This window comes from Thamnophis elegans, chromosome 7 (genome assembly GCF_009769535.1).
Source record: "Thamnophis elegans isolate rThaEle1 chromosome 7, rThaEle1.pri, whole genome shotgun sequence".
Taxonomy (NCBI): Eukaryota; Metazoa; Chordata; class Lepidosauria; order Squamata; family Colubridae; genus Thamnophis; species Thamnophis elegans.
Genome location: NC_045547.1, coordinates 58,966,808 through 59,173,046, shown reverse-complemented (window position 1 = coordinate 59,173,046; position 206,239 = coordinate 58,966,808). Strand labels below are relative to the sequence as shown.

General features: G+C 38.9%; 2 protein-coding genes across 2 annotated transcripts; one reads left to right on the top strand and one right to left on the bottom strand.

Moving 5' to 3' along the window:
- Window positions 1-75,717: 75,717 nt before the first annotated feature.
- LOC116511063 (ankyrin repeat domain-containing protein 26-like) lies at window positions 75,718-170,581 on the top strand. Its single transcript, XM_032220836.1, is given in 40 exon segments — window positions 75,718-76,113; window positions 78,774-78,888; window positions 79,103-79,276; window positions 81,943-82,049; window positions 83,905-84,042; window positions 84,272-84,381; window positions 89,605-89,638; window positions 89,725-89,794; window positions 93,142-93,202; window positions 93,303-93,496; window positions 96,176-96,239; window positions 96,981-97,048; window positions 100,816-100,918; window positions 101,726-101,742; window positions 101,836-101,917; window positions 101,996-102,040; window positions 102,456-102,635; window positions 105,772-105,824; window positions 108,632-109,534; window positions 110,209-110,387; window positions 112,511-112,639; window positions 113,074-113,107; window positions 114,772-114,913; window positions 118,169-118,385; window positions 118,794-118,977; window positions 129,903-130,049; window positions 132,777-133,733; window positions 134,210-134,362; window positions 135,038-135,213; window positions 135,376-135,469; window positions 135,741-135,818; window positions 141,587-141,724; window positions 142,879-142,991; window positions 144,296-144,437; window positions 145,987-146,277; window positions 146,686-146,921; window positions 150,771-150,987; window positions 150,989-151,018; window positions 168,454-168,499; window positions 169,683-170,581. Coding segments are annotated over 40 exon segments (6,606 nt in total). The 5' UTR covers window positions 75,718-75,877; the 3' UTR covers window positions 169,832-170,581.
- An 865-nt stretch (window positions 170,582-171,446) lies between these two features.
- LSM8 (LSM8 homolog, U6 small nuclear RNA associated) lies at window positions 171,447-175,681 on the bottom strand. The gene is made up of 4 exons (XM_032222170.1): window positions 175,544-175,681; window positions 174,493-174,533; window positions 173,598-173,725; window positions 171,447-171,769 (listed from the first exon to the last, which is right to left on the bottom strand). The coding sequence occupies exons 1-4, from the start codon at window positions 175,572-175,574 to the stop codon at window positions 171,679-171,681; spliced, it is 291 nt and encodes a 96-aa protein (XP_032078061.1). The 5' UTR covers window positions 175,575-175,681; the 3' UTR covers window positions 171,447-171,678.
- Window positions 175,682-206,239: the final 30,558 nt, after the last annotated feature.

Genomic DNA, 206,239 nt, shown 5'->3' with positions numbered 1-206,239 from the left:
GACACGGGCTTTTGTAATTAGAGCTGCAAAAAGTGCAGGTTTCTGAGAAATAGTGGATTTTGGGGTGTGAGACAAGTGTACCCATTCAATAATTAATAATTTTGAAGTTTTTTGCACCACAGCTCCTGTTGGGAGCCCAAGAGTGTTACATATAATAAAAGCTAAGGGGGTGTTTTCCTGAAGACGATCCACCCAAATTTGAGCAAGGGCCTCATTTACCTCTTTTAAAACTTGCTGATGTGTTTCATCTAATTTAATAACATCTGCAGGGTTTTTGCCCATTGTTAATGCAGAAAACAACGGAGCCAATTGAGGGGTTGTGAGCCCCATATATGGGCGTGCCCAGTTAATGGAGCCCAAATATTGCTGTAAACAGGTTTGGAATTGTTAAATTCTGGGACAGTAAAAGCAAACAGTTTGCGATCTTTTTCATGGAGTGGTATAGAAAAAAAGGCATCTTTTAAATCAATGATCATGAGATCCCACTCTTGGGGAATCAAATTTGGATTGGGGAGGCCGCATTGCAGCGCTCCCATGGGCTGGTGAATTTTATTAACAGCCCGCAAATCATGCAAAAAACGCCATTTACCAGGTTTCTTTTTTATAACAAACATAGGAGTATAGTAAGGGCTGTGGGATATCTCTTCCTCTCTTCTCTCTCTGTCTCTCTTTTTCTTTCTTCCTCTCTCCCACTCTTTTATCACTTTCTCTTTACTCTCTACTGCCCAACTTGTCCCCATAATTTTCTACTTTCCTAAGTAGGCACAATTCCCTTACTGGAGCCTTCGCTCACTCAAACACATACACACACACACACACACACACACACATGCACGCACAAAAGCATTTTTGTCCATTCCAATTCAGATCCTATAAATCAATTGCTCTGTGAAACATCTGTGAAAAAGATTCAGGCATGAAAATGTCATCAAAGCAACAGAAGAGAAATCAAAAGAGTCAGTAAGAAAGGGAGTAGCAAGAACTCCTTGAGACATGAAATCACGATGAGGAAAGACTAAGAGAGGCATCGTAGGGGGTAATGAAATAGAGGTAGCCGGGATGACCGGAAGAAAGTAAGAAGAGCCAGGCATTGGAGCATCTATAGATTCACTTGCCAAGAGATTGAAATAAGAAGGAAGATAAGAAGCAGTCTTTTGTGTGGGGCTGGCTGAATGCCCCAGGATTAGTTTCCCGACAGTGAGTCATGTTGGAAAGCAGGCAGAAGCATCCTCTAAAGAGATGTAATGCTGAGGAGCTTCAAGGGCTGAGGGTGACAGAGGCATGCATACAAGGGAGGAAGAAGCCTTGGATTCAAAGTGTGAATTTAGTGAAGAGGTTTCCAAATATGGCAGGGGGGGGGTCCGGTCCCCCCATCATGGCCTTTTCATGAACTTTTAAGCATTCCATGACGATCTGCCAAGTGGAAAGTATTTTCGCTGGTGCCCTTGGGGGCTAGAGAAAATACTTCCCTAATTTTGCCCAAATGGCTGTTCGAATTGAGCCCTTCTCAGGATATGTGGGACAATTTTGATAAATGTACCTGAGAAGGTTAGTAAGATCTTTTTTTGAAGGGATGGGGAGAAAGTTCCCATTGTTTTTTAAGATTAATATTGAGGATTTGGCCAATTCTCTAAGGTCGAAAAGGTGTGCAACCCGGGGCTTAGAGAATTCTGCCCCCATAACTCACGATTCTGGGAGGATGCTCCGTCTGCGACGGCCGGTCCTGTTATGCAAGAGGCGTTCCTTCGCCGGTAAGCAATGGGGGTGCCAAATGAGACGGATGAGGCGACGTGGTTGATCAGCAAGATCACGTCAGGGTCACCAGTTACGGCTTTTACACGCTTCTGATGGGCCGCTCATGTAGCCGAATGAGAAGAAAGACACTGGACACTCTCTTGGGATGAGCTTCACTGGCTGGCCCCGAGCAATGCCCGGGGGGCTCTTTTATTCGTTCCAAACAAAGAGAAGGTGTGTACAAATTACATCAAAAGGCACATGACTAAATAATCCAATAATAATAATGCAGCGTGGCAAAAGGCTTCGTCTCTGGGCAAAAGAGGATAAGAAAAAAGGGGGCTGCTTGTCCTTGGACAGGAGAAGATATATAGATGAGAAGGGAGGGAAGTAAACAGATAGGGAGAGTGGGGGAAAGCTAGCCGCCCTATACACAGAACTGGTAATGGATCTCAACATCTCATTTTTCTTTTAAAATGAGAAGGAGGAAAGCAAACATATCAAAGAAGATATATAGATGAGAAGGGAGGGAAGTAAACAGATAGGGAGAGTGGGGGAAAGCTAGCAGCTCGCATTCCTGCATTCCTTTGAGGTGTTAACTGCTAAATAAACTAGTACAGAGTGGTATACTAATTAGCAGGAAAACTTTTTATTGCTAACAAGAATGTTTTTGTTAGTATCCATCTCTGGGCCTGTGTTTTCCAGACAGCCATATAGCCGCCCTATACACAGAACCGGTAATGGATCTCAACACATATACATGGCATTTCTACTTCTGTTAATCACTTTTACATAGGTTCAGCATTAGGCATCCTATACTGATATGCCATTTCAGCAGCAGTGCCAAGAGAAATCTGATCTGTATTTTTAAGTAGTGCTAAAATGCATTGATGATTTGATTATAACAAAATTTCAAGCATTTTCTGTATCTTGAACTAATGGTTCAGGCTATTGTTTATTTTTTAGTTTTTGAAGGTGGTGCCCTGGTGCTGTAAGGTATCAGGTGCCATTGATATAGCATATACTCTAGTGATACAGTGTGTCCTAAGTTTACAATTTCTGGAAATTCTATTAATTTTGAACATTAGCACATAGGAAGTTTACACACACCCCAAGATGTATCACAACTTTTAGCAGCTCCATTCATTAGAACAGTGATGGCGAACCTATGGCACGCGTGCCACAGATGTATGCTGGCCAGCGCACATGCCCGCGCTGGCTCGCTGAGTTCACCCTTTTTTAAAGCCCTCCCCAGGCTCCAGAGGCTTTATAGGAGCCTGGGGAGGATGAAAAGAGCCTCTCCCCCCACACCCCAAGGCCCTCCAGAGGCTTCAGGAGCTTCCCTGAAGCCTCCGGAGCACAAAAAAATGGCCCTATGGGCAAACCAACAGTTCAGGAACAGATTCCGGTTTGCTCAGAGGGTTGTTTTGACTGCTCTGAAGGCTTCAGGGAAGCCTCCTGAAGGTCCCTGAAGCCTCCGGATGGCTTCCAGGGGGTGGGGGGAGGCTGTTTTCGCCCTCCCCAGGCTCCTATAAAGCCTCGAGCCTGAGGAGGGCGAAAAAAGCATGCAAAAGATGGGGGAGATCGCCTGTAGTGCATGCATGTGCACTGAGGGGGGGGGGGTGTCGCACATTGCATTATGGGTGCGGCACACCTGCATACAACTCCCTCATTTATGGCACGCAAGCCAAAAAGGTTCGCCATCGCTGCATTAGAAGAATGATAGCTGGTAGTGGAATTCTGTCTCATAATTGCAGCTTAGATGGAAGATTAGAAGGATCTTGTGTACACTGAAGTGTAGGTTTGGGTTGGAAAGGGAAATTTCATTCATAATGTTGTAAATCATCCTAACATGAATACATTCAATTGTTTAAAATGACATAATAAATTACAATGGCACAAACCGCCGTCATTTTTTAAGAAATTAAAAATATTTTTATTATAGTACACTTGTATTTAATGTGATTTATTTAATAAAATTTTAAAATCATTTAAAATCATGCTTTTTCTGAATGTTGTTCCCAGCAAAATATTCCTTTTGTGTTAGCAGTTTAGAATTTTCATTTCCTTACGTTCTAAGATATAATACTCTAGATAACAGTTTTTAAAGTTGCCTTTTCTGATTGCCATGTTGGCGTTCTAAATATATGAGTGAGTAGTAAAATGTATACTTTAATTTACATAAAGCTGTAACAATAAAAAAATAAGTATAAATGATCCAAATTATGCAAATTTTAAAAAGGAGTCATGCCATTGTATAAATAATTATGTAAAGCAGTCCTTATTCTTTTGTCTTTTAATGTACAACTGAGTTCAAAGGTTCTGCTCGAATATTTCCCAAGTCAAGGGCTGAATCTGTTTCTTCATCTATTTCTCCAATTACAGCTCTGAAAAAGAAATTTTGATTGCTCTAGTTATATGTATTTTAAATTAAATATCAACAGAACCTGCATTCTGCATTCTATTACAAAAATAGTTATTTCTACTTAATATTAAGTAGAAATAATAATATTATTTCTACTTAATATTCTTTTCATACTTTGCAGCAAACTGAAAAGTATAAATGAAATTCTACAAGAGGATAGAATATCTAGCCCATGTGGATTGTACTGAAATAATTATCACATAAATATACCCCTTGGAGATAATAACTTGCGCCAAGAATACAGAAAAGTATTTTGTGCAAAAATGACTTTAAAAAAGAAAATAAGCAATTATTTTTTTATCTTAGCAGTGATGTGCGATGAGGTTTATGGCTGGTGAGGCAAAAAGAAAGCGGCCTTTGCCCGCTGTCAAGAAAGCAGCTTTTGGCCGCTCCAGCGCTTTGTCCTGCCTCTATGTCGGACATAGCGCCGGAACGGCCAAAAGCAGCTTTCTTGACGGGGGGCAAAAGCCGCTTTCAAGAAAAAGGCTTTTGGCCGCTCTGGCGCTATGTCCGACCCGCCTCTGTCGAACATAGCGCCGGCGTGGCCAAAAGCCTCTTTCTTGACAGCGGCCAAAAGCGCCGGAGCGGCCAAAAGCCGCTTTCAAGAAAGAAAGTGCCAGCCCACCAGCAGAGGTAGGTAAAAGACCCGCCTCTGCGGCCGGGCTTCCCCGACACAGAGAAATAAAGCTGGCGGGCTGCCCTCCCTGCCTCTCCTTCCCTCTGAGTGAAGAAAAGCACACACACACACATACACAAATTACTTACAAATTACATTAATTTTGAATTCCTCCCCCTCCTTCCGACCCACATACCTTTTCCAGCTGTTTCACAGAGGATTTCAACTCTGCTCTTGTCTGTCATGATGAAAATGTAAAAGGAAAAAGGCAAGAGCTGCTGAGGTCAGGCTGGGTTAGCTGCTGCCAGAGTCCCCAATGGACGACTCTACTTAACTGTTTAAAAAAGCCTCTTAAAAAAATGCCCTCTACAGGAGGGGGCAAGAGAACCACGTGCCTCATCTACATAAGGAATTTTTCGACTATTAACCCTTGCTTAACTTTGCTCGAGTGATCATAAATTCAGACTAAATGAGGCACGTGGTTCTCCCACCTCCTCCTGTAGAAGGCAATTTTAGAAGCTTTTTTAAACAGTTAAGCACTAAGCAGAGTCATCCACTGTGACTCTGGCAGCAACTACCTCAGCACTGTATCTTAGATATACATGTACACAAAAGTGAGTTCAAGAAAACATTCAGAAGGTTCAGAGGGAATATCAAACTTTGGCATGACTTAGCTGCTTAAGAAATAACGTCTGGTTATGAATATTAGACAAGAGATATTAATGAACGTAGGAATAAAGAAAGCATACGGGTTGGATTATAAAGAAATTCTATATAAATATTAGTATCCAAGTGGTTGAAAGGGGCAAAGGAAAATGAATTTTCATCTATGAGGAGTAGTATGAAAAACCTTAAAGCAGGCTTTCCAAACTGTGAGGTACCACTCTTGGAGAGGTGTAGAGAGAGTTCAGGGAAGTTGTGAAAGCCTTTTAAGTACATTGCTACAATACATCCATCTTTCCCAAACTATCATTTTACTGATTTTAATTGTTCATTTGATTTGGATTTTAAGGGAGGTGTATACTTTATACTAAAGGGAGGTGTAATGGGGGAAAACTTTTGGGAACCACAGCTTAGAGGGATACCATAACCTTGTTTCCAGATAGGCTCTCAAATAACAAGTGATTTCATATCTAACTGCAGCTTGGATTACATTAACTTCAAAATGATAAAACTTACACATTATCTCCTCTCACAATGTATAATCTTAATACTACTTGTTCCACTCCTTGTGAAGAACTGAATACTCTTTCATGGCTCTCATCCAAAATCAAATTGATTGTCTGACAAAGCCCTTGAGAGTGCCCTGAAATAAATACATAAATGCAATCTATCACATTATCATTTATAAAGCATATTTGTTACAATTCTTTATTTTTTAATCTTTAAAAATCTGAACAGCAATTCATATTTAAATGAGATAGATAACAATAAATTACATATTGACATCAAACTAGGTCTGGACTGTTGGGATTTTTTTTGCGTACCAGTGAGTAATCAATTACACCAATCAATTAAAAAGGTAAAGATTTCTCCTTTCCAGTCAAGTGTGATCTGGGGGGCAGTACTCATCTGGTTTCCTAGCTGATGGAGCCAGCATTCTCTGAAGACGCTTCTGTGATCATGTGGCCAGCATGAATATACAGTGAGGCGCATGGAACGCTGTTACCTTCCCTCTGAAGTACCTATTTACTTACCTGCATTTACATGCTTTCATACTGCTGGATTGACGACCCAGAGCAAGAACAGAAGCTCACAGGTCACCCAGGACTTGGATCTCAAGCTGACAACATTGAGTGTCTTAACCACTAGGCCACCATGACCAATCAGTTATATCCACTTATTTCATTGCACACTTTTTTCTTCCAAAATTGGGTTAGGGTTAATTAATGGTTGACAGTTAATTCTGCAAATCAAGATATCCATGCTGTAATCACAAGGCCGTCGCTACAATTATTTCCACAATGGGCAAAAATGAGATTTTAACACTGGTGGCATGTAAATAGCACAACAGCCCACATTCAATACAAATCGAACATTTTAGAAAATAATGAGTTTAAGAGGAAATCTCACCACAATCATCCGACCATCTGAAGTAATCACAGCAACAGTACCTAAAATTCATGTCAAGGAATGACCTTAAGGTATGTGTGTGCGCACGTGCGCTCTTCCCAAATAAAAAGGGTAAGCTCATGCTAATGCTACATAAAGGTTCCCCTCACACATATGTGCTAGTCGTCCCAGACTCTAGGGGGCGGTGCTCATCTCCATTTCAAAGCCAAAGAGCCAGCGCTGTCTCCGAGGTCATGTGGCCGACATAACTAAACACTGAAAGTGCCCGGAACAGTGTTACCTTCCCACCAAAGACGTTCCCTATTTTTCTATTTCCATTTTTTACATGCTTTCAAACTGCTAGGTGGGCAGAAGCTGGGACAAGTAACGGGAGCTCACTCCATTACGCAGCGCTAGGGATTTGAACTGCCGACTTTTCTGATTGACAAGCTCAGCATCTCAGCCACTACCAGTGGTCTCCAACCTTGGCAACGTTCCTCTGGGAGTTGAAGTCCACAAGTCTTAAAGTTGCCAAGGTTGGAGACCACTGGTAGCAGGAGCTGTTTCGCCACTATTCAGTGCTTGACTGGATTTCTGCAGCTGGGATCCTTTATTGCAGGGCTCGGTGGTCTGTTTGAATGGGGTATCGGTGTCGCTGAAGGATTATGCGCCGAATCAGCCCACCGTAAATTTATTTGCAATTGCATTTCAGAATCAGAAATGAAAAATCTTCACAGTCTGGCTGACACAGAAATACAATAAAGCCCGTGTATTACAAGACGCAGAGGGGGAAAAATGTGTGTTTTTTCCCACCTATACACACCTGCATTCCCAGATGCATTTCACAGCATGATAAAGTTTGCTTGAGTATAATTTTTTCGAGTGGAAGTTTGAAACCAGATTGGTTGTTTGTTTGTTCGTTTTTTGTTTTTTTGTGATGTACCTTATTTAGTAGACGTGGTCCATTATTTTACAGTTTCTCGTGGAAATGTAGAAAGCAGATTCATAGGATTGCATAGGCTTTTTTGGCTGCCGCTGCACATAATTTTGGCCAATAGACACGTGAAATTTTGAGAATAAATTTGAATGCCTTGGCTGCCATGGAGAGGCAGGTTGCAGTCACAAAATAAAAGTGACACATAAAGCAGGATGTTAAGGGGGAGATATGTGGGTGTCTTGAATCCTGAAAGTGTTACACAGGTGTCTGGCTTTAGTTGTCCACATTCTAAACACTGAACTCCTTGAAGTCTTTTTTCTTGATCAGCAATAGTCAGTAAATATTTGAAAAGGCTTTCAATATTTTAGCAAGCTATCCTGGAAATACAGACTATATAATTCAAAAATATGCTTATCTGGAAAATATGTAATGCAGAGAGGAAGAAGTGCATGAACTTTTCTCCAAATCAGCAATGTATATGGTACATGAAGTTTAGAAATTAATTCCATAGTTTCAATAGAAAAAAATATTTGTAGCTCAAGGGTGAACTGTAGGGATCTTGGTGCTCTCTGAGCTTTATTGTTTTCTTGCAGATATTTAATTACCCAACTTGGAAATGTCTGCAAGTAAACAACCATGTTCAGAGAACATTAAGGACTCCACAGTCCATAGAGTTTTGTTGGCTTATTTCCAATTCTTTTGGAGTCATTGGTGCTGTCTGAGTTTGGTTGTTCGCTTGCTTTTGTTTGTTTAATTATCCAAATAGAAAACATCTGGAAGTAACCAACTTCAGAGAAAACCAAGGTTCCCACAGTCCGTAGAGTTTCATTGGTCTTACAGATAATCCTCGACTTACAGCCATTCATTTAGTGACTCTGCCACTGCAAAAAGGGACTTCTCACCAGTTTTCACTCTTAAGACCATTGCAACATTCCCACAGTCGTGAACAAAATCCAGTCATTTGGCAATTGCCATGTACAGTATTTATGGCAGTTGCAGCATCTTGGAGCTCAGCTGTAGTTCTTAAGGATTACCGTACTTGTATTTCAAATTTGTTGAGTCATTGGAGAAAGGAGCTTGGTTGTTTGCTTGATGTTTTATTACCTAACTAGGTAATATCAGTGCAGGTAAGCGTGGGGTTTGTTTCCTGTTTATATACAGTAGCTTACCCTGCCAGTTTTGGTGAGGGTGAGTTTTTCTCTTTGGTATTTCTTTGATTAGGGTATTGTTTTATACTTAGTAATTTTTTGTTTGGTATTAATCCTGGTTTATCTGGGTCCTTGACTGCTGCTGGGGAGGTGTTGTGGTCTTTTTTATTTCCTTCTAAGTTTTTTTTTGTTTAAATGGTTTATAAATATGGTTTATTTATATTTGTTTATTATTGATGGTTGATTTGTCTGAATGTCACGCTTTCAGGAATTCACTAACATTTTGGTCTAGGATACTAACATTTAGTTTGATCTAGGATGCTTGCAGTTTCCCAGTTGGATCAGGTTGAGTCCCTTGTGAAATTAAGGAGTTTTCGTCATGTCTTCTGAATTTTAGTTGGTTGAGAGTAAAACAGTTTTTGATCAAGTTTTTGATAAAGATGTCCAGGAAGAGCTGTGTGTCATTTTCTTTTTCCCTTGTAAATTTTATTCTTTTAAAGAAGTTGTTAATTGTTTCATGTATCTTCTTTAGTTGTTCCTTTGTATTAGTGGTATGAAACTATCATCGGCCTACTGAATTTTGTAGATAGTTATTATATAGGGTGTTTCTTTATTCTGTTGTTCTGGGTTACTGCAGTTCATTTGTAAAAATTTCTCTTACACAGCTCCTCTTGTGGGAGGTTGGCTTGTTACTTTGGCATTGGAGCACTTGATTAGTGTGGGTTGGTTTTCTATAGACTGGCATTTCTAATTTGCCATTGTTTCCCCTGATGATGAGAATGTCCAGGGAAAAGCAGTGTGTCATTTTTTTCCCCTTGTAAATTTTGTTCCTTTAAAGATGTTGATTGTTTCATATGTCTTCTCTAATTGTTCCTTTTTTATTAGCAAGAAAGTATCATCTTGGTTCTAGGTGTAGGAATGCTATATCTAAAAGCTGCATTACTCTGCTTTGAGTCCTAAGAGTGATGATCACATGGTTGTTGGTATGTTTGTTCATCAAACTTAAAGTAGGCAGTGAGGCGGAGGTTGATGGGGCCCACCATCAACCTTTCAATCTTAGTGTGTTGTGCAGTATTGCTGCCATGGATTCTATCACTACTTCCATTCTATGAATGTAAAAGAGTGCTGTGACATTGAATGAAATCATAATTCCTTCTTCTATTTTTAGGTCTTTGGTTTTCTGGAGGCACTGGGGTGGGGAGTTGATAGAATATTCATTCCCCTCTGTGAGGTGCCTAAGCTTTTTTGTAAGTTCTTCAGCTATAGGGAGAAGCAACTTAGAACTGAGGAGAAATTTCCTGACTGTTAGAACAATTAATCAGTGGAACAGCTTGCCTCCAGAAGTTGTGAATGCCCCAACACTGGAAGTCTTTAAGAAGATGTTGGATAGCCATTTGTCTGAAATGGTATAGGGTTTCCTGCCTAGGCAGGGGGTTGGACTAGAAGACCTCCAAGGTCCCTTCCAACTCTGCTATTGTATTGTACTGTATGTTGGGGCCCTAGTAACAATGCAATTGGATAAGAGATATGTTGGACTTGCATATTTTGGGGCATAGAATGAGGGAGGATAGGTTCACTGCTTTTCATCCACCACTCTTCTTTCTCTTCTATTAGAAACAGCCATGGGCATCAAACACTTCAGAAAGCATGCAAATGGGAGAAATTTGAATGTAGGCAAAACTCTACCAAGGAACAACTATTCTTTCTGCACAAATGCCTATGACAGGATGCACTGCTCACCAGTGTAAGATATAAATCTCAAAAATAATGCACAGCTGTATGTAAAAGTAACAACCCAAACTTTCAGACAAAAAAACTCTGAAAAACATTATTCAGATTAGCACAAACGCACTACAGCAACCTTAAGTGCCTGAAAAAAGGAAACAGACTAATTCCATCAGATCCAAACACCCTATACTTGAAACTTTAATTATTTGGATAAATGCATCTATAAAGTTAATTGCCACTCCTTCCTTATTTTAATTTCTTCTAAATTATGTTACAACCACTTAGAATGGAGGTTTTCCAGTCCCATAAAAAATAATATAATGCAGGATGGCATCTTGCAGCCAGATATAAGCTCTTGAGATTTTGGAAATTATTATATTACCTAACCTAACAAAAAGTTTGGAAACCAACCCAGAATCTCGGAGAATGACCCTACCTAACACTGGCAATGAAGATGGGATTTTAGAAGAGAACAAAGGACAGTCAACCGCAGCATGGCATCGATGGCATCTTTGCAGAGAAAGGAACTTTTAACATCTGAAAGCATCCTAGTACAATACAATGAGACTTTTCCCCTTGTCTTAATTTGTCATCCTTCCCTATTTGGTGTGGGGGCAGTCCTTGGCCATCAAGTGCCAAATGGACTTGAGGAGCCAATCGCCTTTTATTCTAAGACACTATCTAGGGCCGAACGAAACTACAGCCAGTTGGACAAGGAAGCACTGGCTGCAAAGGCATTAATATCTATATGGCAGAGACTTTGATCTAATCACAGACCATAGAACATTGCTAGGAATCATGGCGGAGGACCACCTGACCCTAACAATGCTGCCCCTGTGAATGAGAAAATGGATTGTTTTCCTGGCGGGCTGCAATTACAGACTGCTCTACCATCCGGGGAAAACCATCAACCACGCCAATGGCCTCAGCCAGTGCCCACTTCGAGACCTCATTGAAGATCCTGCCCCTGTCGCACCCATGCTCCTAATCAAGGAGCTACAGACTGGCCTTGTCACGGCAACTTTAATTCAAAAATGTTTTCCAACCTAGAGCAACAGGTTCCCAGAGTTTCTCAGTTCACAATGCCCTTGTGGTTCCACAATTGGGTGTAATAAAAAATATTGGTGGTGCCTCTTGATTATCCCTGTGATGATCTAGTGCAGGTGTGTCAAACTGGATTTCTTCAAGGGCCAGTTCTGCATTGTAGTTCTCCTCTGCAGTCTGGATGGAGGGGGGGGGGGGGGGGGGACAGGATAGAAGACAGATGGAATGGATATCTCCTGCCACTGAAAATGGGGCATGGGGCTCCACATGCGGCCTTGAGCCCCATTTTTGGCTTGGATGGGCTCTTCTAGCACTCTGCCGGCAAAAACTCTGTTGGCCAAAATGTGGGGGGGCTGTGCCCCGTTTTTGCTAGCAAAGGCACTGCGGGCCAGTCCTTTGCTATTTCCAGGCTGGCTTCCTGGGCCAGATCTAAGGACCCCGCAGGCTGGATCCGACCTGTGGGCCTTGAGTTTGACATCCCTGATCTAGGGTGACAGACTGCCTTCACAGTGTCAGTAGAGTCTGACCAGATGGAGTTTATGCATCATATCAACTTTAATAAATTTTAATATCTGGAATGAGTTTAATATTCACCCTAGAGCAGAATATTTTATTCACCATTTTGTCCCTTTATTTCCCTCAGGTTTTCTGTGGATGTCCTGTTTTTATTATTTTTATAGTGAAACAGGACTATTTATTGAATAGGAAATGTCAAGACAGCTAACAAGAACTAAAATGCAACACTACCAACTTTTATAAAAAGGTTCCATATCAACTAAAGGTGTTGTCAGCGTTCCAAGTATCATGTAGAATTAAATCAGAATCAAATGCAAAACGATCCTTAAAGTTCCAATTTAATAAAGCAAACATCTTAGCACATCTGTGTTAATCCCAATACTGGAAATGACATCAGAATTCCACCCAGTTAAAAGTTCATGATCTTGTCCCCACACCCACAATCCATCACATGGTCCAATCTTCTTCTTCCATGCTGGCGGTCAGGTGTACTGGTGTGGAGACAAAAGATGACCTTGGCTTCTAGTAAAGAATGAAAACAATACATTCCACAATCTCACTCCTGTCTATTCCCCCCTCCCATCAACTACACTAAAGAAACAGCATAATGAAATAAGAGAAAGTGTGTCAGGCCAAAATTCTAAAAGGAATATAAATGCAGGCCTGACAGGTGCACTGTAATAAAAAGATGGTAACTGAGAGACACTTAACAATATGTAGCAAAATATTTTGTGGTCTATAGTAAAGGCTGAGTAAGAACTTTTTTTTTTTACAAAAAATGAATAGCGCAAATGCATTGCAGCAATCTAGAACACCAGAAAATGGAAATAGATTTACAATAGTGGCGAATATCTGTAGCTCGGTTGTAGAATGAGGGTGAAGGTCCAATTTAAGAGGCAGGACATGTCGTTCCAGAGAACTCTTTATTTACAAGCCAGAGAAAAATTGTGAATCAAACTGCCCAGCAGCTTTCTCTTGAAGGGAGCTGTCCGGCACATTCAGCCACTGACAGCTCTCCAATTTCCCACCCGGAAACTGGGCCAATCACGGTGGCTTTAGCTGTTCCCTCGTGTTCACATCTGCAACAGTGGGAGTAGAATGGGTTAGAGAAGGGAATGGACAATGGCATTTCCTAAACTCAGGAAGAAATAAGCAGCCTATACTGGGAATGGGCCAATTACAAGTACTCCTAAACTTACAACCATAATGGAGCCATCCATGTGACCCACCTAATTTTATAACCATTTTGGCAGCTATCATTAAGCAAATGTTGTAGTCATTACGTAAACCATTTTTTACTACAGGCAGTTTTGCCAAAAACTAGAAGTAAATGCCAGGACCTGGCAAAAAAAAAAAAAGTGGTAAAACATGGTCACATTGTAGCAGAAAATGAGACAAGACCAACTCTTTGTCAAAGGGAAAGGTTTATTGCGCAAAGGTTCAACAGCGATTGGTCAAGCAAAATCTGAACCCCGAAGGGCAGTTGAGGTGGCGCAGTGGTTAAATGCAGCACTGCAGGCTACTGCTAGATCAGCAGTTCAGCGGTTCAAATCTCACCGGCTCAGGGTTGACTCAGCCTTCCATCCTTCCGAGGTGGGTAAAATGAGGACCCGTATTGTTGGGGGCAATATGCTGACTCTCTGTAAACCGCTTAGAGAGGACTGAAAGCCCTATGAAGCGGTATATAAGTCTACTGCTATTGCTATTGCTATTCATTATACTTGCAAACATGTTGATTTCATTGGTCTTTTTTAGTGCTGTGATCTTGAGCGGTCACTGAAATGTATTAAAAATAATTTAGCGGCTTCTTGATGAGTTGATCAGTAATGACTTAATCTTCCTTATTGCTCTGGAAGCAGAGTTTACAAATTAAATGTTGCTGTCAGCCTAAATAAGGAGCTCCCAAATAGCAATTATTTTGTAGCACAGTAGAGTTTCTGTGGATGACAAGTATATTGATCTGTTGTGCCTGATATCCTGGTACTGCCAAGATGCACAATATTTTTGATGCTGCCAGCTGTTAGTCAAAATGAATAATCAGGAACCAAAGCAACTTTAACTATATGGGATTTTTGTTTAATGTCCACAAGTTGCGTTTATGCAAAATATTCTAATGAAATTAGAAACAGGTGCAAAACACAATGGTCCTATCAGTGGTGGGATTCAAAAAATCTTACTAACTGTTCTGTGGGTATGGCTTGGTGGGTGTGGCAGAAGAAGGATACTGCAAAATCCGCATTCCCTCCCGATCAGCTGGGACTCAGAAGGCAGAGAATAGATGGGGGGCGGGGCCAGTCAGAGGTGGTATTTACTGGTTCTTTGAACTACTCAAAGTTTCTGCTACCGGTTTTCCAGAACCTGCTGAATAGCAGCTCTGGGTCGTAGGATGTTGTATCTGGTTACCTATTGCTTTCTGAATACAGTTTAAAACGTAATGTTTACCTTTATTTATATTTTATTCTATATATTAAATTTGGAGACTACCCATCTAACTCAGAGAGCAACTCTATGTGGTGTACCATTAAAAACATAAACACAATATAAAATATTGTATTTTTTTAAAAAGGCAGTTAAATCAAGGATAGAATAAAGTTAAAAAGGCATGGCAGGACCTTCAAGGTGCTAACCAATTCTAAAGTTACATTCTCTTTATGTTCCATAAAGTTGGCAGAGCCAGTCTTCAAAATAATCCAGAGTGAGTTTTTAATGCTCTGAATATGCTCTGTTTGAGGGACTGTCTCTCCTATCAGAATACAACTATCTGACCATTAAGGTCTTTAAGAAAAAGAAATGGGTCTCTGAGGCCTATTTATCTGGCAGTGGAAAATAACCTTGCACATTGTTGCCCTCTGAGGATTGTATTTAAATCCTACTCTCTCTGCATTTAGAATAGTAGCCAAGAGGCATAGCTTTTGGCAGATTTTAAACATAATGTTTACATTTGATTTAATGTATGCTCTATACGCTCTTGATTTATATTCTCTGTTTTCATATTTGATGCTATAAGCATTTGATTAAGTTGAAAGCTGGTGGTAAATCAAACAAAATCATCATCATCATCATCATCATCATCATCATCATCATATTGTCGTTGTCATCATCAACTGTGTATGTTTCTCAGTGCCGAAAGGCTGTGTTACATCTTTGTTATGGACAATTGAAAGTAATGTCCTCACAAAAATTAAGACTACATAAGAAAGCAAATGAAAAATCTGACATGTATTTGTAGCTGTTGGCTATTCATTAAAATAACTCTACCCTTGCAGTATTGATCAATACTCCAAATGCTATTATTCAGTAATGTCCATCAGTTTTCCCCACCCTTCCATGGCTTGTTTTAAACTGTTTTGACAATAATGATATATTAGACCAAATAAACAGAAAAAACAAATTTGCAATCCTGATTTTTTTTTTTAAAAGGGTACCTGATTAAAGCTCAGTTTATTATTTTAAATTCAGATCATAGTTCCACTATAACTACAGAATAAAATAGAATTTGTTTTTATTGTCCTGGGAATGCAGAACATTTAACTACTGAAGAAGATTTTTTTAACAGTACAGAGGGATGCATTTTTTTAAAAAAAATCACAATGTTGATGAATATCTGTATTCCTTGCTGGAATACAGATATGTCACCTGGGAGGAGGATGAACCAGGTCCTGGTATGTGAGGAGGGGAGTTGACCAATGGCTCCAAGCAGTCATCTGAGAATGATTTAGCTGAAGCATACCTTCAGCAGGACAGCCCTGATGTGTCAGATGGGGAAAGCATGCAGCTGTAGCCAGTCAGGGATAAGGAAGAGGAATTGCCTTCTGTACCTGATCCAAGAACATGTAGGGCAGAGAAAAGGCAGGAGCAGTGAAGGTCAGCCAGACCTTCACTGCTCTTGCCATTCATGAGGTTAACCACTCATGAGGTTAAAACCTCACCCGTCTTGATGGGCTGCACTGGAAGCTGGCTCTTTAGCACAGCAGACAGTTGGAGGCGATGCTGGGAACAATGTGTTCATTTCCTAGCTGTGTGTTTTCTGGCCGTTGTGATTCCTGCCTTGCTTTGGATTGACGCTGTGCCTTGACTTTGATTGTGCTTTGTAAACTCTGGACATTTCTTGCCTTGTGAACCCTCTTGTATTGTAGATTTAATTTGGCCTGTCCCTCATCCTTCTAATGCTGGTCTCAGGAGTTTATATAATTTCCTCAAACACACACCCAGAAAGTGAGATTTGTTTCCATCTTGAGTAAAATACCACTTCTACCCTTTGTAGTTGGTAACAGTACTTTAAAAAAATGTTGAATTAAAATATTTTTTAATAAGTTCATACCTTTGTTCCATTTTAAATGTGAATTCAGTTATAAGAATTAAACAAAATGAATGAGTCAGTTTATGTACTTGTAACAAAGTAAGTAATTTCTGAAATGGTTTCTATATAATAAGAAAATGCTTTTCTCCTGTTCTTGCTGTGATATGCTAAATAAACCTGGGATGAGCATAGGTGGGATTTACCACAACCTCTGGCCTAACATTTCATAACAATTTGTCTCATGAAATTAAATTCAGTCCCAACATCCTCTAATCATATTTGAGCAGCAAACTATGTCCTTAAACCCAATGGGAATCTAAACCAATGTCTGCAATTCTGTTCAGATCCAGTAACACCTAGAGCAGGGGTATCAAACTCAAGGCCCAGGGGCCAGATGTGGCCTACAGGGTGCTTAGATCTGGCCCAAGGGACCATCCTGGAAACAGCGATGGAGCCCTCATGGGCTCGTGATGCCTCTGCCAGAGAAAACAGAGCTTGGGAGGGCTGCAGACAGTCTCCTGAGCTCTGTTTTCACTGGCAAAGGGTTGCAGGAGGGCATCACAGCCGAAAACGGAGCTCGAGAGCCCATTTTCACTGGCAAAGCACTTGGGCCACCACAGACGCCCCTGACACAAGTGACGTTGAGCTAGCCACACCCACCCTGGCTACGACACTTTCCCCCCCCCCCCCGAAGTTGAACACAACCCTGATGCGGCACTCAATGAAATCAAGTTTAACATCCTTGAGCTAGAAGGTAACTGTTAATGCACAGAAAATACACAAACTTTCTTTCTCAACAGTGTTTTATTCTTTTTAACAATTGGCTCAGTAATAAGCAGAAACACCTACGCAACAGCAGGACTCCTATGCGCATGCGTGAGAATAGAATGGCTGCCGGATTCCGCCGCTCTGAATGCCTGAAGACGAGACGACACTAACTGCGGCGCCCAAGACCCCTAATATGGTAACTGGGGGGTTCTTTTTGGGCGCCAGCCTTCAGCCCTTCCAGGGAGGTGGTCGTTTGAGGAGGGGGTCGCCTCTAGGCGGCTCCAGGGACAGCTCTAGAACGACGATATCCTCCTAGCTTGGTTTGTTACATCGGCCCTTTTGATCAGCTGGGAAGCGGCGGTGACGGCTGGGTGCGAGAGGCGGAGGCTTCGGCACCCTTGTTTGGAAGGGTGCCGAACCCCCTTACTGACTGGACAACATTGTGGGGTCGGCTTATGCCCCGAAGAAGAGGTGGGAGATCCAGGAGAGATGTTTGGACTGGACTTGGACTGGGACCGGGAGGCAGAGGAACGGGTTTCCTGCTTCCGCTACAGCTTTAATGATACCCCCCCCCTGCATTTTGAAGCGGCGCTTCTCTTCGATCTTGCCGCTGCTCCAGCAGGTTTTTAAACGGCTTGTCCATCTGCCCTGGTGTAAAAGTAAAGCCTCAAGAACTCAACTACGGGCTCCCTGTGGCAGCCATTATCATCAGCTGCCACCATTGCGATTACCACTGCTTCAAGAGTGCTGCGTTGGCTGGGAATTCGGGCCCCCCTAGTGGCCACTACTAGTACTTTTTCTGTAGACCATCAAGTATCATCATCATCGCCAGCCACTATTACATCAGAGAGGCAGTGTGTTAAGCACTTGGACTCCCTCCAGTGGCCATCACTAGTACTTCTCTGTTACATTACATTTCTGGACCATATATATTTTTACTGGACTCCTATCAGACTCTGCTAACACGAAGGCCAAACTTTTAAGACCTTTTATATAAGCCTTCACCAATTCGCACAACCGCGCAATTTTTATCTGGTATGATGAGTGCATGAGGTTTGTCTGCGCTGAATGAATGAGCCCACTTTTACTGTTTTATTACTATTGTATTTTTATATGTTTTTTAAATATTACGTGGGGATTGCTAGGGTGGATAAATGAGAATGGTTGACTCGGAGGGCCTGCCGGGGAAGGCGGGGGTCAGTGGGGTGGTTGGGGGGACTACTGCTACGGGAGTGGGTCGGAGCATTACGGTCATTACAGGGAGGGGCAGACATGGTGGGGACTTTAGGGCTAGCCATTACCGGGGAAGGAGGGTTCGCTACATTACAGAGATCCCTCCTTCCGGCCCTATGAGTCCCACTCCAAGACCAGATGGTGCGAGTAGTCAGGACCCTGGTCTCAGGCTGTTCTTGCTAAATGCCAGGTGACCCTGCATGGTGTACAACATTGATTGCTTTTGCCACCTCCTACTACGACTGTGGCCTGTTACTAACATTAATTTGCCATATTGCTTTGCCACTGACAAAATTACTGCTCAATGTGCTAGAAATGGTTTGGGGCAACATGGTAATCACTGAATTGTTTTTAACAAATAGCACAGGAGAAAGATTCACAGAGTTAACTGATAATTGTAGAGCTGGTGCATTCTCCTTAACTGCTTGTAAAACAGATGATATAAGAAATGTAGGTAATGATAAGAGGTGTGAAAGAAGCAACTTATTGGGAATCTCAACCTTCCTGCAATTGCTGAGTGCCAGGACTTAGATAGCTTCTACACATCTAATGCACCATATATAATCATCTAAAGCAGTGTTTCTCAACCTTGGCTACTTGAAGATGTCCGGACTTCAACTCCCAGAATTCCCCAGCCAGCAAATGCTGGCTGGGGAATTCTGGGAGTTGAAGTCCGGACATTTTCAAGTTGTCAAGGTTGAGAAACACTGACATAGAATAAACACTGTATAACAAAGCAGAATTTCTCCATCTCCAGGAAGAGTAGGAGTGGAAGTCATGCAAAACCCCATACGTGAAGGAATGACATTATACAGGTACTACCACAATTGAGGCTAAAATGTATGTTGCTAAGTGAAACAATTGTTAAATGAGCTTGCCCAGTTTTACGACCTTTCTTGCTGCAGTTGATGAGTGAACCACTGCAGTTGTTAAATGTCAAACTGTTGTTAAGTGAATCTGGCTTCCCCATTGACTTTACTTGTTGGAAGTTTGCAAAAATGGATCACGTAACCCCGGGACACTGCAACCGTCATAAATATGAGTCAATTGCCAGGCATCTGAATTTTGATCATATGACCACAGGGATGCTACAAGTGAAAGTGAAAGTCATAAATGTGAAAACTCATCCTAAATCACTTTTTTCAGTGCTGTTGTAACTTTGAACGGTTACTAAATGTACTGTTGTAAGTCAAGGACTATTTATATAACATTTGCATCTCTCTACTCTGGCAGCTAAAGATGAACTGTAGATATTATTCTGATGCTTCGAAGATAACCCTCCCTGGACTGTTGAGCTGTGGAGCTTCTGGGTAGTTATGTGAAGTGCAATGATTCATGATGGGAGTTTTAACCCCATCAAGTACTGTTTGGTAACAATATCAGAGGATCAAATAAAACTTATAAAGTGTTCCTCCAAGACATTTGTAGCCTCCAAGATCAAATATGTGGGAGTTTGCAAAATACTATTGAAGAAAAAAAAATATTGCTTGGCCCATTTTACATGGTTGTTAGGGAAATCCACACAGTCCAATCACAGTCTTTCCGTTGCATGCATACATTAAAAGAAACACATTTATTCTTGCATATTTTTTCATCCCTCTATGTAAGTGCTTTAGTCTGCATTAGGCCACCGTGCATTTGTTTTAACAAAAACAAACCAGAAACATTTAACTATTTTGAGGTATAACTTCTGTTGACTCTAAATCAAATTGGTTTTTAACCAATGCACCTACCTGTTGTGGCCCAGCAGGAGCTGTTGGAGCTGCCACCAGACTCCTACAGCAAGGTGGCCCTATGAGTCGGCTCTGGAGGATGTGGAGGACCTTGGACAGGGTTCCGACTCTGAGCAGGGCGCAGAGAGACTGACCAGGAGGCACCTGAGCCTTGGACCAGTGGGAGGAGACAAGGGAGTGTGAGCCTGAGGTCAGCAGTGAGTTGTTCCTGGATGCCCAGCACCGAAGAGCGAATAGGAACAGTTGCACAGTTATAGGAAGTAATTGCACTCAGCTGGTGGTTATTAGGCTCCTCTCCAGACTATAAAAGGACTGCTTGTGCACCTGCCCCTCTGGCAGAAGTCAACGCAGGAACGAATGTCGGAGAACATTATTGTGAGCTTGGCAGGCTGGATTGCTGCCACGGCTTATCTGTGCTGGATAGCTGCCCAAGCTTGTCTCTGCCAGTTTGATGCCAAGGACCTGTCTGTCTGTTAATTAAATGCTGTAACTTATCTTTGGCTCGGAGTGTGTTGGTGTGGGACAAGGGGGGGTCAGAACACCTACCCATCTACTCCCAATTTTTTTTTTAATGTTACCTTACTTGAGATATAAAAGATGATCTCTTCTGAACTAGGCAGGTTGGATAAAAAAATTTTAAGTTATGAAATATCAGAAACCGGCACTCATTAGTCCATCCTTATCAATGGAAAATTTCTAGATGATTTGGGACCAGGCAACCTCTCCCAGCCCTACAGGAATATTATAGCGGAAGAAAAGTTGGAGGAATACCATGTATGTTGCCATGAACTACTTGGGAATACTATCTGTTCTGTTCTTTCCATTGCGTATGATCTGTTTTCTTTTTTCTTTTTATTTGTTTCTTGGCTCACATTCCCAAATAACCAGCCCCTTTGTTTGTTTTCAACTGTGTTTTTTAATAATTTAGATTGTATCATTTTGGTTAATATGTATTTGATCCAACTTTTGAAACCCCCTTGCTTGCCCATCATTCTAAAAATTAATACTGGCTCTGATAAGTTTTTGGTGTCCTCTGCAGACACCAGGGGAGGGGAGAAAAGTGGTTAGATATTAATATTCCAATCTCTGTGGAACAGGTTTTGTTATGAATTTAAAGTACCTATTACTGTTTAATTCTTTCTAGAAGTAACTTGGAGGCATTTCCCACTAGAGGCTGCTATGGCAGCTGAGTTAGTTGAATTTCAAAGCTTCTACTTACTTATTCATTAACTTATAGAAGCAATTTCCATTGACCTCACTCGTGCAGAATCAGCCCAAACTAGACTTGTTTATATTTACAGTTGCAATAATAAAAAGAAATCCTAAAGTTCTGTATGTATGTGAGTTGTATACATATTCTTAATAGCACAGTGCTCAATTGTTCTAATATTATATTGCTTTTTAATATTGCTTGGGGAATAACAATACCTGCTGTGTATTAAACAGTGATTTCAAATAGAATTAAGCTGAATTTATATTTTCAAAACTGCTGCCTTGATTTTCCTCATTTGTAAATCTGTTGTTAAAGATTTATATTTAGGGCTTAGAAATTTTTTTAGGACTTTACTCCATTATATTCAGCAAATAGATTTTTAAAATTTAGATCTCCTTGTCTCAGATTGCAGTCTATTTATTGGGAGGTTTGTCCATTTAAAATAGTAATGGATTACTTTAAAATGTGTAGGATAATTACAGCAGTACTTACAAGAAGTTGGAATGTCACACTTGATTATTAAAATTGCAGATTTTATTAGAAAAATAAACTGAAATTGATCTTATCATTGTTTCTATTATATCATATGTTGTTCATTCAAATAATAGAATGCAAAATTTATCTACTTCAGTTAAAAAAAATTTCCTCTAAATTCTACTGCTAAAATCTTACTTTGCTTCTAATTATGCAACCAAAACAACTACTACCCGGTATGCTTACTTTTTGTTTAATACAAAATAATAGCCTAAATGGTAACCAATGCAATACTTAGGTATGGTTTTCATAACTATGAAGCCTTTATAAGATTGACTTGGTTACTGGGCTATTTAGTTGCCTAAAACTTTGTTGACAATATTGTTTATTGTCTAAATATGCTCCTGTTTGTTTGGCTAAAAAGAGATCCATAGAAATTACTTGTCATCATTTCACCCTCTCTAATATTGAGTGATAAGATGAAAAATAGGCAAAATTCTAGAAACTGCATTGATGAAGTGACATTGTCTAGATGACAACAGACAAGCATCTGGATTAAACGATTAGCTCTTGTTTCTTCGGGAGGTTATAATGATTAGTATACCAAAATTCCTTGTTACTGTAGAGCCTTTGAAGCCATATATGACAAGATTTACAACTAATAACAGCAAGTCATTCTTTGCATAGCACATTATATTTTCTAACCCTGAATGTGGCAATGATCACCAATTTAAATCATTTTAAAAGAGGACTAGACAAATTCATGGTGACAGAACTATCAATTGTTACTACTCACCATGATGGCCATGTGCATGTTTTAAATTTTGCTGTTGCATGGGAGAGAATCATTCAATGTTCCACTTGGGAGCTTCTGCATGCACCTTGTTGCCCTTCATATAGGCCTTCCTTCATGGCTGAGTTGAAGTGCTCTCCATCCATCCTTAACTCAGCAGAAAACTATCACCATGAAATTGGCTGTCCCTATGGACGACCTTTATGCTTGCCTCTGTTTCAAGTCACTAAAATCATCTCGCTGCCCTCCAAAGTAATGGCTGATAGAATGTATAATTTATTCTGGATGCCTGGAAGCTGCCCTTGCACTGTGGTGGAATGATAAATTATTTGATACTAATGCAGCTAAATATCATTGAAGCCGATCTCTATTCATGGCTGAGACAAAGTTACTGAAAGATAGCAAAAAAGGGCAAGTTTTTACCATGGTTAGGTGCAGGTCAAGAAGAGCTCCATTACTCCTGGCACCCAATTAAATCCACCTCTGGCCAGTCCTACAGAGTTATTTTATAATTAGATGATTCTGAAAGCCAAAATCATCATATTATCTGAAACCTTTAACAATGGGCAAGTAAAGGCACTGAATGAAATTTTGACAATTAAGAAAGGATGTGTCTTATAGATTTATAGATTTATAGATTTTATTAACATTTGTAGGCCGCCCTTTTCCCTGAGGGGACTCAGGGCGGCTCACATAAAAACAGGGAGGGGAAGTACAAACAGTGACATAGACACATATAATAAAAGTAATAAGCAACATACATTCATCATTCGGGAGGGGCAACTATCCTTGTCCCCAGGCCTGACGGGCTAGCCAGTTCTTGAGGGCTGTGCGGAAGGCCTGGACGGTGGTGAGGGTACGAATCTCCACGGGGAGTTCGTTCCAAAGGGTCGGGGCTACTACTGAGAAGGCCCTCCTCCTTGTAGTTGCCAGCCGGCACTGGCTGGCCGATGGAATACGGAGGAGGCCCAATCTGTGTGATCTAATTGGTCGCAGGGAGGTGATTGGCAGGAGGCGGTCTCTCAAGTATCCAGATCCACTACCATGCAGGGCTTTATGAGTGACTAATAGCACCTTGAAGCGCATCCGGAGATCGACAGGTAGCCAGCGCAGCTCGCGGAGGATAGGTGTTATGTGGGTGAACCGCGGTGCACCCACAATCACTCGTGCGGCCGTGTTCTGTACCAGCTGAAGTCGCCGGATGCTCTTCAAGGGCAGCCCCATGTAGAGCACATTGCAGTATTCCAGCCTAGAGGTCACAAGGGCCCGAGTGACTGTTGTGAGTGCCTCCCGATTCAGGTAGGGTCGCAACTGGCGCACCAGGCGAACCTGGGCGAATGCCCCCCTAGTCACAGCCGTCAGGTGGTGGTCAAACTATAGCTGTGGATCCAGGAGGACTCCCAAGTTGCGAACCCTCTCTGAGGGGTATAAAATTTGACCCCCTAGCCTGAGTGATGGAATATTGGTCGAATCTTTGGGAGGGAAACACAACAGCCACTCGGTCTTTTCTGGGTTGAGCACAAGCTTGTTAACCCTCATCCAGTCCATAACGGCCTCAAGGCCTCGGTTCATCACGTCTGCCGCTTCATTGAGTTGGCACGGGGCGGACAGATACAACTGGGTATCGTCCGCATATTGATGGTATCTGATCCCGTGCCTACGGATGATCTCTCCCAGCGGTTTCATGTAGATGTTGAATAGTAGGGGGGATAAGACCGAGCCCTGAGGCACCCCATATGTTAGGGGCCTAGGGGACGATCTCTGCCCCCCCACTAACACCGACTGCGACCTGTCCGAGAGGTAGGAAGAGAACCACCGCAACACGGTGCCTCCCACTCCCCAATGTCATTTCTTAAAAAATAAAATTTGCATTTTAGCATCTTTCTAGATTAACTTGTTTCATTATAATCCCACATCCATTTTGTTGTTTTTAAAAATTTGTATTATTGAAGTTGGAATGACTAGCAAAATAAAAAGAGAGGTAAAAGATAGGAAATGCAATCATGATCAACGAAGGGAAATAGATGCAGTTATATATTGGCAACTGTAAAATAAATATGTAAATACAATAATAACATGTTTATTTATCTAACGTTAATACAATTAATATAATAAAACTAAACATTAAAATATATGTCCTCTAAGTCATTATTGTATAATTTAATACTACTGTACTTGGAGGCTTTGACACAGTGAACTTTTTACAAATGCATCTTACATATTTTGTTTTTCATTATTAGTGAAACTAGGAGGGGGGGAAGCTAACCGTTTCAAAGGTATTTTAGCTCACTGATCATACTATTTCTTGATTTAATAAGTGAGACAGAAGTGTTTTAAGGACAAAATAAGACTAGCATTCCAAGGAACATTTAACCCAATGAACAATGGTTAAATTACAAACACCATCCAGGTACTTTTGATATTATTGCTCAGGAGTCTTGATATTCTTTCATACCTCCAGCTGCATTGTGCCATTCTCTCCTTTGGACCAAAATATAATAGCAACTCATGGATTACGTGTTCAATACCTGCTGTAGGATTGAGTCCCTGGAATAGAATAGTATAATCTGCAAATGTTGTTGATTTTTATTAAGATGATTCTGTGCTACTTCAGTGCTGCTACTTTGAGTAATATAGAACAACTCATACCTTGGGGCCGGGTTGTTTATGGAAAACTCTCTCCCAAGTGATGTCTATCTATCTTGTTAGATTCAGCAGTTCCTGATCTTCTCTACTAGAGAAGTTCCAGGAAGAGAGTTTTTTCTGCTGTGGTACCCTTCTTCTGGAATATCACCCCCCCTGAGATGAAAGGTAACGGTTCCCCTCGCACATATTTGCTAGTCATAGCAAAGGGTGGTGCTCATCTCTGTTTCAAAGCCAAAGAGTCAGCACTGTCCAAAGACATCTCCGTGGTCATGTGGCCAGCATGATAAACGCTGAAGGTGCATGGAACCCTGTTACCTTACGACCAAAGTGGTCCCTATTTTTCTACTTGCATTTTTACATGCTTTTGAATTGCTAGGTTGGCAGAAGCTCACTCCATTACGCAGCACTAGGGATTTGAACCGCCAAAGTGCTAACCTTTCTGATTGGCAAGCTCAGTGTCTTAGCCACTGAGCCACCACGTCCCCTGAGATTAGACTTGCTCCAAATCTGCTGGCCTTTCACAAGGTATTAAAAACCTGGGTTTGCTATCTAGCCTGAGATCCTGACAGTATGGATCTGCCCATCTTGGATGAGTGATTTGAATGCAGGATGTTGTGAACATTCTAGGCAACTATTCTATACTATTGATGTTTTTAATGGTTATTTTATCTTTTTTTAATTGTTAGCCACATGCATATGAGATGGTTAGCTATGTAAATGTATTAAATAAGTAATACATACATACATTATAATATTTCAAAACTTATCAAATGATAGTAATAACACCATTGGCATAAACTCAATATTCATAATTATAGACCCATAATGTAACTCCAGTACATCCGAACTCACCACAATTCAAGTACGATTCATCTCAGTTTCCACATTTAAGAAGTCATGTTTCTAAATACTACAAGTGAGGGTGCAGTTCATATATCTGGTGGAAAGACATTCCAGAAGAGCCCAGTTTTTGCAAATGTAAAGCCAGAGATGACTGTATCTGTTCCACAATAAATAGTTTCTCTTTCACAGAAAGAGATAACTGCTTGCAAAACTAATGAAAGAAAATTGCCTGTTTATTGTGAACTGTTCATTTGTGTAATTCTATAGTGTGTTTTTAAACTATGGATTTTTGAAAAACTCCAGCAGTTATTCAGTAATACCTGCTGAATAACTTCTATAGCCAGCACTACAGAAGTGTAACAAGCTGCTTCATTTTAGGAATAATCATTAATTAATAATGATCATTACATTTGTTTTTTATTACATACACTCATATTTCTTTCAGCATTTTTGCCAACAATAAATATTTTTGGATGATACTAAATTTCTTTGGATCTCATTATAATTTATTTCCAGCAGTTTTATAAAATTCAGTAGAATAAAGAAAATACAGCTCTTGGACCATAATGTAATCTTTAGTGATGCAAGTTTTAAGTGATGTTTCCATAGCAACTCTGCTTGGACACCAGAAGCTCTGAAAACCACCCTGAAATAGAAAAGTACCACAGTAAGGTTACATTTCATTTTAAGGGAAGGTTTTCAAGTTAGAAAAGATATATATTTACACATCTAGCTTTATTATATCATACAAATCTTGGCTTTGATGTCAGTAATGCTAATATTTTGAAAATGGTGCCTAATATCTTTGGTTGAAGCCTGGCACATGCTGACTTACTGATCATAATGCAATTTACTTCTGAGCAATGCAAAACAAATCAGCTGGATTTGGAAACCAGAACAAAGCAATATTGGTTTTTGTCTCCCCATGGTGGGTATAATATCCAATAACTGCAATGAAGGAAGATGCTGTGGAGAGATGTTGATAGAGAGGTGAAGTGATAAATTGTAAATGTGGAAAAGGAATGGAAAGAAACATACTTAGCAAGGAAGGAGAAAATGGCTGCAAGAAGGAGAAAATGCACATGGTATAAGCTTGCAATAGCAAAGTAAAGATCAGTATGAGTTAACTGGGCCATAACTATCCTTTATACAGAGAAAAAGGACTTTTACCTCTTTTTCTCTAGTTTGGGGTTCTGTATTTTTTATGACCAAATTATATATACAATACACAAATTAGATGTGTATTTGATAGCAAGAGGACACACTATATCCTGATACATTGATACTTTGGTTTTGAATCAGTCAACTAAGGCAGTGGTCTCCAACCTTGGCAACTTTAAGACCTGTGGACTTCAACTTCCAGAGTTCCTCAGCCAGCCAGTACTCCTGACATCTCTCCCTCACTCCCTTCCTGTCACTCTTAGGACATTAGATGGATGTTGCTGATGGCTCAGATACACCAAGATGGTTTTCAGTTATAATCCAAACCTTCCCTCCTTTTTTTTTTTAATAAATGTTTTTTAATTTTAATTTAAAACAGGTACAGCATCTTTCTTTACATCTGTAGAAAATGTATCAATCAATTACAGATAAGTTTTGGTACATCTCCTCCACAGTCAACCAACATAACTCATATTAACTCAAGCATTATTATATATCCATTTTCATTTAACTGTAATTATTATTTAGAAATATTAATAAAAGTAATAATCTTGAACAATACCTGCCCACACCGGTGGGAAAAGAAAAAAAAAAGGGCAAATAAAAATTAAAAATTAAAATAAAAAATAAAAATAATACAAAAAAAGACAAAAACGACAAGAGACAAGGCAGGAAAACGAAACAAAACACAGGTGTCTATTATGAAAAAAAAAGAAGTATATCAACTGGTTACAACATGCTTTGGTGCTTCTCTTCCATTAGCTCATATTAATTCAAATATCTTAACTCGGATATTTACCATATCAACATCATTATACCTCCAGTTTTAATTACCTATGGTTATTTAAACATCCTTCATCCTTAGCTATGCTAAAGAATTAATCCATAACACATGCTGACAATTCATTTACTTATTTGTAGAATCCTCTATTATCATCAAATCCTCATGTCCTATTTTAGCTGGACATCCATAATATTTAATTATATCATATATCATAACATTTTCCCAGTATTGATTAACATTTGATTGTATGTATTTTATTTAGTTTTTTTAATAGTGATAATTATTGTAGTTAATACTCTTTATGTATAATCTAAAGATGTTTTCTCATATCCAATTGTTAGTTATCATATCAACTCCACATTATATACATTACTATCAATATCAATTATTATTCAACTATATCTGTTACAAAAAAAAGCAATTAGGTTTAGCTAGTTTTCAATTGTATTCTTCAATCTATCAGCCAGTTCCAAATTATATATATTACTATCCATATCAGTCATTATTCAGCTATATCTATTACACATTAAGGTAATCAGATTTAGCTAATTTTAAATTACGTTCTTTCCATCTGTCAGCCAGTGTCTCTCCAATAGCAAAATCTTCTCAAATCAATTGCCACGCGTTGGATAAATTTGCCAAATGTTTTCATAAGCAAATCTAGACAAAGATATTTTCGCACCTTTGGACTCTGAATGTCAGTGATGAAATAATAATGTTGTCCTGGGCTTGTAAAATTTTCCAAATTAACTTTAATTCTCAAGGGTGGATTTTCCATTCCTCCTGCACTCTGTCTCTTTAAATGAGTCTTTTTGTAGCTCCCCCCCTCCTTTCTTCCTCTGAGAAAGACCAGACACCATTTCTCACATTTTCCATTTGTATTTCAGGAACATTTAAACATTCAACGATCTCAGTTTTTACTTCATATTTTAAAATCAGATGATCCAATTTTCTTTCCAGCCTTTGATAAGAGTCAAAAAGCCCTCTACATGCGGAAAAAAGAATCTGAAATGAAATCTTAGAGGTATTTTGAGACGCCATGATGTGTCGCAGTTAAAAATTGCAAGCTCTTTTTTTTTTTCCACAGACTTCGAAGCACTTTTCTTATTCTCTTGCAGGCTGTGCAATCTTATCTGATCGTAAACAGAGCCAAGTAATAAAGTAATAAAAATGTCGAATCGTGACGGGCTAATTAGTAGAAAATAAATTTTACGATCCACTTAGGGAGAGTCAGAGGGGCGAGGATGTCGAGGAGTTTCTTGAAGCATTTAAGAAGTAAAGTAACCACCAGCCATAAATCCATTAAAAAAAGCCAATTCGCCGCTAAATTTTCCTATTCTTTGGTTTCAGTTAGCTTAAGTTTTTAACGCGAACATTCTCTCTTGGATAATAAAATCAGCTTACCAGATGACATCACTTCTACCATTCTTAGGGGCAACCTGCAGTTTCAGTTAGCACGCAGCTAATCCAGAAAGGAATTGGCACGAGGAGTTAATACCCCCCCCAGAGACTTGCGGGTGTCTCTGAGGTCCTGGGTCTCTCCTCACCTTCACTGTCGTCTCCGGGACAGCTAGAGTTCAAAGAACCCGTCCAAAAATCCTTCGGTATAGAGGAATTTCAGGAGTAGCCTGAAACTCCATCTTCTCACTGCTAAGCCCCGCCTTCTTCCCCAAACCTTCCCTCCTTCTGTGCTATGCAGGAGGTCAAGGCAGCAGGACCAACTGCTTTGACTTTGCACCTTTAAAAAAATGAGGCTATTTATCAAGTTTGGTGCACTCCTATTTGTTGGCTGAAAGGCAACATGGCTGATTTGTACTAGCAGTTTTATGGACCTTTCAGTGGTGGTGCAAGAATGCTATTGCCTGTTTGGGTGGCAAAGCTCTTAGGGTGCAGAAAGTAAGTGTAAGAATGCCCTTCATTTCTGTAAGCATAGAAGCAAAGCAAATGGCATATTTGCACACTAATAAAGTTCTAGCAGGCATCTCTGCAAATGATCTCAAAATGCAAATGATAACAAATGATTTGCTACTGACGGTTAGTAGGAAGTAAGGTAGGTTTATAATAAACATTGCAAATTTAGATCATAGATGGTATAGTAATTCTGAGCATTCATTTGAGGTATGGGATAAATAATGTACCCTTTGCAACACAAATACAGATTGCATTATATTCTATATTTGTGTAGAATATAAATTGAAACAAAGTACCTGTTTCATTTTCCAAACCTGGCATTTTAAAGCCCATGAGCCACATTCAGCCCTTCAGCTATCCCTGTCTGGGCCATGATATTGGCAGGAGAGGAGCTGTAGGTGGACCTCCACAGCTGTTCCAGTTTGTCATGTCGCCCCTTGGGAAAATTTGTTGCCACACAATTTAAATGCAATAGGCACATTTGTGTTGAAGGGAGGGAGGGAGGGAGGGAGGGAGGGAGGGAGAGAGAGAGAGAGAGAGAGAGAGAGAGAATGAGAGAATGAGAATGAATGTGATGAGCCATGGTGGCGCAGTGGTTAGAGTGCAGTACTGCAGGCTTCTTCTGCTGACTGCTGGGTGCCTACAATTTGGCAATTCAAATCCCACCAGGCTCAAGGTTGATTCAGCCTTCCATCCTTCCGAGGTGGGTAAAATGAGGACACAAAAAGGGGGAAATATGCTGACTCTGTAAACCACTTAGAGAGGGCTATAAAGCACTGTAAAGTGGTGTTTGCAGAATTCTAGACAAGAATTCTAGAGACGAGGTTCGGAGTAGAGTAATAAAATTCTTTTTATTAAAAATCTCTCAACGGTTTGCAAAGCGTGGTGGGTTCCTCGTGTGTTACAAGAAAGAGCCACACCCACAATGAAAGTGAAACAGCAGTTATACCCTCCCTAACTCCTCCTACTCCCATATCAGCTAGCCTGATCGGGGCGGTCACAAACCAATCAGCGACAGTAACGCCCTAACTATTACCTTATATAGAATTATGACGTTTAACCAATCAACTTCTAACATTGTTTTTCTTTAACCAATCAAATGATTACACATTTCTCTTCTAAAACTCTCTCTTGGGCTCCCTCTAGTGTTCATACAAAATATTAACTCTTTTTCAATTTTATTCCATCAATTCCCCCATCTCTTATATGGCAATTTTCTTAATATTTTCCCTTATTTATTTCAACCTTTCTCTTTCTATTATTGTACTTTCCATAGGGAATGTATTCATACTTTCCAATAATTGGATCTGATCCCCAATTTCTTTTAATACCATCATTGACTTTTCATGTTGCTGAGCTTGTATTATGCTTCCCACAGTGGAGGTGACAACATTTCTTATTATGGGAATTAAACATGGTAGCATCATCAATCCAATAAAAATTATACCAACCATGAACAATGCTTGTTTCCAATTTCTAAAAATGCCCCCTAAAAAGCCCCCACCATCCAAATTGAATCCCCGCCATATCTGGTCAGGATTATAAGTTAATTGCCGCATCTCTGCAGTTAACTGCTTCATAACGGCCCCAGTTTCATCAATTTGTAAACAACAGTTAGATAGATTAAACTTCCCACATACACCCCCTTCCTTGGCTAACAAATAGTCTAATGCCAAACGGTTTTGATATACTGCGGTTCTTATTTTGTCTGTAGCAGTAGACAAAATATTAAGAGCTTTATCAATTCGTTGGCCAGCCAAATCTAATACTGCTTGGAGACGAATAATTCTATTTATCATATAAATGGGTGTACGGTACCCATAAGTTCCATCTTCTGCCCACGTTGCTCTACCATATGTACATATAATTCTTTCTGAGCTCCAAACATCACTATTTTCAAATTTCGTGTAATCACTACAAAGAAAGTTGGAAAAGACCGAGTTTGATTCTAACTCTCATCTTCTTCTGCTCTGAGAGCCAACCTTTTCATACAGCGGGACCCCTAACACCTGTCGGGCTTTTATAGGCAACAGAAAAAATGATGGTTTTATCCATCCTAAAATACAAGAACCAGACCAATTTTTAGGCAGGGTTTCATATGCTAATTTTCCACAAATCCAATACATAGCATTGGGTGCTTTCCACATATCATTAATAGAGGAAGAATTCAAATAGCTCAAATTAGTCATATTAAAACGTAGGGGTTGAGTATTATTAGCCGGAGAAGACCAAATACTATAGTCAGGACTCCATGTTCCCAGACAAATTAAATTCCCAACATGAATAGATCCATTCCTAACAAAGCAATTTCTCCCTACCAGGTTGGTGGACAGAGTCCACACAATTCCAGTGAAGTCTTTTCTTGCTGTGACATTACCAGTATACGAAAGATTATTATATGTCACCGGATCAGCCTCCAGAGCTTCCCATGGCCATTGCTCTCCCATGTTAGTCCCTCCACAAACAAAACAGTTTTTAACAGTCAAGGTTTTAGCCACCTGCTCAGCCATTTCTATAAATAAATTGTTAGCCTTAGTACTTATTGGTAAGGGGTCATCTAATTTTCGTAGAGTATCATACACAGACCACCCAAGGGATTTTATTTCTCCATCTTTAATCCTCTCAACTTTAATAGTTAGATATGTCTCTGGATCCAACCCTTTTCCGTCAATTCCAAAACCATACGTCACCATGGGTGGAATATTACGGGATATTCCTAATTGGATAGTATTTCCGACACCCCTTCGGAAGGAAGTTACATAAGGGCACCCCTTATAACCGCCCCCTGTGTGATCACAAACACATTTCCATCCTGTGCACTGGGTGGTGCCTCCACAAGGAATCCAAACGTTAGGATTACCATAATCCCAGTTGAGAAGAGTTTCACACAAGTATTTATGATTAATTTTATAACTATTGATCCAAGCCTGGTTTCCACAAGACACTCCTCTTCCCCACTTAGTGGCAGTACATGCATCAAACAACAGAATTAGGGGTTGTTTCCCCTTCTGCAACTGTATAGTATAATTAAGGAAATACAGCTTACCCTCTCCCTCGGGATCCTTCCTAAAACCCGTCTTAGGCAAGCCTGCCCATAAAGTAACGTTAAGGCGAACTGGAGTGTTGGGATTATAACATACAGTTTTTCCCTTTAGAGTACACAAACTGTACATCGTTTTGTTATAAAGGCAATCCATTTTAGTAGGTTTACATCCCTGGGGTGGATGCGTATGATATATTAAGGTGTTGATAGTCCGTTCACCCACCTTAGCCTTGGTAATGCAGGGTGAACAGTTCTCTGACTCAACTTTAGTTACAGCAGTTGGAACCCTTTTAGTTCGAGAGGGGCTTTTATTGTACCAGCTGGGTTCCCATAATACTTTACACAACCCACTCCATCCTAATTGTATGTTTTGACTCTTATTATTATTATTACAAAGAAATTGTATATCTCCAGGGCTTCCTTCTGAAATTTTGCAGCTACTAGACCATAAAATTTTATCAATCCAATAACACCTTGGGTCTCCATTATCTAAATCTTTCTTAGTTGCATTTTTACATATTTCGAAAAGTCATTTTCTCCACCCATCATTTTGATTCTCACATGACCAGGCCAATCCTCTCTTAGTTTGTTTTGCCGTTACTTCTAATGTTAGATTGCATCCCTCATGTGTCATTTTTGAATATTGGAATTCTCCTTTCTGTAGTCCTCCTCCTTTTATACAAATGGAGTTTACAGGTGGGTTTATGAGTTTCTTCGCATGATGGTGAAAACTTATCTCTCTTTTTGAGCGATTCTGTTTAGAGGGAGGTCCATAGAAATCCTCTACTATTCCCTCCTTATTTTGATATTCACATGCTCCCCACACCACCAAAAGTAACACACCCATCATTATTGTCATGCCTAGAAAATGCAACAGGAAATGCTTGCAAGATGGTCGAGGAGCCCAATAGTCCCAAAATCCCGCTTCCTGCCCGGGTAACGGTCCTCTGATGAAAGGGCATCGTGGTTCCATCTTCTATAGGCCTAGGTGGCGTGATAATTGTCAGAAAAAGGATTATCGAGCGCTCTCTGTACTGTTGGGGTAATACGGAGGTCTGTGGTGAGAGCAGTTGGAAATAGACCCGGATAATAAAAATATTTCGCCAGATATTGTTCAATCAATATAATGTCACAGGGGATCCGGCAGTGGGTACAAAGTACACAGTCAATACAATGGGAACAACAGCAAGCTTCACATGGACAAGAACAGAACCAACACATTGGTCACAAACCAGGAACTCACGGGCCTTTTCCTTTAGAATTACTGCCTTTTCAACACCAACTTCAATGGCTCCTTCTGAAAGGCCTTCCAAGTTTCCGACTCCTCCAAGTTGGCTCTCTTCGCTCTGGTGTAGTGGGTCCAGCCTTTTTCTTTCATCCGGATGGCAGTGTCTGTGGTCAGCAACACCAGGAATGGTCCATCCCACTTTGGCTTTAGGGAATCGTCCTTCCAAGTCTTTATCCACACCTGGTCTCCCACTTCAATGGAATGTACTTTGAAGCTCAATGGAGGAGTCTGTATTAAATAGCCCGCTTTCCTGAAAGAATCAAAAGTCTGGGACAGTATTTGCAAGTATTGTATCAATCCTTTGTCTTTACTAGGTAAATTCCCCATTCGTATCCCAGCATTCCTTAGTGGCATTCCAAATAACATTTCATAAGGTGAGACTCCCACATCCCTCCTGGGTTGTGTTCTTATTCTAAATAAAGCTATCGGCAAAGCTTTTGTCCAATTCACTCCTGTTTCCAAATACAATTTTGTCAACATTGTTTTAATCTTTCCATTCATATTTTCCACCTTCCCACTAGAGGGCGGATGCCATGGACTGTGTAGGTCCCATTTTATTCCCAATACGTTAGCCACTCCTTGAGTAATTTTCCCCGTGAAGTGTTTTCCCTGGTCACTATCAACTCTCTGAACAATCCCATATCTTGGTATAATATGTTCTAATAATAATCTAACAACAGTTCTAGCAGTTTCATCAAAACAAGGGTAGGCTTCTACCCATCCTGTCAGATGATCTATAATAACTAACAAATATTTATATCTTCCCACTTGTGGCATTTCAGTGAAGTCTATTTGTATATTTTGGAAAGGATAGAGCGCTAAAGGCCTCCCTCCCTTTTGTTTTTCCCTTAATTGATTTCTATTTACCCTTTGACAAATTATACATTTTTGAGTTACTTGTTGTGCTGCCGTATAGACTTTTACTCCTGCATATTTTTTTAATACTTCATCAATCAAGGCCTGAGTTCCCCAATGACTCCCCTCGTGTAGTCTTTCAAAGATTTGTCTCATGAGGGGGTAATTGAGAATTTGTCTCCCATCTGGTAACCACCATTTCCCATCTTCATCTTTCGTTCCCCCCATCTGTTTAATTTTGTTTTCCTCTCTCTCATTAAAAATTGGTATCTCCTTCATTTCAAATACATGGGGAATCATAATTTTGATTTGTTCAATGACTTCATTCATACCAGCTTCTTTAGCTTCCTGGTCTGCCAACCTGTTTCCCTTCTTCTCAACCTCATCTCCCTTTTGGTGTGCTCTCAAATGCACTACAGCAATTCTATGGGGCAGGGCAAGGGCTGATAACACCTCCTCGATTAGTTGCTGGTGGATCAGGTCCTTTCCCTGGCTTGTCACATATCCCCTTTCCTTCCAAATCTTCCCAAAGGTTTGCACCACTCCAAACGCATATTTAGAGTCGGTGTAAATCGTTAAATTTGATTTTTCCCCCAATATGAGAGTTCTTTTCAAGGCATACAATTCGGCTGCCTGTGCAGACCAATGGTTTGGCAATCTCCCCCCTTCCAGAAGAGCCCATGTGCCCTCCTGGATTATAGCATATCCATTTTGTCTTTTCCCTTCTACCACTCGTGAAGAACCATCAATATACCATCTTTCTCCTTTTTCCAAAGGAGTATCCTGTAAATCTGGCCTGATTTTTGTTTCTAAATCTAATATTTCACTACACCAGTGTTCAATTTCTTCACTTTCAGATGAACTGGTTTTATTGAGGAATTGTGCTGGATTCAATGCTGAGTCAGTTGTCAGGACTAGGTCAGCATGATCCAGTAACATCCCCTCATATTTCAGCAACCTTGAATCAGTCAACCACCTCCCAGCTTTTTGTCTTAACAATGTTCTCACTTGATGTGGGCTGCTTACAATTAGCGCCCCTCCCATTGTGATTTTCTCACTCTTCTTTACTAATAACGCTACTGCTGCTATAGCTTGAATACATGTGGGCCATCCTTTAGCTACAGGGTCAAGGTTTTCGGACAGATATGCTACTGGTTTCTTTTGCCCTGCCCAACTTTGTGTCAAAATTCCCAGGGCTGTCCCTTCTTCCACTGACGCAAAAAGGTGAAATGGTTTCTCTAAATTGGGAAGACTTAAGACTGGGGCACTGACTAACAAGTGCTTAAGTCTCTGAAAGTCCTCATCCAACCCCTTGGTCCACCCAATTTTAAATGGTTTTGTTTGAGTTAACTGTTCATATAATCCTTTTGTCCATTTGGCATAATCTTCTATCCATAACCTACAATATCCAATTAATCCTAAAAACTTTCTCAACTCTTTTTGCGTTTTAGGCCTTGGTTGTTCTATAATCCCTTGAATTCTTTCAGCACTGATCTTCCTTGAGCCCTGACTAATTAAATGTCCCAAATATTTTACTTCTTTTTCTACAAACTGAAGTTTTCCCTTACTTACTCTCAGACCCTGTTGGGCCAAAAAATTTAATAAGGCTATTGTTCCTTCCTCGGTATCTATTTTCTTCTTGCCTGACACTAAAAGATCATCTACATATTGGATCATGTTTATTCCTTTTGGTAACTTAAACTTTTCTAAGGTCTGTTCTAATACTTGTCCAAACAAATTTGGAGATTCTGTAAACCCTTGAGGCAACACTGTCCATTGATACTGCTGTCTCCTCCCAGTGAAAGGATTCTCCCATTCAAATGCAAATAGAGCCCTACTGTCTTTGTCTAAAGGACAAGACCAAAAAGCGTCTTTTAAATCTATTACACTAAACCAGCGGTTTTCTACAGGTATTTTGCTCAAAATAGTATAGGGATTTGGGACTACCGGATGTCTGGTTTCTACTATTTTATTTAAAAGTCTCAGGTCCTGCACCATCCTGTAAGTACCATCTGGTTTTCTCACAGGCAATATAGGGGTATTGTAAGGTGACATAGTCCCTTCTAATAACCCATCTTTTATTAGTTGGTCTATCACTGGTTGAAGACCTTTTCTTCCTTCCATCGGAATATTATACTGTCTTTGGCTTACTATCTCACTATTGGGTTTCAATTTTATCTTTAGAGGCTCTATCTCTAATCCACCTCTATTTCCCGGTTGCACCCAAACTAAAGGATCAATCTTTTGTTCTTTCTCTTCTGTTAGAACATAAACTGTTTCACTTTTATCAAAGCTTATTGTAATTCCCAAGGCAGACATCAGATCTCTTCCCATGATGTTAATTCCTGCTTCAGGCACATACAATAATTTTAGAGTCCGGATCTCATTTTTCCCATATCTTATTTTCACTGGTTCTAACTGCTTCACATTAAAAGCTTCCCCCTTTACTCCACTAACTTTGATTTTTGCTTGATCATCAATTTTTCCCTCCTTTGGCATCACACACACAGAGGTGCGAGATGCTCCGGTGTCCACTAAGAAGGTATATTCCTGGGTTCCCACCTCCAAATTTATCAAGGGCTCCCGGCGGGAACTCCTAATGAAGGGCCCCTGACTTCCCTAATATATATCTTCATCTTCCTCCATCAATCGGTTAATTTGCTCCTCCCCGGCCAGAGTGGGACATTCTCTCTTAAAATGTCCTGTCTTGCCACAATGGAAGCAAGTTCCTCTTTCTCCTATTGTTCCCCTTCTCATCATTCCTCGGTTGACTCCGCCTCTACCTCTCATTCCGGACTTCCCTCTAAGTCCGGTATCGTCTTTCCCTCGTCCACGTGGCACCCAGCCCCGCCCCCTTCCTTGCTCGGGCTGTGTTTGCATAGCCCCCCTTACTGCGATAGCCATCATTCGACTTGTCCTCTGTCCGTCCCTTTTCACTTTTTCCTCTTCCCTATTCACATATATTTTCTGTGCTTCCCTTAACAAAACTTCTAAAGATTCTGTAGCCCAATTCTCTCTCTTTTGTAATTTCTTTGCAATGTCTGGCCATGCCTTAGTTACAAACTGAATTTTAACTATCTGCACATTTAGGGCATCGTCAGGATCCGCCCCAGCATACTTTCGCATTCCGTCCTTGAGACGTTGCAAGAATGTAGCTGGTGCTTCTTCCTTTCCCTGCTCTATATCCATGGCTTTAGTCATGTTCTTAGTTCTTGGTATTGCTTCCTTCATCCCCTTTATAATTATTGATCTTAAATCTTGCATGTTTCTTCTCCCCTCTGCTTCATTATTATTCCAATTTGGCCTTACCAGGGGATATTTAGCATCTCCTCTGTCTTGATTCTCTCCCGCTACCACAGGGTTCTCTCTCTCCCACACTGCCATGGCGGCTACTCTGATTAAAATTCTCTCTTCGGGGCTAAACAAAATACCCATTATATTTTGTATTTCTTCCCAAGTATATATGTTAGGTCCTAATAGGGAATCCAATTGATCGCTAGCTGTTAATGGATCCTCAATGAAGCTTTTCATTTCCTTTTTAAATGCCCGAACCTCCGTTGCCCTTAGCGGTTCGTGTACATATGTTATAATTGGGGCCCCTTGGGCATTTACTCCATTCGGGGTCTCTCTTAGAGGAAATTGCTTAACCTGTTCCTCTTCACCTAATTGGTTTATTAAATTCTTCCTTGCACTATCTAATTTGTCCTTTGAACATCCTGTTTTCTCATCAACCCCCGGAGTGTATGGCATTAAGAAAGGGATTGGGGGGGTGGGGCAATTAGGAGTCCAAACTGGGTTTTCCCCTCCCTGTGGACTTAATACGGGCATCGGAGAACCAGACCACTGCCCTGGGGTGAATTGGCTTATTCCTCCCGGCATTTCAGGATATAATGGGGAGTTACTACATTAGCTGGGTGTGGGGGATTTTGGATATGAACCGGATTATACGGAGGAGGGATATTTTTCAACAAATCCCTTTTTGGGGTTTCTTCCTCTTCTTCCTGCTCTCCGGGCTTCACCATCAGAATACGTTCTGATGGCCAAAGGTCCGGATTCCAGAGTAGAGCATAATCCAACTCATTGTCCAAACTTTTACACTTTTTCTGTTTCACGTAATCATACAGATTACGGCATTTAAAGAAATTCATAGAGCCGTCCCGCGGCCACTCAATATTATCATCTTGCCACCAAATAAAACAGCATAAATTTACCATATTTTCTTTAGTCAATCCTAATCTCAAAATCTCCCGATTATAAGGTGGGGACCCCCATCCAGCCAGCATTTGGCCCAATGGGCCGTTCGGGTCGATTTTAAGCTTAGGATTCTTTCTAATTTTCTTTACACACTGTGTTCCTTTCTCAGCTGAACTTGTATTTCCCCCCATCTCTTATATGGGTAGGTAGCCCTCCCTTAAGTATTTGCTTCTGTGTCCCTCCCAGCAGCTCTTTTCAATTCCACACGTCACCGTCTCCGGATATTCACAATATCCCCATCACTCACTCCGTCCTGCGAATCTCCCCTGAGATTCCTCAAAAGGACTTCCACCCGGCCCCGTTGCCAGTTCTCACATCCACACACTCCCTGACCGCCCTGGGTCTTGTGTTCTGGTGTTTTCAAAACCAGTACTCACCAGGGTCCGCGCGCAGGAGTTATCCGGTCTGCAGGCTACTTCTTATTTTATTCACTCCCCTCCTACTGCTCGTCTATCACACAATTTTTACGGGCTTCCAAAAGCTACGCAGTCCTCTGGGTGGCTCCCCTCCTTTCAAAAAGGAAAGGGGTGCACCTGAGGGGGACCCCTCAGAGTCCCAACGCAGATTGGATCCCGGCCACGAGCCCCCAATTTGTTTGCAGAATTCTAGACAAGAATTCTAGAGACGAGGTTCGGAGTAGAGTAATAAAATTCTTTTTATTAAAAATCTCTCAACGGTTTGCAAAGCGTGGTGGGTTCCTCGTGTGTTACAAGAAAGAGCCACACCCACAATGAAAGTGAAACAGCAGTTATACCCTCCCTAACTCCTCCTACTCCCATATCAGCTAGCCTGATCGGGGCGGTCACAAACCAATCAGCGACAGTAACACCCTAACTATTACCTTATATAGAATTATGACGTTTAACCAATCAACTTCTAACATTGTTTTTCTTTAACCAATCAAATGATTACACATTTCTCTTCTAAAACTCTCTCTTGGGCTCCCTCTAGTGTTCATACAAAATATTAACTCTTTTTCAATTTTATTCCATCAGTGGTATATAAGTCTAAGTGCTATTGCTATGTGCCTGTGTTGACAACATGAAAATAATTTTAGCAAGTGAACTTCTCATGAAATAAGAAGGATGGAAGAGGAGAAACACAATATTTTTGGGTGTTGTTACTTTTCCTGATACTTTCTTGGAGATTTCTGATAAGGCTTTATATGCAAGCAAAAAAAAATTGGGTCACTGATTAGGAAGCAAACTTCTTCCTCTTCTGTGATTTAAAGCAACTCTCTTTCCTCCCCCCTCCTCCCTTTCAGTACGAGGATGTATTGAAATTGGATAGTAATTGGATTAAAAATAACACCCAGGGTCAAAATGTGACTTTTAGACTAAATTGATTCTTAAATTATTTTGGCACATGGGTATACTGCACCCACAAGACACAAGTTAAATGGGCTACAGACATTTTGAATATAGAAATTGGGTCCTTTCCCTCCCCTTCTCTGTGTCCTTAAAACAGGTTTCTAAAAAGCCTCAGAGAGATTGCAGTAGAAAACGCTTCAGGGTGGTTTTGTACACTTTTGTACACTTTTGCAGGCTAGCCCACTTAAAGCTAAGAAGTGTTTCACTTGTAATGATTAAAGCGACCTTGTGTGGGGGTAGAAGATTGAAAGTACTTCTCATATTTTACATCGAAATCTGTAGAATATTCATAACCCTGAAAGTAACCTCAACTTTGCCACTTGTCTTTAAAGAAAAATATATTTCTTTAAATATATCATTTTTTGCCACACAATTTATACTCGCTTAAAGCCCAAAGGTACTGTAAATTAGCTTGATTGTTCTCTCTTTATGGGTACAACATAGTCGCATGAATTTTTAGTTTGAAGTCAATGATGTCAACACCACAGGGTTTCCTTTTTAAAGTTATTCATCCCACCACATTGTTAGTCAAGGAATGTATTCAGGTTATTACAATGAAACAGCAGTATTATGTTGTCCTTGGATTTCTCTATCCTCCCTGTTCCTTTTATATGTGTTTGGCTCACGGAGGGCTATTTCTGGTGTATTTCCTCTTGTGGATTCATAGAATGAATGAGAAAGGGTATGTGTGAAGCGGAAAATTCTAATTAAAAGGTCACCTAGTGATTGAAAGACTGACTAGCAAAGGGACTGTGGTGTTCTTGTGTATTTTGTGATGACTCACAAGCTATCAAATTAATAAACGCCTCTAATTTGGTCTGCATACATTCTGCAGGTAGTTCCAATCACAATCCTGCAAAAGGACATGGATTTTTTGTTGATATATTTTAAAAAATAAAGTATTCCTCATCTGATCTATAAATAACCTGAAGATATAGTGTCTTAAGTAAAATACCTCTTTTTTTTGCTAATTTGATATTTCTAGGACACTGAAATCATAAGAGAAAGATAGGAAATAAGTGATTCATTTGGTATTCACCATCTTCCTTGCCCCATCTGGCTTTACTTTTGCTTTAATTTTAGAAATTAAATAAAAAGCTGGAATGCAAATCAATCTCTAAAACCTGAGTCCACATTTCCCAGCTGGTGGCTTCTTCAATTTCAGCTCTTCTTTCTCCAAAAGTGATCTAGCATTTCTGAAGGTCTTTTGCAGTGGTTTAGAAGCAGCTCCATTCTTGTCCAATCTTACGGCATTAGAGCTGGGTCAATCTGTTTCCAGTTCTATTCCAGTTTGCAACTGGAACAAAACTGGTTTTTCTCTTTCTAGTTTTGTCCCCTTGCAGAATTATCCATGATATTTTCCCTCTGGCAGGGGTGAACTCTTTCTCCATTCTGCTTCTGGATTCAAGATAGCCATTATTTTCTTCCTCATCCCCATAAAGTTTCAGAATGGTTAGATGTAGATGTTATTTAGAATCTCTCTCCTCTCCAATCCCATTTCAGCAACTGCTGAAATAACCAACCATAGGTAAAAGTAAAGGTTCCCCTCACACATAGGTGCTAGTTGTTCCGGACTCTAGTGGGTGGTGCTCATCCCCATTTCAGTGCTGTCCGAAGATGTCACTGGAGTCATGTGGATAGCATGACTAAACGCTGAAGGCGCATGGAATGCTGTTAACTTCCCACGAAAAGTGGTTCTTATTTTTCTATGCTTTTCAAACATGCTTTTTTTACATGCTTTCAAACTGCTAGGTTGGCAGAAGTGGGGACAAGTAACGGGAGCTCACTCCGTTATGCAGCGCTAGGGATTCAAACCGCCAAACTGCTGACCTTTCTGATCGACAAGCTCAGGGTCTTAGCCACTGAGCCACCACGTCCCACCATAGTTACAGCCTTTGGAGAAAGCAAGTCTCTGCTTTTGGAAGAGATAGTTTCGCAACCAGAAAGCTTCCCCTTAACATTTTTTTAGGGTGTTGATGAACAACTAAACAAATGCATGTAAAATGTGTAATTCAAATAGTCTAGTATTTTATTTTATTTCCCTTTTTGGGTGGAATAGAGGGTAATTGTGGATGCTTTGGTCCAGAGATAACTTGAGATAGGCCACTCATTGAAAGATGTTGCTTGGGGTGTCCTAATAGTCATTTAGAGAGCACTGATTAAATCATGATGTTCCCAACATGCTGAGGTAGGAAGAAGTGACAAATTCCATATGGGGCAGAGTCTTAAATCTTGTTACATTCTGTCATTACCTCTACTTTCCTTCTAAAATGTTGTCATAAACCTATAAGCATTTTTTACAATTCTAAAAACAGCTTTACTTTTAAATCCAGGAGGAATTAATGTTATATATACTTGTTAATTGTTAATCCAGGTCCAGTGAACTATCCTTAACCATCTGGACTTAAAAAAAGCCATTCAGTATTGACATTTTAATTTACATCTTCTTTCAGGTATTATGCTTAAGTATTAAGCATATCATTATACATTTCATATAACATTTCTTAGCTTCTGATTAGTTTGAAAGCTGTGTAGGGTACAGAACAGCTATCTGTGGTCAATGGAAATTTGCCTTAATATTTTATTTTTGAGAATTCATTGAGCGCTAGTTATTCCATTTTGTTATAAATATCAAGAAATATGTATGAAGGTGCTAAATATGTTTACTGGATTTGACAGAAAATAGGCATATAATAAACTTCTAAACATTTGTTCATAAATCATAGCCTTATGGAGTAGCTCTTGAGATTGACTCCTTTTTTTATTTTTTGCTAAGAAGCTTCAGAAAATTTTAGTTGCATTAGATTCTCAAAGAAATAAAACAGTCAATTTATTGAGGCATAACTTGCATATGTTGGTTGCTATAGTAAAATAGATTGCTTATTTATATTTAAGTAAAATCTCCTCTCATCTATCCAATTTTTTTGTTGCCAGTTTTTCTGAGTCACAATGAAGGGAACAATACCACTATAAATAGACTATCTTAATAAATCTTATACAATAATTATATTCTATGAATAATGTATAGGATTGTCTGTGTGCCTTTGACTCAGCCTTCACTCTTGGTTAGTGCCTAGATAGGTTCCTGCAGTTTTCTTGGTAAGATTTTCAGAAATGGTTTGCCATTGCCTGTATCCTAGACAATGATTGGCCCAACATCATCCAACTGCCGTTGTGTTTAAGATAGGATTAAAACTCATAGTTTCATAACTGATGTGGTGCCTTAACCACTACAGCAAATTGACTGTCATTTAAAGGATATCAAATAGCAATAGCAAACCTATTTTCTCAGTATAAATTGGTAATCTAAAGTAATATATATCAGCAGGAGAAGCCCAAGTTTTTCAGAAGGCTAAAACATTTTAGAGAAAGGACAGCACATACCCAGTAGACAGAATAAGCAGTGGGTTCAAAGTTTTTTAAAAAATAAATCAGGAGAGGGGGGAAATAGTTTATTGAAAAACTGCTAGATAGGTTGGCAAAAGGGAATACTGCACTGCATTTCCTTTAGAACATCCATTGCAAGTATCATTTCTTTTCTATTATGTTATTATCATGATCTTAATAATAGAAAGTACAGGCTTTATACAGGCAGTCCTCGACTTACAGCAGTTCGTTTAGTGACCGTTCGAAGTTACAACTTCACTGGAAAAAGTGACTTATGACCAGTTTCCACACTTACAACCCTTACAGCATCCCCATGGTCATGTGATCAAAATTCAAATGCTGACTCATATTTATGACGGTCCTGGGGCCGTGGGATTCCCTTTTGCGACCTTCTGACAAACAAAGTCAATGGGGAAGCCAGATTCTCTTAACAACTGTGTTACTAATTTTAACAACCACAGCGATTCACTTAACAACTACCATATTTGTCACCAGAACAAAGAAGTGTTTTTTGAAAGAGTGGGAGATCCATTGGAGCAGATTGTGTTTGTTAGGTTTATATGCAACTCGTTGTACATACGTTCAAGGTGACATAGCATTCCCACTTCTAATTTTTCTGCACAACAGCCCTGTGAAGTATTGTAGGTTGAATTTGGCCCAAAGTCATCCAGTTAAACTTCTGTAACTGAAGGTGAACCTTAACTCTCAAAACCCTTTCAAGGTTTTTACCTCTATGTAAAGATAGAGGTAAAAAGGATAATATTTTGTTGCATATGTACAATTCACTTAGACAAAAGATGTTCAAATATTTTCATGCCATATTAAAAAGGAGAAAGAGAAGGAGTCTTTGAATTCAGAAAATTGGCTGTTTGGGTGAACTTTATCATAGAGCCCAATGTACAGAATCCCAACAATTTGAAAACCCAGGCTTAGATTAAGATGATTTGACCACAAGTTAGTTTCTTATCTAAAGTGCTTATATAATGTAAATTAAAAGCAGGCAATACCTGGGAAGATACTAGAAAAAAATAATTAAAAAAACAGTTCTGTGAACATCTAGAAAAAAATAAAGTTATAAATAGAAGCCAGCATGGGTTTCCTAAAAACAGATCATGCCAAACCAATCTTATTTCATTCTTTGACAAAGTGACTAAATTAGTACACCAGCTAAATGCTGTGGACATTCAGTAGTATACTTAGATTTCAGTAAGGCATTTGACAAAGTAGACCACAACCTACTTCTTGGTAAGCTTGAAAAATGTGGGATAGACAGCATCATCACCAGATGGATTTGTAACTGACTGACAAACTGTACTCAATGAGTACTCCTTAATGGCACTACCTCTACATGAAGGGAAGTAAGCAGTGGGGTATCACAAGCTTCTGTTTTATGCCCAGTACTCCTCAATGTCTTCATAAATGACTTAGGTGAGGGAATAAAAGAGGAACTAATAAAATTTGCAGATGGCACTAAGCTGGCAGGAATAGCCAACACTTCATACGACAAGCTCAAGATCCAAAAAGATCTTGACAGACTTGAACAATGGGCCCTATCCAATAACATGAAATTTAATGTGGAGGAAAGCAAGGTTTTGCAGGAAAAACCAAAGGTACAAGTACAGATTAAGTGAAACCTGGCTCAAAAACGGTAACTGTGGAGGACTTTGGAGCCCTAGTGGACAATCACTTCAATATGAGCCAATAGTGTTTGAAACTTAAGTCTGACCACACCTAGAACAGTGTTTCCAGTTTTGGTCACCACTTTACAAAAACGATGTTAAATCTTTGGAAAATGCAGAGAACAGCAGCTAGGTTGACTAAAGGCCTGGAGACTAAAACATATGAAGAACGTTTGCATGAAATGTCTATGGCTAGTCTAGAAGGACTTGAGATGACATGATAGCAGTGTTCCAGTGTTTGAGGGGTTGCTGCAAAAAGAGGGGGGTCACCTTATATTCCAAAACGCCAGAGGGCACACAAGAAACAATGGATGGAAACTAATCAAGGAGGGAAACAACCTGGGTTTAAGGAGAAACTTCCTAACAGTGAGGATAATTAACCAGTGGAACAGCTTGGCCTTCAGAAGTTATGGGTGCTTCATCACTGGAACTTTTTAAGAGGACACTGGACAGCTACTTGCCTCAAATGTTATAGGGTCTCCTGTTTGAGTGTGGGGGAGGGATGGACTAGAAGATCTCCAAGATCCCTTCCAGCTCTATTCTATTCTGATGATTTGAATGAAGCCACATATCACCTGTAGCAAGCCTCTGTTTAAAGACTGTAGGCAAATTAAACTACTAAACTTTGTGCTCTTTCTCCTCTAGCAGGCAATTGGGCTGAATAAAATAAGTTATAGTCACCATGTCCTCAAAAGGGAAGCAGATAATAAAAGGATTAATTCCTAGATCAATTCTGAAGAAAGGCATTAATGGTCTAAAAATGAATTTAAGATTTAAGAAAGATGTAAATAGACCTTTGGCTAATTCTCTTGTTTCAATGCTGGAGACTAAGGTGGAGGAAGGGTGTAACAAATCCTGTTTATGGATAGTGAAATAGTGTATTCTGTTAAAATACAATACAGAAGCCTGTATTGTATACAATGCTTGCCAATTCTCTCATTAAAATTTAAAACTTAAAATTAAAGGACTTCTTATCCAGTGTTTTGCCAGAGGAGGATGTTGTCTTTCTATGACAGCTCATCACTCTTTTTACATTCATATATTCAACCCTGCCAGGCCACAACCTGTTCAATCTGCAAAGCGTTCCCAAGACACCATAAATTCTGCCTCTTTCCTTTGTTTTGTCCTCACTAATGTCAGGTTGCAGATGCTTTCAAGAGCTCCCTGAGGGAGTGTGAAACGTCAGCTGTCAGACAGTGGGTCCAGTGGACCTTCTCTGACAAATGGAAAAGCTAAACAGGAAAACATCTTGGCTTCTTTGACATATAATCAGTCACTTAAAAACAATTAGAAGTTATGATACACTCAAAAATGTTACTTAAGAGCCACCCTTGAAGTTAACCACTGTAAAAACACTCCTGCAGTCTCATAATCTTATTTTGGATGGTTGGTAATAAATTCACCTTTACGACCAGTTTTAGTGTCCTACAGACAGTCATGTGATCATGTTTTGTAATGGTTTTTTGCCATTTTCCAGCAAAAAATGGCAAAAATGCCCATTGGTCTTATATCATGTGATTCATTTAATGATCACATGATTCACTGAACAATTGCAGTAACACACTTAATGACTATTGTAAAAACAGTTGGTAGTTTGCTTAACAATCACATGTTTTGCTTAATGTCCGTCATGAAAATGATCATAAAATCGAGTCTGGTCTCATGGTAAATAAAATCCTGGACTCAGTTGTGGTCATAAGTAGAGGACTATCTGTAATTCCATCTCTCTCAGAGGCAAAGAAGGTGAAGGGGAAGAGAACAGAGGTGTAGACAAATCTTTTTCCCACTTTCAAAAAACAATGCCAATTTACAATAGGAGTCATGTATTGGAAAAGGTGTGTCATGCAGCAAATGTGTGATGAATTATAGACCTGACATTGAGAAAGAGGAAGAGAACAATTAAGGGAGGAAAAAAGATTACTCAGTCCTGAGAAAGTGTTAAGTGTGAGAAAGATGCTTGGTTTTGTGTTCTGACCCCACTCCTCTGTCCAGTAACGAAAGCTGAGACAAGCTTAATTAGAATGTCCTTTAATAGCAAGACCAGAATCTCGGTGGCTGAAAGCCAAGCAAACAAACAGATAAGGACCTTGGCAGCAAGTCCGACAAACCTTGGCAGCAATTCAGACAAACCTTGGCAGCAATCCAGCCTGCCAAGCTAGTTACGTTTTCTTTAGTCAATGCGTTGATGTCCGCAAGAGGGGTATGTGCCCAAGCAGTCTTTTTTATAGTCTGGAGAGGAGCATAATGACCACCAGCTGAGCGCAATTACCTCCTGTAATTGCATAATTGTTCTTGACGCTGAGTAGCTCTTCGATGGCGTGCATCCAGGAACAACTCACTGCTGGTTTCTTGATCACTTTCCCTTGTCTCCTCCCCACTAGTCCAAGGCTCAGGCGCCACCTAGTGGCCAACCAGTCTCTCTGCGCCCTCCTCGGAGTCGGAACCCTGTCCAGAGTCCTCCACATCCTCCTGGGCCAACTCATAGGGCCTCTCGCTGTCAGAGTCTGGTGGCTGCTCCAACAGCTCCTGCTGGGCCATAACAGTTTTGTGTGGTATAAAATAGGGCAAAGAGAAATTTCAGCGGGATATTCATTTCTGCTGTGCTCCTTTCTTATCCTTGTGTACCTCAGAGGGCTAACATGGTGTGAGATACTCTCTTCCCATTTATTTGGGGTGAGGGCATTGGTGCCACATAACAGTACTTCTGCAGTTATTGCATTGATTCCTAGTAAACTTCAGATTACAATTTAAACTACTGGTTTCAACTTTTATAGCCTGGTGCCTAGGTACAGTATCTTCAAGGCCTAAGGGCAACAGCCCATTGAATATGTTCAGCCTGGGTGGACATGTTGAGAATTTATTCCCTAAGTGAGATCAGAACAGAGAAGACTGAAGGGCAATGCTTCTTACATAAGCTTTGTGCCTGCTCTATAGAACATATTATCTCAAGAAAACTGGGTGAAATTCAAGTAAGAACTTTTTTTTTAATAGAGCTTTTCACTGTTAAAAGAATGTTTTGGTTCTTTGGAGGTTGTTTTGCTGGAGAAGTGGAACTGTTTTATGATTTTATGGAATTCGTATGGTTAAAGTGCCCAGAGACTGTGTGATATCAGAAGTACAGGAGTGCTATAAAGAAATCATGCCACAGACGTCATGGGATGATTAAAACAAATGTAGCATTAGTGCCATATCATGTTAAATCATCTTTCTAATTCTGTTTCTAACTGACAACACAAAACATACTAAATGGAAGTATGATAAGAACCTTAATTTTTGTAGAGTAAAATATGCAGTTTCCAGCCTGTGGATTGAATACTGCTTCTTAAAAATCTCAGTTTCCCAAGTCTTATGCTTCCACACGGTGTGCTTGGCAGTAGCCCACCTATCATTTGCAAGGAAGAAGAGATAAGATTGCAGCTACTCCGATTTTACTGCCTTTGTTAGCAAAACAAGAAACAAACAAAAAACTGTAGCAATTCATTTTCTATCAATGGGGGAAAAAAACAGATTTAATCACAAGGCTGGTCTCTCTTTTCCAGTGAACAAATGTATAAGTGTCTATGTGGAGAAGAGTTGTGTTGTCTCCATGTGCATGTATTAAGTGGCAAGAGGATTTGTCTATGTGTTTGTACAAGACTGGCTCTTTTCAGATGTTCCTGCATATGTATTTCCATGAAGAGATTTGTATATTTGTTGGGAGATGCAGATCCAAATCCCCAGTTTAGTACTTTTGTTGCTATAAAGTCCATATAAGAGCTAAACGCAACAAAAAGAATAATGGAAGACTAGACAATCTTATTATTACTCCTTACGCCAAGCCTTTTACCTGTGTAAAAGGTTCATTTTATAATTATGTATCTAAGAAATTATCTCTAAAATATCTCTTACAATTTTAACTATATTGGTTTTAGCAAGATCTTATTTGCTGTGATTGTTATTACTGTAGTTCTTGTAGAGAGCCAAGGTGGCGCAGTGGTTAAATGCAGCACTGCAGGCTACTTCAGTTGACTGCAGTTCTGCAGTTCGGCTGTTCAAATCTCACAGGCTCAGGGTTAACTCAGCCTTCCATCCTTCCAAGGTGGGTAAAATGAGGACCCGGATTGTTGGAGGCAATATGCTGACTCTGTAAACCGCTTAGAGAGGGCGGAAAGCCCTATGAAGCGGTATATAAGTCTAACTGCTATTGCTATTATATTTTGACATTTTATTCCTGGTTACAGTTTTTGTTGGATTATTATGTATTACATTCTAATATTGCATTCTTGATGTTATACTGCATTTTATGATTTGGTTAACATGGATGTACATTGCAAAAGCTAATAAATAAAATGTATTGATATAAAATATGTCAGCTTATGTATTATGTTGGCTGAATATAGAACAGTAGAAATCAGAATGGCCAACTGTATGCCATTTTGTGGACAGATCCTGTGATTGAGATTACATAATCATCGCAAGTCATGTTTATTAATGCTGATTAGAAGTGAAATACTTTAGGTATCAGTAATGTTTTCATTTTTTTTCTGAAAAAAAAAGCTGTTTTTGTGATTTCATGCCTGTTTCCAGTTTGAAGAGTCAACAAACCTGAACATCATAACTAAGAACTACCAGTAGTTAGAACTATTATGTAGTTTATGCCCAACATTTTAGAACTAAGCCATGCTATATATTGTAATCATAACCCTTTCCCTTGGCTATAGAAATCTGATACCAGTTTGAACTTAGTTCTACATTGGATGTCAACCATCCTGCGGCTTTAGTGCTATTCGGAAAGGAGTATTAAAAAAAAAACCTCTAAACACACTTGGCATGTATACAGCTCTTTGTGCTTTATAGTTTGACTTAGGGGGATTAATACAAATATCTGGCTTGAATTTTTTTTTTTTTTTTAGAAAAAGGTTTTTATTTTCCATTTTTTCATTTTCATACACTCACATATATACTGTACATTGCCGGAGCCATACAACATTAAACAATAATCTCAGCAATTCCTCTTGACAACAATACTTCCAAAAATAGCAACCCAATATACCTCTTTCACTCTCCATACACCTCTTTCTTCCACCCCCCTCCAACTTTCTATCTTCCCTCCATCATCCCCCTCTAGCCTACATCCCCTCCCCCTCTACCACTCCTCTCTCCCGATCCACTCCCTCCCTTCCTTCTCACCCTCCCTCCCATCCTCTCTCCCACCCTCTCTACCCCTCTTTCTTCTATCCCTCTCCTCCTCCCCTTGATGTACTTCCACTATATGTCAATGTACTTAACTTATCCTATTTTTACAGAGAAATTAAAGAAAAACAGTATACATGTGAAGTCGCATTACATTGAAATCTAACCCAACCTAGTATATATCCATCCCTCCCCCCCACCCTCCCCCCCAACACCCCACCTCCCCCCCCCCAACTTCCCAGAGCCTGGCTTGAAATCTATTGTAGACCCGAAGTGTATTGACAAAATACAGGTAAAGCTATCAGATCTGGGCTGCACAAATCCACATGGCCACTAGATGGCAGCACAACATCAATACTTTTCAGCATATTTTTGCTGCCATTTAACGGCCACCAGAGTTTTTATAATCCAGATTAGATAGCTCTCCTGAAGCAATCTTCCCCAGTTGGTGTCCTTCAAATATTGTGTCCCAAAGGTGCTTTTTCAAACGGCAACTGGAGTTTCTTTATTATTTCTTGAAGATGTTTTGCTTCTCATCAAGCATCCTCAGTTCTGACTGAATGCTAGGGATGAAAGGATTTATATTCCATGCAGTCATCTGGTTAGCTCTCTGAGAGTCCCCGAGGCTCCGCGTGGATTTATATGTGTTGTCAAGGTCACCTGAATCATACTTCTTGGATGAGAAGCAAAAAGTCTTCAAGAAAAAAACAAAGTCTAGTTATCTTTCGAAAAAGCATCTTTGGATAACCATGACCTTAGACGAGTGGTCTCCAACCTTGGCAACTTTAAGACCTGTGGACTTCAACTTCCAGAGTTCCTCAGCCAGCAAAGCTGGTGAGGAACTCTGGGAGTTGAAGTCCACAGGTCTTAAAGTTGCCAAGGTTGGAGATCACTGACCTAGATGACTGAGAATGTCCATGGACATTCAAATATTGTACAAGCTGAGGTTTTGGAGAGCCGAATATATTTGGAAAGTAACCAATTGGAAATGGCTGGCATTGTGCATTAGCGGGGACAATACAAAGTAACCTAACTAGAAATAACTGGTTAGTTCCATTGTGCTAAATAGGAACTATGCAGCTAGCCAAACCCATGATGGCAACTGTTTTGTGAAATGGAAGCATTAAGGTGAAGTCATTTCATGTAATCCAGATTATACTCTTGACATTCTGTAAAAGCCCCAAATCATTGCCTACTTCTATGCTAAAATTGATTCAGGTATCATACATGCAGAAAAACAAATCATTCACTTGGGTGGCACATTCGGTGGCCTGAGAATATTCTTGGTACTAATATTTTTAATAGCTCATTAGAATAGAAGTGTTAGAAACCATGGCTTGGTGCTTGTAAATATGGCAGATAGATAGATGACTGTAATTTCCCCTTTAAAAAAATAGCGTGAAGTTGTAAGGTTATTCTAAACACTTTATGGAATGTATAATGCTAAAAAAAAGTTGGGAAAAGATTACAAATAACACAATTTACCATTTGGGTTTTCTTTGTATGCCTGAAGCTTGAAAAGATACTAATCTGTTTCATTATTCCTGTTGAAATTGCTCTGATACGAATGCAATGCCTACCTGTGCTAGATTTTTATGACTTCTGGTATTAGAGGACTGTCTATGGTGATGCCATTTGTACTGGTGTTGACATTGTAAAGGCATTGGTTGCTACGGAAGGATGGAGAGGTATTGTTGAGCATAAGGGTGAAGAGAAATAAGGAATGCAGCTGACAAAATGATAAATCAGCAAAATCCTGTCTGGCTGGCAGCTCTTGACTCAATCATTGTTATGAGCTGGGTAGAAGGATGATTTCAAAACACTCTGACAGGTGAGAAAATATATTTTTCTGAGGGCAGGAAACAGATGTCAACTTTCATTTATTCAGGTCTCTCAACATGGTGTCAGTTTACCAGATGCTGAAGGAGACTTAACTTAAGATTTGTAATAGTCATCAAGTACAACTAGTTCAGGTCCTTATGAAGAGAGGTCCATGCAGGTTTACCAAGATAATATGCTTATCAGGTAGAGGCTTGAATCTGCCAAACAACATACTGAAGTGTATGAAACATTAATTTAGGTTGATAACTAAGAGAGACCTTGTATCCAGCAACCTGACTGTTCCTTGAACATAAACCACTTATCATATATACATTTAGTAAAATTGACATATAATGTTACAGAAAAGAATCCACCTAAATCTTATTTGTATAGCAAGTGCCAAATTATGACATTAATGAACATTTGTAACTGAATTAGCAAACAGTATGGGTGAACTGAAATTAACAGCACTTTTGCAGGAAAAATATACATATATTAACTAAATGGTCTAGCTATTAATGACAGACTTGTATACCACTTCACAGTGCTTTACAGCCCTCTCTGACGATTACAGAGTCAGTATATTGGCCCCAAAAATCTGGTTTCTCATTTTACTGACCTCAGAAGGATGGAAGGCTGAGACAATCTTGAGCCTGGTGAGACTTGAACTGCCAAGCTGCTGGCAGATGGTAGTCAACAGAATAAGCCTGCAATGTTGCACGCTAACCACTGCTCCACCATGGTATAATATTAAATTACGTGAGAAAATCTCTAATTTGAAAATAGGAGGGGAAATAGCAGGAGAATACTTGGGCTAAACAAGGAAATCCATAGGACCATTGGATGGTGGCCAAAATAGCATTTCTGATTATCTACAACCATCTAGTTGTTATTTTTATTCTTGAAGGCAAATTATGAGAACCCTAGCTGAAGACAATACACAGAGAGAGAGGGAGGGAGGGAGGGAGAGAGGAAGGAAGGAGTTTTTTGTGAGACATCAGAATATTTTTTCTAATATTGATGCTGAAGTGGAATATTTGTGTGTGTGTGTGTGCGTGCGTGTGTGTGTGTGTGTGTGTGTGTGTGTGTACATAAATTTAAATTTAAAAGTAACCTAGCTATACCATTGTATTTATTTAGTAGAAAGTTGAGTTGGTTTTCTTGAACTGCTGACTTTGGTTAAATAACATATAGACTGAAGAAGGTTGAAATTAGATTCTATAAAGCTATACAGAAATCAGTCTAGCATAATTTATTGATACTTGAATCATCTGTTCAACCAGCAAATGTTAACGCAGCCAACTTCTTTTACTTAGTTCCACTCATTAAATTTCTGTTACTGTACTGCAGGATCTTAATGTTCCTGATATGTGAGATGTTATATGTAACAGACTTTCCCATTTTATTAGAAAGAAAAATGCATTTTCTTATATCATAATATATTTTATGATTGGTATTTGGTTTTCCTTAGTGGTGTTCATTGCTCTTTTACTAATTTGCATAATTTAATAAAATTCTATACATCATCCCATCATTAGCACAAATAGATAGGCTTTAATTCTAACAAGGAAATTATTCAGTTTCCTGTTGGGACTAATTTGGAAAAATGAATTACTAGGGAGATTCAATGTTCATCTATTTCTTTTTCTGTTAATTAATGCTTGAAAGTTCCCAATGTACATTTTTTTTATACTACATTTTAAAAACCATCATATATAACTCCTGTCACAGTAAGTAGTGTTACAAATATTACATAGTTTGGGACTCTAGAGTTTATTATTTAAGTAGATGGAGCCTCAAGATGAAATATTTTGAATATAGCTCGCATGCATTTGCTGGCTTATTCATTGTTGTTTTTTAAATTCTTACTCCACCTTTATTTCCTGGGTCATTGTTGTTAATCTAACAATTAAAAATGGTTTAAATAAAATACAGAAACACCTTGACAGCTACAAAATATCAATAATCAAATTGAGAAGTTAAAAAAAAATCAGTTTTACACTTGTGTTTTTAAATGTGTGCCGGCTAAAAATAAGCAGGCCCTGCAACAGTTTGCTGAGGTAATCTAGCTCAGTTTTTCTCAACCTATGTAACTTTAAGATATGTGGATTTCAACTCTCAGAATACCCCAGCCAGCGGCCACCAGTTTGACACCCCGAAATATATAGTTCCTTCCTTAAACTTTCAGAAAGAGAGAAAGTTACATGTTATTGCCCCCTTGAATTGGATTTTAAATGAGTTCATTGTTTGGGGAGGGTGGTTTCCTACTGAATCCTTTTGAAGAAGCAGGAAAGTTATTCTCAAAAGAATCCTTAGAAGAAATGCGAGACATTGGATTCAGTGAAAGTGAGGATGGACATGTGATTGCAGCCCACTTCAGAATGAATGCTAGTTGATAAAAGATTTTTGTTCTCATGTTCATTCCACCTCAGTTGACCATCAATGCTGAGAAGGCTGTAGGAATTTCCAGGTGATTAAACAAAAAATGTTTTTAGCACTGTCACATGTGTCACTTTGTAAGATGTGTTCTGCTAAACATCCTTGCCAGAGTTTCTATGGAACAATGTCTTCCTATACCATCTGGATGTAATGTCACTTTCCTTTCGTGCCTGCCGTCTTTCTATTTTCATCACATGACACTGAATCACTGATGGGGACCTGCACTTTAAAAAGGATTGATCAGGCTCCAGCTTGAAAGCAATCTGTTCCTCATTAATATGATTAATGGGTGTTCATGAAAAATCACGCTGTGAAATTCTATCAAGAACTAAGAGTATTTCCTTGTTGCTACCAGTATTTCCTAGTAGTCAATCCATCAGGAATTCCCCCCCTCCCCAGATAAACTCATATTTGAAATGTAGCAGTAATATATGAAAGAAACTCTGTAAATGTATTTGCCACTTGTTTCAAATGAGGAACATATCTAGGAATTGGGTATTTAGTATGCTAAACATTAATGCATGGGGAAAAAGATATAAAATACCCACTAGTTCTTTTTAAACAGCTACATAATGCTGTGTAATGTAGGGTGCCCTGGAAAAATGGTTCTTTATGTTTCAGGCTTCTATGTCTGGTGTTTGGAAGATACATAAAAGGTAAAGGTTCCCCTCGCACATATGTGCTAGTCATTCCTGACTCTAGGGGCCGGTGCTCATCTCTGTTTCAAAACCGAAGAGCCAGCGCTGTCCGAAGACATCTCTGTGGTCATGTGGCCGGCACGACTAAATGCTGAAGACGCACGGAACACTGTTACCTTCCCACCAAAAGTGGTCCCTATTTTTCTACTTGCATTTTTACATGCTTTCGAACTGCTAGGTTTGCAGAAGGGGAAGATACATACATCACCAAAAATAAATTTCGTAATATAAGCTATAGTTGCTCTTTTGAAATCTATTCTTAAAGATATTCAATTATCAGTACCATTATACTCTAATTTTTTAAGTGCATACACAAATAGAGATAAACCTGGGAGAATTTAAATTGGTTGGCCATGACAATAGCTAGTCAATAACAAATACCCATTTGTGATGTTTTTGTTAAGCCTAATAAAGTTATTATTTAAAAAAAACAAGTTGCATTTTCTTTTTGGTTAAAATATGTCAAATGCATGATTGCTCATGCCAATAAATTGTCTATGTTATAAATAGTACACACATCTTGAGAGTTAAGAGCATAACAAAAATGGTCAAGTATAGATAAAATACTAATAAAGATAAAACTGAGAAAATAAATCAATTAATACTTTAAAAGGTTACTATAGAAAGAATTAAACACCCACCTGTTAATAATTGCCAAGCAACTTGAAACAAAAATCTGTCCAAGTAAGTTTTTGTTCTAAATCTGATGGGTTTAGAACATAGCAATCTGTTGTAAATTTTCAGCCTCAAGATGACACTCCCACATTGGAGTAGCAACTTTGGATATATATATATTTTTTGCTATAAATAAAGCTGCTCAGGGAGAACAAAAAAATGACCTCCCACCCTGGCTTAAACAATAAGACACTTGTACACAGATTAACTCAGATCAAATATGAATTTAGTACATATCAGCTTCAAGAGCAATGATGCACCTGCTCCTGGAAAGACCATTTTTGAGTTCATCCCTATTAGTTGTTAATACAGTTGTAGTTGTATCATTATTCCTTTCCCCTTAAATAACAAGCACATGGACTGAAAGTGTTCTTGGATTTGGTCTTCGATATATCAATCTTATTCCTATACAATTCTCTAAAATATTTCTACCAGCATTCTTTCATGATAGTTCTATCTCAAATAATTCCAGTAACTTTATTTTAAATCTATACTTTTTATTTATTGTTTTCTAATTTCTACAAAAAATGTAACTATGAGCAATGCAATAAAATTCAGAGCACAAATAAATGGGTAAACAAGGGAGAAGAAAAAAATTAAAACCAACAATAATTATTCAATATTCCCCCAATGAATTAATATTTTCATGATTATGAACAATTATGATTCCTCTGATTACCACAAATAATAAAATCAAAATTAAAGCCTTTGAGAAGATTTTAATTTTAGCTTGACTACAACACAGGTAAAAAGTGCAGGTCACATTTGGGCACCAGAATGTCATCTTAGCTATGGACATTCTAGCAGCAGACACCAAAAATATAAATAATTCTTTAGAGTAAATATTTGTATTAGTATATTTACCAAAGCAAATTGTGAACACATATTTATTCTTTAATTTATAAAATTGCCGATCTCCAAAATCATCTCATACTCAGAAATGACAAGTGCATCATTGTCACTTGAAGCTGATATGTACTAATTCTATTCTTTAAAAAAAAGATCACCTCTAAAATCCAGCCTGACTTCCTAAATGAGTTGTTTGTGGGATATAGATAAATAAATAAATGTGACTTTGTAAGTGTTGCCCAGGTCAGAAGCATTTCCTGGAGATTGAGCCCTATCTCTTATGAAATTAGATTGGATTAGACTGGAATATTTTTCTGGTTCAAACTTACCAAACAATAGCATACACTGATAAGGATGAACTAATGTCTCCAAAACGTATGTGGACAAAATAAACAGGGGCAGGTAGGGTGAAATTGCAGAGCTCACAAGTCATTATTACTTATACTTACGCTGCAAATCTTCTTAAAAGTATTGTAATAGTCAAGTCCCAGCTAATGCTAAATATTTGAAGCAAATTTATGGTGTATTTGAACTTTACTACAAATTTATTTTATTTTAAGATAAGATCTTGATCAGGATTAGAATCTGATTTTTTGATATAGTTCAAAGTTACAGCAAAACTGTTCCCATCTTTCCTGCTTTTTACAATTTTATTTAGAACACTATTAGTACTCAACTAATTTGATATGGGTTCCTCGTCTTCTCAGACTTTTTAATTGTCGCTATGATACATTGGGACCCAATATTTCACTATTATAATGTATACATTGTACCTGTATAATATTTCCAAGTGCCCAATAACAATTACTGAATAATTCACCTCAAGTTCTCTAATCTTCAGGTAATGGATTTTTCTGCAAGATTTCCTGCTACAGTAAGGTCTTGTCCACTTCTTATCTAATTAAACTTAATTGATGCCCTCTTTGCAATTTTATGAACTTCGTTCATCCCATGGAAAATTACAAGATCAAACATTTATTCATAAATGCTTTCATCAGCACCAACATCCAAAGCTTTGAAAAACATACAGTATAATAACACTTTGTCATTTCCCTTGATAATGGAATTCTTAGCCATCAAGTGTTAACATCTTTTCTCCCCCAAATTATTTCCCCTCTTTTTCTTTGTTCTATAACTACTATGTGGTCCACTTGTTAAAATCTTATAATGGTTAAAGAGAAAACATATCCTCCAATATGTCCCTTATCACTTTTTTTTTCAGATGCAGATATATGTTAATATTCACACAGCCAAAGTGCAGTATTCCAAACAACATGTCTAGGCTTTCAACTGTGTATCCTACAGTATGAAATAGAGTCAATTTATTGTGAATCTTTAGTTGAATATGATTAGGACATCAAAATATTCTGGCAAGGATTTGAACTTCTTCATGCTCAACCTATTACATCCCGGAAAGCTATTCAGCACTTCTAATACACCATCTGCCAATGTGGGAGACTGTTCCAAATCAGGCAAGTTCAGCATAGGTTGAGAACAGAGATCCAAGAACTTCTCTGATATCTAAAGGGCTGAAATACCTATCACAGTCATGGTGGATGATACAGCTTAAATCATATGTACAGTATATGCATTTGTAAGATTGAGCTATTTCTTACTCCCAGATCCTAAAGTTCCTTCTTGCATTTTGTTTTTTTATAGACAAAACATAGTACCATAATTGTATTTGTTTCTCTAACTGTGCAGACTCTGCAGCACCATGGCTTCTCTGTCAACATGGAGAAGAGTCAGTTCCGGCCATCCACCTGTATACAGCACCTGGGTGCAGTCATCAACTCCACCTCCTGCCAGGTCTTCCTTTCTCCCGACCGGCTGTCCAGCCTGAGACGCAGAGTGAAGCACTGCAGCCTTGCCAGGTCAGTACCCATCATTCAGCTGTCCCAGCTCCTGTGGATTATGATATCGTGCCTGAGGGTGGTTCCCTGGGCTCGTCTTCACGCCAGGGAGCTGCAGTGGTTTCTGCTGCCAATGCAGAGAGCCAAAGACAGCAACACACTCAGACGGGTTCGGCTCCCACAAAAGGTGATCCGATCTCTGGCATGGTGGAGATCCAAGGCAGTCAAGAAGGGCTGCTTGTTCAAGGAGCTGGAGAGGCTAGTTGTCACCACGGATGCCAGCCTCCTGGGGTGGGGCGCCCACTGCCAGGGCCACCTAGCCCAGGGACGATGGACTCAGATGGAGGCTGCCCACAGCATCAATTGGCTGGAGCTGAGGGCAGCTCGACTCACGCTGAGAAAGTTTGCCGCTCTAGTAAAAGGGGCTCACGTACTCTTGATGACAGACAATGTGGCGACCAAAGAGCATATAAACCGACAAGGGGGCACTCGATCAAAGGCCCTCATGCTCGAGGCAGAAGCGCTGGGCAGGTGGGCGGATCGTCATCTGGCTTCTCTCAGTGCAGATCACATCTCCGGCGTAAGCAACCGGGAGGCAGACTGGCTGAGTCGCCAACGCATCGACCACTTGGAGTGGCGCCTGCATCCAGACCTGTTCCAGCAGATCGCGAGGAGATTCGGCAAGCCACAGGTAGACCTGTTTGCCACACACAACAACACACAGCTCCCACACTTCTTCAGTCGCTACCACTCGCCCCAGGCGGAGGGAACAAATGCACTGAGGTCAGCGTGGCCTCAGGGACTCCTGTATGCCTTCCCTCCACTTCCGCTCATTCCTCAAGTGATAAGCAAGCTCCTGACCGAAAAGGCAGACCTCCTTCTGGTGGCTCCCTTCTGGCCCAGAAGGCCCTGGTACGCAGACCTGGTGAGTCTCTCAGTTCAGAGGCCTTGGAGAATCCCCCGGGACAAAATTGCCCTCAGCCAAGGGGCCATCGCCCATCCGGAGCCCCAGTGGCTGCAGCTAGCCGTTTGGCACTTGAAGGGGAGCTCCTGAGAAAGCAAAAGTTCTCTGACCAGGTCATTCGAACAATCCAAGCATCCAGGAAACCCTCTACGACTAGAATCTACGATGCCACCTGGGCCGCCTTCTCACAGTGGTGCAAGACTAGAAACATAGAGGCCTCCTCAGCCTCGATCCCTCAGACACTAGACTTTTTGCAGGAGGGTCTGGATAAGGGCCTTGCGGTCAGCACCCTCAGACGCCAGGTTGCAGCGTTGTCTACCATCCTGGCAAAGGGCTCCTCTCGCTCACTGAGTCAACTCCCTCAGATCAAGAGCTTTCTCAAGGGAGCAGCGAACATTAGACCTCCAGCTGTTCACCGGTATCCATCATGGGACCTTCCATTTGTGCTTAAGGCCCTGACCAAAGCCCCATTTGAGCCTTTGAAAAAGACCAGTGTGCGCCACCTCACCATCAATACTGCTTTCCTGGTGGCCATTACATCCGCTCGCAGGGTTTCCGAGCTTGCGGCGCTCTCTGTCAGGGAGGATTTGTGCATAGTTCACCCGGACAGAGTAATATTGAGACTTGATCCGTCATTTGCTCCGAAAATTAACTCTCTGTTCCACAGGACTCAAGAGCTTATTTTGCCCAACTTCTGTCCCCATCCTTCTCACCCTAAGGAGCGTGAGTGGCACAAGCTGGACGTGAGACGGGCCGTGCGCACGTATGTAAAGAGAACAAAAGACTACTGCCGGTCAGAGGCCTTCTTTGTCTCCTTCCTCCCTGCGTCCCTGGGCCGCAAGGTCTCCTCTCACACTGTGGGACGTTGGCTACGTGCCTGCATCAAACTGGCATATGAACACCAGGGCAAGACGGCTCCGAGACGGGTCACCGCTCACTCCACCAGGAGCGCTGCTACGTCTGCAGCCTGGGCAACCCAGGCTTCTATCCTAGACATTTGTAGAGCGGCCACCTGGGCTTCCCCCACTGGCCAACATCTGCCCAACAACTTTAAATCAATTCCTAGTGGAAAGCCAAATGGATCATGGAATGTGCAGACATAGGAAGTCATATAAATGACTCCACAAGAAAAGTGCCAGGCTTTGAACTATCATGACTACAATGGAAAATCCTGAACAGGATTCTTGATAGACAGAGTCTTGATAGATGCGCCTCACACGGCATCTATCAAGACTCTGTATAAATGGGACATATTATCCTCCACTCTGTGTGACTGCAGGGTCCCATGTCAGATAGTAAATCAGTCATAACTTAATGTAAGCTGAAAGCATATACTCGTCCAGTATCTGATTATTATTATTTTAATATGAATGATGCTGTGCTTCAATGGTTAGATGGCTTAGATATTGGTATTTAAACATAGATCTGTTTAACATTTATATTTTATTGTGTTTACTAATCTAGGTGAAATGTTCGTATATAGTTCATGTATGAGATGCCATACGTTAAATAAATAATTGCAGCTTTGTTTAATGTGAAAGCTCTCCTGTCTTTTTGCAAGAGGGAATAATGCTGAGTAAATACTAAGGATGTTAAAGTATTAGTGAAGGTTTGATTATATGCAGTAATTGAGGGGGCGTTTTTCTCTTTCAGAATTCCACTATTGATTTCTTGTTCTAATAAAAAACGTGATATAACTCATCTTCTCCTCCTTCATGGATCCAATGTTGCCCATAGAGATAAAAGTGGATGGTCAGCAAAAGATTATGCTCTGATTAGTAATGATTCTATGTAAGCCGAAACATTTGTCTTTTCATTGTCACATAACCAAGAAACAAAACTATCCTATATGAAAATAAAAAGCATAACATGGATTAAGATTAGATAACATATTAGCAGGCTGTTAAAGTAGCATGCAAACAACTAAGTTATTGCTTTTTATTTAATATTGTTCTGTGTTGAGATTAATTGTGCTTTATTAAAATGTGTCAATATTGAGTAAAATATTTTTTTCTTTTAGCCTTAAGCAATATGTTGCTAAATATTTCGGCTGGGATGATAGAGAAGAGAGCTCATTACATGGTCAAAAAGTTCTGTCTACATTAAGCAGTCAAGAAAAAGGCAGAGATACTGGTTTGACACTTGGTGCTCCTGCTAAAAATAAAGAAGGTAAAGTTTAATGTAGTACAAATGGCTGGTCACTTAGTACAATTCTGTCCTTTCCCAATGGAAGTAGATGTTACTGCTATTGTTTGTAAAAAAATGTTTATTTTGTGTTCTAGGTCTGCAGAATATTTCTAACACAGCACAAAGGTGACAAAGATGCTTCAGTAAGAAGCAGGTTGAATTTATGCTTTCCCAAAACTAAATTTCATGGATGTTGCCACTACAGTGAAATTCTGGTGGCCTGTTATTTAAGCCAGTGTTTTTCAACCTTTTTGTGCAAAGGCACACTTTTTTCATGAAAAAAATCACGAGGCACACCACCATTAGAAAATGTTAAAAAAATTTAACTCTGTGCCTATATTGACTATATATAAAGTGTTTTTCCCACGGCACACCTTACAGTATGTCACGGCACACTAGTGTGCCGCGGCACAGTGGTTGAAAAACACTGATTTAAGCAACTGATTGGATAAGAGTTGCTGGTGTATGACATAGCAAAGCAAACAGATGCATTTCCTTAACTCCTGGAAGCTCATGTCCAAAGCAGTTTTGGAATTTTAAGTTAAAGCTTATGAATACCAAGGAAATCATTGAGCAAGCTATTTTCGTAGAAAATATTTTGAAAATAGTCAAATTTTAATGAAGGTTAGGTTTTGGCAGAGTGATGTAAAGTTAGCATAGTGTGTTGCACATTATAATTGAGTCACATGATACATATGTGTATTGTATGTTTGTAAGTGTTTATATGCTTCTAAGGGAAGCAGCATCAGCATTGATATATTTATTTATTTAATTAATTAATTTATTTATTTAATTAATTTGTATGCTGCCCACTCTCAAAGAGACTGTTGTGAATAAACCTGCTGGTTGCAAACTAGTCTTGGTGTAGGAGAAATAACAGGCCATAGGCAGGAAAAAAAGGCTAGAATGTAACAGGTAGCAACTGGAGTCCAATTCCAGCCATGGATTTCCCTTGGCAACAGGGATGCCAGCCACTTCTTGAGGTATAATAACATAATAAATGGATTGAAGGAGATTGGAGAATGAATCTATTTCATTTAACCGGGGAACAATTTCATCTTGATTTTTTGGGAAGATAGAATGGCTTTGGAGATTAGACTTCTTGTATTCAATCAAATCACAATTGATAAGAGACATTATTAAGAAATAAGCATGGATATTTGATCAGAGACCTGGCCTTCCCAGGAAAGTCCCTCTAGTGCAGCAGGCAATGGGATGCGTGTCCCCAGACGGCGCAAAGAACAGGGGGGCAACAGAAGCAGCCTTTTTGACACGTTCAGGGCCTCTGGTAGTTTTTGGTGGCCTCTAGCCAGCTGCTGCTGCTGGCAAGTAGCTGGCAAAGAGGCGGCAGCTGGGAGGCTTCTCGTAGTCACATTGAAAAAGAGAACATGCCTTCTGGAGTCTGGACCAGCCGCTGCAGGAGGAAGGTAAGCCCAAAGAAAGAGGCGGTCGTGGGGGAGGAAGTGGGGCTAGAGCAGGGGTCTCTGAAGAAGCAGAATGGGACTGGCAAAGGGAGAGCGGGAGGCATGCAAGAGGAGGCCTGGGAAGGCCAGAGCCGGGGAATGGTGCGTTCTCTGACCTGGCCAAGGTGAATGGCAAGTGGATGGAGGCTCTGAGGCCTCAGGAAATGGTGTGTTCCTGGGACCCAGACCCTGACCAAAGGTGAAGAGTGAGAAAGTGGCATACTTACCTTTGGTGAGCTGAGCAGAGTGGGTGAGGCACAGAGGCAACTGGCAAGGCGATTAGCTGGGCTTTGTGGTAAAGGCAACATAGATAGGGCTGGGATGAGTGGGGCAAGGGTCGTGGGCAGGTGGGGCAAGCGAGGTTGAGCGGGCAGGGCAAGCAAGTGTTGAGCAGGTGGGCAGGGTGAGTGGGTGGTGATTGGGGTGGGGGAAGGGCCAGCCAGAGATCACTACCGGTTCAGCAAACCAGGTCAAATGTCCCTTATTCGTTCACCCAAATAAAAATAGTTTTTGTCTGACCCCACCTTCAATATCATGACTGGATACGAATAATTTAAACAAACTGAAACAGATTCAGAAACAGTGGACATAGGGTTAGAAAACTAAAACTAATTCCTCCAAAGAAATATTGAAAGGAAGGAATATTGAGCCTTTGCCCTCAAGAAGAGACTGTTGAGAGGGGAATATGATTGTCCTGTTGAAATACCGTAAGGATGTCACATAGATCACGATCATCCCACAGTACTGGACACAGAATAATGGATTTAAATTTATTTGTATTGTTCAATTGCATTTACAATTTATTTGTTGTGTTGTTTATTTATTGCATTTACAATTTATTTGTATTGTTCAATTGCATTTACAATTTATTTGTTGTGTATTTGTTGTGTTGTTTATTTATTGCATTTACAATTTATTTGTATTGTTCAATTGCATTTACAATTTATTTGTTGTGTTCATGTTCACTCTCCCCTTCCCCCCCAGTTAACCGGACACTCACAATCTCATATTCCTATTTGCATATACCATTAGCATAACACATTTGCATATACACCATTTACATTCCCCCCCCACCGGTTCCATATATTTCCAGTGCAAAAAATGTCCCTATATAAAGATCAGTCAGATTAGGTGATGTGTCATTCATGCAATTACTGATTTTTAAAAAAAGTGAATAGAGACATGCTAAATAGGACTGTTACTGACATGCAGGGATAAGAATAATTCTTTACTCCCTTGATGTAGCTATCATCTGAAAGGGCTAAGGGGACCAGGACCATTATTTGCACAGATAATGTGAAATAAAACACACACAGGGACATGAACAGTCTCAGGTCTATGAAGCTGTATAACCTTTGACTCTATTTTTTTTAAAAAAATTGTGTAGAAAGTTAGCACCCACCCCTCTCCTACAAGAATGAAATAATTTAGGAAATATTAAAAAGGCAGAATATTATATTTCCTATAAAAGAGAAATAGAAATTTTAAGAGCAGCATAATAGCAGAGATGGTATTCAGCAGGTTCTGACCAGTTCTGGAGAACTGGTAGTGGAAATTTTGAGTAGCTCTGAGAACCGGTAAATTCCACCTTGACTGGCCCCTCCCCCATCTATTCTCTGCCTCCTGAGTCCCAGCTGATCGGGAGGGAATGGGGATTTTACAGTATCCTTCCCCTGCCATGCCCATCAAGCTTGCCCACCAAGCCATGCCATGCCCGCAAAGCCACGCCCACAGAACTGGTAGTAAAAAAAATTAAATCCCACCACTGCATAATAGGATATATTTTATATAGCAATAGCAATAGCAATAGCAGTAGACTTATATACCGCTTCATAGGCCTTTCAGGCCTCTCTAAGCGGTTTACAGAGAGTCAGCATATTGCCCCCAACAATCTGGGTCCTCATTTTACCCACCTCGGAAGGATGGAAGGCTGAGTCAACCCTGAGCCGGTGAGATTTGAACCGCTGAACTGCTGATCTAGCAGTAGCCTGCAGTGCTGCATTTAACCACTGCGCCACCTTGGCTCTTATAGTATTCAGCCATAGAACTAATTAGATAGAACTCTTATAGTATTCAGCCATAGAACTAATTACCAAAACAGGCTGGATGTGTTAATGTGAAGTCTGGAAATCATTTATCACTCTATCATGCTAAGATGGTTTGCCACATATTAAATGTATTGAATTGAATGAATGGGTACTATTCTTCTAAGGCAGTGATGGTTGACCTTTTCGGCAGCAAGTGCTGAAAGTGGAGCATGTGCGCATGCGCCGGAGCAGCAGAACCTGGAAGAGAGCAGCTGGCAGTAATAATTTTTATGAATTATTCTTTTTTTATTATTATAAGCAGTCCTCTTATAGCAACTGCCTCATTCAGCAACTGTTTGCAGTTATAATAATGATGAAAAAGTAATTTTCAACCAATCCTTGCATTTCAGGTCTGTAAAGGAAAGGAAAGCTGAACCAAGATCATAAGCAGAGTCCTGGTTTCACCTAGCAACCGCTTCGCTTAATGACTGACTTGATTCCAGATATGGCTGTTTAAAAGAGGATTAACAGCAATATATACAAGTTGAGGCCTCAAAATCAAATGTTGCTTATGTAGGCAGTTCTCAAAGTCTTCTAGCCTTCACTTTCTGATGTAAGAAAATTCTCTAGGCTAGGATGCATTGCTACCTTATTTGTATTCTCAAGTGCCCTTTGACTTCTTCCCTGTAAAAATGATAATCTTTGAATTGAAAATTCAAAATGAGAAGATCCATGAGTTTAAACGTATTCCTTATACTTAAATCTAATTTGCTAGTTGTTTTGAAACTTTCACATATTCTTCTACATGCCTTAACATGCCTACATATGTGCAGTCTGAAATCTCTTTTTAAATAATGCTTGTACTTCAGGACTAGTCTATCTCTGGTGTTATCTCTCTCTGTGTAATATACTATTTATAAAACAGTCACTTTCATTCAAAATAATTCCAGTATGAAGGGCAATAAAATAAATTCACAAAAGATATCAACGGAAGCTAACTTCATAAAATATAATAAAACAACAGTACACATTAAATGGCATAAACATATAAATCCAACTAAAATTAAATAAATCTTCAGTAAATGATAATGAGCCTTGATGACAACCAAAATAGCCTAAACAGATGCAAATACGTAACACATATGTGTTAAAAACTAATCAGGCTGCGTAATCAGCTAAAGCATGGATTGACTTTCTAAAATATTCTATGATTGGTTCATGTCCATATTCTATAAATAATTTTGGCTTGCCATAATACCCAAAGTAATAATACATGAATAAAATAGAAAGTAGAATTTCATAAGAACCTTCCTTATCTCTGTCATATGAATACATTTGGTTACTTTGCATTAACTTTAAGTTATCCACTCTTAACATCAAAAAAGTTAATTATTGATAATAGGATTACTTCATTATGTTCTAAGTATATTGGCAAATCTATGCCTGAAAAGATCAGGTTTTTTACAAATGAATGCAGTTAACTGAATCAATGAAGTAATGAAGACAAATTGAGAAAGAGCATTATGCTAATTACTGATTACTTATATATGAAGGCAAATAAAAATAAATTTCCTTTCTACTGAAAAGACCAATCAAAAAACCTATTTTAAATGTTATTAAATTTTTAAAACATTGGTAATTTATGCTACTGCAGAAAACAAATACTGTACATCTGAAAATGTATGACACCACTTTCTCCACTAGATGTCAGAATTATACAGCAATATTTTTTTCAAAGCAAAGCTACCCGCTCACTAATGTGATGTTCCAGGTACAGATGTAGGGTAGCTAATAAAGTTGCTTCATCAAGATCAAGTACTTTCAGGAACATGCTTTTCATGTTTTCTCTCCCCGTGGTATTTTTTACTGCAGGATTTCAAAATATGTACATTTTGTCATAAAAAGAGCATGTTTTGTAGAGAGACTTTCTACTCCAACCTAGTCCCCAATGTCCAGGTTTTACGTGTCCCAAAAAATTTAGTCAGTTTTAATATTTTGTCCAAGGCATAAAAAAGTATTAAAAGAAGACAGTTGATGACCAGTATATTAGATATGAGGAATTGTTTTATTACTTTTTACTGCAAGGGAAACATGCATGGATATGTATCCAGGAGTCTGGATACTGATAGGCAAAATGTTAGGGCTGTAGGTGGCGCAGTGGTTAAATGCAGCACTGCAGGCTACTGCTAGATCAGCAGGTCAGCGGTTCAAATCTCACCGGCTCAGGGTTGACTCAGCCTTCCATCCTTCCGAGGTAGGTAAAATGAGGACCCAGATTGTTGGGGGCAATATGCTGACTCTCTGTAAACCGCTTAGAGAGGCCTGAAAGGCCTATGAAGCGGTATATAAGTCTACTGCTATTGCTATGTTCAGAGAAAAACGATTAAACATCCTCAATCAGATCATCCTGAGTCATGGAATTGTCATGTTGAACCCCTTTTTTTATTCCAAACAGAAAAGACTTGGAAGTCTTGAAACTGCCTCTTTATTTTGGAAAATAGTCAAATGTTGCTGAGTTGAAGCAGTTCACCATGGAGGAAAGTGCTAAAATGTTTTATCAGTTTCAGAAAGAATTGAAGCAAAAAAGTGATTTTACCCTACTATGTTCTATGGACATAATTTAATAAATAGATGCACTAACGAGTAAATTTCTTAAAGCATGGCAATATACAGGTGAAACTTGAAAAATTAGAATATCGTGCAAAAGTTCATTTATTTCAGTAATGCAACTTAAAAGGTGAAACTAATATATGAGAGAGACTCATTACATGCAAAGCAAGATAGTTCAAGCCATCATTTGTCATAATTGTGATGATTATGGCGTACAGCTTATGAAAACCCCAAATCCACAATCTCAGAAAATTAGGATATTACGTGCAATCAATAAAACAATTACATGCAATCAATAAAACAAGGTTTGTACATAGAACAATTGTTATAAATGTTTGTGAGGGAAAGACGCAGGAGCCATGGAATCAGAGGGTAATGATGTTTATTAGCAGATGACAAGCGATTCAGAAATCAGTTACAACTGTCTGGTATTTATACCCTCAGGTCACCAACTGTCATTAGAACCTCCAATCACAGCCTGTGCTGTGTCCAGCCAATCAGGGCACAGCACAGGCTGTTGCTGGGTTTACAATACTCCTTCCCCCCAGTTATTTGCAACAACCAACTATTTGTGTGTTATCCATTTGCCTTTTTGTGTTGTCCAGTTGCGTGTTATTTGTTTGCATTTTTAAAAATCTGTTTATTTATTGCATTTACAATTTATTTGTATTGTTCAATTGCATTTACAATTTATTTGTTGTGTTGTTTATTTATTGCATTTACAATTTATTTGTATTGTTCAATTGCATTTACAATTTATTTGTTGTGTATTTGTTGTGTTGTTTATTTATTGCATTTACAATTACATGCAATCAATAAAACAAGGTTTGTACATAGAACAATATCGGACCTCTGAAAAGTATAAGCATGCATATGTACTCAATACTTGGTTTGGGCCCCTTTTGCAACAATTACTGCCTCAATGCGGTGTGGCATGTAAGCTATCAGTCTGTGTTATGGAAGACCAGGGTGCTTCAATAACGGCCTTCAGATCTTCTGCATTGTTCGATCTCATGTCCCTCATCTTTCTCTTGGCAATGCCCCATAGATTCTCTATGGGGCTCAGGTCAGGCAAGTTTGCTGGCCAATCAAGCACAGTAATCCCATGGTCATTGAACCAGGTTTTGGTGCTTTTGGCAGTGTGGGCAGGTACCAAGTCCTGCTGAAAAATGAAGTCATGCATCCCCATAAAGCTTGTCTGCGGAAGGAAGCATGAGAGCTTCAAAATCTCCTGGTAGACAGCTACATTGACCATGGACTTAATGAATGAAGCACAGTGGACCAACACCAGCAGATGACATGGCTCCCCAAATCAACAGAGACTGTGGAAACTTCACACTGGACTTCAAGCATCTTCCAGTGTGTGCCTCTCCATTCTTCCCCCATACTCTGGGTCCTTGGTTTCCAAATGAGATGCAAAAGTTGCTCTCATCAGAAAAGAGGACTTTGAACCACTGAGCAACAGACCAGGTCTGTTTTTCTTTAGCCCAGGTAAGACACTTCTGATGTTGTATGTTGTTCAGGAGCGGCTTGACAAGAGGAATACGACATTTGAAGCCCATGTCCAGGATCCCTCTGTGTGTGGTGGCTCTTGATGCACTGACTCCAGCCTCAGTCCACTCCTTGTGAAAGACTTTTGAGTGGCCTTTTCCTGACAAATCTCTCCAGGCTGCGGTCATCCCTTCTGCTTGTGCACCTTTTTCTTCCACACATTAACCTTCCACATAAATTTTATATTAATGTGCTTTGATACAGCACTTTGGGAACATCCAACGTCTTTTGCAATTACCTTTTGAGGCTTTCCCTCCTTATGGAGGGTGTCAATGATGGTTTTCTGCACAACTGTCCGGTCAGCAGTCTTTCCCATGATTGATTTCTACTGAACCAGACTGAGAGACCATTTAAAGGCTCAGGAACCCTTTGCAGGTGTTATGGCTTAATTAGCTGATTAGAGTGGGACACGTTGAGCCTAGAATATTGCACCTTTTCACAATATTCTAATTTTCTGAGATGGTGGATTTGGGGTTTTCATGAGCTGTACGCCAGAATCATCACAATTATGACAAATCACAGCTTGAACTGTCTTGCTTTGCATGTAATAAGTCTATCTCATATATTAGTTTCACCTTTTAAGTTGTATTACTGAAATAAATGAACTTTTGCACGATATTCTAATTTTTTGAGTTTCACCTGTAGTTGATATGCTGAGCTTTTGCAACATCCTTTCCTAACTTCTGTGCCCTTCAGATGTGACTTCAATTTCCAGAATACTCCAGGCCAAGTAACATTTCTAAGAATTATGTCACTTTTTTTCTTTTTTTATACTCTTAGATTTTGTTTCTTTTCCTTTCTTGCTGTATTAAAAAAAATAAGGTGATTAATCTATTAGGATCGGCAAAATTAACTTTCACTGGACTACATTGCTGGAAAAATAATAGCAGTCAGCCAATAATTCTTTCCAGAGTAGAAATTTTATTTGATTTAACGTTAAGCTCATTCAACTTCCTTCTCCCTTGGCTAAAGTGTACATTTGCATTCTCTGACACTGGAGGAAGTTCAAATAGAGTAGTCAAGTCCCTCTAGTGTCCATCCCAAATCACAATGCTGACCTAGAAAAGGAAATGATTCCCATCACCTAGGTATACATGCTATTCTGCATGTGTGGTCCATTCCTTTTACACATATGCTGCTATCTGATGGAATTTAGTAACTAAATTCAACTTTCTTGTGCATGCATTGGTAGTCATTATCATAATGTTCCATATATTTCCAGTGTAAAAAATGTCCCTATATAAAGATCAGTCAGATTAGGTGATGTGTCATTCATGCAATTACTGATTTAAAAAAAAAGTGAATAGAGACATGCTAAATAGGACTGTTACTGACATGCAGGGATAAGAATAATTCTTTACTCCCTTGATGTAGCTATCATCTGAAAGGGCTAAGGGGACCAGGACCATTATTTGCACAGATAATGTGAAATAAAACACACACAGGGACATGAACAGTCTCTGGTCTATGAAGCTGTATAACCTTTGACTCTATTTTTTTTTTAAATTGTGTAGAAAGTTAGCACCCACCCCTCTCCTACAAGAATGAAATAATTTAGGAAATATTAAAAAGGCAGAATATTATATTTCCTCTAAAAGAGAAATAGAAATTTTAAGGGACAGAAATTCAGAGCCACAGTTCCCTGCCCCTAAGCAGATACTAAGATGTGGCCAGCTTTTAGAAACGCTGATTTGGTAATCCATTCAAGACAGGATATTTTGAACAAAGGCAGGATTAGGCAGAATGGTAGGATCAGCCCTCACTCAAGATCCAGACCAGGAAAACCATTAAGACACAATGGCCCAACACCCTTTCAGACACAAGCCTCTTCACTGAATCCCCCAGCAGGCTTCAAAGTTGATTCAGACAAACTGACCCCACATGGCCACATGGGAGTGTGACTACAGCAACCAATACAACATATGCTCTTGCCACAGGAATAGGAAGCTCAAGGGCAAGGCCCAAGAGAGAGTATAAATAACTCTCACTCTCCACTCCATGTGTTCAGCTGCACCAGGATCTCAAACCTATGTGGTCCAGCTCATCAATAAACCATCTTTCCGGGGGAAGAAGGTGGGGCTTAGCAGTGAGAAGATGGATTTTCCGGCTATTCCTGAAATTCCCCTATTCCGAAGCAATTGGGACGGTTCTTTTTTGAACCCAAGCTGTCCCGGAGAGACAGTGAAAGGTAGGAGGAGATCCAGTGACCCCAGAGACGTTCGCAAAGTCTCTGGGGGCTTGGAATTTAACCTCCTTTGCCAGTGACTTCCGGATTAGCCATAAGGCTAACTGAAACTGCAGATAGCTCCAAAGAATGGCGAAGTGTTTCCAGCTGGTAAGCTGATTTTCTTACTCAGAGAAAGACAGTCCGCATAAAAATTCAAGCTAATTTAAATCAAAGAACAGAAGAATCTAGCGGTGATTTCGATCTCTTTATTGGTTTATGGATGGTGGTTACCCTATTTTTAAAATGTTTTAAATGCTATTTACATGGACAAAGGATAGATTACTCCAACATCTCCTCTGATCCTCTGTAAGTGGGCTGTAAACCAATTCACTATAATTTGGCTCCTTACAACTTGACACTTTTATTGCTTGGCTGGATTGGTCTAAGATCAGATAAGATTGTACAGTTCCCACCTTGTTTTTACTTGCAAATACCTCAGAGTTTCCAAAAAAATAAAATAAAAATTAACTGCGTACAAATATGGTGTCTATTCAAGTTTCTATTCAAATGATTTCTTCGGCACTACAAAAATTATCTGCCACACATGATAGAATTGAGAGGAAACTGGATTATTTGCTGTTTCTAGCAACAAAATATGAAGGAAAAAATGAGAATGTTAAACGTTTGAATGTTCTTCAAATACAAACGAAGGATGTCAGAGATGAAGATTTTCAACTTGCTGATACTTGGGGCAACTGGTTTACTTCTGAGGGAGAAAAAGATGGAATGTCTGAAGGGGGGGCAGCCACACAGAAGATTTACTTCGAAAGACAGAGCATAGGAGGAGTGAGAAGCATTAAAGAATTTATACTTTATGAAATACCATTTGCAAAACTTTTGATACCACCACTGAGAATTAAAGACAAGGTGATAAAGGAAACAAACGGAGGACGCAGCATTATATGAGAGGCACCACAAGCAAAAAGGTGCAAAGATTTTTTTGTATGGACTTGCTCATAAAGATGTTTGGAGAATTCGACCCACGAATGGCAACAGGATTAAGGTGGTTTTGTTACTGGAGAGACACAGGCTGATAGATGGAAGAATACAATTCAAAATTAGCTAAACCTAGTTAAATTCATTTGTAATAGATATAGTTGAATAATAATTGATAATGATAGTAATGTATATAATGTTGAGTTGCTATGATAAATAACAATTGGATATGAGAAGGGAAGGTTATAAATATTCTTGGACTATATATAAAGGTTATTAATCACAATAGTTATTGCTATTAAAAAATAAAATAAAACTATATACAGTTAAATCTTAAGTAATATGGGGAAAATGCTATGATATACGATATAATTACATAAAGAAAGGAGAATGATAATAAACTATATACATGGAGGATGGAATTTTTGGTATTAAATATTATGGATGTTTAGCTAAAACAGGATATGAGGATTTGATGTTAATGGAGGATTTTATGAAGTAAATGAAATGCTAGCATGTGGTTATGGATTAAATCTTTGGCATAGTTAAGGATGAAGGATGTTTAAACAACTGTAGTCAACTAAAAGTGGAGGTATGAAGATGTTAATATGGTAAACACTTGAGTTAAGATATTTGAATTAATATGAATTAATGGAAGAGATGCACAAAAACTTGTTGCAACCAGCTGATATACTTTTTATAACATATACTTGTTGTGTTTTTCTTTTTCTTTTTGTTTTTTTCCCTCTGCCTTGTTTCTTTTCTGCTGCTGTTGTTTTTCCCCACTGTTGTGGGCATGTGTTGTTTATGTAACAAAAAAATAAAAAAAATAATTAAAAAAATAAAAAAATAAAAATAAACCATCTTTCCAATCAGCCTCCATGTTTCCAGTGTTTTTTCCCCATTTGGAACTGAATCAGATGGATATTTCTTCCAACAGTTGCATGTGTGATATTTAAACTAGATTAAAAGTTTTATTTATTTTTCACCTAGATCCTTAAGGATGCATAGCATAAAGACTTTCACATTCACTTCCTAAGTGCTTAAGGTATGAATCTCAGCTGTATCACTCAAAGAGAAGAAATCCAAATTAAAACCTCCAAATCCGAACTTGTAAATCTGCATTCCATAATTTGGAAACTGGCATACAGGTAGTCCTCAACTTCTGAACACATTTAAGTCCAAAATTTCTATTGCTAAGTGAAACAGTTATTAAATGAGTTTTGCCCCATTTTCTTGCCAGTTGTTGTTAAGTGACTTCAGTTGTCACTTCAATTGTTAAGTTAGTAATACGGTTGTTAAGTAAATCAGGCTTCCCCATTAACTTTGCTCTTCAGATGTTGGAAAAGGTGGGACACTGCAACTGTCATAAATATGATCTAATTGCCAAGCGTCTGAAGTTTCATCACATGACCACAGAAGTTATGCAATGGTCGTGTTTTTTTGTCTTTATTCCAGGATTGAAGACTGCAGGACCCAAGCCAAACCAGTGTAAAATAAATGTATTTTTTTTAAATTTGTGTTAATAAAGCTTAGGGATGGTATTTTCTATCAAATTTAGCATTATACGTAATGCTTTTGGGCTAGAAAGGGTAGCAGGAACCTTCCAAAAGTTTGTTTTGCCGAAAATTTCGAATTTGCAAACTTTTTTACGATGTTAATTTGATGATTATTATTACTAATTCAAAACATTAAGTTTTTTTTTTTTTAGTTTTATACAGTTCTTGCAAAACTTGATTTGGATAAAAGTGATTGAGAGGACATTGAATGCTATGCTGCAACCACTGACAACCAAGCTCCGAGAAATAAAAAAAATCCAACTTTTTGTATTGATTTTATAAAGCAGAGGATTTGGCAACTTTAAGACTTGTGAACTTCAACTCTCAGAATTCTCCAGCCAGCTGGGAGTTGAAGTCCACAGGTCTTAAAAGTTGCCAAGTTTGGGGACCCTCTGTTATAAAGTTTTCTGAGCTGCATGCAATAAGCTCGAAGCCAAGAACGGCATGCATCAAACTCTTGGGTGCAATCTACTTTGTGTTCTCGTCACTATGCTCACGGCCTAGTTTCAGGCTGGCTTTTACAACGGCCACGGTCACTTCCCCCAACCCATTTTTCCGACCTCCTTCAAGCGGCCAACTTTCCCCGGAAACTCCGCAAGCAATGACAGAAGACTGCGCCTGCGCCTGCGCCTTCGTTAAAGCAACATGGTCGCGCCAAAAAAAAACCAGTTTGAACGCGCGTGCGCAGTGTCGCCCCGGGAAGCCGTTGCCTTGGCTACCGCGCTCCGGCTTGCCCCCTCTATGACGCTGTTAACCGCTGTTAACAATCGGTGCCCGCGGCTCCTTGGCCATGCGAGTGCCCTGCGAGCTTCTGAGCGCAGGGAAAGGGACTCGGTGGCGGCGGTGAATGCTGCGACGCGCGTCGTGACTCCGAGCCTTCCTCCCCTTCTTCCAGCTCCTCGGTCGGGAGGATGAAGAAGGTGAAGAGGATCCTGGGACTGGGGAAGAAGAAGAGCGAGCGGCAGTCGCCGTCCCGGAGCCGCGTCGTGGCTTGCGCCTCAGCCCGCCTCTGTAGCGGCGGCGACGGCCGCAAGTTGCAGGGCAAGGAGCTGAGCAAGCTGCACCGGGCGGCGGCCGAAGGAGACCTCGGGGAGCTCCGGCATCTCCTGCAGAAACAAGACATCAACGCAAAGGATAGAGCCGGCAGGTGAGAAGGAGAAGAAGGCCTCGATCCCCGCCTCGTCTTCAGGCCAACGCCAGCTCTCCTCTTCAGCCTTCCTCTTGGAAGACTTGGGCTATTCCTCTTCTCTCCCCTCAACGGGCTTCCGAGGGTGGGATTTCACCCCAGTGACGCCCTTTCACTGGTCGAAAACATGCCCACGTGGAGGGCTGTGTGGATGTCATAGGTAGCCTGGTAGCGGGAAATTTGTTCCTGAGGGTCTCTTCCTCGGAGTCTGGCGCTGAATAGAAGTGAATAGGAATAGGATAGAATTCTTCATTAGCCAAGTGCGATTGGACACACTTTGGTGCACATGCTCTCAGTGTACATCAAAAGACAAGATACATTCGTCAATTAATTAAACCAATAGTTATCTAGATCAGTATTTACCTATACTGGCAGTGGTTCTTGTAGATTAAAAATTATGTAGGTCGAAATTTGAATCTTCAGCTTGTAAAATGTGTGTTCTATCTTTTGTTATGACCCTTCTGCTATTACCCAAGTGTCTATTCAATAGAATAGAATAGAATAGAATTCTTTATTGGCCAAGTGTGATTGGACACACAGGGAATTTGTCTTTGGTGCACATGCTCTCCATGTACATCAAAAGACAAGATACCTTCATCAAGAAGCATGAGGTACAGCACTTAATAATAGTCATAGGGTACAAATAAGCAATCAGGAAACTATCAATATAATCATAAGTGGGAGAAGATGGGTGATAGGAAAGAAGAGAAGATTAATAGGATAGAATTCTTTATTAGCCAAGTAGGATTGGACAAACAGAATTTATTTTTGGTGCACATGCTCTCAGTGTACATAAAAAGACAAGATACATTAATCAAAAATCATAAGGTACAACGCTTAATGTTAGTCATAGGGTACAAATAAGCAATCGGGAAACGATAGCAATATCAGGATACATGCAACAAAATTACAGTCCTGCAGGCATAAGTGGGAAGACATGGGTGATAGGAACGATGAGAATAGTAATGGTAATTTAGCCTTAGTGAAAAGTTTGACAGTGTTGAGGGAATTATTTGTTTAGCAGAGTGATGGTGTTTGGGAAAAAACTGTTCTTGTGTCCAGTTGTTTTGGTGTGCAGTGCTCTATAGCGGCATTTTGAGGGTAGGAGTTGATACAATTTATGTCCAGGATGCGAGGGGTCTGTAAATATTTTCATAGCCTCTTTTGACTCTTGCATTGTACAGGTCCTCAATGGAAGGCAGGTTGTCAGTAACTGTTTTTTCTGCAGTTCTGATTCTCTGAAGTCTGTGTGTGTCTTGTTCGGTTGCAGAACCAAACCAGACCGTTATAGAGGTACAGATGACAGACTCAATAATTCCTCTGTAAAACTGTACCAGCAGCTTCTTGGGCAGTTTGAGCTTCCTGAGTTGGCAAAGAAAGAACATTCTTTGTTGTGCATTTGATGACACTTTTGATGTTAGATGTCCATTTTAGGTTTTGAGATGATAAAATCTAGAAATTTGAAGGTATCTACTGTTGATACTGTGTTGTCTAGTATTGTAAGAGGTGGTAGTTTGGGAGGGTTTTTCCTAAAGTAATAAAATGACATCCTTTCTATTGATTCTTCTGTTCGAGTATCTTTTTTCATATATCACTTTTTTATATGTTGAACCCTGTCGCTAGTTCCTGTACAGATAGTTCTTGACTTATGACCACAATTGAGGTCAAAATTTCTGTTGCTATAAGTGAAACATTTCTTAAGTGAATTTTGCCCCATTTGACAGTCTTTTTTGTCACAATCGTTAAATGAATCACTGCTGCTGTTAAGTTATTAACATGGTTGTGAAGTGAATCTGGCTTCCCATAGACTTTACTTGTCAGAAGGTCGGGAAAGTTGATCATCTGACCCCGGGAGACTAACTGTCATAACTATAAGTCAGTTGCAAAGTATCTGAATTTTGATCACCTGATGTTGCAACGGTTGTAAGTGTGAAAACTGTCATAAGTCACTTTTCAGTGCCATGGAACTGTTACTAAATGAACTGTTGTAAGTCGACTACCTGTATTAAGTAAATGTCACAGTGAAAGCTATATATGGAGGGAAGACTGGCTATAAATAATAGATGATAATGCAAATGTGTTAGAGTTCTGAAAACAGCTCAGTATGTAACTGTGGATAGGAAGCAGTTCTCAAGTTTTAAAAAGCATACCTTAATTAAGATAATGTTTGAATAAATAATGGGAATTTTCTCTTTCCTCCTTTCTGTAGCCATCACATTAATATCTATCAGTGACTGGGAAATAGTGGCTGGATTATTTTAGAATTTGTACTAAATGTCATCAGTTGTTAATTTCAATTGAATTGTATCAAAAGATTTGTATTTGAAATCAAGCAAATAATATTCACTTCTGCTGTATTTTAGGCTTTATTCTTTCTTGCAAAGTATAATTTATTTTTTCAGCTAGGAAGAACTAATTAACTGCAATTTATATATCGTAGAGCTTTACCAGAGTATATTGAGTACATGGGTATATTCCAGTTCATCATATGCTGTACACTAGTTTTGAAATACAGTTCAAAGATGCAAAATCAAAATGTTCTTAAGAAAAAGAAAGGTGTACTCTACTGTTAGTTACTTACTGACTGACTATGGTTTCTTTTATAATATCATTTCTTTTAGAACACCTTTGCATTTTGCCTGTGCTAATGGATATATAGATATTGTTACTTTCTTGGTGGACAACAAATGCCAACTAGATAGCTGTGATGAAGAGAAGAGATCTCCATTAATGGAGGTATGCATTTAAAATAGTGCAAATTTACTAGTAATATAAAGCCAAATTTCTATAATTTCTGTTTTAATCAAAACTATCAGTATAATAAATTGTTAGTCTTGCTTATAATCAAAAGGGACCAAGAAAAATCTGTAGCTTTATTTTGTTTAAATTATAGACAGTATTGCCTAGATTTATGAATTGTTGTAGACCTAACATCTTCTTAAATATTTAGGCGGTGGAATGTCAGCAAGAATTCTGTGCAATTTATCTGCTTGAACATGGAGCAGATCCTAATCTGAAGGACATAGACAATAACACTGCCCTCCACTTTGCTGCCTCTAATTCTAGTGTATCTCTAGCAAAATATCTGCTTGAAAAGAAAGCTGACATTGAAGCACAAAATAAGGTAAAATCCCAGTAGTTTACTTAATATATTAAGTAGGTTTTGATTTTGTATAAGCTAATACATATTCTGATTTTTTTTAGAAATTAACATCATTTACAGAAAAAAATACTGCATTATTTACTGAGAGACTAATGTGTAATAATAATTTTTTACCACAAAAAACTGGAAAAGTTATTGACTGGAGTATAAGCCTAGGGTGGGAAATGCAGCAGCTACCGGTAAATTTCAAAAATAAAAATAGATACCAATAATGTTTTTGAATATTTATTTCAAAGAAAAACAGTAAACTAGCTCTGTAAGTGGAAAAGAGGGTCAATAAAAACAATATGGTATCAACAATAACTTTAAAAGTACAAAAACCTTAGCTCATTCAGCAACCAAGCTAAAACACAAGAGTTAAAATCCTTCAAAACTCATACAAAGCGCTGTCTTCACTGCCATCCATAGCATTACTAATGCCACATTTCTTGAAGGCGCGTTGCACCATGTCCTCCGGAATCTCTTCCCATGCATCTGGTGGGTCGTCTGGTCACCTTAATTATACACATCCTCTCTCTCTCTATCCATCCATCCATCCGTCTGTCTATCTGCCTGCCTACCTATCTCTCTCTCTTTCTCTCTATCCATCCGTCTATCTGCCTGCCTATCTGTCTATCTAGTTATGGTCTCGCTTTCTCTCTCTCCCTCCCTCATCTCATTATCATCTATCTCAGTGTTTCTCCACCTTGAAGACTTGAAAGTATGTGGACTTCAACTCCCAGAATTCTGGGAGTTGAAGTCCACACACTTTCAAGTCTCCAAGGTGGAGAAACACTGATCTATCTAATTAATATAATTATTTCTCCCTCTCTTTTTCACTCTCTCTCCAACGCACACATGCAAATGCATAGGGTAGCCCACCTCACACACAGGCAACTCCGGGCGGCTTACAACATTATGATGCACGTCTCCCCATAGCAGAGGAGATGGGGAAGCCGGGGGCCCGGAGATCACCCGGGGGATGCCGAGGATGCCCCAACTCAGCCCTCTTCCCGCTCCAATCATGTGCCGCTACTTCCTCCGAGCGCGGCGCTTTATTCACTCCTCGGAGCGTTCGCAACTTCGCTCCTTCCAATTTCTCGGCCCGGGAGGCTTGCCAGGCTCTGCCTACCCCGGGCCCCCATTGGTTCAGCGGGCCGAAGAACGTGAGAGGGGTGCGGTTGGGAGGGAAAAGCGCTTGGCGCGAAGGACTTTCTTCCAACCAGCGGAACCCCCTGGCGCAATTGGGCTGCGATCGGCGGCCGTCCTTGCTACAATCCGCGCCGCCTGCCGCATCAGCGGAATCTAATTCAAGAGATCTTAATCTTGGCAGCGTTGTTGGGATCTGCGGGTGAAATTACTTTAATCAGTGGGGTAAAGTTCTTTCTTTCGCTCGCCCGAGCTCTGATGAGGGGGAAAGAGAGGACTTTTCTTACGCCCGCATCAGAGCTGGGGGGGTGGGAGAAAGGACTTTACCCCACTGATTAAAGTAATTTCACCCGCAGATCCCAACAACGATGTCAAGTTTAAGATCTCTTGAATTAGATTCCGGCTGATGCGGCAGGGGCTGCGCTGGCGGGGACGGGCGGAGGGGATGGGACTTGAAGTCCTACGATCTTGGCGAGTGGGGAGTCCCATCCCACCTCGCCAGCGCAGCCAGGCTGCAATCGGTGGTCATCCCTGCTACAATCCACGCCGCCCACCTCATCAGCGGAATCTAATTCAAGAGATCTTAATCTGATGCGGCAGGGGCTGTGCTGGTGGGGACGGGCGGAGGGGATGGGACTTGGAGTCCTACGACTCGAGTATAAGCCGAGGCGGCTTTTTTCAGCCCAAAAAGTGGGCTGAAAAACTCGGCTTATACATGAGTATATACGGTATCTATTGCATAATAAAGTGTAACTTGAGACTCCTCATTTCTTATTTTGCTTGAACAAGTTGACTAATTTGTAACTTACCTTTAAATAAGCTTCTGCTAGCTTTCACATAGGGTTTGTTTTGGGCATACTTAATCATAATCTCAGGGTCAAATGTCACATAAACTACCCCTTCCTATTGTTAAAAAAAGTAGGAGGAACATTTTCTTCTTTTCCATCAATTTGGGTAACAGACACAAACTGCCCATTATCCCTCTGCAAACAAGATGTACTTGTTTTTTTGTAGAATTGTGACAGTATCCAATGGGAGTAAATAGTACAAAATAAAGGACTCGTTAGATGTAGTGGTTAAAGGCATCAGGCTAGAAGCTGAGAGATTGAGTTCTAGTTCCTCCATCTATCTGGGTGATTTTGGATTAGTCATTAACTCTCCCAGCCTTAGTAAGAAGCAAATAGCAACCATTTCCAAAAAACATCGCCAAGAAAACTGCGTGCAGCTCTACTTTTTCCAATATAATATTTGCATATAATAGTCAAATCTGTAATATTGCACAAATGTTTGAAATTATCTGAAACTTTAAAGCCAAGTACCAGTAGAAATACAGAAAATATTATTACAGGTATGTTTAACTCACACTGAAACCCATCTAGAAGCAGTCTGAAAGAAATAAAACTTCTTTATCTTTTTTGTCTGCCTTGGGTACAGAACATTGCATTTGTTAAATGTGAAACAGAAGCTATGCATTTATGTATTTCTTTTTTTTATTACAGGATGGTTGCACACCGTTAATTGTTGCTGTGGCTGAAAATAATCGAGAAATGGTAGAGTTTCTTCTTCAACAAAACGCATCTGTGCATGCCACAGATAAATTGGGAAGGTACAGTTTGGGTCATGTAGTTAATACCCTTCCAGGATTTTAGGATTGTTTTTAAGTATTCATGCCCCTGAATATAACGGATAATTAGTCAGCTGGAATAATATTTTCTCAATATAAAAATTATTTATCAATGGCTTGGTGCTATTGTTAACATTACACTGAAGTTTTATATGAAATTTTTGTTTCCAGTTGTATTATAAACTGCCTTTGGGATCAAAAGATAAAACCTTGAAAATAAAGAAAAAGGTTTCTTAAAATAGTTTACATTTAAAGAAAATACTGATGTTTCTGTTCAATGCCATTTTCAATTTGTTTTCAGTAAAAAAAAAAAGCTCATGGGTAGCGTTTATACTTGGTTTTTTTTTTTTGTTATAAACAAAACTAGCATCTGAAGCCCCAAAGGTCTACTTAAATAACAACCTTCTCCCCTATGATCCCCATCCAAAGTACCTTGAGTAACACTGAATTGGATTCTCTCCTACCCAATAAACCTAGAGAATATGATAGCAAAAATCAATAGTAGGAACAACATACTGCAGAAACTATGTGGAACAAAATGGGGAGCTTCAACTGTCACCCTCAATCTAGCAGCACTAGAGTTGGTTTACTCTAGAGCAGAATACTGTGCCCCTGTATGGCTGAGTTCCCTTTGGGGAAAAGGGCGGCATATAAATGCAATAAATTCAATTCAATTCTTAACAGCTGACATACTAATAAGTTAGATGCCAGATTCAACGACACCAGTGGTGGGTTGCAGGCGGTATGCCCGGGTACGGGTATACTGGAGCCTGCCCGGAGCACCAGATACCATTCCGGTATGGTGCTCTGGAGGGCCCGCTCGCCTGCCCAAGTTCCTTACCTGTCTTTTAAGTCTTTGGTGCTTACGTGCATGGCACGTACAGCGCCTGCGCAACGCTTTGCTGAGCAGCTGGAGCGTTGCGGAGGCGGTGACGCATGTGTACGCTGTGCGTGCACTGCGCATGTCCATGTGGATGTCGTAGGATCTGGAACCCACCACTGAATGACACCATGAGGATTATAAGTGGATGTTTTAAAACCACTCCAAATTTCTGGCTTCCTGTTCTGAGGAATATAACACTGCCAACTTTATGAAGGCAAGATGTATAAATGAGAGAATACAAAAAAATTAAGAGCAACTCACTCCTACCACTGCATGCTGACCTTCCTCATTCATTAACCAGAAGATACAAATCCAGGAAGCCCCCCACTGGCCAACATCTGCCCAACAACTTTAAATCAATTCCTAGTGAAAAGCCAAATGAATCATGGAATGTGCAGACATAGGAAGTCATATAAATGACTCCACAAGAAAAGTGCCAGGCTTTGAACTATCATGACTACAATGGAAAATCCTGAACAGGATTCTTGATAGACAGAGTCTTGATAGATGCGCCTCACACGGCATCTATCAAGACTCTGTATAAATGGGACATATTATCCTCCACTCTGTGTGACTGCAGGGTCCCATGTCAGATAGTAAATCAGTCATAACTTAATGTAAGCTGAAAGCATATACTCGTCCAGTATCTGATTATTATTATTTTAATATGAATGATGCTGTGCTTCAATGGTTAGATGGCTTAGATATTGGTATTTAAACATAGATCTGTTTAACATTTATATTTTATTGTGTTTACTAATCTAGGTGAAATGTTCGTATATAGTTCATGTATGAGATGCCATACGTTAAATAAATAATTGCAGTTTTGTTTAATGTGAAAGCTCCCCTGTCTTTTTGCAAGAGGGAATAATGCTGAGTAAATACTCAGGATGTTAAAGTATTAGTGAAGGTTTGATTATATGCAGTAATTGAGGGGGCGTTTTTCTCTTTCAGAATTCCACTATTGATTTCTTGTTCTAATAAAAAACGTGACATAACTCATCTTCTCCTCCTTCATGGATCCAATGTTGCCCATAGAGATAAAAGTGGATGGTCAGCAAAAGATTATGCTCTGATTAGTGATGATTCTATGTAAGCCGAAACATTTGTCTTTTCATTGTCACATAACCAAGAAACAAAACTATCCTATATGAAAATAAAAAGCATAACATGGATTAAGATTAGATAACATATTAGCAGGCTGTTAAAGTAGCATGCAAACAACTAAGTTATTGCTTTTTATTTAATATTGTTCTGTGTTGAGATTAATTGTGCTTTATTAAAATGTGTCAATATTGAGTAAAATATTTTTTTCTTTTAGCATTAAGGAATATGTTGCTAAATATTCCAGCTGCAATAATAGAGAAGAGAGTCAAGAAAAAGGCAGAGATACTGGTTTGACACTTGGTGCTCCTGCTAAAAATAAAGAAGGTAAAGTTTAATGTAGTACAAATGGCTGGTCACTTAGTACAATTCTGTCCTTTCCCAATGGAAGTAGATGTTACTGCTATTGTTTGTAAAAAAATGTTTATTTTGTGTTCTAGGTCTGCAGAATATTTCTAACACAGCACAAAGGTGACAAAGATGCTTCAATAAGAAGCAGGTTGAATTTATGCTTTCCCAAAACTAAATTTCATGGATGTTGCCACTACAGTGAAATTCTGGTGGCCTGTTATTTAAGCAACTGATTGGATAAGAGTTGCTGGTGTATGACATAGCAAAGCAAACAGATGCATTTCCTTAACTCCTGGAAGCTCATGTCCAAAGCAGTTTTGGAATTTTAAGTTAAAGCTTATGAATACCAAGGAAATCATTGAGCAAGCTATTTTCGTAGAAAATATTTTGAAAATAGTCAAATTTTAATGAAGGTTAGGTTTTGGCAGAGTGATGTAAAGTTAGCATAGTGTGTTGCACATTATAATTGAGTCACATGATACATATGTGTATTGTATGTTTGTAAGTGTTTATATGCTTCTAAGGGAAGCAGCATCAGCATTGATATATTTATTTATTTATTTAATTAATTTATTTATTTAATTAATTTGTATGCCGCCCACTCTCAAAGAGACTGTTGTGAATAAACCTGCTGGTTGCAAACTAGTCTTGGCGTAGGAGAAATAACAGGCCATAGGCAGGAAAAAAAGGCTAGAATGTAACAGGTAGCAACTGGAGTCCAATTCCAGCCATGGATTTCCCTTGGCAACAGGGATGCCAGCCACTTCTTGAGGGATAATAACAATTTTGTCAAGGAAAACAGTGTTGCAGGTTCCTTGAATAATTCCTTGAACTCCATTAGCAAGGCAAAGAAAGATAGATTTGTTCTTTTTGGGGGGAAGCCAATAAACAATTCTGGTCAGATGTAGTAGTGGTGATTTACCAAATTTGCATTCCAGTTAGACTTCTGAGAAATGGGATATTTTCTAGGATAACTGATGTACTGACATCGTGTTATTTATTTTTTCTTCATTTCTTAATGAAACAGTGGTATTTCTCAAGGTGTATGTCCCCATAATCAGTTTCTCAGTTTGTTCTTAGAAGTTGAATGCCAATTGCTTCCTTTTCAAGACTATTCCCCTAACTAACATTTTATTGTTGACAAAGTTGCTACTAAGTTCTCATCTATCCTGAAGAATGGGGATAGACAAGAAAGCTTGGTTTGATGCTACTCTCAGCAATCGGTTAGCTCGATTTGCTTGGTATGGAAAATTGCTGCTGTATTTAATGTTTTAGCTAAGGGAAAATTAAATGCTATATACTGTAGTGATGTTCTTGTGTGTTCTGTAGATGAGCTTTCTTTTATAGAGAGGCTGCTTAAATACAAAAATGGGCTGAGAATAATTGATACAATTTTCTTTGAATTTTTAAGTTGAAAATTCTGAAATCTGTTTATGTTATTTGAATATTTTGAAGCAGTGTGCTCCAAGTTCAGTTCAGTTTTATAGACAAGAGTTTGCAAAAAAAAAGTGTAATTATTACTTCTATTGTTAAGTATTATTATGGTTCATTTTGCAGTCAGCCAGATGTTTAGACTGGATTTAGCGTTTTTATCCACTTATTGAATGCTTTCCAGGGATCTGGGATAGACAGACATTTTTTGATCATCAGAGGATATAAACTATTCCAAATAAAGCTGCCTTTTACAATTGGCTGATTATTATTGTTGTTATTGTTATTTTTAATATTTGGTGGCCTGTTTTGGTAGGGGCTGAATGGCTGAATTGTACTCTTTTGCTGATTCTTGGAAGAAAAAAATGAGGGAAGGGGCTTTTTAATTTTTTTCTTGCATTTTAAAAATCAAAATTTTGGGAGATGGGGTTGGAAAGAAGCAGTTTGAAACATTTCTTTAGAATGTTCGAGGTGGAACAGCTTTGTTTTATACTCTGCATAAAACTATTTTTGCTTTGTGCATATCTCTATTGCAAATATTAGAAACAAAAAAATGTATAGTTTCCATATTTGTAATATCTTTAGGAATTTATAGAAAATTCCCATTTTCTATGAAATGGCAATTCTGAATAACAGTAAATAGCCAGTTTGGGCATTAGGAAAGTATCTACAAACAATATGACAGTTGAATCAAAATTTAAACAAATAATTATGATATTCCATATAAGGTGGGATTTGGAGATCTAGTTGTAGTTTTAATTTTCAAAGAACAAGGGGAAAATACCATTGGACAGATAATTTAAATGTATTATTCTTTTTTTAATATGATTTCTACAATTCTTACTTTATAAGATGATACATGTTTACATTCTGAATTTTTACTGTCACAGGCTTTGTGCTAAATAGAAAAATAGATAGAGAAATGCAGGAATTGCTCAACAAGTCAGAAAAGGAATAACTCACTACAGGTCAAATCTGTAATAATTTATTTAAATGTTTAGTTCATAATATGGATAGCTTTTTTTTTCTTCTTACTCCTTTTAGAAAAGGTAGTAATAGAGGACAATATTTGTAGCCCAGGGTTGAAATGAAGAGTGGGTGCGCTCTTCACTTGGTTGTTTTCTTGCAGATCTTTCATTACCCAAACTTGATAACACCATCAGTGCTGGTGGGGAGTGGGTTTGCTCTCAATTTATATGTGACTTGCTCTGTCAGTGTTGGTGGGAATGATTTTGGTAGTTATTTGGTTAGGCTGTTTACTATTAGTTTGCTTTGTAAGTCCTTGATTGCGGTATTGTTTAATTGGTGATCTTATGTAATCTTGATTAATATCTGCTAATCTGAGTGATGAATGCTGGTGGAATATTAGTCTTTTTGTTGCCTTTTTGGCTTGTCGATTGTCTCTTGAATGATATTTATATGTTGTTTATGTCTATGTATGTATTGATGGCTGATTTGTCAATGCTAAGCTTCCAGAAATTATCTTAGCATTTTTTGGGCTTGGCTTAGTTTAGGATAGTCACAGTTTTCCTGTTAAAACTATGGTTGTCTGTCCATGTGTTGTGAAATTAAGGAAATCATGTCTTCTGACTGCTAGTTGTTGTTCATTGATGCGTTCTGCTAGTCTTCTGTCTGTTTATCCTATGTAGTGGTTGTTGTAGTCATTACAATGTATGTTGTAGATGACTCCTGTTTTTTTCTTCTGAAGCTGCTGGATCTTTTGGTTTATTTAGGATGTTTTGGAGGGCTTTAGTTGATTTCTATGCTACATGGATGCCACATGGTTGTAATAGTCTGTTGGTGGTTTCTGAGATGTTTTTGATATAATTTATCCTTTTAAGAGCTTGGGTTGTGATACATTGAGTTAAGTGGTCAGGCACTTTTTGATGAAATTGTCTGGATATCCATTGTGTTGAAAGATATTGTATAGATGATATGTTTCCTTTTTCAGATATTTAGGATTGCTGCAGTGTGATTGTACTTGTCTAAATAGTGTTTGTTTGTTTCTGTGCTAAATGTATAGGCCACCCATCTTACCTCAAGGTATTTCTGGAAGGCTTACAATCATAAAAGATATGAATTATATAAGAACATTAATAGTTTCAACTGGGAAATTGTGACTATCCTAAACCAAGCCAAGTCTAAAAATGATTAATATCAGACCAATAATGAAGAAGTAAATAATATGCAAATCAAGGAACTGTCAAACTATGTTTCTCCAGGTTGACCCCTATAGCAATTTTAGCTTAACGCCAGATTTTCCCTAACTAGGTCCCTAGGAAATGAAGATCATCGAATCCATTTGGTTGGGATAACAGTTTCTTTTACTAAGGATTAGTGTTACAGTGAAAGTAGGCTAGTACTAAAGTTTGCATGCAAAGAGTTACAGTATTCCCCCTTCTCCCCAGTCCTCCCTCTTAGCCAGTTTGCCTTCGTCCAAAGGTGACCGGCTAGGTGTTTTGGGAACTGCTCAAATATTTGGTGCCACTTGGTACAGTTTGTGGCCTTGAAGACTGGAACAGGCTGGTTCTCACATCTCTGGCTTCTGTCAAACTTGTCATCTCCTCCCCTTTGGCTCGCCTCGTCCCTTTACATGCCAATTGCCTATTTCCTCTTCCCACCAGCCCCTAACAATTTATGGCAGGCTGCCAGAGAAGCGCTAAGCTGAAGATGGCAGATCTGACACTAACAGTAAAGAGCCCAATTAAAGAATCATCAAGACTCTCCCACCAACAATGACAGGGTAAGCCACTAGGATATAAATTGAAAGCAAACCCCACTCCTTACTAGCACTGATGATGTTACCTAGTTTGGGTAATTAAAGGTCTGCAAGAAAACAACCACACTCAGAGAGCACCAAGGAGCTTAGATCAGAAGGAAACTGATGAACCTAGATTGGTTTCAGAGAAAAGAATTTTGTGACGGGGTATGATTCAGTTAGTCAGTTTGAGTGAATTCCACTTGAAATTGGCTTCTGACGGGGGGCTCTGAATTGTTCCTATTGGTGTATCTTCATGTTTTTTCAGTCCATGGAATTCATTGATTTTTTAATAAGATCTGGGGGATGAAATAATCGAAGAATTGCTTAGCCAACTATTGGCCTCCTACCCACCTTGGCCTCCTACCGACTGCCCCACCCACTGGACACCCCTGATTGCCTCCCTGCCTAGTCCTCAGAGCCGCCTTCTATGCAAACTAAGTTGAACTGGCCACATCCCCCTCACATACCCAGAGGACAAGCACAATGCTGATCTGGCCCTCAATGAAATCGAGTTTGACACCCCTGATCTACATCATATGCTTGGGTGCTTATTAATATAAAAATTGGGCTCAGACTGCTGAATGCTTTTTTGGTGTGTGTGCATGTGAGCCTTTTTCATATTTCATTCTTAGAATAACATGTCATTCTTTTATTGAACAAATAGAAAATTGCGACAACTGAAATGGAAATTCCATAAAACAAGCAATAAAAGTATTAAATCATAAACTTCTGTGCAATTTAAGATGCAATTAATTGCAAATATTTATACCGAATATAACTTCCAGTTTAAAAATTAGAGAAGTTTACAGTAAATACAAAAATCTAATTAAATAATGTTTGCAAACTTTTGTATAGCTATTGAGTAAGTTATTTTTTTTTATTTTTAAGATATTTTTCTACATTTAAACTTCTGCAGTTTGATTTACTGTAATATAAAATATCTTTATAGTTTTTTCCCTTGATTTGTCTGAATTTTTATTTTTCTTTGTGTTTGGTTTTTTTTACAGTTCTTGATAACCACTCTTCTGGAGACTCTACAAGGTAAGATTTAAATTTTGATTTAAATTCAGGAAGTTCCAGAAAAAGATAGATTCTTATTTATGTGTATATATGCATTTGTGTTTAAGCAATTCTGAAAAAACAGATGATGATAGCTGGCTTTCTTCAGAAGAGGAGGAACTAGACTCCAGTCCCAAGGTAAGATTTTGTACAATGAACACTCAAAACCTCTAACAATGAAAGACTTGTTATGATAATAATTAATACTTTTTTGGATGGAAAGAAAATATGAACTTCAATTTATATCAGCGATTCTCAATCAGTGGGTCGCAACCCCTTTGGGGGTCGAACGACCCTTTCACGGGAGTTGCAGAACATCCCAAAACTGATGCCACCACATCTGCCCTCTTCGGGACAGGTCCTCTTCAGAAGAACGAGGCCCTACTGGTCCCCTTCGTGTTCTTCGCCTTCCAGCCGTGGCCCCACGCTGTGGAAAACATAGGCGCACGCACATCCTGCACAATTACAGCCCAGATCAGGACCAAAGCTCCTCTGCCAACTGGCCCTTCCTCCCTCGGAGGGCTTCGGGGGAAAGCTTCTGCAGAAGCCCGGGTAAGTGAGAACAAGTTCACACCGTTACAAAGTCTCTGAGGCTGTAATTGTATGGGGTGTGTGCGCACGCCTATGTTTTCCATGGCGTGGAGCCGCCCCGAGGCAGTGGGCAGCCAGTTATGATTCTGGAGCCCATCCGCCGGGGGTGGGGTCCCCCTCGCATTCCTCGTCTTCCCAGAGTTCCCCGGACTCATCGCCAGCCGCGCAGAACCTCGGCGAGGCTCCACGCCGTAGAAAACATAGGTGCGCGCACCCCCCCTGCACAATTACAGCCTCGGATTCTTCGTTAACGGCGGGAACTTGTTCTCACTTGCCCAGGCTTCTGCGGAAGCTTCCCTCCAAGGCCCTGTGAGGGAGGAAGGGCAGTTGGGAGCGGGGCTTTGGTCCTGTTCCGGGCTGTAATTGCGCAGGGCGTGCGTTCGTCTATGTTTTCTAGGATGTGGGGCCGCCGCTGGAAGATGAAGGACGGGAGGTTAACCAGCAGGGCCTTGTCCTTCTGAAGAGGACCTGTTCTCGAAGAAGGGAGATGTGGTGGCATTGGTCTTGGGATGTTCTGTGGGGAAAAATGCCACTGCCAGGTACTTTTAACCATATATTTTGGTCCCATGACTGCAGAATGCTGCAAAAAATCATAAATGCAGGCCAGTTGTTGAGTGTTTCAAATGTGATTGGAACACTCAACAAGGTGACCACAGTATGTCTGTCTGTGTGAGAGAGACAGAGGGAGGGAGGGAATCAGAGAGAGATGGACAGACATAGAGAGAGAGAGAGAGGGAGGGGAGGAGGGAGGGAGAGACAGACAGAGAGACACACACAGTGAGTGATTGAGTGAGAGAGACAGACAGACAGACACACATATACACATAGAGTGACAGAGAGACAGAGACAAGAGAGGGAGAGAGACAGAGACAGAGAGACACACACACACAGAGTGGGTGAGAAACACACACACAGTGACGGAAATGGGGAGAGGGGAGAGAGAGACAGAGTGATACAGAGAGAGAGATAGACAGACAGATACAGAGAGAGAATGACAGGCAGGGAGGGAGGGAGAGAGACAAAGAGCTACACAGTGAGAGACAGACAGAAAGAGAAAGGAAGAAAGAAAGAAAAAGAAAGAGAACTTATGACCACAATTTAGCCCAAAATTTTGGTTGCTAAGCAAGAGCATGGTTAAGTGGGTTTCACCACATTTTGTGCAACTGTGCAACGAGTTGGATGCGCTGAACAATGCTCTGCTATTTCACATTGCGCATACTGTCGCAAAATGTAGCAATGTAGTTTACTGTTGTCATATTAAGACTGTTACCCATGCTACATCATGCTTCAAGACAAAATTTCATTTATTTGTAATTAGAAATAAATATTTCACAATATATAATTACATATTGTTTTTGTGATTAATCACTATGCTTTAATTATGTTCAATTTGTAATAGTGAAAATACATCCTCCATATCAGATATTTACGTTACAATTTATAACAGTAGCAACATTACAGTTATGAGGTAGCAACGAAAATAATTTTATGGTTGGGTCGCTCAACCATAAGGAACTGTATTAAAGGGTTGCAGCATTGGGAAGGTTGAGAACCACTGATTTAGATCTTAAATTTAGTACATAGAGCTTGAGCCATGGTGATGCAGTGGTTAGAATGCAGTATTGTGGGCTAATTCTGCTGATGGCCAATTCGTCGCACTTTGGCAGTTCGAGTCTGACTGGCTCAAAATTGACCCAGCCTTCCATCTTTCTGAGGTCAGTAAAATGAGGACCCAGATTTTGGGAGCAATATGCTGTCTTAGAAAGATTCATGTGTGCCTTGTTTCTAACACAGCAACATTCAAAATGCTTTTAACTGTTTCATGTGAAATAAAATAATTCATAATGTTCCACTGTGGAAAATGATGAGAATTTAAAACAAATGCTTTGTTTTTATTCTAGTTTCACAAAAATAGGAGGGAAAGCAGGCCGTTCAAGCTCCACCAATACCCATTCTACAGGAAAAGAGTTTAAAACGTTAAAAAGAATTCCTATAGCAAACAATGTAAACAGCAGTTAAGCCCATATTTTGTACCCTGGCAGACCTGTGCGAGCAGCCACAGAACTGAGCCCAGAGAAGAAATAGGGAACAGATGATAGATTGGGTTCAGTAGCAAATGCATACTTATTCACTTTCATACTAATAACCACCCAAGCATATGATGTACATTAACTACATAAAATTGTAATTTAAATATTGTAGTATAAAACTGCTCTATAACCAATTATTCCAAAATTGATTTCATTCTCTAAATATGAGCTTTTAATTGCTCTTCTGCACTCCAACCATTGAATAGTAGCAAGAATAGGATGAACTTGCTATTTTATTGATTGATAATTCTACAGGTCTTCATGGTGTGTAAGTATTTAAAACTAGCCAGTCACTGAACATAAAATTATGTAGAACAAAATACCCCAAGCTAGTTTTGAATTTAGAAAAAAATGTTGGAACAGGAAGTATTTTCTAAACTGACACCATTTGAAAAAGCTGTGCTGAGCTCAGGATTGAATATGATTTTGTACTAGTATTTGGATCACTTTTTGTCATTTGAAAAATATGCATAGAATCAGAATTAAAAGGGGCTATGTATTCATACATTCAGTCTCCTGCTTAATGCAATATTCCAAACTTAAGCATCCTAGTGAGGTGGCTAGAATTAAAATAATATGTTTTTATCAATGTGGTATTACCATGGATAGAAGTTTGGACTAGATCAGGAAGACAGAAGTTCCACACTGTTTTAAGTTTCACTTAACCTATTAAGAAAGAGGAGGGTTGATACATTTATAAGTCTAGTTTTGTTTTTTGTTTTTTTAAGAAGAGTAGAATGTAAAGATAGTATAGCAATGGTTGTTACAGTGAAAACTTCTGTCCGCTTCAACTTTTATTCTTAGAAACCAGAAAAACCAAGTTTGGCTCAGCTAATGAAAGTTCCATGGGACTTCTTGAAAAAATGTAAGTTGCTTGAACAAAATAAGTTATGATTATAGTGCTTATCTACAGAAAACATTAACTGTGTTTTAATCTCTCTGTGTGTGTTTGTATTTTGATACAGTAGATGAAAAAGATTGCACTATCCCAACAGAACCCTTAGGCAGTTCACAGCAAAATAAAGCAGATTATGAATTTGAAGAATGCAATGAATCCCTTCCTAAGCCTTTGTTCCAAGTCAAAACCTTCCCTCATTCTGTCCATTCCTCACCTGGCTCCTTTTCCAAATGTTCCCAGAGAACATTGCATTCTAAACAGGTAATAAGTTTGAATTTATCCATTGTATTTTATTATTTATTGTATGTTTTTATACCCACATGTGATTTTGTGAAGATAATGAAAACAAAAATCAATCAAAAGAAAATACTCAAAAAAATATTCAAAAAAAAATTAACCACAATAAGCAAGAATTAAATGATTCTGATAGTTCTTTGGCAAGCAAGAAGGAAGAAGAATTGGATGGGAAGAGCAAAGAAGAGAAGAAAAAGGAAACAGAGGAGGAAGAGGAAGAAGAAGAGGAGGAAGAAGAGGAAGAGGATGAAGAAGAGGAGGAGGAAGAGGAAGAGGAAGAAGAAGAAAAAGTGAAAGAAATGGAGGAGCACTTCAATATAGAAAGGGAAGAAGAAAACATAAAAACAATTTGGACCAAGGCAGAAGATAAGGAAGATGAATATGTTGACAAATTAGGAGGGAAAGAATATTCCAGAGAAAATAAACATGAGAGGGAAACAAAACTGTTTAAGTGTAATGATGAACTATGTAATGTACAAAATGAAAATATGCAAGATGGTACTAATATTCCTGAAGCTTTTAGTTCTGGTCATTCTGAAACTTCACATTACCATACAATTACTAACAAGGTAAATAAGGAACAGCCTGAACATTCTGTTGAAAAAGAATCTAATTATGAAAATCAATTTCAGAAGTTACAAAAACTCCAGGGGACACAGAATATTAATAAATTGTCATATGAGAATCAAAAAGAGTTTTGCAAATCTGTTTTTTCTTTGGAGAATGTTGAAAAAACTACATTTATTTTCTCAACTAACTCTCAAGAAAATGACATGGATTCCGTTCTGGATGATATTGAAAGTCATAATTCTGGATCAGAAGCAGAACTCAGAAAAAATACAAGTACACAAGAGAATAGTAGGGATCCTGATTTTGCAGGATATGAGATCCCTGGAAAAAAGGAATATGTGGATTCAAAAAAACTGGAAGAAGCAATATATGAGCCAACAATATATAAATACAGTGACGATGAACATCTGAAAACTTTCCAATCTGATTTGAAAGTAAGTGAATCTATCGTAAAGGCAAAGACTTCATAAATAAAAATCTGTTTCAACAAGCTTGTTCATTAGTGATATTTTAATGGCACAGGAGAAATAAAATCCATTCCAAGTCATTTAGTCCCCAATCCCTGGGCTGCAGCCTTTTCAAAATCTGATCGCAGGAGAAATGGGCAAGCATGTGTGTGTGAAGCTCCACTCGCACAAATGATGGGCAAGTATGTGTACAAAGCTCCACTGGAACTAGCAGAGGGTGCTTGTGATCACACATAAAGTAGGAGTGGAACTTTTTGAGCGCAAGGACCCTCTACTCCAGGGGTGTCCACTTGCATGAGCGGAGTTTCAGTCACAAGTGCAATTACCAGCCGCGAATGGAGCTTTGCATGTGAGTGCAAGGACCCTTCACTCATGCTTGATCTCCATTTGCATGAGGAGAAGGCATGCATGCGCTCTGATTGCACAAATGGAACTATGTGTGCGCCTGCCACTCATATACCCCTCCTCCTGCGTCAGACCACCAAGGTGGAAAGGTTGGGGACCATTGATTTAGAACACAATCAAGATTAATCATAGATTTGATAATATTCAAATGAAGCAAAAATACCTAAACTGGCTTAATAGTTCCATATACAATTCAAGATGTTGATTTTCTATGAAGCCATAATTACTTATAGCTAGAATACCAACTATTTTTTACGTAATTATTCATTCATTCATTCATTCATTCATCAAAGAACAATTACAAATTTGAACAAACAAAAAAACTAAAATGCGACAGGGATAATAGGCACTTTAGTGCACTTACACACGCCACCCAATTGCATAACCAGTCTTTAAGAATGGCTTCTAATTTTTTTCTCAAAATCAATTTTATAATTGCTAGATTGTCTTTTAATTATAAATTGCTTGGAAGATGGTACACAGAAAATAAGGCATATAGATTCATACTATAACACAATTATGTATATTTATAGGTTAATTTGATTAATAATTGTTTTTATTGTATTGATTAATAAAATGATGGTAATAACAACCACTATTTTATTAATAGTAATAATAACTGCATAATATATGTAACAAATAAATAATACGTGTACATAGTGAAAATGTATAATTTATGGTCTTGGTCATATAAAATAGCTTTTCTAGTATTATAAAATATCACATTTTACATCATACTGAAGATGCTTCAGTTCAGTGTTTCTTAAACTTTTTTCTCTCAGAATTCTTTCCCACTTTTAAAAATTATGGAGAACCCCCAAAAAGCTTTTGTTTGGATGGACTATATATATAGCAGTATTTATCATATTAAAAATTAAAATTGATGCATTTACTTCTCATGATTGTTTGATGGAATTTTATTTTTCAGCATAGACTGCCAAATAATTTTGATTTTTTTTAATTCCTGGGAGAGTCTTGGAGCACCTTACTACTCCTAGACCACTACTCTAGTTTATTACTTACAGTACATATGTGAATATATATTGAATATATATTCTTAGCAATATCCCAGACAGTTTATGACTCCCTGATAAAATCACATAGATTAGTCATAAATTCTAAAGACTTCTTTAAAGTAATAACAGGTCATTACAATTTCCAATTGCTATATACAATAAACACTGAATGTTCTTCTTTCTGTTAGGAGAAGCCTTCAAAAGATGAAGAAGGTGGTGAACAGGATATTGCCAATAAAAAAAATTTAGTTGGTAAGCAGTCTTCGAATATCTCACCAAAAGGTATAAGTTTTAGTTATATTAACTAGTCTGCGGTCACTTCACATATTTATGCATTATAGTTTCATTAAGCTAATAGTTTAATACATAAAATTTATGAAACCAATAATTAATTGGTTATTGCCACGAATCTTAATATAGTTTAATATTATAAGATTAAAATATATAAACAAAACTGTTTCTGGAAATAGCCTATTTGTAATTAAGTTATTTATTATGAACTGAACATCTATTAGAATGCTATCGTTCTTTAATTCTTTAAAGTGTTATATATCAGTTTTCATGCTCTGTGTTTAAAAACTTCTGTGGCTGGTTTCTGAAAATCTGTGTAAGGAGAAGGTAGTTTTCTGAAAATAACTTTTTTTTTAAATTTGGGGGCTGAACAAAAAGATTCAATTAATTTTGCTTTCGCTTCTCAGCAATATTTCAGTAAAAGTAGTGTGCATAGCTAATGTCAGAAGGCAGCTATCAAAATTATTTAGTTATTTAAATGTAATAATTTGCCCTATAATCTAGTTAACTCTTTTGTCTTGCCTTGTCAAGGTGTGATACAAGAATAGGACTGAGGCATGATAAATTGGCAGAACCAATCAAACATGGTGGTGGAGGAATGAATAGCATCTGGCAATACTTTTTAAATCTGAATTGCCACAATCTCAATTTTTGAATAATGGACACAGTATTTTGTAAACAATTTACTAATTTATTTTATAGCTAAATCAACTTTGGGTGAGGACAAAGATGAAGAGGAAAAGTATACAGAATCTCCATGGGATTCAGAAGTAGGTTTTTAAATTTTTCTGTGCTCTATGATTTAAAAAAAAGCTTCCATTTTAAAATCTGTTTTGATTTATTGTTTCTCATATTAATCAGTTTTAGCTTCTAGTGTCTATGGATATGTTTTTAGCTTGCTAACAATAATGTTGTTACCATTAAATCAAAATATTTATTTGATGCTCCAAGGCGTTTGAGTTTATTTTCCACACAGTTACTTATAAGCTTTACCCACTTTGTGTTTTCAAAATGGCCAGTGAGAAAAATATTTTTTCAAGGAAAATATTTTTTTAATTTCAAACCATTTATTTGTATACAGAATTCTAGGAATTCATCTGCCTATATAGATAATGTTATATATTATATGGATAATATTTTCCATGTCAGTTGGTTACAAAACTTCTGTGCCACCTTACCAGAGCCATCACTTACAGTTTATATAAATTCTCATATTATCAATCCAATATATATGCATGGAATTATCATCATTATTAAACATTTATTTGACTACTACAATTATTACTTCCTTTTATGTGAAATATTCTAAGTCTAGAATAATTTTGTATTATGGCATTTCATCACATCATCCCAAAACCATCCATTAATATTACATCTTTAAATTGTATTCTATATAAAATTGTTTATCTTTGAGTACAAAACTTTTGTGCATCCTCTCCATAGTCCTCACTTACAATTTATGTAAAATTCCATATTGTCAATCATATATATATATATACACATACATACACACACACACACATTATTATCCTTGTTAATCATTTATTTGACTATAACTATTGTTACTTCATTTTATGTGTAATATTCTAAAAGGCTCCAAGGAAGGGTGAAAAACTGTCTCAAAAGAAGGCCGAAGTCAGCTGGCCAGCGCGTGAATGCATGCTGGCCAGACAGCAGGCAACACCGCGTGTGCCTGACAAATGGCTCTGTTTGCCACCTGTGGCACCCGTGCCATAGGTTCGCCATCACGGGTATAGGGTCCATAGTTGGAAATGTGTTATTATTGAAGGCTTTCTCTGATGTTCTATAGTTTTGCTTTATGGAATTGTCTTAATGCTTAAAGTTATAAATATATACTTTTGTGTTTAATAAAATGTTTTTCTTGTATGAGATTCTAGTGTCTTCTCTTACATGGCACATGAGAATAGTGGTAACTGATACTGAAAATTTTTGAATACTAGTAGTTCACTTTGCTTTTGATCCTGAGTTATAACCAACTCATTCTAGGATGCATTCTTAGTTGAAGTAGGTGTGAGGTACTTCAGAAAGGAGATTTGAAATTTAGTGTATCTGAAATTCAGGTTTTGTAAAAGTATTTTTTTTAAAAAAATCATTTTATTTCCAGCTAACTTTTCTACTCTAATAAATTAAAATGGGAACGGTTGCAATCCTTAATACGAATGTCTGTTCAAACATTTCAGTTGTAAGTAAATGCAAATCAACCATTTCTTAAAAGCTAAACTTACGGAGAAGAAGGCGGGGCTTAGCAGTGAGAAGATGGAGTTTCAGGCTACTCCTGAAATTCCTCTATACCGAAGGATTTTTGGACGGGTTCTTTGAACTCTAGCTGTCCCGGAGACGACAGTGAAGGTGAGGAGAGACCCAGGACCTCAGAGACACCCGCAAGTCTCTGGGGGGGGGGGTATTAACTCCTCGTGCCAATTCCTTTCTGGATTAGCTGCGTGCTAACTGAAACTGCAGGTTGCCCCTAAGAATGGTAGAAGTGATGTCATCTGGTAAGCTGATTTTATTATCCAAGAGAGACTGTTCGCATTAAAAACTTAAGCTAACTGAAACCAAAGAACAAGAAAATTTAGCGGCGAATTGGCTTTTTTTAATGGATTTATGGCTGGTGGTTACTCTACTTCTTAAATGCTTCAAGAAACTCCTCGACATCCTCCCCCCTCTGACTCTCCCTAAGTGGATCGTAAAATTTATTTTCTACTAATTAGCCCGTCACGATTCGACATTTTTATTACTTTATTACTTGGCTCTGTTTACGATCAGATAAGATTGCACAGCCTGCAAGAGAAGAAAAGTGCTTCGAAGTCTGTGGAAAAAAAAAAAGAGAGAGCTTGCAATTTTTAACTGCGACACATCATGACGTCTCAAAATACCTCTAAGATTTCATTTCAGATTCTTTTTTCCGCATGTAGAGGGCTTTTTGACTCTTATCAAAGGCTGGAAAGAAAATTGGACCATCTGATTTTAAAATATGAAGTAAAAACTGAGATCGTTGAATGTTTAAATGTTCCTGAAATACAAATGGAAAATGTGAGAAATGGTGTCTGGTCTATCTCAGAGGAAGAAAGGAGGGGGGGAGCTATAAAGAAGACTCATTTAAAGAGACAGAGTGCAGGAGGAATGGAAAATCCACCCTTGAGAATTAAAGTTAATTTGGAAAATTTTACAAGCCCAGGACAACATTATTATTTCATCACTGACATTCAGAGTCCAAAGGTGCGAAAATATCTTTGTCTGGATTTGCTTATGAAAACATTTGGCAAATTTATCCAACGCGTGGCAATTGATTTGAGAAGATTTTGCTATTGGAGAGACACTGGCTGACAGATGGAAGAACGTAATTTAAAATTAGCTAAATCTGATTACCTTAATGTGTAATAGATATAGCTGAATAATGACTGATATGGATAGTAATATATATAATTTGGAACTGGCTGATAGATTGAAGAATACAATTGAAAACTAGCTAAACCTAATTGCTTTTTTTTGTAACAGATATAGTTGAATAATAATTGATATTGATAGTAATGTATATAATGTGGAGTTGATATGATAACTAACAATTGGATATGAGAAAACATCTTTAGATTATACATAAAGAGTATTAACTACAATAATTATCACTATTAAAAAAACTAAATAAAATACATACAATCAAATGTTAATCAATACTGGGAAAATGTTATGATATATGATATAATTAAATATTATGGATGTCCAGCTAAAATAGGACATGAGGATTTGATGATAATAGAGGATTCTACAAATAAGTAAATGAATTGTCAGCATGTGTTATGGATTAATTTTTTAGCATAGCTAAGGATGAAAGATGTTTAAATAACCATAGGTAATTAAAACTGGAGGTATAATGATGTTGATATGGTAAATATTCGAGTTAAGATATTTGAATTAATATGAGCTAATGGAAGAGAAGCACCAAAGCATGTTGTAACCAGTTGATATACTTCTCTTTTTTTTTCATAATAGACACCTGTGTTTTGTTTCGTTTTCCTGCCTTGTCTCTTGTCGTTTTTGTCTTTTTTTGTATTATTGTTATTTTTTATTTTTCATTTTAATTTTTATTTTTTATTTGCCCTTTTTTTTTTCCCCCCACCGGTGTGGGCAGGTATTGTTCAAGATTATTACTTTTATTAATATTTCTAAATAATAATTACAGTTAAATGAAAATGGATATATAATAATGCTTGAGTTAATATGAGTTATGTTGGTTGACTGTGGAGGAGATGTACCAAAACTTATCTGTAATTGATTGATACATTTTCTACAGATGTAAAGAAAGATGCTGTACCTGTTTTAAATTAAAATTAAAAAACATTTATTAAAAAAAAAAAGCTAAACTTACAAATTCAAATGCTTTTATGTTCTTTGTAATTAAAAGCTTTCATAATCTGTTAAGAAATATCTTTCTTTTTTGTAGAAAAATAAAGATAAACAAAATGGGTATATGACTATAGTTGTATGTATGTTTCTCACATATGTGTGTTTCCAATAGTGTACTTCAGAAAGCCCCAGGAAGCCAACTATTAGTTCTCTACCTACATCTCCTGCCAAAACTGGAATACGTATGCACAGTATTATAGAAGAACCATTTAATGGTAAATTCATCATAAATTATCCCTTTTGTTATATTAACATACGTAAATATTTTAAATGTTTTTCAGTTGTTTAGATATGGAAAATATAATGGAATGGCTAAGGGTTGTGGCGGGGTGGGGGGGTAGGTGGGTTGATTTATATATATTGCCAATATATTCCCAACAAATTTCTATAACTAGTAAGACTTTATCCTGGGTCTACCTGATTCAAGTTGTGCCTTAATGTACAGGTTATACCTGTATATTTTCCTCCTACAATAACCCTATAAAATATCTAACAAAAGAATAAAAAGAAAGGTGCAGATAAGAAAAAATAGAAAAGGAAAAAGAATAAACTAAAGAAAAAATATAAAGAATTATCACAAGTACAAACAATTTTAGTAATTTATCAATAGCAATAGCAGTAGACTTATATACCGCTTCATAGGGCTTTCAGCCCTCTAAGCGGTTTACAGAGAGTCAGCATATTGCCCCCAACAATCTGGGTCCTCATTTTACCCACCTCGGAAGGATGGAAGGCTGAGTCAACCCTGAGCCGGTGAGATTTGAACCGCTGAACTGCTGATCTAGCAGTAGCCTGCAGTGCTGCATTTAACCACTGCGCCACCTTGGCTCGAAATCACCTTCTCTTAAAATACAACAAATGATCTATTCTTCCCATATTCTATTTCTTATTTATAAACAAACATATAACACCTACCGTATTTTTCGGAGTATAAGACACACCTTTTTCTCTCAAAAAAGTGTGAAAATCTGGGTGTGTCTTATACACTGAATACAGCATTTTTTGCCTTTTTTCCCCCCTAGGAAAACCAGGTTTACAGGTTAGTACTACTTTTGTTACATAAATTTATTTAACTATTTTTACTACTACATTGTGGTATCTTATTTTATTCTTCACTGAATTATCTTTATAGCAAAATATCTCAAAAGAAAACTTGGTATGTGAATCTCCTGCTCCTGTTGTAAAAAAGACAATCATAGAAAAGCAAAAATCAGGTAACTACATTATATGGGGCTTAAAATATTATACGATATATATTACATATTTTAAATTCTAATATTAATTTCTTTCAGATTTAATTGAAGAACTTGGTCTGGATGAAGCAGATGATATTGAAGGTCCTCAAACACATATATATGTATCATACATTTGAAAGTATTTAATTTTGCCATATATTACAAAAAAATAAATAATTTTTGCTTATGAAACTAAATGTTGAATCCTCAAAAAAAAGTAATGTACTTTTCTGTTAAACTATAGAAAATTGAATTCTTTTCATTTGAGATATGTACAAATAAATGTAATGATTAAGTCAAAATATTTTCTAGGACCTATCAATGTTTTAAGAACCAAATGCTGATATACTACAAATGTAGGAATGTTTCAGCCATAGACTTTTTTGTTGTTAATATTGGCAACCTAATAGATCTTTATATTAACTTGATTTCAAAATACATTTGATTAACGTTTGCTAAACTATTGTATGTTGTTGTATTTACTGCTTTAATCTTTTTAAATATTTTTTGTTGTTAGATACATCTGACTGGGATTCTACCAGTATTTCTCTTGAAAGTATTCCATGTGTTAAACCAGATGACTTGTTTATGTTGGAAGATCATGTATCTCCACAATTAATAAAAACAAATGTTACACCTGAAATCTCCGTGCCTGTGAAGGAAGTCTCCCGTGCTCAAAATGTAATTTCTTCAAAAGGTAGTTGATGTCATTTTTAATAAAATCAAAGTTTTCTGCAGGAGGGGGGGTGGGGAATAATTCTGATCCCAATGTAGTTAACCCTAATCTGAAACCAATAATTTATTGTTTCTTTCATTCTTCTGCTGAGAACATTCTGCCACCCTGAAATGATTCAGAATGATAGTTTATTATACTGCTTGTTAATTAAAAGCAAAGGCTTGCTTTTTTCTTTTTCTGTAGAAAAGAATTCCCTTTCCTTCCTAGAGAAGATTGAAATCTAATAAAGCTGCCCATTGGCTGCAGATAGAGGATGACATTTTTTTTCCTTCTGATATTCCATTAATAAATCCACAGGAAGGAAAAACAGATAAAGCACTGTTGTCCTTTCCTGGGTAGAATTCTATAGTGGGTCCAGTCATTTCTTTCTTCATTCCATAGTGAATAACCCAGCACCCATCAGATTCCATAGCTAAAATCTAGAAGAAAAATATTTATATTTGAAATCATTTCAATAAAAGTTTAAGTGCAAGGTTTCCTTGAAGTTGCTTTCCAAATCAAGTGAAGATCCTTCAATTTTTTTCAAATGTACTAGTCAGATTTAGCATATGTTACTGGAAGATGCTTCCTCCAGTAAGCTCACCCAAAATTTTGGGAATTTTTGCCCTTTCTGTTTGCATTTTGGGCTCTTCACATCCAAAATGCTTGCGAATAAGTTTTTTTCTGGCTTTGGCTTGTTACAGGGATACAAGGAGAAGTTTTAAAGCAATACAAAGCAAATTCCATTGCGTTTTTCCTTTGATGGAAAGATTCAACATTTGTCTTCATTTACAAATCTGTTTGTGAAGGTGAATTTGAATTGCTTTGCATGGACCTAATGGATAACCATGTAAACATGGAAGCTGTCTAAATCAATGAAACCAGACCTTGTGCTCCATTAAGAAATAGAGAAATCAAAATTCAGGGTTTTGAATTGCTTGTACTTATTCTAAGGTATAGAATCTTTGACTGAAAAAACTACAGTAATATATAAAATACTCCATATTAAATTGCCCTATGTTTAGAAAAGAATGGATACAGATAGAATGAACTACAAGACCGCAGACTGAAAATGTGTATCAGGAGCTAGATACATGAAACTGTTGGTGAAACTGTAATTTCTGTCTTTTTACACATCTATTTTTTAGCATCTTAAAATGATATTCAGAAGTACAGTGCACTCAAAAAAATATTCAGATCCCCTTCACTTTTGTCAATTTTATTATGCTATAGCATGAGTCTATCATAGTTGAAATTCATTTTTTCTCATTACTTTCACTAAGTACTCTATAATGACAAAGTGAAAACAGAATTTTAGATATATCTGCATATTTATTAAAAAGAAAATGAAATATCACATTGGCATAAGCATTCACTTTGTATTTTGTTGAAGCACTTTTGGCAGCAATTATAGCCTATAGCCTTTTGGGATATGACGCAACTAGTTTGGTACACCTGGATTGGGGAATTTTCTGCCATTCTTCCTTGCAAACCCTCTCAAGCTTCATCAGGTTGGATGGTGACTGTCAGACAGCCATTTTCAGGTCCCTCCAGAGATGTTGAATAGGGTTCAAGTCAGGGCTCTGGCTGGGCCACTAGAGGACATTCACAGAGTTATCCCTAAGCAATTCCTGTGTTTTCCCTGTGTGCTTAGGATCATTGTCAGGTTGAAAGTGAAGTTTTGGCCCAGTCTGAGGTCCTGAAAACTGTGGAAAAGTTTTAAGTGAAGATATCCTTGTATTTTGCTCCATTCAGCTTTCTGTTAACCCTGACCAGTCTCCCTGTCCCTGCTACTGAAAAACACCCCCACAGCATGATGCTACCATCATGCTTTACTGTTGGGATGGTATTGGGCAGTTGATGAGTAGTGCCTGGTTTCTTGCAGACATAACGTTTAGAAGTGAGGCCCAACAATTCAATCTTGGTTTTATCAGACCAGAGACTCTTGTTCCTCACAGTGTGAAAGTCCTTCAGGTGCTTTTTTGCAAACTCCAAGTGGGTTTACATGTGTTTTGCACTGAGAGGGTCTGTCTAGCCACTGTGCCATAAAGCCCAGATCAGTGGAGGGCTGCAGTAATGGTTGTCCACCTGGAATTCTGTCCATTTACACATAGGATCTCTGGAGCTCACTCAGAGTAACCATTGGGTTCATGGTCACTTCTCTTCCTATCTCCCAATTGCTCAGTTTGTCCACGGGGCCAATTCCTGGTTGTGCCAAACATCTTTCCTTTGAGAATGATGAAGGCCACTGTGCTGTTAGGAACCTTCAGGACAGCAGAAATTTTATTGTAGCCTTCCCCAGATTCGTGCCTTGCAATAAACCTGTCTCTGAGCTCTGCAGGCACTATGCTTTATCAGCTGTGAGGCCTTTAATAGAGAGGTGTGTTCCTTTCCAAATCATGTCCAATCAGTTTAATTTACCATAGTTGACTCCAGTGAAGGTGTAGAAACATGTCAGCAACAATCAAGAGAAATGGGAGGTACCAGAGCTAATGTATTTCATGTGGTGTTGCAAAGGTTCTGAATACTAATCCCAATGTGATATTTCAGTTATATCTTTTTCATAAATATAAAGACGTTTCTAAAATTATGTTTTCACTTTGTCTTTATGGGATACTGAATGTAGATTAATGAGAAAAAATGAATTTCAACAACTGTAGAATCAGCTAACATAACAAAATTGATAAAAGTGCAGGTGGTCTGAATGCTTTCTGAATGTATTGTAAATATGAGAAGCATCTCATATCTTATGAATATATACCGTCTACTCAAGGTGTATGAGGACAGCATGGAACTGCAGAATTAGGCAAAAATAAGTTGTAATAGATTTTAGATACATGCTAAAAGTTAATCCACCTCTATATTTTTAATGCTTTGTAAAACAAACAAATGTGAGTAGGAAATTAACAGATAAATACCACTGATCTGTAAATAAAGAACATTATTCTTCATATGCTAGGTTCCCTTGCCATGCTGGGAATTTTTTATTTGATAATATGCAAAATGCACCTTCACTGTGAAACAATGTTTATATACAATCTCATTTCAAGTCAAACATATCTTGGAAAATGCAAATCAACTAGCAAATTATAATATGTTATTCAACATTTTATTATAGGTCAGCAATATATTGAACACAAAACCATCAAAGAATTTAAAAGTAAAAGCAAGGTATGTATACAAAGTTCATTTAAATATTGATATTTCTTTGTATTATGTGCCTGAAACAAATTTTAACATTTCTGAAACTAAAGACACATTTGACATTAGTTATTAAAATGTAATGAAAGAATATTAATCCTATATCATTAGCTTTGTATTCTGCAGTTGTGGATTATGGAATGCTCAATGATGTATATGTAAAGGAAAAACTAAAAGCTCTGCTTTTGGGACAAAAGTGGTATTGGGAGCGGTGTCTGTTTCTATTTCTAAATAGAATAATTGGGCTTTAACCCTTATTTATATGATTCCCTGTATATTAAACCATCAAGACATACTACGTCCTTACATGTTTCCTGACATATATCTTGTCACCAAAGCACAAAGTTTTAATTTTCTTATTCTAATATGTTTTTCCCAATCTGATTAATTATATAAAAATAAATTAATATCATTTATTATACAAATAAATATAAGATGATATTCCTATCCTTTGTCTATCCACACCCAATTTTAATATTAAAGATTCCTTCTTGGCATGATAGGTGGCCTTCCTCAGTCTTCGTATTCCAAATTCATGGACTTAATTCTTGGGTTCCTCAGCAATGGGGAATTTGTGAGAAGCCTGAGAGAGGAAGTCTAGACATTCAAATTAGGAAAGTCTTTGATGAAATGTTACTTGCTTGGAAATTATAGAAATTATTAGAACCAATGAATTGTTTTTAATCAAACACACCTATTCTTGAGCTAACAGATACCCCTGGGAGCTTTATTCATAAAGATGTTTCTAGAGAGAACCATTACCTGCCCTAAAACTACCCTACTTAAACTAGGCAGATTCTCCCTTGCAGATTAAATTTCACATGTTTTCACTGGAGTTATTTCTATGGGGTTACTTTACTGTGCAACTCAACTAAGTAATTCCTCCAGCAGCAGAACAATGGAACAATTGTAAAATTTGCATCTTGTAAGGTTTTCAGCAATACTATGAAATTCTGTTAGATTGAGTTATGCTTTATTGTACTGCTAAAAAGGTACACTGTAGGTATGAATTTGATCAATTGGAAATTAACATTTCAAATTCAAGAATTTAAATAAGTTACCATATTTTTTGAAGTATAAGACGCTCTGAAGTATAAGACGCACCTAGATTTTGGGGAGGAAAACAAGGGAAAAATATCTGCCTCTGCCTCAGCAATTTGCCTCCTTGCAATAAACAATAGAAACAATATACACCATTTGTAGTGTTATATTTCAGACTATACTTGTACAAATGCTGTTAAAATTGATGTGCTTTCTGGAAGTATAGTTATTCTCTGCTATTTAAAAGAATAGCACTTTTTAAAACAATAGCCTGGGCCTCTTCAGATCAAGCATTTATTTAAAAATACTTCTTCATTTTGTTAAGTTGACTAAAATTATAATAAAGTAGTTTTTAAAAAATAAGTGTAATAATTTGAACATTCTATAGGCATTTATAGTTGTTGACTTACCTCCTTCCAGCAAAGAGCCTGATTAGCACAAGAAAAAAAAAATCTGCCTCCCAGCAATTTGCCATGTGGAGCAAACAGCAAGTTTCACTCCCAATCATCAACTGTTAGAGGCTGCAGGGATTGCTATAGCTTATTGAAGCCTCCGCAAGCCCCCATTTGTTGCAAAGAGGTAAATTGCTGGGAGGCAGAGGCCAAAGGGTTGGGGCCGGTGGGTGGGTGGGTCTACATTCAGTGTATAAGATGCACCCAAATTTTCACCCTCTTTTAGGGGGGGAGGTGCGTCTTATACTCTGAAAAATATGGTAGGTGCATTGCTAGTTGAGAGTGGTACTTGAGATAATTTTTTCTCTCACAAAGACCTGGCTGTCATTGCTCCTGGTTGATTGTGTCATTACTGTGGACATTAATTTGATATCAGCTTTGAATTTATTTATTTTTTGTCACCCATTCTCTGGAGTATCTTTTTACCCCATCTCAAATGGGGTACCTTATTCAGTCTCAGATTAGAATTTTTATTTGCATATGTTTTTAAAGATTTGTTAGGATTATGGTCCTTTTAATCAGTAATGCTGATAATGACACATGATTATGCTTGGTATTTATAGTCTATATTGGTGATAACGCTTTTGCTGTGCACTGGCATAACACATATTTGATATTTCATATAAAAATAACATTCAAACATAAATGTTATAACATTTCTATGAGATATGTTTTTTGCTGTGCACTGGCGTAACACATATTTGATATTTCATATAAAAATAACATTCAAACATAAATGTTATAACATTTCTATGAGATACGTTCAGCAGTTGCAAAATATGACTTTCATAAAATTCTAGTAGTTGGTACCACTTCTAGACAGGATTGTGTTTAGTTTGGGAGAGCCATCAGTGAGATATTGACTGAGTTGAGAAGTCACTACATATTATTGTACATTCCTATCCCGGAGAGAATGCCAGATATAGAATACTTATTGATTTGAAGATTATGACCTCCATAGATAGTGGAGAATCTGAAACTGTTTTTCCCAACTTCCCAATTAGAGGGACGCTGCTAGATAGGATTGACAAGCTATTAATTATAAATATGCCATGACAAAAAAAGGAAACCTATTTTAAGTTTAATTATGGTATACTGTGCTACCATGAAATTAATCTCCAAACATTTAAATTATTTAATAAAAATATATAATTGAAAAAAAGTTTTAGTAAACCAAAAATATTAAAATATCTCAAAATCCAACCCTTTGTGACATTTAAAACACAATTTAACACACTGGTTCTTGTTTATTAATTTTTCTCTATCCATACTTCCTTGCATAAGGAAAAATACCTGTTAAACACATCCAGCTATGTAGAAAAATCAACACATGAAAAAAAGACTGACAAGACTGAAATTGAATATGCTGATGATGAAAATGTAACTAAAGCACTCATTCATAGCGAAGAAGCACATAATGACTGCAATCATTTTAATTCAATACATTGGGAAGAAAAATATGAAAAAATGTGGGTTGCAAATGAAAAAAAGGAAGTCAAGGCAAATTTTAAGAGTATTACAGCAGAACTAAAACAGATGTTTGGAGAAATTAAAGTTTATGAGAAAATGAGTAGCACTCCAAGCAAAGATGGTTTCTATGGTGCAGTAGAAGACATAAAAGAAACACCACCTCATCTACAAAACATAAAAATGGATATTCAAGGAAAGGGTGACATTGAAGATGTAAGATCTGCTGTTGCAGAAAGGGAATTAAATACTGATGTCTGGAACACAAATAAGAACCCACTGTCTAATAATGCAAATGGAACGAAAGTAAACATCAGTGAAGGAAGGAGTAACAATTCGATTATACAACTGAAAGGAAATGTAGATGGGACTACAGCTGTAGAAAAATGTCTTGAATATTCATTGCAAAGTCATGGCAACATTACCAAAGATGCTAATCAACCAATTACCCCAAACAACGTATACAAACATATTGGTGTAACAAAAAATCCAAGTGAAGAAACTGAATACCATTTTAATAACAGTATCAATAGTTCTAAAGGTACTGATTTTGAAATTGGAAATAAAGCAAAAAATCATAAACGAGTATGTCCCCAAATATCCAAAAAAGATCTGGATGAAGAATTAGAAGGTGATGTTGCAAGATTTAAAAATCAGGTGGGAATACTGCATTCAGCTTTCCTCGCTTTGGAGAAAGAAAAGAACCAACTGCAAAAAGAGGTAGAGAAGTACCTGCTGCTTTCATTCTTTCATCTTTCTTGCATTTCAGTCATTCTGTTCATTTCAGCTCTTCAGCACTATATTAAAAAGCCTTTATGCATTTATCGCATAGTAATGCTAATGTGAACATGGGAAGAAATTACACCTTTTTCATTTCCTTTTTATTTTAAGAACATTCAGAAATTGAAGTATGATTACAACTATCATAACAAAGACTCAAAAAATTTAATTTATATAGGTGCTGCTTCATTAACAAATGAACTGCACCACTGTTATACTAATTATAAATTTGGTCCAAGATGTGAAACTGGCTTTTGAACAGGTTCTTAATTGATCTTTCCATTTCTTATCATGCTTGCCTAACACTCTGTGTGAAACATTTCCTATCTTATACTTAGTTTCTGTAGTAGGTTGTTGTTGATCACTTTTTAAAATAATATCTGTTCTGTTTATAATAAAAATGTATGTTTCTAATTTTTCCTATAACTAATATATATGATTTTTCCACTATTTCTGATTAGATCATACTAATTATTAATTTGTAATGATAGTATTGAGTGATTATATTCTTTTCTAGGGCTGTTCTGAAATATTAAAATCTGTAATAGAGCAAATAATTTTATTGATATTTTTATTGCTATTCTTAAAGCAATATTTCAATATATCACTTTTAGATTGAAGAGGAAAAAATAAAAAAAGAATTTGAATCCGAAGGAAAAAAAAGTGCTAATGCTGAAATTCTGGCTGTGAATAATGATGAGAAAATAGAGCAAAAACATTCAATAAGTGAAATCCGACATATTACTGCAGAAAGTGTTTTCCCAAAAGATAAAAAGGAAGCAATTTGTCCAGGGTGAGTATAGTAATAACATTAAGTTGATTTTCTTATATGAACTGATTTGACTACCGTATTTTTTGGTATTTGGAAGGCACCAAGCCGCGGGAGCCGGGCAGCAGCAAACAGGCGCTCACACAGCTTGGCACCTTCGGGATACTGCTAGGTTTGTGAGCGGTGCGCTGCCTGGCCAGAGGTGGGGGGTTGTCTAGGGGGCCTGTATGCGGAGGGCTTAAATTTTTTCCCACCAGAAAAAGTGGCATGCCTGTTATGAGGACATGTTGTATTTTCAGGGAAACACGGTAGCACCATCTGACAAGCCATCTGAATTGGCTTTCCCATTGACTTTGCTTGTCATTAGGTTGCGAAAAATGATCATATGATCTTGGGACAGTGCAACTGTCATACCATATTTTTCGTAGTATAAAATGCACCGGAGTATAAGACGCACCTTAGTTTTTGGGGAAGAAAATGGGGGGGGGGGGAGTTCTGCCTAGCAGGTATTTATTTTTATTCCCATAGCACTAGAGAAGCAAGCAAATACAATAGTTAATAAAACGACACTTTTTGCCACTTTTTTCCTCTCCTCAGAGGTTGGGGAAAACTTAACTAGATGTCTGGGCATACAGCCAAAAGCACTTCATACCTCTAAAAATGTAACAAAGCTGAATCAACAAACCAGTCCAGGTTTGCCTGAAGGAAACCATTGAAAAAACTCAGATAACCCAGATAGCCAATTGAGATAACCTCAGATAGTCCATGCCTTGCCCTTAAAGGGATTATCCCCAAAAGAATAGAAATCACATAGTCACAGGAACTCTCTGCCTTGCCCTTGAGAGGATTATCTCCCCAAAATAGAAACCGGACAAAAAAAGTACTTCTTAAAAGAGTCTTCAAATCTTTTGGCTTCTCCCAGCTGGAACGGGAAATTTTTCCAACAATAGGCTGCAGTAAAAAAATTCAAAGCTTTTTTTTTTTAAGCTTCCAAAAAGCTACATTCAGAGTATAAGATACACCCAAATTTTCAGCCTCTTTTAGGGGGGCGGGGGAAAGTGTTTCTTATATTCTGAAAAATATGGTAAATAAAAAGGTCATAAGTCACTTTTTTCAGTGGCTCTGTAACAGTCACTAAACGAACTATTGCAAATTGACACTACCTCTACTGGAGATCAGATAGGAGTTGTGAAGGTTGACAGGATTCCATCCTGTTCATCTTCTAAGACTTGTCAGAAACTTTTTTATACATTCTCCTTTTCCCAAACTAGGAAAAGCACTCATTTTGTTTATTAGCATAATCACAATTAGTTCAATTCCCCACTGGTGGTATCTGCTTGAGATATTTTCAAAATGAAAGGCCTAAGACTTGAGAGGGTAATTGGTTATCATGTATGCAGTAACTATTCTGGCTTTTTCTCTTCCTGGTAGTGAATGGTCTCTAATGACAGAAATCTTCCACTCTTTATAGAATGTTATAAGAGTGATGGTGACCATAAATTCGAGTCTTGGTAGTTCGGACATTATAATGGTTAAAATGCTTTTCTAAAAACCAGGAGACTGAGTTCCATGCCTCCTTTAGGCATGAAAGCCAGTTTGTTGACCTGTAGCCAGTCATTTTTTTTCAGCCTAATCCACTTCACAGGGTTGCTGTTGTGGGGAAATTACAAGGCAGCAAGTGTTAGGTATGTTTTCTGCCTTGAATTTTAAATGTATATACATGGGATAAAAATCTAATAATGAAATAATAATTATCTGCCCTTCAGGACTTTTACTTGATTTTAAATATGATGTTTGTGTACTGATAACAGAAATATTTCAGTTTAAGCATAGGTGAAGACCAAAATTCCTTTGATTCAGTGAGAATCATTATGATAGATGCTTTGGGGCTTCATTTCAGATTTTTTCCAGATGCATACAGCTATATATCATTTAATTGATACAATTAATACTTTAATCATATAACTTTGAATTTCTAAATCCAGTATGTGTCAGAAATTAGCAATCTTGCCATTCGTTGACTTTTAGTAATATGTCTTCATTTCATTTTTATATTTTAACTTTTTCATAAATAAAATTATATTTAAAGTAGTGTTCATTTATTCATTCATTTATTTATTTATTTTTATTTTGAAAAAATCCTCCAGTTTAAAAGCTACAAGAAAAAGCGAAAATAAAAGGCGGAATTCTAAACAGAAGGTCAGTCAACAGCTTTGTAATAATCTGCATCAGCCACAAGATGAGAGCAGTTTGAGTGAAGGATCACTTGAAGAAAGGTATGGGGATCTTTTTTTAGAATTCATGTAAAATTCTGTCTCATTAGGAATTAGACCAATGATACTCCTAGCCAAAACTTACTAAAATTCTATAAGAATTCACCCTTGAGGTGCATCCTCAGTGCCCTGTACAGTAGCTTTGCTCTCAAATTTGCATATCAACTTTTGGATTCTAACGGAAGTCTACACATCATACGTATGCTGCAAAGAATTCCAAAAAGAGAAAACTGACTAATTTCTTAAAGGAATCATGCTGGAAGTCCACTTGATAGTGGGAAGAGCCAGAGATTCATAGATATCTAGGCTGCACTTCTGCTGCATCATTAAGATCATTAGATTCAGAATGGATGATCCAGGATTAGCAGCTCTAAATTTTCAGAATTTCAGGATAAAAATACATTAAAATCTTATTACATTTTTATACTTATTTTCAGATATCCAGCCAAATCTGTGAAAAGAAAAAATAAGGTAGGATAAAACAAGCTTTGAAAATGTTGCCATCAATTTAATTCTTATTTCTTAAGCTTTAAGTGAAAAAAACAATAGGCCAGTTTGGATTTGACTTTAAATACGAAGATTTTTAGCAAAGCTTTGGTAAGATAGATAAATTGTGAGTTCTCAGTATGCTCATAAACTACTGCCCAAAACTATGGAATGTATAGTTTGATTAGTTACAAAATGAATCAGTTAAGCTAAGGTTTCTTGTATCTCCACTGCAATAACATAAAAAGTCTAAAAATAGAATTGCGGAATAAATTCTCATTAGTTTTTTTTAAAAATAAGCCAACTTTATCCCTCTAAATTATCTACCACAATCTCTGCCTCGTTCCTAATTTTTATTGGTAAACATTTGTAACAGAGATTGTCAAATTGATTCACAAAACCTAAATGCAATAGAATTAATAACAGAATTGATTTAAAAATGTTCTTCAATTATTTAAAAAAAAAACTTCTGTCTTTGGTCCCTGGCCAATCACAGTGATATTGTCTCCATCACCTTGTCTCCAGATAAAGATAGATACTCCCAAAACATGCAATATCCATATGTCTCCTGCTTCAAATTTAGGTATCATCAGAAATCAAAATCTATTACTTTCTTGTAATACTGAAATCAAAATTTCTCCAGGTTGCTTGCTGTGGTCCAGGATTGAATGTAGCATATTTCCTTTGCTTTAGTCCTGAGCCTTGGGCAGAGTTCTTTTGAGCATTGTGTGCAATTGTATTGTGCTTATATGTCACTGAATGTAAGCAGTTAATAAAGAATGAAGACGCATACAGTTTTGAGGGAAGAAATGAAAGATTTTGAAAAACAGAAACAATTGTTTATTTCCCTACATGTCGCTGCTCACAGATTTAAAATCAAAAGTTGGAACTAGGAAGCAAGTTATGGAATTATAGAACATATTTTGGTAATAATACTGTAGAAATAAAGAACTGTAGGTCAGTGGGGCTTTAACAGAAATTGGTGCCTTGGGGAAGCTCTGCAACTGGAAGTCCCCATTGACTGTTTGTTGTTAAGTCCTCTGGGAAGGTCTCAATGACACTGCTACCATCATAAATACATGCCAGTTTCCAAGCGCCTGAACTCTGATCCCATGATGATGAGGACACTGCAGAAGTTATATGTAAAATTTCATTTGTTTCAGTGTTGTCAATAACTTTGAATGGTCACTGAATGAATGGTTCTATGTCAAGGACTATCTGTTTCTGAAAATTGCTAATTAGGAATTATCAAAGCAGAATTGTCAAACACAATTTAGAATGCATAAGAACATAGCTCAAATATGGAAGCTTCCACAAAAAGCAATATATTAATAGCTTTGTATATTTTGGTATAAATGATTTAAATAATAATTTATGATTAAAATACAGTCCTTTATGCAGACCGATATATTGGTGGGTTCATGTCTCCTGGTTGTGATACAAGGGTAGTCATTACTCTTAATATTAAGTCGATGTATTAGAAATACTGCTTTGTGAGCGATCAAATCATGATTTAATGTGGCATCTGATTAAGTCAGTCTCTCCATTTGTAAAATTTTCTTAGTAGAATTCAAAGTTAATAAAATAGAAATGAAGGACGTTTTGATTTACAATATAATTATGTTTAATTCTACTTGTTTCATTTATAGCTTTATAGAACATTGAGTATTACTAATGATCTGGATGACTTAACTCCATCTTCAGATTCAACTACAGAGGATATTGAGTCGCTTTCTTCCATTTATAAGGAAGCTATAGTGCTGATAGAAGAACTTAGTTTAGATTGTAAAGGTGAGCACATTTGTAGTTGTTCAAACATAAATGTTTTCTTATGAATACAAAATAGTGTTTCTTGGATAGCTGCTTTTTTATCAAGAATTATCAAGTTTTTTGACTCATCTTTCCGATATATAATGAAAAAGAGTCAACCAATTAAATAAAAAATCCCAGCATTCTCAGCCAGTATGACTGTTGGCTGTACTGGCTGAAAATAATAGGTGTTGTAGATCCTATTTTAGAATATGAATGTTCATTTAGACTACAGTTGCACTGAGTCATCATTTTCAGAAGCAAAAAGAGATATTTTTGAACTATCAAATAAAAAACAAGAAAGTCCATTTGCTTCTTGGAAAAGTATCTTTGGGACAACAGGACCTGGATGACTGAGAATCTCGATAGCAAAGAGGATATTGAAAATAATAGTAGGTTTTCCTTCTGTTTTAATAATAGCAAGGGAGTTATGTGGCTTACAGGTATATCTTCCATTCACATAATTTATCAGAGACTTTGAAATTGTAGTTCCCTGAAGGCATGCAATATTATCTAAAAGGTATTCCCCTCACACATATGTGCTAGACGTTCCTGGCTCTAGGGGGTGGCGCTCATCTCAAAGCCGAAGCACTGTCCGAAGATGTCTCTGTGGTCATGTGGCCAGCAAGACTAAATGTCAAAGGCGCACAGAGCGTTGTTTCCTTCCCACCAAAGTTGTCCCTATTTTTCTACTTGCATTTTTTACGTGCTTTCGAACTGCTGGTTGACAGAAGCTGGGACAAGTAACAAGAGCTCACTCCGTTACGTGACGCTAAACTGCCAACCTTTCTGATCAACAAGCTCAGTGTCTTAGCCACTGAGCCACCGTGTCTGTTCTAAGCCACCATGTCCCTTTATAATCTTTTACCATCTAATTACGTCAATAAGAATATTCCTTTTTAAAAGATTTAAAGAACTGTAATTAAAAAGCTCTTGAATTTATCTTCATCAGTTTTAGCAAAAACAGGAACTTATCTGTAATATCCAAGGTAATAAAATAATAAAATATTAAAATGCTAAGAACAGATGCCTTATTTAAATATCTATTTGATACTTGGTAGTTGAATTTACAATTCCCATACATAACTCTAAAATTTAATCATTAATCTATTCATGCCAGTATTCTATAAAAGCTTTTGAAAGTTATTACAATTTGTGCTTTTCCACATTAGTTAATAAAAAGTCATTAATAATTCTGATTTAGGACATGAGTTGAGCAGGCTTTGATTTAGTGTGAGCTGAAGAATGATGTTTTCAAAAAGAATGCACTCAGCCTTTAGAGCTATGTGTTCACACATGCTCAGAGAAGATATTGTAGCTATATTTTAAGAACATTTAAAAAAATTAATGGATAACATGACTTATTAAAACTGGGATTATCTTGTAATTTGAAAACTAATGCCCAATGGTAATTAGTAAAGCAAAGGGAATTGGTTACTTTTTAAGTGCCTATTAAAAGTATAATTAGAGCTGCTGTCCTAATCAGTGGCATGTGTAGAAGGCATTAATATGAGGAGAAACATTCTGGAATTCTCTGACAAGATATACTTCCACAGAATGCCAGATTTGCCTCAAAATTACATGGTTCAAAAGAAATTTGGCTTTGTCTCAAGCCAAGCAATTGATATTAAGATCGCAATTTTGTAAATCCTCAACTGGCACAAATAAAATTTTGTGTATCTTGCCTTTTCTCTAGTTTGTGGCTGATAAAAGAGGTTTTACAAAAACTGTTATTCTGTATAATATTGCCAAGAAGTATTTTTCTTACCCCTAATCTCAGTCCTGATGACAGAAAGATACAGCGTTGTCAGATCTGAAAAACGAATCCCTATGAAATGGAGGAAGTAGAGTTTGTGACAGGTCTTCTGGCAGTGCCAGTTCTCTGTGCATCACTACTAGCTCTTCACCTGGAAGAACATTGTTGTATTATCTGGCAAGGTTGCAAATAGTGATCCAGTTGCCAACTTGCCCCCGTTTGCCAGCTTGCTAAAGTAAACTAATGAGCATTGGAGAAAACCTTTTTGTGTTACTTGAATTTTCCTTCCATAATTTTTTCTTTACAGATAAATATAAGGACTATATTGCGATATAATTGCAGTAATTACATTACTGCAATGTAATATAAATAATTCAACTTAAAGAACAAAACTAATATATTCTGCTTGGATTTAAAAAATATTAATATGAATATATATTTGTGTGTCTTTTTTTCATTAAATTGTAATGCAAAAAACATTTTAAAAAGTGAAGCCACATTGTTTCCTCAGTTATACTTTATTGATTACAAATAGTTACACAAGAAGGAAAATGGCCCAAAGAAGATATGCAACTCTGGAAGTTGAAATATGGAGCTTGTTTTTATCCTAGGCTATCTGGTTGGCCCAATCCTGTTACTAATTTTGCGAATGGTGACTTTACAGATTTTCTGGAACTAACCATGCTATGACTTTTTTGGATAGCTTTTCTATGCCCTTGGGCTCCAAGGAATTCCTGAAAACAGGATTTAGATACCGTTTGCTATTGTAAAAAGATGGGTTTGTTGACTTTGGGATCCTCCCAAATAACTGAAGACCCCTGCAGTTTGACTATTTACAGAGACTGGGAGAGTAGTAGAGATGGAGGAGGATGAGCCTTAATAACAAGAAATGAGGGGCTGCTTCCAATGTTTCATGCATTTGTCTCTTCACTTAAATGGATAATAAGTATGTGATAATTTCTGAGAAAGATCTATATTATACTTCCGCTATGGTAGTAGCAGCAGAAGTGACCAAGCAAGTGTAATGTTTCTACTATGGTCTATAAAGAGTGCTAAAGTTGGTGTTTTGCCTGCTTTTTTCTGGTTATGAGGTGATCCTATTATCAATGCCTGATCATCTCCTTGTCATATGTTACTAACTTCCACAGGAGTTGGAGCTCTTCAAACATTTTGCTCTTCGTGTCCCATCCTTTCCACCCCCAAAATTTGTGACATTCCATCTCAAAATTTGCTCATGATTCCTCCCAGAGATCATAATCCACATTTTTAGTAAGTTTAGCCTAAAGCTAAGTAAACATATCCATGTATTTAAAAAAAGTAATTGGATCCTGCTTCTTTCTTTGAGACTGACCCATTGATTATTTCTTAGCTGCCATTGAAGAAAACATTTGAGTATTTTTTCAGAGGATGGTTTTCATTCTTCTTTTTAATCAAATATCGTATTGGATAAATAATGTTAACACATGATTTTTTTCCCAAAGTAGATTCTGTAAATCTCTTGAAAGTTCAGAATATATTTCATGGATATGAACGACTAATTGAACATGAGAAGGGGCGTTATACTCAATTGCTTGAAAAAGTAAAAAAATTCAAAAATCACAGAAATGAATGGCAAAAAAATCTGGAAGACTTGAAAGAGATGAAATCTATATTGGATCATCAAAAAGTACAATATGAAAGTGAAATCACCAGTCTGAAGTAAGAACTTTTAAATAAATAGTTGATCTTGGTATAATTTCTCCCAGCACTTTTTTTGAGTTAAAGAAACATTAAAGCAAATTGAATCAATTATTTATTGTTTATTATTATTTATTAAACTTGTTTGCTGCCCATCTCACCATAAAGCAACTCTTAATTTCTGTTTGGTTGTTAAACCATGTAATATTGTCTGAAATAAAAAGAAGATTCAAATTTTTAATGTGAAATGTATCAATTGGAAATTAAATGACAGATTAAACTATTTGATTCACTAGATTTAAACTATTTTGTCATAATCGGACCACCAGAGCAAGTAAGCAAAGCTAGTTCCATTTTACACGTACATTTTCTTGCTTTTCATGTATTTATTGCACAAATCTATCTTAAATGTTTACTCATGTATTCCAGATTTTGTCTGAAACAAGAGGAAGAAAAAAGAATAGGAGCTGATGTACTAAATGAGAAAAATCAAGAGCAGTTAAAGAAGAAAGATGAGCAGTACTGTATGCAGATGGAAGAAAAACAAGAGCTTGAATTGATGTTGAGAAGCAAAGAAATGGAGTTAAAAACACTAACAAACCACCTGAAACAGGTATAGTTAAATCAAAATATTTTTTTTGGATTATGAAAATAAACATATTCATGTTTTCCAATAACTAACATTTTAAATAAATATTAATACACCTGTTAAAATTTCTTCAATAACATGCTTCCCAAAAAGCCAGGGCTAACCTTTATAGAAGAGCAGTGCTTATCTGGTAAATCCTTTGCTCATCAGCAAAAAAAACCAAGCAGTATAAATGTCAGCAAATAATAGAATTAATATTAGGTATAATAATATAATGACAATGCCCAAAGAAAACTTTACACCTTCTCTAAGGTAGCAGCACTTGCTACCCTGTTAATAGAAAGGGGACCCCCCCCCCAAAGGGGGGGTTATGAAGACAGGATGGAATTTTGCCAGCATCCTAAAGTAGTTTACATTTGAAAAACAGTTTGGGACTCTTATCGATTGACAGAATATATTTTGTAGTAAGAGCCTTGCATTTTTTTCCTTTGGTCTATAATAAATTGACTGATACAAGTGGTCTTCATTTAATGACCTTTTGTTTAGCAACCATTAAATTTGCAGTAGCATGAATGAGTGGTGGTTATGACCAGTCCTCAGAGTTCCAGTTGTTGCAGCATCTCTACAGTGATCGAGATATTCATCACCTGTTTCAAAAATATGATATAACTACAGCAGCCTACATTCATGTAGCCACAATATTCAGCATTTCCTGTTGGCTTCTCCCTAGCAGAGTCATTGGGGAAGCCACCAAGAAATCCTTACTTAATGACCTTTGGGATCCTCACTTAACAACAACAGCCAGGATTGCTGGAAGGTCTGTCACTAAGACGCATGGTCACGTAATGTCATTTTTATGACTGCATTGCTTAGCAGTGACAATTCTGGTCCCAATTGCTATTGTTAACCAAAGACTACCGTAATGTGATAAAAGGTCCTCTTTATTTTAATATTTTATACTTGAATAAATATTGTTGAAATTTTAGAAAACTCAATTAAATGTAAAAAAAGTATACAAAAACACAATTTAGGATTTATTTTTTTAATCGGAGGTAGCAGTAGCTTCCTGTCTTCTATGATGAGCTGCCTTTTTTATTTTGAAAGAGATTTTCCTATTAATTTCTTTATTACATGACTCAGTCTCTTAGTCTTTCTGTCCCATATTGATTTTTGCTATAAATTATTATCTAGTTGACTGCTTTTTATCTATATCTTTCTTTTTATCTTAAAAACATAAAGATTAGCAGTGGATCAGACACCTAGCCCAGCAATTTGCTTTCACAATGGCCAACCAGTTGCAGAAGGAAGCCCATTAGTCTCCCACCTGTTGACTTTCAGACGTAGTTAGACTGCTGTCAAGGCTAATAGCCATTGATCACCATGACTTTCATGAATTGGTACAGACTGTTTTTGGAAGCAAGTCACTCTGGTAGCCAACACCCTATCATATTGCTGTAAATTGCTAAGTTTAATGCTATGCTGTGTAATAAATAGTATTTTCTTTTATGTGTCCTGATTTTTTCAGGATTCAATTTTATTGGATAATCTCTGTTTCTCCAGCTGATGGTGCAGGACGGTCCAGAAGTGGGTTGTTCAATCTTTATTTGCCCAAGAGACTGAGTCACAATTGAAGCCATGCCTCCAGCTCCTTCCTGCTTGGCTCCAATTCTGACTCAGTCTTGCCCATAAAGAGACACAATTTTGGTTTGCTTGTGAGTTGGGATTTTAATTAAGTGATTTCTTTTTTGTTTTACCTTCTATTTGTTGTTGTTTATTTTTTCCTGGATTGGTGGCTGATTTGATCTCCAAATCATTTTGCCTTGTTTCTTTGGTTTGGTTAGTCTTCTGTTTCTGTTGTTGGAGGTTCCCCAGTGTTGAGGGGAGTGCCGCTGGCCGCTAGCCGGTGTGGCTATCGGGTGCTTGTTGTGGCTTCCTGCCTGTTGCCATGTCGCCGAGCTGCTGCTGGGAGAACAGCAGCAGCTGCGGTTGGGAACTCCTGTAATTACCTCCTGGTTATCAGAGGCAGGCTATTCGGTGGTGCTGTGGATGCTGGGAAACGTTGGGAGAGCGACGGCACCTCCATGTGGCAGCGGCTGTGTTTGGCAAAGCCAGGACACTATTCTCATGGGCTTGTGGAATGGCAGGGTTGTTTCGGCTTTTCAGGTGTTTATGGAGCCGTTTACCTACCCGTAATCGTCCTATGGGAAATGGCTGCCAGTGAGTACTACAGCCATCTTGAAGTTTCCTGGGTGGTGGCCATCTTAGTAAGGTCCTCGTGGCGGTGGCTATTTTGTTTGAGGCCATAAGATGGCAGCCATTTTGGGTTGCCTTGTTGAGTCAAGATGCGGTGGCCATTTTATTCGCACTTCTCTGCCAGCACGGAGCTCATTTCGGCTGCTGACACCTGTAAGCATGGTCGCAGGTTCGAGAGCAGTAGCGCGGCGGCGTTTCTTCCAGCAGGCTTTGGGCCTAGTGCGTACGATCTGTGGGTGGGTGCAGCAATAGCTGATTCCCCAAGTGAAGATACCTCTAAAGCTGCCTCTTCCTCTCACAAGAAAGGCTTCAGGAAGAGGAAGGCTTCCTCGGCTGACCTTCCAGCCAGCTCTAAGCAGAGTGGCCCTACACATGGCAGCAAGGAGGATGGTGGGACAGAGAGGTCCAGGCAGGATGGTGGCAGTGGTGGGTTCTGGATCCCGTTCCAACCGGTATGGCTGCTGGTACGGTTGGAACGGGCTCAGCGGCGTCTACATGGACGTTCACAGCGTGCGCACACACACGCACAGCATGCACATGCATCTTAGCACCTCTGCGAGCCTCTGTGACATTCCAGCTGCTCCACAGAGTGTCGTGCAGGCACTGTACTTGCCATGCGCCTGCGTGGAAGCGTGGAAGCCTTAAAAGACAGGTTAGGAGCTCGGATGGGCCCTCCAGGGCACCATAACAGAACAGATGGTATCTGGTACTCCGGGTAGGCTCTGGTACGCCTGTACTAGAACCAACGTTCCATCTAGTATTTTGGGAACCAGAAATTAGCTTCCCCTTGTCTGCTTGCATCCACAATTGATTTACATAAGAATATTATATTTCCATCTCCCTTTCGGGGGATGGTTATCCATAGTATGTTATCCATAGTATGGTGTAGGCTTTTTTTACAAGAAATATACTCTGTCAACTATAATGAAATGTTTATGATTACTTCAGGATCTTTTCCTTATTAGTCACTACTAGCTGTGATCCCATTTTTAGCATCAATAGCATTACTTTACAATTGCTCATGTTGAATGATAACTGCCATTTAGACACTAGGTCTCCGGTTTCCTAATGTGCAGATAACTGTTTGGAGCTTTTTGCAATTTATTATTGTTTTTACCATTTTAAACAATTTAATGTAATCATCAAATTTTGCTGTTGCACTAGTCACATCCATTTCCAGATCATTTATACGTATGTTAAATATGTTAAAAAAGCACCAGCCCTATGACAGAACCCTGGAAAGTGCTGTTAATTATATCCATCCAATGTAAGAAATGCCATTTACTCCTATTCATTATTTCCTATTCTTTATCCAGTTGTTTATCCAAAAAAGGATTGCCCTTTATATTCCATGCCTGTTAAGCTTACGGAGAAGTCTTAATGATAGATTTTTATCACATAGGAGTATCAAAGGCTTTTTTAAAAATCTAGATATGCATATGGATGCTGTCTCACCCTTATCCATATGTTTTTTAACATCTTAAAAAAACTTTAGGAGATAAAACCTTTCCTTAATAAAGCTATGTTGGTGATCTTTGGGCAAAGTTTGTGTCAACAGTACTTGCTAATTTTATCTTCAATAGTAGCTTCCATTAACAGAACAGATAGATGACAGGCCTGTAATTTCCTGAATTTCTCATGAGCCATTTTTAAAAAACAGAGTTATATTGGCCACTTTCCAGTTTTCAAGGAGCAGAGGCTGAGTGTAGAGATAGGTTGTATAATTTAGTTAGAAGGTCCACAGTCTGAGTATTAAGGTCCTTAATAATTCTTAGTTCAATTTGTTATTAAAGCCTAGAATAAATAAAAGCCCACAACTGAACATCCTGGATGGATACAGCAGGGATATGGCAGAATATTCCCAGAACAAAAGTGAACCTTTTGTTGAAAGTTTTCTTATCACCTTGAGACAACCAGTGCAGAGATTTAATCAACCAAGGAATATGAATAGTAAAGAAAATATTCCTCTTTTTATCCCAGCTGCTCTATGATATCCATTCTATAATAATACCTTATTCTCAATGAAACACTTATTCTGGCAGATAGATAGATCCAATATGACCTAATTAGGGAATTATACCAGGTGACATAACCATGATGATAAAATAAGAGGCTTTTGTGATTTGCTTGGTACGTGGCAAAAATATAATACTGTTGAGAAGTATTCCCTTACAGTGTAGTTCACCAAAATTACAAGTTTTATTAAAGAAACATTAGAGGAGCCAAAAGTAGGGGAAATTAAACCACAGTGGGATTATGAAAGGCATATGTGCCTTAACTGACGTTACCTTTTCATAGGTATAAATGCAAGGAACTCCTTGTTATACTTGCTTTGCTAAGGAGGGATACTAGTGATATGGCTAGTTGCATTTTCAAGGGTTTTTTTTTGGGGGGGGGGGGAAGGAACTAGAATATTTAGAAATTGTATATTATGTGGAAAAAATAACATAGAACTGAACTGCATACTTCTGAGTTTGCTACAAATTATTACTTACCCATTATATAAACATTTTGATCTGCTATTTAACCACATTTCTTTCAGAAATCCGATAGCTGAAAATTAAGAAGGCACTTCCTTTTAATTCTTTTTTTTCCTCTTAGAAAAATTAGAATAAAAAATTAATCATTTTTAATTTGATAATACATATATTTTATACATTTTGCTTATAATCAGGAAAAAGCTTTGAGAGCAAAAAGAAAATAGACTTAAAAGAATTTTAGTGACCTCATAATTACATAGAGACATTGTCTTGTTTATGATGTCAGCTGAAGCAAGGAGATTGGATATGCCAATTATGTAATAAGGAACTTTGCAGATTCTATCCACGTTCTAATGTTTTCGCTCAAACAATAGCGGGGGCATAATCTGCACAAATTCAAATTTAATAATTTTTTTTGTCCGTTTCTTCTTTTGACATTGAGGAAGGAGCAAATTTGAGGATTTTTTGTTTAATGTCTCTGTTAAAGTGAGCAATAATTGCCTAAGTAGAGTAGCACAATGAAGAATGCGCAGGAGGCTCAAAAATCATATGGGCAACATCAAATCAAATTATTAAAAATTATGAATTGTTCAGATATTATATAGAAATATCATAATTGGGGAGCTATGGAGGATGAGGCAAACTACCAAGGATATCCTGATTTTTATATAATGAAAAATTCTGATCAGCCTAATCAGGATTTGATCTCTTCATTCTCCAGCCCTTCTTTGGGAAGCTCTAATGCTTATAATTCTTTGGTCAGAAAAAACATAACTAATAGTTATCAGGAAAGCTTGCTTCCTAGTTTTTCCTTTTCTTTTCCTCCTGTGAAAGAAAATAATTTAAAGAAGACTAATTTCCCACCAAGTACAACAGATGTAGGTCTTTCTAAAACCCCTCAAGAGTTATTAAACCTTGTGAATGCTGTTCGACAAATGGTAAGCTTGTTCTAAAATCAGTATACGATATTTTCTTTTCTTTTTTATGTTTTATTTATACATTTTTCTTTAGTAAATATAAAAACTCAGTATCTACATAGGCAGCATGTTGTCTCCGTACAGTTAGTTTTGAAAAATAATAACAATAATAATATACATATCATTGATGATAATCACATAATTATAGTAATATTAGCTTATCCATACTAGTAAACTTTCATTATATAGTTCATTCTCTTAAACTTTTAAGTTTCTAAATCCTGTTTCTGTTAATTAACCATTAGTAAAACAAGTCCCATGCTTAAAAGTATTCTGTTTCTTCCTTCTCCTTTATTTTGGGTGTTAATCTATCCATCTCTGCGCATTCAGATTTATTCATTTTTATTATACTTTCATTTGTAGGGATCTCTTCATTTTCCCACTGTTGTGCAAAAACAATTGTTGCTGCAGTTAACACATGTAAAATTAAATATGTATTCTCTTTATTGTACTGTTCTGGTAAAATATTCAACACAAATATTTCTGGTTTTAAATCAATGTGTTGCTTTACCATTTTTTCTAACCATGTATATAATTTTGTCCAATATTTTTTTGCCTCTGGACATGTCCACCACATATGAGAGTATGAACCCGGTGTCTGATTACATTTCCAACATTTGGCGGACATGTTTTCAAACCTTTTTGCCATTCTTACTGGTGGTAAATGCCACCTATAAAACATTTAATATAGATTTTCCTTATAGGGAGTTGACATTGTTAATGTATAATTTCTATTCCACAATTTCTGCCATTTATCTAACTCCATAGTAAATCCAAAGCTTTTGACCCACACTATCATGTTTCTTTCTTCAATTGTTGTTTTTTCAATTGTTCTTCAATTTTAAAGCTCAATAAATACATTTAAATACATTTTATTAGTTTTTCATCTGTTCCTAGTAGTATCTGATGTAATGCTGTTGGTGCTTTATAAAAACCATACATTTTTATATCTTTCTCATACTTTGATTGTTTTTGCATATGCAACCATCATGCTAGATCAATCCCTTGAGTTTACAATTCTTGCTTAGTTTTAAATTCCCATTTTTCATTCAAAATGTCTTTATATCTTGTAATTTTTTTCAAGTTAACAACTTTCGGATGTATCATTGCCTCCATCGAGGAAAGCCAGACTGGTATTTTCATATCATGTTTTTCTTTGATTTTTCCCTATACTAACAGCAAAGCATTTCTAACATAATGTCTTTGGAAATATCTGTGTATTTTCTTTTTCCCATACTATAGAAAGGCATACCACCCCAGTTGAACATCATGTCCCTCCAAAATTAATAGTATTTTATGCGTAAAATGTATCCATTCTTTCACCCATGTAAATACAGGCCTGGTAATATAGCTCCAAAAACTCCTTTGTTTTTAGAGTCTTGTAGCATTTTCAATATTATTCTTGCTCTTTTCTCTTGCCAAATATATTTTAACATTATTTTATTTAGCTCCTCAAAGTATTTTTGATTTGTAATTTTATCGGAATTGTTATGATCTCAGCAAGATATTCATTTTTATTGTAGCTATTCTTCCTACTATCAATAATTGCAAGTTTTTCCACTTCTTCAGATCTAGTTTAATTTGTTGCAATAGCTTAGTATAAATACCATATATTTTGGAGTATAAGACGCTCCAGAGTATAAGACGCACCTAGATTTTGAGGAGGAAATCTCTGCCTCCCAGCAATTTGCCTCCTTGCAACAAACAGTACAGACAATATACACTGTTTGTAGTGTTATATTTCAGACTATACTTGTACAGATGCTGTTAAAATTGATGTGCTTTCTGGAAGTATAGTTATTCTCTGCTATTTAAAAGAACAGCACTTAAAAAAAAATAGCACTGGACCTCTTCAGATCAAGAATTTATTTTAAAAAGCTTCTTCATTTTGTTAAGTTGTCTAGAATAATAATAAAACAATATTTAAAAAGTCTATTAATTATTATTATTATTAATTTGAACATTCTATAGGCATTTATAGTTGTTGACTTACCTCCTTGCAGCAAACAACCTGATTAGCACAAGGGAAAAAAAACTGCCTCCCAGCAATTTGCCATGTGGAGCAAACAGCATGTTTCACTTTCAGTTTCTCCCGATCATTAGCTGTTAGAGGCTGCAGGGATTACTATAGCTTATTGAAGCCTCCACAAGCGCGCCCCCCCCCCCCGTTTGCTGCAAAGAGGTAAATTTCTGGGAGTAGAGGCCAAAGGGTGGGGGCTGATGGGTGGGTGGGGCTACATTCAGTGTATAAGACGCACCCAAATTTTCACTCTCTTTTGGGGGGGGAATAGGTGCATCTTATAGCATAGCTGATAGGTAATCCGTTATAACTACCTGCATGGAATTAGCAACCTAGTCTCATACTAGGTAAGGCGAAATGAGCTATGGGAGATGAAAATATGTAAAGAGCTTTATCTATTTTTGTATCTTGTATTTTGTAAATCTTGCCTTTTTTTATATAACTTTCAAATAAGGAAAAAAAAAAGAGAACCAGGTCATCCCCTGAAGAGGAGAATATGTAAACACAACAACAGATAGAGTGGATGGAGGGAGGAGTAGAAGGAAAGATAGGAAGGAGGGGAGAAAGGAGAGGAATAGGAGAAAGGGAAAGGCAGAGGAAGAATGGGAGGGAATGTAAGAGTAGGAAAGGGGAGGAATGGGAAGAAGAGGGGAAGGGTAAAGGGGAGGAAGGGGAAGGAGAGAAGGGAAAGGAGAGGAGGAAGGAAGGAAGGAGAGAAGAAAGAGAAGAAAGGGGGGTAGGAAGGAGGGAGGGAAGGAAGGAGAGAAGGAGAGAAGAAAGGGAAGGAAGGAGGGAATGTAGGAGAGAAGGAAGGGGGAAGGAAGGAGGAAAGGAAGGGGGAAAGGAAGGAGAAGGAGAAAAAGGAGGGAAGGAAGGAAGGAGAGAAGGAGGGAAGGGGAAGGAGGGAGGGAAGGAAGGGGAGTAGGAGAGAAGAAACGAGGGAAGGAAAGAGGGAGGGAGGGAAGAAGAAGTAGAACCGTTGTAAGATAAGATGGATCTATGGGATGTTAAGAAAGCAATATTCAAGTATATTGTCAACTGTAGGGAAAAATTGTTATAAATACATATTATTAATAACAGTTATGAGATCATATAATTGTGAATGTATATATGAAATTGATAAAATAAAAAAAATATATAAAAAAATTTCACCCTCTTTTAGGGGGGGAATAGGCACATCTTATACTCCGAAAAATATGGTATGTTATTTAATAGTTGCACAACATGCTGTTAATTGAATTCCTAAGTAACTTACTTTCTTAAATATCTGAATAACTGTCTTAATCAGTTCTTTGTTTTTCTTTGTTTGTTTATCTTTAAATTTTTTGACTAGTATCTTGGTTTTCTCTTTATTTATTTTCAATCCTTCAACTTCACCATATTCTATTTATTTATTATTAATTTGGGTCCAGTTCAGTGGTGGGTTGCAAGCGGTACGCCCCGGTATGAGCATACTGGAGCCTGCCTGGAGCACTGGGTACCGTTCTGGTACGGTGCTCCGGAGGGCGGGCCCACCTGCCCGTACTCCTTACCTGTCCTTTAAAGCCTTTGGCACTTCCGTGCACACACATGGCCCGTACAGCGTCTGCAGAATGCTCCGCCGAGCAGCTGGCATGTTGCAGAGGCGTCGCTGGAAGGTAAGATGCATGTGCTTGCGGCATGTGCGCGCTTGCCGCACATGTTCATGTGGAGGACGCCAGATCCAGAACCCACCACTGGTCCAGTTTCTTGCAGTTCTTCTAGAATAAATACCAGGTCGTCTTCAAACACCTACAGTTTTTTTTTCCATGCTTTTTATTTCTGAATCTTATCTAATGTTTCTATTTAACACTTCCAATGTTAATATAAATAGCAGAGGGACAAAGGGCATCTTTGTCTTGTGCCTTTTCTTATATTAAGATTCTCTGTCATGTCCCCATTAACCATCACCTTTAGATTTTGTTTAGACTATATTGCCTTAATCATATTAGTAATTTTTCACCAAAGTCCTTATATTTTAATTGTAGTGACATAAATTGCTAATTCACATTGTCAAATGCTTTCTGTACATCTAAATAGATCAGCGCTATTTGTTTTTCAGAATGTACTTCATAATACTCCAACATTCAAAATAATTCTCAAATTGTTTTTAATTTGCCTTTAAGGTAAAAATCCATTCTGGTCCGAATGTATAAATTCATTCAAGAATCTTTTTTGTCTCTCTGCTATTATTGAGGCATATATTTTATAGTCTACATATAGTAATGATATTGGCCTATAATTTTTTATCTGCATTAAATCTGAATCTTCTTTCGATGTTAAAGTGATATTTGTTCCATCCAAGTATTTGGTATCTTGGCTTATAAGTACACAATATTTTCATTTCTTTTGTGATTTATTCAATAGAATAAATACATTCTGAAAAGAATCTCACAAGGTTGTTTTTTCATCTAAATGCTACATAGGATTGAAACTAATATTTTATTTCAGAAAATGTAATATTAGTCCTTATCAATTTCTCAATTACTTAGTTTTACTCAAATTTTTAGCATGAATCAATTACTTTGATGGTTAAGAAAACTGTTCATAATGAACCTATGTAGAACATTACGATGTCTAAAGTGACTAGAGAAATCCAAATTTATATTTTATTCAGCTGTAGATAATTACTAACATTATGCTGCCAAAATGACTGTAACAGTGTTTCTAATTTTCCTAGTAATTACGTTACATATGTTTAACTATTAGTGTTAGAATTTTTTTTATTTAGTTGCTCAATTGTCAGTATCTATTTAAACCAGAGATGGGTTGCTGCCAGTTCGGCCCGGTTTGGCCAAACCGGTAGTGGCCTGGAACAGCTGAGAGCGAACCGGTACAGTAGCTCTTTTGGCCTGCCCACCCGCATTCTATACCTGTATTTATGGTAAAAGGTAAATTACACTTGCGTGCACAGCATGCGCCGCCTGCGCGAGCCCCAACAATCAGCTGGTTGTTGCAGAGGTGGCGGATAGTGTATGTACGCACAGTGCAAGTCGTGCCCGTGCGAACGGAACGCGTGTGCAATCAGCAAACCAGTAGTAACGGTAAGTGCAACCCACCACTGATTTAAACATACATTGTATTGTCTGATATAATACAATGTCTATTCCTTATAGTTGTGGCTGTATACACAAGCACAATCCATCAGATCATAACAAACTGGTCAGTTTGTTACTTTACTACAAGGATGCTATTTTATAGGTTGAAGAAGAACGCAATGAAACACATAGACAACTTTGTCAAGAACAAAATGCCAGAGCCATACAAGAAGATATTTTAAGTACCCACTTCTGGAGGCAGAAGGAATTGGAAGAAGAATCAAAAAAAGTAGCAAGTAAACATTCAGAGGTATCCACTTTGCCAAATACTTTAAAAATATAAAACTGTTTTCAGTTTCATTGATTACAAATCAAAGTTCTGGTCATTACCTGTAAAGCTCTGTGTGGTTTAGCTGCTAGATATAACAATGGATGGAATTCTCTCTCTGTCAGTTTCAATCCTTCCTGTGTGTATGTCCAGGGAAGAGATGCTAAGGATTGTCATTCTATGTGAGGGGAATGGGTTGGAGGCCTTTGGAGTGCCTGTTCCATGCTCTGGAACACCTTGCTGCTTGAAGTATGTGATCTTTCAAATTTATTGGCTGTTATGAAGGCGCATATAATTGTTTTCACCACAAAATGTATGACCCCTAAGAGAGATAGGACTGTATTATTAATAGGTTCCATTTAATTGATAACTATTTTGGGGTTTTGCCCTTATATTTAGATATTTGTACGCATGTATGGGAGAGAGGAAATGGTAAACTACCTTCAATATCTTAAGTAAGGACATACTTTTATACATCAGTAATTAAATCTTAAACTGTGATGTAGATTTGGAACCTGTGATTCAGTAAGAATCAATATTAAAAATGAAATACTGTTTATACATTTGTTTATACATAAGAAGTTCCTTTACCTTTTTTGACAATGATGTATTTTAGAGAAAAATATTTGTAAGAAAATTATTTTTTAATTATTTAAGAGAGCAGCTATTCATTTTATGGCCTTATTAGATAGAAGAGGTGGCTGAATTTGTTCAGTTTTGCAATACAAGCTGAGTCAAATTTGGTGAACCTTTTGGTGGGAAATTCTCAGGAAATATTAACAACAGACTAGATTAGCAAATTATAAAACATCTTTGTAGACAATAGTGGCATACATTTTTTCACATTATTAAAAAGATAATTCATAGATGACACCATGAATTTACAAGGAGTCATGTGACTCAAAGGAGTCTTTTTCTTACCTTAAGAGTTCATTTTAGTCATTTTTCAATTTAAAAAATATCCTTCTTTTGACCATAGTTGAGACAGGAATATGTATCATTAAGTGGTATGGTTGTAAATGTGACTGCTTTTTAGCAGCAGTAATCCAGCAGTCCTGTCATTAACTGAATGCTCTGTTTGTTACATGAGTCAACTGCCTGCTGACTTTCTACAATCAAGTCAGTGGGGAAGCCAGCAGAAAGTTGTAAGCCCCAGGAACTGCCAAGTGGAGGATGGAGTGAGGAAGTACATGGGAATGTTGGACCTAAGAGCCATTTGGATTTTCAGCACTGAATTGAAACCCCTTGTTCTGGAGTTTAAAATTTTCCAATGGCTGAAAATCCTGCTTCTATTGGCATGGAGGATTTTCACTTCTAAGTAGAGAGGCAAGTCTATTAGGACTGAAAATCCTTCATGGCAAAATCTAAGCAAGATTTTCAACCAGAAAGCAGGGAGATTTTAGAAGCCTTTTCGCTCAGTGGCTGAAAATCCTACTTGGATTTCAGCATGGATCTTTTTCAACCAGCCCCAAAGATTAAAAAGAGTCACCTTGGCAGGTGGTGGTAGCTTACAACTTTCCCTGCCAGCTTCCTCTGTGAACAGTTTGTCAAGTGCCCAGATTACAATCACATAGGCATTGTGATGGCCATAAATTCAGTCATGGGTTATAAGACGTTGCTTTTAGCACCAGGGTAACATCAACCCGTTGCTGAATAAGTGGTCATAAATTGTGAACTAACTATTTAAAACTTTGTGAGCATACTCTGCAAGGAACACATTTTATGTAAACATTAAAGAAAAAGGCACAGTATGGAATTTGTTTCTCTTTTTTTTTGTTAGTTCAGTTCTCTCTCAAGTTCTATAGACAGACTATGAGGTGCGTGCTTTAGAAGTGTGGTTTATAAATAAACTTAATAAATGCAATGTCTAATTAAATTTTGCTTAAGAAATTGAGAGGGTTTTTATATTGCTATAAATGATCTCCACGATAGAGTAAGCTTGATTAAAATTAAGAAAATATAGAGTATACTATTTTGAAAAGAAAATACATAGTTGTCATATTATCACACATCTGTTATGCTCTATAAGAATGAAAAATAATTGTTGTTCATACACAAACTATCCAGATACAGTATTTGTTCTCAGTGTGTTTAATGAATACTTTGAAAGCCACAATTAGGATGCATGTGTAGCAGCGTCTTTTACATAGTCTCTCTTAGAAACTCATGAGACTATGCGCGGTGATAAAATTGCGGTGCTAAAGCCGCGATGTCATCACCACGCGTCATCACCGCCGCGACAACAGCGCGGCAACAGAAGGGCGCTTTAAAACGGCACCGCAGCAGAAAGCCAACTTCAATTAAGGTAAGGGTTAGGGTTAGGGTTAGGGTTAGTTTTAGCGTTAGGTTTAGGGTTAGGGTTAGGGTTAGGTTTAGGGTACTGAGTGCTTGGGAATGCGCGGATTTGCCCTCCGCGATTATGTCATCGCGGTAGGGTCGCGTTTTTCCTTAGCGCTTAGAACGGCGCGAATTAGTCTTCGCGCTTATGTCTACGCGGATAAGGGCTTCGTGGATTTGTGGTGGAACCCATGAGACACATAATGTTTCCATTTCTTAAGTAATGTTTAGATATGTAGATGTTTAGAGTGTTACCTGTTGATTGATAACATTTATCCAACATAAATTTGTCTGATCTCTTAGAATGTAGCTTACATCTCTGGATTCTATGAATTTATTTATTTGTTAACCCTCTGCTTATTAAATATTCAGATAATTGATAATCATGACCATGAAACAGAATTATTACAGAGAAATCAAAAACTCCAAGATGAAGTTGCTCTATTAAAATTAGAACTTGAGCACATCAGGATTCAACATCAGGAGGATGAAAGCAAATATTTGGAAGAAAATGAAAGTTTGAAAGAAAAAAATGAAGAACTTAAAAAAGAACTGAAACTAAATGAAGACGCTTTGACTCAAACGGTTTTTCAATACAATGGACAAATAAATGTATCACAAACTGAGGTTGCAATGGTAGCATCCAAATTGGAACATTTCAAGGAAAATAAAGAAAGATTGGAAATAGAACTTGATTCACTACGGTCTCGTTTGAGTTCTGCTCTTCAGGAACTTGATCGTTGTCAGGTATCAAAAAGTGATCTTGAACGATTGCTTCAGCGAGAGAGGGATGAATGGCTCCGCTTAAAAGATAAATTGAACCACGATGTATGTACTGTACGAGAAATAAACAGTGGCTTGTCTCAACAGTTAGCGAAAGCTGAAAGTAAAGCTAATAGTCTAGAAAACGAGCTTCACCATGCAACTCACGGTCTCCGGGAAAAGAACTTGCTGTTAGATAGTATTCAAAGAGACCTAAACCAGTCACAGTGTCAAGTAAAAGAACTTGAAAATGCACAACAAGTCGCAAAGGATCAAATAAACAAATATGTAATAAAACAGGAATCTATGCAAGAACGTTTAGCACAAGTCCAAAGTGAAAATCTCTTACTTCGACAACAACTTGAAGATTTTCAGAACAAGGGCATTATCAAAGAAAAAGCAGTGACTGATGTTCAAGATAAATTCAGTGATATTTTTAATAAGCTCAGAGCTGATACTGAAAAGCAAGCTCAGATAATGGAAGAGAGAAATAAAGAATTAATCACAAAATGTAATAATTTAAAGGACCAAGTCATTAAATATGAATCTGACAAAATAGACAGAGAGGTAAGTATGATTTATGTTCTGTCAATTCCAGCAATGATCATTTTTCAGGATACAGAAATCTAACTAAGCTTAATTTCCCTTGTCTCCAAGGGAGATATTAATTATATATTAATTGAATATGATAATGAACTTTATAAGGAAGTGAAATACTGCCATTTTACAGCACAACTATTAGATGGTATATATAAAATTAAGCACACTTCAAAGTTACTTTAAATAATTTTTGTATTCCTTCTGCTAGTAAATTGTTCATTGCTTTGGTTGATAGCAATGTTGGTCAGGAAAGAAAACTATTTGTGTATGATATATATGAACATAGAGACATATGCATACATGCACAAACTATATGATATTTCATATAGACATGAAATATACATCATTGAACATTTTTACCTATTATAAATATTACTTGGATAAATTAAAATGCAACTATTTCAGTCTATTTTGTATGAATTATTTCATTAAAAACCTTTTAGAGTACAATAAGGCAATTGCAGCAAGAGCTTGCAGATTCCCTCAAAAAACAATCCATGACAGAAGCTTCATTGGAAGTTTCAACACGTTATCGTATTGACTTGGAGGAGGATAAACAGCAACTTCTGAAGGAAATAGAAAGGATGAAATGTAAGGTATGCTTCCAACAGTTTATTAAATGCTTTACTATGGGAGCAGAAGAGATGACATCCAACTTTCTGATGCATTCATTTTTGAAATAGTTTTGTCATGGTTCTGTTCCTACATCGAGAATACCTTCCAGAAAGTAGAATATCATTTGGCTCTCTGTCATTTTTACTGAGGGATACATAAAGGTTATGGTGTCCCCCAGGCTACTCCTGTATGTAATCAGTGCATTAATGATTATCAAAAATTACAGGTCTGGGTACCTTCTCTATACAAATAATATTGAGGTTTCTTCTTTCCATCATCAAGTATGCTGAGCTTGTTGAGTTGTTGCTTGGATTGAAGACATTCTGGTTGGAGGAAATCTCAGCAAATGGGGGAAGGGCTTTTCCTGTTTTGTTCTTCCTTCAAAGGAGCAGTTGTAAACAAAAGTGCCTATTTGCCATTTGTTCATGATGTTTCATTGTATGTGAAACAAGAGATTATCTTGCTTCTATTATCTATTCACTAGTTATTTCCCAGTAAAATTACTTCAATGTGTTCTGTATAGGGATGCCTTTGAAGGAGATTTAGAAACTACACGGGTCTAGGATGGGGTGACTAGACTGTGATAGGGTATATCATAGCAGGAGCACATTGCACCTATTTTTTGGCTAAGCCACATTGGCTCTCACATTTTACAGTTGCAAGATTCAGAAGCACAGACTATCCATTGTGAAAGATCTACTCATGAATTAAAACATGCTTTGGATATTAAGGAACTTGAAGCAAGTGCGGCATCTCAGAAACTACAGGATCTTCTGGTAGCATCATCAGAAACAAATAATACTATAAAACAATTAGAAGAGCATATACAGAGGTAAAACATGCTGAAATTTAAATGTGCTAAATTATGAGAATTGATAAAAAAATTCTTCTTCAATTTATATTTCCATATGGTATAGAATAATTGAAACACATAAAGAGGAAGAAATATAGTTGCATTGTATCCCGTTTTGAGACTATGTGTTTTCCTTTTAAGACTTGAAATAGAAAATGCCAGATATGAAGCTACAACGAACCAGCAATGTAATAGAATTGAGATACTTCAAAAAGACCTACAGGATAGTGTTTCTGTAAGTCAGCCATAACATTTTGGGGAAATAAGATTTCATGTTTAATTACTGTTTTTTATAATTTTAAAAAATGAAATATTTCAGAAGCTATTATAGCATAATTAGTTTCTTTCATTTTCAGAAGTCCTAAATAAATTTATTAAAAATTTTGAAATCATGAATGTAACAATAGTAAGGAATGTAAATAACAAAATAGATTTTTAGAGAATTTCTGGAGACTGAAGACTTTTGCAACTTGCATAAAGATTTGATTTCTTTTGTGGTGATCTAGGTTCATAATCGTCTTGAAGAATTGATAACCAGTTTACAGACAGCAAAAATCAATTTAGAGGAACAACTAAACCACCAGGTATTCTGCTTTTTTTCTTAAAAATGAAACGATCAGTAGTATTTTCGAGACAAGGATAATTCATATATAAGATAATCAACACATTTCACATAGATCATTCCCTTTTATTTCTGTTAATCTTTATATATTGCACAAGAAAAAAATAGATATCAGAGAGTTTAAGAGAACTGCACTGGCTGTGCAGTTTGGGTGTCTCATGTGGACATAAAGTATAGCCAGTTTTATTCACAAATACAGGGAATTAAAATAAATTGAAACAAGATTCTTACAGTAATAATATGTGAATTAGTGCAGGAAACAAAAGCTAGAGATTTGAACTCTTGAGAGCTTCAGTTCTCTTGCTTTTAAAAAAAAAATAGATTAACAGTATTGGAATGGGCCTTGTAGGTCACCTAGTCCAACCGCCCGCCCAAGCATCTTTGTATAAGGACATTGCAGAATAGAGGGAGAATAAGGATGTCCATATAGTTAATTATTGTCAATTATTTCTGAGAGAATGAATATGCTACTAGTGTAGCATATTCAGAACTGAATGTAATCATATAAGGAAAAAAAACAGCCAATCAGCGTTATTTTATTATTATTGTTTTAATTGTAATTATTAATTAAATATACTTCTTAGAATCACTTTACTATATGAAACTCTTAAAAATCTCTTTTAGGACTTGAGAGTTTTTAAATTACATTCTTGCAAACCTTTAAATTTCATTTTTTTTTTTTTTGAAAGCAAGTCTTAAATTGGAAAATCAGTGACATGTGAAAAACAGTTTCTTAATAGTTTTATTTTGTATCCACTAAGATTTATTTGCCTTAGAAAATTGAAATGAAAATTCTGTTTTAAATTGATACTAGCCTTGGAGATTTTATGGGTGTGTCCATATAAATTTTTGTGGCATTAAAATAGTTTTATCATTACCTTCTTTCAGCATGTTTTTCAATTTCATATTCTAGAATCTAGCCTATACAGTATAGATTGTCCTTGAATTATGATTGCAATTTAGATTGGAATTTTGGGTGTAAGTCTTAACATTTATGATTTTTTATTTTATTATATAAAATACAAAGAAGAAAAGAAAATTGGAAATTAAGGGAGGGAACGGGGAAAGGGGTATGTGAGATACAAGGGGGAAGAGAAAAAGAAAGAAAAGGGGGCATTGGCTTCCAAATCTTCCTGGCGCAGTACAAGATAAGCACATTCCAAACTCAACTTTTTGCTTTTTGCTACATTAATATATAACTAGCCATTCCTATAACACCAAATCTTTCTAATCAACAAAATCAAGGTCAAAGTTTCATTTTTTTTCTTTACAAGCACAAATTCCAGAAGTGATATCCAAATAAGAAAAAATTTCCTCTTTAAATAAAGGAGTCAATTTAACCATTTCTGCTTTATCTTCCTTGCTATGGAAATAATGTGTATTTCTATTTCCACCTAGTAATCTTTGTGAATTGTCACCATTTTCATTTATAAAATTTATTGTATTCTTTCAAATTCTTTGGCCTTACTGGAAAAAAAAGGGGGGGGGTTTCACCCATTTTTTTCAAAGCACTACACTTTTTAAAAACAAAACACTTTTAAAAATCAAAACTTTCTAATATGTCTTTTTCTTTGACTTTTTAACATACAAGTTTTGAACTTCAGTATTGCATTTAGCTCCCTTCTTTTTTCCTTTTGTAAACATCCTTTTTAACATATAGAGTTTTTCTTTAAACTGCTACATTATTTTCTTTAACTTTCTCTTAATACAGGTACTTTCAAATACATTTTCAATAAGTTTTGCCTACTGTAAGAGTTACTTAAGCATTATTTATATGTAAAAAAATACATTTTCAAATTTTGACTCAGAACTTTCTTTTAGCTGCACATATCAAGTAGAGAAAAATGCATCCTGATTTCAGTTAACTCATTAAGTTTAAGTCACTGCTTCCAGCTTATCTTCATGGAGTAAAATCTTTTTTATTCTCTGGAAGTATCAAAGACTTGTAGGCCTTTCTTTTTATCACAAGTTCCTCAACCTTATTAATGTCTTTAAAGAAAAGTTCCCAATTTCTCTTTTTTTCTCGACATTCTTCTTTCAGTTGTGTTGAGAGGTTTTACATTTGAACCATAGTAGTGAAGGTGAAAGAGAAATTTAATATCCCATTCTTCCAAATCTGCGATAAAGTCCTCTGCATTTTCAGCTACTTGTGAAATTGCATTGGCAGTTTTGTAACATTCTCCACATGTGTACATTTCAGAAGTAGTTTGAGAGGATTTTTTTGTCATCAGAGAACAACTCTTCAACAAATTGGCACATTTTATTTAGGGACCTTTCAAATATATATCTAATACTTTGCTCCACCAACTTGGCTTCCTCTTGTAGTCAATATCAGAAGATTTTAGCCACCCACAGCTAAGGAGATCAAGCTACCAGTTACTTCAATAGTAAACTAAAATCACAGCTTTCTATCTTTATCTTTCTCTAACAGCTTTTATTTTCTCAGCACACTTCCTTATTTGGCTTGCCTTAGCAGCCTTCTCCATTGTTCATTGAGACAAAAAAATTCCTCAAAAAACAGCTCTTCAAGAAATAGTAGGCCATTGCTAGAAAGAGCCTCTTTGAAGTTGGCTTAAGATAGAATAATAATCGTTGAAGGTGATTAAGAAGAGGTAGGCATAACTTACTGTCCGTTTGAAAGGTGGATTTCCAAATGACAGCTACTTCAACCTCCAAACAGATTGCAGCCTCTTCCCTCCCAGTTTTTGGCATGTAGATACCTTTGGGGTTCAACTCCAGAAACCATTTTCTGGCTTACAGCTGTATTGAAGGATTCTGAGGGGAAGTTCTTCAACACACCATGGCCAGGTGGGTCATAAAAGCTGATGGGATATCAATCCCTTCAGTTAGAAGGCAGAAGAGCAACACCCCAGGGAAAAGTCCTTTGGAGATCTCTCCCCAGGTGTGTGTTCAGTTAGCCATGTTCCCTGGAAGTGAATTTTGGGTGTAAGTCTTGATGGTCATAAGTCAAGGCACCGTGTGCCCAGACCCAATTTTACAACCATTTTTTTGGCAGCCATTAAGCAAATTATTGAGTCATTAAACAAGCCATGCAGTTGGATGTCCAAATCTATTGTACTGTACGGAAACTGGAAAAAGACATCACAAATCATTGGGCCATAAAACACCCATTTTGGATGTGAGCAGGATCTGACTGCAATACCTGTCACTCCATTGATTACCAGGGTTGATTTGGCTAATCTGTCTGGATAGTCGACAATCGTCTTCCTCCTGCATTGTTTTATGTGCATCCCTCCCGAGCTTGGTAGAAGAGGATAACCATCCCAAATAGAATAAGTATACCGATCTTGGTCAAAGGTATATGATAGCTGCACTCTCCTAGAACTTCAAGACAGGCACTCATTCTGAGACTGTCATACCTCTGAATGGTAATTAAACAACCAGTCATAAATCAAGGACTACCTGTAATTCAGGGATCTCCCATTCAACATACTAATCAGATCTGATCCTATTTAGTTGATTGTCAAACAAACAAAATATGAATTGAGACTTGGTATCATTATTGGCAATTTGCTAAAATGTATTCACTTTGAGAGCTATTGGTGTTTTGAAACTAGTTATGGCTAATATAATATTTTTCAAATTTAGAATATAATTGTTACTATTAGATATTGGAATTGGAATTAGTTTATTTGTATGCCGCCCTTCTCCCTGAGGGGACTCAGGGCGACTCACAATTCAGGGGGGAGGGGATGACAAAGAAGTGATAGACATAAGACAATACATTATTAAAAGAAGCACAACAGTCATACCATTCGGGCGGGGTTAGGGTCTTTAGCCCCAGGCCTGCTGGGACAGCCAGATTTTAAGGGCGGTACGGAAGGTCTGAAGGGTGGTGAGGGTACGAATCTCCACGGGGAGTTCATTCCAGAGGGTCGGAGCAGCCACCGAGAAGGCTCTCCTCCGGGTAGTTGCCAGCCGACATTGGCTGGCTGATGGAATTCGGAGGAGGCCTAATCTATGCGATCTTATCGGTCTAGTGGAGGTAATTGGCAGTAGGCGGTCTCCGCCTACTATATATAGTTGATATATTTCAACTATAAAAACAGTGTTAATAAAAAGATCTAAAGGGGGAGCCGTTGGAGCTGTCACCAGACTCCGACAGTGAGGGACCCTATGAGTCGGCTCTGGAGGATGTGGGGGACCCTGGACAGGGTTCCAACTCTGAGCAGGGCGTAGAGAGGCTGGTTGGTTACCAGGAGGCACCTGAACCTTGGACCAGTGGGGAGGAGACAAGGGAGAGTGATTGTGACGTCATGCATTGGAGTAGTGGAGAAGAAACAAGGGAGTTGGTCCTGGATGCCCAGCAACGGAGAGCTAATAGGCGTAAAGAACAGTTACGCAGTTACAGGAGATAATTGCACTCAATGGCTAGCTTGGCAGGCTGGATTGCTGCCAAAGTCTGGACTGTGCTGGATTGCTGCCAAGGTCCTGTCTGTGTGTTAATAAATCCTTGAAGTATCTTTGTCTCGGCGTGCTTTGGTGTAGGACGAAGGGGGTCAGAACAGGACACTATATCAAAGGAGACCATAATCTCCTCAAGAACCACATTTAAGGCTTGTAGTTTTGTCAAAAAGTGTAAATTGACCAGACTCCTTATTGTGCTCAAACACAGCCTTATGCAGTGCTGTGGACACATTTTATAAAATCATATATAACCTTTATGATTATTTATATTTAAAGAAATATAACAGTAATGTATGTGGGGATTCAAAAGAAGCAGACTTTATGATACTTCTTTTATTATTTTAATGAAAGTATTTGATCCTGTGTATGTCTGAATAGGCATGCATGCTTAAAGTGTCAGGTTTCGAAGGGATAATGAAACCAGCCAAACACAGAAACGGTTTGAAATGCAGTTTGTATTCTTCCTTTAACACGAACTGACCAACCAAGCATAAGGCAATGAATAAATTGTCAGAGCTGCCACCCTGTGCTTCCCATCACCTTTTATAGCTACCTTGGTAATTAAGGTAAGCTGCACTCCACGCATGCGCACACCATCACCTTGTGACCCAGAGCGGAACCACCTGGCAATTAATCATGGATTGTTAGCATGAATTTCTTCAGTTTGTGTAGGTGGGATGGTGAGTCTTGGCAGCTGGCCCAGTCTTCTCCCCTGAATGGCAGCTTCAGGCCTCGGAGTTGACATAAAGTGTGAATTTTCTTAAGAGACTATTGTATCTTTGCTTAATATTATTCTCTCCCGAGAAATAAATATTTTATTTTATTCTCAAATAAAAGCACACAATCATTTATGTAGCCATTGATTGTCAAATTAGCAATAAAGATGTAAAGGAAATATGAATAATAGCATTTGAAATGGATTTCAAATGGACTAAACATGAGTGTGAATCCTGCTCTTGTATTAAAAATATAACAAACTTTAGGAAAGAAGGTATACCAACCCAGAGTCTGGGTATTTTGAGCAAGATGGCTATAACCTTGTCTCCCAGAACTGTAAATCCAACTGTCTGGAACATTTGTGGATAAGTCGTCTGCTTGCCTGGAGAAAGATTACAGAGCCCATTTACTTGTTGACTCTTCATTTACCATGGCCATTGGCACTGTCTTCAATCTACCATTTCCACACAGAAATCTGATCTTTGTTATCTGAATTAAATTCTGTACCTACATAAAGGTGCCTTGGCTATTTCAAGGGCTTCTTTGTAATGCTTTTCATTCAAAAGTAATTCAATTTCTCCTCAGGCCCAGAAGGAAAATATGCTTTCAGTAACGGCACATGATGCTCATCAGAATTTGTGGGAAAAAGAACTGAAATTGAAATCAAAACTTGAGATTCGCCTTTCTGAGCTTGATAAGGAAAAGACAGAACTAATATCTCAGGTAGGTTCAGTATCAACAATTCACTGTGTTGGAAATGATGAAGAAAAAATGGTATTACGGTTGAGGTATCAGACTCAGACTAGGGAGAGCAAGTTTAAGTCCACGTTCAGCCATAGGAAACTCACCGAGTCTTGGTGCTTTAGACCAGTCACTAAGTCACTCAGTTCAAACTACCTCACAGGATCATGGAAAATTGAAGAAATAAAGGAAAATTGAAGAAATAAAGCATCCATATGAGCTGATTCATATGAACAATAAATAAGCCTTAAACATCTTGGATTCAAAATTCATTAAGGATTTCATTATGTATGTGATCAGAATCAAAAGTTATCTGGATGAGAGAAGCAGTCATAACTGATTCAGATGTGAACATCATGCTGTAAAAGTGTGACTTGTCTTTTCTCTCACAGATTTTTTAGTGGGCATGGATTTTAATGGTGCAGATGAGGGTTCTTTATGTTTTTATATTATCTGCTTATGTATGTAACTGATAGATTCACAATGCTTTTAGGAAGCAGTATTTTTAAATCCTTCTAGCTGTTTAAATAATACATTTGCATTGAGAATTTTGAAAGATCATAAATAAAACAATATTTCCTAAGGTTCAAATAACAGTAGAAAAACAATGTTTACTTCTGTACAAACTGAAAAAAGTTGAGTAAACGTTATTTTTACTCTCTATCCTTTGTGAGTTCTGAAAATGAAAAGGATTTAAATCCTTTTTGACATGGTTTGGCATGCTGTTAGCCTTCACAGATGGGTGCGGTTCAAAAATTTAATTGCAAAAGCTCATGAAAACCCAAAACTTAGTTCCAAATTACCTTATTTGTTTCATAGTACACGCTTCAGCTTCTTAGCAGAAAGTTTTACCACCACTGGAACTTTCTGATAGATTGCTCCTACACTATAGCATCAGGATGCTCATTTAAAATCTGGGCAGAGTATCAGTGTCTTAATAAAACTGTCATTTTGAAAATTACAAAATTTGGAAATAAATATATATGTCAAGAAATGAAATATATTTCAATATAGTCATTTTATTTCACAAAGATCAAAATGAAGGTGGAATACCATCACAGATTTATCTGTGCGTTAAAACGTATGCTATTTAAAATGTTGTCAAGTCTGGAAATTATGTTCTTATTCTTTTACAGTTTGAGAATGAAAAGAAAAAAATAAAGAAGGTACTAGAATTAAAGCGATCAGTGGAAACGCGACTAGATCAAGAAATGAAAAGGAACAATGAATTACAAAAAGAATATAATGGGTAACTTTATTGTGCAGATGCTTTCTGTATATAGAATTTTTATTTTAAATATATTTAACATTGCTATAATGAAATAATCGTACATATAAAAGCTAATATCCCTGTTTCTGTGACCTGTGTTTTCTACATTTTATGCACTACCTCTTGATTTATAATATAGATACAGGTAGTCTTTATACTATAACCATTTATTTAACAACTGTTTAAAGTTACGAGGGACCTGAAAGCAGTGACTAACTACCAGTTATTGCATTTTCAGCTTTGGCAATGTTCCTGGGCTTATGATAAACGTGGGTGCTTGGCAATCAGCATGTTTTTGCAGTACTTGCAGTGTCTGTGGATCATGTGACCATAATTTATGACCTTCCCAGGGGACTTCTGAAAAGCAAATTAAATGGGTGAATTTGCTTAAAGACCATAACAAAATAGTTATAAAACTGGACACAATTCACTGAAAGTCTGCATCACTTAGTTACGGTTCTGGTCCCAATTGTGGTCATAAGTCAAGAACTACTTATTGTCCTCACTTAACAGCCACAATTGAGCCCAGTCATTAAGAGGTGCAATACATGACCTGACTTGATTTTACAATCCTTTTTAAAATGGTCATAAATTGAGTCACTGTGTTAGATAAACTAATCGTGATTGTTAAGCAAATCCATTCTCCCCCCCCCCAAATTTTTTTTTGGGGGGGGGGTTGCTGGAAAGCAGCAAAAAGCCTTGCTAATAATTGTTGCATGATCATGGTATGCTACAACTGGTCGTTAAGTGTGAGTAGGCAGTGAAATATCCAAAATGTGATCATGTGACTGCAATGGGGTGTGCCAATCATAACTTTGAGGAGGAGTCATAAGTAACTTTTGGAGAGTTTTTGAAACTTCGACTGGTTGTTAAGCACGGAGCAAGAAATGCATGGTGTTAACAAAGAAATGAAGACATTGAATAGTACATTAATAGAATTATAACCTCCAAAGGAATTAACTACAGTGGCAATGAAAGCAGTTTTACTGCAAAATAGATGAAAGAATATTATAGTGAAGAGAACATTGTATACTTTAGCAGTGCAAACTTTTATGTGAATTACTAATTAATTTGTGCATCTACAGTATCAGAAAAACAATGTTAAATTGGAATTTTGGTCATTTTAAAATGGCTATTTGTAGAGTAATGAACAATGTCTAAAAATAGCAAATCATTATTTTTCACATTCTTTCCACTCATTCAGCCTTGGTAGAATTGTGCAGCAAAAGTAGCATCTATAGTATACTTTAAACAATTGCAGTAAAATTTATTTTTCTTTGCAGTATAAAAAAAGTTCTAAAAATAACCAAAAAGAAATTAAAAGGTTATGAGAGTGGAGAAAGTTCATCTCAAGTCAGCTTACATGGAGAAATAAAGAATAAATATTCAGAAATCGACAATGAAGTTGGAAAACTTAGAAAAAGGGTATGTGACAGCTATTACTTTAATTTATTTAAATTTCACTCTTACATGATTGCACTTACATAGTCCTTGTACTAGTGAACAATAAGCTCCAACCTCAATTCAGAGTACTAGTCATTATCTATAAATAAAACAGTACAGTGGGAAACTGGATTAGTTAACTTTCTTCTTTAAATTGCTTCTTCTGTGGGATGGTGCTTAGGTTTGGACTTGGGGGCAGTTTCTTTCCACGGAAGTCTCAAGGCTTTTGAGTAACTGGTTCTCTTTCTTGTTGGCCTTCTATAATGAAACAAATCTTTCATTTAAGTGGGTAGTGGTGAAAGTCCTTTTCTGGACTTTCGTTTGGTGCACAATTGGCTGCTTTATATAAAGCTTTATATAAAGTTTAAAATTATAAAAACTATAAAACTACCCAGAAACCTGAGATAGAGGTATTTATTTATATGTTTATTTTGTGTCTTTGAATCAGTGTTGACCCCTGTTTGTAAAAATCTTTGCACTTATATACCGGTATTAGTATTTGGTTTCCCATTTGGAATTTTTTTCATTGTTTTAATCATTTGAACATAGAATATATTAACTAAAACTTAATATAAAATGTATTAAATTTATATGCTGCTTGAGTCACCTTATTGGTGAGGGGAGGAAGCATATGAATTTAATAAATAAATATTAGTTAAAATGCTTTTGGTCCACTTAGCTGTTACCTCTCTATATCTGCCATCAAATATGATAGGATTCTTTGTATCCCTGAGCAAATACATTAAATTATTACTTGGCTTTACAGAAAATCCTCGAGGTACGAACCTCATGGAGCCTGCCCATTAGGTTCGTAAGTCAAAAAATTAATCAAATGAATCTGACCATTTTTAAAATTAAATCCATTAAATTAATCAAATGGGTCATTAAATAAATGAAGATCTATCTTCATTTATCATTCATCTATCTTCCAGCCCACAACCAATCAGCTGTTTCTGTCTCCACTGATCAGCTATTTCCGGTACAGCTGAATGAGAAACTAAATTGCTTCCAAGCAGCTCCATTTAAAGTTTACCAAAAAAAACCCATTTGCTGAAATATCTTCAGACAGCTGCCTAGAGTTGGGGTGGGACAGTAATTTACAGAACTCTCCATTGCAGTTGCTTTAAAAAAAAAAAACACCTTCCACTTAGCTTACAGTCTCTAGCCAACCAGCGAGAGATGGGGGAGGGGTTTTACAGAACTCTTGGCTTGCAATAGTAACAGAGATGAGGTCATCTAGTCCAACCCACTGCTCTCACAAGAGTACTTCTGATAAATGCCTTATCCAGTCACTTCTTAAAAGTCTCCAATGATGAGGCACCAACGACTTCTGGAGGCAATTTAGATTTAAAACCTCTTAAAAAAAAATACTGTCGTAATCAGCACAAACCTCTTCACGCAAAATCCAAAAACCCATATACTGTACATTCGTTCTGATGAAAATTCGCTGAAGGAACCTCGTATCTGGGGGTTTACCTGTATTTTGAAAAGATGGTAGTCTTTTTCTTTTAAGTGTTTTTTGCTTGTTCAGGTTGATGAACTTTCTCGCCATTTGGAGGTTATGTCAACAAGAAGTACCCAGTTGGAATCTACCAATTGTGAACTGCGTGAACAATTAGCATCTATGAAGATATTCCATAAGAATCATGAAAAATTAGAAAAAAGCAAATTGCAATTAGAAGAAGAGGTAGCTAAGCTCAAACGCCAAGTACAGAGTAACTTAATAGATCTCAGCCAAGTGGAACAATACAAGAGAGAGATCGAAGAACGAGCTAAACAAGAGATAAGACAAAAACTGGAAGAAGTCAATTTCTTTTTGCAGGTAACTTACTTATTTCCTATTTTTATTATTTTTATCACTAACTCAAGAAAGAGAACATATATGCTATTCCTTCTTCCTCCTATTTTTCCCACAATCACAAATCTGTGAGTTGGTTGGGCTGAGAGAGAATCGCTGGCCCAAAATCACCCAGCTGGTTTTTACATATCCAAGACAGAACTATAATGCACAGTCCCCTGGTTAAGTTGGTGCCTTAGTCATTAGACCAAACTAGCTCTTTTAAATAATTGTCAAATGTTAATTGTAAGTTATTTCATTGACAAAATTGCTTAACATTTTGATTTAATCAACTTGCTACACTCAGACAGTATATTCTCAGGTAATTGTTTAATTAAGATTTGGATGTACAGCAAGGACTTTTCTTCTAAATTAATATATTTTATGAATTAGACACAGGCTGCTTCTCAAGAAACTTTGGAACAGATAAGAGCTAATAGTAATGCTTCTTTGAGAAATCAATTGGAGAACAAAATTAAAGAATTAGAATCAGAGTTGACCAAATTTAAAAACAGCCATCAAGATAGCATATTACAAAAAGAATCTACACATACAGAATTGGAAAAATATAAAGGATTGTATTCAGAAGAAATAAAAATACGGAAATCTTTGGGGAGCAAATTGGATAGGTAAGTAAAAAATGTTTCAATTCTTGAAAATGTATTTCTTCATATTTATTTCAGATTGGGTAATGTCAATATGAAAAGAAAAAAATTAGTATTGTAATATCACTATGATAGTGATACCTGGTTAATGCAAAGCTTTCTGTTGAATGGTTTCAAAGATACCATATGGTAACAGCAACATTTAAGTATTCATGTATTCATGTAGTAAATCTGTATGCCTGCCCATCTTACTACCAAGGAATTCTAGGTGGCTTACAATACCACAAATAACAGAATAAAACAACTATATCATTGGACATTAAAATAAAATATTAAAACTAATATTAACATAGAATATCTAATATTAAATATAATATTAAAATTTATATTTAATAACATTTTCTAATAAATATAGTAGTAAAGCAGAAAATATTTCTTCAGATTAGTGTTTACCAACACTAATCTGGTTCGCCTGGTACGTCAGTTGTGCCCCTTCCTGGATCGTGATGCTCTGTGCAAGATCACTCATGCCCTCGTCCTTTCTCGCCTGGACTACTGTAATGCTTTCTACATGGAGCTGCCCTTGAAGAGCACTCGGAGGCTTCAACTGGTCCAGAATGCGGCTGCGCGGGTTATCATGGGGGCACCTAGGGAGCACATGCTACACTCCTTTTAGGCGGCCTGCACTGGTTGCCGGTTGTCTTCCATGTGCGATTCAAGGTACTAATTATGACCTTTAAAGCGCTTCATGGCTTAGGCCCAGGGTACTTGCGAGACCACCTACTGCCACTGGTAGCCTCTGTGCGATCCCACAGAGTTGGCCTCTTCAGGGTGCTGTCGGCCAGACAGTGTCGGCTAGCGACCCCCAGGGGGAGAGCCTTCTCTGTGGGAGCGTCTTCCCTCTGGAATAAGCTGCCCCTGGAGCTTTGTATAATCCCCGACCTCCGGTCCTTCTGATGTGCCCTAAAAAGTTGGTTTTTCCAGCAAGCCAGCCTGGCCTGAACAAAACAAAATAAATTATTGATCATTGTTAATTTTAATTCAAATTTTTTTTTAAAAAAATGTTATTGTCAATTCTAATAGGGTTTGTTTGTGATATTCTATTTAATTTTTTTTAACTTTTGCATTATGTATTTCTTTTAATGTTGTACACCGCCCTGAGTCCTTGGGAGAAGGGCGGCATATAAATCTAATAAACCAAACCAAACCAAACCAATAAATTAGGAAAATAACCTTTCTCTTTATACGTCTGTTTGTAATCTGAGAATATATGATATTTTTCACACCATAAGACGCACCAGACCATAAGGCGCACATTAGCTTTAGTGAAGGAAAACAAAAAGAAAAAATCTGCCTGTGCCTCCCAGCATCCATCTGGTATTCATCTGGCTAGCATCCTTGCAGCAAACAGCAGGGTCAGCTTCAGCACGTTTTTGCAGCCCCAGCACATGGCTTGTCAGGGCTCCACTCCGTTGCGCCCACCACTGGTCAACTGAGTTGAGCCTCTGCCGGGGAAGACTGGAGCCTTTGCTGCTGAGCAGCTGATTAGTGATTGGATAGGCCTCCTGGAATACTACCAATCAGCTGTTCTAGGCACCACTGATCACCGCAGCCACCATTTGGTGATTTCCACCATCTAGAACAGCTAATCAGAAGTATTCCAGGAGGCCGATCCAACCACCAATCAGGTACTCGGCAGAGAAGGCTCCAGCGTTCCATGGCAGTGGCGTGCAAATGTCCCAATCCCCTCTCCACCACCGCAATATTCGCTCTATAAGATGCATAGACATTTCCACCCACTTTTTTTTGGGGGGGGGGTGTGTGCATCTTATAGTGCAAAAAAATACGGTAGTTCTGCAAATATAGTTCTTTTTGACATATATGATGAAGACTTAAATATTCAGGGGTTTAACTTGTAGAAATATAAAAGAAATGGAAATGGGATATTAGCTAAATAAGTCCCTAATATTTTATCATTGTTCAGATAGGTTTTACCCTCATTCTTGATTAGGCCTGGGGATGCACTTTGTCAGATGTAGTGTTTTCTCCAAAACAAAGGTGATTCTTTTAGACTCCTATCAGCTTTGGGAACGAAGAGGTTGATAGAATTGGAGAGAAGGTATTTTATCTAATCCTAATTAATGTATGAAATGAACAGAATCTTTCTGCTTTCTTGCTGTGAATGAAAGAAAGGTAAATAGATTTCATCTATCTTATAAAGTGATGGTTAGATTTGATTTAGTATAAATTATATCACCCCACCCTCCCAAGCTGAGCAATCTTCTGCTAACTTTATTTCCCTTTCCACTTGAAAGGTGTAAATGTATAATTTCTAATGCAAAACTTGGAAATCTACCTTGTCAGGAAAACATCCATATGATTTTTGTACTATTTTGTACTATTACATAAAGTATTGATTATTGCATACCATATTTTTCAGAGTATAAGACACTCCTTTTTTCCTCAAAAAAGAGGCTGAAAATCTGGGTGTGTCTTATACATCAAATATAGCAATTTTTTTGCCTCCCGAAGCCCCTTCGCAAAAATGGCCGTGCATGGAGGCTTTCGAAGAGCTCTTGGAGAGGTCAGAAATGAGAAAAAAATGGGCCGTTTTTTGCCCCCATCCCTCAGCAGCACTCTATAAAGCCTCCATAAGGGTATTGCATGCAATTTTTTTGACAAAAAATGGGCCTGTTTTTCACAAAAATGGGCCATTTTTGCTTGTTTTTGGACCCTCCACCCCCCCCCCGAGGAGCACTCTGCAAGCCCCCCCCCCCCCCAAGGCTATTCATGCCTTTTATTTGAAAAAAACAGGCCCGTTTTCACGAAAAACAGGCCGTTTTGGGGAGGTTTGCAGAATGCAAAAACTTTTTTTTCTTTTCGGAAAGCTCTTTAGTTAGAATGATTGATGAGAATTAGATTGAACACGTGCTCTGCCAGCAGAAACAAGTCTTAGGTGCTGCAGGTTGTCAGCGATTTTCTTCTCCAGCACATGGATAAATACACCTGGAAACATCTACCTACCTACTCTCTCTCTCCCTACCTACCTATTGTATTTTTTTCTCTCTCCTCTATCCCTCTATCTACCTACCTACCTACCCTCTCTCTCTCTCTCCTACCTACCTACTGTATTTCTCTCTCTCTATCCCTCTACCTACCTTCTTACCTAACTACTCTCTCTCCTTACCTACCTACAGTATTTCTTGCTGTTTCTCTCCCACTCTATCCCTCTATCTACCTACTTTTTTTTAAAAAAATTGCTTTTTCAAACCTTGGTGCGTCTTATACTCCGAAAAAATATGGTACTTAATTTTGCACAGTTATGCGAACGGTCGTTTTTTCAAATTAAATATAACATTGACATCGAACATTAATTGAAAAAGAAAAGAAATAGAAAGAAAAACAATTACTATGTTAAGGATTCCCCGTAGGTATTGACTAATATTTTATGCAGGAGATACATTCCATTATGAATAAATGTCTTCCCTTGTGTTTTATTGATATATGTTTTAGATATGTATCCTGTCTTTTCTCATTTATACTGAGGTTTCAAATCAAAGAAAAGAAAGATTTCATATTCTGCTTTGTGCCTGGACATACAGCTTACTTTAGCACAGGAGGAGAGAGAAAATTGTTAGGGACAATAGAGAAAAAAACAAGTGTTGATTTTTAATGACCGTTCCAGAACTTGGAACACATAATGAGCTTCTATTTAGACTGGTTAAGGTACATACACTCTGGATAGATACATTTTTGGAACAGGTTAGAGATACATTACAATTGCCTGGAGTTCTGATTTTTATGCAATTAAGTGCATCGTTATTCTAAGATTATATCTTGCTTAACTGTTGATTTGTTCCAAATCTTTTGCAGAGCTAATGCGAAATTAGCAGAAGCCAACACTCAACTCTATTATGAGCGTCACAAAAACAAGTCTTTACTTGCCAACAGCTTTATAAGTGGAAACCTCTCTTCAAGTCCTATCCTGGAAACAGTTCAGATGGGAAATCTTGGCAACAATTTAGCATTAAATAAATCTCTTAACCTTGGAGGAGGATTCCTGAACACAAATGGAACTGCATTAGCCTCAAAAAAACAGAATGGAAGCTTACTTAGCAAAGGTTAGTAATTGTGAATGTCATTCTAAGCTGTAATTTCTGTTCTAACTTAGTTATATGTAAAATAATGATTGAAATTTTGAACATTATTTAAAAGTCAAATTTGATTGTTTGTGGTTTACCAGTTAAATGTGTAGCAAATTTTAGAAACATGATACTCATCCCATCTTTAGAGACTCTTACGCAGAATTTACAAATAGCAGGAATAGCTGCAAGAAAATAAGATTTGCAACTTAATAGACCAGACTGATATGTAAAGTCCATCAAGGAAGGCACAAAATGCCTGCCTCATTTTAAAAGAATGCAGTTTTTGTTGGCATATATAATAGCACTTTTGATAGAAATAAAGACTCCAACTTTGATACAAACATTTCTGTGAAGATCATTGTTACTGCTGTTCATTTCTGTAAATACTACATGCTGACTTTTTGTAAGCTATATTGGTTTTCAGTTTCTTTGTTTGTTTAAAACATTTGTATAGCCTCCCATCATATATCAATTGTGGGAGGCTTACAACCAGTAGAACAATACAAAAAAGCAAAAAAAAAAAAAAAAGCTGACACCATAGCCCCACTTATCTGTAGCCCATATTCTCATCCCAGCTTCATCTTGTCCTATTCCAATATTTGGGAGAAGAGCCAGGTTTTAAGAGTTTCCTGAAAGACAAAGACATGGGACCTGTCGGTTCTCAGAGGAAAAGGCATACCTTAGGCAGGAGGTTTCAGCACAAAAGATAATACTTCAAAGACTCCAAGATGGCAATGCTTAAGAACCAGGACCTGGAATGTGCTGCCCTATTCCTTCTGTTGGGATGGGCAGATAGAAACGGCGTTTCACAGTTGTACAATTGTTCTTGGAGGAGGAGGAGGAGGATAGCATCAAACAATGCTTTATTTCTCCTCCATTAGTTTGCCATCACTATAAACTGGTAATAAGGGTACTGCAATTTAACACTTCATTTAACAACAGAAAGGAATAATGAAACAAAACAGTGAAGTGTATAATAAATTGCTAGCGTATAATGAATTAAAGAATGAACAGAACAATGTGAGTTTGAAACTCCCTACAAGTTCAGTAGTGAACAAATTAGTCCAAAAATGAAAGGGGAAGAAAAGGAAATTGAGCTAATAAGTCTATTAAGGGATCTGAAAGTAAAATTAATGGGAGTTCAAGAAAAGAAGGAAAGATAGCATAAAAAGAACTGGGAAGCTGAATAAGGAGTGGTTTAAAAGGTAAGGGAATTGTATGCAAATCACAGCTTTTTCATTCCCATGGTGTTTTTTTAGATATTACTTTTTGGTTAAAATAGAATTAATAACAGAAAACAAAACAAAGCATTTTATAAAGCCCAACATTTTCTCCAAAAGCATTCTAATCAGGGACCCCCTAAGTAAAGTACTGGTTTTTCTACCATGATACTTTAAAATTTAATAATAATAATATAATAATAATAATGGCTTTTGTGAGTTGTTTTCTGTAGTCTACTCAAGTATTCAGTTTCTCACGTACTTCATGTAAGTCTGAATTCAATTCTAGTTTATGTCTTATGAACTCACAAAATCTCTCCAAAGCACATATAGCTTAATGTGTTAATGTGACTACTGAATTAATTACCCTTCTCTGCTCTACCTCTCCCCAGAATGGGGACCCTCTGGTTCCCACCCTTGGCTGCACTCGTTCACCTCCAGTCTCCCGCCTCAGCCATTACAGCCTGCTTTCTCCTCTGCTGCCCTTCCCTGGCCATTTATCCTGCCTCTGGCCCTCCACCCTCACGCCATTGCCCTGGCCCATGCACCAATACAGTGTTTGTCTTTGTCTTGCCTTTGGCAGAATGGGACAATTAGCCACCACCAATTGGGTGGCAGGCAGAAGCCATGATGCATGCAATAGGGATTTCCAGGGGCTGTGGGGCTATGAGGGAGGTACGCAGCTGAAATGACGGTGGTGCACAGCTGCAGGCACAGGGGAAAGCAACTCTGGCATGGAGCAGAAAGCCAACTGCATGTTCAGTGTCAGGCAAGCAGGATCGGGGGGTGGGGGGGAAGAGCGGAGTCCATATGACCAGAAGCAACGTAAGGGAAGGCGTTTTGTTTTTACTGCGTCAGCAACTATAAGCAGAGCAGAAACAGGCAGGAAGTGGTGGGTGTCTTCCCGCCATGGCTTCAAGCATGGGGGAAAGCAGCTTCTGGCATGGAGTGGGAGGTCAACTGCCCATTTGGTGTCAGGCAGGCAGGATCAGGTATAGGGTGGCATGAGGCTGACAGCTCCATCAGCAGGGAGGTCAGAGAGGAGGAGGGGGGAAAAAGAAGGCGCTGCTCTGCAGCTTATGTTTTTTAAGCTGTCAGTGGCTCCAGGCAGACTGGACAACAGGCAGACAGCGGTGGGCTTCCCATTTTTACCCCTCAAGGGAAGGAGGAAGAGATGGAAAGGAAGGAAGGATAGAAGGATAGATAGCTGAGGGCCTGGGTATGGTGTCTGGTGGCAGGGATCTCTGGGGTACTGGATAGGACCTTGGCAGCTGCGGATCTTGACATGTAGGGTTTTATTTCAAAAGAAAATAGACTGAAAAAAAGAAAAATTAATCACCACAGAAGGCTGCAAGGGGGCGGTGAGGGGGAAGATATAGAGGGCAGGCTTGTGACATTGGGGAAGAAAAGGAATGAGAGAGATGACAGAAGCTGAGATGGGAACTTCTTGCAGCCTTCCACAGGGCAGGGGATAGAATTGGGCGGCGGGCAGGGCACAATGCGATCTCCCTCCTCCCCTTCCTTCCTTCCTTTCCACTTTCCTTCCCTCCATTTATATATCATAAAAGAAAGGTACTCAAAAGGAGTCAAACACTAATGAATATACATAAGGAGAAAAGTGAAAAACAGTAAGTAATGGCAAAAGTAGTAGATGATGGAAAGAATACTTGCTATTAGGATAGACAAAATAGATAAGCTTCTTACTTTGTTTAAAGAAACCTGTAAAGAGAGACAGAGAAGGTAAAGGAAAAACTAGACATGAGTGAGGAAGAAACTGGAAGTGGAAGGAGACAGAATGAGAATAAGGCATGTAAGAGAAAGACAAAAAGCAAGTAGGTTAGTATTTTTTAAAAAAAATTTAGTCATTATATCGATCTATCGATAGATTTAAAAGGGGGGTTAAATCATGTTTGCTGAATTCACCTTATTATCAAATTAAATTCAGCTGAAAAAAAATGTAAAGTACAATGATAGTTTAATGTAAAAATCCCAAATTTCTGCCATTAAAGTACCTTGAAAAATTCAGTCGTGGCATTGAGGCATATCTATAAAAGAGCATAGCAATTCTGAAAAACTGGTCTATTAGATTGTGTTCAGTAACTGAAATCAATTGTTTCCCTGTAAATACCAAGTGTATTCACCTAACCAAGTTATGTGAACTTTTCTCATATACATATGCAATATTCTTTCTTCTTTAGGTTAGGAAATATTAGATCAAAACATCTATAGCCATAGTTTTCTGTTTCCTCCAATCTAGAATGTCAAACTAATAGGTAACCATGATTTTTATGTGAAAGAAAATAGGAAAAATGCACTTTTATTTTTGTAAATTGCATATGTGTTTCATTTGATAGAATACATTTCCTCTGAATTTTGGGAAATCTATAGATTATATTGCCAAAAATTTCTGCCACATATATGCTCACAGGATGGCTAGAGAGAAAAAGACGCATATTTCTCTGTTTAGTCTGAAGACTATTTATATTATTAACAGTTTGCTTCCATTGCATTTAGTAAAACAGAATAACAGATTGGAAGGGACCTTGTAGATGATCAGGTCCAACACACACACACCCATCCAAGCAGGAGAGCTTACACCATTTGACAAATTGAAAGCTTCCAGTGATGAAGCTGCCGCTCACTCCAGAATTGAATAGGAGGCCTCTGGTTAGGACAGTTGCGCCTGCGCTGGGAAGATGGCTGCCTGAGCTTTTCGCTCCGGCTGAGAAGAGCGTTCAACTGTCCTGAACTGAACCCTCCCCCGCTGTTTATCAGATCTAAGCAGTGGGGGATCTAAGAGAAGAGCTTGGGCTGAGCCTGGGAGTGGTAAGCGAATTTAAAAAAGCGAATTAAAAAGAGCATTACCCAGGGGCTATCCAGAGGCTCTGAAACGGATTCCGGCGTCCTCAGCATTCCTCATCATTCTTGGCGTTTACGAATGGCGTCGCGAACGACCTTCGGCTTACTGGGCGTCTATTCCCCCCCCCCTCGCACGGACGGCTATTCCCAGCAGGAGTGGAGCCGAGCTGAGTTTGGCTGTTTCCTGCCTTAGCGTGGAGAGTGCTCGAGGTGTTTGGGGGCGGGTGTGATGTGGCATTATTCTTTGAACTTTGCTAAAGGTGCTAAAGACGCTGAAACGCTGTAGCCAGCATTGTGAAAACTAATGCGCTCAGCTGACTGGAGACCTTTTGCTGAGGTGTTATTTGTTCGCTGGACTCTAGACCAGCTGGAGCGTCGTGATTGCTGTGAGCGTCGCCTGAAAGCCACTATAGCCCAGCTGCCAGGAGGGGGGTCCCCTCACTTGATTGCTACAACTATCATAGCCAACTGACAACTATCATAGCCACCTGAGAATGCCGTGGCTGGCAGGAGTGCCGAGGCTTTTCCGTGTGAGTTGTTGAAAATTGAACCTTTCGTAGGCCATTTGTCAAGACTATTTGCGCAATGTGCGAGATTGGAAATGGCTCCCAGGCGTTTTGCTCCGGTCTGACGAGGTGAGCAAACGCCGAAAAAAACCTCGAAAAACACAACAATCGCACCTCGAAGAAGGGCCTGGGATGTCCGTAATCCAGGGGACCCGTTGAGCCCAGACCTTTGCGGGGGGTCGCCGCTTCTAGGCGACCGCGGATTGCACAACTTCGGAGGGTTGTGTGCTGTGAGCTGCCTTCGTTGCTCGGCAGTGGGGGGGGGGGGGGGGGGCCGCCACGTCGGCTGCAGCGGTGGCGTTTTTTTTCGCAGCTCTGACGATTTACCTTGCTTACTGGGCTGCTTTTGTTGGTGCTGCACTGGGCTATTATCGCCACCGGAGGGAGAGAGAACGATCTGAAGCAGTGTGTTGGGAGCTGGGCAGACCGGATGGTTGGCTTTCCCAGATGCTGCGTCGGCCCCTCTGGATGGCTTCCTTCCCTATTCGGCCTCACTTCCTTTCCAGCATTGCCTCCTTCCTCCTCCGTCCCTGCCTGGTCAGATGGTTCTTTGGACGTGTTCTACTCTCTGTTCATCCTCGTTGCGCTGGGGTCTCCCCTTGTGTTTTCCACCCGCCATTTAGCGCTTCCACACTGTGGTATTTCAACATCTTGCCTCCTCTAGCCGTGGCCTCTGGATTTTTAGACCTGCTGGCACACCCCCACCTGGCTTTGAACATTATCACCATCATCACCCGCCATTACCTTTGGGGCTCTATCTGGGACAGCGCCTGTGGAAGAAGGCCCCCTGCCTCCCTCAATTGCTCCAAACTCTTTGGACCCTTTCAGATCTGTAGAAGAGGGGACACGAGTTACTCCCCTGTATACCTTCTCTGGACCATAACTGGACGCTAATTATTCTAACCATCTTGAACACTGAGAGCCATTTGGGCTTTGCCTAAACTCATCATCCTAACAGCTACGCAACCTATCTTTTTTCTTTCTTTCTCTCCTTCTTTTTCTCTTGCTTTGTATGGGATATGTTTGTGATATGTATGCAATTGAGTGAATGATCCCACTTTTATTATCATTATTGTTGTATTCTGTGTTTTTAACTACTACGTTGGACTGCCTGGGTGAGTGAATGAGTATGCTTGATTCGGAGGACCTGCCGAGGAATGCGGGGGTCACTGGGTGGTTGGGGGGACTATGGACACGGGAGTGGGCCGGAGCATTATGGTCATAACAGGGAGGGGCAGATATGGCGGGATTTAGGGCAGGCCATTACCGGGGAAGGAGGGCTCGCTACGTCACAGAGATCCCTCCTTCCGGCCCTATGAGTCCCGCTCCAAGGCCAGATGGCGCGATGATATCAGGGACCCTGGTCTCAGGCTGCTGTCGCTAAATGCCAGGTCTGTAGTTCACAAGGCTCCCCTCGTCCGGGACTTAATGTTAGACGAGAGGGCAGACCTGGCATGTATTACTGAAACCTGGCTGGGCCCGGAGGAGGAGTCCCCCTCGTAGAGATGTGCCCAGAAGGATTTCAGGTGCTTCATCAGCCGAGAGGCCAGGGAAGGGGGAGGATGTGGGCTATTGTTATCCGAGAGTCTCTAGCACTTCGTAGGATCCCTGCTCCGGAGCTTGTCGGGTGTGAGTCCCTGCTGGTGAAGTTGGACCTCAAGGGTCAAGTGGGTTTGCTGTTAACGTACCTGCCTCCCAACAGCGTTGCAGCAGCCCTCCCCTCACTCCTCGAGTCGGTAGCCGAGCTGGCGATTGAGTTCCCCAGGCTTATGGTTCTGGGGGATTTCAATTTGCCTTCGCTCGGTGAACACTCTGATGGAGCGCAGGAGTTCATGGCTTCCATGACAGCCATGGGCTTGACCAGGTAATTCAGGGCGCCAACCCACTCAGCGGGTCACACGCTCGACCTCGTATTCCTCTCGGAGCAGTGGACTTGTGATCTTGGTCTGAGGGTAATGAGATCATACCCCTGTCGTGGTCAGACCATTGCCTACTGAGCTTGACTTTCGGAGGCCAAACCTCCGCTGTAGGGAGGAGAAACCGACCAAGTGGTTTCCGCCCCAGGCGACTTATGGACCCCTTGAGTTCCAGACGGAGCTTGGGGTTATTCTGATCTCTCGCCCACAGTCCGGTGGAGACCCTGGTTGCAGCCTGGCACTCGGCAGCGACGGATCTCTTGACCGGATTGCGCCACTACGGCCGGCTCCGAGGCTGTGGATCCAGGAGGCCCTCCTTGGTTCACTGAGGAACTCCGGGAGAGGGAAGCAACCCGGAAGGAGACGCCTAGAGCACTTGTGGAGGTCCAACAGATCCGAATCGAGCCGAGCACTTCTAACATCGTGCATCAAGGATTACATCAGGGCATTAGGACGGCAAAAAGATCTACATTTGCCACCTTGATTGCCTCCGCCGAGTCGCGCCCAGCCGCCTGTTTAGGAGGGATACGGGGAACCGCCTTGCAGGGTAGGGCTGAAGAGTACGTCCAGTTCTTGGCGGACAAAGTTGCTCGGTTTCGGTCGGAGTTGGACTCTGATTCTGCAATTCCAGCCAAGGCACAGGGGGATAATCTGGCAGACCATTGCTGGGTTGAGGTTTCAGGATGTTGCCCCTGGGGATGTGGACAAAGGCCATGAGAGCTGTGAGTGCCTCCACATGTGTACTGGACCCGTGCTCCTCCTGGCTGGTTGTTAACAGTAGGAGGTGACACGGGGCTGGATCCAGGCGGTTGTTACCGCCTCCCTTCGGGAGGGGGTCTTTCCGCCCGCACTAAAAGCGGCGTGGTGAGACCCTCCTGAAGAAACCATCTCTGGATCCAGCCGTCCTTAACAATTACCGTCCAGTCTCCAACCTCCCCTTTGTGGGGGAAGGTTGTTTGAGAAGGTGGTGGCCTTTCAGCTCCAGCGGGCCTTGGAGGAAGCTAGCTATCTTGACCCATTCCAGTCCGGCTTCAGGCCTGGCTACAGCACAGAAACCGCTTTGGTCGCATTGACCGATGACCTCGGGAGAGCCAGGGATGGAGGCCATGCCTCCATCCTAGTTCTCTTTGACCTCTCAGCGGCTTTCGATACCATCGACCATGGTAGTCCTTCTGCGACGACTGCGAGAGGTGGGGGTGGGAGGCACTGTTTTGCAGGTGGTTCTCCTCTTACCTCTCGACCAGGTCGCAGTCGGTGTTATGTGGAGGGCAGAGATCGAACCCTAGGGCCCCTAACATATGGGGTGCCGCAGGGTTCGGTCCTGTCTCCCCTACTTTTCAACATCTACATGAAACCGCTGGGCGAGATCATTTGGCGGCACGGGATAAAATACCACCAGTATGCGGACGATACCCAGCTGTATCTGTCCGCCCCGTGCCAACTCAATGAAGCGGTGGACGTGATGAACCAGGGACTTGAAGCTGTTAGGGACTGGATGAGGGCTAACAAACTCGTGCTCAACCCGGATAAGACCGAGTGGCTGTTGTGTTTCCCTCCCGCCAATTTGGCAAGTATTCCATCGCTCAGGCTGGGGCGTCAAACATTACACCCCTCAGACAGGGTCCGCAACTTGGGAGTCCTCCTGGACCCACAGCTGACTTTCGAACACCATTTTTCAGCTGTGACCAGGGGGGCATTTGCCCAGGTTCGCCTGGTGCACCAGTTGCGCCCCTACCTGAACCGGGAGGCTCTCACAACAGTCACTCGTGCCCTTGTGACCTCTAGGCTGGAGTACTGCAGTGTACTCTACATGGGGCTGCCCTTGAGGAGTATTCGGCGACTTCAGCTAGTCCAGAATGCGGCCGCGCGAGCGATTGTGGGTGCACCTCGCTTCACCCACGTAACACCTATCCTCCGCGAGCTGCACTGGCTACCTGTCGATTTCCGGATACGCTTCAAGGTGCTACTTGCCACCCATAAAGCCCTCCATGGTAGTGGATGTGGGTACTTGAGAGACCGCCTACTGCCAATCACCTCCATTCGACCAATTAGATCTCACCGATTAGGCCTCCTCCGAGTTCCATCCGCCAGTCAATGTCAACTGGCAACCACGCGGAGGAGAGCCTTCTCGGTGGCAGCTCCGACCCTATGGAACGATCTCCCCGTGGAGATTCGTACCCTCACCACCCTCCAGACCTTCCGCACAGCCCTTAAAAACTGGCTTTCCTGTCAGACCTGGGGCTAAAGATTGCAACCCGCCCGAATGGTATGAATGTTGTGTTTTAATGATGTATTGTTCTATATGTTAAAAGTTTGTTCCCCCCCCTTTTTAAGTTGTAAGCCGCCCTGAGTCCCCCCAGGGAAAAGGGCGGCATATAAATAAACTTAAATACAAATACAAATTCCATAACTTCTGAAGGCAAGCTTTTCCATTGGTTGATTGTTCTCATTGTCAGAAAATTTCTCCTTATTTCTAGGTTGAATCTTTCCTTGATCAGTTTCCATCCATTATTCCTTGTCTTGTCTTCAGATGTTTGGAAAATAGCTTAACCCCCTCCTCTCTGTGGCAGCACCTCAAATATTAAAACACTGCTATCATGTCTTCCCTGGTCCTTCTCTTCACTAGACTAGCGATGCTGAGTACTTGCAACCATTCTTCATATGTTTTAGCCTCCAGTCCCCTAATCATCTTGGTTGCTCTTCTCTGCACTTTTTTAAGTCTCAACATCTTTTTTATAGTGTGGTGACCAAAACTGGATGCAGTATCCTAGGTGTGGTCTTACTAGGCTTTATAGAGTGGTATTAGTACCTCACTCGATCTTGATTGTATCCCTTTGTAATGCATTTAGGATTGCATTGGTTTTTGGTTGCCGCTGCACACTGCTGGCTCATATTTAGCTGGTGTCCACTAAGACTCCAAGATCCCTCTCACAGTTACTGCTGTTAAGCTGGTTTCACCCAGTCTATATGTGTACTTTTGATTTTTCTTGCCTAAGTGTAAGACTTTACTTCTCTCTACATTGAATTTCATTTTGTTAGATAGGACCCAGTGTTCAAGTCTGCCAAGATCCATCTGGATCTTGAGCCTATCATCTAGGGTGTTAGCTAGTTCCTGCCAGTTTAGTATCATTTGCAAATTTGGTAAATTGCCCTTCTATTCCCTCATCTAAGTATTTATAAAGATATTGAAGAGACGGGCCTAAGTGTACCTCTTGCCCAATTCCCTCAATGTAGTTGTAGTACAATTAAGGATTACTCGTTGATACAGTTGCCACCAGTTATGAATCCATCTGATGGTGATGCTATCTATCCACTTTTTTTTCTAGCTTACCATAAGTAGGTTGTTTGGTCTATTTGTTGAATGCCTTGCTGAAGTCTAAGTATATATTATGTCCACAGTATTTCGCTGGTCTACTAATTTAGTCACCAAGTTGAAGAATGAAATAAGATTGGTTTGGCATGATCTGTTTTTAACAAATCCATGCTGACTTCTAATTATTACTTTACTTATTTCTAGATGTTGGCAGATCTGTTTTTTATTATCTTTTCTAATATCTTCCCAGGCATTGATGTTAGGCTGATTGGTCTGTAGTTTCCTGGGTCTGGGTATTTTTCTTTCTTTTTTGAAGATGGGAACCACATCAGCTCTTCTCCAATCCTCTGGTAGTTCCCTGTTGCTCCAGGATTTTTGAAAGATGTGGTACAGTGGTTCTGAGATGACATCTGCCAGCTCATTTAGAACTCTGGGATGTAATCCATAAAGTCCCGGTGATCTGTATTCATCAAGATCAGACAGCTGTTCTCTTACCATTTTTTGCTTATTTTAACTTTTATTTATAGTCTGTATTTTACAGTTATGTTTTGGCAGGTTGTAAAAAGGCGTTGTAACACTAACCTCAAGAGACAACAAATAATCTGACAGTGATTTAGGAACATAAATTGCAACTTTGCTGTCTACTTCTCATGGCAGTTCCACAGAATACTATACAGAAGGGCCCTGCTGAATGGGGTCAGGCCAGAATATAAAGGATTATAAAATGTATACCACAGACGTCTCTGTCTATTTAGTCAGCAAGTTTGATATTTTCACACAAGAGAAGCTGTTATGGGAGCAGAGGCATGAACACCTCCTTCCCACACCCAGTTCTATATATAGCTACAATAAAGCTGGATCCAGTCCATAAATGAAAAGTTATAAAAGATTAGTTTAGGTGACTCTTCAAAAAAGAGCAGCATTTCTTACTGCATAAATCGGTATGCCTGTACATTAAGTACATTGAAGTGCAGACTTTAGATTGATTGATTGATAAATATTTTAATAGTTCTATACTAAATTACAATTAGGGATGTTTTTCATTTACATGTATATGAACCTTCCGGATTATATGCTAAATTATATTTCAAATTTCCTTATAGGTTTCATTTCCTGGTTTATCCATAACATTTTTTGTCAGAATGCAGATCTGAATAAATAATGAAAAACTACAAATAAACATTAATACACTGCAAACTATGTATTACTTATATAAGTTCTTTTGCTTTTTATATCATTTAGAAAAAGTTTTGATTTTTTCCTCTTTCCATAACTCTTTAACCTTGAATCAACTTATAGCAGATTGTTGCTGAACTATTGGCATTTGAAAGATAATAAAATATTCAAAGACTTTAGAGTTATTAAGTTTATTGTTGCATACTTCTAGATAGAAATTCTAGCTAGAATCTAGACAAGGTTAGCCATGTTTTAATCTCATTGAAGTTTGAAATAGTTAACATTGATCTTGATTAACATATCTTATTACTTTTAATTAGGACCAGTATGAATAATGTCTTCTGAAATCAGCTTTCTAGGTAGAGCAGACAGATGATATACTGTACATGTTTATTTAGAAATAAGACACATTGAATTCTCTTGGACAATTAAGTAGGCATGATTGGTTCCTCCAAAGTAGTTTACCATTTCTTTTCACATAGTAGATAACATTTCTCTTTTCTGATACTCCTTTGTAGATTAGTCACTTTCATTTCTGTCATCAAAAACTATGCACTTATGGCTTGCTCTTTACTTCTTCAGCTCCTTGATCAAAAATCTAATTCTCCCTTCTCTTCTCTGCAACCAGAGACTTAACAAGGTGTGTAGTCAGTATTGCTGAATACCATGTAATTTCTTGTGCTGAGCTATTATATTGTCTGATTATACTGTAAGAAAGTAGCAGTGAAAATTACAAATATGAATAAAAGAATCATAAATAACCCATTACAACATATTTATGTAATGTACTTAATGTGTTTTACTATATTTAGAGTAATTGAAAATTACAGTCATTTTAGTAATTCTATATGATTCATATTTAACTTTCTAATTAGGAATTTCCTTGTTCATAGTTCCACAGTAATCTAAATTGCACATCAATATGATTTCAGAATATGGCTGTAATATTGAGATCTATAGAACTATGTTCCTGATTAATTTTCATGGCTAGTTTCCTATGCAAATTAAAGTAATTTAATAAAACATATCTCCAGCAGGGGTGTCAAACTCACAGCCCAAATGTTTCATGAACTGACCAAGCCCACCTCCATTTTAGCAAAGGAGGGGGAAAAGTCATAATACGTCATGTGATGACAATGTGACAATATGAATTTGACACCCTTGATCTACAGGGAAAGCAGTTACACTCTTTTATCTCCCTTGAAGCACAGATAAGCTATTTTCCCAGATTTACAGCTTTCTAAATTTATTTTCATTCTAGATAAGCATTTTTTAAAAATTGCCAAAAAGCAATGACTCAGAATCAGAATTCGAGAAAGGATTTTAAAAGAGATGTAACAGCACTATTAGCATGTCTGCTATACTTCCTCTGCTGTGTTCTGACCTCACTATCCTCATAGAAACAACTAAAAAGGGCCATATTTTTATTTGGCTTTCTAAATACTTCAAAGTTTCTGAGAGGTGGGCAGCATATAAATGTAATAAATTATTATTATTTGTAAAGTTCCTTTTTATTATAGATATATTTCAGGAGATAAGAATGACTGAATAAACAAGACTGAGCAGCTAAATATATTAAGAACTGAAGCAGAATTGTAGGTAGCATTAAGTTAGATTTTGTTTTCCTTCTCTTTCTGGACAGTCTTTCTGAGAAGGTATGCTGGATGTTATTTGTAACATATGGGGTTATTTGTAAAAAGTGGGATACAAATAAATAAATAAACAAAATTACAAATTGGAAAAAAGCCAGGAAAAGTATTTATTGGAGTTATATATTGTCTATCATTGTGGTTAACAACAATTAATTATAAAATACAAATAATAAAACTTAGTGCCTAATTAAAACACATCATAAAGCAGCTTAAATATAGAATATCTATATTGATAAATAAGTAAAATTGTGCCTTTGAATCAGTATTGACTCCTGATGACTGCAGGCTTTTTGGCAAGATTTCAGAAATGATTTACCATTTCCTCCTCCCTAAGGCTGAGGGAGAGGCCTCTAGTGACTGAGCTGGCTTTATGTCTTAGTTGGGACTAGAACTCACAGTTTCTCAGGTTCCAGCCTAATGCCTTAAGCACTTCACCAAACTGGCTCTCTAAATATAGAATATTTGCCTAGATTTCTGCCTTTGTTTTATTTTGCCTAAATAAAACAAAGGGCATTCCAAAATCTTACATTAACCAAATACATTTGTAATGATGCCAAGACAATATTTAGGTAAATTCAAATGCAGGAGAATACAGCTTTAGCTTTGTCTGAACACACATTTATTAAGTCCTAACCAGTATTCTTATTTATTAGATAGCGCATATCATATAGGGCAGTGGTCCCCAACCTTTTTATCACCGCGGACCAGTCAGCCTTTGATAATTTTACCGTGGCCCGCTGAGCGCGCGCAGGGGTGGGGGGGCGTTGTTCTGCAGCGATCATGGCCCCCAGCCATTAATGTCTAAACTGCTGCAAGATATAGTTAAATATTGATAAAATGTGAGGGGGTGTACTCACTTCTGTGATATCTATCCATCCATGTCTGTCTCTGTCTCTGTCTCTCTCTGTGTATGTATGTGTGTATGCGTGTATGTGTATATATCCTCTATCTATCATCTATCTATCTATTTATCTATTTATCCATCCATCCATCCATCCATCCCTCTCTATCTATCAATCACCTATCCACCATCTATCTATCTATTCTAGCTGGCTGGGCAATTTGGGGAGTTGAAGTCCAAAAGTGTTAAAGTTGCTGAGATTGAGAAATGAGGACGAAACAAAAGGGAAGAGAATGAAAACAAGGTCGTAGAGAGAGATTGCAAAATGAAAGGGCAACTTCTCTTTTTATTTCCTTCCACCCCCACCACCCCCAACCACCCCCACCGTGCCTCTCTGGCAATTGGCTGCCCAGGAGGTGGGGAGGGGAAGATGTTTCACAGACAGCTGCCACCCGCCCATCTCATCTCTCTCTCTCTCTCTCCGCCTCCCCATCTGACCTCGGACTGCTCCACTGCGGAGACCCCAGAAGGTCAAGCCAAAAAAAAAAAAGGGCTCAGGAGTGGGGGAAGAAACAAACCCCAATCACGTTCCTATCTGTGAAGCTCCCCGCTCCCTTCCTGGGCAGCCAATTGCCAGAGAGGCAGTGTGTGTACGTGTGTGTGTGTGGGGGGGGGGGTTGGCAGGGCGCGGCACGCCTAGTCCGCTGTGGAACGCGCTGCCACCCACCCAGCGCTCGCTCTCTCGCTCTCTCCCCCCCCTCCAAGCTCCCGCTTCTGCTTCGGATCCGGCCAGCAAATTGTCCCCGCTTGCCCGGGGGACTGGCCTCTGATTGGCTGGCGGGGAAGAAAGCCTCGCCAGAGAAGGAGGCGAGGACTCCGCCCGGGTGACGTCATGGGGACGGCGTCCCCAGGTAGCAGCGAACCGAACGCGCTCCGTCTCCACGGGCTACCAAGGCGGCCGGGCGGCCGACCGGGGTGGGAGTGGGGTTTGGACCGGAGAGGCGGCTCTCGGGTTCGAGTCCCGGGGTTGATCTCAGGCTGCGCGTGTGGGTGAAGAGGCAGCAGGGATCATGGCCCCCGGCCGCTGCAGCGATCATGGCCCCCGGCCGCTGCACGGCCCGGTGCCAGGTACTCCACGGCCCGGCACCGGTCCGCGGACCGGGGGTTGGGGACCACTGATATAGGGTATAGCTATGGCATGTTTCATCATGACCAGATCAGGCATCTTCAGAATGATATGTCTGGCACAGTACCGTATTTTCACGACCATAAGGCGCACCGGATTATGAGCCACAGTATCAGTTAACATTAATTTTTTCCAAACTTTTTTCATATATAAGCGCACCGGGTTGTAAGCCGCACATTTTTTTGCAACATTTCCCCCCACTGCCCTGCATTCCGTTTCCTAGCCTGCCTGGCCACTCGTTCATTTTGTTTCCCCCCCTGCCTGCATTCCGTTTCCTAGCCTGGCTGGCCACTCGTTCATTTCGTTTCCCCCACTGCCTGCATTCCGTTTCCTAGCATGCCTGGCCACTCGTTCATTCGTTTCCCCCCTGCCTGCATTCCGTTTCCTAGCCTGCCTGGCCACTCGTTCATTTCGTTTCCCCCCCTGCCTGCATTCCGTTTCCTAAAGATCCCCCACCCCACCACTCTTAGGGAAAGAGGAGGTGTGGGACAGATCGTGGATCGCTGGTTTCTGAGCTGGATGGGCAAGGATTCTCCACCCCACCACCTCTTAGGGAAAGAGGAGGTGTGGGACAGATCGTGGGATCGCTGGTTTCTGAGCTTGATGGGCAAGGATTCTCCACCCCACCACCTCTTAGGGAAAGAGGAGGTGTGGGACAGATCGTGGGATCGCTGGTTTCTGAGCTTGATGGGCAAGGATCCTCCACCCCACCACCTCTTAGGGAAAGAGGAGGTGTGGGACAGATCGTGGGATCGCTGGTTTCTGAGCTTGCTGGGCAAGGATTCTCCACCCACCACCTCTTAGGGAAAGAGGAGGTGTGGGACAGATCGTGGGATCGCTGGTTTCTGAGCTTGATGGGCAAGTATTCTCCACCCCACCACCTCTTAGGGAAAGAGGAGGTGTGGGACAGATCGTGGGATCACTGTTTTCTGAGCTTGGTGAGCAAGGATCCCACTATCTTACTATTTTATTTTTCTTTATGTACACTGGTCACCTTACCCAAGGGACGTGTGTGCATGCTTCAAGTTTGAGCGTACTAAGTAAAATCGTGAGGGAGAGACCCAAGGGACGTGTGCCTGCTTCAAGTTTGAGCGTACTAAGTAAAATCGGGAGGGAGAGACCCAAGGGACGTGTGTGAGCTTCAAGTTTGAACGTAAAATCGGGAGGGAGAGATTTTCAATCTTTTTCCATATATAAAGCGCACCGGGTTATAAGCCGCACTGCCGGTTTTTTATCAAATTTTAGGATTTTCAGTGCGGCTTATAGTCGTGAAATACGGTAATCTTAGCTGTGCATCCTTAGTTTTTAAGATTCTGTGGGTAATCTTGGACCCAAGTTGTAAGTTTTCAAAGGGTGACAGCATCCAATATATCAAATTCCTATTAGTTAATTTGCCTTGTTTACCTTAGGCTGCAGTTTACCTTCCTTCAACCCATTATTGGTCTTATTCACTGATAATGTGGTCCTGGTGCTGTGAGATGTGGTGCTGCCTACTAGCAGGGCCAGCTTCAATTGGACCCATTCATGGAAGTCGGGGGACCAATGACTATTAGTCTTGATGGCAGTATTGTCTTTGAATGCCATCTGCAGGCAGACCAGTGCACCTCCTTGTGCAGTTGGTTCACCATTATTAGAACAGATGGTGGGATTAGATGAACCTTGGATCAATCCAGCAGGACACTGTTTATATTCTTAGGTATTTGAAAAACTTCCCTAGTTTTCAGCCAACAGTAGGAAGATTTGTAGTGGATTCCACATTTATCATTTAAAAACAAGATATTCCTTTGAAGATCTGGTGTTAAGGTTGTTCAGTTCCCACATAGGCCAGAAAAATGACTTTTAGATACCTAAATGTGCAACCAGATGCAAAATCTGCAGCTCCATGAAGTACTTTACTTTGTGACATGTTGTGTGAGCTAATGGAAAAATAATTAATCCAGATTGTAAAATAAAGTGAACTCCAAATCCTAGTGAGCTAGTTCTGGTTAGCTCCATGGCAAGTACTGGTACCACTGGTTCTTCAGTTATTCTCTACAGGATATTTGCCAGTGTTTCTAAGATGATTGAAATATTCTGAAATCAGATTTCCCCTCATCTTGATAAATCACATGAAATGATCAATTCATGGAAAAGCGCTGCCAGAAACTAACAAAGACTTGTGTTTTTCCTAATGCAATTTAGTATATAACACTAAATAACAAAGCATACAAAGAAGGAAAATACATAGGTGTATTTGTAGTGCAGTTTGTGCATATAAATTGCAATCACAACCAATGTGGAAGCTGCACCTGTAAAGATACATATTTACATTTTTTTTTAAATTGCCTATTTGCACTTCTTAGTAATCTATGATTTTATACACACACACACACACACACATGTATATACACACATGCAGACAGATTTGTTCTTTTAGTCAAAACATTTTGATTTTGCATTTTAAGCCATCTGTGAAGTCTATCTTCGATTGGATATTGTATTATCAGCAAGTGTTGATTCCTTAATGCTAATTCATGATGTAACATTTTGATCAATGCTAATTGAAAGCTGGGATATTTTTTAAAAAACTAAGAGAGAAGCCTATGTGAAATTTGCTAAAATATCTTATTAAGCGATACTGTGTTTATGTATTTGTAGTTTATATTTAGTAATATTTCAACCGTAATCTAAATATCATTTCAGATGCGGATGGAATTAGAAAAAAGAATCACAAAAGAACTGGACCAAGGTAAATAGCAAATTATATGCTGACAATTTGAAACTTGTTCTGCTGTTTACTTTGTTTCCTACCCCTATCCTGCTGCCGGCAAGAAAATACTAACTGAAATTTGAGACATTGCACCTCATCCTTTACATTTTAGAACAGGGGTGTGAGCCCGTGGGCCAGATGCATCACATGCTGGCTATGCCCTGGTTTAGTGAAAGGGGGGAGGGAGTCCCAATACATCGTGACAATGCGAGTTTGATACCCTTAGGTTTTAGAACCTAAATATGGCCACAGTAAAAGCTTTAGCAATTTATTTCTAGAACATAAAATATAAACCCATTACCTGCTGATCAGTAACTAATCTACATGATAGAAAATAGTTCTAATGTATAATACCCAAAGTAATATAAATAAGAAGGAAAAAAGGGAGTATCTAATATTTTAGATACACTATTAGATCATAGAAATATTATAAGCAATTGTTTTAGAGCAGGGGTGTCAAAATGGATTTCTTGGAGGGCCAGATCAGCATTGTAGTTGTCCTCCGCGGGCCAGTTTGGGAGTAAAAGGGAGATGGGACAGATGCCCCCTTGCAGCTCCCTGCCATGCAAACCAGGGCACGGGGGGCCACAGGCAGCCCCCATGTGTCCCATTTTTGGCCTGGATTGCCTCCTACAGCACCCTGTCAGCCAAAACAGGCTGCACAGGGGTTGCCCACAGGCCCCGTTTTGGCTGGCAGGGTGCTCGAAGCCATTGCTTGTAGACATTTCATTACTCGATATGTAAGATTACTATTAAGTAGAGCTTTGTTTGTGTGTGTGTGTGTGTGTGTGCACTCGCACATGCGCACCCACATACTGTACATACAACTCCCTGTATATAAATATAGCAAATAACTCACTAGCACTGATGTTGCGTAATGAAATGCCTGCAAATAAAAAAACAAGCTCAGAGCACCAAGAATTTCACAATTCAGTCCTGAGCTACATGTATTCTCTTCTATTGGAATGTCTCAAATAAAAGCATTCCAGAAATTCTACATTATTGGGTTTATTGCTCTATATATCGAGCGCTGTTTTTTTCTTCCATAGCAAAATAAACAGTTGAAAATATTGCTCATAATATCCGTCAAAATTGGCATTCTGATATCATTGTCTCTTCAGCAGATATTATGAAACCTGTAAAAAATACTGTTGTTTTTCAGCTAAAGCTGAACTTGATGCCGGATCTGTTAGAGTCTCCCCTGTAGGATCAATTGATGGATCTTCAACAAAATCAGATATAGACCAAGATCAAGTTTCCAAGGCAAAACAGCAGTATCTAGATGTTTTAAAGAAAAACTATATGATTTGAATAAACTCTGCAAACTTGTAGATATGACTTGATTACTTAACTTTTCAATAGGATGCATATTTGGCACAGTGCACTTGTTATGTACAAAAAATACTTAATAGTCTTGTGGTCCCTATTTTGTTTTTTTCACAACCCCCATATTTTTTCTTTAGTAAATTCACACTAGCCTATGACCTATAAAACTGCCTTTGTTAAGTTTGTATATGTATATTTAAAAAGTCATTCCTAGATCTGCTCTTGTACTTTTAATTAATTTGCATGTTGTCAGGTAAGTTACTGTTTTTCTGATACATTTACTTTATGCCTTCAAATGCATTCCATATACATGGCATTTCTACTTCTGTTAATCACTTTTACATAGGTTCAGCATTAGGCATCCTATACTGATATGCCATTACAGCAGTAGTGCCAAGAGAAATCTGATCTGTATTTTTAAGTAGTGCTAAAAATGCACTGATGATTTGATTATAACAAAATTTCAAGCATTTTCTGTATCTTGAACTAATGGTTCAGGCTATTGTTTATTTTTTAAAGGTGGTGCCCTGGTGCTGTAAGGTATCAGGTGCCATTGATATAGCATATACTCTAGTGATACAGTGTGTCCCAAGTTTACAATTTCTGGAAATTCTATTAATTTGAACATTAGCACATAGGAAGTTTACACACACCCCAAGATGTATCACAACTTTTAGCAGCTCCATTCATTAGAACAGTGATGGCGAACCTATGGCACGCGTGCCACAGATGTCTGCTGGCCAGCGCACATGCCCGCGCTGGCTCGCTGAGTTCACCCTTTTTTAAAGCCCTCCCCAGGCTCCAGAGGCTTTATAGGAGCCTGGGGAGGACGAAAAGAGCCTCTCCCCCCCCACCCCAAGGCCCTCCAGAGGCTTCAGGAGCTTCCCTGAAGCCTCCGGAGCACAGAAAAATGGCCCTACGGGCAAACCAAAAGTTCAGGAACGGATTCCGGTTTGCTCAGAGGGTTGTTTTGACTGCTCTGAAGGCTTCAGGGAAGCCTCCTGAAGGTCTCTGAAGCCTCCGGATGGCTTCCAGGGGGTGGGGGGAGGCTGTTTTCGCCCTCCCCAGGCTCCTATAAAGCCTCTGGAGCCTGGGGAGGGCGAAAAAAGCATGCAAAAGATGGGGGAAATCGCCTGTAGTGCATGCATGCGCACTGGGTGGTGGTGTCGCACATTGCATTATGGGTGCGTCACACCTGCATACGACCCCCTCACTTATGGCACGCAAGCCAAAAAAGGTTCGCCATCGCTGTATTAGAAGAATGATAGCTGGTAGTGGAATTCTGTCTCATAATCGCAGCTTAGATGGAAGATTAGAAGGATCTTGTGTACACTGAAGTGTAGGTTTGGGATGGAAAGGGAAATTCCATTCATAATGTTGCAAATCATCCTAACATGAATACATTCAATTGTTTAAAATGACATAATAAATTACAATGGCACAAACCGCCAAGTCATTTTTTAAGAAATTAAATTTTTTTTTATTATAGTACACTTGTATTTAATGTGATTTATTTAATAAAATTTTAAAATCATTTAAAATCATGCTTTTTCTGAATGTTGTTCCCAGCAAAATATTCCTTTTGTGTTAGCAGTTTAGAATTTTCATTTCCTTATGTTCTAAGATATAATACTCTAGTTTTTAAAGTTGCTTTTTCCGATTGCCATGTTGGCATTCTAAATACATGAGTCAGTAGTAAAATGTATACTTTAATTTACATAAAGCTGTAACAGTAAAAAATAAGTATAAATGATCCAAATTATGCAAATTTTAAAAAGGAGTCATGCCATTGTATAAATAATTATGTAAAGCAGTCCTTATTCTTTTGTCTTTCAATGTACAACTGAGTTCAAAGGTTCTGCTCGAATATTTCCCAAGTCAAGGGCTGAATCTGTTTCTTCATCTATTTCTCCAATTACAGCTCTGAAAAAGAAATTTTGATTGCTCCAGTTATATGTATTTTAAATTAAATATCAACAGAACCTGCATTCTGCATTCTATTACAAAAATAGTTATTTCTACTTAATATTCTTTTCATACTTTGCAGCAAACTGAAAAGTATAAATGAAATTCTACAAGAGGATAGAATATCTAGCCCATGTGGATTGTACTGAAATAATTATCACATAAATATACCCCTTGGAGATAATAACTTGCGCCAAGAATACAGAAAAGTATTTTGTGCAAAAATGACTTTAAAAAAGAAAATAAGCAATTATTTTTTTTATCTTAGCAGTGACGTGCGGTGAGGTTTATGGCTGGTGAGACAAAAAGAAAGAAAGCGGCCTTTGCCCGCTGTCAAGAAAACAGCTTTTGGCCGCTCCAGCACTATGTCCCGCCTCTATGTTGGACATAGCGCCGGAACGGCCAAAAGCAGCTTTCTTGACAGGGGGCAAAAGCCGCTTTCAAGAAAGAGGCTTTTGGCCGCTCTGGCGCTATGTCCGACCCGCCTCTATGTTGAACATAGCGCCGGCGCGGCCAAAAGCCTCTTTCTTGACAGCGGGCAAAAGCGCCGGAGCGGGCAAAAGCCGCTTTCAAGAAAGAAAGTGCCAGCCTGCCAGCAGACTTAGGTAAAAGACCCGCCTCTGCGGCCGGGCTTCCCCGACACAGAGAAATAAAGCTGGCGGGCTGCCCTCCCTGCCTCTCCTTCCCTCTGAGTGAAGAAAAGCACACACCCACACAAAAATTACTTACAAATTACAATTACTTACAAATTACATTAATTTTGAATTCCTCCCCCTCCTTCCGACCCACATACCTTTTCCAGCTGTTTCACAGAGGATTTCAACTCTGCTCTTGTCTGTCATGATGAAAATGTAAAAATGTAAAAGGAAAAAGGCAAGAGCTGCTGAGGTCAGGCTGGGTTAGCTGCTGTCAGAGTCCCCAATGGATGACTCTGCTTAACTGTTTAAAAAAGCCTCTTAAAAAAATGCCCTCTACAGGAGGAGGCAAGAGAACCACGTGCCTCATCTACCTAAGGAATTTTTTGGCTTTTAACCCTTGCTTAACTCTGCTCAAGTGATCATAAATTCAGACTAAATGAGGCATGTGGTTCTCCCACCTCCTCCTGTAGAGGGCACTTTTTAGAAGCTTTTTTAAACAGTTAAGCACTAAGCAGAGTCATCCACTGTGACTCTGGCAGCAACTACCTCAGCACTGTATCTTAGATATACATGTACACAAAAGTGAGTTTAAGAAAACATTCAGAAGGTTCAGAGGGAATATCAAACTTTGGCATGACTTAGCTGCTTAAGAAATAACGTCTGGTTATGAATATTAGACAAGAGATATTAATGAACAGAGGAATAAAGAAAGCATATGGGTTGGATTATAAAGAAATTCTATATAAATATTAGTATGCAAGTGGCTGAAAGGGGCAAAGGAAAATGAATTTTCATCTATGAGGAGTAGTATGAAAAACCTTAAAGCAGGCTTTCCAAACTGTGAGGTACCACTCTTGGAGAGGTGTAGAGAGAGTTCAGGGAAGTTGTGAAAGCCTTTTAAGTACATTGCTACAATACATCCATCTTTCCCAAACTATCATTTTACTGATTTTAATTGTTCATTTGATTTGGATTTTAAGGGAGATGTATACTTTATACTAAAGGGAGGTGTAATGGGGGAAAACTTTTGGGAACCACAGCTTAGAGGGATACCAATAACCTTGTTTCCAGATAGGCTCTCAAATAACAAGTGATTTCATATCTAACTGCAGCTTGGATTACATTAACTTCAAAAGGATAAAACTTACACATTATCTCCTCTCACAATGTATAATCCTAATACTACTTGTTCCACTCCTTGTGAAGAACTGAATACTCTTTCATGGCTCTCATCCAAAATCAAATTGATTGTCTGATCAAAGCCCTTGAGAGTGCCCTGAAATAAATACATAAATGCAATCTATCACATTATCATTTATAAAGCATATTTGTTACAATTCTTTATTTTTTAACCTTTAAAAATATGAACAGCAATTCATATTTAAATGAGATAGATAACAATAAATTATATATTGACATCAAACTAGGTCTGGACTGTTGGGATTTTTTTTGCGTACCAGTGAGTAATCAATTACACCAATCAATTAAAAAGGTAAAGATTTCTCCTTTCCAGTCAAGTGTGATCTGGGGGGCAGTACTCATCTGGTTTCCTAGCTGATGGAGCCAGCATTCTCTGAAGACGCTTCTGTGATCATGTGGCCAGCATGAATATACAGTGAGGCGCATGGAACGCTGTTACCTTCCCTCTGAAGTACCTATTTACTTACCTGCATTTACATGCTTTCATACTGCTGGATTGACGACCCAGAGCAAGAACAGAAGCTCACAGGTCACCCAGGACTTGGATCTCAAGCTGACAACATTGAGTGTCTTAACCACTAGGCCACCATGACCAATCAGTTATATCCACTTATTTCATTGCACACTTTTTTCTTCCAAAATTGGGTTAGGGTTAATTAATGGTTGACAGTTAATTCTGCAAATCAAGATATCCATGCTGTAATCACAAGGCCATCGCTACAATTATTTCCACAATGGGCAAAAATGAGATTTTAACACTGGTGGCATGTAAATAGCACAACAGCCCACATTCAATACAAATCGAACATTTTAGAAAATAATGAGTTTAAGAGGAAATCTCACCACAATCATCCGACCATCTGAAGTAATCACAGCAACAGTACCTAAAATTCATGTCAAGGAATGACCTTAAGGTATGTGTGTGTGCACGTGCGCTCTTCCCAAATAAAAAGGGTAAGCTCATGCTAATGCTACATAAAGGTTCCCCTCACACATATGTGCTAGTCGTCCCAGACTCTAGGGGGCGGTGCTCATCTCCATTTCAAAGCCAAAGAGCCAGCGCTGTCTCCGAGGTCATGTGGCCGACATAACTAAACACTGAAAGTGCCCGGAAAAGTGTTACCTTCCCACCAAAGACGTTCTCTATTTTTCTATTTCCATTTTTTACATGCTTTCAAACTGCTAGGTGGGCAGAAGCTGGGACAAGTAACGGGAGCTCACTCCATTACGCAGCGCTAGGGATTTGAACTGCCCACCTTTCTGATTGACAAGCTCAGCATCTTAGCCCCTACCAGTGGTCTCCAACCTTAGCAACTTTTAAGACTTGTGGACTTCAACTCCCAGAGTTCCTCAGCCAGAAACTCTGGGAGTTGAAGTCCACAAGTCTTAAAGTTGCCAAGGCTGGAGACCACTGCAGTAAGCCACCGCGTCTACATATAAAAGCCCTTTTAAGAAACTGGATCTCTTCCCATTCAAAACCAACATTTTGGCAATTATGCCTTTTCCTCACAGAAATCTGATGCCGGCATGGGCAAATACTTCTCTTGCTGCTCCATTTTCAAGAAACACCCCCCCCCCGCCCCAGTCAATTTGCACTGCCGACAAGCGCGTCGCTTTCATTCTACAGCAAAGCCCGCCCCCTCGCACGAAATCCAACCATCCAAGCGGAGCCAATTCTGAAAAAAAAGAAAATGGCAGACCTCGCAGCCAATCGCAGGCCGCCGAACATCCCCCCCCCCTCGCGCGCGAAACAATGGCGAAAACCGAAATGGCGAAATATAAGACAGCAGCCCCCCTCAACGCTTTTCCTTTCCCACCCCGTTCCCGCTTCGACCCTTCAGCACTCGCGTGTTTTTCACCGCGTTTGTAGCGTTTCTAGCCAATAAAAGGATACGGTTGATGTAGTTTTCCAACGCGGAGGTCATAGCGACGGTCACTATCGAATCCAACGCTCGGTCGCCCGGTTATAAGCTATCGCGACGTTTCCCGATCTCAAGCGACAAACTAAATCGTCTCACGTGGCACGGACTTTAGCCGCCGTGCGCATGCGCACTCGTGAGAGAGAAGCCGAAGTTCTGCCAGAGCATGCGTTCTGTAGATTCTTAAGATGTGCAAAAGTGTAGAGTAGTTGCATCATCGGTAGGAAAGGACACTTCCGGTTTCATTTTCTTAAGGGAAGTTAAGGTTCCCCGCACAAAAAATATGGCTGGTTAGCAGACCTATATGTTTTATACGCCTTTATTCTAATGGCAAAGGATGTGAATATAATACTGAGTTCGTTTAAAAATGACGCCAAGGATATCCAGAGGCAGCATTCCTTTCACAGTGAAAGGTATAGAGCAGTGGTCTCCAACCTTGGCAACTTTAAGACCCGTGGACTTCAACTCCCAGAGTTCCTCAGCCAGCTGGCTGAGGAACTCTGGGAGTTGAAGTCCACAAGTCTTAAAGTTGCCAAGGTTGGAGACCACTGGTAGCAGGAGCTGTTTCGCCACTATTCAGTGCTTGACTGGATTTCTGCAGCTGGGATCCTTTATTGCAGGGCTCGGTGGTCTGTTTGAGTGGGGTGTCGGTGTCGCTGAAGGATTATACACCGAATCAGCCCACCGTAAATTTATTTGCAATTGCATTTCAGAATCAGAAATGAAAAATCTTCACAGTCTGGCTGACACAGAAATACAATAAAGCCCGTGTATTACAAGACGCAGAGGGGGAAAAATGTGTGTTTTTTCCCACCTATACACACCTGCATTCCCAGATGCATTTCACAGCATGATAAAGTTTGCTTAAGTATAACTTTTTCGAGTGGAAGTTTGAAACCAGATTGGTTGTTTGTTTGTTCGTGGTTTTTTTTTTTTTGTGATGTACCTTATTCAGTAGACGTGGTCCATTATTTTACAATTTCTCGTGGAAATGCAGAAAGCAGATTCATAGGATTGCATAGGCTTTTTTGGCTGCCGCTGCGCATAATTTTGGCCAATAGACACGTGAAATTTTGAGAATAAATTTGAATGCCTTGGCTGCCATGGAGAGGCAGGTTGCAGTCACAAAATAAAAGTGACAAATAAAGCAGGATGTTAAGAGGGAGATATGTGGGTGTCTTGAATCCTGAAAGTGTTACACAGGTGTCTGGCTTTAGTTGTCCACATTCTAAACACTGAACTCCTTGAAGTCTTTTTTCTTGATCAGCAATAGTCAGTAAATATTTGAAAAGGCTTTCAATATTTTAGCAAGCTATCTTGGAAATACAGACTATATAATTCAAAAATATGCTTATCTGGAAAATATGTAATGCAGAGAGGAAGAAGTGCATGAACTTTTCTCCAAATCAGCAAGGTACCGTATATGGTACATGAAGTTTAGAAATTAATTCCATAGTTTCAATAGAAAAAAATATTTGTAGCTCAAGGGTGAACTATAGGGATCTTGGTGCTCTCTGAGCTTTATTGTTTTCTTGCAGATATTTAATTACCCAACTTGGAAATGTCTGCAAGTAAACAACCATGTTCAGAGAACATTAAGGACTCCACAGTCCATAGAGTTTTGTTGGCTTATTTCCAATTCTTTTGGAGTCATTGGTGCTGTCTGAGTTTGGTTGTTCGCTTGCTTTTGTTTGTTAAATTATCCAAATAGAAAACATCTGCAAGTAACCACCTTCAGAGAAAACCAAGGTTCCCACAGTTCATAGAGTTTCATTGGTCTTACAGGTAATCCTCAACTTACAGCCATTCATTTAGTGACTCTGCCACTGCAAAAAGGACTTCTCACCATTTTTCACTCTTAAGACCATTGCAACATTCCCACAGTCGTGAACAAAATCCAGTCATTTGGCAATTGCCATGTACAGTATTTATGGCAGTTGCAGCATCTCGGAGCTCAGCTATAGTTCTTAAGGATTACCGTACTTGTATTTCAAATTTGTTGAGTCATTGGAGAAAGGAGCTTGGTTGTTTGCTTGATGTTTTATTACCTAACTAGGTAATATCAGTGCAGGTAAGTGTGGGGTTTGTTTCCTGTTTATATATAGTAGCTTACCCTGCCAGTTTTGGTGAGGGTGAGTTTTTCTCTTTGGTATTTCTTTGATTAGGGTATTGTTTTATACTTAGTATTTTTTTGTTTGGTATTAATCCTGGTTTATCTGGGTCCTTGACTGCTGCTGGGGAGGTGTTGTGGTCTTTTTTATTTCCTTCTAAGTTTTTTTTTGTTTAAATGGTTTATAAATATGGTTTATTTATATTTGTTTATTATTGATGGTTGATTTGTCTGAATGTCAAGCTTTCAGGAATTCACCAACATTTTGGTCTAGGATACTAACATTTAGTTTGATCTAGGATGCTTGCAGTTTCCCAGTTGAATAAGGTTGAGTCTCTTGTGAAATTAAGGAGTTTTAGTCTGAATTTTAATTGGTTGAGTGTAAAACAATTTTTGATAAAGTTTTTGATAAAGATGTCCAGGAAGAGCTGTGTGTCATTTTCTTTTTCCCCTTGTAAATTTTATTCTTTTAAAGAAGTTGTTAATTGTTTCATGTATCTTCTTTAGTTGTTCCTTTGTATTAGTGGTATGAAACTATCATCGGCCTACTGAATTCATTTTGTAGATAGATATTATATAGGGTGTTTCTTCATTCTGTTGTTCTGGGTTACTGCAGTTCATTTGTGAATAATGCTCTTACACAGCTCCTCTTGTGGGAGGTTGGCTTGTTACTTTGGCAATGGAGCACTTGATTAGTGTGGGTTGGTTTTCTATAGACTGGCATTTCTAATTTGCCATTGTTTCCCCTGATGATGAGGATGTCCAGGGAAAAGCAGTGTGTCATTTTTTTCCCCTTGTAAATTTTGTTCCTTTAAAGATGTTGATTGTTTCATGTATCTTCTCTAATTGTTCCTTTTTTATTAGCAAGAAAGTATCATCTTGGTTCTAGGTGTAGGAATGCTACATCTAAAAGCTGCATTACTCTGCTTTGAATCCTAAGAGTGATGATCACGTGGTTGTTGGTATGTTTGTTCATCAAACTTAAAGTAGGCAGTGAGGCGAAGGTTGATGGGGCCTAGGGCCCACCATCAACCTTTCAATCTTAGTGTGTTGTGCAGTATTGCTGCCATGGATTCTATCACTACTTCCATTCTATGAATGTAAAAGAGTGCTGTGACATTGAATGAAATCATAATTCCTTCTTCTATTTTTAGCTCTTTGGTTTTCTGGAGGCATTGTGGTGGGGAGTTGATAGAATATTCATTCCCCTCTGTGAGGTGCCTAAGCTTTTTTGTAAGTTCTTCAGCTATAGGGAGAAGCAACTTAGAACTGAGGAGAAATTTCCTGACAGTTAGAACAATTAATCAGTGGAACAGCTTGCCTCCAGAAGTTGTGAATGCCCCAACACTGGAAGTCTTTAAGAAGATGTTGGATAGCCATTTGTCTGAAATGGTATAGGGTTTCCTGCCTAGTCAGGGGTTATACTAGAAGACCTCCAAGGTCCCTTCCAACTCTGCTATTGTATTGTACTGTATGTTGGGGCCCTAGTAACAATGCAATTGGATAAGAGATATGTTGGACTTGCATATTTTGGGGCATCCATAGAGTGAGGGAGGATAGGTTCACTGCTTTTCATCCACCACTCTTCTTTCTCTTCTATTAGAAACAGCCATGGGCATCAAACACTTCAGAAAGCATGCAAATGGGAGAAATTTGAATGTAGGCAAAACTCTACTAAGGAACAACTATTCTTTCTGCACAAATGCCTATGACAGGATGCACTGCTCACCAGTGTAAGATACAAATCTCAAAAATAATGCACAGCTGTATGTAAAAGTAACAACCCAAACTTCCAGACAAAAAAACTGTGAAAAACATTATTCAGATTAGCACAAACACACTACAGCAACCTTAAGTGCCTGAAAAAAGGAAACAGACTAATTCCATCAGATCCAAACACCCTATACTTGAAACTTTAACTATTTGGATAAATGCATCTATAAAGTTAATTGCCACTCCTCATTTTATTTTCTTCTAAATTATGTTACAACCACTTAGAATGGAGGTTTTCCAGTCCCATAAAAAATAATATAATGCAGGATGGCATCTTGCAGCCAGATATAAGCTCTTGAGATTTTGGAAATTATTATATTACCTAACCTAACAAAAAGTTTGGAAACCCACCCAGAATCTCGGAGAATGACCCTACCTAACACTGGCAATGAAGATGGGATTTTAGAAGAGAACAAAGGACAGTCAACCGCAGCATGGCATCGATGGCATCTTTGCAGAGAAAGGAACTTTTAACATCTGAAAGCATCCTAGTACAATACAATGAGACTTTTCCCCTTGTCTTAATTTGTCATCCTTCCCTATTTGGTGTGGGGGCAGTCCTTGGCCATCAAGTGCCAAATGGACTTGAGGAGCCAATCGCCTTTTATTCTAAGACACTATCTAGGGCCGAACGAAACTACAGCCAGTTGGACAAGGAAGCACTGGCTGCAAAGGCATTAATATCTATATGGCAGAGACTTTGATCTAATCACAGACCATAGAACATTGCTAGGAATCATGGCGGAGGACCACCTGACCCTAACAATGCTGCCCCTGCGAATGAGAAAATGGACTGTTTTCCTGGCGGGCTACAATTACAGACTGCTCTACCATCCGGGGAAAACCATCAACCACGCCAATGGCCTCAGCCAGTGCCCACTTCGAGACCTCATTGAAGATCCTGCACCTGTCGCACCCATGCTCCTAATCAAGGAGCTACAGACTGGCCTTGTCACGGCAACTTTAATTCAAAAATGTTTTCCAACCTAGAGCAACAGGCTCCCAGAGTTTCTCAGTTCACAATGCCCTTGTGGTTCCACAATTGGGTGTAATAAAAAATATTGGTGGTGCCTCTTGATTATCCCTGTGATGATCTAGTGCAGGTGTGTCAAACTGGATTTCTTCAAGGGCCAGTTCTGCATTGTAGTTCTCCTCTGCAGTCTGGATGGAGGGGGGGGGAGACAGGATAGAAGACAGATGGAATGGATATCTCCTGCCACTGAAAATGGGGCATGGGGCTCCACGTGCGGCCTTGAGCCCCATTTTGGCTTGGATGGGCTCTTCTAGCACTCTGCCGGCAAAAACTCTGTTGGCCAAAATGTGGGGGGGCTGTGCCCCGTTTTTGCTAGCAAAGGCACTGCGGGCCAGTCCTTTGCTATTTCCAGGCTGGCTTCCTGGGCCAGATCTAAGGACCCCGCAGGCTGGATCCGACCTGTGGGCCTTGAGTTTGACATCCCTGATCTAGGGTGACAGACTGCCTTCACAGTGTCAGTAGAGTCTGACCAGATGGAGTTTATGCATCATATCAACTTTAATAAATTTTAATATCTGGAATGAGTTTAATATTCACCCTAGAGCAGAATATTTTATTCACCATTTTGTCCCTTTATTCCCCTCAGGTTTTCTGTGGATGTCCTGTTTTTATTATTTTTATAGTGAAACAGGACTTTTTATTGAATAGGAAATGTCAAGACAGCTAACAAGAACTAAAATGCAACACTACCAACTTTTATAAAAAGGTTCCATATCAACTAAAGGTGTTGTCAGCGTTCCAAGTATCATGTAGAATTAAATCAGAATCAAATGCAAAACGATCCTTAAAGTTCCAATTTAATAAAGCAAACACCTTAGCACATCTGTGTTAATCCCAATACTGGAAATGACATCAGAATTCCACCCAGTTAAAAGTTCATGATCTTGTCCCCACACCCACAATCCATCACATGGTCCAATCTTCTTCTTCCACGCTGGCATCCACACCCAGCTTCTTCCGGTCAGGTGTACTGGTGTGGAGACAAAGGATGACCTTGGCTTCTAGTAAAGAATGAAAACAATACATTCCACAATCTCACTCCTGTCTATTCCCCCCTCCCATCAACTACACTAAAGAAACAGCATAATGAAATAAGAGAAAGTGTGTCAGGCCAAAATTCTAAAAGGAATATAAATGCAGGCCTGACAGGTGCACTGTAATAAAGAGAGGGTAACTGAGAGACACTTAACAATATGTAGCAAAATATTTTGTGGTCTATAGTAAAGGCTGAGTAAGAACATTTTTTTTTTACAAAAAATGAATAGCGCAAATGCATTGCAGCAATCTAGAACACCAGAAAATGGAAATAGATTTACAATAGTGGCGAATATCTGTAGCTCGGTTGTAGAATGAGGGCGAAGGTTCAATTTAAGAGGCAGGACATGTCGTTCCAGAGAACTCTTTATTTACAAGCAAGAGAAAAATTGTGAATCAAACTGCCCAGCAGCTTCCTCTTGAAGGGAGCTGTCCGGCACATTCAGCCACTGACAGCTCTCCAATTTCCCACCCGGAAACTGGGCCAATCACGGTGGCTTTAGCTGTTCCCTCGTGTTCACATCTGCAACAGTGGGAGTAGAATGGGTTAGAGAAGGGAATGGACAATGGCATTTCCTAAACTCAGGAAGAAATAAGCAGCCTATACTGGGAATGGGCCAATTACAAGTACTCCTAAACTTACAACCATAATGGAGCCATCCATGTGACCCACCTAATTTTATAACCATTTTGGCAGCTATCATTAAGCAAATGTTGTAGTCATTACGTAAACCATTTTTTACTACAGGCAGTTTTGCCAAAAACTAGAAGTAAATGCCAGGACCTGGCAAAAAAAAGAAAAGAAAAAAAAAAGTGGTAAAACATGGTCACATTGTAGCAGAAAATGAGACAAGACCAGCTCTTTGTCAAAGGGAAAGGTTTATTGCGCAAAGGTTCAACAGCGATTGGTCAAGCAAAATCTGAACCCCGAAGGGCAGTTGTTTACAGTCTTTTATACTCTTAACCAACGTATCGATCATCCCAAAGTACCTGGCCTTCCTGTGTCATGTAGGCCTCGTACACAATCTCCCAAAACAGAGACAGGACATTTATTACTAAATTACCTCCCCACAGGGGGTATTGGTACCAATATCCTGTTTCATTTGTTTTAGTTAGGTGAAGCAAACAAAACAACTAATCTTAAGGGTAATTTGTCCTTTGTCCTGTTCCACATGGTCAAGAAACTTTAATACCCAAATAATCTGTCTAGTGATCAAATTCTCTTTTAACATGACCATAGGACTTTGCCACCAGCCACAAATGTGGGCTGGTTGCTGAGCATCTGACATGTGGTCACATGACTGCAGGGTGGTAGTTGGAACTGTAATGTGTCCTAAAGACCCACCCTATGTAAAATCGGTGCTTTTAATGGAATAAATTGTGCTATTGTCCTTATTGCCAAGGATTTTTGCTAACAAGACCCAGGTGACTTTGGTGCAGTTATTCTCAGTCTTGATATAAAGGGGGGGAAAGTGGATGTTATATTCATCACTGTTAACTCCTTGAGGATAGGTGAGATAGTAAATAAACCAATTGCAGGATATATCCTATATTCTTTCATTAGCAGTTACTTTTGCTCTTCATTATACTTGCAAACATGTTGATTTCATTGGTCTTTTTTAGTGCTGTGATCTTGAGCGGTCACTGAAATGTATTAAAAATAATTTAGCGGCTTCTTGATGAGTTGATCAGTAATGACTTAATCTTCCTTATTGCTCTGGAAGCAGAGTTTACAAATTAAATGTTGCTGTCAGCCTAAATAAGGAGCTCCCAAATAGCAATTATTTTGTAGCACAGTAGAGTTTCTGTGGATGACAAGTATATTGATCTGTTGTGCCTGATATCCTGGTACTGCCAAGATGCACAATATTTTTGGTGCTGCCAGCTGTTAGTCAAAATGAATAATCAGGAACCAAAGCAACTTTAACTATATGGGATTTTTGTTTAATGTCCACAAGTTGCGTTTATGCAAAATATTCTAATGAAATTAGAAACAGGTGCAAAACACAATGGTCCTATCAGTGGTGGGATTCAAAAAATCTTACTAACTGTTCTGTGGGTATGGCTTGGTGGGTGTGGCAGAAGAAGGATACTGCAAAATCCCCATTCCCTCCCGATCAGCTGGGACTCAGAAGGCAGAGAATAGATGGGGGCGGGGCCAGTCAGAGGTGGTATTTACTGGTTCTTTGAACTACTCAAAGTTTCTGCTACCGGTTTTCCAGAACCTGCTGAATAGCAGCTCTGGGTCGTAGGATGTTACCTATCTGGTTACCTATTGCTTTCTGAATACAGTTTAAAACGTAATGTTTACCTTTATTTATATTTTATTCTATATATTAAATTTGGAGACTACCCATCTAACTCAGAGAGCAACTCTATGTGGTGTACCATTAAAAACATAAACACAATATAAAATATTGTATTTTTTAAAAAAAGGCAGTTAAATCAAGGATAGAATAAAGTTAAAAAGGCATGGCAGGACCTTCAAGGTGCTAACCAATTCTAAAGTTACATTCTCTTTATGTTCCATAAAGTTGGCAGAGCCAGTCTTCAAAATAATCCAGAGTGAGTTTTTAATGCTCTGAATATGCTCTGTTTGAGGGACTGTCTCTCCTATCAGAATTGGAATTGGAATTGGAAAGTTTATTTATAGGCCGCCCTTTTCCCTGGGGGGACTCAGGGCGGCTTACAATTCATGGGGAGGGGAATACAAACAGTGAGACATAAAATAATACATAATTAAAAATAAAACACAACATTCATCATTCGGGTGGGGACGGATTACAATCTAACCCCAGGCCTGACGGGATAGCCAGATCTTAAGGGCTGTGCGGAAGGTCTGGAGGGTGGTGAGGGTATGGATCTCCACGGGGAGATCGTTCCAAAGGGTCGGAGCTACTACAGAGAAGGCTCTCCTCCGCGTAGTCGCCAGTCGACACTGACTGGCAGATGGAATTTGGAGAAGGCCTAATCTGTGTGATCTAATTGGTCGCGAGGAGGTGATTGGCAGGAGGCGGTCTCTCAAGTACCCAGATCCACTACCATGAAGGGCTTTATAGGTGGTAAGTAGCACCTTGAAGCGCACCCGGAGATCAACAGGTAGCCAGCGCAGCTCGCGGAGGATAGGTGTTATGTGGGTGAACCAAGGTGCACCCACAGTCGCTTGCGCGGCCGCATTCTGGACTAGCTGAAGTCGCCGGATGCTCTTCAAGGGCAGCCCCATGTAAAGCACGTTGCAGTATTCCAGCCTTGAGGTCACAAGGGCACGAGTGACTGTTGTGAGAGCCTCCCGGTTCAGGTAGGGTCGCAACTGGTGCACCAGGCGAACCTGGGCAAATGCCCCCCTGGTCACAGCCAACAGGTGGTAATCAAAGGTCAGCTGTGGGTCCAGGAGGACTCCCAAGTTGCGAACCCTGTCTGAGGGGTATAGTGTTTGACCCCCCAGCCTGAGTGATGGAACACTTGCCAAATTATTGGGAGGGAAACACAACAGCCACTCGGTCTTATCCGGGTTGAGTAGCCCTCATCCAGTCCCTAACGGCTTCAAGGCCCCGGCTCATCACGTCCACCGCTTCATTGAGTTGGCACGGGGCAGACAGATACAACTGGGTATCGTCCGCGTATTGATGGTATCTTATCCCGTGCCTCCGAATGATCTCGCCCAGCGGTTTCATGTAGATGTTGAATAGTAGGGGGGATAAGACCGAACCCTGTGGCACTCCATATGTTAGGGGCCTAGGGGTCGATCTCTGCCCTCCAACTAACACCGACTGCGACCTGTCCGAGAGGTAGGAGGAGAACCACTGCAAAACAGTGCCTCCCACCCCCACCTCCCGCAGTCGTCGCAGAAGGATACCATGGTCGATGGTATCGAAAGCCGCCGAGAGGTCAAGGAGAACCAGGATGGAGGCATGGCCTCCATCCCTGGCTCTCCAGAGGTCATCGGTCAATGTGACCAAAGCGGTTTCTGTGCTGTAACCAGGCCTGAAGCCGGACTGCAATGGGTCAAGGTAACTAGTTTCCTCCAAGGTCCGCTGAAGCTGGGAGGCCACCACCTTCTCAACAACCTTCCCCACAAAGGGGAGGTTGGAGACTGGACGATAATTGTTGAGAACAGCTGGATCCAAGGATGGTTTCTTCAGGAGGGGTCTCACCACCGCCGCTTTAAGTGCGGAGGGGAAGAGTCCCTCCCGAAGAGAGGCGGTAACAACCGCCTGGATCCAGCCCCGTGTCACCTCTCTGCTGTTGGCAACCAGCCAGGAGGGGCACGGGTCCAGTACACAAGTGGAGGCACTCACAGCTCTCATGGCCTTGTCCACATCCCCAGGGGCAACATCCTGAAACTCAACCCAGCGATGGTCTGCCAGATTATCCTCCTGTGCCTCGGCTGGATCTGCAAAGTCGGAGTCCAAATCCGATCGAAACCGAGCAACTTTGTCTGCTAAGAACTGGACATAGTCCTCAGCCCTACCCTGCAAGGGGTCCCCCGTATCCCTCCTATTTAGGAGGGAGCGGGTTATCCTAAACAGGGCGGTTGGGCGCGACTCAGCGGACGCAATCAAGGTGGCGATGTACGATCTTTTTGTTGTCCTAAGTGCCCTGATATACTCCTTGGTGCAAGATGTTAAGAGTGCTCGGTTCGATTCGGATTTATCGGACCTCCATAGGTGCTCTAGGCGTCTCCTCCGGCGCTTCCTCTCCCGGAGCTCCTCGGTAAACCAAGGAGGCCTCCGGGATCCACCGCCTCGGAGCGGCCGTAGTGGCACAATCCGGTCAAGAGACTCCGATGCTGCCGAGTTCCAGGCAGCAACCAGAGTCTCCACCGGACTGTGGGCGAGAGTATCAGGAATAACCCCAAGCTCCGTCTGGAACCTCAAGGGGTCCATAAGTCGCCTGGGGCGGAACCACCTGGTTGGTTCTTCCTCCCTACAGTGGGGGTTTGGCCTCCGAAAGTCGAGCCTCAGTAGGCAGTGGTCTGACCACGACAGGGGCATGATCTCATTACCCCTCAGACCAAGATCATAAATCCACTGCCCTGAGAGGAATACGAGGTCGAGCGTGTGACCCGCTGAGTGGGTTGGGCCCCGAATTACTTGGGTCAAGCCCATGGCTGTCATGGAAGCCATGAACTCCTGCACCCCATCAGAGTGTTCACCGAGCGAAGGCAAATTGAAATCCCCCAGGACCATAAGCCTGGGGAACTCAATTGCTAGCTCGGCTACCGACTCGAGGAGCGAGGGGAGGGCTGCTGCAACGCTGTTGGGAGGCAGGTACGTTAACAGCAAACCCACTTGACCCTTGAGGTCCAACTTCACCAGTAGGGACTCACACCCGACAAGCTCCGGAGCAGGGATCCTACGAAGTGCTAGAGACTCCTGGATAACAATAGCCACACCCCCACCCCTTCCCTGGGCTCTCAGCTGATGAAGCACCTGAAATCCTTCTGGGCACATCTCTACGAGGGGGACTCCTCCCTCCGGGCCCAGCCAGGTTTCAGTAATACATGCCAGGTCTGCCCTCTCGTCTAAAATTAAGTCCCGGACAAGGGGAGCCTTGTGAACTACAGACCTGGCATTTAGCGACAACAGCCTGAGACCAGGGTCCTGATTACTAGCGCCATCTGGCCTCGGAGTGGAACTCATAGGGCCGGAAGGAGGGATCTCTGTGACGTAGTGAGCCCTCCTTCCCTGGTAATGGCCAGCCCTAAAGTCCCCGCCATATCTGCCCCTCCCCGTTACGACCGTAATGCTCCGGCCCACTCCCGTGTCCATGGTCCCCCCGACCACCCCAGTGACCCCCACATTCCCCGGCAGGTCCTCCGAATCAAACATACTCATTCACTCACACAAGCAGTCCCCACGTAATAATTAAAAAACACAGAAAATACAGCGGTAATAGCAATAATAAGTGGGATCATTCACTCAATCACATACGATCCCATGCACTCACCATACCAGATTAAAAATTGCGCGGGCGTGCGAAGTCCGTACAAGGCTTATATCTTCTGCCAAGACCAGTAGAGAGTCCAGTATAACATATGGTAAAAAATATATGGTCCAAGAGGGGTGTTCCGCCCCTCTCCCTTTCTCCAGGTTCTAAGACACACCCGACAGGGGAGAGGCCACACCTTGAGGAAGGCTGGGTTAGATGGAGCGGAAAGGGGGGGGGGGATCTAGACAGGTCGCAGTGGCAGCAAGCCAGCTTCCAGATCTCATCAAGCGACCTGTCATATCGATCACTCCCTCTGGAAAGTTCAATGCAGTCCAAAGGGGAGGGTGGTTGAAAGGTAGGGTAGGTCCGGATATCGACAGCAGCAACAAGAGCCGGAAGGCCAATCATGGTGGACAAAGGCCTAGTGTACAAGTCCGTTCACAGCAACAACACAACTATCTGACCATTAAGGTCTTTAAGAAAAAGAAATGGGTCTCTGAGGCCTATTTATCTGGCAGTGGAAAATAACCTTGCACATTGTTGCCCTGTGAGGATTGTATTTAAATCCTACTCTCTCTGCATTTAGAATAGTAGCCAAGAGGCACAGCTTTTGGCAGATTTTAAACATAATGTTTACATTTGATTTAATATATGCTCTATATGCTCTTGATTTATATTCTCTGTTTTCATATTTGATGCTATAAGTATTTGATTAAGTTGAAAGCTGGTGGTAAATCAAACAAAATCTTCATCATCATCATCATCATCATCATCATCATATTGTCGTTGTCATCATCAACTGTGTATGCTTCTCAGTGCCGAAAGGCTGTGTTACATCTTTGTTATGGACAATTGAAAGTAATGTCCTCACAAAAATTAAGACTACATAAGAAAGCAAATGAAAAATCTGACATGTATTTGTAGCTGTTGGCTATTCATTAAAATAACTCTACCCTTGGAGTATTGATCAATACTCCAAATGCTATTATTCAGTAATGTCCATCAGTTTTCCCCACCCTTCCATGGCTTGTTTTAAACTGTTTTGACAATAATGATATATAATATAAAACGCCCCTGACACAAGTGACGTTGAGCTAGCCACACCCACCCTGGCTACGACACTTCCCCCCCCCCCCGAAGTTGAACACAACCCTGATGCGGCACTCAATGAAATCAAGTTTAACATCCTTGAGCTAGAAGGTAACTGTTAATGCACAGAAAATACACAAATTTTCTTTCTCAACAATGTTTTATTCTTTTTAACAATTGGCTCAGTTAATAAGCAGAAACACCTACGCAACAGCAGGACTCCTATGCACTCACAAAAATGTGTTCAATTTAAATTGATTTTTTTAAAATGGTAGTTTTACTTTTTTCTTTAAACTACAATGATTTCTGAAGGTTTTAATTGACTCCTATGTGAGGTTGGCAGTGACTGCGTTGTAGCTGTTAAATTGCATCTATAAACCTATTCATGTGTTAATGTCTTTCATTATCTTGCTTGTCCTCACAACAGTAGCCTTATTTTTAAAAGATCATGCCAAAAGCTAGTAATTGATCAAAATCAGGAAATGGTAGAATTGTAGATAAAAAAAGACAAGTTTATATAACATTCCATTTTAATCTTTGCCATCTTTTGTTTCATTAAGATTTTCTAATATCTATCTCATTGGTAGATATTGCAATCAACCAGTCAAACCTTTATTATGATCATAAAGCCAGCCAAGTGTAGGAAGTTGTCACCCAGGCCTCTCTCAGAAAAATGAAATATCCTAGGAAATATTGAAAAGGCAGAATATTTCTCTGGATGTAAAAAAGAAAGAAACATGTTTTAAAAGATAGAATAGCTGCCTGTAGCTTCCTGCCCATCCCCACTTGTCAATCGGCCATTAAGAAGGCCAAGCTAGTTCCTTTACATAATAAAGACTTCTCCACTTCAGCTACAGGAAAGCATGATAATATTGGCCCCAGCTGACCACATGGCATCTGAGAACTCAACCAAACCTGGATTCAAAACACAGAATTTGCAAACTAAACCTGCAGGTTTCTAAACTAGTAGATATATCCTGAGAGATTCTAGTGTGTGACAGGGACTTGCAGTCACTAGAAGCAGGGGAGGCGTGGCCTCACCAGTCATGAGGAAAAGGAAAGAATTTTAAAGAATTTTTAAAAAATAATTAAAGCCAAGGTAGTTGCTGCCAGATTCCTAGTCACAGTGACACAGTGACTCCCCCTTCTCCTCTTCCCACTCTCCCTCCATCTTGAGATTTTGCAGTCTCTTGATTAAGGTCTCTTTCTGAGAAAACTTTGAGTTGTCCCCCCCCTGCCCCCCCCCACTGCTGCAACTGGACATTCCATCACATACATTCCAGTGGTGGGTTGCCAATTTTTTTTACTACCGGTTTGAGTGTGCTTGCGTGCCGCTTCTGCACAGGGTGGGTGGGCAGAGCCTCCCACCGCTGCTATTATCTATTCTGGTGACGTGCGGTGAGGTTTATGGCTGGTGAGGCAGTCCTCTCCCCCGAAACCCCACTGACTAAAGCACTTTCGTTCTTCCGCCTGTGCTCGCGGTAGAGCTCAGGCGGGCTGCCGTGAGCTCAGGCAGGCTGCCGCGAGCACAGGCAGGTGAAAGAAAGTCTCTTTCGCCCACCTGTGCTCGCGGCAGAGCTCAGATGGGCTGCCGCGAGCTCAGGCAGGCTGCTGCGAGAACAGGTGGGTGAAAGAAAGTGCTTTAGTCAGTGGGGTGTTGCGGGAGAGGAGAGAATGCCTGAGCATTGCATTTATTAAAGAAGAAAAGGAAATTTGAAGGAAAAGAGGGAGCGTGGGGGGGCATCAGAAATGGAGAAAGAGAGGAGGAAGAGTGAGCGGGACGCTGCAGCTTTAAACAGAATGACAGAGTGGAAGCCTCTAAAAAATGCACCCTCTATTATGAGGCAGGAGAACTGCGTGCCTCAACTACCTTGGGATTTTTGGGGCTTTTAACCCTTGCTTAACTCTATCCGAGCACCTAAAAAGTCAGACTAGATGAGGCATGCAGTTCTCCTGTCTCATAGTAGAGGGCGCTTTTTAGAGGCCTTTTTAACCAGGTGTGGCAGCAGCTAGGTAGCCCAACCTCAGCACTCGCCTTTTCCTGTTTACATTTTTTTTCCTTTTCATGATTGACAGTGGTGAGGCTGTGCCTCCCCTGCCTCCCCTGACTGCACGTCACTGACCGTTCCGAACTGAGAGCAACCCACCTCTGATACATTCCCTGCAGAGAAGGCAGTGAAAGAAAATTTGTCCAAGAACTCAGTCCAGTGAGCAGCCTCCATAAGGGCATATATGCTGATATAATGAAATATTATTGGAGCACCCAAACAGGACAACAGACAGCAATCCAGCTTGGACAAAGTGAAGACCTGGTAGAATTTCAGAACTGTGAGATAGAAAAGTTAAGAGGCTAGCAAATATTTATTTACAAAATCCCACAGGCTGCAAAATTATGAACCAGACTTAGGTTGATTTGAAAAACCATGTCCTAGATATGGTGTCTAAAATTACTTCTGATGTTTCCAAGGCCCAATGAGCAAAAACTCTCCAAGAATCCTACAGAATGATGTTTCCCAATAACTTTTTTTTTTGTTATCGAGTGGACTTAATGTGGTCTTTAAGAACTTGTGGGCCTAGTTGCTTTCAGAAGAAAGATAACGCTTCCTTTGATAAGCATCTCTTTCAGACAACAGAAAATTAAATTCATCCTATTTTCTTTCTGTATTAAGTCTTAGATTCTCCTGAATTTACTTAAATAATTTTCCTCATGTAATTTTGAGTTAAGAATGGATAAGTGTGGACTGAGGTATTATGGCAGTTGATTTTATTTTATATTGTTGGAAGAAATATCCATCTGCTTCAGTTCCAAGCTGGGAGAAAGGCACTGGAGACAAAATGGAGGCTGATTGGAAAGAAGGTCCATTTATTGATGAAGCAGAACCACCAGGCAGGTATGATTATGGCTAGCTGACCACGTGGAGTTGAATGAGGGGCTTTTATACCTTTTCTTGGGCTTTGAACCTGAGCTTCCTGTTCCTGTGCAAGAACATGGATTCTATTGTCTGTTATAGGGGTCATACCTGGGTAGGTTGTCTGAGCTAAGTTTGGTTGAAGCCTGGAGGGTGATGCAATGTACCCAGGAGTTTGTCTAATGTGATGAGCTCTGCGGCTAGATGGTAGAGGATCAATCCGATTATGTCCTGAAAGGTCATGACTTAACCTCATCATCCTGGAGCTGGAGGTCTTTTGTTTTGTAAATAGACTGGCTCAATCTTTCTCAATGGACACAAGATATCTGCTGGGGGCTATTAGGAAAGACTTGGGGTTTTCTGTCTTCAAGAGCATGTTTCTCTGTTTCTCCTTTAGGGAAATATAATATTCTGCCTTTATAATATTTCTCAAAATATTTCATTTTTCTAGGAGAGGGGTGGGTGCTAACTTTCTACAATAGTTTTATGAATGAGATTATTCAAATATATTCCATTACTATAGCAGTATATGTAACAAATTAAGGCAAAGCATATGCACATTTAAAACAAGCATTTTCAGATTCTGGATTTACTATTAATAAACAGCAAGTTGCATAGATCAGAGGATTTCCTGATGGATGACACCTGCCAACAGGAACACTCAAACCATGGCAATTCTACCTTTCTCTACTCTTCAATCACAGCTAGAAGTTTCACTTTGTTTTTCTGTTAACATTTCTGCTTTGTTGGAAGAACTGACTCCTCAGTTTGAACATCATGGTAAATCATCTAAAAAGCTTCAGTTTGTTTAAGAATTAAGCGGAGATAACTGAAACATTATTTCACTGAACTTTAAGAACGCAACATGGTATATATTCAAATCTACGGTCTTTTAAGATGTTGTGAATTAAAATGAAACACAAAGTACTTGAATCCTTACATATGGAAGATTATTCCTCCGTTGTGCTGATGTTTCAAAGAACAACTAGTAATGAATCAAAGATGCTAAAGTGGTGTAGGTGCGGAATCATCCTACTCAAAGCTATTTTTAGTGTATGAGTCAACGCTTGTGACAAATGCTTTCTCAATTGCTTTTGAAATATGCATGGTAAAAGTTTATTAGAATTATATTAGTCATTGAGCTAACTGCTTAAAAACATTAATGGATTTTATTTATTATTATTAAAAATATTAATATTAATGGATAAGTAGAAAAGCTGTAAGTTTATAGAAGTAATTTATAACATAATTTAAAAACTCTGGGTTTATGAACTTTTGATTATATACACATATGTTCTTTTGAAATCTATAGTCTTAATGACAGATATAATGTTCTAATCTTTGATATACTGGACAATACTGGAATTTCAGAAAATCTATAGAAAAAATCAGTTTCAGATGTTAATTTACACTGCCAGATATGGAGGCAGTTTCTCCCCTGAAGATGTTGCTACCAAATGATTCATCACATGACGGAAAAAGTACACAAATTACTTGGTGTGTGTGTGTGGAAGGAAGGAAGGAAGGAAGGGACGGAGGGAGGGAGGGAGGGAGGAAGGAATTTAGGCTGGTGTACCAGGGATGGGTTCCGGCAGGCACTACTGCCGGTTCACTCATGTGTGTGCCACGTGTGCATGTGCACTTGATGTGTGCGGATGCGCAGTACTATTCTGCGCATGCACAGAACTGAAAAATAGATGGCGCCCATGGTGCCACCCAGAGAACCTGTTCAGGGGCGTGGCAGGCCTGGGTGCTGCTGGTTCCAGTGACCCAGGCCGCCAAACCACTACCAGTTCGGTCGAACTGATCTGAACCGATAGGAACCCGCCACTGTGGGCACCTAGAAACCAGATGGTCCCACTTTAAATATGAAGCCAGCTGGATGACCTCAGATCAACCATTCTTTCTCAGCCGTAGGAGAAAGCAGTGGCAAAGCCACTGAATATCTTGCTGAGAAATTTGCAGGGACTAATTGCCCAGAGTGAACATAATGTGTTTTCTGTCACATAAACATTTTCTTAATCCATTAAAATCTTTGCATTCGATCTGTTTTTTAACAGTTGTAAACTGCAGCTATTTAGAGTAGAATCTCTTCCGTATTAACATTAAACATATGTATGTATGTATGTATGTATGTATGTATGTATGTATGTATGTATGTATGTACGGTATGTATTTTATTCTGTTCTGTCCAAATATTGACTAGTCCCTGCAGTTTTCTTGACAAGGTTTTCAGAAGTAGTTTGCCACTGCCTCCTTCCTAAGTTTGAGAGAGAGAGAGAGGGACTGCTCCAAAGTTACCCAGCTGCCTTCAGGCTCAAGGCAGGACTAGAACCCATGGTCTCCTAGGTTTTAGCCTGGTGCCTTAACCACTACACAAAACTGGCTCCCATGTAAGCATATATGTGTGTGCATATTGTATCAGTGACATGGGTGTGCCTGTGTGTATTAATTCTGCTAATAATTATGGAAGATACTTATAGCATAATATTTTTATTTGATTTACTTATTAAGAACATTATTTGATATGACTATCCAAATCAAGGTGACTCTGGGCAACTTACAGAATATATATCTCTTACAAAACATTGTGGAATTTTACAACAGTTTCCCTAAATTAGGGAAGGGAAATCTATGGCCCCTAGATACCAGAAAATGACAATTCCAGCCAGCATGGCCATGACCACTGAAGAGAAACACTGGGAATTGTAATTCTACAATTCTTAGAGCATCATCCATTTATTATTTAATCTATTAGGCAAGATGGAAAGTGCCAATTTCTCTCCCACCCCAGCATCACCGCAGACATCCATAGAAGGAAGCTTGATTTTGCATGGACCTCTCCCAAAATTAAGATCCTGGGAACAGAAGTAAAATTACTTTGAATATAAAGCACATATTTGCTCAAATATGTATTTGCCTAAGAAATACATCTTCTATGTTTTCTCTCTTACATAGTTACAAAAAGTATTTGTGCTCTGGTGCAAGTATGGCCTTGCATGTGAGAATACAGAAAAGCTGAAGTAAACCTAATGCTAATGTTTTTGAGAATGTGAAATTATTTCTTATCTTTATGTTGTAACCTTTACTAGAAGATATTGTGAATTTGATTTACTTTACCTGCTGGCTTTCTGCTTAACAGCATGAAACAGAAGATTAATTTGTAGAGATGGCATCTGTTTATCATATTGCCTGAAACAGTTTATGCTGTCTAGTTAGAATTATTATCTTAAGTTTTGAAGAGGGTTCCCCCTACCCCCCTTCCAGTGGGGTATGCATTCCCACAGCATGCATTATATCTGGCAATCCTAAAGTCCAATAAAACAAAATATGAACAAGGTATCATTTGCTACTCAACTCCTATTCATAAACCAAAATATACTTCTGCATAATGCCAACTAATGACTACCAGTTTATTTTTAAGCTAAAAAACACATGATAATGCTGCAGTTAAAAAAAAAAGAAAAGAACCTGAATGGACCTATTTTCCTATGCTTTGCAGTGTCTGTGTCACTTTTACTTGATGAATCCCATTGTCAGATTGAGAGGCATTTCACACAGAAGCCATTTTATTTTTCAGGAAAGACTTAGAAACCACTTCTCTATGCCAGATATGAAGACCTTATTTCTTGCTTTCGCTGGGATTTCTGTATAGGGATAGGCCAGATATGAGGAACCAAATGTAATTTCAGTAGCATTCATGCCCAGAGTTGCCTTACCAGGGAGAGGGGCAAACAAAGAAACAAATACAGTTAGTCTTTGACAACCACAATTGAACCCAAAATTTCCATAGCTAAGCAAGGCAGTTGTTAAATGAGTTTTGCCCAATGGTGGGATTCATTCAATTCGCACCTATCCAGGAGAACCAGTTGTTAACTTTCTAAACAGTTCGGAGGACAGGTTGTTGGAAGAAATCTTATTTTGTTTTTGTTTTTTCGCTTTACAGGGCTAATCCTGTAAGGAAGGCAGGGAGGAAACATTCTGGTGTTGTTTCTAGGCTAATCTTTATTGCCCTGCTTACAGAAACTGCCTCTCCAATTAACCCTTATTACATTGTAACAGCTCAGGCAAAGCTCCCATTGATCTAAGTGACGTTGAGTTGGCCATGCCCACCCAGTCACATGGCCACCAAGCCACACCTACCCAGCTGGTCATTAGGGCAGAGAATCGATTGTTAAATTATTTTAATCCCACCACTGGTTTTGCCCCATTTTATGATCTTTCTTGCCAAAGCTGTTAAGTGAATCATTGAATTTGTCAAGTTAGCCAATATGGTTGTTAAGTGAATCTGGTTTTCCCATTGATTTTCCTTGAAAAAAGGTCACAAAAGTTGATAACATGACCCTGGAATACTGCAACCATCATAAATAGGAGTCATTTGCCAAGAGTCTGAATTTTGATCAGATGACCATGGGGATGCTGCAATGGTTATAAATGCGAAAAATAGTCATAAGTAACTTTTTCCAGTGCCATTGTAACTTCAAACAATCACTAAACAAACTGTTGAAAATCAAGGACTACCTGTAAATAAATAAAATATTTTGTATTTTTGCTGGGATTTCTGTTAGAAATAGTGCAAGAGTAAAATATTGTGAGGAGAAACTCTGTTCTGTGTCAGAGTATCTCTGACTTAATCAGTGAAGCTTCGCAATAAAAGAAGGTACAGTAGCATTTTAAAATGTGAAATGGGCTGATACAATCATACTGCTCCTGTCCTTTTATCATCCCTTCTCCTCCTATCATTAGTGAAGCCAGTGAGGAATCAGTGCTCTTACGAAGGTATCTCTGAAATGTTTAGAATTTTTTAAATCCCCAGTTGGAGATTTAACACCTGAAAAGTAAGATATATGTGAGAAAATCCAGACATATTGTAACCCTACTCTCTTTGCAATGTTATCTTTTCTTAAATATAAAACAATCCTCAGGACCAAATACGTGTTGAAATTGTTTTTTGTTCTTTTTTATTTTATTCTGATTTCAGTCTTTGTGGTTATTTTAAACATGGATCCTGGTGTTGGCTGAATCAGGTACAGGTTTTGCTATAAATAGTTAATATGAGCATTGATTGCCTCAGAAGTTTTGCTGAAAGCTGGGGTTTTTTTTCTTATGGTTTACTTTTCGTGCTTCTTTGCTGCAGATACAGATACCTGATAGATATGCCCAATAAGAGGAATGAGTAAATATTCTTTCCAGTGGAATCCACAACAAACTACTGTTGAAAGAAATATCCATCTGGTTCAGTTTCAAGTGGGGAGAAAGACACTGAAAACATGGAGGCTGTTTGGAAATAGGGTTTATTGATGGACAGGACCACATGGGTTTGAGGTCCTGGGTAGCTGACCACATGGAGTGGAGAGTGAGTGCTATTTATACCCTCTCTTGGGATTTGCCCTTGAGCTTCCTGTTCCTGTGGCAAAGACATGTATTCTATTGGTTGCTGTCAGACTCCCATGGGGCTATTCAGGGCAATGGTGGGATTCAATTTTTTTTACTACTCGTTCGATGGTCGTGGTGTGACGTGGTGGTTGTGGCAGGGGAAGGATACTGTAAAATCTCCATTCTCACCTTACTCCGGGGAAGATTACTGCAAAATCCCCATTCCCCCCCCCCCCAATCAACTGGGACTCAGGAGGCAGAGAATAGATGGGGGCGGGGCCGTGAGAGGTGGTATTTACTGGTTCTCCAAACTAGTCAAAATTTCCGGTACCAGTTCTCTGAACTAATCAAAATTTCCACTACTAGTTCTCCAGAACTGGTCAGACCAGCTGAATACCACTTCTGATGCCGGAGTCATAACTAACCTTGTAGGTTTTCTGAGTCAAGCTTGGTTGAAACTTGGGCTAATGAAATGCAGTTCCTATTGTGGCTGAATGGCTTTGCCCTCAAGGATAATCCCATCATCCTGAAGTTGAAGGTCTTTTGTTTTGTAGATAGGCTGGCCCAGTCCTGCTAGGACTAATAAGTAAGGTAGAGGCTGCTTTCCAAGAGCAGGTTTCTCCTTTAGCGAAATATAACATTCTGCCTTTTATAATATTTCCCAAAATATTTCATTATTATAGGAGAGGGGTGGGTGCTAACTTTATATACTACAATGACACCAGCATGGAAATATGCATGTAGTGACATCACAAAACATGTTTCTTCATTGTATTTAATTTATTTATTATTCAAATTTATATGGCTGCCCATCTCACAGGAAGTGACCCTGCATGGTGTACAACATTGACTGCTTTTGCCACCTCCTACTACGACTGTGGCCTGTTACTAACATTAATTTGCCGTATTGCTTTGCCACTGACAAAATTACTGCTCAATGTGCTAGAAATGGTTTGGGGCAACATGGTAATCACTGAATTGTTTTTAACAAATAGCACAGGAGAAAGATTCATAGAGTTAACTGATAATTGTAGAGCTGGTGCATTCTCCTTAACTGCTTGTAAAACAGATGATATAAGAAATGTAGGTAATGATAAGAGGTGTGAAAGAAGCAACTTATTGGGAATCTCAACCTTCCTGCAATTGCTGAGTGCCAGGACTTAGATAGCTTCTACACATCTAATGCACCATATATAATCATCTAAAGCAGTGTTTCTCAACCTTGGCTACTTGAAGATGTCCGGACTTCAACTCCCAGAATTCCCCAGCCAGCAAATGCTGGCTGGGGAATTCTGGGAGTTGAAGTCCGGACATTTTCAAGTTGTCAAGGTTGAGAAACACTGACATAGAATAAACACTGTATAACAAAGCAGAATTTCTCCATCTCCAGGAAGAGTAGGAGTGGAAGTCATGCAAAACCCCATACGTGAAGGAATGACATTATACAGGTACTACCACAATTGAGGCCAAAATGTATGTTGCTAAGTGAAACAATTGTTAAGTGAGCTTGCCCAGTTTTATGACCTTTCTTGCTGCAGTTGATGAGTGAACCACTGCAGTTGTTAAATGTCAAACTGTTGTTAAGTGAATCTGGCTTCCCCATTGACTTTACTTGTTGGAAGTTTGCAAAAATGGATCACGTAATCCCGGGACACTGCAACCGTCATAAATATGAGTCAATTGCCAGGCATCTGAATTTTGATCATATGACCACAGGGATGCTACAAGTGAAAGTGAAAGTCATAAATGTGAAAACTCATCCTAAATCACTTTTTTCAGTGCTGTTGTAACTTTGAACAGTTACTAAATGTACTGTTGTAAGTCAAGGACTATTTATATAACATTTGCATCTCTCTACTCTGGCAGCTAAAGATGAACTGTAGATATTATTCTGATGCTTCGAAGATATCCCTCCCTGGACTGTTGAGCTGTGGAGCTTCTGGGTAGTTATGTGAAGTGCAATGATTCATGATGGGAGTTTTAACCCCATCAAGTACTGTTTGGTAACAATATCAGAGGATCAAATAAAACTTATAAAGTATTCCTCCAAGACATTTGTAGCCTCCAAGATCAAATATGTGGGAGTTTGCAAAATACTATTGAAGAAAAAAAAATATTGCATTGGCCCATTTTACATGGTTGTTAGGGAAATCCACACAGTCCAATCACAGTCTTTCCGTTGCATGCATACATTAAAAGAAACACATTTATTCTTGCATATTTTTTCATCCCTCTATGTAAGTGCTTTAGTCTGCATTAGGCCACCGTGCATTTGTTTTAACAAAAACAAACCAGAAACGTTTAACTATTTTGAGTTATAACTTCTGTTGACTCTAAATCAAATTGGTTTTTAACCAATGTACCTACCTGTTGTGGCCCAGCAGGAGCTGTTGGAGCTGCCACCAGACTCCTACAGCAAGGGGCCCTGTGAGTCGGCTCTGGAGGATGTGGAGGACCTTGGACAGGGTTCCGACTCTGAGCAGGGCGCAGAGAGACTGACCAGGAGGCACCTGAGCCTTGGATCAGTGGGAGGAGACAAGGGAGTGTGAGCCTGAGGTCAGCAGTGAGTTGTTCCTGGATGCCCAGCACCGAAGAGCGAATAGGAACAGTTGCACAGTTATAGGAAGTAATTGCACTCAGCTGGTGGTTATTAGGCTCCTCTCTAGACTATAAAAGGACTGCTTGTGCACATGCCCCTCTGGCAGAAGTCAACGCAGGAACGAATGTCAGAGAACATTATTGTGAGCTTGGCAGGCTGGATTGCTGCCACGGCTTATCTGTGCTGGATAGCTGCCCAAGCTTGTCTGTGCCAGTTTGCTGCCAAGGACCTGTCTGTCTGTTAATTAAATGCTATAACTTATCTTTGGCTCGGAGTGTGTTGGTGTGGGACAAGGGGGGTCAGAACACCTACCCATCTACTCCCAATATTTTTTTTAATGTTACCTTACTTGAGATATAAAAGATGATCTCTTCTGAACTAGGCAGGCTGGATAAAAATTTTTTAAGTTATGAAATATCAGAAACCGGCACTCATTAGTCCATCCTTATCAATGGAAAATTTCTAGATGATTTGGGACCAGGCAACCTCTCCCAGCCCTACAGGAATATTATAGCGGAAGAAAAGTTGGAGGAATACCATGTATGTTGCCATGAACTACTTGGGAATACTATCTGTTCTGTTCTTTCCATTGCATATGATCTGTTTTCTGTTTTCTTTTTATTTGTTTCTTGGCTCACATTTCCAAATAACCAGCCCCTTTGTTTGTTTTCAACTGTTTTTTTTAATAATTTAGATTGTATCATTTTGGTTAATATGTATTTGATCCAACTTTTGAAACCCCCTTGCTTGCCCATCATTCTAAAAATTAATACTGGCTCTGATAAGATTTTGGTGTCCTCTGCAGACACCAGCGGAGGGGAGAAAAGTGGTTAGATATTAATATTCCAATCTCTGTGGAACAGGTTTTGTTATGAATTTAAAGTACCTATTACTGTTTAATTCTTTCTAGAAGTAACTTGGAGGCATTTCCCACTAGAGGCTGCTATGGCAGCTGAGTTAGTTGAATTTCAAAGCTTCTACTTACTTATTCATTAACTTATAGAAGCAATTTCCATTGACCTCACTCGTGCAGAATCAGCCCAAACTAGACTTGTTTATATTTACAGTTGCAATAATAAAAAGAAATCCTAAAGTTCTGTATGTATGTGAGTTGTATACATATTCTTAATAGCACAGTGCTCAATTGTTCTAATATTATATTGCTTTTTAATATTGCTTGGGGAATAACAATACCTGCTGTGTATTAAACAGTGATTTCAAATAGAATTAAGCTGAATTTATATTTTCAAAACTGCTGCCTTGATTTTCCTCATTTGTAAATCTATTGTTAAAGATTTATATTTAGGGCTTAGAAATTTTTTTAGGACTTTACTCCATTATATTCAGCAAATAGATTTTTAAAATTTAGATCTCCTTGTCTCAGATTGCAGTCTATTTATTTGGAGGTTTGTCCATTTAAAATAGTAATGGATTACTTTAAAATGTGTAGGATAATTACAGCAGTACTTACAAGAAGTTGGAATATCACACTTGATTATTAAAATTGCAGATTTTATTAGAAAAATAAACTGAAATTGATCTTACCATTGTTTCTATTATATCATATGTTGTTCATTCAAATAATAGAATGCAAAATTTATCTACTTCAGTTAAAAAAAAATTCCTCTAAATTCTACTGCTAAAATCTTACTTTGCTTCTAATTATGCAACCAAAACAACTACTACCCGGTATGCTTACTTTTTGTTTAATACAAAATAATAGCCTAAATGGTAACCAATGCAATACTTAGGTATGGTTTTCATAACTATGAAGCCTTTATAAGATTGACTGGGTTACTGGGCTATTTAGTTGCCTAAAACTTTGTTGACAATATTGTTTATTGTCTAAATATGCTCCTGTTTGTTTGGCTAAAAAGAGATCCATAGAAATTACTTGTCATCATTTCACCCTCTCTAATATTGAGTGATAAGATGAAAAATAGGCAAAATTCTAGAAACTGCATTGATGAAGTGACATTTCTAGATGACAACAGACAAGCATCTGGATTAAACGATTAGCTCTTGTTTCTTCAGGAGGTTATAATGATTAGTATACCAAAATTCCTTGTTACTGTAGAGCCTTTGAAGCCATATATGACAAGATTTACAACTAATAACAGCAAGTCATTCTTTGCATAGCACATTATATTTTCTAACCCTGAATGTGGCAACGATCACCAATTTAAATCGTTTTAAAAGAGGACTAGACAAATTCATGGTGACAGAACTATCAATTGTTACTACTCACCATGATGGCCATGTGCATGTTTTAAATTTTGCTGTTGCATGGGAGAGAATCATTCAATGTTCCACTTGGGAGCTTCTGCATGCACCTTGTTGCCCTTCATATAGGCCTTCCTTCATGGCTGAGTTGAAGTGCTCTCCATCCATCCTTAACTCAGCAGAAAACTATCACCATGAAATTGGCTGTCCCTATGGACGACCTTTATGCTTGCCTCTGTTTCAAGTCACTAAAATCATCTCGCTGCCCTCCAAAGTAATGGCTGATAGAATGTATAATTTATTCTGGATGCATGGAAGCTGCCCTTGCACTGTGGTGGAATGATAAATTATTTGATACTGATGCAGCTAAATATCACTGAAGCCTATCTCTATTCATGGCTGAGACAAAATTACTGAAAGATAGCAAAAAAGGGCAAGTTTTTGCCATGGTTAGGTGCAGGTCAAGAAGAACTCCCCGTTGAGATTCGTACCCTCACCACCATCCAGACCTTCCGCACAGCCCTCAAGACCTGGCTCTCCCAGCAGGCCTGGGGATAGGTTTTCAATTTACCCGCCCGAATGTTGATTGTTGAATGTATGTTGTGGTTTACTATTTTATTATTGGTCACTTATAGTTTGTCTTGTTATTGCACACCCTTCCCTTTGTGATTGTAAGCCGCCCTGAGTCCCCTCAGGGAGAAGGGCGGCCTATAAGTCTTATTAAAATCTCTAAAAATCTCTCTAAACTCCATTACTCCTGGCACCCAATTAAATCCACCTCTGGCCAGTCCTACAGAGTTATTTTATAATTAGATGATTCTGAAAGCCAAAACCATCATATTATATGAAACCCTTAACAATGGGCAAGTAAAGGCACTGAATGAAATTTTGACAATTAAGAAAGGATGTGTCTTATAGTGGCCCAATGTCATTTCTTAAAAAAAAAAATTTGCATTTTAGCATCTTTCTAGATTAACTTGTTTCATTATAATCCCACATCCATTTTGTTGTTTTTAAAAATTTGTATTATTTAAGTTGGAATGACTAGCAAAATAAAAAGAGAGGTAAAAGATAGGAAATACAGTCATGATCAACAAAGGGAAATAGATGCAGTTATATATTGGCAACTGTAAAATAAATCAAATATGTAAATACAATAATAACATGTTTATTTATCTAACGTTAATACAATTAATATAATAAAACTAAACATTAAAATATATGTCCTCTAAAGTCATTATTGTATAATTTAATACTACTGTACTTGGAGGTTTTGACACAGTGAACATTTTACAAATGCATCTTACATATTTTGTTTTTCATTATTAGTGAAACTAGGAGGGGGGGAAGCTAACCGTTTCAAAGGTATTTTAGCTCACTGATCATACTATTTCTTGATTTAATAAGTGAGACAGAAGTGTTTTAAGAACAAAATAAGACTAGTATTCCAAGGAACATTTAACCCAATGAACAATGGTTAAATTACAAACACCATCCAGGTACTTTTGATACTATTGCTCAGGAGTCTTGATATTCTTTCATACCTCCAGCTGCATTGTGCCATTCTCTCCTTTGGACCAAAATATAATAGCAACTCATGGATTACGTGTTCAATGCCTGCTGTAGGATTGAGTCCCTGGAATAGAATAGTATAATCTGCAAATGTTGTTGATTTTTATTAAGATGATTCTGTGCTACTTCAGTGCTGCTACTTTGAGTAATATAGAACAACTTATACCTTGGGGCCGGGTTGTTTATGGAAAACTCTCTCCCAAGTGATGTCTATCTATCTTGTTAGATTCAGCAGTTCCTGATCTTCTCTACTAGAGAAGTTCCAGGAAGAGAGTTTTTTCTGCTGTGGTACCCTTCTTCTGGAATATCATCCCCCCTGAGATGAAAGGTAACGGTTCCCCTCGCACATATTTGCTAGTCATAGCAAAGGGTGGTGCTCATCTCTGTTTCAAAGCCAAAGAGTCAGCACTGTCCAAAGACATCTCCGTGGTCATGTGGCCAGCATGATAAACGCTGAAGGTGCATTGAACCCTGTTACCTTACGACCAAAGTGGTCCCTATTTTTCTACTTGCATTTTTACATGCTTTTGAATTGCTAGGTTGGCAGAAGCTCACTCCATTACGCAGCACTAGGGATTTGAACCGCCAAAGTGCTAACCTTTCTGATTGGCAAGCTCAGTGTCTTAGCCACTGAGCCACCACGTCCCCTGAGATTAGACTTGCTCCAAATCTGCTGGCCTTTCACAAGGTATTAAAAACCTGGGTTTGCTATCTAGCCTGAGATCCTGACAGTATGGATCTGCCCATCTTGGATGAGTAATTTGAATGCAGGATGTTGTGAACATTCTAGGCAACTATTCTATACTATTGATGTTTTTAATGGTTATTTTATCTTTTTTTAATTGTTAGCCACATGCATATGAGATGGTTAGCTATGTAAATGTATTAAATAAGTAATACATACATACATTATAATATTTCAAAACTTATCAAATGATAGTAATAACACCATTGGCATAAACTCAATATTCATAATTATAGACCCATAATGTAACTCCAGTACATCTGAACTCACCACAATTCAAGTACGATTCATCTCAGTTTCCACATTTAAGAAGTCATGTTTCTAAATACTACAAGTGAGGGTGCAGTTCATATATCTGGTGGAAAGACATTCCAGAAGAGCCCAGTTTTTGCAAATGTAAAGCCAGAGATGACTGTATCTGTTCCACAATAAATAGTTTCTCTTTCACAGAAAGAGATAACTGCTTGCAAAACTAATGAAAGAAAATTGCCTGTTTATTGTGAACTGTTCATTTGTGTAATTCTATAGTGTGTTTTTAAACTATGGATTTTTGAAAAACTCCAGCAGTTATTCAGTAATACCTGCTGAATAACTTCTATAGCCAGCACTACAGAAGTGTAACAAGCTGCTTCATTTTAGGAATAATCATTAATTAATAATGATCATTACATTTGTTTTTTATTACATACACTCATATTTCTTTCAGCATTTTTGCCAACAATAAATATTTTTGGATGATACTAAATTTCTTTGGATCTCATTATAATTTATTTCCAGCAGTTTTATAAAATTCAGTAGAATAAAGAAAATACAGCTCTTGGACCATAATGTAATCTTTAGTGATGCAAGTTTTAAGTGATGTTTCCATAGCAACTCTGCTTGGACACCAGAAGCTCTGAAAACCTCCCTGAAATAGAAAAGTACCACAGTAAGGTTACATTGCATTTTAAGGGAAGGTTTTCAAGTTAGAAAAGATATATATTTACACATCTAGCTTTATTATATCATACAAATCTTGGCTTTGATGTCAGTAATGCTAATATTTTGAAAATGGTGCCTGATATCTTTGGTTGAAGCCTGGCACATGCTGACTTACTGATCATAATGCAATTTACTTCTGAGCAATGCAAAACAAATCAGCTGGATTTGGAAACCAGAATAAAGCAATATTGGTTTTTGTCTCCCCATGGTGGGTATAATATCCAATAACTGCAATGAAAAAAGATGCTGTGGAGAGATGTTGATAGAGAGGTGAAGTGATAAATTGTAAATGTGGAAAAGGAATGGAAGGAAACATACTTAGCAAGGAAGGAGAAAATGGCTGCAAGAAGGAGAAAATGCACATGGTATAAGCTTGCAATAGCAAAGTAAAGATCAATATGAGTTAACTGGGCCATAACTATCCTTTATACAGAGAAAAAGGACTTTTGCAGCTTTTTCTCTAGTTTGGGGTTCTGTATTTTTTATGACCAAATTATATATACAATACACAAATTAGATGTGTATTTGATAGCAAGAGGACACACTATATCCTGATACATTGATACTTTGGTTTTGAATCAGTCAACTAAGGCAGTGGTCTCCAACCTTGGCAACTTTAAGACCTGTGGACTTCAACTTCCAGAGTTCCTCAGCCAGCCAGTACTCCTGACATCTCTCCCTCACTCCCTTCCTGTCACTCTTAGGACATTAGATGGATGTTGCTGATGGCTCAGATACACCAAGATGGTTTTCAGTTAGAATCCAAACCTTCCCTCCTTCTGTGCTATGCAGGAGGTCAAGGCAGCAGGACCAACTGCTTTGACTTTGTACCTTTAAAAAAATATTTATCAAGTTTGGTGCACTCCTATTTGTTGGCTGAAAGGCAACATGGCTGATTTGTACTAGCAGTTTTATGGACCTTTCAGTGGTGGTGCAAGAATGCTATTGCCTGTTTGGGTGGCAAAGCTCTTAGGGTGCAGAAAGTAAGTGTAAGAATGCCCTTCATTTCTGTAAGCATAGAAGCAAAGCAAATGGCATATTTGCACACTAATAAAGTTCTAGCAGGCATCTCTGCAAATGATCTCAAAATGCAAATGATAACAAATGATTTGCTACTGACAGTTAGTAGGAAGTAAGGTAGGTTTATAATAAACATTGCAAATTTAGACCATAGATGGTATAGTAGTTCTGAACATTCATTTGAGGTATGGGACAAATAATGTACCCTTTGCAACACAAATACAGATTACATTATATTCTATATTTGTGTGGAATATAAATTGAAACAAAGTACC

Bases quoted from the DNA above. Each gene is read 5' to 3' on its own strand.
- LSM8 (XM_032222170.1), bottom strand. From the start codon at position 175,574: ATGACCTCCGCGTTGGAAAACTACATCAACC. The intron at 173,726-174,492 runs GTGAGATTTCCT...TATTTATTTCAG, and splicing joins CAGATGGTCGGATGATTGTG to GGCACTCTCAAGGGCTTTGA. The intron at 171,770-173,597 runs GTAAGTTTTATC...TTTCTTTTTCAG, and splicing joins ATTGTGAGAGGAGATAATGT to AGCTGTAATTGGAGAAATAG.